Here is a 288358-nt window from a genome sequence, read left to right as displayed (position 1 = left end):
TAACAAACAAATCTCTCGGGCACCATTAATGACAGAAATGTTATTTTGTTTGCCAAAAATTGTTCATAATGTACAGGGATAATGCCTTCCCACCAGCAATACTTTTGTGGTTGTTCAGTGACACTTGCTGAGCAGTTTGGTGGAAGAAACCCACAACCTCTGGCAGCTTGGTTGGTTGGTTGGCTGGTTGGTTGATCTGGGGGGGAAGGGACCAAACAAAGAGGTCACCAGTCCCACCAGATTACGGAAGGATGGGAAAGGAAATCAGCCGTGCCCTATTAAGGAACCATACTGGGGCAGCCTGAAGTGATTTAGGAAAACACTGTAAACCTACATTAAGATGGGCGGAAGCAGGATTAAACCAACGTTCTCTCTTATGCGAGTCCAATGTGCTAACCACTGCGCTACCTCTATCAGTCCTGTGGTGGCTCGTTACAGAGTACTAGTGTATTGACGACTTATTCATTCATTATCCAAATTGCCTTTGTGTGTGTTAAAATACCTTCACAACAGTGCAAAAGCCTGTAATATTTAATTATGAAAATTTACAATGCAAAACATAATATTGCAACAACCCTCAGACATATGTGAAAGTACTGTGATGCAGTTTCACTGCAGTCAACAAACCTGTACACAAGCTGTCATCAGCCAACTCTTTATCACTAAACCTACCCAACAAGAAAGCAATGCTGAGCGTAAGTTTGAGGTGAAGTGTAAAGTCGGCACAGTGTGCACCATGAGTGAATGGATGAAGTTTATGTCTGCACAAGACACACAGAATGTGTGTGTGTGTGTGTGTGTGTGTGTGTGTGTGTGTGTGTGTGTGTATTTCTGAGAGATCAAACTGCTTAGGTCATCAGTCCCTAGACTTACACACTACTTAAAATAACTTATGCTAAGAACAACATGCACACCCATGCCCAAGGGAGGGGCCACGCAGTTAGTGACATCGCACCTCTAACGGCGCGGCCACACAGAATATATCGTTGACATTTGCACTATTGTGCAGATATTTTCTATGCAAATGCAGATACAGAGGTAAAAGGGGGGGGGAGGGGGGGGGGAGGAGGAGGGAGAGGGGACAAGAAATTGAACCAAATGCAATTACTATGTAATGAACTACCACGGACTGTTAGTCCCTGGCAGCAAACTGCTCAGAAAAGTCTTTGAACAGGCTCTGAAGTTTTGTCTCTGTAGTTTGGGTCCACACTTTAATTTATGTTTATTGTTCATCATAGTATTTTCATAATGGCAACAAGAATATCTGCAGTCTGAGTTACGAGCATTTTCAAATTATTTCTGGAGTGTTCAGTAGCAAAGAGGAATCTCGTACTTACAGTATGAAAGTAGGCGCCCGCGACACTGAGAACCGCCTCGCAGTTGCCGAGTTAACGTCGACACGAGCCACGTTGACGCGGCCACGTAGCTTGGCACCGACAGCTTCCCAGCGAGCCATGAGGCGCCCACACTCTGCACAGTCCGTCCCCTCACTGTGAGCAGGCGAGGACACAATTTGAAATGTTGCAATCCGATATGCCTGGTTTTTTAAACAGGTACCAACAATGACACTCTATTTTATGCAATTTCATAAAAAAATTTTGCAGGGTGACAATTACTGAAATGGTTCAAATGGCTCTGAGCACTATGGGACTTGGCATCTGAGATCATCAGTCCCCTAGACTTAGAACTACTTAAACCTAACTAACCTAAGGACCTCACATACATCCACGCCCGAGGCAGGATTCGAACCTGCGACTGTAGCAGTCCTGCGGTTCTGGACTGAAGCGCCTAGAACCACTCGGCCACCGCAGCCGGCACAATTACAGAACTAAATTGGCTCTGAGCACTATGGGACTCAACTGCTGAGGTCATTAGTCCCCTAGAACTTAGAACTAGTTAAACCTAACTAACCTAAGGACATCACAAACATCCATGCCCGAGGCAGGATTCGAACCTGCGACCGTAGCGGTCTTGCGGTTCCAGACTGTAGCGCCTTTAACCGCACGGCCACTTCGGCCGGCGCACAGAACTAAATTAAATAAAAACATCATAACTTCTCAATAGTTTGTGTTAGGGCAGTCAAACTGCACAGTTAACTGTGGAGCACGACGGGAATTAGTATTCACATGCGCCTTGTTATTGTCGGCCATTTGCACGTGAAAACGTCACGATACAGTGTGCCTGAGTGCATAGCACTTGTGAAGGCCTACTATGCGAGCAATAACATTCCAACTGCAGCTCAAAGGAAGTTTGTGTCCAAGTTCAAGCTGAAGTGTGCTAACAATCAAGAATCTGATTTGCATGTCTGAGAGAACAGGTACAGGTACTGTTTGTGATGACAGTATTGGCAACGCCAGTTGTCCAAAAAGGGTGAAAATGCCTGAAAACATTGAGAAGACACACACTGTGTTTCAAACCAGCCCCAGGAAATCAATCACACGAGCTGCACGACAGGTGGGAATCAGCCAGGAGACACTCTGACAAATTGTTGTTGAAGACCTGCATCTCTTCCCACACAAAACTCAAACTCATCAGCCAATAAGCCCCAGGGGCATGGAATAGCACTTGTGTTTCGCCAAAACTATTGTGCACAAGATTGATGAACAGGACTTTGTTGTGATTATAGTTTGGTTTAGCGATGAAGCACACTTTCATTTGGACAGATTCGTCAATAAGCAAAATTGGCACATTTTGGGGACTGAGAATTCACATTTCATGATCGAGAAGTCTCTCCACAATCAACAGTTTGACTATGTGGTGTGCAATGTCGAGTCACAGAATAATCGGTGGGATATTACTCAATGGCACGGTGTCTACCAAATGGTAAGAGAAGGTTTTTGAAGATGATTTCATCCCCATCATCCAAAGTGACCCTGGTTTTGACAAGATGTGGTTCATGCAAGACAGAGCCCAACCCCATCGAAGCAGGAGAGTGAGTCCTGGAGGAGTACTTTTGGGACCACATTCTGGCTCTGGAGTACCCAGAGGCCATTGGCACGAGCCTCGATTGGCTATCACATTCTCCGGATCTGAACACATGTGACCCTTTTTTGTGGGGCTATATTAAAGATGATGTGTACAGTAATAACACTAAAACCATTGCTGAACTGAAAACAGCTGTTCAGGGGGTCATCGACAGCATCGATGTTCCTACAAATCAACAGGTCGGGCAGAATTTCGCTATTCGTCTGCGTCACATCATCGCCAACGGTGACAAGCATATTGAACATGCTGTAAACTAATTCCGAATATCTGGAGTAATGTTTACATGTCGAATAAAGTGTGTGCACGCTGTTAGTTCATAACAAATTTAAGTTTTTTTCATATAATTCAATAAATGTCACCCTGTATATTCACAGTAAATGTTTTCCACTAATTGTAGCCTCCTGAACAATTTCTTGAGAAGAAGTGAAAGGGTAGTGTAAGTATTAAACACACAAAGGAAAAGTAATCTTTCCTCAAGACAAGGGGTCATCCAATATCAAAAATTTTCACCATAAAGGGGAAAGAACTTCTGAAATTGTACACTGCATGCAGAGCATAGTGTGGAAATAGTGTTGCCAATGTGGAGATTGGAGAAGAAACTAGAACAAACTGAACTGTGGTGCCTGGTACTATAAAAGTATGTTGCTAATCAGGTGGACACCAATTCGGCCCAATGCCAAAAGGACTCAGGGGCGGCCTCTGCAACCAAGCAACATGAAACTTTAGTGTTCACAACACTGTCTTAGCGTATCCTAAGCATTCAACAGCTTCCACACAGTTGCCTTTTCCTGGAGAGCATAAGAAAATATGAATCTAAATTGGATTTCCGCTTCAAATTGTATTCTACTTCAAGAAAAGTCTCCATAATACACCTAATTTGCAACCATTCAATAATTCAATAATTAACAACCTCTCCCAACCACCACCACCACCACCACCACCACAACCACAACCACAAAATGATGAGTTTTACAGATAAATCTATGATATTTAACTGTATTTGAAAAATAGAAGAGAAACCACATCAGCTGAATGTCTCCAACCTGTTTATGACTGGGCATCCAAGAAGGGCTTAAACCGAACTTTACAACCTCACAAGCAGTCCTCATAGCTAATCACCGATTCATCGGCACTTAATTTTGTGAATCTCTTTCACAACATTATTCCAAATAATATACATACTCGATTACCGCTTCCTACTCAATAAGAGAGGTTAATGTAATACTGGACGAATGCTTAAACTGGAGGAAAAATATTGTATTCATGTGACAAAACATGGATAAAGATTTTTGTGCAGTCACAAAAACTGGGATTCTGTACCTACCTGCCACTAACCACAGAAACTACAGCTGCCGAGGCAACAATGAAGAATGGATGAACCTTCTAGATGGTGTGCCATTCAAACAGCTACAAAACAGCAGAAAAATCCCAATTTCCAATAAAACGCCATATGTTCTTGCCAGACTTATAAAAGAGTTATATTACTGAATTTGTCTCATACATATCTTCTATTCTCTTCACACAAAAAAAAGTGAGCGATGCACATGTGGGTGGTTAACTGAGGATTCATCAAACTACTTTCAGACTATTTGTCAACTATTCTACTCTCGAATAGCAAGTGGGGAAAATGAACACTCCAACCTTTCATTGTGAGCTCAATTTTTTCTTATTTTGTTGGTGATTGAAATTTCATGAAAATGTCTCTCCACAATGAGAAAAGCCTTTGTTCATGAAAATGTCTCTCCACAATGAGAAAAGCCTTTGTTTTAATCATGAATGTGTAGGTCTTAGTTTCATGAGGCCAGTAGTCAATAGTTGTGGAGGAGCAATAAGTTTACAAATCTTTTTAACAAATAAAAAGTTACTTGTGTGTGTGTGTGTGTGTGTGTGTGTGTGTGTGTGTGTGTGTGTGTCACACAGGGCGTAACAAGATGACACTACCAAACTTGCAGCACACCTTTCTTACACATACAGAAAAGGAAAATACGCTACAAGGACATTAGTCTGGAACTATTTTATTTCCACATTACATCTCTTCATGATACATTAACAATGAGAAGCACATGGAAAGATAATGAACCAGCACACCACACAAAACTCTTTCTGACATTAAATGCTAAAAATGGCCCTTGGTTAATCACCACAACTTGTAATTATAAATATCAAATTCCATGAGGGATAGAAACATGTGCGGATTCAGTATCTGGTACACACATGGGGTCATATTCTGTAAAACTCTCCCCTCCCAAAATCAGCCTAAAAATAACAATCACATAAATCATGAAAATACTAAAACCAAAACAATCAGGAAAACACAACACAATGTCTTGCATTTAAAAAAATCTGGAATGAGACAACTACAATTGGGGTATTGAAAACAACTCTTGATCAATGTACATCAACTGAATAACTCAACAGCATTACAGAAAGGCAAAAAACACAACAATGCATGAAACATGGTAGCGAAATCATGGCTTCAGGTATTCAGTCAAACTGTAAATCCAAATATGAATACAGAGAGTCAAATTCATGGAAACTAATTACAGTTGATATCAATGTTGTGAAAAGGGTAGAGTGGTACTCACCATTTTTTCACAGTTCTTTTCATAACATTGGCATTAGTCAACCATGGATTGTCCATTGTTTTTCTTGATGCAATAATTTACCAACAGCCGTATGTATTGCAGAAATTTATTTTATTTTATGAACCTCTATGTGCTACCAGTTTCGGCATTACATTGATGCCATCTTCAGGCCCCACACGTTATAGTCATAAAACCGTTATACACGGGAGGAGCCATATAACTGGATCTGTGAATCAAATCGTCATGCAACAGCTCTTGGTGGCCAGGTGACACAGACTAGGAAACAACGCCGTTCGTTGGGCAGCAGCACGTACAATTCGGTGCTACAACATGAGGAGAAGATGTCCCTGTCTGACTGTTTATAAAGCAGGAGGTGATGTTGAGTTAGTCACTCAACCTGTTAATGGACAAGTGTCTTTACATGGCCCTTCTGTTTTTATGGTACATGGCCCTTCTGTTTTTATGGGGGCTGTGTTTAATTTTACTATAAACAGTGCAGCAGATTATGATCATGACAATGGCTGGGTGACTGTTGCAATAGTACATTACCCAGGAGACAGGAGTCTTCATTTGGAGGACTGGAGAGTTTTAATGACACAGTCTGTGTCACCTGGCCACCAAGAGCTGCTGCATGATGATTTGATTCACAGATGCAGTTATATGGCTCCTTCCGTGTATAGCGATTTTACGACTATGATGTGTGGGGCCTGAAGATGGCATCAACGTAGTGCCGAAACTGGTAGCACATAGAGGTTCATAAAATAAAATAAATTTCTACAATACGTACGGCTGTTGGTAAATTATTGCATCAAGAAGTTCATGCCTGCCGTTGTTCCACGGTCCATAATGGATCAACAAAGATGTCCATTGTTTGTACGGTGAGCAGCAATCTATCATTTTCACAATATTGTCACTATTCCATCCTGTATTTTTTCCACCATTTTATTTTGCTCTACAGTTGATATCACTTACACATGAGATGGTATGTACTGAGACGAATCTCACAATGATTATGAAAACTTTGTTCTAGTGCACTGGACCGTGTTGTCTGTCCCCATCTCAATAATTCTGGTACATCTTGTCGATGGACATGGAAGGGAAGCAGTGGTTGGGAAGGGAGTGAGACAGGGTTGTAGCCTCTCCCCGATGCTATTCAATCTGTATATTGAGCAAGCAGTAAAGAAAACAAAAGAAAAGTTCGGAGTAGGTATTAAAATCCATGGAGAAGAAATAAAAACTTTGAGGTTCGCCGATGACATCGTAATTCTGTCAGAGACAGCAAAGGACTTGGAAGAGCAGTTGAACGGAATGGACAGTGTCTTGAAAGGAGGATATAAGATGAACATCAACAAAAGCAAAACGAGGATAATGGAATGTAGTTGAATTAAGTCAGGTGATGCTGAGAGAATTAGATTAGGAAATGAGACACTTAAAGTAGAAAGGAGTTTTGCTATTTAGGGAGCAAAATAACTGATGACGGTCGAAGTAGAGAGGATATAAAATGTAGACTGGCAATGGCAAGGAAAGCGTTTCTGAAGAAGAGAAATTTGTTAACATCGAGTATAGATTTAAATGTCAGGAAGTCGTTTCTGAAAGTATTTGTATGGAGTGTAGCCATGTATGGAAGTGAAAGATGGACGATAAATAGTTTGGACAAGAAGAGAATAGAAGCTTTCGAAATGTGGTGCTACAGAAGAATGCTGAAGATTAGATGGGTAGATCACATAACTAATGAGGAGGTATTGAATAGAATTGGGGAGAAGAGGAGTTTGTGGCACAACTTGACAAGAAGAAGGGATCGGTTGGTAGGACATGTTCTGAGGCATCAAAGGATCACCAATTTAGTATTGGAGGGCAGCGTGGAGGGTAAAAATCATAGAGAGAGACCAAGAGATGAACACACTAAGCAGACTCAGAAGGATGTAGGCTGCAGTAGATAGTGGGAGATGAAGAAGCTTGCACAGAATAGAGTAGCATGGAGAGCTGCATCAAACCAGTCTCAGGACTGAAGACAACAACAACAACAACAACATCTTGGTACACTATTTTCAGTTATTAATACTGCTTTCCTAAGACCTCACATTAAAGGATTTAGTCCTCATTTGCAGCTGAACTTTTGCAAACTTATGCCTTATGTAATCACTGACATTAACACTTTATTCACTGAATATCATTAATTTCATTACGTTTCATTTTCACTCTCATCTGAGAAAAAATAAGTGTCAAAGGAAGGTGTATTCATTGGAAATTCCAAGCTGATGTAAATTGTGAGGAATGTTTACATTCATTAGGACAGCTGAAGACAATGTTCCAGCTCTAATCGATTAGGAGTGTATGCTCAACAGCTTCAGTACGAGAAGATAAATTTGTAGATTTAATAATGTGCCCACACCATCATAATTCTAAACATCCTCTAACATCTAATACAAACATAGCATTTGCAGGCATTATTAGTGCCTCCCAGAAACTAAATCAATATTTTACACACAGACACCACACAAGTACGACATCAGCCGCAACAAAGGACCACTATGTCATGGCTCAAAGTCAACAGGCAGTATCAAAGGCTAAAATTGGTCACTCTCAAGAAGGCCTTTACTTGGTACACAAAACATTATCAAAAGTAACGTGTCTAGTCTGAGGCAAGAAAGGGTAAATAACTGAATGTACAGACACACTGGACTGACAATTAACTTCACACGCATGCAACTGGTTTACAGATTTTACAACACAATAGGTCCCTGCATACTCACAACATGACAAACCAGTCCCCTGTGGTGGCTCCACTGGCCGCCTGGGTCAGGTGCTCGAACGTGTCGTCCGTCAGCTCCTTCACTGCCGGCTCTCTGTTTTCGCTGAACGTCTGAAGGATGCTGTCATCATTTAAAGGACCTGTAAACATAGAGTGGAGTTTCTTCAGGCACACACATTAACAGGACATTTTTAGAAGAAATCTGACCAGTGGTCCACTAGACGTATACAACAACGAGTCAAAAAATTACGACAGCTGTGCACCACAATACAGAATGCTACCTGGGGCACCGCAGGCATGCAACGTGATAAGGAAAGTATATAATTACAGCAGAGGTGAATGGAGAATCACACTTCTGATGATATGGGCTGCAGATGGGAAATCCACAGAAGTCAGTGACTTTGACAAAGAGCGCATTATTACGGCCCGGTGCCTGGGAAAGAGCATCTCAGAAACTGTGAAGTTGGCCGGTGTTACTGTCGTGTAGATATACGGGGAGTGGCTCAAGGGCAGTGAAGCTACAAGTAGACGACAAGGTGTTTCACATTTAAATGTTCCGCTGCTCACTCGACCAAATTATAAAGTGCCGTACGCAAGGTGCTTCACTCAACTTTGTAACTGTGTGTCTTCTTTGCCAGTAGGCATAAACTCATTATAATCAGAGTGCATATTAGCTATTGTCCTGAGACTCTCCACTATGTCAACTTCCATTTTGGGAATGTTACCTACTTCAGACTGGGCATCGGAAAACTATGCGGAAGACTAACTTACCACCGTTACAACACAGTTTCTTAAGTACTTATACAATAATCAGCTTTTAATGGAGTCACTGCTTAACTGAGACTTTTTACAATTTACAATTAAAAGTTAATTAATTACATGAAACCAAATATGGCATTAGTTACAAAATTAAACAATCGAAAATCCAGGCTGGAACAATGACAATATTATGAAAAGGATAGTTCTATTCATCATACAGTGGAGGTGCTGAGTCACAGATGGGCACAACAAAAAGACTGTCCAACAAAGCTTTCGCCATTGTGGATGTGGGAGTTGCATCTGGAAATGGTTAATGCGATGGAACGACCATTTGGGGGTATTTCATGAGCCAAGCAAAAATGCAGGAGCAATATGTGGGACTTGGTTCTGGCTAGGGACAATTACTGTGCTCCCACTTAGCGAAACTCTGCTTTCGTAGACCGATATCTTTGGCCTATTCCCGCAAGCTACCCTCCTACGTAACAGATACCAACCATTTCCTCCACCAACTCTACATTTACCTCCCTAACGCCAATAGCTTTGCTGCTATTGAACACTACCTTTTCCAACATCCAACAGAATCCAAACCTACAACCTCCTTCCTAGTTGCCATGATCAACTATATCCTCATCCACAATTACTTCTCCTTTAATGGCACCAGCTACAAACAAATCTGGGGTATGGCTATGGGCACCTGCAAAGCACCATCCTATGCCAATGCCAACCTAGGGGCAATCTACAAGAATCCTTTCTAACCACTGTGGTGTCACAAGGCTTAGACCTGTCGCACCCCTCATTAAATTGACCAAGACTTATACGAATAATTGTAAGAAGAATTATTATTATTATGTTTTTTAAGTTTGTTTTTGGGTTTTCAGAAATACTGTGGGAAGAAAGTTTATTTATGTTGCAGATAACGTGGAAGACGTTGTCCAACGATCACCACGGTAGTTTGACGTAGCGGCAAGTGGACAAGGATTAAAACAAATGCTGCAAACTACCACGAGCCATGGAAGAGCCTGGGCCACGAGGGCGTCGAGCTTCCTAGGTCTCACTGAGGCCTTCTCAGACCATAAATAACACCCCCCCCCCTCCCGATTTTTTTAAAAGCAGATCTCTTGTGCCTTATCTCTCCAGTCGCCCATCACCTCACAAAGACGCACTGTCTGACCACCCACACAGGAGCATTCCCCTTGTGACTCAGTAGCAACCAGGACTGGAGCAAATGAATTACATTCTCAGCTAGGGCTTCGACTACCTCTCGTTACACCCTGAAACGTAGAATGTCCTACCCACTATCCTTCCCACACCTGCCACAGTGGTATTGGGCTGCCCGCCAAACCTACTCAATATCCTAGACCTTATCTACACAATCACTGATCCCAGCCTCTTGCCTTGTAGCTCATATCGCTGTAATATACCTAGATACAAGACCTATCCCTACAACTTCCCACTACCATTTGCTCCAGTCCGGCCACATACATCAACTATCCCATCAAAGGCAGGGCTATGTATGATACCAGCCATGTGATCACATTCTACATGGGAATGACAACGGACAAGCAGTCTGTCCTCAAGAATGGCCACTGACAAATAGTGGCTGAGAAACAGCTGGACCACTGAGTTGCTGAGCATACCACCCAACACAACATTCTTCATTTCACTGACTCCTTCATAGCTTATGCCGTCCCACCAACACTATCTTTTCTGAACTGCACAGATGGGAACTCTCCCTGCAATGTATTCTACATTTCCGTAAACCTCCTGCCCTTAACCTTCATTAGTCATTGTCCTTTACCCACCCATCACATTCCCTGTCCCTATTCCAGCACTATACGGCCCTCTATTTCACCAGTGCACCCACAGTCTTCTTACTTCTCTCCTTTCCTGCTGCCCCTCTCCCCACCCCTCCCTCCGTCTAACTTTCTGACTGCACCTGTATGCTACCACAAGCAGCACTTTACCAGCACCACCCCCTACTATCCTTCCCCTCAGTGCCCCAGCCTCCTCCTTACCCCCACCACATGGTTGCTTCTCCCATCATGCGAAGCTGCTTGCAGTCTGGGCTTGGCAGCCAGACACTGTGGTCATGTATGTTTGAGTTGCGTTTGTGAGCACATATGTGGGTGTGTGTGGTATGTGTTAGTGTTTGTTGTGTAATTCTGGTAAGGGCCTGTTTGACAATCTTTCTGTTGTGCCTATCTGTGGCTCAGCATCTCCGCTATATGGTGAGTGCAACGATCCTCCTTATAATATTGTCATAGTTACAAAATTATGTATACAACTTTCTGAGATAATAATTCTAATGAAATTCCAAATAAAGCACACCAAAATAAATATGGTTCTTTCTAATAACACTACTTTTTCTTTTACAAAATATTTTAGAAAAATTACAATGTATTTAACATCAGAAGTACCGGACTTCACTGAACCCCTAGTGGTACCAGGACCGTGTGGGTCATTTTTGCCCCACAGTAGGAAACCACTGTTTTATTTGTATTTAGGTGGCGTTTTGAGTGTCTTCATGTTGACAATACGTCTCTAAAATGAATAGTACACTGTCGGACATAAATTTTCAGATGCAAACTTTTTTTTTTATTTTAAATTTTACAGAAGAAGATCCACAATCTTTCGTCAATCACCGTTAAAACAAATTTAAGTAAAACAATGTTATAATGTTTTTCTTTATAAAAATATTGAAACAAAATCAAAACATATTGTTTATGTGAGTGTTAATAGTATTTTTACTTTTATAGAAAAATAAGGTAAGTGCCAAATATTTGTGAAAGATTCTAAACCGCGGCAGGTGACAAAAATGCTCTGCGTGTTTTCTTGCTTACTGCAATTGAGGAGCTAAAACATAAGAACAAATAACTTAAGAACAAGGACTTGACAGAATTGCCTAAACTTGGATTCAGACATTCGACAAGAGTTTTTGCTCGGCAGCTTTTGCATACATATTTGTTACACTTGAAGCATAGGCCTCATGCTCTATTTCCCTTTGTTGTTCTGTTGTTTGCAAGAAACCTGAATCTGACAAGACCTTCTACTTCCATATCGGACAGAGCTGGTATCGAGTGCCTGCAAGGGGAGACTGGCTCCTGTCTGCAGTTTGTAGAGGGCAGCAAGCTCATCTGCCACTCTGAGGCTAAAGTCTCGACATGAGATCTTCTTAGAGGTAAGTAACTTAAAAATTGTGTGAGCGTTGATCATGATGAGGTCAAGAACATTGTTAAAAGACACTCACAGGCCATTTGTTAGTGCCAACTAGATTCCATCCTTTGTTTCAGTATAAACCTTGACAGTTTCTGGAAGTTTCTTCTCAGTATTCTCATTCATCAGACATCCAGCATGCATGTTACTCAGGATACGGATTTTTTTTTCTTTTTCCCTCGGTATGCCGTGAGAAGATTTTCACCTGACACTTAAGTGTGTTACATACAATGTATCATCTCCATTTTGCGCAGCAAGAAGGACCTCCTCGAGTGATGTTTGAAGAGCACCAACTAAACTTGTTCCGTTTTGTTTCAGCTCATCTGCCAGTTTCACGGAGGTGAAGAAGTCGTCAGTCATGATGTTCCGTAAGGGCGATGCACCTGACATCTGCTGTTGTGCAAGAGAACTGTTAGCAGGGCCCAGATAGCAGTGTAGAAGGGGACGGGGGATTCCCCACTGTACAATATGTTACTCTGTAGCTTCACAGTGTCACTCTGTAGGGCTGCATGTCGCCAGTCCTTAGAAAACAGAAAGCCACACCAATATAAAGTATCATCCGATCTCCAAATACTTTGTATTTCACGTTCTTTTTGGCCGAAAGTATCGTAATACACTCTAACATCTCGTGAATAACATCGAGGCACACCCAGAAACTATTTAGTGTCTGAAATCTGGTGTTGCTGATATCAAATTAAATTGTGAATGGGTAAAAAAACGACCCACATGATACTACTGGTATAGCAGGTAAATTTTTCATACTTTTAGATGAGCCAGAGGGATGACTGAAAAGTCACAGGAGCATTTGGTCCTCCGACAATACGTAGGGGGCTACAGCCTTCAAAAAACCGCTGTGCGTCAAAAATAACCCACATGGTAGTTCTAGTGTTAAGGTCGTCACAATAGTTCACGGGGAAACTGTCAGATGTCAGTGTCAAACAGATACAATATTTCTGCAAACAATCACGTCGCCATTATCAGGTGCGCTGATAAAGTAACTGAGAGGAGACTGGCATTGTGCTTTTATCTCCACTCCTTCTCATTCTGATCGGCCACACTGTCAATCATCCATGCCCGGCATCACTACCCTCAGTCCTCCCGGCGACACAGGTGAGCGTGCCGGCTGCACCTCTGATGTTCCTCTACCTGTCCCCAAACTCAGTTCAATGTCTGGGATTTCTTTCCTCTTCTCAAGCATTCTAGCAGCAGGGTCCCGTGCCTCAGTAAGCGTATACCCACCATCAAGATTTATCGGCGATTCCCTTACTCGAATCTCGACAGATTCCTAGATGACGCAGTCCCAGAAGTTGGACATCTGTGTCAGAAATTTGGTATGACCATAATCCATTCCACATAATTCTGCGAGGCTATGTTCTGCAGTTGCTGACTTATGAGGCTACTGCAATGTGATGTCCCGTCGGTGTTCTCGGCACTGATCTCCGACAGTACACTCCGGCTGACCTACATACGTCTTACCGCATTAGCAGGGAATCTGATGGACCGTGGATTTCCATAGTCTGAGGTTGTCTTCACACTACCGAGCAATGCCCGTATTTTAGCTGGTGGCTGGAAGATCGTCTTCACTTGGTGTTTCCAGAGAATTTGCCCTATCTTCCCGGATAACGTGCCACAAAAAGGAATAAATGCAATGGCTGCAGCCTCCTGAGAAACCTCTTCTGGTTTCGCCAGTTGTACAGAGGGTGTAGAGTGTAGGGCTCTCTGAATTTTTCACTCCTTGTAGCAATTCTTCCAGAAAACCACTGTCAGATGTTAAAGTTCTTAGTTGAGACATTCATTGGCTGAGAGGGTGTGAGCCCTATGTAGCAAAGTTTTGAGCATCCCATTCCCTTAACTGGGTGCTGGCAGCTGTTCACCTGTAAATATAGGTCGGTGTGCATCTTTTATGTTGCTAACGTGAATTGTGGTAAAAATTACACTTCGCAATCTGCCAGAAATGTCATCATCTTAATCTCTTTACCTCCAGCTTATATAAATGAAATGTTTACACTACATTATTTACATCATAATTTCTGTAATTAGTACATTGAAAAACAACGTATTTATGTGACAAAATTATTTTAAAATATGATAGGCAATAAAACTGGTTGTGAATGACGGCAAATATATGATCATAATGCTTTAGTCATTTGGTGTTACGAAAATCACGTATACGTAAGATACGGATTGTGTTCTTCAGAAGTACTATCTTATGACATATTGATACTGTAAACTGCGGTCGAGTGCAGTATTGGTAGATTCCTATTGTGTATCCACATTCCGCTACATTTCAACATCCGTGTCTCATAACAGAATGTGGAGGTCAGGAACTTGCCCATTCTGTAAGGCACTGTGGCTGATCTGATGACAAAATACAATGTTAGTTCAGGTACACACATTTTGGAGCACACAGTTTAGCACACACTGTTGAAAGTGGAGCTCTGCAGCACATGTCCACTACTGAGCCAATGACACTGTCAACTACACCTGCAGTGGGGATATGATCATCAGAATCGGACCACGCATCAATGGATACGCTTCACCCGGTCTGATAGATCAGCTGTCAACTGCCTGAACATTACTGTGGACCACTGTCTTAATATTTGATGTGTTCCACAAGGGAGATAGTATCTGTCTGAGTCACATGGCCAGAATCATGCTACTGTGGTTTGAGGAGCACGGTGGTAGACTCACAGTTATGTATCGGTCATGAAATTTGCCTGATCTGAACTCGAGGAATACATCTAAAACTGGATTTCCAGCATGCTGGGATGCTGAATGGTCAGCAACTTCCCTTACTATGTCAATGTGGCAAACAGTTAAAGTTGCAAAATAGCTCTTTTTATACTTGATTAAGACTAATTTCGGGTTTTTATTCTTAACCCATTCTCAAGTAACCCTGTGAAATTACAGGCTAAAATTACAATTTGTTACATAAAATGCCAAATAGTCAATGTGTGTCACAAAGTACATTGTCTAACATATCAAAATACGTACATTCCAATCAGAATTAATATTACTCCACACAGAAAGAAAGCATGGCAGTTGTTATTCAAATTAGTAGAATGCAAGTGATCATGAAACCAAATAAAAACAGGAACAGATAGTCTAACCTCAGTCAGCACGAGGAAATTTCCCTGCAGATGGCACCCCTATAAAAGATTCAGGGAAGTCATTATTGCATTCCATAATCATCATCAATACAGCAAAATAACAGATACAGGAGAGTATAAATCACACCGCAAACAAACTATATATCTTTCTTTATACAGTGTTTCTTACACTGAAACAGGAGGTCACTCTATAAATAAAAGACAACATACAGTGCCACACTTGACTGTCATGTCCACAGGACCACAATTCATTGTATGTGTCGACTTTTGTGCCAAAACCCAGATCAATTTCTGACAGTTCTTTCAATTCCCTGTATATGTACAAACTACTATTTCTCTCGCTTTCAGAAAGCACACACGGAATGAAGTTTGCTGCTATATGTTTCATCTTCACGATATGCCATTCATATCCACCAATTTACAAATTGTTCCTCCACAATCAAATATGATCGCATCACCGACTTTTCAATGTTTTCATCTGTTCTGGAAGTCGATGGATGTCCCAGCTGCGATTTGTCTTCAACTATCATTTGACCAATTTTAAAATGAGAAAACAAAACTTCAACCATTGCCTGCCCAAAGCTTCCTCCCCATCAGCCATATGAAGCATTGCAATGGTTTCTGCGACTGATTACCCAAACAGGAAATGGAATCTAACGTTATCACTGCCACTGAATAATTCCCACACGAGTGAAAGCGTTTTTATAAAAACACTCACACAGACCACAACAATGCCTCCATCATAATGCCACTGGAGAATCTTATACAAAATGGTGTCCAGCGAACACACCTAGCAGAAGAATTTGGAACTAGTGTCCTAGCCACTGCTGGAGCAGATTTCTCATTTCTTTTGGGTCCCCCTGATATTCATAGACTCTTCGCTTAAAAATAGTTCTCGGATTTCAAATGGTAATTGGCATTTATCTTCAAGCATCTCCCAGTTAAGGATTTTCAGGATTTCCCTGACGCTCTCTGTGAGTTGAACAAAACTGTTGATCATTCATGTTGGTCTTCCTTGAATAAGTTCAATATCCTCTGTTAGTGCTATTTGGTATGTTTCCCACACACTGTAGCAGTATTCTAGGATTGTGTCATACAAAATTATTGTATGCGATCACCTTTGTGGACTGTATTTTTGCAGTAACCTACTAATGAGCCAAAGTCTGTCCCCTGGATTGTTTATAAATGGCACTATGAGCTCATTCCATTTCATATCCCCTGGAACTGTTATACTCAGACTTTAATACAAACTGATTAGTGGCCGATTTTCATTATGTTTTGTACCTGATGATAAATACAAACAATTTGAGTACTCAATACATACAAACACTCTGAGTACCTGATACAATTAGAAGAACAAGATTACTCAAGACACTGACACTTTTTCAATTTTTAGTAACTACATTTTTCAAATTTTGGAAAGACATTTAAAATTATTATTCTTATTAGCATTATTATTTCTGTATTGTGGAAGGCAAAAAGAAAACATTTGTAACACAAACTATTAGTCACTTACCAATTTCTGTGAATGTAAAAAACCTATTTCTGAAAATAACAATAATAATAATATGTAAAGTATAGATTGCTACTCACCACGTAGCGCAGGTGTTGAGTCACAGATGGACACAATGAAAAAGACTGCTAAAATATTTAAGCTTTCGTCGAAGTCCTTCTTCTGAAATATTAAACGAACACACGTTCCACATGCAGATCTCACACTCACATGGCCATTGTCTCCACGCCCTTGGGCCCAGTGGGCATGTGCATGGTTTCTATTTCAGAAGAAGGACCTTGTTGGAAAGCTTATGTAGTTTAGTAGTCTTTTTCGTTGTGTCTGAGACTCTTCCTTTGTTTTATCTTAGAAAATGATTACCTTTGTAATAAGTAATTTGTATATTTGGTAAGTTTTTGTATCTGTGGTTTTGTGTTTGTCGTCACAGTACATTCTTGGCACCTAGTGAGGCATGATGGTTCACTTTGTTTAGACATACTTGTCACTGAGTGGTAGAAAATGTTAGATTACTGTAAAGTGGAAGAAACACATATGGAACACACATGATTTATAATAAATATTAATATTAAAAATGGAAACTGAACCTATTCATTCTACTCCAAACAATAGAAATTTCTACACAATTGAGTCTACATTAAGAAAAAATTACAATGGACTTCAACAACAAATTAGTTAAACTAATTACACCTGATAATTGTTATCCAATTCATATATAAATGTTTCCTCCAATATTTCAGTGGTTTAGTATACTGGGGAAACACAACCCAAATCAAACTGTTGTACAAACGAGGTTTGGGAAGATATTTTTATAATTTGACGTAATTCTAGGTCATTAAAAGTGGAAACATTATACAATAATTGTATGACTTAACTGATTCCAATTGTGATTCACTGATAATGTGGACTTATGATACAATACTATGTTTCCGGGTTTTGTCAAGTGTACATACTTACATGTCTGAACATTTAAATGAAGTTGCCAACTTCCGCATCATTCTGAAGTCTTATCAAAAACTGACTGAATGCTGTGTAGCCTTTTTCACACAGCACTTCATTGCAGGTAATATCCAACAGCAGCAAAGAATCCATGTTTATTGTCAATATTTTGTGGGGTCATAGACTCATAGAGATATAAATTAATAAAATTAAGTCTCGAGCTTCCAGCTGCTTTAAGCGGTAAAATATTAACAAGTTTTCGGACAAGTGCTTCACAAGTGTTGGCTATCACGCAACTGTTGCTGCCATTTTCACAAGGACACTAGTGCCTGTGAAGTAACTGGAGGCTGGTCGAGGGCTGTGAAATGTAATATTGTCGTTGTGCACCTGCTTCAACTTTTTGATGTCAAGGTCCCAAATGTATTTAGCTGTGATCCGCCGTCTTTATTGAGGGTACTGCCAGATATTTTTATCTCTATCACTGCTTTTAATATGCTGTGCCAGACACTATTTGTCTGTTTAACAGTAGATGTGAAAATGGAATAAGATTTTCTGAATTGTGTGACAATGAATCCCATTTTTGTCACCAAGGGCAGCAGCAGACGAGGAAAAACTGACTGATTGTTCCTTAGCTATCAAGAAGTCAGTATGGAGCTGTGAGAATTGCTTTTTGGGCTGGAATGGAATGCTTGTGCAGAACTGGAATGAGAACGGATGTGATTTTTTAATTTGGTTTCATGTGCGTCTAGCTCTCTTTTTTTTTTTTTTTTTACATAAGGTGTTATCAAAAAGTTTCTGTTTGATGTCATTGCTGCAGCTTTTACGCAACGCATTGCAACTATGATGCAGGTATATAAGCACTGACATATAGCAAGGGGTTAGTGCAACATCTGTCTTTCCGACATGCAAGCGGCCAATGCAGAAATGTGAACTGTGGTGATGTTATAACACAACATGTCCAAACAGGACTAACATGCTTAATTCTTTTCTTGGCTACCAAAGGACAAATGCCAGTAGACATCCATCAGAGAATGAAGAATGTGCATGAGGCAGCATGTTTGTCAAGAAACCACCATTCCAGGATGGTGTGCCAAGTTCCGTGCTGGTCACAGTTCGACATACGACACTGCTTGATCTGGTAGGACATGTGGGAGACTCTTGAGCATCCCCCCTATAGTTCTGATCTCTCTCAATGCGATTATCACGCCATCAGTCCCTTAAAAAAGGCCTCGGAGGGTCGACAATTCCTATCAGACAAGGATGTGCACCACGTAGTTCCAGACTAGTTCATGCAGCGGGACACAGTGTTTTCCCAAACGGGTACCTTGAACCTGGTTGTCAGTGGGATGATTGCCTCAAAGTTCACAGCAATTTTGCCTGATTGGCATACGCCGACTCAGGATCATATGGCCTTCAAATGGAAACTTATTTTATTGCCGCTTATACGAAGTGGAATCCAAAATTTTTGGGACTGGTGCTGCCATCTGGAAAGTAGGAGTAGTAGCTAGCACCTCTAGGTGGCGAGAGCTGCGTATCTGATGAGTCAATGTGCGGAGTGACATTCAGGTGGGAGGACCTTTTGTGTGTCCATAGTGATTTCCATAATACTCTGTGTTTGGTGTGTGGTGATTTTACAATGAATCTGCGAACAGAACAGCGCGTGTGTATCAAATTCTGTGTCTCGAGAAAAGTGCTACGGTGACCCTTGCAATGATTCAACAAAGTTTGGAGGACAGAGCATGAGCCATACACGTGTGTCCAGGGCCACTAAGCAGAAGTGCCGAGCCAAATTGAAACCACCAGGCAGGTTAGTGATGAGGGTTGCTATGCTGACCAGTCTATATGTGGTTTTTAGGTGGTTTCCCACATCCCATTACACGTACATCTATACTCTGCAAATCACATGTCATGTGCACAGATACACATACTATGGCATGCAGAAACCAAACAGCTGCATCTAAGCGAAGAAATAAAAACATACAGTATTGTCACTCTGGATGTTATAATTCAGCTGCATAATTGGGCAAACATTAGTATGGCAAATGAAGAAATTTAGAAATAAGTTACAATAACTAGAAAAGAGGAGCAATAAGCAATGAGCAATGCCCACTAATGTAAAACTACTCTATAATACTTTGAAACTTAGGGGTGAGAGACAGTAGTGTGCTGTCACAGTTTTAAAGAGTGCTGTGGACTGTGTATGCGAGCTACACATCTACTGTCCTCTATTCTGTAAGAACAACAGTCATTGTGTTTGGCATATTTTGCCTGCAATACAATAAATGTTCATTAAGTTTTTCGACCTTTGAGTGCTACCCACTGTCCAACACTTGAATAATGATTCAAAGATCAAATACTTTCTTCTGGCAGTGATGCACCTGCCACTAGAGCTGTCAAGAGGCAGCCATCAGCAGATTAGTGAAGGAATGGAATAAATCCTAGGGAAATGATCTTATGGATATGACTAAAAATCAAAGAGTTTTTAACATAATCAGTTTCAGCCTCTGATGTCCTGCTCAGGTGTATGGAACATACTTTCGAATACGTTTAACAGATTCCATCATATGTGACTATTAGTTGTTAGGAAAAGTGCACAATTGCTACATTATTTTGTAGTTCACATTTATCTGTCATCATTGCCGGTTAAAGTGGTGATAAGACTAGAATTATCTTACCTCGTCGAGTTTCAATTTAATATGATGAGATAAATTCTAGTACAATGTAAATAACTACAGTCCACACTGGAATGACTACTACATGTTAAAGTATGAAATAGCCCTCTTCCCAAAATTGTAAATATCCTCTTGACATTTCATATAATTATGATGCTTGAACTAGGCCACTTACCGTGGTACAGCAAGGGTACCCCATGCCTGAAAAACACCAAGGCCGGCTCTTTGGATGGATTATACAACTTGACAAGTTGGCTGTTTGTTGCTTTTACGACCCATGCATTAAGCGTGTCTACCAAGTCTTCACGCAGTGCTATTAACTCATTTTCTAGATCATCGCAGGGTTCGCAATCTTTCTTCGCTAAAAAACAAATACGTAGTTATAAATAACCAGAACTTTGTTCTGTCGGCTTACTGCACGATATCACACATGTACTCACTAAAAACGACAACAACGTATTTTTCGCTCCTAATCAAGTTTGAAAGCTCATCGTCGTTTACAGATTCCAGCGTAGAGGCAGATAAACCGATCTCAATCACAGCTAGTAAGAATACAGAAACTTTGACAATCCACATTCTTGCGGCTGTTTCAAAGTGACACATTTACATTCGTGTGTTGTCAACTGCCAGAGATAATAAACACGCCAACAAATCGTGAATGAGTTGTACCATAGATTCTACGCATTACCGCTGGAGATGTATTTCCGCACAAGTCTCAACTTTCAAATACCATCTTTGTCCCGGTTCCAATTTGAAACACGTGCGTGCGGGTTCAAGAAAGGTTATGTGTGTTAATTAAAATGCCCTTTCTTTTATTAATCGCCGTTCCTATTGTTCCTTTCTCATCCATATATGAAGCCCTCGATGTTCACTTCCGAACTGGCCTCAATTCGTGCATCTCTTAGTAATTGTGTGCTTGTCTCGAAGAATTTGTTTTGGAAATTTGGCTGATGCAATACACGCCAAATTTGCAGTGATGCACAAGTGCATTGTGGTGTAAAGCATAGCGCTGTAACTGATTATGTCATCGTACTTTTAAGGCGGCAAATCTAAACGCTCAGAATTCCCATTGATACATCTACCAAGTGCTGTACAACTTGCTTGTCCTGCAATAGCTGAGCAGTAAGTAACTTTAAATATTTTTAAATTATTTCAAGACACGTAAAATATTAATTTGAAGCTGTTGCGTTCGTTCCGAAAACTGAATTTCCTATGAAACGGATACTTTATTGAGGTGAGGTGCCAGTTCGTGTGAAATTGTTTCAAGGAGGCTTATTAATTCCAACTGCTCCTCGGATAATGTTTGTCATTGAAGCTGTGAAATTTATGTGCGACTATAGTGGGATAATATAACTTTTTTCGTCTTTCTATACAAATTTGTCATCGGCTTTTTATTTTCTTTTTTCACCAAAGTTGTACAAAATACGTCTTCATTATTGTATTTTTTTTTTTTTAGGATCAATGTGTATTTTTGAAATCATGATTAGCACAGTATGTTTCATAATAGACACCTGAAGGTTAACAAATTTCCCCAAGAATTTTTGTTTCACACTAGCAACATATGTTGTGTGGAATTGTGATACATAATAGGTGTGCAGATTCCTTTTAGCTGAACAGGATTCCTTCTTCATAGGTTTATGGTCCACTCGTAGTGAATTTGAATGGTGTTTATGTACTCATGTGCTAGTTGTTAATAGATGGCCATCATGTTTAGGCTCTGACTAGCAGTTTTAAAAAGTGATGTCATATTTTCATTAATTTATCCATGAAACTTTCTTGAAATTGACTTTTCAGATTTTGGTGATTTAATAGGTGCAGTCATGCGTACTGCCCATTACAATTTTTCTGCAACTTTTTTATACTCATCTCGGACAAGTAAAACAAAGCAATGATTATTCATTCTTCTGGACATGATCAACATTACCTGGTAGTTCAACCTGTAGATCCACTCACTTGAACAGTATTAAAGTATATGCAAACATTTCATTAAGCATCCTGCACTTTTGTCTAGCTGGGCACTGCAACAATAAGGGGCACATACTCACTTTACAGGTTTGCCTACCCAGATGTGCTGTCCACACTGGTATATTTCAGAGTTTTTAACTGCAGGTGTGATCATCTCTTTGACAGTAGAAAATGTGTGGCCTGTTGTGAACTTGGCACTAGCATTTTTACATCAATTTTGGTAGGCAAGGGTAAACAGCTTTTCCGATAGACTGTACAACTGTGCTCACCACCCTTTTATTTATTCTTTGCTCGTATCTTCCAAATTAGACTGTTGTATTTCTCTGTTTGTCAGACTTCATGATCAAACGACATAGTAGCTATTAGTTAGGGCTGCTCTTTGAGTCATTTAATTATAGTGCATTCAGGTGAATTCTGTTAGTAAAAAAAAATTAAGTTCATAAACTAAAATATGAAAAATGCAGTAGTCTTTCATGCACTATGTAGAGCTGACACTTTTCCTTCACATCATCCCTCACTCCATTTAACTGCAGCAGGGGCAAATATGCCATCATCATAACAGAAGGGCCATCATTCATTGGAGTCTGAATTCTTCTTGCCACCCCCTCCCACCCCCCCCCCCCACCCCCCACCCCCGCCGCCCCACCCCACCCCACCCCCCCTACACTGGTGCTACCTGAATCAAACTACTATTTTATTCATTTAGTGTGATTTGTATTGAAATTATCCGAATGAAAAAATATAAAAAATCAAAATGCATAAAACTTCAAACTACTAATGAGTGTAGTTATGTGCATTCTTGCCATATACAATTTTTCAAAGTAGAGGTGAGCAGAGTTCTGGATGGATAAGAAGCATGTATGTTTAAGCAACCTATTATTTGCTTAATTTGGCAATGTCAGTAACGTGAAAGATACATTTCTGGAAGAATAAAATTAAAAAATAATACGATAAAGAGGCAAGAGTCATTTTATTTATTAGTAGTGTTAATAATCCCCTCCCATGGACCATGGACCTTGCCATTGGTGGTGTGGGCTTGCGTGCCTCAGCGATACAGATAGCCGTACCATAGGTGCAACCACAGTGGAGGGGTATCTGTCGAGAGACCAGACAAACGTCTGGTTCCTGAACAGGGGCAGCAGCCTTTTCAGTAGTTGCAGGGGCATCAGTCTGGATGATTGACTAATCTGGCCTTGTAACATTAACCACAACGGTCTTGCTGTTGTGGTACTGCGAACGGCTGAAAGCAAGGGGAAACTAAGGCCGTAATTTTTCCCGAGGGCATGCAGCTTTACTGTATGGTTAAAAATGATGATGGCGTCATCTTGGGTAAAATATTCCAGAGGTAAAATAGTTCCCCATTTGGATCTCCGGGTGGGGACTACTCAGGATGACGTCGTTATCAGGAGAAACATAACTGGCTTTCTATGGATCAGAGCAAAAAATGTCAGATCTGCTAATTGGGTAGGTAGGTTAGAAACTTCAGAAAGGGCAATGGATAGGTTAAAGCTAGATATGTTGGGAATTAGCGAAGTTTGGTGGCAGGAGGAACAAGACTTCTGGTCAGGTGAATACAGGGTTATAAATACAAAATCAAATAGGGGTAATGCAAGAGTAGGTTTAATAATGAACAAAAAAATAGGAGCACGGATAAGCTACTATGAACAGCATAGTGAACGGATTATTGTAGCCAATATAGACACAAACCCCACTCCTACCACAGTAGTACAAGTTTATATTCCAACTAGCTCCACAGATGATGAAGAGATTGAAGAAGTGTATTATGAGATTAAAGAAATTATTAAGATAGTTGAGGGAGATGAAAATTTAATAGTCATGGGGAACTGGAATTCGATAGTAGGGAAAGGAAGGGAAGCAAATATAGTAGCTGAATATGGAATGGGGGTAAGGAATGAAAAAGGAAGCTGCCTGGTAGAATTTTGTGCAGAGCATGGCTTAATCATAGCTAAAACTTCGTTTAAAAATCATGAAAGAACGTTGTGTACATGGGGGAGGCCCTGGAAGGTTTCAGGTAAAGTATATAGTGGTAAGACAGATTTAGGAGTCTGGTTTTAAATTGTAAGACATTTCTAGGGTCAGATATGGACTCTAACCACATTTTTTTGGTTATGAAACTGCAAAAAAGTAGAAATTTAAAGAGATGGGACCTGGATAAACTGAAAGAACGAGAGGTTATAGAGTTTCAGGGAGAGCATTAGGGAACAATGGGCAAATACAAGGAAAGAAATACAGTAGAAGAAGAGTGGGTAGCTTTGAGAGATGAAATAGTAAAGGCTGCAGAGGATCAAGTAGGTAAAGAGACAAGGGCTAGTAGAAATCCTTGGGTAACAGAAGAGCTATTGAATTTAATTGATGAAAGCAGAAAATATAAAAATGCAGTAAATGAAGCAGGCAATAAGGAATACAAATGTCTTAAAAATGAGATCGACTGGAAGTGCAAAATGGTTAAGTAAGGGTGGCTAGAGGACAAAGGTAAGGATATAGAGGTATATATCACTAGGGGTAAAATAGATTCCGACTACAGGAAACTTAAAGAGGCTAGTGGGTGTGGTGTGGGGGAAGTGGATGTGGATGTAGATGAGATGGGAGATGTAATAATTCCAATCCCATAAAAAGCAGATGCTGACAGGTGTGAAAATTACCAAACTATCAGTTTAATAAGTCATGGCTGCAAAATACTAACACAAATTCTTTACAGACGAGTGGAAAAACTGGTAGAAGCCGAACTCGGGGAAGATCAGTTTGGATTCCGTAGAAATATAGGAACACGTGAGGCAATACTGACCCTAAGACTTATGTTACAAGGTAGATCAAGGAAAGGCAAACCTACATTTCTAGCATTTGTAGACTTAGAGAAAGCTTTTGACAATGTTGACTGGAATACTCTCTTTCAAATTCTGAAGGTGGCAGGGGTAAAATGCAGGGAGCGAAAGGCTATTTACAATTTACACAGAAACCATATGGCAGTTCTAAGAGTTGAGGGGCATGAAAGGGAAGCAGTAGTTGAGAAGGGAGTGTGACAGGGTTGTAGTCTATCCCTGATGTTATTCAATCTGTATATTGAGCAAGCAGTAAAAGAATCAAAAGAAAAATGTGGAGCAGGAATGAAAATCCATGAAGAAGAAATAAAGACTTTGAGGTTTGCCAATGACATTGTAATTCTGTCAAAGACAGCAAAGGACCTGGAAGAGCAGTTGATCGGAATGGAAAGTTTCTTGAAAGAGGCATATAAGATGAACATCAACAAAAGCAAAACGAGGATGATGGAATCTAGTCGAATGAAATCAGTTGATGCAGAGGGAATTGATAAGAAAATGAGACATTTAAAGTAGTAGATGAGTTTTGCTATTTGGGGAGCAAAATAACTGATGATGGTCGAAGTAGAGAGGATATAAAATGTAGACTGGCAATGACAAGGAAATCATTTCTGAAGAATAGAAAAATTGAGTATAGATGTAGATGTCAGGAAGTTTTTTCTGAGAGTATTTGTATGGAGTGTAGCCATGTATGCAAATGAAACATGGATGATAAATAGTTTAGACAAGAAGAGAATAGAAGCTTTCAAAATGTGGCGCTACAGAAGGCTGTTGAAGATTAGATGTGTAGATCACGTAAGTAATGAGGATGTACTGAATAGTTGGGGTGAAGAGGATATTGTGGCACAACCTGACTAAAAGGCCCCCTATGGGTCCGGTGCTTAGAATAGGCCCGAGGTATTCCTGCCTGTTGTAAGAGGTGACTAAAGGGAGTCTCACATGCTTCGGTCTTTATGTGGTGATCCCCTGTAGGGTTTGACCTCCATTTTTGAAAATTTTCTCAAAGAGCGAGCCAATTGGGGAAGGGTGCCTTACATGGTGCATCGTGTCCATCATGTGCTGAGACCTATCGCATCCTACGTCAACATGCATCTGCACTTCTGATCATTCTCCAACTGTTTGACGAGGTCACCCTCATGCATGCATATTTTTCCATCAACTTTGCAGTATCGTTTTCTACGCTGTCTATGATAATGGACTAGTTTGCTTGGTTGCATCTGTTATCCAGCACGGCAACCAGTCCGTTGCAGTGGGGCCGCCATGTACCCTGTTGGTTATAGCCCCCTGATCACACAGGGATCACTCTGCTGATGGCTGCGCCGTTAACTCACCACGCATGTTGAGTGGTAGATGACAGTTGCCCTGAGGCATTGGGACTCCTGACAATGACTATCCTGCCAGGTGGCCTTTGCTGCGGCTGGGTGGCACCCATGGGGAGCTCCTCTGGTCGGATTGGGTGTCATCAGGGCGGATGACAGTCTCTAAGCGGGCAAAGTCTAACTTCAATGCTAAAAAATATGACCCCAAGTCGTTCCCCTCCCTGGCCACACCATGGGAGGAATGCCAGGCTAAGGATGGCAGTGAAGCTTATTCGTCCCAGTACCTTATATGTTCGAGAGCTGATGGGGAATCTTTCATGGTGATGAAGCCTCAGTTTTTTGTTGAGCATTTTGAGGACAAGTTTGGGGAGGTGGAGGGCTTGTCCAAAATGAAATCTGGGTCAGTGTTGATCAAAACAGCATCCTCTGCCCAGTCACAGGCGTTACTCAATTGTGACAAGCTGGGGGATGTTTCTGTAACCATCACACACCATAAGAGCTTAAATATGGTCAAGGTATCCTATTTCACAAGGACCTTATTTATGCAGTCTGGCAACGAGCTGAGCGCCTATTTAGAGCGGTGAGGTGTACATTCCGTTTGGCGTGCCCATCTGGGTCCAAAGTATAATCAGGTTACCACCAGTGCCTTCATCTTGGCCTTTTAGGGTGACACGTTGTCTAAGAAGGTCAAGGTGATGGTCTACTGCTGTGACGTCAGGCCATATATCCCTCCCCCAATGCAGTGCTGGAAGTTCGGCCATATGTCTTCCCACTGTACTTCCAGCATCACATGTCGATATTGTGAACGTCCATCAAGTCTCAGTACTCCATGTGCCCCGCCTCCCATCTTGTCAACTGTGGAGAACATCATTAACCTTGCTCACCAGACTGCAGGCTTTTACAGAAGGAGAGGAAAATCATGGAATATAAGATGCTGGGCCATCTGACCTACACGGAGGCCAAGAGGAAATTTGAGCACCTACATCCTGTGACTACGACCTCCTCTTACGCCGCCGCTAAGAGAACAGTTGTTGTCCGATCAGTTCCTCGCATTCCTGTCACCTCTCACAACCAGAAGACTACACCTGCCCACTTGGCGGTCAGGGGCACTTCCCGCCCTGTTGTTCCCACACCACCTACTTCGGAGCAACACCCCACCCCCCACCCCTCCTCTCCCAATCATCGGGGATATCAGTCTCCACTTCTGAGCGTAAGTTTTCTTCTGCTCCTCTCTGGCGTCCGCTGAGGACCTAGTGCTCACCGGACCCTCAGATACAATGGTTAGAGACTGATCAGGCAAAAAGTTGGTGGCAGCAGGTGACCCTGAGGCGTGAACTGCCTCATTGAATGTTCCATGCCTTCCCAGTCTCACGACGATGTCACCCTCCAGAGGAATTGCGACGGTTTTTTCCACTGCCTGGCTGACTTATGCCAACTGTTAAGCTTTACATCTGCTATCTTCATTGCCCTCCTGGAAACTTGGTTCCAGGCAGTGCAGACCCCTGTCCTCTGCGGGTATGAGAGATATTAAAGCAACCATAGTGACTGAAATGGAGTGTCGGGTGGAGTTTGTGTTTATGTCCTAAACTCAGTCTGTAGTGAAACTGTGCCCCTTCGAAACCCTCTTGAAGCTGTTGCTGTCAGACTGAAGATGACGCATGAAATAACTGTCTGCAATGTATATCTTTCTCCAGATGGTTCAGTATCTCTGAATGTGTTAACTGCACTGATTGATCAACTCCCTAAACCTTTCCTACTTTTGGTCAATTTTAACGACCATAACCCCTTGTGGGGTGGCACCGTGCTTACTGGCCGAGGCAGAGACATTGAAACTTTACTGGCTTAGTTTGACCTCTGCCTCTTAAATACTGGGACAGCCACACATTTCAGTGTGGCTCGTGGTAGCTACTCGGCCATTTATCTATAAATTTGCAGCCCAGGACTTCTCCCATCTATCCGCTGGAGAGCACATGACGACCTGTGCGGTAGTGACCATTTCCCCATCTTCCTGTCACTGCCCTGGTGTCAGGCCCACAGACGCATGCCCAGATGGGCTTTAAACAAGGCGTACTGGGAAACCATCACCTCTGCTATCACCGTTGAATCTCCCCCACACGGTAACATCGATGTGATGGTTGAGCAGGTGATTACAACAATTCTTTCTGTGGCAGAAAACACGATCCCTTGCTCTTTATGGTGCCCTCTGTGAAAAGCAGTCCCTTGGTGGTCACCAGAAGTCAATGAAGCAATTAAGGAGCATCGACGAGCTCTACAGCGACATAAGCAACACCCTTCCCTGGAACACTTCATAGCCTTTAAACGGTTCTGTGCCCGCATTTGCCAACTTATCAGACAACAGAAGAGAGATATGTCATGACCGTTGGGTGCCACACATCGCCTTCCCAAGTCTGGGCGAAGAACAAATGTGTTTTCTGGTACCAGACCCTAACAGGTGTTCCCGGTGTTAACATAAATGGCGTGGTATCTACCGACGCAAATGCAACTGCCGAGCTCTTTGCTCGAGCCTCTGCGTCGGAGAATTACCCCGCAGCCTTTCGCACTCTCAAATGCCGGCTAGAAGGGAAAATCCTCTTGTTTACAACACACCACAGTGAATCCTATAACGCACAATTTACAAAGTGGGAGCTCCCCAGTGCCATTACATATTGCCCCGACACAGCTCCTGGGTCAGATCGGATCCACAGTCAGATGCTTAAACGTCTCTCATTTCACTACAAGTGACATCTTCATCCGGATCCGGTGCGTTGGCATCTTTCCATTGCAATGGGCGGAGAGCACCATCATTCTGGTACTCGAACCCGGTAAAAATCCGCTTGATGTGGATAGCTATCGGCTCATCAGCCTCACCAACGTTGTTTGTAAGCTGCTGGAACATATGGTGTGTCGGTGGTTGGGTTGGGTCCTGGAGCCACGTGGACTGCTGGCTCCATGTCAGGATGGCTTCCGCAAGGGTCGCTCTACCACTGATAACCTTGAGTCTGCCGTCCGAACAGCCTCTTCCAGACGCCAACACCTTGTTGCCGTCTTTTTTGATTTACGAAAAGAGTATGACATGACCTGGCCACATCATATTCTTACCGCATTATACGAGTGGGATCTACGAGGCATGCTCCCGATTTTTATCCAAAATTTCCTGTCACTTTGTACTTTTCGTGTCCAAGTTGGTGCCTCCCATAGTTCCCCCCTGTATCCAGGGGAATGTGGTTCCACAGGGCTCTGTATTGAGTGTCTCTCAATTTTTAGTGGCCATTAATGGTCTAGCTTTAGGGCTGCCTGTCTCACCTTCTCTGTATGTAGATGACTTCTGCTTTTTGTAATGCTCCACCATTACTGGTGTTGCTGAGTGGTGGCTACAGGGAGCCATCCTCAAGGCTCAGTCATGGGCTCTAGCCCACGGCTTCCAGTTTTCGGCCCCTAAGTCGTGTGTCATGCACTTCTGTTGGTGTCTTACCATTCATCCAGAACTAGAACTTTACCCCAGTGACAATCTGCTCACTGTAGTGAAGACATATCGATTCTTAGGACTGGTTTTCGACACCCAATTGACTCACTTCATCAGCTTAAGTGGAAGTGCATCTTAATGCCCTCTGCTGCCTGAGCAACACCAACTGGAGTGCAGATCGCTCTACGCTGCTGCAGCTCTACAGAGCCATTGTTCAATCCTGCCTTGATTATGGGAGTCTGGTTTATGGTTCAGCGGCACTCTCAGCATTGCGTTTACTCAATCCATTGCACCACTGTGGTATTCGCCTAGCAACAGGAGCTTTTAGGACGAGTCCGGCAACAAGCATCTTTGTGGAGGCCGGAGTCACTCCATTGCAGGTTAAGTGTGCAGAACTGCTGGCCAGTTACGTTGCACAAGTTCTTCTGCGTATTCGAATCACTGTCTCCTTTTTCCATCCATGGCACTTCATCTCCCGTGTCGGCACCCCAGGTCACGGCTTCCAATTGCAGTTCGTGTCCGATCCCTTCTTTCTGAACTGGAGTCCTTGCCTTTACCACCTATACATGAGATCGATTCACGTACACTTCCATGGTGTACACTTAGGTCGAGGCTTCGCGTGGACCTTTCACGTGGCCCTAAGGACTCAGTTAACCCCACGGCTCTCCACTGCCACTTCCTCTCATTACTTGACATGTACCGAGGCCACAAAGTGGTTTACACCAACGGCTCGATGGCTGACGGTCATGTCGGCTTCGCGTAAGTCTGTGGATGACATATTGAACAGCATTCTTTGCCCGATGCTGCAGTGTTTTCATGATCGGGCTGGTGACTATATCTTGTGCTCTTGAGCACATCCGCTCATGCCCTAGGGAGTCGTTTCTTCTGTGTACTGACTGCTTGAGCCGCCTACAAGCTATCAACCAGTGCCACCATTGTCATCCTATGTTAGCAACCATCTAGGAGTCCATCTATGCCCTGGAATGGTCCAGTCGTTCAGTGGTGTTTGTCTGGAGCTCAGGTCATGCCGAAATCCCAGGAAACGAAATTAACTGACAGGCTGGCCAAACAGGCTATGTGAAAACCGCTTATGGAGATCGGCATTCCAATAACTGACCTGCGTTCGTTTTTACTTCGCCAGGATTTTTGGCTTTGGGAATGGCCTAGTGTCAGTACGCACAACAAATTCCGTGCCATTAAGGAGACTACGAATGTGTGGAAGCCCTCCATGAGGGCCTCTTGCAGGGACTCTGTTGTTCTCTGCTGGCTCCGCATTGGCCACACTGGGGCGACCCACACCTACCTCCTGTGATGTGAAGAACTGCCTTGGTGTCGATGCGGCACCCAGTTGACAGTGGCCCATATTCTGTTGCACTGTCCCACTTTGACTGCCCTGCGACGATATTTTCGGTTACCAGACTTGCTGCCGCCAATTTTTTCTGACAACACCTCATCGGCTGATTTAGTTTTACGTTTTATTTGTGATGGTGGGTTTTATCATTTGATCTAAATTTTAGCGCATGTTCTTTGTCCCTATGTGTCCTCCACTCTAGTGCTTTTAGGGTGGACGTTTTAGTGTGTTGGAGAGAGGCTGGCTTGTCCTTTTTATTCTCATGGTCAGCCAGCCATGGTAATCTGTTGCGTTTCTGTGGTTTTCTTCTCCCCTTTTTTCCATTTAAGTGTCTGTTGCCCTTCCGTCGTTCTTGTGGTTGTTCCTTTCTCTCCATTTTGTGTTGTCAGTTGTGTTTGTTTTATTCTCACCCTTATGGCATTGTTTTATTCGGAACAAGGGACCGATGACCTAGCTGTTTGGTCCCTACCCCTCTTTTAAGCCAACCAACCAACCAAGCCAGGATCTGGCATTTCGTCACTATCGTGAATCCATAGAGAGGGGAAAATTGGAATTCAGGTCTGACAGTTCTTGGGCCTACGACTCCCCCTTCTCCATGTGGGAGCTCAAGTCAGTACCGACTGAGATTCGTCATGCTGCATCCAGTCATGACCAAATCCAATACTGCATGCTTCGACATTTGCCAGCGGCATCAAAGGAAATCCTCCTCAAATGTTTTAACCTAATATGTCAGACAGGCAACTTCTTCAACTCATGGAGGGAGGCAATTCAGATCCCTCTCCTCAAACCAGGAAAGGACTGCACATGTCCCAGTAGTTATCGGAGTATCGCCTTTACGAGCTGTGTAGGAAAGACCCTGGAGCGAATGGTTAACCATCGTCTGGTCTGGCTGTTAAGAGACCAGACAACTCCTTAGCTGCTCTCAGTGTGGATTCCGGTGATTTCGGTCAACTGTCGGCAATCTGACCCTCCTAGAGGTGGCTATTCAGCAGGCTTTCCTCCGTAAACATCACTGTATCAGCATATTCTTCGATATAAGTAATGCATACAGTACTACTTGGAGACACTGTCTTCTCACACAGGCTGCTTCATTGGGGCTCTTGTGGCCACCTCCCTATCTTCATATGATCTTTCTGTCTCAGTGCTTTTTTAGAACCTGATTTGGTGACGCACTGTCTGATAGATTTGAACAGGAGAATGGTGTTCCTAAGGCAGTGTTTTAAGTATTACCCTTCTTTGCCATAGCCATCGACAGTATCACATCTAGGTAAGCAGTCCTGTGCAGAACTCCTTATTTGTAGATGATTTTTGCTGTTTTCTGTTCCTCCTCCAGTGTTGCAACTACGAGCCATCAGTTGCAACTTACAGTGCGGAGGTTAGAGGAGTGAGCTGCAAAGATTGTATTCCAGTTTTCTGCAGATAAGTGTGTGTGTGTGTGTGTGTGTGTGTGTGTGTGTGTGTGTGTGTGTGTGTGCGCGCATTTTGATTGTTCTCGTCATCATTTTAATTTGCCTGCCTTGAATATGGGGGGCACCATCCTACATTTTAGAGAGACAGTGCAGTTTCTGGGCCTCATTTTTTACTCCAAATTATCCTGGTTACTACAACTGAGAGATCGAAAGTCAGAACCCTGAAGGGACTGAACATCATCAAGTGCCTTAGCAAAAGGTTTTGGGGAGCAGACAGGGCGCTTCTCCTTCAGTTGTATCTGACTTTTGTGCATTTGTAGCTGGACTATGGTTGCATCATGTATGGGTCAGTGAGGCCCTCTTACTTGTGGATCATTGACACTGTCCGCCATGAGGGAATTCGGCTCGCCACGGGTGCTCATCAAACCAGTGTCATACCGAGGATCTGTGCTGAGGCGGGGTAACTGCCACTTACTATCCGGTGCCAGCTCCTCATAATGCGTCTCGGGCATTTATGTTCCTTACAGCTCCAAATTCATCCGCACACCATACTGTTGCTCGTCTACCTCTGTAACGACAGTTTTCCAACTGTGTAAGAGCCACAGTGCCATTTGGGTTCTGCATGCAGTGTGTGCTGGAGTCACTCGGTGTGGAGCCAGTACAAACCCAAATCCAGGGTGTTAGCCACCTGCCACCTTGATTACTGGAAAGTGATTTTAGATTTGGCGTGGTACAGGAGGGTTAGCACTCCTGCTTTCGTTTTTAAAGTGATATTTTCTGACTTGTTATCTGAGCACCACAACCATGGATGAGTCTAAACAAGGGGACTCCCTTGGTTGCTCTGTCATTTTCCCAGATCGTATCCTCAAGTTCAGTTCAGAATGCCCCCAGAATTTACTACCTTCCGCGCAGAATTAGATTTGATCTTGCGAACACTGGAGCAGCCGATGTTCTCCCGGTGGTAGATTTCTTGTCTGCTCAGATTATCTGAGCACACTTTACTCTCTCTGACGGTTGTTCCCAGCAGATCAACCAGGATGCCCTCTTACAACTACGACGGGGGGGGGGGGGGGGGGGGTTCTTTCTGCTGGGTTTCTGCTGGGTACCTGGGCACATTGGAATTGAGGGGAACAAAAGTGCGGACCGAGCAGTAAAGGAGGCGTGATGTGACCCGTCAGGTATTTTGGCGTACTATCCCCTTGCATCCTATCACCTCGCTGTTGAGGTACAAATTCATGTGTCGATGGGAAGACGAGTGGCTGGCAGTGACTGATAAGCTGTGTGTCATCAAGCCCACAACTCGGCCGTGGAGTACTTCCTTCCAGCCACTTCAACAAGATGAGGTCCTGCTTACTCGTCTTCACATAGGCCACAGCCCTATGACGCGCGGATTCTTACTCCAATGGGAGGACCCTCCAATGTGTGGTGCTTGTGGCGTGCAGATTTCAGTGTGCTACATTTATTGTACTGCATTTTATTTGCCGACCAGTAGACTGTGACAGATTTGCCTTCTATTTCATGTAATGATCAGATGAATGTGGTTAGGATGTTAAAGGTTTGTAAATTGTCCAATGCTTTTAACAAGATTTTAGGGAGATGTTCTTAATGTGTCAAAAGCTGGCTGGCTCACCGTAGTTTTTTTGCAAGTGGTCAGCCAGCCACATTTCCCTGTGCTTTTCTTTTAGTTCTTCTGTGTTTTGTTTTCTCTCTGTTTTAATTTCTTGATTAGCTCTCTTCCCTCCTGATTGGTTTTAGTCCATGTGAGTCTGCGTGTGATACAGAGGGACTGTGCGGTCATTTCGGTAGCATGCGTGTACAGCACTTTTAGTTCATCACATCATGTTTTCGTAAGTGTAAGGACGCTGATGACCTCACCATTGGGTGCCCATCACACACACACACACACACACACACACACACACACACACACACCTCCGTGTGTAACAGTCCCTTGTCTGTTCGAAACTAGACTGTCAGTCCATCTTACACCGTCTTAACACTATCCACCATTATGACCATTATGGCATCTGTTTGGTGACTGGCACCTTTACACTAGCCCGGTTGAGAGTCTTTATGCAGAAGCTGCCAAGCTACCACTGTCATACTACTGTTACTTTCTGCTCAGCAAATAGGCATGCTGTTCATCTGCCATCCCTGGCCACCATCCAATGCCTCCTACTTTGGTGACTCCTTTGATTGTCAGTTTGTGTGCATCCCTGTCCTCTGCTACATCCTGGAGTTCACTTTCAACTCTTGCTCCAACAGCTTAACTTCACACTACCTGCAGCTTTCCCAATGGTTGTGAACCCTTCACCTCCTTGGCATTGTGCGGCAGCCTGTGTTCACCTTAGGCTTGATTCACTGCCTAAGGACAATGTTCTAGTGTTGCTCTGACTCTGTAAGTTTCACAATCTTCGCACTGAACTTCACGATAGTACCTCTGTGTACACTGATGGCTCTTGGACTGACCGTGAAGTTGGGTGTGCCTTTGTCATTGGCACCGACATTTTTCAGTGTCGGCTTCTGGAACACAGCTCAGTATTTACAGCAGAGCTCTTTGCCCTTTATCAGGCCACACAGTACATCTGGTGACTCAGGCTTTTCAATTGCGTCATCTGCTCAGACTCTCTTAGTGCCCTCCAAAGCCTCTGTGTGCTGTACACTGTCCATTCCTTAGTGCAACAGGTCCAGGAAAGCTGTCACATGCTCATTTTTGATGGAGCCACTGTGATGTCTATGTGCGTTCCTGGTCATGTTGGTCTGACGGAAAACGAGGCTGCTGACTCTGCTGCCGAGGCTGCAGTCCTCGTACCTCTGCCTGCTAGTTCTTACATTCCCTCTGACGATCTGTGTTGCCATCTGTCAGCAAGTGGTGTCACTTTGGGATCACCACTGATCCTCCCTTCGTGGGAACAAGCTCCGTGTTATTAAGCCACTCCCAGCAGCTCGGACGACATTCTCTCACCATGAGGAGATTATTTTAGACAGGTTATGTTTTGGGCACTGTCTTTATAGCCATCACCATTTGTTAAGTGGTGCTCCCCCACCACTTTTTACTCATTGTGCTCAGCCTGTGACAGTCCGCCATTTCCTGGCAGAATGTCCCTTTTTGTACCACTTATGTTATCAGTTGTGTTTGCTGTCTGAGGTATCAGCCGTTTTAGCGAATAACGTGCGAACTGTCATCTGTGTTTTACTTTTTATCCATCGTAGCAATATAGCGCAGGCCATTTAATTTTTACTACATGACCTCTGGTTCTCTGTGGCATGTTTTAGAGACCTCTCTTGACGTCCCTGTTTTTAGCTTTCTGCTCTTCCGTCGATTGGGATTAACATGTAGTTGGTTTTTAACTCCTCTCTTTGTCTTTGTGTTCTACAGTTCAGACAGGGCACGTTTGACCCTAGTTGTCTTTGCGCCCTAAGGCAAAACAAAACAATAGAACCTTATTCTTTACAGTAATATGAATGGAGGTTCTTTATCTAATACTTGATGCTCAAGGCACCACATCTAAAATTTCTCTTCCATAGGAACAACATTCCATATGATGTTTCTTTGTACTGATTTACAAATTTGTGTGTATCCTTTGGATTCGACAGACATAAATCACTTCATGGCATAACTTCAACTGCATTGTACTATAAAACACGTATCCTGCTGTCTGTCTTCTGCTACAAACTGTAGAGATTCCCACCGAAGTTGGGAAGCAGTGCGCTTTACACAGGGTCTCCATTTCCAGGAGATCACACGTGCATAAATGGGCGTGCACTGTTGAAAATTTATGATCGTGCGCAAAGTTGAACACAAAAGAGGCATCGTGTGGACCCACCTGTAGTCCCATCAGTGTGTGGAAGCAGCAGCATAACCACTGGCCTGGCTACCACACTCCTCTCCTCCATTTCATTTTAATTGCAGCCATAATTACATCTCCTCCTCACATATGTTCTTTGATCCATTTCTCTCTCTCTCTCTCTCTCTCTCTCTCTCTCTCTCTCTCTCTCTCTCTCGTTAGTGCCTCACTGCTGTAAGCTGTAAGTCTAAGCTGTTATGGTGACCTGGACGTCGTGAGAGCCCAAAAAATTGATTTTTTTCTATTCCTTAATAAAATTCTGTGATTCTTTTTGATTCTAAAAGTATATACTTTGTGTTCAGTACATTATCATTTTCATGTTTAAATGCTGTTCTAAAGTAGATGCGGTGTGTGAATGCGTAGCTGTCACTCTACTGTCAAACACAAAACCATGCCTGCAACGTCTCATTATTTAATTTTGATGCCGCTATTTCCATTGCAACTGTTTTGTGTAACATCCTTGAACATACTGACTATACTGTGAGCAGGGACTTAATGCAAGCGACCTTTGTGTCGGTTTGAGTAGATCGCTTTTGGGAATACAAGGGACCTTTGAAAAGTCCGTGCAAAAATAAAAAACTACTTACATGTTTGGGGTAAACCTTTTTTATTTTTCGACATAGTCTCATTTTAGACTTATACACTTCGTCCAACGCTGTTTTAATTTGTTGATCCCTTCTGAATAATAGGAATTGTCCAAGCCTGCAAAAAATCTATTAGTTGCTGCAACCACCACCTTGTTTGAATAAAATCTTTGTCCCACCAGCCATTTCTTCTAATTGGGAAACAAAGAGTGGTCTGAGGAAGTCTGGAGACTAGGGGGGGATGTGAAATGAGTTGGAATCCTATTTCCATTAATTTTTGACCACAACTGCTGAGGTGTGTGCTAGTGCATTGTCGTGATGGTAAAGGACTGTTTAGCGGTACAATTGCTCGCATTTTTCTGGCAGCTTCAAATGGTCCAATAACGATGAATAATATTACCATTTTCCAGATAGTCGTTGAGGATTATCCCTTGCGAATCCCAAAAGACAGTCGCTGTAACCCTTCCGGTCGAAGGAATGGTCTCCGCCTTTTTTGGTGGAGATTCTCCCTTGGTAACCCATTGTTTAGATTATTGTTTGGTCCCAGGAGTATAGTAATGTATCCATGTTTCATCCACAGTGATGAAACGACACTTAAAGTCCTGCGGATTCTTCCTGAACAGCTGCAAACCATCCTTGCAACACTTCACACAATTACATTTTTGGTCAAGCGTGAGCAATCGCAGAACCCATCTTTTGGGTAGCTTTCTCATGTCCAAATATTTATGCAAAATATTATTTACCCGTTCATTCGAGATGCCCATAGCACTAGCAATCTCACGCACCTTAACTCTTCTGTCATCCATCACCATATCATGGATTTTATCAATGATTTCTGGAGTCGTAACCTCCACAGGGTGTCCAGAACATTCAGCATCACTTGTGCCCATATGGCCACTCTGAAAATTTTGAAACCAGATATACACTGTTCTAATCGAAAGTGCAGAGTCACCTAATGTTCATCTAGCTTCTCTTTAGTCTCCTGAGGCATTTTTGCCTTTCATAAAGCAATGTTTAATCACCACACGAAATTCATTTTCGTCCATTTCATGACAGTCACTCGACTTTCTTGATTGACACAAGTGCCAAACATAAAGAAATAGACCAATATGGCTGAAACTTTGTGTGCATTCTTTCCAGAGATGCTACTAACTAAACATGACCTCAGTACGCGATGGTGGCGCCATCTCTGGGACTTTGCACGTTCTTTTCAAACACCCCTCGTACTTGCCAAAAACTGTTTTTGTGTGTGTGTCAGCTTTTCAGATTGGTATTGTGGACACTGTAATATGTTTTAATGATGGAGTAACAACCAGATTAAAGACCGTGAGCAGACAGCAGCAGCACGGTTTTAGAAAGCATTGCTCATGCAAAACTTGGCTTGCCATTTTCTCACACGATATCCTGCGAACTGTTGGAAAAAGGGCAACAGGCAGGTTCCATATTTCTAGATCTCCGGAAAGCATTTGACACGGTGCCCCATTGTAGGCTGTTAACAAAGGAACAAGCATATGGAATAAGTTCACATGTATGTGAATGACGCGAAGGCTTTATAAGTAATAGTATGTTGTCCTTAATGAGTGTTCATTAGAGACAAAGGGAATTCTCAGGAGTGTCCTAGGGAAGTGTGATAGGACTGCTGTTGTTATGTATGTACATAAATGGTTTGGCAGACAAACTGGACTTAAATCTGTGGTTGTTTGCTGATGATGCAGTGGTGTATGGCAAGGTGTTGTTGTTGAGTGAGTAGGAAGATAAAAGATGACTTAGACAAAGTTTCTAGTAGGTGTGATGAATGGCAGATAGCCCTGAATGAGGAAAAAAGGGTTAATGCAAATGAGTAGGAAGAATAAACCTCTAATGTTCGGTTACAGTATTACTAGTGTTCTACTTAACACAATCATATAATTTAAATATCTCAGTGTAATGTTGCAAAGCATGTGAGAACTATGATAGGGAAGACGATTGGTCGACTTTGATTTATTGGGAGAATTTTAGGAAAGTGTGGTTCATCAGTAAAGAAGACGGCGATCTATTCTTGAATACTACTCAAGTCTTTGAGATCCGTACCAGGTCGGATTGAAGGAGTACAACGAAGAGATTCAGAAGTGTGCTGCTAGATTTGTGACTGGTAGGTTTGAACAGCACGTAAGTGTTAGAGAGATGCTTTGGGATCTCAAATGGGAATACCTGGAGGGAAGGTGATATTCTTTTCAAGGAACACTACTGGGAAAATTTAGAGAAGCTGACTGCTGCCAATGTACATCACATGAAAGGGCTGAGAAGATAAGATACAAAAAATTAGGGCTCATATGGAGGCGCATAGACAGCATTTTTCACTTGTTTTATTTGTAAGTGGAATAGGAAAGGAGATGACTACTAGTGATACAGAGTACCCTCTGCCACGCTCTGTACAGAGGCTTATGGAGTATCGATGCAGATGTAGAAAACTGGGGCAACAAGAAAAGTGGGCTGCTACGAGTGGACAGCCAGTGTGTCACTGAAGCTGAAAAAGCTGCTGAAAGCATGACAAAGAAAAGAACTGAAATTAAACTAAAGAAGTAGAAAAGGACACCCAGAATGAAGGTTACGGAGCTGGAATATTTTGACATGTTATTGTTGAGAAGCAATTGACATGCAAATCTTAAGTTTCAAGTTGCTGTAATCAGTATTTTTGCGTACTTAGTTATAATTATCTCATCCGAAATTGAAGCAACAAAAACAAAATTTTGAATGAATGATAATATTATGCTTGCCTACACAGTGAACCACATTATTCAACAGTGTATTAAATATTTTAAGTGGTGCATGTCATATGTTCTTAAATTATCAGGAGAAAAAATTGACTTCTAAAAACATGTTTTTTAAAATACACTAAACAAGAGATTGGCAAATGTTCATGGTGTACTATGTCAACAGGTTAATAATTAAAACTATAAAATTTGTTTTGACATTTTATTTTGGATAGTGTGGAAATACAGTGTACATAAAATAAAAATTACACTTAATTCATTATGTAAGATAAAAATTAATACTCATCCACTATTTATTTCAGTTTTTAAATTTTTTCACATAGAGGTAACTATATACTAATTATTTGATTGAAATTTCGTTTCAGAATACTAGTAAAAACTGCATGCCACAACGTTCGGGTCCCCTTAATACACATTGATTATAAACTTTTCTCTTCAAATACATCAAATTTTTAATTTCGAAAATCTATATTTATTTTACCAGAAGCACTTTACTGAGGAGGGAGGCGCTGCAGTGATAAGCACACTGGACTCGGATTCAGGAGGACACCAGTTCAAAGCTGCATCTGACCATCCCGATTTAGGCTTTCCACAGTTGCCCTAAATTGCTCCATGCAAAAAATCAGAACGGTTGCTCTGAAAGGGTGCAGCCAATTTGGCTCCCTATTCTTGAAACACTCTTGAGTGTGTGCTCCGTCTATAATGACATCGATGTCAACGGGACACTAAAGGCAAATCTTCCTTTCTTCTTCCAGCTAGTTTTTACTCTTCTGGTTCTTCCTCTTAATGTCCATGTAATCATTGCCTTCATATTCCTAAATACGTAATCTTGCCAGTTGTTTCTGTAGCTTCAGTGTTAATTTATACTGTTTGCAAAGATGCTGAAAACCCATTGATCCTTATCAGATGAATTCTAGACACTCTGTCAGGTATCTATTCCCCATTGTACTAACTGGACTTTAAGGAGTTTGTGATGATGAAAACATACTAAATTCTTCACACGGCTATCTTCGTAAAAGATTACTTAATAATTTATCTTTTCTTCAGAATAATTTTAGAAAATCGTGAATGATTGTTAGCTCTGTGCTAAGTTCACAGTAACTCATATTAAATAATAGTTTCAACACCACTGTGTGCCTTCTTGTCTCAAGTTTTTGTTGAAGACTTCTACAGTTTATTGTATGCCTTCATCTGTTCTCTGCCAACCATTGTAGAATGCGTGGCATGGGGTACATCCCATTGTACAGAGGGTATTAAGACTACTTCTCATTCCACCACATGTGGGGAGTGGGAAGAATGATTCTTTAAATGGCTCTCAAATGCTGTGACTAATCTAATCTTCTCCTCACGATCCCTATGTGGGCAATACGTAGGGGGTTCCTTGGCTATTGGCACAGCATTGGTAGCTCCGTGCAGCACCTGGTGTGATGTAGGGACATCTACTGCCAAGCTCTAACTGCCAAACATTGCCCGAGGATTACCTCAGACAAATAATAAAACAGAAAACAAATCTCTGAACTAATAAGGAATATTGTTTTATCACAATAATACACAAGTCTACAATTAAAAAGTGTAAAGTTTAAAATAAAACTGATTGACACACTTGTATTCTGTGGCATTACAACTTCATTAATGACGCCAAATGTGCCAAAATCTACACCTTCAGGCACTTTCTATACGAGAAAGTACCTAAAATCACAAATGGGAACTGTTCTGCAGTCATTCTAAAAGCTCCATTAGTCTTTTGAACATGCACCTATTAATGAGCATAGCATATCAGTGCCCCCCCCCCCCCTCTCTCTCTCTCTCTCTCTCTCTCTCTCTCTCTCTCTCTCTCTCTCTCTCTCTCTCTTTCTGCCAAAGTCATATAATCATATATGCAAATTGTCGCCCTCTTGTTAATTTAAGTAAATCCATTTGGTGATAGAGATATTGGTAAAAGTTACGTAGTGTGCTCCCTTACTTTTTGTAGTTTATGCCCGATATATAGGTGATATGCAAAGTAATATGAACACCTGTACGTGGGAGTGGCTTATGAATAAGGGGTTGGACCCTCATTTACCTGTAACACAGCTGCGATTCTTCTTGGAATACTGGCATACAGGGTGATTCAAAAAGAATACCACAACTTTAAAAATGTGTATTTAATGAAAGAAACATAATATAACCTTCTGTTATACATCATTACAAAGAGTATTTAAAAAGGTTTTTTTTTTTTTTTTTTTTTTTTTTTTTTTTTTTCACTCAAAGACAAGTTCAGAGATGTTCAATATGGCCCCCTCCAGACACTCGAACAATATCAACCGGATACTCCAACTCGTTCCACACTCTCTGTAGCATATCAGGCGTAACAGTTTGGATAGCTGCTGTTATTTCTCGTTTCAAATCATCCATGGTGGCTGGGAGAGGTGGCCGAAACACCATATCCTTAACATACCCCCATAAGAAAAAATCGCAGGGGGTGAGATCAGGGCTTCTTGGAGGCCAGTGATGAAGTGCTCTGTCACGGGCTCCAGACAGTGCTTGAACCAATTTCAGACGATAAGGTTTCATAACTAACCTTTTTCGTAGGACTCTCCATACAGTTGATTGTGGAATTTGCAGCTCTCTGCTAGCTCTGCGAGTCGATTTTCCTGGGCTGCGAACAAATGCTTGCTGGATGCGTGCTACATTTTCATCACTCGTTCTCGGCCGTCCAGAACTTTTCCCTTTGCACAAACACCCATTCTCTGTAAACTGTTTATACCAACGTTTAATACACCACCTATCAGGAGGTTTAACACCATACTTTGTTCGAAATGCACACTGAACAACTGTCATCGATTCACTTCTGCCGTACTCAATAACACAAAAAGCTTTCTGTTGAGCGGTCGCCATCTTAGCATCAACTGACGCTGACGCCTAGTCAACAGCGCCTCAAGCGAACAAATGTACAACTAAATGAAACTTTATAGCTCCCTTAATTCGCCGACAGATAGTGCTTAGCTCTGCCTTTTGTCGTTGCAGAGTTTTAAATTCCTAAAGTTGTGGTATTCTTTTTGAATCACCCTGTATAATTATTGTATAGTCTTCAGTGGAATGTTATGTCACTCTTCGATCAGAACCTCTTCTAACTCCTGTAGTGACGAGGATGGCAGAAATCTGCTCTGGAGTCTGTGCTCCAATGCCGCCCACAAGTGTTCAGTAATGTTCCAAGTCTGGGGACTGTGCTGGCCAGGGAATATACTACAGTTCAGTTGCTTGCTTGTCATACCATGATTTTACTGTCCTGGCTGTGTGAATGGGTGCATTATCGTCCGGAAATATGGCATCATTGTTGGGGAACAACATTCGAGTCATGGATTGAAACTGATCACCTAAAATGTTCACGTAAGTGTTGGCTTTAACATGGCCTTTGAGAGTAATGGTGGGACCAGCAGAATACCATGATATGGCTGCCCACTCCTCCATCTCCATGCTTAACCATTGGAATCAAGCAATCTGGATTGTGGGCTTCTTTTGGCGTTCTCCAGACGTAAACCCAGCCCCATGTTAGAAAATCCACTGATCGGCTGTCCAGGTTTTATGCTCCCAACACCATGTTTTACACTTCTTTGCATTGGTTGTCGTCACTAATGGTTTCGGTACAGCAGCTCCTCCACGAATATTCACTTTGTGGAGTTCTCAGCAGACAGTGTCGATAGTATGGGGTCTCGAAGATGGCTGTTGAGCTCTGCAGTCACTTAAGCCGCTATAGTTTTATGTTGTTTTGACACAATTCGTGTTAGCTCCACAATCTGCCCTCATTGGAATTGTGTTAGGTCTTTAATTGCACGTGGACCTCTGCCTCTGAATGCAAATATGAAGCGTGTACTATTCGTAAACAACCTGCACTGATGCCTAGTCTGTACTGAATAGGCACAATCCAGTGCGACATGTGCCTCACCTATGTTGTTGATCGTCATACACAACCATCCCATTACTACTGCTGTTTACATTATTTTGCCTATGTACATAATAGCATAATGGATAGCCTGCTAGCTTGTGACCTGGTAAGGTGAGGTAGAGCTGGATTGGATCCACACTGAGTAGGTGAGGTAGACCTGGATCGAATGACTGTTAATCACTGTGACTTGGGCACTTGCCAGCCTGCATGTGGATTTGAAGCTGGTCACCATTTTATACCTAGACAATATGGTACACAAATGGTTAAAATACGATCACACACAAAACAAAACTTACACAATTCAGAGACAGGTGCCACACAAGACTTCCCTGTTACTGTGATGACAGGAATGACATCTGTCCCTAAAGAAATAAAATATATTTGCCAAAACTTGAGTACAGCAGAGCCTGTGCTTGATAGGGATGCCTATGTATATGGTAAATCATCCTCCTTTTTGTAAGGAGGATGATTTACCATATACATAGGCATTAAGGGGCTCTTAGACCATGGCTTCCAAGGAGGGGAAGGAAGCCATTGTGCACTCCATGTACATACTGGTTGGAGTCATTGCAGATATGTAATGGGTCCTTCAGGATGCCATGAAGAGCACAAGGTGCAGCCAACTGTAGGGGTGGCTCATGTCAGTATGAGTGATGTGTGTTGCTTTGCATCAGAAGAGATTACCTTTGGTTTCGAGCGGCTATCAGACGACGTAAAGGTGCGAGATGAAAGCAGAGTTCACCATTTTCAATGTGGTAAACAGGACCAGTTGTGGACAGAGCCTAGGGGAGGGCCTGAATCAGAGGCTTAGACAGTTCTGTGACCGTGTAGGCTGTAGATTTCTCAACTTGCATCGTAGGATGGTGGGAGTTTGGGTTCCGCTAAGTAGGTCAGGAGTCCATTACGCTCAGGAGGCAGCTACACAGGTAGTGGAGACTGTGACATGGACTGGGTGTTTTTTAAGGTTAGAAGGTTGTGGGGAAACACAAAAAGGGCTTCATTCTCAAAGCGTGGAGATCAAATACAGTAAGAACATTGCTCTAGGAACCATTGGTATAATAGTTGTAAATTGTGGTAGCTGTGTTGGGGAAAGTACCAGAGCTCCAAGTCTTAATAGAAAGCACTGGCACTCAAATCTTTATAGGCACTGGAAGCTGGCTAAAGCTGGGGATAATTTCAGCTGAAATTTTTGCAAAGGACCTAATGGTGTTCAGAAAGGATAGGCTAAATACAGCTGATGGTGGTGTGTTGTTGCTGTTAGAAGTGGTTTAACTTGTAGTGAAATTGAAATAGATAATTCCTGTGAGTTAATGTGGGTAGAGGTCATTCTTGGCAACTGGGGTAAAATAATAATTGGCTCCTTTTACCAACCTCCCAACTTAGATGCCACAATTGCTGAAAGGTTCAAAGAAAACTTGTCTGTCTTCGGATACCTACCCAACTCATACAGTCGTAGTTGGTGGTGACTTCAATTTACCCTCGATATGATGGCGAAAATACATGTTTAAACCTGGAGGTACACGTAAGCATCACCAGAAATTGTGCTGAACACATTCTCTGAAAATTATTTCTTGCTGTTAGTTCATGAGCCCACTCGAATAGTAAACGGTTGTGAAAACACTTGATCTCTTAGCAACAAATAATTCTTAGCTAATCACAAGCATGAAAATGGAAACAAAGATTAGTGAACACAGGGTTATCATAGCGAGGCTGAATACCATGGCTCCCAATCCACCAAGAATAAATGAAAAATATATTTATTCAAAACAGCAGATATAAATTTACTTGTTGCCTTCCTGAGAGACTATCTCCACTCCCAAGAAATTAAGAATGTACTCTTAAATGTAGACCAAATGTGGTTTAAATTCAAAGAAATAGTATTGTTAGTATTGAGAGATTTATACTAAATAAAGTAATGAATGTTGGGGCTGATACGCCATGATACGTACAACAGGTCAGAACACTATTGTAGAATCAACAAAGAAAGCATGCAAAATTCAAACAAATATAAAATCTCCAAGTTTGGTGATCTTTTACAGAAGCTCAAAATTTAGTGCGGACTTCAATGTGAATTTTAATCTGCCAGGAAGTTTCATGCTTATAATAGTTTCCACAATGAAACTTTGTCTCAAAACCTGGCAGAAAATCCAGAGAGATTCTGGTTGTATGTGAAATGTGCTAGTGACGTGACACAACTATGCCTTCTCTGTGCGATAGCTATGGAAATACTATCGATGACAGTGCTGCTAAAGCAGAGTTACTAAATACGGCCTTACGAAATTCCTTTGCCATAGATGACGAAGTAAATATTCTGGAATTTGAATCAAGAACAGCTGCCAACATGAGTAATTTAGAAGTAGTTATTCTCGGTCTGGTGAAGCAACTTAAATGACTTAATAACAGCAAGTCCTCTGGTCCAGACTGTACATCAATTAGGTTCCTTTCAGAGTATGGTCATGCAATAGCTCCTACTTACCATATATAACTGCTCACTGAATGAAAGATCCGTACCCAAAGGCACAGATCACACCAACATTCAAGAAAGGTAGTAGGAGTAATCCACTAAATTGCAGGCCCATATCATTAACATCTATGTGCAGCAGGGTATACTGTGTTTGAGCATTATGAGTTACCTTGTAGAGAACGATCACTTGACACACACTCAACATGGATCTAGAAAACATCATTCTTGTGAAACACAACTAGCTCTTTACTCACATGAAATTTTAAGTGCTATTGATAAGGGATTTCAAATTTATTCTGTATTTCTAGATTTTCAGAATGCTTTTGACACAAAGCTTCATAAGCAAGTTATAGACAAATTGCTTGCTTATGGAATATTGTATCAGTTATGTGACTGGATTCATGATTTCCACTCAGAGGGGTCACAGTTTGTAGTAACTGACTGAAAGTCACCGAGTAAATGAGAAGTGATTTCTGGTGTTCTCCAAGGTAGTGTTGTAAGTGCTACGCAGTCCATTATGTATATAAATGATTTAGAAGACAATCTGAGCAGCTGTCTTAGGTTTTTGCAGATAATGCTGTTGTTTGTCTAGTAAAGTCATCAGAAGATCAGAACCAATTTCAAAAGATACCTGTATGATGTGAAAATTGGCAGTTGACTCTAAATAAAACAAAGTGTGAGGTCATCCACATGAGTGCTAAAAGGTATCCATTAAACTTTGCTTACACAATAAATCAGTCAAATGTAAAAGCTGTAAATGCAACTAAATACCTAGGAATGACAATTACGAACAACTTAAATTCGAAAGAACACACAGAAAAATGTAATGGGGAAGACGAACTGAAGACTGCATTTTATTGGCGAAACACTTAGAAGATGCAACAGATCTACTAAAGAGACTGTCCTCTTGTGGAGTACTGCTGCGTGGTGTAGGATCATTAACAGATAGGGTTAATGGAGTACATCAGGATACTTCAAAGAAGGGCAGCACATTCTGTATTATTGAGAAATAGGACAGTGTGTCACAGATATGATGTAGGATTTGGGGTGGACATCATTAAAACAAAGGAGTTTTTTTTGTTGTGGCAGGATCTTCTCACAAAGTTAAAATCAGCAACTTTCTTCTGCAAAAGCTAAAATCTTTTGTTGACTCCAGCCAATGTAGGCAGAAACGATCATCACAATAAAATAAGGGAATTCAGACCTTGCACAGAAAGATATAGGTGTTCACTTTTCCCACGTGCTGTTTGAGAGTGCATTAATAGAGAATTATTGTGAAGGTGGTCCGATGAACACTCTGCAGGCACTTCAGTTTGGTTTCCAAAGTATCTATGCAGATGTAGGTGGTTGCTTGTTCATTAGGCTACACTACACATCGTTCTGTTACTATGACCTTCCCCCCCTCCCCGCATACACATTTTTTGACTTCATCAACTCACAATCATATTACCATCTTCTGATCGAACCTGGATTTTGGGCTACACTATAGATCCAGTCACTCACCATAGCCAAAATTTCAAGAGGGTGGTGGCCCATTATTACACTCTAGCTGATATATTATCCTCATCTATCAATAATAAAAATGTAATACCATTGTCTCTGTCTCTCTGTTTGAACTCGCTAATCTCCAAAACTACTAGATGAATTTTCGTGAGGTTTTTGCAGGTAACTATAGTGTAGCTTGGGGCAACATATATGGTGTATTTCATAAAAATCGGATCACAGAAAGAAAAGATATTGTAATAAAAATTTTGCCTAAAATTGTCTGTTCAGCTAAGTAGTTCCGATGTTAAATCATCATGGTCTAGTACACCAAAGAACTGATGGATGGCACTGTTAGATTCGTAACACACCAAAGAAGTGATAGATGGCACTGTTAATTTTATTTTACTCAGTGACTCCAGCATCTTGAGCCCAAGATGCTGGTGTTGGCAGTCATGTATGCATGAGGTTTGTTTGCTTGTGTGTATGAACAGTGCTCTGTTTCTCCTTTGCTGGTGAAGATTGTGGATGAAACATTTATGTAAGTGTCTTTTAATTTTTCCTGTCTGCAACTTACCGTTCTCTTCTTGACAGTAAGTACCATCTGTCTTTTCCTACATTGTTGATATATTTAGTAGATAAATTTAGTCAGTTTACACATGCTCTCTGCCAACAAAGTGGCAAATACGGACCTCGTCATTATTTGTCTGATATACCCACCACATCATCAGCACTGTTCTGCAGAAGCACATTTTCAAACCACCTGTTCTTGTATGCACTGCCCATGTTGCATTTCTGTGTAATGGTGCAATCAAAATAATTGCTTTGTAGCACTATACGTCTACAAAAGTTACATGGATGTTTAAAATTGTGTGCAGAAAACGCATCCAGTGAGGGAAGATGACTACCACGCCAATGCTGAACTCCCCCGTGGAGGCGGGTGCCACGACACCTGTCGGCGGGCAGAAGCTGGAAGTCCACGAAAACGTCCACCTCAAGAAGCAGCTGGGCCTCCTCGAGGGAGTCGCCATCATCCTGGGAATCATTTTTGGTTCGGGTAAGGTCATATTTTCAACAGTCATATCTCTGTTATCACTGCAGGTAATTTTTAAATTGAGAGGAGACAGCACTGATCTTCAGCAGGTGAGATTCTCTGAGTACTGCCAATAGGAATATTTAAATGGCGTGGAAACTTGTCAAGCAATGCCTGGGAAATAAGGTATCCTCAGAGAAATTGGATTTACTGGAAATGTCAGGGAAAACTTGAGGAAGTCTGATAGTCTTAAGTGGAGTCTGCAGCTTGTGGTCTCGTGGTCACGTTCACGCTTCCCAAGCCCGGTGTCCCGGGTTTGATTCCTGGCGTGGTCAGGGTTTTCACCTGCCTCGAGATGACTGGGTGTTTGTGGTTGGGAATTTGTACGGGCGCTGATAACCGCGCAGTTGAGCGCCCCACAAACCATCATCATCTGATAGTCTAAGTGGAGTCAAACTGTTTGTTGACGAAATGTGTGGTACTGCCCAAAGACCATGGTTCAGTACTAAAGTCGGCAACTCGTGTCGCTATCACAGATGTTTCGGAGGTCTTACTGCAATCTGCACCAATGAACGACAGGCACCGGTGGAGCTACACTCTCGCTCACAGTGCCACCGATGTGGCGGAGAGACAGCCGAGCAGAGGAACATTCTCTCCAGTTTCTGACCTCTGATCGAGAAGATGACATAGACAAGTTATGGCTTGTGTGTTAATAGTGTCTTAGGTGGAACTGTACTTTTGAACACTGAGAATTTTGTAGCCCAAGAGAAGTGTTTAGTAAATTAATAAAAGAATACATTGGCTGTTGTAGGCTGTATTGTGATTTATTAAAATCGTGCTATTATCTAATTTTGGCTATTAGCCATTATCGAGCACATTTGTTATGTTGACCATTACATATTGTGCTCATCACATTCTTTTATGCCCCATATAACTACATCTACATAGATAATCCGCAAGCCACTGTATAGCGTGTGTTGAAGGGTACCCTACACCACTACTTGTCATTTCACTCCTGTTTCTCTCGCAAATAAAGTGATTGCCTCACCAGTACCGGCACCTGAAGGCGGGTCGTGACACTAACACTACAGACAATGCAAAACCTACAGTGTGCAGTCTGAGCATCATTCCTGTAAAGCCAGGTATCTGCACAGGAAATAGTTTTTTGTGTGCATTGCCTGAAATAGTGAAAGTTTAATTATAAGCACACTGTACTTCCTAAGGCTTTACTACTTCGGAAGGACACAGAGGAAGTAGAGTAAAATTATATTTGTAGATAATATTGTGAAACATGTTGTCAGAGGACTAACACACAGTTTCCATATGAAACGTGTTTTATTTAGTATTGTTGATAAGGAACATTGTCTTCTAAGCTACATTTTTACCGACTTTTTGTTTTACAAGGTTCAGTTCTGTCAGCACACTGTCGGACATGTTCGGCAGTGATTGATCCTTTCTTCGTGAGATTGTTTCTTTTTGGTACCCTAGTGAGAAACTGTTGACAATGAATCTGTACATTTGTCTAATTATTGGTTGTACTGACATTACTTGTTAATACAATAATTTGCAGACTTGCTAGCTGTAGCTTCAAAGTTAAGAGAGTGTGTGTAAGCTTCACCTTCCAGACCACACCTCCTGTGCTGCGCGGTGGTATTTTAGGCTGGAGCCCCCACCATTACCATTGTGTGTTCCGCTACCACACCATATGTGCAAATAATAGCCAATGTACTCTCTACTCCCTCTACGCCAAGTGCTCGTAAAAATGCAAACATTTACTATGCTTTGGTGGCTGTATTTCCCTATACTAGCATTGAAAAAAGTAGGGAAGTAGTGACTGCTTCTGTTCTTGAACATAATCTCTCTCTCTCTCTCTCTCTCTCTCTCTCTCTCTCTCTCTCTCTCTCTCTCTCTCTCTCTCTCTCTCTTTGAGAACATAATTCTCACTGAAATGCTTTGAAGCTTGTCTACAATAGTAAAAAAAGTCTTTACATTTCTTTCCACTACCTGTCCATCTGTGAAATTCTGTTTTCTGTGGAATAGTAAATACTCAGTACTGTTTCCAGGTTTTTGTCTTCCACGTAATAGATGCTACATGTTGGGAAATGGTTTGTAACTTGTATTAGTTTCTTCGCTCGCTGTGTACAATGTTCCCACTTGTTTAACACTATAAATATGCTGTTACTGGATCAGTCTAGTCTGTAAGGGTGCAAGTCTCCAATAATTGTATGTGTGGCATTCTGTGCAGGAATATTCATCTCCCCGAAGGGTGTCATCCAGGACATGGGCTCTGTTGGCGGCTCACTGATCGTCTGGACCCTGTGTGGTCTCCTGTCAATGATCGGAGCTCTCTGCTACGCAGAACTCGGGACATCTATCCCCAAGTCTGGCGGCGATTATGCTTATATTCATGAAGCATTTGGCCCACTGCCTGCGTTCTTGTATCTCTGGGATGCAATTTTAATTTTTGTGTAAGTGAAGTTATTGACCAGTTGACATTTTAGTGTAAGTAATAATATTGATGATAAAATTTGTGTGCCCGTTTACTAGCATTTTAAGTTAGTTCCAGCAACACTATGTGTAATGAGTTAGCAAGAAGGAAAAAGCAATAGCTACTATAGAAATTTACAGGTGTAGATGCAGAAACACTAGAAACAATGAAAAATGTCAAATGCACCCCTTTCCAAATAGCAGGCCATTAAGTTGTCAACAGCCAACCCCCCCTCCCCCCCCTTCCCCCCATGTTGACCCCCAAACCCCGTACTGTCTGTACAACCACGATTGAGTCAGAGGTCGCAGAGGCAACAGTCTGGACAATCGATTGATCAGGCCTTATAACATGAGCTAATGTGGCCTTCCTGTGCAGGTGCTGAATGGCTGAGAGCAAAGGGAAACTACAGCCGTAATTTTTCCCGAGGACATGCATCTCTGTTGTATTGTAAATGATGATGGCATTGCCTTTGGTAAAATATTCCGGAAATGAAATAGTCCCCCATTCGGATCTTCAGGCAGGAACCAAACAGGAGCATCTCATTATCACGAGAAACAAAACTGGTGTTCTGTGGATCGGAATGTGGTATGTTAGATCCCGTAACTGTGCACGTAGGTTAGAAAATTTAAAAATAAAAATAGGCAGGTTAAAGTTAGATATCGTGAGAGTTAGTGAAGTTCAATGGCAGGAGGAACAGGATTTCTGGTCACGTGAATACAGGGCTATAAATACAAAATTATGTAGTGGTAATGCATGAGTAAGTTTAATAATGAATAAGAAAATAGGAACATGAGTAAGCTACTCTGAACAGCATAGTGAGTGCATTTTTGTAGCCAAGGTAGACACAAAGCCCACACCCAGCACAGTAGTAAATGTTTGTACGCCAACTAACTCCACAGATGATGAAGAGATTGAAGAAACGTGATGAGGTGAAAGAAGTTATTCAGATAGTTAAGGAAGACAAAAATTTGTGATGGGGGACTGAAATTCATTAACAGAAAAATTAAGAGAAGAAAAAAGTGGTAGCAGAACTCGGACTGGGAGAAAAGAATGAGGGAGAAAGCTGCCAGGTAGAATTTTGTGAGAATATAATTTAATCATCACTAATACTTGATTTGAGAATTGTGAAAAAACATCATAATGTGGAAGATACGTAAGGACAGTGCAAAGGTTCCAGATTGATTATATCGTGGTAAGATAGAGATTTCAAACACAGATAGTAAACTGTAAGACACTTCCAGAGGCACATGTAGATTTTGACAATTCATTGGTTATGAACTGTGGACTAAAATGGAAGAAATTGTAGAAGGGTAGGAAATTAAGGAGTTGGTGGTTGGTTTCAGAGGGAGCATTAGGCAATGATTGACTGAAAGGGGTGGTGGGGGAGGGGAGAATACAACAGAAAACAAAAGGGTCGCTGTAAGATATTGAATAGGGAAGATAGCAGAGGATAGGATAAAAAAAGACCTAGTAGAAATCCCTGGATAACACAGGAAATACTGAATTCAATTGATGAAAGGAGAAAATATAGAAGTGCAGCAAATGAAGCAGGTGAAAGGGAATCACAATGTCTCAAAAAATGATATTGATAAAAAGTGCAAAATGGTGTAGCAGCAATGTCTAGAGGGCAGATGAAGGCTGTAAAAGCATATACAACAAGGAAAACTATAAATTTTCCTATAAAGTTCCTCTGAGGGACTTTTGGAAAAAAGAGACGCAGCTATATGAATATCATGAGCTCAGATGGCAAAGAAGGGAAACCTGAAACATGGGAAGAATGTATAGATGGGCTACATAAGGCATGACAATCTTGTAGAAAGAGAAAAGATGATGATTATGATATGCTGTGAGGAAAATTCGACAGCGCACTGAAAGACATAAGTCAAAACAAGGCCCCTGGAATAGACGACATTCCCTCAGAATTATTGATATTCTTGGGAGAGCCAGCATGGGAAAACTATTCCACCAGGTGTGGAGGGTTAGAGGCAGAGGAAATATCCTCGGACCTCAAGAAGACAAAAATATGAAAACGCGATATGTAATATGGTGTAGGGAAATCATTGGCATTCAAAACAGCTTCAAAGTTGTCTCAGATGAATAGGTACATTTCTTTTATGGTTTTAGAGAGAATCTCTTATCATTCTTCCTGCAAAATAGTGGAAAGTTCAGGTAACTGCAGTGAATGTGGATAGCTATTACCCACTTGTCTCCAAAGTACACCACAAAGGCAGAATAATATTGAGATCTAGTCACTGTGGTAGCTAAGTGATGCGTGCCAGTTCATCCTTGCATCCACAAAAACAATCCTGGAAAATGTGAGATGTGTGCGTGGGGGATCTTTGTATTGAAAGAGAAAATCACCAGCAGAAACAAACATTGTGCTGCAGGATGGGCCTAATCACCGAGAATCATCACATAATCCTTGGCAGTAACCCAAACTTGCAGAGTAACTATGGGGTCCGCACAATACCGCAGTATGTCAGTCCACATGGTCACTGAACCCTGCCGTGTTTCACTCTTGACTAGTAAACTTGGTCAGAAGTTGCAAACACTGTGAACCAAGACTCATACAACCAAGTTTATCCTTAAATTTTTCCACAGTCTAACATTTATGGCTTTGGCGTGACATTTTCCCATTATGGGCATTTACATCCTTGATGAGTGACTTTGGAATTCCGGCACTGTTCCCGAGTGAGACATTCAGTTCTTCAGTGACTTTTGCAGTTGTCAAAATCCTATTCAATGATCATCTGTCACAGTCACTCGACACACGCTTTCATCCACATTGTAACTTAGTGGACAACATTTTTCTGCAGGATTAATTTTTGATACGATGTCTCTGAAACATCAAGCTTTTTGGCTACTTGTTTATGGATGAAGCCACCATACAAGCACCACAGTTTGCCCACATTTGAATGCACTGAGCTCCAAAATAATGCACTCACAACAATAACCCATCTCCAGTTGCTCATGTTCATATCACCACATGGGAGTATTCCTTACGTTTAGCAATTGTTTAGTACAAAAGTGCAAATGTGTTCCAACCAGTTTGTTTTTATCTCAGGGCAATGTATATTTGTTTTTTCTTGAAACCATGTTTAGCCTTAGTAACAGGGCAATCCCATACAATTCAGCAAATGTGTTTATTGGAACAACTGACCACACAGTAAACAAAATTGCCTGAACCGTAAGTTACTTTGCAGTTAATGTTTATATTTTCGTTTCTCCCCAAAGTTACATTGTTACTTTGCATCAAGTTATTCATATCAGTTTTGATGGAATATTGTGAGGGTGCCATTTTCCCCCTGTGATAATCTCCACTGACTTTTTTAGTTCTAAAAATCCTCTCCTGCAATGTGCATAAGCAAGTGGAAGCCTGAGGACACAGTATTAGTGGTAACAATCATATTATTACTGTTAACGCAAGATGCCTCCAAATAAACAATATTTCTTTGCTGGACATGGGAAGTTCTTGATGCTCCTCAATATTTTGTGGAAATTTTTTTCCTTGTTGCTGTCAGGAGCTTGCTGCCATAATGACTCTTTGCCCTGTACATAGAAATTTCATAGTCTCGTAACATATCCTTGTTGGAACTGTCACAGTGAAGTTTTTACTACTCAGATTGTTGATGCTTTTTTTTTTTTTTTACTGGGAGCACAAAAGGAAGATCGACTTGCAGAGTCTTCCTCTTCTTGAGTTTTTGTAATGGTCATTTTAGATATGCCATCATAATTATAAGTGTACAGATGACTTTGTTTCTCGGGATGTTTAAAATATCCTACTCATGCTTCCTGATTATATGCTTTTGTGATATTCTTAATTATTTTCCTACCCTGTCTGTGAATTATATGTTCCTTTGTGTTACTTGAAGACACTGACAGGGGCGAGAAATAATATCGGCAACTACTGATTCTCGGATCACTGAATTAAGTACCATATTTACTTGAATCTAAGCGTATGGCTTAGAATCGAGTGCAAAGCAAGCGGAAGTTCTCAAAAATGTTGGTAGGTGCCGCCACAACTAACTTCTGGTGTCAAATATATGTAGCTCTACACAGGCATGCTTTGCAGGCACAAAGATAAATACTGGCACCAAAACCTCTGTGTCAGTAAATAAATGAAAGAAAAAAAAGGTGGAAGACGAGTTTTTTTTCTTCGCCCCGAGTTTCGACCACTGCATTTTCATACATTATCCAATGAAGTAAATACAAATTCCGTATTGTTCGTCTTAGAATGTAGCAGCGTTTCAATGTACTATGAAAATCCGACCGGCAAGACTGTTTGGGATGTTTGCCAATAATGCCAACTCTACGTTCTGAATTTTTCCTACCTGTGAGAAGAGATGGTTGGTAATAGGAACTGTGAATCACATGTAGTATTCTCTTCACCATAAGAATAATACAGATATAAACATTTTGCCATGTATTGTTTCATGTTTGCTGCTATCTCATTTAAATCCTGTCTGCCTAATAAACTACGAAACTAGTGTGAGACAACAGCAAACGCGGAAGAATATACGTATCATGTCATGTTTATATTTGTATTATTCTTAAGCCTAATAGTGATAGTCAGAAATGAAGCACGGCAATTGACTAAATTTTTAAATCTAAGATGACTCGAATTTCTGTGCAGAATGTAATGTACTAAAGAGGCGCCTGCAAAGATTTTCAAACAGAGAAAAATTTTCGCTAAACTCTCGTTCAGAAAACCTTCTATCATATGCAGCCTAGTATTTGGTTCTTGTTGATCTTCATCAAAAAAAGCAGCAGTGTAAGTAACAACAAATAGGTCTCTTGCCACTGTTTCACTAATGAGACGATTCCTCTCTCTCTCTCTCGTTTTTTTTAAAAAAAGCGACGGTAGTGCGCACAAAAGCAAGCCATGCCGCAAGCGGTGACATGCCGTAAACACTCGTTATCAGAATGCGACAGACAATGCATGACACAGTACAGCAATGCATTTTCAGCTTAGAGTGACGTAAACACCTTTAACAAAGAGAATGGCTCTTATCAGATCAAAGCGAAATAAGCAATCGATTCAAACCAGACGAAGCATGTGAAAAAGGAAGGGTACCTGTATAAATACGGACTGAGCGCCTGACGCATAGCAATGGCTACCTGGTAAAGCTTAACTGCTAAGCTTAAGACTCGAACCAAACTACTGTAGCTGTATTGTCATTCATTCGACCTAAATTGTGTGTCATATTACAATGGACCAACTTTGTTTCGATTTGGCGTTGCGGCCTAAAACTTTTACTCCCCTTGAATTTCGAGTCTCAAATTTTAGGTGCGCCTTAGATTCGGGAAATTTTTTTTTCCTTGATTTTGAGTCTCATTTTTCAGGTGCGGCTTAGATCCGAGTAAATACGGTACTGCTCTTTGTGGTTGAGAAACAGTGTTGAATCAAAGTGGTTTGTGCATAAGGCAATATTTTTCAGTCAGTTAATACCCTGGAAAGCAGATAGCCAAGAATGTGGAAGAGAGCGAGGAGAGGACTGTCCCTCCCCCCTTCCTCCCATACAGGCAGTTTTCTAAACTATCTAGTGTACTTGCATATCTGGGAATCAAGCAAACTAACTTCCGAATGTATATACAAATATTTCAGTACCCCAGGTCATTTAAGTCATTGACTGAATACACTCCTGGAAATTGAAATAAGAACACCGTGAATTCATTGTCCCAGGAAGGGGAAACTTTATTGACACATTCCTGGGGTCAGATACATCACATGATCACACTGACAGAACCACAGGCACATAGACACAGGCAACAGAGCATGCACAATGTCGGCACTAATACAGTGTATATCCACCTTTCGCAGCAATGCAGGCTGCTATACTCCCATGGAGACGATCGTAGAGATGCTGGATGTAGTCCTGTGGAACGGCTTGCCATGCCATTTCCACCTGGCGCCTCAGTTGGACCAGCGTTCGTGCTGGACGTGCAGACCGCGTGAGACGACGCTTCATCCAGTCCCAAACATGCTCAATGGGGGTCAGATCCGGAGATCTTGCTGGCCAGGGTAGTTGACTTACACCTTCTAGAGCACGTTGGGTGGCACGGGATACATGCGGACGTGCATTGTCCTGTTGGAACAGCAAGTTCCCTTGCCGGTCTAGGAATGGTAGAACGATGGGTTCGATGACGGTTTGGATGTACCGTGCACTATTCAGTGTCCCCTCGACGATCACCAGTGGTGTACGGCCAGTGTAGGAGATCGCTCCCCACACCATGATGCCGGGTGCTGGCCCTGTGTGCCTCGGTCGTATGCAGTCCTGATTGTGGCGCTCACCTGCACGGCGCCAAACACGCATACGACCATCATTGGCACCAAGGCAGAAGCGACTCTCATCGCTGAAGACGACACGTCTCCATTCGTCCCTCCATTCACGCCTGTCGCGACACCACTGGAGGCGGGCTGCACGATGTTGGGGCGTGAGTGGAAGACGGCCTAACGGTGTGCGGGACCGTAGCCCAGCTTCATGGAGACGGTTGCGAATGGTCCTCGCCGATACCCCAGGAGCAACAGTGTCCCTAATTTGCTGGGAAGTGGCGGTGCGGTCCCCTACGGCACTGCGTAGGATCCTACGGTCTTGGCGTGCATCCGTGCGTCGCTGCGGTCCGGTCCCAGGTCGACGGGCACGTGCACCTTCCGCCGACCACTGGCGACAACATCGATGTACTGTGGAGACCTCACGCCCCACGTGTTGAGCAATTCGGCGGTACGTCCACCCGGCCTCCCGCATGCCCACTATACGCCCTCGCTCAAAGTCCGTCAACTGCACATACGGTTCACGTCCACGCTGTCGCGGCATGCTACCAGTGTTAAAGACTGCGATGGAGCTCCGTATGCCACGGCAAACTGGCTGACACTGACGGCGGCGGTGCACAAACGCTGCGCAGCTAGCGCCATTCGACGGCCAACACCGCGGTTCCTGGTGTGTCCGCTGTGCCGTGCGTGTGATCATTGCTTGTACAGCCCTCTCGCAGTGTCCGGAGCAAGTATGGTGGGTCTGACACACCGGTGTCAATGTGTTCTTTTTTCCATTTCCGGGAGTGTATTTGATGTAAGGTTCTCTTTTGTATTTTCTACATTATTGGTTCACTGCTGTTTGTGCCAGGTGAAAATATAAAGTTTGTGCTATATTTTGATAGAATACCGTGCTAACATCACCACATTATGCAGAGAAATGAATAGATTGACATTTATCATGTATGCATAAAAAAATTAACCCATAAAATATTACTTTCTCTGCGTATTCAGTAGTTATGCCTCGTGTAAATTAATCTGTCTTTAATAAGTAAAGAAGTTATTTTATTGTTTTGCATTAATGATTTAGTTTTTAGATAGTGATCTTAAGAAGAATTGAAATTAGTGTGATATTGCAGGCCTACAACGAATGCCATCATGGGTCTGACATTTGCGAGTTACGCCATTCAGCCATTTTTCCCAAACTGCTCAGTACCTGATGCTGCAGTTAGAATGATTGCAGCTGTCACCATATGTAAGTTATTTACTTACTTAAGTGCATGTGTACTTTACATGCAACTCATTTTAGTTACATTATACGAGCCATGCCCCTATTCTTTATCTCAAAAGAAATTTATTGCATAGCGTGGTGCATATTGCCACTTTTCTGTAAATTTTAAGATACTTTCTTATGTATGTAATCATCAACCAAGGCATTTAATTGTGTCAGCTAAAATTAAAGAAAGAGCACTAAAATGGACTTCATGTTTCAGATAGCCCTTGGGCTGGAAACCATTTGTGTACACAAAGAAAGGATTGTCTTAGTGTCACTGTCCTAATGCACAAGGCCAAAGTATGAATATTACACACTTCCTCGTGCGTAGGCAAATGGAGATAATCAGTTGGTTCTTTTTGCACTTGATGTGGTCTACAGTGGGCTGGATGGGGCTTACGGAGGCACCATTAGTTAATGTGCGGTTCCTTGGAAAACCTCAACTTTGCCATCACCAGCAGACTAAAACCCAGCCAGGAATTCAGAGATGTTTATGCACAGCAAATGGCTGTAATTTTTACAATGTGTTCCTAAGATCTTGATCTCGAACAACCTTCAAAATAATCTTCATATATTTATCCATTTCTGAGATACAGAGGTTCAAAGTTAATTGTACATGTGAAGTATGCACGTAAAATATAGTATGAGGGAAAAGTGTAGCATATAAAGTGACATAGCATGGAGAGAGATCCTGTAAAGTGTCTCCGTTATCACCTGGGAATCCTATGTTGTAGTAGTGAAGCATGTGCAAAATTTTTTTGCATGTAAAATCTGGCCTGAGATCTAAAATTAGTTTTGCATTATTTCAATGTCACATAAGCAAACTATCTAAATTTCACTGACCAATATATACCTTCTCATATGGGTTACAAGCCCTGTTGCAGCAGGAGAAAGGCAGGAACCAGTGGAAAACCCCTCTTATCGGAGTACAAAAAATGCAAATATGTTCCTGTTTATTTAAAAGACTCGTGACTGAAAAGTGGGGTACCAGCTGCCTCATTATATCTTCCTTAGGACATTTGAAAAGTTTCCCAAACATATTTACACTTTTTTCTGCTGAGAGAAGACAATGGCAGAGGCAGAGACAGAAAAGTGAGGGGGGGGGGGGGGGGGACACTGTGGCAGTGGAACATAGCGGACACTGAGAGAACAGTGTTATGGGAAAGAGGTAGGTAGTGACTGAGAAGATAGTAGTAGCAGCAGCAAGGAAGGAATGAGATAGTAGCACTAAGAAAGACCAAGAGGGAGATAGTGATAAAGGAGACTGTAGTAGTAACACAGAATGTGGCGGTGTGTGGCTTTGACACAGGAGACAGTGACAGAGAGACAGAAAGAGATAATGACAATGAGTTTGGCTGAATGGGGGGGGGGGGGGGGACTGGGTGGGTATGAGGGAGTGATGGAGTAGTGGGTGTGAGTGAGTTAGAGTTAGGGCTTCTTGTGGGAGTTTCAGGTGAGTTACATGTCAGAAACAGTTCGAATAAATTCTCATGCCAAGATTTTTGAGAAAATTGAGGAAGGTAGAATGAGGCAGCTGGGTACCCCATTTTTTCAATCATTATTTTTAATAAACAGGAACATATTCGAGTTTTTTGTACTCTTAATAGGAGCATTTTTCCACTGGTTTACGTCTGCATCTACTTTTAGGCACTTCTCTGTTTCATCTTGTGGAAAACTGAAAGATTGTCCTTGGTTCTTAGTGGCTGTAGTAACTAGATACATACATTGATATCATAATCACATGGTTAAAGTAGAATAAAAAGCCATAAGATCCACTCACAAAGTAAACACTGTGAAGTAACAAGTGACCTATTAAATTGAGAAAAAGAAATTTGATATGTGAAAACAGTTCAACTTTTGATACAACACACCGTTCCATCAGTGGTTGTGTGCCACATGTATCTGATTATAAATCACTGTTTGTCACTACTATAACAGCTATCTGGATTTAACTAAAAAATGAATCATTCCATATATGTTCCAATACATGTTCATATTGCCACATTTCATTATTATTTTGTTTATTTCACAAATTGTGCCATGCTGGTTTTCTGTTGTAGTGTTTATTTTGTATAGTCCTGTGCCACATTGCTCTAAATACGTACCCATCTAAACTATATGCATTTAAAATAGCAGTGGTGTGGTAGCAGTCTCAGAACCATGTCTCTGTTTTCTTTCTTTATTTTTTTATGTGCTATAGAGGCAGCTGTGGTTTTTCTTGGCAGGAAGATCCAATAATTCACCCATTGTACAGTCTACTAGTAGAAGAATGTCTCTTTAGTATTATCCATTTTGTAGTGTCCTGTGATCTAGAAATAACTGTGTAGACCCTCTGTTAACAATAATCAAATTATGATAAACATTTTTCATTGCAATAAAAAAAGTCTTGTGTACCTGTCTAAATAACACCATTTGCCGAAGATATCACCTGGTTGCATCCCCATTAGTTATTTGAACAAAGTAAATTAGTTAAGTTGGACAGCAGAGTGTCTTCATACCACTTCTGATAAGATTTCTGTTCATTTTTTCTTTGTTGTCAGAATCACTCATAGACCTGAACTACAACAATATAAAATTTTCCACAAACCGCACTAATGTACCTTCACAGAGAAGAAGCAACCTATCACTTTTTCAGTTTTCAAATTGTCACTGGCCATTGGAATAGTATAATTTGTAAATATAATTTTGAAACAGCCCAAGTGGCTTTTTTATTTAATCCTGATGGCCAATTTTGGTTGAACAATCTACATAGAAACTGTAGAATAGAAATACTGTCTCTTACATATAGATGATATCACACTTTTGACCAAAAATGAAAACTACCTAAAAATTGTGTGTTCTGGAAAATACTTTAATGCCCTGTCATCTCCTTTACCTTTGTCTACCTCCATCGTCCCAACAGTGTATTTCTGTTCCTCTTGATCCCATTCTTTTTTACTCTTCATTATCTCTGGCCTGAAGCTGGTCCAGTGTTTACCAATGTAAAATGCGCAGGAAAGAATTGAACTGTACCTCCCAGACAGCTTGGTAGAAGAGGGCAAACTGGTGGTGGAGGGGGTTCCATCCAGGTGACTGCCACCTGGTAGGAGAGGTGCAGTTAAATAGCTGAACGTCACTCACAAGCAGAATTTGTAAGCTACAGCTATCTTGTCTACAAATGTCAGGTTAAGCCAGTATGACTAATAATTCGACTTGTTGACCATTTATTATAAAAAACGCAGTAGATTGCTGGACTGTTCTGAAATTTCAACAGAAAGAACAATTTCACCTGACTTGTTAACACATTAAAATTAGATTCTTTTGCCACAAACTCAGCAGGGTTTAAACAATTTCATCTCACTAATATATTAATGCAGTAGTAAGTGCAACAATTGTGAAACAGTCTGTTATTAAACAAACAATTGGGGACAAATTGGGTCAATAGTGTGATGTTCCCTAGTGTTGATGACTTGTCAGTGAGCTCTAATATGATGTGATATTATTTAGCTCACCTTTTTATTACTTCATGGCTGTGGATACTAAGCAGGTCAGATTTTCTCTTCAGATTCTGCAGTAGAGGCCGGAAGTATAAAACTAAGCAATTATATAAACAAACATCACCAATAGTAGATGAACCAGGCTGTGAAGTAGCCATTGAAATAAAAAAAAAGCTGTGCAGTGTTTGCGGCAGAGCTGGTATGTGACATGGTTGCTTTCACAGGTGGCCTAGCCTCTTATGGGGGTAGGATAAGCCTATGAGAGAACTGGAGTGGTGAAATATGGTATCCCGGCTGAGACACAAAGTTGAAATATGCTCACTCTTTATTTACTTAAATTTGGCATATTTCGTGACAGTACCTTTTCAGTTAGATGTTTACAAGGCGATATTGGTCTTGGCTTCAGTTGTCTAATGAAGTATGATTCCACAATGCATCTTTGTCGGCTGCAGAAATGACCTGGTTCAATGTGTTTGCCTCATTTTTGGTGTTTCAAATACCATTTCTTCAAATGTAGTTTCTTCTTATAGTTTATATAAAAAAAATAGTAACATAATTCAAAATTATTTGACGGCGACCTGCACATTCTTCTTCCGTCAACACACACCAAGAGTTAACTGCCGATTGAGTACAGTCAAAGACGACTCCAGCGTCAAAGATATTTTACACACCACACAAGCTTCCACTTGTAATCAGTCTCTTTGCTATTCTTCGACACATTTACTAATAGTAATCAATATGCTTTCACTCTCAAAAATATAAGTAAATTAACATATAATAAGGCAAATTATAATAAAAAATTCTGACAAAAAATATACGAAAACATTTACAATTTGGTATCGACAAATCCGGTAAAAAATAAGACATCTCCCAGATCCATTACAGTGGGAATGATGGGTCTATGGATTGGGCAGACCTCACGCCTGGGTGTTCAAAAAGGATATGATCCCTGGGCGAGGGGTTGGGATTGGGAGTAGCATAGGGATGGACTTAGAATGCTTTGTAGGTTGGGTGGGCAATGGAATACCCCTTTAGGAGGGGCCGAAAGGATTTAGGTCGGGGTGTCCCTCATTTCAGGTCATGATGGTAGACAAACAAAGCCCTCCAGAAGGATACGGTTCAGCTGTTCCAGTCCAGGGCAATATTGGGTGATGGGGTGGTGGAATGATTGGGCCTGTGTGAGGACATGGCATAGGAAATCTCCTTCACCTGTCCATCCTGAACCCAGTATGTCACATTCCTGAACATTGAACTTCACCTCTCTGATGGCCTCATCCACACCGCTGTCCACATTAAACCTAAAAACTGCCAACAGTATCTGCACTTTGACAGCTGCTATCCCTCCCACACCAAAATATTGCTCCCACACAGTCTGGCCACATGTGGATGGCATATGAGCGATGAGAACTACCATGCCCAGTATGCTGAAGTTCTTACGAGAGCCTTCACAAACTCTACAGGAGAGTTCTATATACAAGTTACATTTTGTATGCATCAGTGTATGACCTAAGAGAGACAAAACGCAAGCTCATAGCGACCACTACTTTTCGCTGAAAGCTATTTGAATTTTGTGCAGTAGCTTCCTTACTGTCAAAATATCACAGTACGTATGACTTAATAAAACGTTAGGCAGTTCATCACGAAACTGATGACAGAGGCTGTGGGAGAATGTTTTTTGTTTTTTACTGAATAGTTTCGTCAAAATTGTGTGAGAAAGCTGGCACATCCACATCTTCATTTTGCAGTGTGGCCCTGCCAGCACCAGGCTACGCACAAAAATGTTTTGTACGTAAATGGTTTCAACTGTTGCGACCGTGATTCATTAACTAGGTAGATGTAGGGTTACACGTCACTCTAAAGGTGTGATACGTTACACCACAGTAGCTAATGAACAACTCGCCCTGGGTATAAAAATATACATTCAGTAGGTGACAGCAAACTGAGCAGGGTGCCCCTTTGGAATGGAGGCAGCTCGTACGGTGCTGAGAATGAGAATGCATTTCTGCACAGGACCCCGAGCTATCCTGCAGGAGCTGTACTAGACTTTCAAAACTCTGTTGCACCCCCCCCCCCCCCCTCCCCGATTTCCCTCACTTTTTTCACATTGTCTTCTACATACTAGCAAAATCACATGTGGACAAATAAATACATGGCTGAAAATCAAAACAGAAAGACACACATGCAGTTGATGTATAAGACCGTGGGCAGCTCTGCGTTATGGCGTGGAAGTGAGCTGTGGCTGACATGTAAACAAGAGAGTAGAATTTGGGCACCATAAATGGGATTTCTCACAGCAGTAGAGTGGCTTAGTACATTAGATGGAGTTTAGCTTGATGACTTGCGAGTAAATTAAATGTCCAGTTCTAAAAACTTATGGATCCTGAAAAGGACATCCAAACTTCTTGTATGTCCTTTAACTGAGAGGTCTTTTCAGACAGTTTCGACTACTCGTATTGCTTTCCACCTGGAGGAAACATGTAAGGGTAATTAAAAGTTGCACCTATGAATGTGAAGCAAGTTATCTGCATTTCACCTGTCCGGCAGGCAAATTTCAAATCAGAAGTCACATTCAGAGGCCAAGTTTTGCATTACAGCACTACACCAAAATACCTCGAATAACAATGGAGAGAACTCTTAACTTTGAAGCAGCATCTGTCAAATGTTGCTGCTACATTCAACATGAGGAATAGTGTTCTTCAAAAACGTGCTGGCACCTCATGTCTAGCTAATGCTACAATACTACTGTTCAACATAGATCAATAGTGTTCACGCTAAGAAGCTAGGTGTACAGCTCAGTTAGACAATATGAATAATTAGAGGCTGTGGTATCCCTGTCAGAATCTATAACGAAGTTGTGGCTGAATTAGCCGTCTTATAGTTATAATGTACCGTAGATACCTCAAAAAGAAAACCGTATCCAGTAATGGGAAGAAAGCACAATCACACCTGACAGCAAGAATGGTGGCAGAAATTATCCCCAAAACTGAGATCCTATATCCGTGACACGGATTTTTCGTGCATCTATGTCTACATCTACATGGATACTCTGCAAATCACAGTTAAGTGCCTGGCAGAGGGACCATCAAACCACCTTCATGGTAATTCTCAATTATTACACTATTGAACAGCATGCAGAAAAACTGATACCTATATCTTTCTGTGTGAATGCTGATTTCCTTTATTGTATTGTGATGATCATTTCTCCAGATGTAGGGAAAGTTGGTAACTGAAATTTTGAGAGAGGATTCCACTCCAACAAAAAACACCTTTGTTTTAATGATGTCCACCCCGAATCCTGTATCATGTCTGTGACACTCTCTCTTCTATTTCAAGATAATACAAAACGTGTTGCCCTTCTTTGAATTTTCTCAATGTATTCCATTAATCCTATCTGGTGAGGTTCCCACACCACACAGCAGTAGTCTGAAAGAGGGCAGACAAGCATAGTGTAGGTGGTCCCTTTAGTATGCCTGTTACATTTTCTGTCTGTTTTACCAACTAAGCCCAGTCCGTGGTTTGCCTTCCCCACAACATTTTCTAAGTGTTCTTTTCAATTTCGTTGTAATTGAATTTACGGCCTTTACACTTGACTGATTTATTCCGTAACCAAAGTTTAACGAATTTCTTTCAGCATTCGTGTGGATGACCTCACACTTTTCATTATTTAGAGTCAATTGTCAATTTCCACACCATACAGATATCTTTTCTAAATCATTTTGCAATTTGTTTTGATCTTCTGATGACTTTATTAGTCTATAAATGACTGCATCATCTGGAAACAACCTAAGCCTACGGCTCAGATTGTCTCTTAAATTGCTTATATAGATAAGGAACAGTAAAGGGCATCTAACACTACCTTGGGGAACGCCAGAAATCCCTTCTGTTTTACTAATGACTTTCCGTCAGTTTCTGCTAACTATGACCCCTCTGAAAGGAAGTCATGAAACCAGAACGATGTTGTCTAGATCTATGTTGTCTGTGTGTCAGTAGACAGTTCCCTTCAAGGTAATTCATAATGTTCGAACGCAATATATGTTCCAAAATCCTGCTGCATATCAATGTTAATGATATGGGCCTATAGTTTAATGGTTTACTGCTACTACCTTTTTCAAATATTGGTGTGAACAATGCAACTTTCCAGTCTTAGTGTACAGATTTTTCGTCAAGTGAGCAGTTGTATATGATTGTTAAGTATGGAGCTATTCCATCAGCATACTTTGGAAGGAACCTAATTGGTATACAGTCTGGATCAGAAGACTTGTGTTTATTACATGATTTAAGCATACACTGAACTCAAAAATAGTGAGCTATCTCATTACTGGTTTTGAACATTAGATGGATGAACTGCATTTATGGGATAAAAATTTGTGATTAGAGATCTTGTACCTGTGTAGTACAGAAATTTCTGTAAGACCATAGTTTATCAGTTTCCTGATTAGCTATGTCTCAGAGAATGATATTCATAATTAACATTTAATATTTCTCACTATAATTTTTGCTAATAATAAATTGTTATGTACTTACAGGTTTCCTGACATTCATGAACTGTTATGATGTCCGCAAGACTAGTCGAATGCAAAACCTGTTTATGTTCACTAAGATTTTGGCACTAGTACTTATCATCATTGCAGGGTTGGCATATCTTTTTATGGGTAAGTGGGAAGAAAAATGTTCCATATTTTTAAGATGGAATAATGTCAACAATTGATGTAACCAGTTTGAGGTTTATTTCTGTTTCTTTGCAGGCAACACTGAAAATTTCAATAATCCCTTTGAAGGTTCCCACTCGGATCCGGGCAGGATTGCTGTGTCCATTTATTCTGGTATATTTTCCTACTCTGGATGGTGGGTAACCTGCTTTTTCACTGATCTGTTATTCTAGTGTCTGCATGCTCTAGTTTGGTGTGATGAAAAGGAGAGCAGCTTGTTAACGATATACAAAGTTGATATACAGTAGAACCTCGCCAATCCAACCTCAGGTAGTCAAACTCCCCGCTTAATCTGACCGACCCATTTCTGGTGTTTGTTTACATATGTGGGCTGCTGCTGCTGCAGTCAGATCTGGATTTGTCGACGGTTCAGTAGGCTGTTGGCCGATGGTAGGTACGGTTGTTTGATTAGTTTTAGTATGAAATAATTTGTTTCTAGCTCCATCAATAAATGATATGCACATATTTGTTTTATAAATTAGAGAAAGCTTTCTTGCATATTGAAGTGTGTAAAAGTAAATTACGGCACCAACTGAACATAAATGTGTGACGCTGTCTTTGCAACTGGATATTGAGCTCAGTAATAAGAGTGAGTGGATCAGTACACGACGCTGACTACACGGTGGAAGCAGAATTGACGACCAAATCATTGATGCTGTTATTCGAACAACTGATGAGAATGGGAAAGATAATGACAACAGTGAACCTGTGGCTGAGTATCACACATGTATGCCAAAAATGGATTTGATATAGCTCTTCAAACCATTGAACAAAGTTCTACATCTACCCCAATAGATTTTTTGTGGATTAGGAAATGGCGGAACATCGTGGCAAAATAATTGTCTTAGTCTGCTAAGCAAAAGAACAATACAAACTTTTTATTATCCTGCGTAAGAACGTACCACCGTTTTTTACCCTGTAATTTCTCAAGTGTTAAACAGTTGAGTGCAAATCAGTTGTGTGTCAATGCAATACTGTAATAATATATCTAAAAACAAAGATGATGTAACTTACCAAACAAAAGCATTGGTATGTTGATAGACACACTAACAAACACACACACAAAATTCAAGCTTTTGCAACTCACGGTTGCTTCATCAGGAAAGAGGGAAGGAGAGGGAAAGACGAAAGGATGTGGTTTTAAGGGAGAGGGTAAGGAGTCATTTCAATCCCGGGAGCGGAAAGACTTACCTTAGGCAGAAAAAGGGACAGGTATACACTCGCTCGCGCACGCCCCCCCCCCCCCCCCCCCCCACACACACACACACACACATACACATCCGCACATATACAGACACAAGCAGACATATGTTATATTCATATCAATACTGTAATAAGGTATGTACAGTTGTTACACACACTCTCACAGTAACAGAATAATACAGACATATTTTACAGAACAGGCACTACTGTACATGACACTTTTATGTAAGATTTTTTGTGTGTCAATGTTTTGTTTTCATTTCGTACTGTGTTAACATTTAACAGTATTTCAGATAGTATTTCCAGTTGAAAATTAAAAGTTGTACTATACTGTATTATGATGTTATGGGTCAATAAAACTGTCCTCTGGTAGCCTGTCTTGCGTTCCGACCATACTCTGTTCTGTAGGGGACAGATTAGCGTGGTTCTACTGTAGCTTCTTCGTGAAAGATTTTCAGGCATTGCATCTGAAGTATTGTCTAAACTGCACAGTATGACGTGACACAATGCTCGAGAACCTTTGGAGCAGTTGTTGTGTGAGGAAAGCCTCAAACAACACAGTATTGCTTCATTTGAAACTATTTTTCAAAAATCTCACACAGTGTTTTACAGTGATAGATTCTAATTTATTGTCAATGCAAATTGTCATTAATTCAGTGAAACTACAATCGAGTAAGACCAAACTTCCATTTACCAAATGATGATCAATCAGCATCCACAGATTAAAATTGAGTCACCTGTTCTCTCAGAACCAGGAAGTGAAGCAACAGCAACATTCAGGCATTAAGCACCAAACTTTCTACTGCCACTGATCGCATTGCAGGAGGGAATGTGATGGATGCCATCAATAAAATTTCGGCAGTCAGTGGGACCTGATAAGCGAGGCTCAGCAGAGAAAGCACTTGGGAATGCTCCCAAATCTGTGTTTGAGGCTTTTCCCATTACCAATTCTCCAATGTGAGAATTATCTGGAAAGTAATATAACTAAGTCCATAAAATTAATTTTTTGGTACAATGAATCAATTCTTCAGTGTGTGATCTTCCTGTGTTGAGACTTTTTGTCAGCTAGGTTTCCAAGAGTTGTAGGCATCCTGGAAGGCTCAGTCGGACTGTCTTTCTGGGCACAGGTAACAGCAGCTTTCATGCTGTGGACAGTTTTGGAGTGGTATCCTTCGGAGGTGCCTGGGGCTGAGGAAACAATACCATTGGAATTGAAAGATGACTGAGCATTGCCTTGACTTTGGATCTACTCATACACAATGACTGCGAGGTATGCGACTCGGAGCTCTGTCTCTTCGTCTCAGGATCGTATTCAGAAAGCCTAACTTATTTCCCGTTATAACACTGTTCAAAAAAGTGGCATTATTTCTACATAATTCTAAGTTCTCCACAAATGAGGATTCAATTGGGCACATGGTCATCGGTTAATCTCTTCGGGACCAGTGCTGCTTTCATTTGTCCGCAGCTCGTGGTCTAATGGCTAGTGTTGCTGCCTCTGGATCACGGGGTCCTGGGTTCGATTTCCGGCCGGGTTAGGGATCTTCTCCACTCAGGGACTGGGTGTTTGTGTTGTCTTCATCATTTCATCATCATTCATGACAGTGCCGAGATTGGACTGAGTAAAGATTGGGAATTTGTTCGGGCGCTGATAACTGCGCAGTTGAGTGCCCCATAAACCGAACATCATTATCTACCCACATTTCTTCATCTGCCATTGCTCAGTTACAGTGGTTTTGGGTACATCCAGTCTGAGCTATCATGCATACTCTCATACTATGGGACGAGTTCAAAATTTCACGGGCAGGAGTCAGTGTCTTCATGTGTCGACAGCAGAGCACATCCAGCGCTTTGCCTTCCAAAGAATGTCTCACATTGCTGAAACGCCTACCATTTTGACAGACATTTGTTCCTAAATGCCTGATCGGTCCGTTGAAACATTTCTGCAGTGGACTCCCTAAAATTTGCAGACTTCGATCACACATATATCATTGTTTGAGGGAACCCTGTGTCACCACAGGAACTGGACTGCTAAATGAGGCTTTACGTAGACACATTCCAATTCTCTGTGAGGTAGGAGGGAACTGAGGTTTGTTACATTGGGGAGCTAACAACTACCACAGACTAATGCTGGAGGAGAGACTGTCATCTGACCAATTGTAGCATCGTAATAGAACTGGTGACGTCACTTTCCAGACAAACGTTTTGAGCACCTCAATACTGATTATGGAATGTGGGTTTGGTAGGTAGATTTAAATTTACACGGTCAATATTTGCTTTGTGTAAATGCTCTGTTCCATTTGAATTGTGATCGGTTGTCAATTAACTGCTTACTTTTAAGATGTTGGTTAATGTGGTCACTGTGACCTTTGTATGGAGTCAGTAAAAGCAGTAGTACTGGGCTCGACTAGAAGTTATGCATTTTTGTTATTTAATTGGAGAGAAGTACTTTTCCCTTTAATAGATGCAATGAAAGATTTAAATGCTGGTATGAGGTGTGTTCAGAAGGCAAGTGTACTGTGATCATAACCATCTGTGGTTTTATGAGAGCTGGCAACACTGTGTGTTAAAGGGGGATCTCCCTGACCAGAGTGAGCACCGTAGGAAAACAGTAGTACACAAACTGACGTAGTGTCCAGTTGCGAGAAAGATGTCTGTAAGAAATCCCACCAAATGCGACCCACGTGCTATAATCCGCTTCCTACGTACGGAAGGGATAACACGTACCGAATCAAAACGGTTTACAGTGAAGGTGTTGCAAACAGAATAACTGTGTTTAAGTGATGTAGGGAGTTAAGTGGTGGTGGATTTCAAGTGGTTGATGCTGTAAAAAAGAGTCAACTTGTATACCCCAGGGGTCAACATAGTTGGATTGTAGAACCCACTTTTAAACGGAGTATATATGGGGCATAGATACCTGAAATAGATAGATTGAAACACTTTCTAAAGCCTGCATGGGATTTCTACAACACACTAGATCTCCTATTGTGCTGATGACTCTCATGTGGGCCATCTTTTTTTCTGCAACTCCCTTTTCCTGTGCCAGGAACGCTACATTTAGCGTTTGTTAAACCTATTCACATTTTGTTTGTCTGTCATACTACACAGTTTAAATTAATGATATGAATATAATAGAGGGAAACATTCCACGTGGGAAAAATATATCTAAAAACACAGATGATGTGACTTACCGAACTAAAGTGTTGGCAGGTCGATAGACACACAAACATACACACGAAATTCAAGCTTTCGCAACAAACTGTTGCCTCATCTTTCCTGATGAGGCAACAGTTTGTTGCGACAGCTTGAAATTTGTGTGTTTGTTTGTGTGTCTATCGACCTGACAGCACTTTCGTTCGGTAAGTCACATCATCTGTGTTTTTAGATATATACTACACAGTTTGCTTTATATTCTCTCCCCCCCCCCCCCCCCCCCCCCCCCCCACACACACACACACACACACACACACACACACACACATACACACACACCAATTCTGTTTCCATTGCTTTCTCACTCTCTTTCGTTGTTCCATCGATATCTTTGTTCTAAGTCATAACTTCTCTCAAGTGTTAACAACCCCATTTCGAAACGCTATGAAGTTTGTCGGTTGCTGATGGAACCTTTGTATGTTTTCATTTGTTTATGAGTTCATTTTCTATATTTTATTTTAATTTTCTAATGATTACCATGCGCTAGATATTTGTTTTTGCATTTCTTGCAGGCAAACTCAAATTATCATTGTTATTACTGTACTCTTGTATTAAAGTCGGAATTGCAGAGTGCAATTGAATAACAAAAGTTTACTAAGGTTCTTGGGGAAAACTCTGCATAAATTTGTGGGGGAGAATGGGGGGTGAATGCCCACATTCTGTTTTGTTTTGAAGAAATGTACCAAGCTGATAGAATGTAATATAGGATATGTTGATATTTTCCTGTTGAATGTTGAATAATTACCATTGGATTTCCTTTTTTTCCAGGAATTACTTAAACTTCATGACTGAAGAGCTGAAGAATCCTTATGTGTAAGTAGACCTAGCTTATAATGCAGTATACCTTTCCTAAAAAAAAAGATAAATGTGTAAGCAATACACTACAAAGAAAGTAATAAAAGTTAAGAATGCAGTAGTAGAACAAATTGATGAGTTTCTGTATTTAGTTCAGTTAAAGACAGCAAATTGAATGGGAGTGAAGGATATAAATGGATTGCAGAGCTTTTGGGAAACTAAACAGGGTTTTCAAAGCTAAGCTTCAAATGCGTATGAAACGGAAAATTCAGTCAGTGTGTGTCAAATTAAGACAGTGAGACATTAAGTTAAAGTATGAAAATCACTAAAAACTGAGGACCTTCTGTTGATCCATTGTGGAGAAGGGTCAGAGGCCAGTCAAATAAGTACCAAGGAAAATTGCAAACAGCTGTTTTCTTTGAGAAGTTATTTTATACAGACCACCAGTTTCAGCATCTCAAGAACGCCCCCATGTGCACTTGCATAACTTGAGCTATCAATATCTGGATTCTTTGAATTTGTTAAGGAGTGTTTACTTTAAAGACTTGACCACAACAGTTGTGGTCAAGTGATGATAGGGATTAGGACAACACGAACGCGCGCGCGAGCGCACACGCACACACACACACACACACACACACACACACACACTCTCTCTCTCTTTGTTTGAAGCGGAGAAAATCCCCGACATGGTATGGAATCAAACCTGGGACAACGAGCCACCTAAAACTGTACCATAATGGAAGGGCAGGTGGTGTGTGGGCACATGCGCGCTTGTGTGTTTGTGTGTGCACGCATGAATTTGCAATATTGCAAGGAGGTTAATCTGGATTGATTCTTTCGGTTTAGGGGTGTGGTAGATTCCAACTTCCTGTTTATGGATGACAGTGACTGCCCAACACACAACCACTGACTCCCAAGGGGGCTTACCACTCTTTCGTGAGTTCGTGCTCAGCTACTATGGGGCCACAGCCTTTGCAGCAGCTCTTCTGTTCCTGAGCTGCACATCTGTGCCAGCTTGTGTGTTTTACACGAAGCAGGTGACTGGGTAACGTGTAATTCCCAGCCACGGGGTGACAGTTAGGGTTCGTAAGTACGCCCAGGTATAGGCCAGGCCAGAGAGGGGTGATTACCTGAGCTGTTACCTTCCCAAATTGCCGGTTGGTCCCACTGTCAGGAGTTCAGGAGGTGCGACCTGAGGTGTGAGCAATCACCTGAGGCAGCAGGTGATGACCCTGGTCTTAGGGGTCCCCTCAGTTGGAAGGAGCACGCCATCAGAGATGCCGGCAGTTGTGGGCGATTTCTTAGCAATGAGCTAGTCACTGTCTTCATCTACATCTACTAAACGTAAACGGAATAAGGCTAAAGGCTCAGAGACTCTCCCAGCTGCACCTCAGTTCCTTGTGGTATGGTGCACCAGAGGTGGCCAGCACTTTGCTACGATTAATCCATTTATTATTCAGAAAGGTGCTGATGCAGTTGCAGGCCTTGTGAATCCTTCTCTTTTTTGCATAATGGACTTTGCCTTTTAAGACCAATTGTGATTTTCAAACCCAACAACTGCTTACAGCTTCGCTCCTCCACGGCTGTCCCATTCGTATCGAGGTCCGTCAAAGACTGAATTCTTCACGTGGTGTCATTTACACTCGACTGCTTGATGCTCTGACGGAGAGAGACATCCAAACTTACCTCTCCAGTTGAGGTGTCACTGCAGTCCATTGGGTAACAAAAAAGTTTGATGCAACCGTAGTGCATACACACACTCTTTGATAGAGTATTGCTTCCATTGAATATCAAAGCAGGCTATGAAGCTATCACAGTCCGACCTTGATTTCCAAACGCAATGTGGTGCTACCGGTGTCAATGTTACAGCCATACTCACATGTCCTGTTAAAATACAGCCAATTGTTTTACTTGTGGCAGGTATACTGACGAGAGTGATTGCCCACCTCCTACTTCCCACTATATCGGTTGTAATAGTGACCGTGGCGCCTCGCCTGTGAATGTCCCACGTATCTCGATTTGGGAGCCAGCCGGGAGATCTGGATGAAGAAAAAAGTACCTTACTCTGTCTGTCACAAGTTGTTGGCTATTCGAAAGCCCTGCATTTTACCATCCAGCACTTACAGTACCAATCTTGCTTTGCCTCACTCCACGGATAATGTGACCACACATACTTGCGACCTGCAGTCGATTCAGCATTGCAGTTGTAAAGTCTCCCAGTATAACGATAACATCCATGTCTCCTTCTACAGATGCGGGATGAGCCACGAAATCTTTCCCCAGAATCAACTGCTACATTACCCAGCAGGCCAGGAAGGGCAAAAGGAGTACTCGCATCGAGCAGATGAGCAAAACTATAGACCTATATCTCTGACGTTGATCTGTTGTAGAATTTTAGAACATGTTTTTTGCTCGTGTATCATGTCGTTTCTGGAAACCCAGAATCTACTCTGTAGGAATCAACAGCGATCGTGTGAGGCTCAGCTCGCTTTATTTGTTCATGATACCCAGAAAATATTAGATACAGGCTCCCAGGTAGATGCTATTTTCCTTGACTTCCGGAAGGCGTTCGATACAATTCCACACTGTCCCCTGATAAACAAAGTAAGAGCCTACGGAATATCAGGCCAGCTGTGTGGCTGGATTGAAGAGTTTTTAGCAAACAGAACACAGCATGTTGTTATCAATGGAGAGACGTCTACAGACGTGAAAGTAACCTCTGGTGTGCCACAGGGGAGTGTTACGGGACCATTGCTTTTCACAATATATATATATAAATGACCTAGTAGATAGTGTCGGAAGTTCCATGCGGCTTTTCGCGGATGATGCTGTAGTATACAGAAAAGTTGCACCATTAGAAAATTGCAACGAAATGCAGGAAGATCTGCAGCAGATAGGTACTTGGTGCAGGGAGTGGCAACTGACTCTTAACATAGACAAATGTAATGTATTGCGAATACATAGAAAGAAGGATCCTTTATTGTATGATTATATGATAGCGGAACACACACAGGTAGCAGTTACTTCTGTAAAATATCTGGGAGTATGCGTGCGGAACGATTTGAAGTGGAATGATCATATAAAATTAATTGTTGGTAAGGAGGGTACCAGGTTGAGATTCATTGGGAGAGTCCTTAGAAAATGTAGTCCATCAACAAAGGAGGTGGCTTACAAAACACTCGTTCAACCTATACTTGAGTATTGCTCATCAGTGTGGGATCTGTACCAGATCGGAGGAGATAGAGAAGATCCGAAGAAGAGCAGCGCGTTTCGTCACAGGGTTATTTGGTAAGCGTGATAGCGTTACGGAGATGTTTAGCAAACTGGAGTGGCAGACTCTGCAAGAGAGGCGCTCTGCATCACGGTGTAGCTTGCTCGCCAGGTTTCGAGAGGTTGCGTTTCTGGATGAGGTATCGAATATATTGCTTCCCCCTACTTATACCTCCCGAGGAGATCACGAACGTAAAATTAGATTCGAGCGTGCACGGGGGTTTTCTTGCAGTCGTTCTTCCCGTGAACCATACGCGACTGGAACAGAAAAGGGAGGTAATGACAGTGACACGTAAAGTGCCCTTCGCCACACACCGTTGGATGGCTTGCGGAGTATAAATGTAGATGTAGATGTAGATGTTTCACGTCCCTAGATCCGACACTCATCTGAGTCTTTGTCTGCCATCCCCAAAGCCTCTAAGAAATCAAACAAAGGTAAACAGTCTTCTCCTTCACTGACTCGGTGATCCTCTTCGATGGTGTCGTTGCACGATACTCTCACCCGGCTGACCTCTATGTCACTGGTGCACACCGCCAACTGTTTCTCTGCCCTGTGCTCCGCAGACTGACAGAGGGAGACTGCCGACACCTTTGTGGATCTCGTGGAACAGTATCCTTCAGCCTCTGCGCCTTGTAGCTGTGAGTCTTTGAAGGCTGGCACTCAGCAGCCCTTGAGGGGACTACTGTTCATTTGTTCCATCTTCCCCATTTTACATTACGACTCTTCTCCAACGGTCAGTAGTACGTTCGTGACATTATATCCAACAAGGAGGAATTACAACTGCTCTTGGAATCCCAGCATCTGCTTGTTTTCTGCCTCCAAGAAACAAAATTGCATCTTCGAGGCCGCTTTGACCTCTCACGTTTCCTTCCGGTCCAGTTTGACTCAGGGCCCCCCCTCCTCCCTGTGAACAGTATTCCATCTCGTGGGGAAGTTGGGCTGCTCATCCGGGATGAAGTCCATTGCTAAACCTTCTCACTAAACACTCGACTGCAAGCTGTTGCAGTCCCCATTATCCTTCCTCACTTCACCTTTCTCTTTGCAACATCTACATCCCTCCGTCATTCGTGGTCACCAGTGCAGACTTCCTCCAGCTTAATGGTCAACTGCTCCATCACTTTCTGCTGCTTGGTGATCTTAATGCACACCTTCCCCTCTGGCGCTCTTCGACAACCTGTCAGAGAGGTCCCCCCCTTCGCTGATTCTGTGTCAACCTCATCAGTCTTAGCACTGGAGGACCGACCTTCTTCTCAGACTCTACACACACACACACACACACACACACACACACACACACACACACACACACACACACACCTTTTCCATTTGAACTTCCACTGCCCAGCTTGCCCCTTGTCTCGAGTGGTCTGTTCTCTTTGACACGTACTCAAGTGTCCATTTACCATGCGCTATCCATTTGCTGACTTCCACCACACCATGTGTAAACCCAATTGCCTGTTTTCTAAGGCCGGCTGTAGGCTTTACTCGTCCCTGGAAACTTTCGATGAACATTATTTTCCCAGTTGCGATGACTAGGTAGAATATCTTATAAATTTTCCACTCCTTGCAACACTTCTTTACTGCACCGTGTCCCAATGCCTCGGTGGAGTCAGGCACGCCACGATACAATTCGCTCGTGGAAATGTGCTCGCTGCATTTTTAACCGTCATCTGTATTTGTTATAAACAGTTGCATGCACTGTGTCGTGGCATTCTTCGGGATAGCAAAAAGCTGGCTGGCTTTCATTTACTAGTTCTTTTGACAGTTTCACTCCCTCTTCTGTTGTGTGGGGGCAACCTCCGTAAGCTCCATGGGACCAAGGTCCATTCCTCGATTTCTTGCTTAACTGTAGCAAAGGATGTCATTTTGGACTCTTGCTATCAACACCTTGGGCCACTTTTGTGGAGATTTCGAGCTCCAGCAACTATCACCCTGCCTTCTTCCATCAGAAACAGGTGGATGAGGCTCGGGTGACACCCTTCTGTTTTCAGAATTGTGAGTGCTACAATGCTGCCTTTGCTACGAGGGAGCTAGATCATGCGCTCACTTCATCCCAGTCCTCCACCCCACAGCTGGACGAGTTCACATTCAAATGTTGCAGAACCTGTCTGTTGCGGGCAAGCACTTTCTCCTTCATATGTAACAATTGCAACTGGGAAGATAGCACGTTTCCCAGGTGCTTTCATGAAGCTATTGTCATGCCCTTACCTAAGCCCGGTAAAGACAAACATCGTCCTTCTAACTGCCACTCCATTTCCCTCACCACCAGTCAAGTTAATTGAACATATGATTCATGGTCGGCTGGTATGGTGGCTCATGTCTTTCAATCTTATAACGAATGCACAATATGGATGTCAAGTGCACTGTTTTGCAGTTGACAGTTTCATCATTTTATCACCCCATGTCATGAACAGTTTTCTGCATAAATACCAGACTGTGGCCATGTTTTTGGATTTGGAGAAAGTCTATGGCACTTGCTGGAGGACTGATATCCTTGTACTCTATACACTTGGGGCTTTCGAGACCACTTGCGCCATTTCCTTCGGGAATTTGTAAGTGACAGAGTTTTCAAGGTATGTGTAGGTTTGATCTTGTCAGACACCTTTATCCAGGAGAACAGGCTGCCTCTAGAATGTCATAAGCATTGTCCTCTTTGCTGTAGTCATTAATCTCATTGTGGCCTGTGTACCACCAGGTATCTCCGGCTGGTTCCCCTTTCGTTGACGTCTTTGACATCTATTGCAGTTCTCCACAGATTTGTCTCCTCGAGTGGTGTCTTCAGTGATGTCTCGATCGTCTTTACTCGTGGAGCACTGACGTCGGCTTTAGCTTTTTCACTGACAAAATTGTTTGAATGAATTTCTGGCAGTGCAATGGGTTTCTTCCACCATCTTTACATTTTGGGCCTGTTGCTATCCGCTCACTGAAACTACAAAATTCCTGGGACTCGTGCTTGATAGAAAACTTTGTTGGCCCTCCCACAAATCTTACCTGATTCGTCAATGTCCTGTGTGTCCTAAGCAATACTTCCTGGGGAGCAGTTCGGAGTCCCTTCTCTGTCTGCACCGATCCCTCGTCAGTTCGAAACTAGACTATGGCTGTTTCATTTATTCACCTGTGCGTCCATCCATCTTACACCATCTTAAAACAATCCAATATTGTGAAATACATTTGGCCACACATGCCTTTTACAGTATCTCTGTCGAGTGTCTGTGTGCAGAAGCTGCCGACATACCGCTGTTGTACCGGTGTGGCGTTCTCCTCGGCGGATACGCGTGCCGTTTGTCTGCCGTGCCCAGCCACCCGTGCTATGCCCTCTTTTTCGATTACTCCCTTGACCACCATGCAGTGCGTCCGTTGTCTGTTACCTCCCAGAGTTCACTTTCGGCTATGGCTCCAGCAGCTTAACTTCACCCTACCTGCCACAGCCCGTGCTCGTCTCGGACTTCGTTCGCTTCCTGAGGAAACTAATCTGGATTTGACCTGTCGCTGTACATTTCTCAATGTTTGCACGCAACTTAGCGATAGCACCTTTGTGTACACTGACGTGGCTCTGACTGACCCTGGTGTCAGTTGCACCTTAGTCATTGACACCAAAGTGTTTCGGTATCAGCTTCCAGAAGACTGCTTGATTTGTACAGTAGTGCACTTTGTCCTCTATCAGGGCATCAAGTACATCTGGTGACACAGCCTTTTTGTTATCTGCTCCAATTCTCTCGGTGCCATTTAGCCACTCAGTGTGCTGTATACAGCCCTATCATGTCTGTCTGATGGGGCTCCCGGTCACATCGGTCTGACAGGAAATGAGGCTGCTGCTGAGGCTGCAGTTATCCTGCCTTGATCTGCTAACTCTTGCATTCCTTTGGATGATCTCTGTGTTGCCATCTGTTGGTAGGTGGTGTCACTTTGGCATCGCCAGTGGTCTTCTCTTCACGGGAACAAGCTCCGGGAATTAGACCTCACCCAGCAGCTTGACTGACCTCTTCTCGGCCCTTGTGCCACGAGATCATTTTAGTTAAATTGCGTACTTTTCACAGTTTTTTTAGCTGTCACCATTTGTTAAGTAGTGATCCCCACCACTTTGTGCTCATTGCTGTCACCGAGTGCCTTTTTTTTTTTCTTTTTTTTAACCGCTTATATTATAGTGTATGTTTGCGTCTGAGTTATCAGCCGTTTTCACAAACGATGCACGGTCTGTTGACCTCATTTTATTTTTTATCTGTCACAGCAGTATGACAAAGAACATTTTATCTCTGACTCGGGGACTTCTGCTGTCTCTACAGCGTCTTTTGTGGACCTCTCTCGTGGAGAAAGTTTTTCTTCTTAGCTCTCTTTCCTTCCGTGTATTGGGCTAAGTGTGTAGTCGCTTTTAACATCTTTTTCGTATTAGTGTTCGAAGGTTATGTCATGAATGCTTATTACTTCAGCTGTTTTTGTGCCCTGAAACAAAACAAAAAAATAGTATGGCTGGGGTGTCGGAAACACTGGAAAGTGAAGATATTGACTATATGGGATGGCTTACTTACTCCCCAGACCTAAACCCTTTAGAGCATGCCAGAGATGCTCTTGGCAGACATGTTTTTCAATGAACACCCTCTCCCTGAACTGTGCAGGAACCGAAAATCCGCCTTAAGAATGGGACAATATCCCCAAAGACTCCTCAATAGTTTGGTAGCCAGCATGAATAACAGGCCCAAAATATGCATTAGTGCCTTAGGAGGGATATTCCTTGCAGAGTGTCCGATATTGACCTTTATGTTGGGAGCCTGACATGTGTCAAACATGACTGTTATTTATGTCTATTATCCACTTTCCCATGTGGTGCAACCTGTATCATTTTTTTGTTATAAATATGCTACTCCAATTCTATTATCCATGTAGTATGTTTCTTGTCATCTATCATTCCCTGTGATTATTTGTGTCTGAGTGTCACTGTTCTTTAGCGGTTGTCATGCAGTGTAATAGCATGATGAAAATTACATGGCAAATGATCAGAAATGAGAACAATCATATTTATGCCAATTAACTGATAAAAATAATCATCAGTCATGTCAGTTAAGATGTAAAACAAAGAGGGGGGGGGGGGGGAGAGAGAGAGAGAGAATGCGCGTTGCAGAGTTTGAATGCACAGTGTTCAATGTATCAGATACTTAACTTGTTTCCTACAGTACAGCACCATTTTTGTAGTGTTGCTATTTTCAGTGCTCTAGAGACCTATAAGAAATTCCTTGTTTGACGATTTACATAAACTAGGGCCCACCGAAGCGAATGGCTGCAGGATATGATACCTGGAACACTAACTTAACAACCACGTAAAGGTGGTTTCAAAAAATTGATCCTATCCCTTGGAGATTTTTCCTTGTGAGAAAGAAATCTGGGAAGGTCCATCTGGTGTAAGGCATTGTACAGAGGTGAATCTTGGATTGTAGCAAAGCCAGAAAAGAAGGAAATTAAAGCATTGGAAGTGTGTTGTTACAGTATGATGCTGAAAATCTACATCTACATCCATACTCCGTAAGCCACCTGACGGTGTGTGGCGGAGGGTACTTTGAGTACCTCTATCGGTTCTCCCTTCTATTCCAGTCTTGTACTGTTCGTGGAAAGAAAGATTGTCGGTTTGCCTCTGTGTGGGCTCTGATCTCTCTGATTTTATCCTCATGGTCTCTTCGCGAGATATACGTTGGAGGGAGCAATATACTGCTTGACTCCTCGGTGAAAGTATGTTCTCAAAACTTCAACAAAAGCCCGTTCCGAGCTACTGAGCGTCTCTCCTGCAGGGTCTTCCACTGGAGTTTATCTATCATCTCTGTAACGCTTTCGCGATTACTAAATGATCCTGTAACGAAGCGCGCTGCTCTCCGTTGGATCTTCTCTACCTCTTCTATCAACCCTATCTGCTACAGATCCCACACCGGTGAGCAATATTCAAGCAGTGTGCGAACAAGTGTACTGTAACCTTCTTCCTTTGTTTTCGGACTGCATTTGCTCAGGATTGTTCCACTGAATCCGTCTGGCATCTGCTTTACCAACGATTACTTTTAATATGGTCATTCCATTTTAAATCACTGCGAATGCCTCAGTGGACCTAAAGATAAGAAAGATAAGTTTCAGGAGGAGTAAAGGAATGTGTGTAAAACAGCAATTGGAAGAAGTAGTGAGATGATAGTAAATGTGTTAGGCATCAGGGAGTCACTCCCGGGACTCTTACTGGACAGAAAGTTTTTGGGTAGGATGGACAGGCTGCTTGAAGGTAATAAGATTGTCACAGCAGATGAAATCATAGCAGGGCACATCAAATCAGTCGTAAGATCCACAATAAAGAGTTCACTTCCCCACCCTTGTGAATATTGATGTATTACAACCATGATAATTGCCCCCTAGTAATAAGTTTTGTATGTACCTAGTTTTTTTGACATTGGCACAAGATTCCTAAAATATGTTGATATGTTGGCACGTGATTTCGCGTGCACGCACACACACACACACACACACACACACACACACACACACACTTTATGATTATTTGCTTTGAAAATTACCTCTTCTGTTTCAGTAATTTGCCACGAGCTATTTACATATCTATCCCACTGGTGACGTTCATTTATGTGCTCGCCAATGTGGCGTACCTCGCAGTCCTCACTCCGATAGCGATGATCTCCTCCGACGCCATTGCCGTCACATTTGCAGACAAAGTCCTGGGACCGATGTCGTGGAGCATGCCCCTGCTGGTCGCACTGTCTGCGTTTGGGGGCCTCAGTGTCCACATCATGACGTCCTCCAGGTGGGGCAACTGTCAGCACTGTGCTTTTATCCAGAATTTACAACTCGCCCAGTCCTGTCTCTAACACCCATATCTGTCTGTCAGGTCAGTACCCAACATTGTATATCAACAGAGTATCGACTGAAACTCCGTTACAGCTTGTGCCGTGTACCATTGTCCAGGAGAATGTGTGTACATGGTAAGTAATAAGAACCTAAGGAGTGCAGAAAAAGCACAACTGCGAGCAACTGTCATCACAAGCCCCTCCTCGAAAGTCAGTAGAGTGTCAGTATGTTGTACCTTCCAGGTTCAACCACTGATCATGCCAGTTTTTGTACTGTAGTGTGTGTGAAACCTTTATATGGGACAATGTGTTTTTGATATGTAAAAGGACTTTCTGGGTTTGTAGCAGTATTCTGCTGGCAGCCTGCTTGTGCATCATTTATTTGAAAGTAGCAACCCTTCACAGTACATCTGTAGTTTCACAGAATAAATATAAACAGTCGAGAGAGAAAAATAAACAAATGATCGCACCACGTGTGCAGAAATACTGGGAGTGACAGAAATATCAAACAGTTTTAAAATAAAAATAACTCCAATGTTTATAAACATTTTTGCAAGTGTGTCATTTATTGGGAATTGTAAAAGATGACAGCTAATAAAAAACACTGTATAAAACCTACATGTAACCTTTTAGACACACAGAAAGCACAAAACATAAGCTGCATTATTTAAAGATGACATTATTTAAGTGGCGGCCATTCCTCAGAATAGGCTCCTCAAGTCTCATAGCAAAGCTCTCACACTTTACTCGACGTCTCATTTTTTACAAATGCAATCACTTGTCCTGGAGCTTCTTTCAAGATTTGCAGTGTATGGCGTTCGTGTGCACACACTTACAATTTGTGTTAACCCCAAAGGAAAAAGTCACAAACCCTGAGTTCAGGGTAACAAAATGGCTGAGCAGTGTTGCCATCGTGAGAGATTATACAGCCACAAAACTTGCTCCTTGAGTATCCCATCCCATAACATCGTTTGCCGTACAGGCAGTCGGTCCGTCTTCTCGGAACAAAATCTTTTTCGTACTGAGGCAGTTTCTTTTCAGTTCGAGAATTAAGAAAGTGTCCAACATTCTCGAGTAGCATTCTCAGTTTACCGTAACTGTTCACCCTTCCTTCCTCGAAACATACAGCCCGATAACACACGTCTTGGTAACCTCGTACCCTACTGTGACTTCGGAACTGTGCAGGGGGCATTCGCGTAACTCTTGTGGGTTTGTGTCCGATCGGTAATGAAAATAGTGTTTGTTAACATATCCATTGAGATGAAAATGAGCCTAGTCATTTTCCCGAGGAATATATCATCACTCGTCAGAGCGATTGTTTGTTGTGAAAATCTCTGACAATTAGCGCACTTGTGAAGCTTAAGGTTTCGAACAATTGCAGTTTTATGTGGGTGAAAGTTTATCTCCTCGTGTAGTATTCTTGTTGCCAAACAACCGGACATTTGAAGAGTGGTAGCTCGTTTACATGGGGGTTGGTCCAATGATCTGACCTATCTCGGACATCCTTTAGGCTTTTGTTTTGATGTTAAACTGGGTGATCTGAAGGTCTTGACCCACAACTTATTCATGTTATGCAATGGAAATTGTCCCCTACCACACACATGAAAATGTCTGTGAAACTGATGTTGTATGACACTTTTAAAATACATCTCAGTGACAATGTGCAGTGCTCACTGAACCACAGCTCCGAAATAACTGAAACTGCCTCGAGTAATCTCGAAATGCCGCACTTCTCTCCGCTGCCCTCCGCACGACTGCTGTATTGTGCACGAATGGAAATGGTCAGGTATTTGTGCCACTCCCTATGTTAATAGTAATTGTTGTAATTTTTATTAGCGGTCTGCCAAAAGAACATTGCTATAAACCCCAACAGTCATTTTACATGTGAGGAATATAGTGTCCCCAGTAACAGTTTCACCCGTACTACAGTACAGGGCTCGGACCCGGGACCCTCAGTACAACAGACTAATGTGTATTGTGTTTCTCATGGAAGCTTTGGATGACAGATGCTCACAGTTATGCTTTTCCTGTGCTCTGTGTGTCAGGTGTTTGTTATTACTTACTGTTTACACACTTTCTCGGGAATGTCAACATGTAGCTCAAACGACGTTTTTGGGGTTTTGTCGATACTATGTCGATATACGGTGCTTGCTCCCAGTCTGACCATCTGATATGGAGGTTTGGGTGTAAATTGTTCATTTCTGGCCTGTGAGTGCATCTGATAGTTTAGTGGTGCATTTATTGTTTCATTTTTTGTGAAGAGCAGTATCACTTTTTGTTTTATTTAACCACATTTAAAATATATTCCATAATAAAATGAAAATTACATTCATAATAAATAACTCTAAAAAATATTGATTGTTGTTTTGTCATATGGGACTAAAAATTCACATACAGGAGGTTAAATTTCCTCTAGTTCCTCTGAACTAATTCTTTTAGAAATCTAAATTTTATTGCCAACAATCTTCCAGCAATTCTTCTAGTACATCAGTTTTAGTTTAATATCACTTCCAATATATTTAAAATACCTCCTCTCTAACTTCACCAATGTGCTTGCACCTTAAATAGTAACCATTTTTGCAGGATGTGCGAATATTGATGAATTGATACTATTCCAGGTCTACATAACTATTTATAACAAATAAAACTTTGTGTTAAACTGAAATTTAGGACTGACTCTAAGGAAACAATGTTACTTGCTCAAAGGCTGTAGTTGAGTCGGCACAAGTTGATGCGTGGCAGCTGCAGTGTGCTGGGCGCAGCAGTTTTCGCCGGCCAAACTTGACCGATACAGTAATGTAATTTTGTAAATGTCTCTGTGGCAATGCCTCTTTAGACAGCTACTGTTTTCGCCTGCAGCTGTTAGTGCTCTGCAGTTGAAAGCTGACAACAACCCTGAGCTGCCAAGGATCTTCTTACACTGTCCCAAATATAGGGTGAATTGTGAGTGCAATAGAGGGGATTTTCGTAAGTCTGACCTTCATTTAACATTTTGAGTGAAACACAAACTTTGCTGTAATCGGTGATACTGGAGCTACAAAACTACCTAGATACATTTTGAGAAGATTGCATTTCAGTAGGTTTGAAATTTATGAAGTATTGTGTGATAAAGGATGACTAAATTTGAATATATGATACAGTTTTCATCATGTGTGCAATAAGAATCGTAATAGATACAACCTGCTACATGCAAATTGCCTTGTATGTGTGGTGCTCTGCTGATTGCAAATATTGAAAAATGTGTTCTGTTACACACACACACACACACACACACACACACACACACACACACACACACACGAATTCCTGGCCAGTAATCACCATTAGGTTGATTCAGTAGTGCTGATATACATATAAAATTATGTGTATTATCCTAACTTCTAGAACTAGTTTCTTCTGCAGGGAAGACTGTGGAATAGATTGGTGAAGAAAGGGAAGGGCAGGGCATGCAGACCTACCTATTGTGGAAATGGGGATGTGGGGATGAAGTGGGGTGTGCTTCAGAGAGAGAGAGAGAGAGAGAGAGAGAGAGAGAGAGAGAGAGAGAGAGAGGACATAAATTACACCACTGATAAGCAGTGTGCCAGCTTCAGTCCCGAGATAGTGAGGTGTAAACGAAAATGTTTAAGACAAAAATAAATAGTGCAAATAAGAGCTAGAGGAAAAAAGAGATTTAGAGGGGGTCAGAAACAACAAAGTAACAGAAAAGCATAAATAAAGGAAACAAATATATGAAGCCATGCATTGATCATCTCGTGCATGCGACGTGTGGGGTACTGTATATTTACACGTAATTCGATCAACCAATCCCCCCATTACTTTGTCGCACTGTAGAATGTTGTGGTTTCATGTTTCTTCTTTCCTTCTTTATTGCTACTGTAGCGTGCAGTGTACACAGAATAATGACATATTTATTCTTCTTTCCTAGTATACATTCATGGTGTAGTCTGTTATCTGGTGCGAGACAGTGGTGGATTGTGTTTCAGCATGTGACATTTCTCAACTCATCAGATCTTGTTCACTGTACAATATAATGAATTTTTCGACCCTTTGAATTTCTTAGCAAGTAGAAAAGATGTGAAGAAATTTTCTGTCGTCACATTTCCTCCTCAACTGGAAATGGAAATGGGTCCACAAGATGAACAACGAAATACACTAAGTGAATTACAATGAAATGAACACCCTTAGCTGCTTACAGGCGTTGACATACGTCAACGGGGACAGATGAAAATGTGTGCCCCGCCTGGGACTCGAACCTGGGATCTCCTGCTTACGTGGCAGACGCTCTATCCATCTGAGCCCCCGAGGACACAGAGGATAGCGCGACTGCAGGGATTTATCTCTGGTACACCTTCCACAAAACCCACATTCTCAACGTATTGTCCCGCACTACATTCGTAGTGCCTCCGCCCATTATACTCATTACTCGCGGCACGTTGCCGATTCCCGTAAGAGTTCGGGCACTGTTTGTGCATTCGCACAGACGAAGATGATGGTCAAGTGGCCGGTGAGCCGTAACTATATATTTACTAAGGGTGTTCATTTCATTGCAATTTAATTCTAACGAGCTGCTTGGTCACCGATGGTATCTGTTCTTTCGGACATGTTTCTGACCCCCTCTAAAGCTCTTTTTTCCTCTAGCTCTTATTTGCACTATTTATTTTTGTCTTAAACATTTTCGTTTACACCTCACTATCTCGGGACTGAAGCTGGCACTCTGCTTATCAGTGGTGTAATTTATGTCCTCTCTCTCTCTCTCTCTCTCTCTGAAGCACACCCCACTTCATCCCCACTTTGTCACTAGTAGGCAGAATCCAGAATTTGGGACTGTATTTGTTGGGTCTGAATTGAGTGAACCTGCTTTTTGTTATGCCCAGTAATAGTTGCTTGTCTGCAATCGTATTTTCTCCTGGGCAGTAAGAACAGATACTGTTTTGCATGAAATTTCTAATAATTTCAGATACCAGAGCAAAATTAGTAGCTGTCTGCCAATTGACTTGGATTGATTTTTCATTGAAATGGAAAAGTTTCAGCTCCAAAGCTGTTTTGTGGAGGTATCAGCAGTGCTTCGGAGCACGCTATTTGTGACTCAGTATTATCCTGTTCTGGAATGTCTTAATAAGCTACTTCGACAGGGCCATGATGTCGTAAAATCATGCCCTGAAATGAGATCCATTCTGTCTGAAATTCGCCCCCCACACTTAGAATAGCTTTCCGTCACCCTCCCAATCTCCGCAATATTGTTGTCAGACCCAATGCTCCTTCTGCACCCATCTCCCTACCCTAAGGCTCCTACCTCTGCAAGACTTGCTGTACGCGCCCTCCTACCCCAACATGTAATAGCCCTATAACTTGCAAAACATGTACTATCAAAGGAAGAGCCACCTGCGAAACGGCACGTCATATATCAGCTGTTATGTGAACACTATTCGGCCTGACTACCACCAAATTATGAATCAGGATGAATGGTAATAGGCAGAGGGTGTATACTGGCAATACACAATATCCAGCTGCAGAGTGTGCACCTGTTTCACCTCAAGCACCATCTGGGTTCTTCCCCCAGACACAAGTTTCGCCGGTCGGGGTGGCCGAGTGGTTCTAGGCGCTACAGTCTGGAACCGCGCGACTGCTATGGTCGCAGGTTCTAATCCTGCCTTGGGTATGGATGTGTGTGATGTCCTTAGGTTAGTTAGGTTTAAGTAGTTCTAAAAGTTCTAGGGGACTGATGGCCTCAGCAGTTAAGTCCCATAGTGCTCAGAGCCACACCAGTTTCTCAGAACTCCGCAGGTGGTAACTAGCACAACAACATGTCCGTGGTTCTTGCCACCCACCTGGTCTTAACTTACATCATCTCAGCTTTTCCTCACTGTAACTACTCTTTGCTTCACTCCGTTTTAGTTTTCTACATCTTCCATTGTCTTTTCCGTCTATTTTTCACTGCCCTCTCCCACTTCTGTTAAGTACAATGCACTTAGCTAACTCAGTCTTACTAACTCGTGCACGATGTTTTAGTAGTAATCTCTGTGTTGCATATTACCCTGTCCCCTGTCTTCCGCCTTTAAGCTCTCAGGTCTTTTCTTCTCATCCGGTATGGTAAGTCTCCCCTTACCTATGGTTCTGGGTTACTTTCCCAAAATGTACCCCTTTTCCTAGACCTCTCCAGTCCTTCCCCTTCACTCTTCTTCTTTCCCTGTCAACCCTTCCGTCTGAAGTGTAAAACAACCCCTGTATTAATCTATTGCACAATGTAAAACTGTTGATCTCAGAAGTAATAATTTAATCTGCAAGTGTAAGATGACCCTGTATTTTTTAATGATGAATTTGGAAAAAACCTCATCTTATAACTGGGGAAAATATCGTATATCATTTATCTTCACTCGTGCCATTTACTTTTAGGAAATATTCACTCTCACATACTGTGAAGATTGTGCTCTCGCTCCAGTAGCATCGTGAATGATTTTTTCTACACATTAGGTCTATATTCATAGAGCCTAATATATTTAATCATAATGGGGTTGCATGTGTTTTACTTTCAAGTTTGAATGGCTGTGTTGTCTCCTTTTTCCTTTTATTCTGTTCGGAAGGAATTTGAATTTTTAGTCTTTGTACACTTCCAGGTCACTCAAATTTAGTTGGATTTGGCCCTGCAGTTCAAAAGACACTATTTTTACATCAGGGGAAGATGTTAATGAGGTGATACTGCTGCCGGTGTTATTCCAAAAATGTTGTAAAGTGCGTTTCTAAGATTTTTATCAATTATGTGGATATTTTAACGTGTGAGAAACTAGACATTTGAAAGTTCACCATATAAAATGCAGATATTTCTCAGCCTTCCAATCAGGGTATAGTGAAATGTTCATTATGTATCACAAAGTGACAATTTTTATTGTGAAATGAATGCTTGTCGTCAGTGTTTCTTGCACACTGTTATTGATGAAGTGGCTCTCATTTTTCAACAGGATGTGCTTTGTCGGTGCCCGGTACGGCCACTTCCCAGCCATGCTGTCTCACATCAATATCAAGCGCCTCACCCCGACTCCTTCTCTAGTCTTCCTGGTATGTAGTAAATGACCCACTCCTGCTGCACACGTACCCTCGAAAGAGTTTCAGTTTACTTTTAATTTTGTCGTTTTGTTCCAACAGAATCTACTTTCACTCATCATGCTGTGCACAAGTGACGTTCATGTACTTATAACGTACTCGAGCTTTGTCGAGTCGTTCTTCATCATGTTATCGGTTGCTGGAATACTGTGGTTGCGCTGGAAGAGGCCTGAAATGGACAGACCAATTAAGGTGTGTTAACTGAATGTTTTAGTTCTAGGGTGGCGATTCTTCTCGAATAGCTGTAAAACCTGGACTTCTCAGGGACTTACATTTTACCTAGGAAAATAAGGAAAATGTCGGGGAATTCTGTGTTCTTGATTGTTGTGTAATTTTATTTGTTATGTAATTATACACTCCTGGAAATGGAAAAAAGAACACATTGACACCGGTGTGTCAGACCCACCATACTTGCTCCGGACACTGCGAGAGGGCTGTACAAGCAATGATCACACGCACGGCACAGCGGACACACCAGGAACCGCGGTGTTGGCCGTCGAATGGCGCTAGCTGCGCAGCATTTGTGCACCGCCGCCGTCAGTGTCAGCCAGTTTGCCGTGGCATACGGAGCTCCATCGCAGTCTTTAACACTGGTAGCATGCCGCGACAGCGTGGACGTGAACCGTATGTGCAGTTGACGGACTTTGAGCGAGGGCGTATAGTGGGCATGCGGGAGGCCGGGTGGACGTACCGCCGAATTGCTCAACACGTGGGGCGTGAGGTCTCCACAGTACATCGATGTTGTCGCCAGTGGTCGGCGGAAGGTGCACGTGCCCGTCGAACTGGGACCGGACCGCAGCGATGCACGGATGCACGCCAAGACCGTAGGATCCTACGCAGTGCCGTAGGGGACCGCACCGCCATTTCCCAGCAAATTAGGGACACTGTTGCTCCTGGGGTATCAGCGAGGACCATTCGCAACCGTCTCCATGAAGCTGGGCTACGGTCCCGCACACCGTTAGGCCGTCTTCCGCTCACGCCCCAACATCGTGCAGCCCGCCTCCAGTGGTGTCGCGACAGGCGTGAATGGAGGGACGAATGGAGACGTGTCGTCTTCAGCGATGAGAGTCGCTTCTGCCTTGGTGCCAATGATGGTCGTATGCGTGTTTGGCGCCGTGCAGGTGAGCGCCACAATCAGGACTGCATACGACCGAGGCACACAGGGCCAACACCCGGCATCATGGTGTGGGGAGCGATCTCCTACACTGGCCGTACACCACTGGTGATCGTCGAGGGGACACTGAATAGTGCACGGTACATCCAAACCGTCATCGAACCCATCGTGCCGGCCGAAGTGGCCGCGCGGTTCTGGCGCTGCAGTCTGGAACCGCGAGACCGCTACGGTCGCAGGTTCGAATCCTGCCTCGGGCATGGATGTGTGTGATGTCCTTAGGTTAGTTAGGTTTAACTAGTTCTAAGTTCTAGGGGACTAATGACCTCAGCAGTTGAGTCCCATAGTGCTCAGAGCCATTTGAACCATTTTTTTTCGAACCCATCGTTCTACCATTCCTAGACCGGCAAGGGAACTTGCTGTTCCAACAGGACAATGCACGTCCGCATGTATCCCGTGCCACCCAACGTGCTCTAGAAGGTGTAAGTCAACTACTCTGGCCAGCAGGATCTCCGGATCTGTCCCCCATTGAGCATGTTTGGGACTGGATGAAGCGTCGTCTCACGCGGTCTGCACGTCCAGCACGAACGCTGGTCCAACTGAGGCGCCAGGTGGAAATGGCATGGCAAGCCGTTCCACAGGACTACATCCAGCATCTCTACGATCGTCTCCATGGGAGAATAGCATCCTGCATTGCTGCGAAAGGTGGATATACACTGTACTAGTGCCGACATTGTGCATGCTCTGTTGCCTGTGTCTATGTGCCTGTGGTTCTGTCAGTGTGATCATGTGATGTATCTGACCCCAGGAATGTGTCAATAAAGTTTCCCCTTCCTGGGACAATGAATTCACGGTGTTCTTATTTCAATTTCCAGGAGTGTATAATTAATTTTGTTATGTAATTTTATTGATTATTATAAATGACAAATTTTAAAAAACTAATATTTCAAAGTATGTTAATTATGTGAATATTATTCCATATAAATTATCAGTGTTTTAAAAACTGTGGTGAAACTACTGGTTATGGCTAGTATATTTCAGCTGATAAGAAACAAAAGTCACCTCCCCCCCCCCCCCCTTAACAACATTATTTTATCAGAGACTGCTTGTGACGCCATCTTGCTCTCCACACTTAGAATTCTCAGGCATGGGTGATCTACACCGAAGCAACAAAGAAACTGGTCTAGGCATGTGTATTCAAATACAGATATATGTAAACAGAAAGAAGATGGCAATGCAGTTGGCAACACCTATTTAAGACAACAAGTGTCTGGCACAGTTCTTAGATCGGTTACTGCTGCTACAATGGCTAGTTTCCAAGATATGAGTGAGTTTGAACCTGGTGTCATAGTCGGTACACGAGTGATGGGACACAGCATCTCCGAGGTAATGATGAAGTGGGGATTTTCCCGTATGACCATTTCACAAGTGTACCGTGAATATCAGGAATCCAGTAAAACTTCAAATCTCCGACATCACTGCAGCCGAAAAAAGACTCTGCAAGAATGGGGCCGACGACAACCGAAGAGAATCGTGCGACGTGACAGGAATGCAACCCTTTTGCAAATTGCTGCAGATTTCAATGCTGGACCATCAAAAAGTGTCAGCGTGTCAACCGTTCGATGAAACATCATTGATATGGGCTTTTGGAGCTCAAGGCCTACCATGTACCCTTGATGAGTGCACGACACAGAGCTCTACACCTCGACTGGGCTTGTCAACAGAGACATTGGACCTTTGACGACTGTAAACATGATGCCTGCTCAGACGAGTCGCATTTCAAATTGTATTGAGCGGATGGATGTGTACGGGTATGGAGACAACCTCACAAATGTGTGAACTCTCCATGTCAGCAGGGGACTGTTAAAGCTGGTGGAGGCTCTGTAACAGTGTGGGGCATGTGCAGTTGGAGTGGTATGAGCATCCTGGTATGACAAGATATGACTTTGATAGGTGATGTATATGTAAGCATCCTGTCTGAACACCTGTATCCATTTGTGTGCAATGTGCATTCTTACAGACTTGGGCAATTCCAGCAGGATGATGCGATACCCCACACGTCCAGAATTGCTACATAGTGGCTCCAAGAACACTGTTCTTGGCTTAAACACTTCTGCTGGCCACCAACCTCCCAAGACATGAACATTGAGCATATCTGGGATGCCTAGCAATGTGCTGTTTAGAGGAGATCTCCACCCCGTTATACTCTTACAGATTTATGAACAGCCCTGCAGGATTCATGGTGTCCGTGCCCTCCAGCACTACTTCAGACATTAGTCGAGTCAACGCCACGTCGTGTTGCGGCACTTCTGCGTCCTCACGAGGGCCCTATACAATATTAGGCAGGTGCAGGTGTACCGGTTTCTTTGGCTCTTCAGTGTATTTATCTCATGGAATTACATTTTCCTGGAGGTATAAGAGTCTCAGCGTTATCGCCAATATCGGAGAGCCTCGGCAATACTGACAGCTGAAGAAGGTGAAAATGGTCTGAAGGTGTGAAATGAAGTTTGTGTTAGAGGGCACTGGACTGAGGTAGTCCATACAGATGTGGGAGCCACTGTAGTGTAGGGGTTAGCACATCTGTGTAGCAAACACGAGACCTGGGTTTAAGTCCAGGCCTTGGCACAAATTTTATTTCATTACTTCTGTTTCTGTCGTCATCAAAAATGAAAATGTTTCTCGTATGTCACAAGATGTATTTGCATTGTAATGTGGCTCTGTGTTGCAGGTGGCGTTATGGATTCCCATAACTTTTGTGCTGATATGCGCTTTCCTCGTCTTCGTGCCGTTCTACGAGCGCCCGTACGAGGTGGGTATGGGCGTGTTGATAACCGTGACGGGTGTGCCGGTGTACTACGTGGGGGTGGTGTGGCAGGACAAGCCAGCCTGGTTCCTCAGTGGCCTCGGTAAGTCGGAATATCTACCAGTCTTTTGTACCCACGTCACGTGTAATGTGGAAAGAGTTACTCTTAAATGTGCTCAGAGGTGCCCACGACTGTCGACTAGTGAGAAGCGGATAGTTTTATGTTTCCCGCCAAATCTGTTGCAGAGGATAATGTGTGTGGTAAAATGGTGATGAAATGCCTGCCTGAAGTGCCAAATTTCAGAAGAAATTTGTTAACTGTTCCAGTGCTGAGTGGTGCAAAGATGGAAGTTAATGAGTAAAGAAAAAAAGAAAAAAGAAAAAAAACAGATGTGTGGTCAAGAAAGTGATTTGAGAGAGGAAATTCTAGAAGTTGTGTAAATATTATAATTTGAGGAAAACTGAGATCAGCACTCGAATTAAACTAAATGGGTTGTCATCTCCATGGTTTATTTCTTGAAATGCAACAAGTAACTTCCTCGGTCTTCGAAGCATCCGTTAACCTGGCATCCCATCCACCTCCATTTCCTTTCCACTCCGGTCATAATTCTGGGCCAGTCACCTAATCCATTTGTTAGTTTTTCCAACATCCCAAGTGATTATAAGTGCATAGCTTGTCACCTTTCCTCTTGTTTTGTTGGTGCAAACGCCTGTTCACTTATGCAGTTACTATCCAAAAATTTCCTAATTGTCTTTGTCTTTTTTTACAAATGAGGGGCATTGACCACCTGACACCTGCCCTCAGATAAGATTACCAGTTGGAATGTGACTCAAGGCACTCTGCCGAGATCTCCGCCTATCTTCCTCAGTAAAAACTTTCCGAAGACAAAATTGCGTAAATATTTCTTTATTTACAAATGACCAGTTTTGACAGACTCCTGTTATCTTCAGGTCTTCAAAATTTTTTGTTACAAAATGTGTTCATTTTGAGGTAGACCTCAGAGCTTGACATGTGGTCCAACTCAGAATGAATACACTTTATAACACAGTCTCGAGGACCTGCAGATGACAACAAAGTGTCTCGAAATCGGTTATTTGTAAATAACGAAATATTAATGCGATCTCAACTTTAAACCTGCGCGCCAGGTCGGTCCTGTCGCATGTGGAGTGCCAGAGGATGCTCACCGGGCCCCACCCACCTACTCGTCAGGCTACTTCTCTCACCACATTTCATTATTAGCAATCTGTCTGATGTCCGTAACGTTTTTGGCCTTCTCAGTTTTACTGTTACAATTGTCCTGCTCAGAAGGCTTTCTTTACTCTGCAGCTGTGTCTGCCCTCTATCGGGTCGGTGGGGGTCGACTGCCCCTTTTGCAGCAGATGAGCCCTGGGAGGCCCTCCTGCTTTGATCTACGTATCTGGTAGACCTATTTATATTTATTTCTCTTTCAATAATTTCTCTGCTCTGCCATCAGTAGTCTTTTAATGTCTCAGTTAGACAGCTCCTACTTACTTTTGAAATGTAACCAAGTTTCTGGCAGACATCACTAATTCCAGATAAGCTACCTCACGAATCGGGGACTGATGTTTCGTACTTTAGTCCCTTAACCCCTAACCGACCACTTGTGCATCTCTCACTGCTGCAGAGAAGGTCAAAAAAAATTTAGTGTTGTTCTGGTTTTTTATAATAATATACACTGATGTTGCAAATGATTTTATTCAGATGGCTTCTGGCTGTTAAAGTCTAGAAACTACTATACGTCTCTCCATTCCTTCCTGAGCTACCCCATGTTTTTAAATGGTTTCTACTGTAAGAGACTGTCTGTCAGTGCTGTAATTCAAAATGGGTGATACAGATGTGAAGCATAGACGTGGAGAAGGCAGAAAGTAACAAAAATGAAATTTTTCAGGAAAAGAAGAAAGAAAATTTGAAATGACTCTAGTACTCACTTTATTAAAAAAAAGTACTTCCAAATTGAAGAAATCCCCTCAATATATTATAAACTGAATTTTAACTATAAATCGTAGTGTGGTTTGTAAATTAGTTGTTTATTTATTGTCGAAATAGAAACATAAACGTAGTTGTGAAACTCGTTTTTCTTAGGCACAAATTTCCTGGTAATATGCATTATACTTTTCATCCAGAAAGCCCATAATTGATTACAAGTCTCGGTCCGGCGCACAGTTTTAATCTGCCAGGTAAGTTTATCAGTGCACACTCCGCTGCAGAGTGAAAATCTCATTCTGGATTATAAGTCATTCTTTTTGCCTCATTGAGAACCACTTTTGAGTATATTATATTCTTTCCACATTTCGAGTTGACTGAACGACTGGGAAAATCTCTCTTGAGACTCAAATCCAGCTGAGGGTGCTTATTTCAAGATTAGTCACACTCAAACACACATAGACTTCAGCAGAAAAATCAAAAAAGTTGTCAGGTTTTACTGTAATTACTTTATAGGGATTGAAGACTATCGCATTGTGAATCATTTTAGTTAATTCTTCTGGAACCATACTCTTACACTGTTTTTTTCCCTCTTCAGTTATGCTGAATTCCCTGTCACAGGGCACGTAGGAATCTTCAGAAACCAAGAATCGAAATAGCTTTTTGCAAGGGTATTAATCTTAACCATCAAAACCATTAGATTCTTATTCTACCCTGCACAGTTACCTCACCGTATTTGCTAATTTTTTGCTTCGCAAAAATCCTGGAGGAAAGAATTTTCAGCACACAAGAAACAACCTTATTTCTAACTCATCCATCTATGTCGTCGTGCTACAAGCACGTGAAATATTGCCCTGTGAAGGCTCAAGTTATAATTTGAAATTTGCCAACAGGAAAACGTGTTCGAATGTGACAGTGTAGGAATGAAAATAGCTTCCAGTATATCCATTGTGGATGACGAACTATGACTGTGATTTAAATTGGTGTTTAACTGGTAATAAATATGCAACCGGTCACTTTTTTACGATTTATTCAACCGTGAACATTTTTTCAGGCAACTGCAGGCTCATCATCAGATGGAGGTGTTAAGAGGACATTATACTGTGGACCAAGTGTAGCTAGATGCAGTACTGGTGAGTGCACTGCCTTGTGGTATCCACATCAGATTGCTTCTTACAACATGCGTTATTAAGCTATGTATGCAAATAAACACCCTATTTAGCTACTCTTGGTTTTACACTGATCACAGAATGTAAATATTCAATGTTTTTACAAAGAATCAAAGCAACCTGATGGATACCACAAGGCACTGCACTCACTAGCTACACTGACCAAAAGAACAGATACCATCTTCATATAGTTAAGGCTAATCAGCCATTGACCTCCTCCTGTGCGGATGCACACGTATTGCCCGAACTCTTACGGGACTCTGTAAGAGTAATGTGTGTAATGGGCAGGGGCACTACGAATGTAGTGTGTGGACATTAAATTGGGTATGCGGGTCTCACGGGGAGTGTGCAAGGGATAAACCCCTGCAGTCACGTTATCCTCTGTGCCCATGGTGGCTCAGATGGCTGGAGCGTCTGCCATGTAAACAGGAGAACCCGGGTTCGACCCCCGGTCGGGCCACACATTTTCAACTGTCCCCGTTGATGTATACCAACGCCTGCCGGCAGTGTAGGGTCTTGATTTAATTATCATTTCATTCTAAAGTGCTGCAGGGTCACCGATGGTATCTGTTGTTTCGGACATCTCCGAAAGAACAGATACCATCTTCATATTAATCAAGTCCGTGTCACATCATGTTGTGACAGTTTTGCGTGCTCTCACGGGGCCCTACACGCTGTTAGGCAGGGGTAGCAGTTTTTTTTTACTCTTCGGTGTGTTTCAGACAAAGAAAAATTGCAGATACATCATTTTCAGTATAATCCCTTTGACGGGTAATGTATGCATTCCACTACTACGGAAGTGCATGGCTATCTTTTGAGCTAAATTCTATAGTGTTTGATTGCAGCCATTTGTGCAGTGTGATTTTTTTTTTTTTTTTTTTTCCTCTGTGTCACTTCCGAAACACTTGACTCCCAGCACTTCTGTGAGCCGTCCAAATCCTAGAAAGTCACTTGGCGCTAGTTGTGATGAGTAACATTACTGGTTTTTTTTTTTAGAGTTTATATCCTGTACTGCTGTTATGGTTGAACAGGCAGTATAGGGCTGAGCATTGTCATGTTGCAACAAAACACCTGCAGAAGTCCTCGTCGTTTGCTCCCAATTGCAGGGTGAAGGTGATTTTCAGAGCTGAGGGTGAATTACTGTTCACTGGTAATCTCCTTTCAGTGTAATGCTCCAGACTTACCCATTTTGCATGCCAAAAGCCACTGAGCGCAACTTTTCCTGCCGATGTCAGAGTATGGAAATTTTTTTCCCCCCCCTTGGCAGAGAGCTGTGGTGGTGTTTGCTGCCCAATAGTGCACTCAGGGTTCATCTCATGCGACAGTTATGACTATATATCCATTACCTTCAACCCGGAAATGATAGTAAAGTTCTTCTCAGGCATTATGCAGAAACTTTATCAAATTTCTATACCCTGTGTACAATTTTGTGTGTCAAACAAACACCAATATCCATAAGAGTGACTACACTGTTTACATTAATAAGTCTGTTTTCCTTCACAAGCTCTATCACTGCGACCTTATTCTTGTTAGCCTCTATGTGGTGTGCTTGGCAAAGATGCAAAGCATCGTACACAGAAGTCGTGTCTCTCTAAGAATTTCCGCATTACTCACACTTGCTGTGCAGGGCCATACATGAAACACCATTCTGTATTTTCATCCTGCAGTGCATTTCCATTGATTAACAGCTTCACTACTTGAAAAACATATAACAAGTGACAGTTCCAATGTGGCACCAGTCGACAGTGGGACGGCCATCATTGCATTGATGCTCCTTACGCTGCCACCTGTAGTCATTTGTCATAGCACAAAGATAATGCATGACAAATCAGTAATACAAGTTCAGGAATATTATAGCTCTTTCAAGGTTTTTATTGAAATATTGGAATCGCCCTACACTCACTCCCCCCCTCAAGTTTCCCAATTGTCATGTTTGTTAACTGCATTATTTATTCCTCTTCTCAGCTGTTTTTGTATGTATAATTTCAGAATAGTGCTATATATCTCTCTCTCTCTCTCTCTCTCTCTCTCTCTCTCTCTCTCTCTCTCTCTGATGACTCCCCCTTGCTCTTACTGGAGGTGCGTCCTGCTGGTCCTATGATGCGAGTGACCTGCCCTTTCCCAACCTATGCCTCTTTATTCCACAAGAAAGTACCCATTTTTTACCATGTTCTGTACAGTCAATCAGGGTAACTTCGTAGCACTTTTTACAATTTTTTTGAAAATATTGGCCATAAAATAAATTACCCACTAGAACAGACATTGTAACATTTTACATATATAATTACTGAGTGCTTGGAAAAGTGAAAAAATGTGTACTAACTATGCGCTGTTAGAGCAAAATTTCAATTTTAATGGCGATACAATGGTACCTTGGCATCAGGATCAATTTAGACCAGCCTTAAAAACCAAAGATTTTTTTTTCCTACATCTAATGCTCTGGGTAAATCTAAATTGTGCCAAAAGTAAGTAATGTGTTAATAAGGAGTAAAAGAAAATTCTTTGTTCAGTACTGTAAGTTTACTTTGAAATATCAAGGTAATTGTATCAATCTGGGATTGTTCAACTTGAATCACTATAGTCGGACACTCTTTCATAGGCAACACAATTAAAGGCTAATCCAAGCCTAGGAGCTTGTGGGAAGTTGGAAAGGCAACTGAAATGCTAACTAGACATCACAGAGGTAATAAAACAGTTACTTTTATTACAAAATAATGCAAGTAGGTGGAGCAGCAGCAGCCATTTGAAACAAAAGTGGTAAGTGGTACAAAGTTACCCTGATTGACTGTAACTCTGTTGAGGAAAAATGCTCTCATTTCTTGCTAGGTGTTAAACTTTGGACACTTATCTTAAATGCTTCTTGTCTCTTAGGTGTAAGTGTTCATCATAACTATTGCTTTTATGTTTAGAACGTTTGAACGTGCATTAATATTACACTTCCACTGAATTTTTGCAGACAAACTGACCTGCAGTGTCCAGAAATTATTCCTGTCTGCCAAAGAAGAGAAAGAAGACTAAGTTCATGCTGCAGAAAACCAAGGAAATGTAGTGTTAAATTATAAGTAGTTTAAAAACTGAGCTTGGCAAGTACTTTTTTTTTTTTATATTGCTTGGTTTGTGCCGGAGATTGACATGTCGAGGTTTGTAGCAGCCAGGTGATAGGTAGTGTTTGTCAGACAATGTATCAGATGGCAGTTAAGAAGTGCTATATTGCAGTGTGTTACCTAATTTAATTTAGTCATTGTAATATTTCAAATTTAGGTTTTATGTATTTGTCTTTGCTGTGCGAGGGTATTGCGTGTTTGATCCTTAACTATTGAGTGCGGCATCACAACTTCGTTTTACCAAAAAAAATAAGAATCATATTTTATCTGATTCTCTTAAAAATTTTAGCAGTTCTCCTCAAAGAAAGGCACTTCTCATTACAGAACATTTTGACTTCGTAGCAGGAGCATATTTTACAAGTTTAAGTGTTAATTTTGCCTCTGTTTTGGATGATCTGATATTCATTTACATTATATTGTTTTATTGTTTACGATAATGCTTGTATGGGTGTGACACATAGCATCATTTAGTATTAAGCCCATTTTAGTGACGAGTGGACAGTATTTTTCATGCAAAACTGTAAATTATATTTTCATTTTAATGTAGTTTGTTTGATGTATTCTTAGTCTTGTGTGTTTTCAGTTGTATGGTGAACTTATCTTAATATTATTTTTGTGTCTGCAGACCTCTGCTGTTGGTCCGGGAAAAATAATACCTTGAGCCAATGTAAGCAACAAGGTATTAAGTATGTGTGGTGTGTTACTATTTTTAAAAAATGCTCAGTGTACAAAAAGTTATGACATACTACCTTCCTCCTTAGGTTGACAATTCAGAAATTAAGTTACACTTTTAAAAGTAACATTGTACTATAACAAGGTTATCAAAGAATTGGCAAACTAAGTTTTAATGGCTGACAGTCTTTCTTCAGAGTGCTGCACTTGCAATCTTAGGTAGAAATGGATTGGTGCTATTTTTGCCATAAAATAATATCCACTGTCTCTGACTCTGAAATGCAACATCTTGTCATCTTTCCAGACAGAGCTTGCTCTGCAGCAGGATGCAGGCTATTTTGAAACTGTTCAAGTAATAATGCTTTTCTCAGCTGCAGTTGACTTATTTATTCCATCATAACCAGTTGTGAGCTTATCATCCAGGCTTGAAAATTGTAAAGAGATCACAAAATATGGAAGTGAATGACAGAATTACATGTGTTCATAAGTTTCCATGTATTAACCATCAAATGAAAGGTCAGCTCACATCTAAAATAATGTTATGACAAAATAAATAATGAGCTGCAGCTGTGGACATTTATATCGTGAAATGACAATATCAGGTATGGAATCATGATTTTCGTTACAAAGTGGGCATCGTTGTGAAACTGACTTACAGATTTGCATGTGCCAAACTGGCTCTGAAACTTGGATTCATGAATTTCAGGGACAACGATTCTAATCACTAACTTATCCTCAAACAACTTATGATAGAGCTGAAAGCTTCAGTCAGTTTCAGAGTTTAGGGCTTGGATGTTCAGCCAGTAAGAGCATTGCCAACAAAAGACTTAGCTCTGAGATTGATTCTTGGTCTAGCGCACAGTTTTAATCTTCTTTACTTTGATAGTAGGTTTTCGTGTTTCCATTTTTGTGCACTTGTCTATATTCCTAATTTTCAGTTTTATTTCCTTTGCTACCCCACTCTTGGGTAACAATGTGTTTTCAGAATGGATATTCTTAGCTGAAAGCAGAAATACCAGGACAAAATACAGAGCCTGTTTGCAAACTTTGTTTGGGTCAGTGTTTGAGTGACTTCTAAATTTGCCCCCCCCCCCCCCCCCCCCCTGTTCATGTGTGCCCTTGTGGAATTTGTGGTCAATAGTACGGATTCATTCAAAAGAACTACTTTCTCTCTCTCTCGGAGAACACTGTCCGGAACATCGTACAGAAAGATACATGCTACTCTGCAAATTCCTTTTTTAATAGGCTTCCATCCTTAGTGGAAAACTTCAAACAATAAGTGAAATTTTAAAATCGTATGGTGAAAGCCTTCGGTGTGGAAACCTACTTATATTTTGTACAGAAGTTGCACCCAGTAATAGGGAGATATTCCTTGTAATGTAGTACTCATATGTATGTAGGATGCAAAATATATAAGTTAACTGATAAGGTGGTCATACTTTAATTTCTTCAGTTCATCCCATGTCATCCAGTTGGCCCCAGCTTCATTCTTTGCAGAGACACCTAGTTTGTCAAAGTTGATAAAAAATATTTTAAAAATGTGCTTTTTGTGGTTGGTGGTCCAATGTTGAATCAAAGAAAAATTGTCCCCTTCACTGAATTTGCTGACTCATTTATCCCTAATTCAAGAATGCAGAAAACATTGAGCTCCACAATAGCCATTTTGCAACTCTATTGCCGTCAGCACCCTATTGGTCTTTTCCACAAGTATCAGTACTCTAGGAGTGATGATTGAAGCTGTACAGCCTTTTCTTCTAATGGTGTGTAGCTTATTTGTGTACAATTTATATTGAATGAAATAAAAATTAATTTATGTTCATCTTTTGGAATAACTATGTATTGCTTGTCATTTGTTTCATATAAATAATTGACATGGGATCATTTACCACAACGGCATAGACCATCGGCAAATAGTCAGAATATGGTGTGAAATGTCTAGACGACTTTTACCTCAGCTGTGTTATTGATGTAAAAATGTTCGCAATCAATTTCGAATGTAGTAAAGTTTGTATTCGGGCACCTCTAGTCGATGAAATAGAGACCTGCATTCATGCATACTTTTGCATTTGGTATACTTGTGTACAGTTTCATTCATCTGATATGGCACATTTAGTCTTCTTTCTTCCTTACCAATGGAGGACGTAGAAAAATAAGTGTCAACACTATACAGTTCTTCTTTTAAAATTTTCGAGCTGATAGACCAGAGTTGATGCATAAAACTATTCACTAATTTTTAGTCCCCATCTGCAGAAGACATATTAAGAGATGAAACTGACAACTATGTAGAAAGCTCAGAGGGCCCTGAATTTATAGAAATGTAATGACCTGTATAGACCACATCACAGTTCATGAAGTAACATGTACGATTGTCTCCAGTAGACAACACCATTATCAATTACAAGTAATAAATTATATCAAAAAATAAAGATGCTGTTACCAAACGAAAGCATTGGTATGTTGATAGGAGACAATAAAAAACACGCGAACACACACACAAATTTCAAGCTTTCGCAACCCTCTTTCCTGACGAAGCAACCTTGGGTTGCGAAAGCTTGAAATTTGTGTGTGTGTTTGTGTGTTTTTTATTGTCTCCTATCAACATACCAACACTTTCGTTTGGTAAGTAACAGCATCTTTATTTTTAGATATATTTTTCCCACGTGGAATGTTTCCCTCTATTATATTCATATCATTAATTTGAACCCAACAAGTAATAAATTGTTAGAACTCCTCTCTTTCTGCAAAGTCTGTGTCCATATTTTATTTTATTTAACTCCATTTCTCTCCATAAATTTATACTGCCCATCAATACAAGCTCACATGTTAATGTGTCACCTAACTCAGAATGCTAGTCTCACGAAATTTGATTTCATTTTCTTCACACTACAAAGTGTGTTCCATTACCGCTGACTTATCAGTTTGTCCACGTGAATGTTCCTCTAGTGTAACGCCAAATAGGTGTTAATAAATCTTTTTGTGTTTCTGATATATACTTGACAACAGAGGCACTACCTGTCGTTAGTGAATGATGTGCACGCTTCAGAGATTTTAGGAATTAATGTGTTTCCTTGGTGTGCTTGAAGATTGTTTAACCCCATACTTTACCAATAGCTCAGAAGTTTTAATAAGTAAACTGCAGTACTGAAATACTTCATTGTGTTATTAAATAATCTACGTGTTTTGCTATATAGATGCCGTGTATATGACAGAGCTTGAAGAATGTATGAATGGATAACAGGTTGACAATAATGGACAGCGGCAAGCAGTGTTGCTTACTTGGTTAAGTTGTTGATCATCTGTTGTCTGATAGTTGGAAAACTGTTGCAAAAAGTTACAGTGTTGCTTGAGGAGACAGATTCACTGTTGAAAATTCTTGTGCTTTCTGCAGTCCTTACTGAGCTGCAGTACATTTAGCACAAACAAATTTCTTGTTCAGAATAGAAAGTGTAACTTATTTTCTGAATCTACCTCGCATATTACAATGTGGACTATAGTGTGTTACTTACTTCACATTTAATTTGTATGGTAGTAAATGTACTTTCATTGCACACCAGCGTAGACGTTCAAATGATATTAGTCCCAATTTGTTTTGTTACTGTGTGTACAGCAATTAAAAATTGACTGAAATTGAATCTCTGTATATTATAGTTTGTTTATCAGCTTTTTTAATTCATTTTTTTGTGGCAGTATGTTTCTTAGGAAGAATGGCAGTTTGCTGTACAGTCATCTTCATAGTAATAATTTGTAATTGTAATTCTTGAGCTCCTTTGGCATAGAATTTACTCAAGCGGCAGCAGGAGAAAAAACACACAAAAGACACTGAAATTTGCAAGTTTTCAGAGCCAGTTGCAGTTGAGACTCTGAACCCCTGACCTAGGGTTCTGGGTGACTTCTGTAACACTCCTCATGTCCTAAACCTCAGCAGTCCTTTTCCTTCACCACTCTCCCTTTCCCTTTAACCCTTACGCCAGGACGAGGAGCCACTGGCTCTGAAAGCTTATGCTTATACATTTCAATATGTTCTATATGTTTGTTCTCCTGTGGCTCCTTAGTGATTAGATTTTTTTATCTGTCCATATTGTATTATAGTTTGGAACATAATTTGTCGATACTGGCAGCATTTTAACAGTTTTTGGCACACATTTTGTTCTGTCTTCCCTTCAGTGCTCATGCATATTTTTTTCTTTCCTATATCTGCAGTTAGCCTGAAGGAGGAGCTATGTAACAGTTCTGAAAACAAAAGATTATTGTTACGTGTGCAACCAAGCCAAATGTGGGCTTTTTGCCATTGTAGTTAACTTAGCCTCTTATTTGGCTAAGTACATGTGCATCAGTGTGCTATGTGGTGTTCACTGTTGTTTAAACATACGGCGTGACAGCAGAAAATGTGTTCGGGCAAGAGTGATATAACAAAGATGATGTGACTTACCAAACGAAAGCGCTGGCATGTTGATAGACACACAAACATACACACAAAATTCAAGCTTTCGCAATCAATGGTTGCTTCTTCAGGAAAGAGGGAAGGATAGGGAAAGACGAAAGGATGTGGGTCTTAAGGGAGAGGGTAAGGAGTCATTCCAATCCTGGGAGCGGAAAGACTTACCTTAGGGGGGGAAAAAGGAGAGGTATACACTCGCATACACACACATATCCATCTGCACATACACAGACACAAGCAGACATTTGTAAGTTGGCCTTTACAAATTTCTGCTTGTGTCTGTGTATGTGCGGATGATATGTGTGTGTGCGTGTGTGTGCAAGTGTACCTGTCCTTTTTTCCCCCTAAGGTAAGTCTTTCCGCTCCTGGGATTGGAATGACTCCTTACCCTCTCCCTTAAGACCCACATCCTTTCGTCTTTCCCTCTCCTTCCCTCTTTCCTGAAGAAGCAACCATTGGTTGCGAAAGCTTGAATTTTGTGTGTATGTTTGTGTGTCTATCAACATGCCAGCGCTTTCGTTTGGTAAGTCACATCATCTTTGTTTTTAGATATATTTTTCCCACGTGGAATGTTTCCCTCTATTATATATTGATGATGTTAAGTTTGTTGATAACCTGAGGAAGAGAGTAGACTGGATGCAAAATACTGTGGAACTGCTTCCAAGACATCAATGTATGATGATGGTGTGTGAAACACAAGTGAGAAGGTACACCATGGGGGGAAATGAATGTCATTATCCAGCCCGAAATGAAAGAAGAGTGTTGAAGAATGCTGTATCAGATATCAACTCGGTGGGAACCTCTTCTTAACAAAAGTACAGATCCACAGCTGGTATAAGTTGTTTGTAGGATGTTACCTCCTTCTTACAGCTGTCTATTTTTGTGACATTCTGTTGCAATTTCAGAACAACTCTTGATGCGTTATTGTCTCCGGGTCAGACAGGTTGCAGTCTCTCTATAGGTATGTTAGTGATCAAAGGCTTAAAGACTCTTCTGGCTGAGTGTATCGTATGTACCTCGTAGATCTCGCCTAATCTGAAGACTAGTAAGATTATTATTTAGACAGGTTCACTCCGCTTCAATGGTTAAATTGTGGGCACTGTATTGTAGAAATGCTTCAGAAAAATTATCTTTTGGTGTAGTTATGTGAGGTGAAACTAAAGACCTTCTGTTCGTTTATACATTACTACGCAAACCGAGGATGAGTGTTCAAACCAAGATCTGTAAGCACCGTTCTCTCTGGTGAGCACATTAAATTTCTCAAATACAGGAAATTACTAAAATGTAGTTTGTGTTCAGTTTAGATACCTCTCGAATAATAAAACTGATAATGTTTCACTGATATTCCATATCAGATCACTCATCATCATCATCATCATCATCATCATCATCATCTTGGACAGTTTCCAGCCACTGGCTGGGTTTGTCGGGAACACAAGCCTCTCCATCGTGTTCTTTCCACCATGCCCCCCCCTCTTCCACCTTCGTCCAGTTCTCTCCTCTTCTCGTCAGACATTCCTTCACTCCCTTCACCCATCTGTCTCTTGGTCTTCCTCTGGGCCTCTTCCCCTCCTCTTTGGAATTCTTCCCTCATCCATTCTCTTCATGTGTCCATACCACTGCAGTCTTGATTTTTCTATCCTGTCCTGTACTGGTTCCTCCTTTAGTCTTTCCCTCACATACACATTTCGCAATCTGTCTCGTCTTGTTACACTCAACCTGCTCCTCTGGAACTTCATTTCACTAGCCTGTATTATACTTTTGTCGCTTTTGTGCATTACCCATGTCTCACTTCCGTATGCCAATATGGGGACAAAGTAGGTTCGGTATATAATTCCCTTGGATTTCTGTGGCACCTCCTTGCTCCAAATAAGCCCCCTAATGCATTTGTAGAACTGCCCTGCTTTTCTGCACCTTTCATTTATTTCCATTGCGTTTCCCCCCTTACTTTCAATCATGCTTCCCAGGTACTTGAAGTTCTCTACCACTTGTAGTTTTTCCCCTCCACAAGTTATATCCACATTTGGCCTATTCTTCTTCCTTGTTGTGACAATTATTTCACTTTTCTTTGCAGAGAAATGCATTCCATATTGAGCTGCCGTTGCCTCCCATGCATCTAACTGCTCTTGCACCTCCTTCTCGCAATTTCCCCATAACATCAGGTCATCTTCAAAAAGCACTGCTTTCATTTTATGATCTCCAATTGCATCTGACACTTGCTGTAGGATTTCATCCATAACAATAATAAACAATAAAGGCGAAAGTGCACTTCCCTGTCACAGCCCATTTTCCAGCTTGAACCATGCAGTACGTTCCCTCCCCACTTTCACACAACTCTCACTTCCCTCATACATTTTTCTGACTTTTCGTGTTATCTCTTCATCTATCCCTTTTGCGTTCAGCACATCCCAGAGCTTGTCCCTACAGATACTGTCATACGCCTTCTCAATATCTAAAAAGGCCATGATTAAGTCCTTTCCGTACTCATAGTGCCTTTCCTGCAGTTGCCTTACCGCAAATATGAGGTCCGTTGTTGATCTTCCCGGTCTGAAACCGCACTGCTCCTCTTGCAGTCTACTTTCAATACTGCTTCTTATTCTCTTCTCCAGGATCTTTTCATAGATTTTTCCACAGTGGCATAGCAAGGTGATTCCTCTGTAGTTCTCACATCTCCTTTTATCCCCTTTCTTGAAGATCGGGACTATAATTCCTTTCTTCCAATCCTCAGGAATTCTGTTCTCCTTCCACACCACCCTCAGCACTCTGTATAGCCACTGGGTTCCTGCTTCTCCTGCTGCTCGTATCATATCCACTGTTACTTCGTCCCAACCTGGTGCCTTGCTTTGGAAATCATTCCTAAATTCACAGTGTATATCACTTCTTGTAAACCCTAAGGCAGAGATTAATCACTACTCTCTTTTAGTGTCATCAGGTATATAAATTTTCATTCAGTAAAAATCTTTAGTCATACTGATCTTCACACACACCTCAGTATAAATACCAGAGTCATCAATAACCCAAAATAATTCCGTAACACTTTTCTTTTTAGAAGACACAAAACATCTTGTTTTGTAACACTATATACAGATGACTGCTACATAAGTATTTCAGTGTATATGTGTTGTCAAGCGTGGCTCTTTCAAAGCAGCTAACATCAGACTCCAACATAGAAGTTACATTACAGCATTACATTTTCGTATATGAAACATAATTTCATTGTTAAAAACATAGTCCACAGCATCCGAGGGAAGCTTCCGGCTTCTTCTTCCTGCACACGGCCTTTATCTCTGTGACATCTGTGTCCGGCACTTCCAACATTCCGCCCCGGTGGAAGATTCCTTCCGTTGCTGCTTAGCTGCTTATGAAACATAAGAAACAACAAAAGCACACATTTGCAGGTTTCAGAACTGAAATTAACATAATAAATTCAGGCACACACTTGCCATTGTTGTTCCTGTGATAACTGATACTGTAAAAAGCCCTGTATTGTCACATCTATTTTCAAGCCATTTGTGTACCCATAGCAACCTAGCATAGCGGTTGATTTAGGTGTCATTTATTGGAGTTGCATGGTATACTGTTTCACTTGTGCTAGTACCAGAACACAGGTGATTTCTGTTTCTGTCTTGCTTTTTCACGGATATAAATGTGACTGTGGCGCCACAGTAGTCAACAGTTGGTGTTGTTGGGTAGTAATAATAATTTTGTATGCAGTGTAGAAGATAGTGTACATTAGGTTGTAGTTCAGTTACAGGGTATTATGCATCGTGAAGTTGGAATCTAGAGATGATGATGGTTGTTATTATTATTATTATTATTATTATTATTATTGTAATTTACAATTTAATTATTTGTTGTGAGAGGTCATTCTCACCTGTGTGCAGTAGAATAATTCAAACTCAAGTTTTTATTAGTTGCCTCGCACTGCCATGTAGTGTGGAAGTCTGTTTCTCATAAAGAGAGGAATTAGAAATGTTGTCGCCTTTGTTCTTATGAGGTAGGCACTACTACTATCAGCGAGGAGGAAAATAATGTGTTTCAGCCATGACAATAGTGAGTGAGGTGATCCATAGCTGGAACTTCCTAAATAAGTTGCCTTCCAGCTGTTATGATCCAGAGCATATGTTTTCAATTTTTCTAAAAAAAAAAGTAGCTTTTTTTCTTGCCATGTTTGAGTAGCAAGTGTCTTGGGAAATGTGGGCCCCTGCATGTCAGCTCCATGTGAAGGACTCGCATTGTTAAATTAGGTAGCTGTTTGAATTTGTTTCCTGCTCATGAAAATATTGTCTTCACAAAAGTTTAATTTTGCTGGTGGATAAATTTTGTGAACACTGTATAGCATTAATGTAATTGTGCATCACCGTGTTAACTCGAAACTGATCTGTGTGCTTCTTAAAAGCCTTTTCTTGCACACTGTCCTTGTGAAAAACGGACAAGACCTGAGAGTAACAGTACTGGGAAATTTGTGGTGGTGATTGTTGTTTATTTATGCAACATGTTAGGTATGCTGTTCCTCTTGAAATGTTGTTTTGATATTGTTTCTTAAATTTTATAGTTGGTTAGTACATTTTATAAAGGAGGCAGCATTTCCAGCTTGTGTGTGTAGGCATAATTGGTTCAAACATTTTTGAGGTCCAGTTGAATGGAGGCAGGTGTGATACTACAGCCCTGTTTTCTTTGAGAATTCCTGCCTACCAATCTGACAGTGTTCCCTGTACATTGGCAGAATTAAATTTGAAAAGTTTCTGATAATGTGACTTTTGATGAACACAAGTCCAAATGGTTATTATAATGTTTGTCATTCGTTGCTAACACTCAGTAGGCCATTGTGAAGGTGTTTCTGAAAGTGGAATTGAAATATCTGCTATAATATATTAACCCTTTCGCTGCTACAGGCGAGCTCTCAGCATTCCGTGCTGAAACTGCTTCTATTACGGTTGTACCGCTCACCAAATATTGGTGCATGTACTGAGAGACAGCATTTCAGCTGATATGAAATATTTATCATGCAACTTTTTGAAAACTGTTAGGTGAAAAAAAATTATTTTTGCACATCTTACAGTCTGGTATCTTTTCTTCATGAGCAACTGGATTTCTTTTCGTTATGTGCCACAGTATTTGTGGTGCATCAAATTAAGTAAAAACGTTTGCCTGAAATTTTAAACATTTTGCAGAGATCAAAACTTTATGTTTGGTTGATTTTTGCTTATTCATTAGTGGGAATAAAATGTAGATAAGATATCAAAATTATATTTGAAATTGATAGCTGAAGGATATATCACTTCATCCTGAAGTTATTGGCTTTTATATCTGAAGGACAGAAGCACATGACATGCCCAGTCACGTCCTTGCACATCACAAATCGTGTGAGTGTAATAACAGTCACATCTCGCAAACAATGTGAGATATCGAAACATTTCTTGCAACTGATAGCAGGAAATAAGGCACATTTGTTGTACGATAAGTACTCAAAACCTGTTTACCCACTGAAATACAAAAGTAATTCACCCGCTATAGTGAAAGGTCAGCAGCTCCGGATGCATTTAGACGTCCGTAGCAGTGTAGCAAAATCTGAGCAGTGCGCCTGTACTTGTCCGTGACACCTGTGTATGGCACAGCAGGATACGTGTATGTGCCCACAGCAGCGAAAGGGTTAGCTGCAGCACTGTGCACTAGTTTCAGGTATTTTATGTTGTGTAGCAATAGCCAGAGGAGCCTGCATCCTTTTACTAAAAGAAAAATTTTGTTGCACGAGTCTTAAGTTTATATGAACTGTATTGATGAATTGCGGTGACAATAATATGAGAATTTCTGCTGCTGTGCATTTAATTGTAATACATAACAAGAGATGGGAACAAAATTAAAACATATATGAAGTTTCTGAATATTGAAATAATTTATACTGTTGTGATTAAAGAAAATGTTGTAATTTTATATATATCATTGTTTTGTATATAATGCTAGTAAAACTGCTTGTCAAAAATCAGTATTATAACATATTGTTCTGCGTAGTGCAGCTGGTGTAAGTATATTGTCTCTCGTAAATGAATGGTGAATATTATATTATTTTAACAGGTGTAACTATGGAGGAAAACAAAATGGTTAACATTGTGTTTGGTAACTGCCATATTGTGTGGGTTATGAGCAGAACAGGTTCATATTTCTCTCTCAGTGTCTACTTAAGTGTAAATTATTGGTGGATTCAGTGGCTCATTTGAAACATAGAGTCTAACAATATAGCAGTGGATTCCTCAGTCGAGCGTAGCCTGCGGATCTGATGCCAGTCTGTTCACTTGGTTTACAGAGATACAAGATATTACCTTTTGTGACCACAGGTGAATTTCCTGGAATATTTTGTATATTTTTATCAGTAAATAGACGGTTCCCAACCAACAGACAGAGCTTTAGCTGCCCTGTGTTTGTGTTGTGACAATAGCTATACAAGACAGGCAGTGAGAACAGTGAAGTTGTGTGGGAGAGAACAGTTAGGAAGGAACCCTCCTGCCACTGAGGAAGATTGACGGACACATTCCGTCTCAGTGATTGCAAAGGTGATGACTTGTGGAAGGGTGCCTCCGTAATTCCTGCTTAAAAAGCTATTGTGATGCTTTCCACCAGTTATGACTACTTGCAGGGAAAAATTGTGCTTCTCAAAGAACCTTACTATAGTAACTTTTCAAGCAGTAGTATATTGAATAAAATAAGTGTGAAATGTATAGTTATTAATGTTGCTGCAGCATTTCAGAAGGTTTTGTGTTGCAAAATACCATACTGAAACAGTGTTGGTGTTCTTTCTTGGATTATGAGCCTTTCATTTGTTGCTCTCATATTTATGCTTCACATATTTACTGAGTCCGCTCCTTTGGGGATTTGAATCTGTTGATCATCACTGTCAGAAGTGACCTATGAGCTCCACTGCTGGGACCAGATAGCAGTTTCTGTATGTAATCTCTTCTGGCTTGTCACTGGTAGTAAAAAAAGTGTCCTCTTTAAACTATGATATGTACATAAACTCTGGTAAGGCACTAAGGAGTTTGTTTTGAAAAAGCTCCTAACACTAACTGCATCTCGAGTGTGAAATGCCATCACCAGTATATTCGGGCCAGTGTTGGAGAATTCTGCTTCAGCTCACATTTTACGACTTTGTAGCTGTGTGCTGAGTAGTGAAAATGCAGAAGTACGCAGCTATTATGGATAGCTGAGAAGCACCTTGTAAATGTTTGAGAGAGCTGAAGTCCAATTGAAAATCAGCACAGCTGTACTAAACATATGAATTAGAAAAATTTGTGTGAAAATTTAGCTTCTCTGGGCATGTTGAATGTCCAAATAACTATGGGGAATGCAACAAGTAACATCTTTGAAAACAATGATATTTTGGAGAAATTACCCAGCTTCATTCTCATAAATTATTGGAGCAGAAAAAAAACCCTTTTATTCTGGAATTTGTTTAAAATGTATTTTAAAATTATTTCTTCAGTACACCTTCTACTTTCAAAAGATATCTGTATGAGCGTATTGATGTCCAAAACGTCAAACATTCTAACCCAATGAACAGTCATTCATTCCTGCATCATGTCAAATGGGCTTTACAGCCACTATATAACATCTTAAAAACTCAGTATGGCTGGCTCTTCCAGCATTCAACTGAAGCATGGCACACTCGAGCTTCCTCAAATCTTCAGTTTACTATCACAGAATGCCACAAGTTGCATCTGCACAGAACAAGTGCAATACAAAAATTAATGCAATGAACTTTGTCAGTTAGTACAATTAATATTTTTTGAAGGTGTTACCAGGTATTAAGTACACATGATACATTTGAATCTCATTTTTTATGACTGAAAGTATTTGCAAGTAATGCAGAATTGGGATCTGTTTTAATTTTGTGAACATAGTTTTGTTTTTCCAGTAGGACATAAAGGGATTTTACAATTAATGTCTAATGTAACTTCAGGAATTTTACTAGACTTTTAATTCCTAGTCATTCTTTGTGATTTTTAAAAATTTTATTCCTTTAATTTTGTCCAAATAGATTGGAATTTGCTCGTGTTGAAATTGTCAGTATTCTTATATATGTAGAATTGTGTGTCCTTTTGTGCTGTTATGGCTACTTCTAATCTTACATTTGATATTTGGAAAAATTTATTTTTGTAAAGTATTGTAATAATATATGGAGTAAGTTTTGCTGTGTTACTGATTTATTTTTCTGTGTTCGTATACGAAAATATTTGTTATTTAAAAGTAAGTGTCATAAGTAAAACAAGTTTTGCAGTGTGTACTGAGATTTGTATTTGGAAATGAACTTATTTTTGAATAAGTGTGTGGACAGTACTTGTATTTTAATTCTGGAAATAAATTTCTGCCTGATTTAATCTGCCTGTGGTTGTTCATTGTATATTGCTCCTCTGCTCACACTGAACTAGTGAACTCATTTGGACCCAGCTGCAGCAGCCGAAGTGGTGCTTTATAAAGGCACTGGGCGTGTATAAATAAGGAGTGTTTCTGACTCCTCACAGGCAATGGTTTGGGTTTTCTCTGACTTCCTATTTGACTGAAAGTGAATGCTGGGGTTTTTCCCGCAGTTATGAAATACTTGCTTTCTTCTCCAATGAAGTTGGTGTTTTGTTTACTTCTGATGGGCTTTCTGGTCATCCTTGGTGAATGTATAATTGCAGTTGTTCTCAGATATCCTGCCATGTTGAATTAATTCTACACAAATTTTCTATAATGAAATTTTCATTTTTCAGGTGACTACCGAAGAAAGGTGTGGTTTCATTTTATCAATATACGCCACACTAAATGTAGCAAGCGTAGGGGGGAGGGGGGGGGGGGGGGAGATATGGGGCTTCATGCTCTTGACTCAACTTCCACCACTGTGTTCACACTGTGCTTGATGCATTACCTTCAGTATGCTATGCACAGAATCCCACAGCTTGCTAAGATGATATCTTCTGTCATTTATCGAGTTCTGTTGAAGCCGGAATTCACACTCCAGTGGCTGGCAAATATTTCACAGAATCATATTCAGACTTTCTCAGCCATTAAACCCTGAATACCGTGTGGGACAGATGAACACCTGAATGTTTACCGTATTTTCCCGAATCTATGCCGCACCTGAAATTTGGGACTCGAAATTCAAGGCGAGAGAAAAGTTTTAGGCCGCACCTCCAAATCAAAACAAAGTTGGTCCATTTTAGGATGAGACACAATTTAGGTCGAATGAATGACAATACAGCTACAGTAGTTTGGTTCGAGTCGTAAGCTTAGCAGTTAAGCTTTAGCAGGTAGCCATTGCTATGCGTCAGGTGCTCCGTCCGTATTCCTTTTTCACGTGCTTTGTCTGGTTTCAATTGATTGCTAATTTTTCTTTGGTCGCATAAGTGCCGTTCTCTTCGTTATAGTTGTTTACTTCACTCCAAGCTGAAAATGCATTACTGTACTGTCATGCATTATTTGTCACATTCTGATAATGAGTGTTTACGGCCTATCGCCGCTCGCGGCGTGGCTCGCTTTTGTGCGCGCTACCGCCCCTTACAATGGAGAAAAGAAAAAAAGAAAAATTGTCTCATTAGCGAAACAGTGGTAAGAGACTGCTATTTGTTGCTACTTACACTGCTGCTTTCTTTGAAAATGATCAACAGGAACCAGATAATAGACTGCGTACGACAAAAGATGCTCTGAACGAGAGTTTAGCGAAAATTTTTCTCTGTTTGAAAATCTTTGCAGGCGCCTCTTTAGTACATTACATTCTGCACAGAAATTAGTCATCTTAGATTTAAAAATCTAGTCAATTGCCGTGCTTCATTTCTGACTGTATCACTACTAGGTATAAGAATAATACGTATATAAACATGACATTTTCTTCCGCATTTGCTGTTGTCTCACTCTAGTTTCGTAGTTTATTACGCAGACAGGATTTAAACGAGATAGCAGCAAACAAGAAAGAACACATGGCAAAATGTTTATATTCGTATTATTCTTATGGTGAAGAGAATACTGCATGTGATTCACAATTCATAAAAGTTCCTATTAGCAACCATCTCTTCTCACAGGTAGGAAAAAATTCAGAATGTAGAGTTGGCCATGTTGACAAAAGCCCCAAACAGTCTTGCCAGTCGAATTTTCACAGTATATTGAAATGCTGCTACATTCGAAGATGAACAATACGGAATTTGTATTTACTTTGTTGGATAATGTATGAAAATGCAGTGGTCGAAACTCGGGGCGGAGAAAAAAAGCTTGTCTTCCACCTTTTTTATTAATTTATGTACTGATGCAGAGGTTTTGGCTCCAGTATTTATCTTTGTGCCTGCAAAGCAAGCCTGTGTTGCGCTACATATACATTCGATGGCAGAAGTTTGTTGTGGCGGCACCTACCAACATTTTTCAGAACTTCCGCTTACTTTGCACTCGATTCTAAGCCGCAGGAGGTTTTTTGGATTACAAAAAGTGCGTCTTACATTCGAGTAAATACGGTATATGTGAACTGAGATTTCTCTCATTTTATTACAGTGGTAACTTCTCAAATGCTCATGGGTATTGGCAAAATATTTTTTTATTTGGAGGAGAAAGTTGTTGCTTGAAATTTTATGACATGATTTTATTTTGATGATTTTCACTCCAGCTTCGTTACCATATCCATCTCTCTCGTACTTTGTGATAACGAAAAACAAGATGCCCTTTAAACTTTTTAAGACATTCTTCTCCAATCCTATGTGGTAAGTATCCCACACCACTAAAGTAGTATGACCCTGCACATATAAGTAAATTTGCCTTGTAAAACTTTTGCCTTCGATGCTCAGCAATAATTCGGCTTCATCCAGTGGCTCAGTATATCAATTCACTTCTAAAAAAAAAGATAATTTGTACAGGTTTTGTATTTAAAAAATCCTTAAGAGAATAGGAGCCCTACGTTTTAGAGTGTTACTACTGTGAGGAGCAGAAATGTTCAGTGACTGCAGTGCAGCATCTTCAAATAATCTGGGGGTATTAAAATTTATCATTGAAATGAATTCAATTAATAATTTGGCTTTTAAATATTTCTATATACTTGCCACTTTCATGTAGTTAAAACACACTTACATTTCCTTTAAACAATGCTCAAAATATTCTGTTTTAGTCTCATATTGTCACAGTCATGTAAAACTAGATATGCATTTGTGTTAATAATTCAGTACTGTATTTGCAACATACAGGGTGCTCTGAAACTATTTGTTCAAATTAATACACAAGGTAGAAAACATCAAAAGGAATATACAGGGTGATTCAAAAAGAATACCACAACTTTAAAAATGTGTATTTAATGAAAGAAACATAATATAACCTTCTGTTATACATCATTACAAAGAGTATTTAAAAAGGTTTTTTTTTTTCACTCAAAAACAAGTTCAGAGATGTTCAATATGGCCCCCTCCAGACACACAAGCAATATCAACCCGATACTCCAACTCGTTCCACGCTCTCTGTAGCATATCAGGCGTAACAGTTTGGATAGCTGCTGTTATTTCTTGTTTCAAATCATCAATGGTGGCTGGGAGAGGTGGCCGAAACACCATATCCTTAACATACCCCCATAAGAAAAAATCGCAGGGGGTAAGATCAGGGCTTCTTGGAGGCCAGTGATGAAGTGCTCTGTCACGGGCTGCCTGGCGGCCGATCCATCGCCTCAGGTAGTTGACGTTCAGGTAGTTACGGACAGATAAGTGCCAATGTGGTGGCGCTCCATCCTGCTGAAATATGAATTGTTGTGCTTCTTGTTTGAGCTGAGGGAACAGCCAATTCTCTAACATCTCCAGATACTGTAGTCCAGTTACAGTAGCACCTTCGAAGAAAAAGGGACCAAAAACTTTATTGGCTGAAATGGCACAGAAAACGTTCACCTTAGGCGAGTCACGTTCATACTGAGTTGTTTCCCACGGATTCTCAGTGCCCCATATACAGACATTGTGACGGTTGACTTTCCCGTTAGTGTGGAAAGTTGCTTCATCACTAAACACGATCTTTGAAATGAAAGATTCATCTGTTTCCATTTGAGCAAGGATAAAATCACAGAAATCAATTCTTTTAATCTTATCAGCTGCAGACAGTGCTTGAACCAATTTCAGACGATGAGGTTTCATAACTAACCTTTTTCGTAGGACTCTCCATACAGTTGATTGTGGAATTTGCAGCTCTCTGCGAGTCGATTTTCCTGGGCTGCGAACAAATGCTTGCTGGATGCGTGCTACATTTTCATCTCTCGTTCTCGGCCGTCCAGAACTTTTCCCTTTGCACAAACACCCATTCTCTGTAAACTGTTCATACCAACGTTTAATACACCACCTATCAGGAGGTTTAACACCATACTTCATTCGAAATGCACGCTGAACAACTGTCGTCGATTTACTTCTGCCGTACTCAATAACACAAAAAGCTTTCTGTTGAACGGTCGCCATCTTAGCATCAACTGACGCTGACGCCTAGTCAACAGCGCCTCAAGCGAACAAATGTACAACTAAATGAAACTTTATAGCTCCCTTAATTCGCCGACAGATAGTGCTAGCTCTGCCTTTTGTCATTGCAGAGTTTTAAATTCCTAAAGTTGTGGTATTCTTTTTGAATCACCCTGTATTTCTACAAGGAATGTATGGTCTCTGAAGTCAACTTTTAGTGTAGCTGATGTAAGTTATTGTCAGCGTTGCCAATTGGATTGCGTACTGACATTTGAAATTGCTCTGTGGAGTGTCGGCTCTGAGGTCTGCTTGGAAACACACAAATTCATTTGCAAGCATCACCACCTTGTGACAGGCGCAGTGACCTCCTCCTAGTTGCAATTATTACCAGATTGCAGTGAACATGGAGCAGTTTATGTATGCTGAAATGGCTGACATGCATGTGGTATACGGTCTGCGAATGGAAATCGACAAGCCACAGTGAGAGATTATCGACAGCACTTTCGCAACTGACTGGTTCCACAACATTAAACATTTGGACATCTGTATAACCTGCTACCCGCAAAATGGGCACTTTCCGTGCACAATACAGGTCATAATAGAACAGCGTGAACTCCCGAAATAGAAGACGAGATTCTGCAACGTGTCGAAGATGTTCAATCTACGAGCAAATAGTGTGTGGTACAAATCCTTGTCGTCAGGTGTACCCTTGTGTGAAATGTGTTACACGACTAGCAGTGTCATCCTTTCCATCTTCAGTTCATGGCAGCACTAGCACCTGAAGATTTTCCCCGATGTATGTAGTTCACAAAATAATTTTTACAACAGACTGTCCTGCACCCCTTATTTCTGGCCGAGGTCCTTTACACGGGTGTGAGGTGTCGTTTACTTGTGAAGGCTGCTTAAGTATCCCCAGTTCACGTGTTTGGACCCGTGTCAGTCCGTGATGTACTCAAAGTTGTAGAAACAGAAGAAAAGTTCATCGCTAGAATTGCTGGCACCATTGCAGCCATACCAGAAATTTTTGAATGGTTGTGCCAGTTAATGTTCTGACAATGTACTGCGCGCATACTGGCCATTGGTCGTGCATTTGAGCAGTTCTTGTGAATGCCATTGCTATACGTGGCACACTGAACTACACTTTGTGTATATTACCCATAGCATCAGAAATTGCTGTATGGGACCATATGTACTGTAACTAAGCATATTGTGTTGCTGCTTGCTCATTTACTCAGTATTCTTACTGCACTTCAAAATTATTCACCAATGACCAAATAGCAAACATTTCAGGTAAAAGTATTCAGTTAAAACTTGCCACACAACTGCGTATTAAGTTTCAGCACTTCCAATACGTTATTGCTTTCTCACCATATAAAAGTTATTGGCATGTTAAAAATGTTTTGTTAATTAACAAAATGTACAAGCAAATGTGGCTGCAGCTGAACTGATCATTACATTAACATCTGTATCATCGTCTTCTTTCAATGACAGTAAGCAAACGACAATGTAAAATGCTGCAAGATGTTCGAAATTCTCGTAAAAGTTTGAGTAAGGTAGAGAGAAAGTCAGGCAATATACAATATGTACAAGAATTGAGAGGAAGCAATAAGATTGGAAAACCAGGAATGAAGTGCTCAGATTGGAAAGGTTGTAAGATAGGGATGTAGTCTTTAACCCTTCTGTTCAGTGATGAAAATAAAAGAAAGCTTCAAGTGTGGGATTAAAGTTCAGGATGAAAGGATATCAGTGATAAGATTTCTTGCTGATATTGCTATTGTTAGTGAAACTGTAGAGTAATTACAGAATCCTTTGAAAGGAATGAAGTCTGATGACACAGAATATGGATTGAGAATAAGCTGGGGGAAAAACAAAAGTAATGAGAATAGCAAGAAGTTTGACACTAAGTACACAAAATTAAGGAATTCTGCTATCATGGAAGCAAAATAGCCCATGACAGATGGATCAAGGAGGACATAAAAAGCAAAGCAGCACTGCCAAAAAGGGCATTCCTGACCAAGAGAAGTCTTCTAGTGTCAAATATAGGCCTTAATTTTAGGAAGAAATTTCTGTTTGGAGAACACCATTGTATGGTAGTGAATCATGGACACTGAGAAAACCAAACCAGAAGCGAATTGAAGTGTGGTGTTACGGAAGAAAGTTGAAAATTAGGATAAGTAGTACCTCTGCTGAAACTTGTTTTATATTCGATTTTTACCTTATATCTACTGCTAATAAACCAAAATAATGCTAAATATATTGTATTTATTGATATTTTCATGGAAGTTCAAAAATGGTTCAAATGGCTCTGAGCACTATGGGACTTAACTTCTGAGGTCATTAGTCCCCTAGAACTTACAACTACTTCAATCTAACTAACCTAAGGACACCACACACCTCCATGCCCGAGGCTGGATTCGAACCTGCGACCATAATGATCACGCGGTTCCAGACAGTAGCGCCTAGAACCGCTCGGCCACTCCGGCCGGCTTTCATGGAAGTCGTGAATTGAAAACGCATAAGGGAATTTGGGATTACAAATGAAATTCCATGAAAAGGTTGTAATTCGTGCTCGAGAGCTTCGTATATAAGGTTAGTTACTTTTATGGTTCTACAGTTGATGACTTAGAAGTGCTATTTTGATATTCATCCAAAAAAACAGTGAAAGCGATAATTTTTTCGGCATCTTACAATATAAATGTCACATTTTTACAGTTACATGGCTGTTTTAAAGTTTATATACAAAGAGAAACTTAGTCTATATCATCATCATCATCATCATCATCATCCTCATCATGTGGCGATGTGCAGTGGTACGTATTTTGACGCAGTCTTCTGGGGTTGTGGTTAGTTTTTCTCTGTCGGTGAGATACGAGTTTTGAAGGTTTTGGGTCAATTGTGTACCTGACAATAAAAATAGCCACACCAGGATTTCCTCATGCACTGCGGGCTTCCATGAGCTGCTGAGGGCTCCTCAAATGTCGAAATGAAACTAACGGAACACCGAGTCCTGCACACTTTAATTGCAGTCACTTCTTGGGAAATTATTTGCAGAGACCTTCTGGACTATTCAGGTACAATTCTTCCTCTGAAATCTATTTGCAATCTAAAATTTTCCCTTTGTGAAGATAGTATCTGTTCTTTCAGACATGGCCGAAAGAATAGCTACCATCCTCATATCGATAAGGCTTACTGGCCAATGATCTCCTTCAGTGCGAATGCACTCACATTGCCCGAACTCTTACGGGAATTGGTAGATTTACTCCGTGAGTAATGAGTGTAGTGGGCAGGGGCACTACAAATGTAGTGTGTGGACAATATGTAGGAGATGTGGGTCTCATGGGGAGGGTGCCATAGAGAAGTCCCTGCAGTCGCACTATCCTCTGTGTCCTCGGTGGCTCCGATGGATAGAGCATCTGCCATGTGAGCAGAAGATCCCAGGTTCGAGTCCTGGTCAGGGCACACATTTTCAACTGTCCTCCAGCTAAAGGTCTGGATCATTGTAATTTCATTCTGGGAGAACTGCAATACCATCAATGGTATCTGTTCTTCCAGACATGTCCAAGAGAACAGATACCATCTTCATATGCTAGAAATATTGATATTGTCAATATGCTAGCATTGAATATGTAAAATGTGGCAACAATAAGGTTCTGCAAGCTATGTATGAGTCTCATGTTTCCGTGTAGTGTGCTTTGTATAGTGTTCCAACTATTTCTTCTAGTGCTGTTCGAGTCTCACAATGTATTGATATTCTGTGGAAATGATCGTGTTTCTTGTGAAACAGTATTGTATAAGTGGTTCCTTTGAGACATGTCAGTGACTGTTCTTAGAAAATATCAGTGGTTGATGTAAACCGTCTAAATACTGCCTTCAATGCTCGGTGACAAAGCTAAATATGTGCGCAGGGGGCGGGGGGGGGGGGGGGGGGGGGGGGCATCCGCAGGTACTTGAAGGAAGTGTGGATGAAGTAAAGACATGATTGTTGGTGCCACCCACAAAGTCTCCTCTTTATTTATTGCAGAAATCTGGTCTATTGTGTACCAAGTGTGACGGGGTGAACATGAAAGAAGGCCAATAACCCTACAAGGTTACAGATATACATAAACCTATGTAGACTGACCATGATAAATGCCTAACATAAGCCTGGAATTGTGCAGCACAGTGGCACAGTCCCCGCCCCCCCCCCCCCTGCCCCTCCCCCCTGCAGGGGGCTCGCCCTGGCAAGTTCGTGATTGTCTATTATGGAGCCCTCTTGCTGTTCTTTCCTTCTCTCTTGGGGAACATGTCTAGGATGTTTTTAGAAATGTATTCTGCATTTTCAGTAGCTGATATCAGGACAGTCTCTCCATTGTTTTTCGTTCCTTTTTTCTTTTTCATTCTCCTGTCCTTCCTCCACTTCGGCATTTGAGGTTCCTTTTTTTCTTCTTCCTCCTCGTGTGCTCCTGTAGGGCACCCATGCATCCAACACATAACAGATGACTGGGTAACACGTAATTCCCAGCCATGGGTCGACAGGTAGGCTTCGCACATGCCCCCTGGTACACGTTAGACCCGGGAAGGGGGGGGTGAGGGGGGGGGGGGGGGGTGATTGCCTGATCTGCTACCTCTTCAAATTGCTGATTGCTCCCTCTGTCAGGTGTTTGGGAGGTGTGAGCTGAGGTGTGAACAGTTGCCCAAGGCAGTTGCGCCCCCTCTGGGAGGGGGCCCCATTTGGACAGAGTGTGCAATCAGAGATGCTGGCAATAATGGGGAATTTTCTCACAATGAGCCAATCATATTCTTCACAGTCAACGTCTACTAAATGTAAACAGAATGATGCTAACGATTCAAAGGTCCTCCCAGCTGCACCACGGTTCCTCGTGATTTCATGTACTGAAGACTGTCAGTCCTTTACTATGATAAATCCATTTATTATTCAGAAAGTTGTTGATGCAATTGCTTGACCTGTGAAATCCTACTCTCACTGATGCAATGGTACTTTGCATATGGAGACTAATACATATTCTCAAGCACAACAACTGCTTGCAGCTCTGCTCCTCCACAGCTATCCTGTTCGTTTCGAGGACCATTGAATGCTGAATTCTTCCTGTGGTGTTATTTACAACAGGCTGCTCGAAGGTCTGATCGTGACTGAAATCCAAAAGTACCTCTCTGATCAGGATGTCATTGCTGTCCACTGGGTGATGAAAAAGGTAGATACATCCTAGGTGCACACACACGATCTTTTTCTCACTTTTGGTGGCGTGGTGCTCCCATCAAAGATCGAAGCAGGCTATGAAGTTATCACAGTTCGACTGTACATTCTGAACCTCATGCACTGCTACCAGTGTCATCATTACAACCACACTCAAATCTCCTATTGACGCCCAGCCAAATGTGTGACCTGTGGTAGGGATGCTCACGGAGACGATTGTTCACCTCCTCCTCCCAGCTGTATCAATTACAATGGCGACCATGCTGCCTTCTCCTGAGATTTTCCCACGTCTCTCGATGAGCAGGCCGTCCAGGGGATCCGGGTAAAGGAAAAAGTGCCTTACCCAGTCGATCGCAAGTTGGTGGCTAGTCGAATTCCTTGCATTCTACCACCTGACACTTTATGTACTGTTCTCGCTACATCTCGCTCCGCGAAGGATGTGGCCGTGCAGACACACGACCACAAATTCGGCACCACGGTTGTAAAACCACCCTTTGTCATAGTAATATCCCTGTTTCCTCCTCCATCTGTGCAACAAACCACCAAACTTTCACCTCACAGGGCAAAGTCACTTGCTACACAACTGGCAAGCCACAAAGGACAGAATCAGTACACCTGTGAAGACTTCTTATGTCTCTCCAGACAACAAACATCTGAGTCTTCCGCTGCCACTGGAAAGGCGCCAAGAAAACAAATTAAGGCAAATGATCTTCTCCTTTGCCAACTCGGAGGTCGTCTTCTATGGTGTCACCACGCGATGCCCTCTCCCAGCTGACCTCCGTGTCACCAGTGAACACCGCCAACAGTCTGTAATGTGCCGGGACATGTCCTTGTATTAGTGCCACTTAAAGTTCACGTCACAACCGGATGTACCGGTATTGAAACATTTCCTCACCCAGTAGATAGTGCACAGTGTTCCCGACCTACCTCGCTTTCCTTATTCAATATTGTCTTCCCGGTAGCCGCGTCCGTCTCACCTAAATCACACTGAAATTAAGAAACCACGATCCTAGTTTAAGTTTTCCAAAATCAAAAGTCAAGACCGTATTCGTTGTTGAACATTTATGTCAACCACAGTGCAATTTATTTGTTATCACTCGCACACACAATATTCGTGTGACCAGGCCTCTTACACATAATCGTCACATTAGGTAGGTCAAAAACTTCCAGTCTTTAACAATGCTCACAATTACAAATACTGAAAAATTAACCAACTTGCCGCATTTTTGCTCCGAGAGAATCTGACCGAGAACTAAATTAGAACTGCACCAGCTCAGACCTTATATAGACGAGCGCTTGAATATTTGAATATTTCTGGATATATGTTATAGTTTATAATTTCCCAGTGTTAAAATGATCCTTTCTAATTGGTTTGGAAGTTAACTATTGGGTTTTATTCCTTAATTAACATGAGTGAGCTGTATCAATTTAAATACACGGAACTAACTTATGCATCCGCAGTGCGAATTCCTGACTTATGACCGTGGCAGCCCTCTTGAACAACAATTTTTACTTTTTCAAATTTACTTAGTTCTTAATTAATGCACTTGCAAAGTTGAGACTGGAGTCATTTTACATAGAAAAATAAAGGTAGCAAAAGTATCGAAACAGATCTCGGAATTATTTAGTAGTTTGGTCACAATTGGCACTGAAAGTCATACAGGTTACAGATTTTAAGTCTTAATATCTATTTAACTAACAGACTTTAGGTTAATTTAAACACTTTGCTGGAATAAGTAAAATTTAGGCTTTCTTTTGGATGCAGTCTTATAGCTGAATTCGATCTATTAGCTCACTCGAATTTTACTTAATATGTATTGCACAATATACGTCATTGTTCATAACTGTTAACATGATGCATTTCCAACAAAACTAATTAGCTCATTACTTTCAGAATGGACATTAGAATGTACTGAAATAATAGATTTTACAAGGGGAATTTTATTGAAACTATTTATGAATTCTGTACTATGAGGCTGAAGGCCACATAACCTGTAGTCGGAATCTGAGTAGTGAAAATGAAAAAAATATAAAAGTTCATTGCTTAACTAAGTTACTGAAGGAATGTAAAACCAAAGCAGGATAGCAGTGGGCAACCCTGCTTCGTTACAAGTTTCTCTGCCCTGAACCCTGCAGACCGACATAAGGAGAATGTTGACACCTTTGTAGATGTCATGCAGCAGGATCCTCCAGCTTCTGCATCCTGTAGCAGTGAGTCTTCGAAGGCTGGCACTCAGCAGCCGCCGAGGTGACACCTATTCATATTTTCCCTCCTCCCCTTTCCTCATCATGACTCTCCTCCTCTGAAACATTTGTGCCTTTGATCCAACAAAGAGGACTTACGGCTGCTCTCAGAATCACAGCGTACACTTGTTCCCTGCCCCAGGAAACAAAATTGCGTTCTCACGATCGCTTAGAGCTCTCGCATTTCTTCCAGGCCGCTTTGACCTTCCCCTCGAGGACGGCATTCCAACTCAAGGGAGAGGTGTGCTGCTCATCCGGGATGATGTTCATACTCAACCCATCTCCCAGACTACCTGCCTTCATACTGTTGCAGTCCGCCTTCTCTTTCCTCACTTTACCATTTCCCTTTGTACTATTTACATCCCTCCATCATTTGGTGTCACCAGAGCAGACTTCCTCCAGCTTATTGGGCACCTCCCTCACCCCTTTATGCTGCTTGATGGCTTTAATGCACACCATCACCTCTGGGGTTCTCCCAGAACCTCTCCGACAGGTGTCCCCTTGACTGATATTCTCAGTCAACTTATCCTCATCTGCCTTAAGAAGACCACACCCTGCCTATCTAACCCATGTTAATTTAGGCAAGTATTTGACCCATTTCTGAAAACCTTATTTGGTGCAGGACCTTAATATTTTTACTATACGTTACATGATTTTAGTGGAGTCAACTGTACTAAAACCTACGATATCAATTTTATAGTTTTTAAGAAATACTTTTTTAAATGTATTAGCAAAAAATAAGTTTTTTCTGCAGAAAATATTTTTTTGTGAACTTCCTAATGGGGAATATTAATGAATGTAGTCCCAGAGGTGGCTTTTCATGTTATACAGAGTCTCTGAAAATTTCATTCATTTATCTATGATAGTTTCTGATATAATGGGGCATATGTACTGAAAATTTTGGTTTGCGGGAAATTGACTTTAAAGAAAAATCTTTTGAAATTTGTCACTTACAGTTAATTAAAACTGTCCTGCTGCATATGATGGCCCTTCTTTGGCCTCTAGCAGGTCTTCCAGCTTCTTTTTCACCTTCCTAGATGTTTGTCTTGCTTTCTTGGCCATGTTAGATGCAGAGCTGTCGGCATCAGCTATCCTCATTTTATCGCCATGTTGCAGCCCAGTGATCATATTTTCACCAGGATTAATTCCTAGCTTTTTCAGTACCCAACACTTTTCAATATTACCACAACTGAATGTAATAACAGCATTATGAACTCCTAGTTTCATTGTGTGCATGCCTACAAATACAGTTTTAGTAAGGCGGTTCCAAATTACGCTGTTGAAATATTCTTTTGGGTTCTGTGTCTGCCCATGCAGACATTTCCTTAGAAGGTCAGGATGAGCCAAGTCTCTGAAAATAGGTTTAATTGCTGTAATAACAGCAGCAGGGAGAGAATGCTTGTGAGAATAAGATTCTCCAGTTGCCCGAGCCCTATTGTACCGGGTGATCAAAAACTCCATATAAATTTGAAAACGGAATAAATCGCGGAATAATGTAGATAGAGAGGTACTAATTGACACACATGCTTGGAATGACAAGGGGTTTTATTAGAACAAAAAAAAATACAAAAGATTAAAAAATGTACGACACATGGCGCTTCATCTGATCAGAATAGCAATAATTAGAATAAAAAAGTAAGACAAAGCAAAGATGATGTTCATTACAGGAAATGCTCAATATGTCCACCATCATTCCTCAACATTAGCTGTAGTCGAGGAATAATGTTGTGAACAGCACTGTAGAGCATGTCTGGAGTTATGGTGAGGCATTGGCATCGGATGTTGTCTTTCAGTATCCCTAGAGATGTCGGTCGATCAGGATACACTTGCGACTTCAGGTAACCCCAAAGCCAATAATCGCCCGGACTGAGGTCTGGGGACCTGGGAGGCCAAGCATGACGAAAGTGGCGGCTGAACACATGATCATAACCAAACAACGCGCGCAAGAGATCTTTCATGCGTCTAGCAGTATGGGGTGGAGTGCCATCCTGCATGAACATCGTACATTCCAGCAGGTGTTTATCAGCCAGGCTGGGGATGATGCGATTCTGTAACATATCGGCGTACCTCTCACCCGTCACGGTAGCAGTTACAAAACCAGAAACACACATTTCCTCGAAGAAAAAAGGCCCAATAACGGTAGACATGGTAAATCCAACCGATACCATGACTTTCTCGTCGTGCAATGGAGTTTCCACGACAGTTCTAGGATTTTCGGTCACCCAAATTCTGCAGTTGTGGGTGTTGACAGACCCTCGGAGCGTGAAATGAGCTTCGTCGGTCCACAACACCTTAATCAATCGTCATCTTCCGCCATCTTTTGTAACGCCCACACTACAAATGCCCTCCGCTTCACTAAATCGCCAGGTAACAGTTGATGATGCCGATGGATTTTGTACGGATAGCATCGGAGGGTACGCCTAAGTGCCAAGCAAACAGTAGTGTATGGAATGCAGGTGCGACGTGTGACTGCACGAGCGCTGACATCCCCTTGCATAGACGAACCCGCTACAATCTCCATTTCTTCCTAAATTGTCTCAGCAGCATTATGCCTTGTGCTCGGTCGGCCACTACAGGGTGTATCGTCTAAACAACCCGTGGCTTCGAACTTCGAAATCATTCTCGCCGCAGCTGCATTCGTCAACGGACCTTTACCCATTCGAATCCCCTTCCTATGGCGATAGTATCATAACGCTTAACTAGCACATTCCCCATTCTGATAACACAGCTTCACTAAAACCGCCTCTTCAGGTAACGTCAACATGCTGCGACTGCTGGCGCATCTGATTCTCTCTCTCATTACAGCTCCTTTTATACATGTTTGTCATGCGCAGTCACTGACGTTTTGCTGTCCAGCGCCATCGGTCGGACATTTTGTGAACTTTATTTTTTTTCGGTTCTAATAAAACCCCATGTCATTCCAAGCATGAGTGTCAATTTTTACCTCTCTATCTACATTGTTCCGTGGTTTATTAAGTTTTCAAATTTATACTGGCTTTTTGATCACCTGGTATTTGCATCACGAATTTGCTCCTGATGGACACGATCCATTACATGGCTTATCATCAGTAGAGGACTTATGGAAGAACATGGCCCAAACACCTCTCTTCATTGCCTCCATATTTTCTGTATTTCTCCTATTTGCCTGCCCATTATATACCTGCAAGTTTTCTATTTCAGTTTTAGTTAACCTACCCTGTCCAGTCAACAATTTTCCATCTTCTATTTTTTTCCTCTCATATCAACAGTTAGTTTTCTCAGCCCTGTTCCCAAACGTTTCTGAACGTGTTCTACACATTCTATTTTGCTAATAATGGCATCTCCATATGGCTTAGAGTTGACAGTGGATGACAGAAAATTTGGCGTGGCACATAAACACACGTGGTAGGAAAATGCTCTTTAAATGATAGAAAAAAAAATTTTTCAGCAAAATCATTTTCAGAGTATTTAAATAAAATCTTAATCTATCGAAATATGATGAAAACCGAAAATCGATTTTTTTCGACCTGAACCCCTTAACACAGGAGCACCCGCCTTCCTTTCAGATTCCACGCACACTTATTCTCATTTAGACCTATCCTTTTGCACTGCCCAGCTTGCCTATCATCTCGAATGGTCCATTCTCTCTGACACATACTTGAGCGATCATTTTCCGTGTGTCTCTGTTTGCTGACTTCTGCACCAACTTTGTGTACACCCAAATGGCAGCTTTCTAAGGCTGACTGGGGGCTTTGCTCCTCCCTGGCGACCTTTGATGCACAACATTTCCTTCCATTGTGAAGACGAGGTAGAATATCTTGTTATCTTTGCCACCGCAGAACGTTCCATTCCTCTTTATCGTGCCGTGTCCCAGTCGCTTGGAGGACTGAGGTATGCTGTGACGCAGTTCGCACTCGTAGACTTGCTCTCCACGTTTTTAATCATCATCCTACGGTGCCAAACTGCATTAGTTATAAACAGTTATGTGCACAGTGTCGTCACACTCTTCAGGATAGCAAAAATGCTTGCTGGATTTCCTTAACTAATTCTTTTAACATTTCCACTCCCTTTTCCGTCATGTGGTCCAACATCCGACGGCTTGGTGTGACCAAAGTCCATTTCCCAAAACCCGGCCTGACAATAGCAGATGATGTGATAGTGAACCCTATTGCTATCTACAACACCTTGCGCTGATGTTTTGCGGAAATTTCGAGCTCCACCCACTATCACCCTGCATTCCTCCATCGAAAACGACTGGAGGAGTCTCGGGTGATAACCTCCTCCTCTCAGAATCACGAAAGCTACAATTCTGCTTTACCATAAGAGATCTAGATTATGCTCTCACTTCTTCAAAATCCTCTGCCTCAGGGCCAGACGCTGGCCACACTCAGATGTTGCAGAACCTTTCTCTTGCGGTCAGGCATTTTCTCCTTCACATGTAGAATTGCATCTGGGCAGAGGGCATGTTTTCCAGATGCTGGTGTGACGCTACTGTCATACGCATACTTAATCCTGATAAAGACAAACACCTTCCTTCTAGTTAGGGTCTCCCACCAGTTGTGTTTGCAAGATGATGGAAAATATGACTCGTGCCCAGCTGGTATGGTGGCTAGAGTCTCACAATTTAAAAACCACACCACAGCGTGCAGTTTGAGCGCGCTGTTTTGCAGTTGACCATCTCGTCACTTTGTCAATGCATGTGATGAACGTTTTTCTGCGGAAATGCCAGACTGTGGCCGTGTTTTAAATTTGGAGAAAGCCTAGACACCTACTGGAGGACTGGTATTCTGTGTACTCTATACATGAGTGGCTTCCATGGGCACATGCCCTGTTTCCGTCACAAATTTTTAAAATACTGAGTTTTTCAAGGTGTGTGTGGGTTGTGCCTAGTCGGACACTTATAACCAAGAAAACGGTGTGCCTCAGGATTCCATCCTGACAAGGGAACCTCCCCATCGCACCCCCCTCAGATCTAGTTATAAGTTGGCAAAGTGGATAGGCCATGAAAAACAGATCAATCGAGAAAACAGGAAGAAGTTGTGTGGAACTATGAAAAAAAATAAGCAAAATATACAAACTGAGTAGTCCATGAGCAACATAGGCAACATCAAGGTCAGTGTGAGCTCAGGAGCGCCGTGGTCCCGTGATTAGCGTGAGCAACTGCGGAACGAGACGTCCTTGGTTCAACTCGTCCCTCGAGTGAAAAGTTAACTTTCTTTATCTCCGCAAAGTGATAATCTGCCCATTCGTTCATTGACGTCTCTGTTCACTGTAATAAGTTTAGTGTCTGTGTTTTGCGACCGCACCGCGACGGTCTACACACGAAAAAATTTGAAAACGTTAAAAACATATGTTTTGACAGAGCACAGGAAAAACTGTGCGACTGTGAAACTGTTACATTCATTTGTTGCAGTTTATGAGACAAACTCTTATGTTTTCATCACTTTTTTGGGAGTGATTATCACATCCACAAGAAAACCTAAATCGGGCAAGGTAGAAGAATCTTTTTACCCATTCGCCAAGTGTACAAGTTAGGTGGGTCGACAACATATTCTGTCATGTGACGCACATGCTGTCACCAGTGTCGTATAGAATATATCAGACGTGTTTTCCTGTGGAGGAATCGGTTGACCTATGACCTTGCGATCAAATGTTTTCGGTTCCCATTGGAGAGGCACGTCCTTTCGTATACTAATCCCACGGTTTTGCGGCGCGGTCGCAAAACACAGACACTAAACTTGTTACAGTGAACAGAGACGTCAATGAACGGACAGATCATAACTTTGCGAAAATAAAGAAAGTAAAGGGAAGACTTGAACCCAGGACCTCACGATCCGCAGTTGCTCACGCTAACCACGACACCACGGCGATCCTGAGCTCACATTCTCCTTGATGTTGCCTATCTTGCACATGGACTACTCAGTTTGTATATTTTGCTTATTTTTTTCATAGTTCCACACAACTTCTCCCTGTTTTCTTGATTGATCTGTGTTCAGTTTTTCATGGCCTATCCACTGTGCCAACTTATAACTAAATCTGAGGGGGGTGCGATGGGGAGGTTCCCTTGTGAACATCGTCCTCTTTGCTATCGCCATTAAGCCTGTAATGGCCTGTCTCCCGGCTCCCTTTTCGTTGAAGATTTTTCCATCTCTTGCAGTTCTTCACAAACGTGTCTCCTTGAGTGGCGTTCTCAGCGATGCCTCGATTGTCTTTACTCGTAGAGCGTGAACAATGGCTTTCGCTTTTCCACGACAAAAACGTTTGTATGAATTTCTGCCAGCGCAATTGGTTTCTTCCACCATCTTTACATCTTGGGCCTATAGCTCTTCCATTCGTTGAAACTACGAAATTCTTGGGGCTCATCCTCGATGGGAAACTTTCTTGGCCCTCCCACTGACCACTCGCTGTACTCGATCCCTCATTGTCCTATGTGTACTCAGCAGTATTTCCTGGGGAGCGAGTTGGACCACTCTCCTTCGTTTGTACCAGTCCCTTGTCCATTCAAAACTAGACTATGGCTGTTTCGTTTATGCATCTGTACGTCTGTCCCTCGCGCTTTTTCAACACTATCCACCACCGTGGCATCCGTTTGGCCACTGGCACCTTTTGCACTAACCCAGTTGAGAGTCTGTATGCAGAAGCTGCTGAACTACCGCTCTCATACTGCTGCGATTTTCTACTCAGCAGATATGCATGCCATTTGTCTGCCATGCTTGGCTAGCCATTCTGTGCCTCATTGTTTGATAATTCCTTTGATTGCCAGTGAGGGGTGCATCTCTCTTCTCTGTTACCTCCTGGAGTTCGCCTTCACCTCTTGCTTCAGTAGCTTAACTTCATACTACCTGCCACTTTACTGATGGGTGTGAATCCTTCACCACCTTCATTGGCGGCCTGCGTTCACCTTGGCCTTCATTCACTTCTTGAAGACACTACTCAATCCTCACTGTAATGCCGTAAGTTTCACAACCTTCACATGGAACTTTGCCATAGTACCTTCGTGTACACTGATGCCTCTCAGACTGACCGTAGTGTTGGGCGTGCCTTTGTCATTGGCACCAACGAGTTTCAGTGTCGGCTTCTGGAACACTGCACAATATTTACAGTAGAGCTCTTTGTCCTTTATCAAGCCTAACAGTACATCTAGAGACACAGGCTTTTCAGTTGCATCTGCTCTGAATGTCTCAGCGCCCTGCAGTGCCTCTGTGTGCTGTACACCGTCCATCCCTTAGTGCAATGGGTCCAGGAAAGCTCTCACTTGCTCGCTTTTGATGGAACTACTGTGATGTTTATGTGCATTCCTGATCATGTCGGTCTGACAGGAAACAAAACTGCTGACGCTGCTGCCATGTTGGTAGTCCCCATACCTGGGCCTGCTACACTACTGACCATTAAAATTGCTACACCAAGAAGAAATGCAGATGATAAACGCGTATTCATTGGACAAATATATTATACTAGAACTGACATGTGATTACATTTTCACGCAATTTGGGTGCATAGATCCTGAGAAATCAGTACCCAGAACAACCACCTCTGGCTGTAATAACGGCCTTGATACGTCTGGTCATTGAGTGAAACAGAGCTTGGATGTCGTGTACAGGTACAGCTGCCCATGCAGCTTCAACATGATACCACAGTTCATCAACAGTAGTGACTGGCATATTGTGACGAACCAGGTGCCCGTCCACAATTGACCAGATGTTTTCAATTGGTGAGAGATCTGGAGAATGTGCTCGCCAGGGCAGCAGTCGAACATTTTCTGTATCCAGAAAGGCCCGTACAGGATCTGCAACATGCAGTTGTGCATTATCCTGCCGAAATGTAGGTTTTCAAGAGATCAAATGAAGGGTAGAGCCACGGGTCATAATACATCTGAAACGTAACGTCTACTTTTCAAAGTGTCGTCAATGGGAACAAGAGGTGACCGAGACGTGTAACTAATGGCACCCCATACAATCGTGCCAGGTGATACGCCAGTATGGCGATGACGAATACACGCTTCCAATGTGCGTTCACTGCGATGTCGCCAAAAACGGATGCGACCATTATGGTGCTGTAAACAGAACCTGGATTCATCCAAAAAAATGACGTTTTGCCACTCGTGCAGTCTTGCAGACATCCCCCAGGGATCGAGACAATGCAGTTAAGATACCTGTCATCTCGACTGCTAGTGATACGAGGTCGTTGGGATCCAGCACGGCGTTCCGTATTACCCTCCCTGAACCCACCGATTCCATATTCTGCCAACAGTCATTGGATCTCGACCAACGCAAGCAGCAATTCGCGATACGATAAACCGCAATCGCGATGGCTACAATCCGACCTTCATCAAAGTCGGAAACGTAATGGTACGCATTTCTCCTCCTTACTCGAGGCATCACAACAACGTTTCGCCAGGCAATGTCGGTCAACTGCTGTTTGTGTATGAGGAATCCGTTGGAAATTTTCCACATGTCAGCACGTTGTAGGTGTTGCCACCAGTGCCAACCTTGTATGAATGCTCTGATAAGCTAATCATTTGCATATCACAGCATCTTCTTCCTGTCGGTTAAATTTCGCGTCTGTAGCGCGTCATCTCCGTGGTGTAGCAATTTTAATGGCCAGTAGTTTAGTTCTCCCATTCCCTCCGATGGTCTCTTTGTTGCCGTCTGTCAGCAGTCGGTGTAACTTTGCCATCGCCACTGGTCCTCCCTTCATGGGAACAAGCTCTTGGGAATTAAGCCTCTCCCATCATCTTGGATGACTTCGTCTCGGCCCTCTCGCCACGAGATCATTTTACCTCGCTCGTGTATTGGTCACTGTCTTTTTAGCCATTGCAATTTGTTAAGTGGTGCTCCCTTCCACTATGTGCGCATTGCCCTCAATGTCTGACACTTCCCTATTTCCTGACGGAATGCCCTTTTTTTAACCACTTATGTTGTCACTTATGTTTGCAGTCTGAGTTATCAGCCGTTTTAGGGAACGACACGCAGGCTTTCGACTGTGTTGTACTTTTTATCTGTCATAGTAATACGGCAAAGGAGATTTAATCTTTAGTTCTGGGCCTCCGTTTCTCTATGGTGTATTTCACTGACGGTTCTTCAAGTCCCTCTTTGTAGCTGTCTTTCGTTCCGTCGATTGGGCTTTATGTGTAGTCGTTTTTAACTCCTTTTCTTGTCTTCATGTTCTACGGTTCTGACATGGGCGTATACTGTCAAAGGCTGATGAGAATGAGCACAAAGTGGTGGGAGATTACAACTTAACAAATAGCGATGGGTAAAACCACAGTGTCCAATACACAACCTAGCTAAAATGATCTTGTGAGGAGGTTGGCCAAACTGCTGGGAAAGGTTTAATACCCCAGCGATTGTTTCCATGAAGGAAAGACCAGTAGTGCTGCCAAAGTGACGCCACCTGCTGACAGACGGCAACTCGGAGACCATCGGAAAGAATGAAAGGACTTGTGGGCCGAGGTAGGAATGGTGCAGCCTTGGCAGCAGTATCAGCAGCCTCATTTTCTCTCAGACCGATGTGACCAGAGATCCACATAAACATCATAATTGATCACTCAAGAGTGAGCAAATAGAACGTTTCTTGGACACTTTGCACTAAGCAATGGACTGTGTGCAGCACGCAAAGGCTCTGAAGGGCGCTGAGAGAGTTGAAGGAGACGATGCAATTGAAAAGCCTGTGTCGCCAGATGTGCTGCATGGCCTGATACTGGGCGAGCTCTGCTGTAAATACTGACCAGTGTTCTGGAAGCTGATACCGAAAATGGTTGGTGCCAATTACAAAGGCACGCCTGACACCACAGTCAGTCCGACAGCCATTAGTGTGTAGGAAGGTACTATCACAAAGTTTCATGCAAAGGTCGAGAAACTTGCAGCAATAGAGACGAAACGAATGAAGTCCAAGACAAACATGGGCCGCCAATGAAGTTGTGATGTCGTCAGTCATACGACCACACCACCACCTGAGAGATCGATCTGCTGGATGCGATTCTCTTGATAAACGGAATAGAAGAACGGTTGTGTTGGCCAAAGAGTACACAGCCAGTCGCAGTACTTAAGCTCGCCATGAGGCGCTGCTAGGTCACTTCATGTGCAGCAGGAGAGTAGTGCAGTCATGCCAGTATACAGTTTGTAGCCGCACTCAGTGGTCAACCAGCGCCGATGTTAGTCATCGTCTTCAGCTCAGTCATCGCTGCGTCAAGTCTTTGTAGCTCTGTTCCAAGTTACTCTTCAAATTCACCGGATTCGACATTCAAGATTACTAGCGATTAATTCGTCACTGAAAGATTTGTGACTTTTAGATTATGTCATTCTATAGGCGCTTAGTCTAGTCACATCTTTTATTATTGTCAACCAACTGATCATGGACTACAGCAAAGTTACGTAATAAATGCATTCTTATTTTGTACTCCTGCTAATTAATTGTGTTGTCCTATTGTAGCAGTCTTGGCATAGTAGAACTCATGTTTCCACCTCCCTGCCTCATATTTGCCACCTCATGTTGATGGACTCGATTAGGTGGAAGATCGATAGCCATCAGAAGCCAAGGTAGTGGTGGGCTCCACCAAGTGGAAGTGGCAGGTAGCATGAAGTTAAGCTACCAGAGCAGTAGCCAAAAGCGAACTCCAGGAGGTAACAAGAAGGCTGTGCCCAATACTGGCAGTCAAAGGAGTCATCAAAGAAGAAGATATACAATCGGTGGCCAGGCATGGCATACAAACGGCATGTGTCTCTGCTGAGGAAGTCATCACATTGATATGACAGTGATAGTTTGGCAGCTTCTGCATAAACTCTCAGACGGACTAGTGTAAAAGGCACCAGTGGCCAAATGGATTCCATAATGATGGATTGTATTTAGATGGCATAAGACGGACGGATGTGCAGATACATAAACGAAACACCCATAGTCTAGTTTCGAACTGACAAGGGACCGGTACAAACGGAGGAAGATGGTTTGATTCACTTCCCAGGAAGTACTACTGAGGGCATATAGGACATTGACGTACCAAGGGGAGCAGGTGACAAGGTAGGACACGTCGGAGGATGAAGTACGTATTCTATCAAGAATGACCACCAAGGAATTTCGTAGTCAGCGAATGGAAGAGCAATGGGCCCAAGATGTAAAGATGGTTGAAGAAACCGACTGCGCCGCCAAAAATTCATACCAACGGTTTTCTCAGTGGAAAAGTGAAAGCCATTGTCAATGTTTCGCGAGTAAAAACAATTGAGACAAATCTGAAGACGCTGCTCGAGGAAACAAATCTGTGGAGAACTGCAACAGATCGCAAAATCGTCAACGAAACGGAAGCCAGTGGGCCATAGAAGGGTTAATGGCTATAGGAAAAGGGACGACGCACAGGACAGAGCCCTGACGTACTCTGTTTTCCTGGATAAAAGTGTGCAACGTGGCAGAACCCACACAGACCTTGAAAACTCGGTCTTTCAAAAATTCCTGACAGAAAGGTGGCAGGTGGCCTTGGAAACTCCACATGTAAAGAGTACAGAGGATACCAATCCTACAGCAGGTGTCGCACGCTTTCTCCAGATCGAAAAACACGGCCACAAGGTGGTATTTCCGCAGAAAATCGTTCATGACATGGGTTGACAGTGACGAAACGGTCAACTGCAGAACGGCGCGCCCGATACCCACATTGTGCAGTGGTAAATAAATTGCTAGACTCTAGCCACTATACCAGCCCGGCATGAATAATATGTTCCATCACTGTGCAAACACAGCTGGTGAGAGAATCGGGTTGGTAGCTAAAAGGAAGGTGCTCGTCCTTACCAGGCTTGGGTATGGGTATGTGTATCACAGTAGCTTCACGCCAGCGTCTTGGAAACATACCCTCTGTCCAGATGCGGTTGTACGTATTAAGCAGAAAGTGCTCGCCTGCAAGATAAATATGGAGCAACATCTCAATGTGGACAGCTTCTGGCCCTGGGGTGGAAGATCGGGATGATCTGAGAGCACGATCTAGCTGCCTCTTAGTAAAGGCGGCATTGTAGTACTCACGATTCCTGGAAGAGAAGGGTATCGCCCGAACCCCCTCCGCTCGTTTCCGGTAGAGGACGGCAAGGTGATAGCGGTTGAAGCTCGAAATCTCCGCAAAATAGCGGCCCAAGTTTTTGGAAATAGCAATGGAGTCCACAATGACATCATCTGCTACTATCAGGCCGGAAATTGGGGAATGAGCTCTCAGCGACTCGCCCACACGACGGAAGAACGAGTGGAGACATTAAGAGAACTAGTAAATGAAAATCAGATAGCTTTCTTGCTGTTGTTGTTGTTCTGGTCTTCAGTCCTGACACTGGTTTGATGCAGCTCTCCATGCTACTCTATCCTGTGCAAGCTTCTTCATCCCCCAGTACCTACTGCAGCCTACATCCTTCTGAATGTGCTTAGTGTATTCATCTCTTGGTCTCCCTCTACGATTTTTACCCTCCACGCTGCCCTCCAATACTAAATTGGTAATCCCTTGATGCCTCAGAACGTGTCCTGCCCACTTATCTCTTCTTCTAGTCAAGTTGTTTCACAAATTTCTCTTCTCCCCAATTCTATTCAATACCTCCTCATTAGTTATGTGATCTACCCATCTAATCTTCAGCATTCTTCTGTAGCACCACATTTCGAAAGCTTCTATTATCTTCTTGTCTAAACTATTTATCGTCCATGTTTCACTTCCATACATGGCTACACTCCATACAAATACTTTCAGAAACGACTTCCTGACACTTAAATTAATACTCGATGTTAACAAATTTCTCTTCTTCAGAAACGCTTTGCTTGCCATTGCCAGTCTACATTTTATATCCTCTCTACTTTGACCATCATCAGTTATTTTGCTCCCCAAATAGCAAAACTCCTTTACTACTTTAAGTGTCTCACTTTAAGTGTCTCGAATCTACCTGTTACCAACTGTTCGTCTAAAATTGTGAGCCATATGTTTGTGACTATTACAGCGCCATCTATCACAAAGTGAAAAAGTTGTCCAACTAAAACATTCATATTTCTTCACGTACTTCACGAATACATAATAAAAAAATAGGGGTTCCTATTTAAAAAAAAACGCACTTAATGTCCGTTTGAGCTATGGCAGCGCCATCTAGTGGGCCTACCGTTGCGCCATTTGGTTTCTCCCTTCCAGCTAGACGAGTTTCATTCTTTGTAGCTTTTTCGTTTGATGCTTATTTCGTGAGATATTTGGCCTGGTCACTATCAATGGACCATCCTGTATATTGTTTTTACGAAGACAAAACAGACTAATTACTGTGTGCACAGAGAGATTTATACAGTCCTTTGTATTTGGATGGAACAAGAAGCAGCCCTAATAAGTGGTAAAATGGAAGTATCCTCTGGCATATACTTCTGTTGTTTTCTGAGTAGATGTAAGTGGAATTGTAGATATAAATATGACAGTTAAAGTGCTGCAGTCGGTGATCCACGGGTACATTCTGATACCTCGCACTGGCTTATATATATATATATATATATATATATATATATATATATGTGTGTGTGTGTGTGTGTGTGTGTGTGTGTGTGTGTGTGTGTGTGTCTGTACCGGTATATGTGTGTATGTGTGACTGGGTAATAAGTTAAAAGTTACACATAAATGTACTCACTGTTAACATTCCTTATCATTATGATTTGCTTTCCTGGTCCTGTGTCAACTAAGAAATTTGCGTTAGAAACAAAATAATCTCAGAAATATGTTCTACCTTTATACTGTAGAGCTGATTGATACATATAATTTAGGAAGAAGATTTCATAGAGCTCATGGACTACATTTAAAAATCTTGGGAAAGGACCAACTAGCAAAGAAACTACGAAATCAAATTCTAAAGAAAACAACCTGAAGTTTCAAAATAGCCAGACAAACACAAATTACAAAATGGTTTAGACCATAAACAATGGAAGTGTCAGCTGAAGCAGAAGTGTCAACCACTAAAAATCTTTTCGTTTACTGAAAATTGCATACAAGAATCTACACAAAAAAACCTCTAAAAAGTTTTTAGGATAAGTGCTTTGTCAGAAATGGCTTTAGAAAAATAATTAATTATATCCTCAACTGAAATGTCACAAAGCCCACCATTTGTTGTATTACATCATAATGTCTCATCGATCAGAAATAAAATTCTAATGCTGTCAGTGTTCCTTCAGTCACAAATAAATCCAGATGTAATGTGTATTACTGAACACTGGCTGTGTAAAGCAAAAATTCAGTCAACCTCTATACCAAGGTACTCAATAACAAGCTACTATTTTAGGCAATTCTCTGCGCATGGTGGTATTGCCATCATTGTAAAGGACCATATAAAATTCTATGAGGTAGTCGTAAATAAGCACTTTGCACTATCAGTAGATAACGACTTTGAACTTAATGTGATTAAGCTGCCTGAACGTAAATATATAGTCATAAACATATATAGAGCACCAAGTAGTAATATTCGCATCTTAATAACCAAATGAGAATTCCTATTGAATAATGTCATCTCGTTAAATATGAAAATAATACTTTGCAGTGATTTTAAGACTGATTTTTCAAAAAACGGTAATGGTACATATGCTTGATAAACTTGAGCAAAACATACAATTTGATCCCCACAATAAACTCTCCAACAAGGTTAATTGAGCACACAGTTTCAGTAATCGACCACATCTTGATAACTGATACTAGCTCCATATTCACCAGCAAAGCACTGAGTGCAGCATACGCTGACCATTATGCTCTGCTACTGGTCACTGACATTTGGAAAAGTAAAATCAACCCCAAACAAGAACCTTTTCAGAGGACAATATTAGGATTTTTAATTTCCTTTTAGCCAAGGAAAACTATGTTATAAGCTTTCATAACACCTGCCTTTATTATTTTCATACAGCTTTTCCTCTTGAAACAAAAATTTCAAGCAATAGAAATAGAAAGTCATGGATAACAAAAGGAATCAAAACTTCTAGTGAGAGCAACAGATTTCTACAATATTGCTGCAAAAAAAAAAAGTAATTTAAGACTTTTCTAGCTATTGTATAACCTACAAAGAAATCTATCTTAAAATTATTAGACAGGCAAAACTTTTATGGAATGACAATTTCATGAGTAGCTCTTCAAACAAAATGAAAGCCATGTGGAAAGGTATTAAAGAAGAAACTTGTAGTTCAAAACCTATCACTTAAAGATTCTAAGGTCACTGATTCACAAAGCGTTCTAAACAAAATCAATGAATATTTCATCTCACTGGCCAAAGATCTCATTCAGGCTAACTGCAAGGTACCATTCTCAAATTCCATTAGTATGCCACATACCACTAACACTTCAATGTTTGTTTATGAAACAAATCCCAATGAAATTATGAACATAATAAATCGTTGAGCAATAAAACCTTTAGTGACTATGATGGAGTACCTGAATTCATATTAAAAGTGTGTGCTCCCCTCACAGTAAAACCATTATCAGTCATCTTCGACAATTCATTGAAAACTTCCACCTTTTCAGATGCTCTCAAAATGGCTACAGTCTCACCACAACTAAAGAAATGTTCCCCTGATGTAATATTTAATTATCGACCTTTGTTCGTATATCTTTTCAAAAATTCTAGAAAAATAAATTTTCACTTTCTCACCCTTAAATGACACTCACAAAATGTTAAAGACTATTATTAGTTGGTTTTATTGTGTTTCAAAAGTAACTGAAGACAACAGAGCACGGAATAACGATGGCAGCAAACGTGTTTTTATGTTAGATATTATTTAACATAAATATTAGATATAATAACTGAAATTGCACTCTCAACAGTCCTCCTCAATTCAATGATTTTACATTTAACATTAAAAAAATTAAGATAACCCCAAAAAGCTTCTCAAAGTGATAAATCTACGAGCTAGTAAGCCTCTCGTAAAGCTATCTGCAACCTGGACCATGAAACATACATACTCAGCAGTGAGTATTTTGTGGTAGTGAAAGTGCCACACGAAGTTATATTTAACATTAAAGTGCCTCAACTGACAACGTCCTCATTTCTTCAGTAACCGTATACAGGACTGATTATCCTCGAATGTACGACCTGGTAGTTGGTGTGGAGTTTGAAAGTCGTCCAGCAACTATTTCAGTCAGAATAACTCAGCAGCGACTGTTGCCAGAGCTACATATTCTGCCTCTGTAGAAGACAAAGCAACAGTAGTCTGTCTCTTTATTGCGGTATTTATTACAATACTTCTAAACAATGGTAAAAGATAATCAGAAGTAGATCTTACAGTCCCTTTTTATTCCAGTTTGCATCAACATACGCCAGAAGGGCTTCTTGACAACCTTTTCAGTAATGTCGTTTCATAGCGATGGTTCCTGTGGTACATCTCATAACTATTTTCAAACATCCCCAGATTTCTTCCGATGGACTGTTTTGGTATCTCCCAGAGAAGCTGAGCACAGCACACAAGTCAGGACTTGTTGTTATGGCATACGCCAAGCATCCAACCAGCTATCCAAATGTTTTATCAATGCTTTTTCCTTCCGTGATTTTTAGTTGAACTTCCATAGGTGTCTTTACTGGGTCACAATCTTGAATACTGAATCGCTGTATCTTTGAATATTACGTTTGACTTGGATAAATACTTCTTTGTTCCTCGAAATCTCGATTCCCAAGTACGATTGTGGCTCTCAAAGTTCCTCTATTTTAAACATCTTCTTTAATTTAAATTTCACTCTATCCATTCCCTCTCTATCATCTCCTGCCATCAGAATGTGTAGAGCACAACGCAAGTGACAATTTCCTTTAAAATTATATGGTGAAGACATTACCTGCTTCTAACTGAGTGAATCTTATAGAGTTATGAAACATATGAATAGAATGATTTACTGCTGGTGGTGATTGCTTTCAGCCATATAAAGACTTCCATAACCTGCAAACCAAACCAATTGTGACCTTAAATTCTCCAGCAATAGCCCATTCTTCAGAAATAACCACGCATGTTCCCTCTTTGAGTAATTGATGTAGAAAAGCATTGACAGCACCAAATTGTTCCGGAAGCAGTCCTTGTTGGATTGTAGAGACTAGTATTATTCTAACAGTTGCAAGTCAAGCCATTGGCGCATATGTTTCCTCGTAGTCAGATTCTTTTGACTGTGAACATCCCTTAGCCATAAGCGTAACCTTGTGTCTTACGATGTTTCCATCCTTATCCTTCTTCAGTTTGAATACCCACTTACTGTCAATGGCAGGGGGTAATATAACAGAGATCCAAGTCTTGTTTTCCTTCATAGCGTCAGTTTCATCCATTATAGCTTTATACCATTATCCCTTATCTTCACGAGTTACAATTTCCTTGCGGCTTTTCGGTACATCATCGTCAAAAGATTCAGCATTCAGTGGAAGAACACTATAGTCATCTAGGTACTTAGGAAGGTTCCTCTTCTTGTCTTCCTGGTAGAACATCGAACTGCTTCGTTTTCAGTTTCCTCTTTCTTCACTGGCCAGTTCTGGTGCAGGAATTCTTTCATAACCTCCACCATTTGTTTTAACATCGTCTTAGGCGATTTCTCCTTCATTATCGACTTGGTATTTCTTTTCTGATGATTCTTGTACAGATTCAGGAATCCAGTCCCCTATTAGTATACATTCAAAGTCAAATCTTCCTTTGCAGGAAACAATATTCCTTTCTGAGACTATTTTTCCTTCCTCTGGACACCAAAATCTGTACCCGTGGGACAGTAGCCAGTAAAGTAGCACTTCAAAGATTTGCTGTCAAACTACCCTGTTCTCAATTCCCTTGGTACCAGTAGGTAAGCAATACTCTCGGCTTACTCAAGTTGGGTTTCTCATTGTGCTACAAAGCTGCAGGAACCTTTCCTTCCAAAGCCACAGTAGAACTTCTGTTTAGCAGGTATACAGCAGTACGAACAGCTTCTGGCCAGAATGCCTTGCTTAATTTACACTTAAGTATCAAACAGCGAGCTTTCTCAATAAGAGTTCTGTTAATTCCCTCCAAGACGCCATTTCACTTAGGAGTACATCTCACTGTAAACTCAAACGATAATACTTTTTCTTCACAAAATTGCTTCAAATCTTTCGACATGTATACACTACCGCTGTCACATGGCAGACTACTGTTCTTTCGGTTGAAATGAGCTGTGACCATCGCGTGAAGCCTCCTCAAATAGCGAGTTACCTCCGACTTCGATTCCAGTGCGTAGGTCAGTGTGAAGTGTGTGAAGTCATCGATGAAACTAAGGACATATTTCTTAGTGTCGGATCTGGTGAGACAGGCCCAACAAGGTCATTTTGGATCAACTGATGAGGTCTGATGGCACGTAACCTAGTGTGATTGTATCGCGGCTGTGATTTTTTCCCTTCGACACAATCAGAGCATCGCTCCATAGGGATTATTGAAGTGTCCACTCCGGTACCATCAACTTCTGACTGAAGGCGTTTAATACAATTAGAACTCAAATGGACAAACATATTTAAACTACAGAAAAGATCAATTAGGATAATTTGTGGTGGCAGAAAGATGGAGTCCTGTAAATGTCACTTTATAAAACTTCATGTTCTAAACATTCCATGCCTGTACTTCTAAGAAATGGTCCTATTCACCAGGAAATATCTCGTAAGAACAGTAAATTAATCCAAAACAAGGATATAGACACACATAACACCAGAGGACAGTCGAATATGCTCCAAATCTTTTCAAGGACATCATAGTGCCAAACAAGTATAATTCACCTTAGTGTCATATTGCACAACCAGATTCCAGGTCATATATAACTTGCTCCAGATCCCGTATTTAAAAACAAGCAAAGGCATTTCTAACAAAGCATTGCTTCCATTCAGTGCAAGAATCCACAGGAATGAGAAATTAAAAAAGTATTGAATAAATATTAACAACTAAATGTAAGCTGAGTTGGCGAACATGAAACTTCTGCTTTCTTTGGAAAATAATGTGACTGAATGTAGAACATTTGTAGGCAAAATAGTAACCTATAATTTTACAGTATGTTTCAGCTACACTTCTCGAAAAATTGTAATGCTTTTTATATATGTACACCTTTTATTAGTAACAAATTTCATTGTTTGTGCATTCTTAACGGTTAATTTCATGTCTCGCGTATTTTTAAGTATAATTCTTCTTCTGTTAGTACTTCCAGTGGTCATTTTCATTATTTCTGTATTTCAATGAATATTTATATAAAGCCTCGAGCAGCAGTCCATTTGCCTACATATTTCTTAGTTGCTCATATTCATTGTTTGTATACTGTGTGTGTTACTGTACTTCATCAATGAGCTAATTTATACAAATTTTAGAGCGACAATCCATTACCTACATACTTCTTAGTTGCTCATATGATTTGTTTGTATACTCTGTGTTTTACGACATTCATCAATTAGCTATTTTTCTCTTTCCATTCTATCTGCGTAAATTTTTTGTATAGAAAACAGTGTTCTCAAACTGCGTATTTCTTAATTTTGCTACACCATGCGTACTTTTTGTACAGTATGTGATCCACAGGATTGATGATAAATACAAATGCTGAAAATAGAATATGTCCTCTATCTAACTTCAATGTAAGTTTTCCGTATTATCTCGATTTCTATGTAGCATATTTTTAATGATCATTAGCCGAAATACGCTTGACAGGGTTGGCAGCTCTGGCTACCTGTTCGACGTTTGGTTTGTTTACATCATATTCAGTTCACAGTTGACACTTAGGGGCGGCATCATTTAGATGTGTGACTGGCTAGCTGTTCGACGCTTGATTTGTTTACAACATACTCAGTTCACAGTTGACACTTGGGGGCGGCAGCAGCTAGACGTGTGAGGCCCAGCAACAGGTGTGATTTGCTTATTTTTCTATTTTGGTGTTTTCTGCTTGCTGTGTAATGTATTTCTTGCTCTTCCACTGCGTCCAGAGACTATGTAGGTTGTGTGGAAAAGCATTAGATTTCTCAGTGTCTGAAGTGTTATGTTTTTAAATGAAAACCCAATGAAGTCTTTTTTACTTGTGTACGATTCTTCTGTGTAATTGCATGATTGTCCTGTGTGACGTCTCAAGAAGTTTCTTCCCGTTTGTCCTATATCACGCTTTTCACAGTTTTCACGCGTTATGCATTTAGTTTTTATGTGTTGCTGGAGACGGAACTTAAAATTTCCTGTTTTAAACGCAATTTTAACAGAGTACTTCTGTATGTTACTGCTTTTATTTCATATTCCAATTCGTTGTATATACGTTCTATTATGTTCAGCTGGAATCATTGTCTTGATTGTTCACAAACATCTAAAATGCGTTACGGTGTAGGACATTCTGAAGTAAGTAAATATAGTAAGATCATAACATTTTTTTAGAGTCGTGTGTGTTACTAGTACATTCATGATAGTAGGCTACATGCAAAACAATTGAATATTCACCTTTTCTTTCGCTGTACTGTATAACACGAAAACCACTGAACATTAATTTACTTTAGCTTTATTATCGTAAGAATAAATAGGGACCATATGTGTTAGGACAGATTGAAAGAGCCCTGTTAATGTAAACAGCCCCCCACGTAATCATTCACATAAGAGAAGCTATGTTGGAAACGTGAAGCAACGCGAAAAAACACTGTGCCACCGTAAGTGCACTTTCACCACATGCTACAAACCGGAACAAATATCTCGGGAAAAAATTTACACAATTTCTATTCGAATTGCCGAGCTACATAGCGTTTATAGTAATCGCATCCTATTGTGCTGTATTCTCACAGTTAACTGTACGTAGTTGAATTTTTTTTGTTTAAATTTGTGGTTTATCGGAAAATTTATAGCGTGATGATGCGGGAAACATTGTATGTAGTGTCCTTTGACAGGATACAAATTGTAGAGCATCTGAGTAGTCAGCCCCAAATACTCAGTGATTAGGACGATAAGGGGGATTACGGAAGTGTCCGATACCACCCGTTTGCTTTGACCCGTGCCGTTATCAGTATGGCGGAAATGGCTATTCCAAGCGTCTCCAATATGGCGCCTATGATGTCACTACATGGCAACAAACACGAAAATACGTATAAATGCTGCAATAACATCTCCCTCCAAAAATACAATCAAACTAACGAGGCAGCCACGGGAAATTGGGGGATTTCGGGAGGGTATAAGCTAAATATAACAGTAAAAAAGGACACACCACGATCCCAAAACACACAAATTGACGAAAAACAAAAAAAAGTATTAAAAAATAAAATCCTCAGGAATCGGACACTTCCATTGACCTATTGATACGGAAAAACTAACACCTACAAGTACGAAAAACAAAACCAAAACACCTCAAAAATTCAAAAGTCAAATATTCCTACGTAAATTTAAACACATTCAATACACAAAACATTACAAAAATAGCCCCAAACAAAAAGACATCTATAAACACACACAAACAAAACGACATCTACAAACACACAACCGATTCAAAAACTCTGCTCCGTAATGACGTCACAAACCACAACACCCTTTCGTCGGGTGGAATCGGACACTTCCCTTGACCTATATAGCTCAACTACAACCGACAATACTAAACCACATGCAGCTACGACGACACACATTGGAATAGAACATTTCCCCCGACCTGCATAGGTCAATTACATCTGATGGTACCATAACACATCTACAATGAGAAAAATTGGAATCTGGTACTTCACTTAACCTACACAGATCAGCCATAGCTGACAATATCAAAGAACAAATACATACACCTGCGATAAATAATACCAAACCGACAACGCTTCAAAAACCCAACAAAACTTCACATCTCGCAAACAGTAGACCCAAATAAATGACTACTTATCATGAACAAATTCTGGGGCTAGGTTAGCTAACCCCCCCCCTCCCCTCCCACACACACACAAACAAAGGAAACACAACCAAAAGAAAAACTTCCAAACCACCCACAACCTAACAACACCCCTCCCTCCTCCCAAAAAAAAAAAAAAAAAAATTCGCCAACATATAAAAATCACAACATATACGAAACTCAGTGACACATTACAACTTAGACAACTGCAACAAAACAGATCCTCTGCAACATAATTATAAAACAAACCCTCCCCTTCTAACCCACCAAAATCCATAACTATTACCCACAACCTGCCCCCCCCCCCTCCCCACTCCCACATACTAAACCTCCCTCAACTAACCAGACTTGACTTGTACATCTTACTAACTCAAGAATGAGATTTTCACTTTGCAGCGGAGTGTGTGCTGATATGAAACTTCTTGGCAGATTAAAACTGTGTGCCGCACTGAGACTCGAACTCGGGACCTTTGCCTTTCGCGGGCAAGTGCTCTACCAACTGAGCTACCCAAGCACGACTCACGCCCCATCCTCACAGCTTTACTTGTGCCACTACCTCGCCTCCTACCTTCCAAACTTTACAGAAGCTCTCCTTTCACTCACTCCAGACTCACGGGTGCAAAAACTAATAGAGGACCTATAATGAAAATAATAAATCATCAAAAGAATCTCTCTCGTGGCCAACCTAGATTTCTTGAACCAGGTGTTAAGGAGTGCCAAAGGTTATCCTTTCGGCACCACCACATATAACAGTCCCTGGTCTGGGATGCCAAAACTCCTTGCACACACTACATTTCACAATTTCTGCCAAGAGTCCGAACATCTGGAGAAACTTGATGAGAGATATCATGTCCTCGCCCATCTATGCATGCAACCTTTAGCTATTGTATTTTATAGTCATATTTATACCTGTCAAAATAAGCCACACAATAAGTTAAACACCTTACTGCATGACAAACAGCAAACCAATAACACAGTCACATAAACAAAACAAAAAAAAAAGATTGATGACTCACTGAAACCAGTTTCAATTCTTCAGTCAAAGGCACTCGGAAAAGCTGCGCACTGCCACCACCGAAGCTCAAATGAACCCAATACACAACATAACACGTGGACCACACCCACACGCACCACCAGAGAACACCATCAAACTCAACTCACAAACTGAACTCCGTGCTGTAACACAACAAGATGACTTTTACAAACACAACCAATTCATAAGCTAAACTCTGCGTTGTAATGACGTCACGGATCAAAGCAGACGGGTGGTATCAGACATCTCCATTAACCTCGTGTAACATGGTCTCTCCTGACAGTCATCTTACAAACGTGTAAATGGCGGATAATGAGAACTGTCACAGAATAAAAAAAGCACCTACCATCAATTCCATTAATAATGGAAAAGCATCAAAACCAGATGAGAAACTGCAAGAGTACCAGTAAGTTTCCACAAAGATCATGTCAAAGATGTTTGTTGTTTCATTCTTTGGCTTCGGTTGGACACCATTCATTCATTGCTGTGTAATAATAATATTTTTGTTCACTCAGTATCTGCTTCATTTAGTGCAGCTTGTTTTCCTGTTCCTTATAGTTTACTACTGAACTTAATATCTTTATTTTCACTACATATAAATTCAATTATCTTCTTGAAGGTTTTAATGTTGGCTTCTGATAGCAAGAACTTCACCGACATTTTTTTGCTCGAGTATCATGTCATTTTTGGAAACCCAGAATCTACTATGTAGGAATCAACATTGATTCCGGAAACAGCAATCGTGTGAGACCCAACTCGCTTTATTTGTTCATGAGACCCAGAAAATATTAGATACAGGGTCCCAGGTAGATGCTATTTTTCTTGGCTTCCGGAAGGCATTCGATACAGTTCCGCACTGTCGCCTGATAAACAAAGTAAGAGCCTACGGAATATCAGACCAGCTGTGTGGCTGGATTGAAGAGTTTTTAGCAAACAGAACACAGCATGTTGTTATCAATGGAGAGACGTCTACAGACGTTAAAGTAACCTCTGGCGTGCCACAGGGAAGTGTTATGGGACCATTGCTTTTCACAATATATATAAATGACCTAGTAGATAGTGTCGGAAGTTCCATGCGGCTTTTCGCGGATGATGCAGCATTAGAAAATTGTAGCGAAATGCAGGAAGATCTGCAGCGGATAGGCACTTGGTGCAGGGAGTGGCAACAGACCCTTAACATAGACAAATGTAATGTATTGCGAATACATAGAAAGAAGGATCCTTTATTGTATGATTATATGATAGCGGAACAAACACTGGTAGCAGTTACTTCTGTAAAATATCTGGGAGTATGCGTAAGGATCAATTTGAAGTGGAATGATCATATAAAATTAATTGTTGGTAATGCGGGTACCAGGTTGAGATTCATTGGGAGAGTCCTTAGAAAATGTAGTCCATCAACAAAGGAGGTGGCTTACAAAACACTTGTTCAACCTATACTTGAGTATTGCTCATCAGTGTGGGATCCGTACCAGATCGGGTTGATGGAGGAGATAGAGAAGATCAAAAGAAGAGCGGCGCGTTTCGTCACAGGGTTATTTGGTAACCGTGATAGCGTTACAGAGATGTTTAACAAACTCAAGTGGCAGACTCTGCAAGAGAGGCGCTCTGTATCGCGGTGTAGCTTGCTGTCAAGGTTTCGAGAGGGTGCGTTTCTGGATGAGGTATCGAATATATTGCTTCCCCCTACTTATACCTCCCGAGGAGATCACGAATGTAAAATTAGAGAGATTAGAGCGCGCACGGAGGCTTTCAGACAGTCGTTCTTCCCGCGAACCATACGCGACTGGAACAGGAAAGAGAGGTAATGACAGTGGCACGTAAAGTGCCTTCCGCCACACACCGTTGGGTGGCTTGCGGAGTATAAATGTAGATGTAGTTGTGGAATTTTATTTTTGATAGCAAGTGCTAAAAACTTGTTACTCGCCTCACTATATTTTCTGCATTAAAATAATATATGCTTTGTGTCTCCCTGTGTAGTACTGTCACAGGCTGGTGTTTGGTTTATATGCAGTCAGTATAAATGGCCTGGAAATGTCCCATGATTAAGCCTTATTCTACTTAATGTGGCTGTTGATTGTTGGGGTCCACAAATGTATTCAAACCAAGGTCTTTTCAGAATCTGTGGTTGTATTTGTGCATAGTCGCCTCCTTTGTATCATAAGCAGCTTGTCATTCTCAATGGAGAGAAGTCTTCCGAAGTAAGAGTGATTTCAGGTGTGCCGCAGGGGAGTGTCGTAGGACCGTTGCTATTCACAATACATATAAATGACCTTGTGGATAACATCGGAAGTTCACTGAGGCTTTTTGTGGATGATGCTGTAGTATATCGAGAGGTAAAAATGGAAAATTGTACTGAAATGCAGGAGGATCTGCAACGAATTGACGCATGGTGCAGGGAATGGCAGTTGAATCTCAATGTCGACAAGTGTAATGTGCTGCGAATACATAGAAAGAAAGATCCCTTATCATTTAGCTACAACATAGCAGGTCAGCAACTGGAAGCAGTTAATTCCATAAGTTATCTGGGAGTACGCATTAGCAGTGATTTAAAATGGAATGATCATATAAAGTTGATTGTCGGTAAAGCAGATGCCAGACTGAGATTCATTGGAAGAATCCTAAGGAAATACAATCCGAAAACAAAGGAAGTAGGTTACAGTACACTTGTTCGCACACTGCATGAATATTGCTCACCAGTGTGGGATCCGTACCAGGTAGGTTTGGTAGAAGTGATAGAGAAGAAAAGATCCAACGGGGAGCAGCGCGCTTCGTTACAGGATCATTTAGTAATTGTGAAAGCGTTACGGAGATGATAGATAAACTCCAGTGGAAGACTCTGCAGCAGAGACACTCAGTAGCTCCGTACGGGCTCTTGTTGAAGTTTCGAGAACATACCATCTTCGAGGAGTCAAGCAATATCAAACGTATATCTTGCGAAGAGACCATGAGGATAAAATCAGGGAGATTAGAGCCCACACAGAGGCATACCGACAATCTTTCTTTCCGCGAAAAATACAAGACTGGAATAGAAGGGAGAACCGATAGAGATACTCAAAGTACCCTCTTCCACATACCGTCAGGTGGCTTGCGGAGTATGGATGAGATGTAGATAAGCCCTGCGTCCATTCTTCCTGCCAAGATTGGAATGCCTTTGTCCATATTCCATATAGGGATGCTGTATGTCGAGTGCTGTCCCATTGCTCATACCCTGCTTTGCTAATTTATCTGCTTTTTCATTGCCTGGGATTCGACAGTGGTCTTTCACACACTTAAAGGCAATTCGTTTCTGCCTTCTGAGACATTCACAATACCAATAACGAACTTGTAGTAGGTACTCATTGGTGGTTTTAGAGATTTTTGTATTTGATATTGCTTGAAATACACTTTTCGAGTCTGATAATATTACATAGGAAGTGTATTTCTCATTCACAGACTGCTGTATTACCTTTAACACTGTGATTGTTTCAGCCAGATAGCTAGAAGTAGTTAGTAGTAATTTAAATGTTTGGGCTCTCTGCAGATGTGGACTAAATATCACATATCCTGTGATGTTCTCTCCTGCTGTCTTTGATTTGTGTATATGTGGTTACCCATTGTCTTGTTTCCTCCCATTTGTCTTTGGAATGCTGTAATTGTCTGCAAGAAGTCAGACTTTGCCTTTATCATTTGGATTGAGATGCGAACCCTGATTACAAAATAGTCTTACTGGTAAGGAGGGCACTGTGTACTTGTGGCAAGAGCTTTTGACTAGTCTGCCAAATAATTATATGCCACAATGAAATCAAAAGGTCTTCTACCCCAGTTCCTGGAGAAGGATGATACAGTTGCAAAATCTGATGGATTGAATGCTGTGAGCATGATAATTTCTCTGCTGTGTATCGTTCCATGATCATCTTCCTGCTTACATGGAGTGGCATCTCTTGCACTCTCACCAGGAGTGCATTTCTTGGTGTGGATTTCATTGCTCCTAACCATGTGCATACACAGTGGTACTGCAATCTATCCACTTTCTCTAACACTTTGCATGTCATGTACTTTTAGTAGATACATCCATAATCCAATCTACATCTAATGAGGGAGCAATATAGGAGCAGCAGTACTGAAGGATGTGCTCCCCACCATGTTGTAAATGATAGACTAATATTAAGCATTTTCTCACAGGTTTCTATTAAGGTTTTAATGTGTCGTGCAAGTAAGCTTGCTGTCCAGTATCTTTCCTATGAACTGAATAAGTGCTTTAACTTGTATTACTTTATTGTCTATGTGTGTTAAACAGTTTCTTGGCATATAACCATTACTGGTGAATATGACTACTGAAGATTTCTCAGGTACCATCATCAGGCCATTTCCATAAAGCCACCAACTCAGGTTCTTTATCGATGATGGAAGGTCGTTCATTGCCTCCTGTAATACAACATCGGAAGTAAATACACATATGTCATCTGCAAACTGTATAGTTCAAACAGGTTGAGTTATTGCCCTTTCCATATCCATTAAAATGGAAGGAACACATAGAAAATGTTGTTGGGAAGGCTAACCAAAGACTGCATTTTATTGGCAGGACACTTAGAAAATGTAACAGACCTACTAAGGAGACTGCCTACACTATGCTTGTCCATCCTTTTTTAGAATACTGCTGCACGTTGTGGGATCCTTACCAGATAGGACTGACGGAGTACATCCACCAAGTTCAAAGAAAGGCATCACGTTTTGTATTATCGTGAAATATGGGAGAGAGTGTCACAGAAATGATACAGGAATTGGGCTGGAAATCATTAAAAGAAAGGCGTTTTTTGTTGCGACGGAATCTTCTCACGAAATTCCAATCACCAACTTTCTCCTCCGAATGCAAAAATATTTTGTTGACACTGACCTACAAAGGAACGATCACAATGATAAAATAAGGGAAATCAGAGCTTGTACGGAAAGATATAGGTGTTCATTCTTTCCGCATGGTATACGAGGTTGGAATAATAGAAAACTGTGAAGGTGGTTTGATGAATCCTCTGCAAGGCACTTAAATGTGATTTGCAGAGTATCTATGTAGAAGTAGATAGGTATACGTTGCATATACAGGGTTATTACAAATGATTGAAGCGATTTCACAGCTCTACAATAACTTTATTATTTGAGATATTTTCACAATGCTTTGCACACACATACAAAAACTCAAAAAGTTTTTTTAGGCATTCACAAATGTTCGATATGTGCCCCTTTAGTGATTCGGCAGACATCAAGCCGATAATAAAGTTCCTCACACACTCGGCGCAGCATGTCCCCGTCAATGAGTTCGAAAGCATTGTTGATGCGAGCTCGCAGTTCTGGCACGTTTCTTGGTAGAGGAGGTTTAAACACTGAATCTTTCACATAACCCCACAGAAAGAAATCACATGGGGTTAAGTCGGGAGAGTGTGGAGGCCATGACATGAATTACTGATCATGATCTCCACCATGACCGATCCATCGGTTTTCCAATCTCCTGTTTAAGAAATGCCGAACATCATGATGGAAGTGCGGTGGAGCACCATCCTGTTGAAAGATGAAGTCAGCGCTTTCGGTCTCCAGTTATGGCATGAGCCAATTTTCCAGCATGTCCAGATACACGTGTCCTGTAACGTTTTTTTCGCAGAAGAAAAAGGGGCCGTAAACTTTAAACCGTGAGATTGCACAAAACACGTTAACTTTTGGTGAATTGCGAATTTGCTGCACGAATGCGTGAGGATTCTCTACCGCCCAGGTACGCACATTGTGTCTGTTCACTTCACCATTAAGAAAAAATGTTGCTTCATCACTGAAAACAAGTTTCGCACTGAACGCATCCTCTTCCATGAGCTGTTGCAACCGCGCCGAAAATTCAAAGCGTTTGACTTTGTCATCGGGTGTCAGGGCTTGTAGCAATTGTAAACGGTAAGGCTTCTGCTTTAGCCTTTTCCATTAGATTTTCCAAACCGTCGGCTGTGGTACATTTAGCTCCCTGCTTGCTTTATTCGTTGACTTCCGCGAGCTATGCGTGAAACTTGCCCGCACGCGTTCAACCGTTTCTTCGCTCACTGCAGGCCGACCCGTTGATTTCCCCTTACAGAGGCATCCAGAAGCTTTAAACTGCGCATACCATCGCCGAATGGAGTTAGCAGTTGGTGGATCTTTGTTGAACTTCGTCCTGAAGTGTCGTTGCACTGTTATGACTGACTGATGTGAGTGCATTTCAAGCACGACATACGCTTTCTCGGCTCCTGTCGCCATTTTGTCTCACTGCGCTCTCGAGCGCTCTGGCGGCAGAAACCTGAAGTGCGGCTTCAGCCGAACAAAACTTTGAGTCTTTCTACGTATCTGTAGTGTGTCGTGACCATATGTCAATGAATGGAGCTACAGTGAATTTATGAAATCGCTTCAATCATTTGTAATAGCCCTGTAGTAGTGGCCTGAATACCGATCCTTGTGGTAGCCATTGTCCACCAAGAACAGGCCCTTGAATTCATTATCCTTTCTAACATATACAGTTCGTTCACTTATTAATGATGACATACTTTCTACAAACTGACGGGGAGTTCCTAAAAGTGGTAACTTATCTAATAATATACTTGTCATATGTTTTGCACTAAAAATAGTGCTGCTGTATATTTGCTCTCACCAAAGGCAGCTAACAGGGAGGTGACAAATATTGGAATGTTGTCTGTGCAGCTTCTACCTTTACTGGAACCTGATTGCGATCCAGCTAGTAAGGATGAAGATTCTACCCACCATTCCAGTCGCCTTTTTATTAGTTTTTCCAATATTTGAGCAATATACGATAATACAATCTGTCTGTAGGAAGCAGCTTTTACTTTGTTTATGTATAGGGACGACGATGTATTACTTCCATTCTGGAACCAATTCTTGATGCATCCAAATTCTATTATAGATTTGAAGAAGTAATTCTACAGTACTGTCAGGCATGTTTTGTGTCATGGAATATGTGATGTGATCCATTCCTGGGGTAGTGTTAGGGCTCTCTCTGATGACTGATGTCAACTCATCAATACAGAATTGTGTAGTTGGCACATTTTGAGTTGCTGCAGTTTCCCTTTGTATCCTGATCAGCATGTTACGAACACTTGGTGGGGCAATAAGGTCACAGAATTCTTCTATCCACTCATATTACTGTATGTTATTGACTGCAGGGGTAATATACCTAAATCTGGTGACCTTCTGCCATATCTCTGATGATTTAGTATTCTTGGTCAAACTACAACAATACTTTATCCAACTGTTCTTCGTAATGGATTTCAGTATTTTCTTGGTTCTAGCTGCTGTTTGTTTGTAGAACAAAAACCTGATCGCATTAGGCTGTTTAAGGGGAGTTGGAATGCCCTATCTCGCCAATGTTAAATTTGCTAACTTTGTGTACCTTTTTCTTTGGAACTATTATCTTCAGAACTTTGAAATTCTGGCAGAGGTTTTCAGCATATATTGTGAGCCCACTGAACTAGAACCAATGTTTTCTTTTTGTTGGTATAGTATTTATGAATTTTTTACCATTAAGCCATTTTTTATTGGAAAAAGTATAACATAAACTTCCCTAGTTCAGAGAATAAGCCAGTTCTTGTCATGATTCTAGTTCAGTGGCCTCTTTGAACTGTTTTGCAGCATTTCTGAAAATTTGAATGTTGTTGGTTGAGTGGTTTATGAGATAAAGGTACATGTAACACTAAAAATGTCAAATGCCAGAAAATGCGATTAAAGTAATTTATTATGAAAATTCACAAATACCTTTTATTCTATTATCAAAAGTGTCCAGCAGAGTAATCAGGGTCATCTTCTAGTTCTTCTTCTTCACCTAGAAGCTTTCTTCTCCTTGCTGCCCTTGCTTTTTTTGTATTAAATTCAGCTGCATACTGAGCCTTCCTTACTCGCACGCTGTCCAGAAGCTGAAGACCTCTGATGGTGTTGATACCAGGAGCAATGCCGAGCCTTGCCATGACCTTTAGCCTACCCATATGACCATCATTGAATGAAATAACAGCATCACTGACTCCCCATTTCAATGTTTTTATCCCAACAAATACATTCTTAGGTACACGAGTCCAAATGAGGTTGTTGAACGACTCGTTTTGATTCTGGGTACAACCATGAAGACATTTTCGCAGAAGATCAGGATGCCCCAAGTCTCTATATATTGGTTTAATTACTTCCATAACAGCCAATGGAATATAATTTTTATGGTGATAAGGATCCCCAGTAGCTTGAGATTTTCTATAATTGCACCATGACTGAGGACCATCTGGACAAGCAAAATGTTGAGGATTATCATCAGTTGATGATCGATGTAAATATGTGGCCCATACAGCTTGTCTCATTTCCTGCAAATTATTTGCATTATTTCTTATTGCCATACCATAGTATTGTTGTAATTCATTTATAATTTTATCTGACAGGCGACCTCTAATGGTTTTACCATCTGACAAAATTTTGTCCTTCAGATTCTGTTTCAGTTTCCTTAGACGAGTGCCCATTCGTTTCTGAACATGACCGACACATTCTAGTTTAGTTATTGTCTTATTGACATATGGCATGGATTCTGTAACACTTTTGTATGCCTTGGAGTCCCCATCTCCAAGGAATTTTGTGTAAAATACTCCCCGTTCTTTTTCTGATCTGCTAAACATTTTCACAGCAGCGGCAGCCTCCATGCCTCCACTCGTACCTTCATAATTCTTGCTACATATGTGAGCTGCTTCTATCTTACCAGATGCACAATGGTAACAATGTTTAGTGAGCACTTCATAGTCCAAAACTTTACCGCTGTCCACACTAGTAACAGTAGCAACAGCATTTTTGGATGTGTGACCCCTTTTCTGCCAGGTTCCATCAAAAGCAACAGGGATATCTGGGTTTCCTTCATTTATATATTTTGCTTCACTGGCAGCAGCTTTCATTGATAAATCTGCTACAGACTGAACAGCATCTCCTATCACTTCAGTGTAATTGTCAATTTTAGCAGGTGGAGGTGGAAGATTCATTATGGCACAAAATGTTTGAGCAGCAGTATGTCCTTTACCAATTGCTCTCATTGCATACATTAGCCTGATATTACTCTCAAACAAATTGCTACTGCATGTTTTAGAGCTCCAAAAACAGGTCTCATTTTCACAACTGGCACAAACTATAGCAATTTTGCAGGAAAGTCCTATAGATTTTGTTATGTTCATATCAAAAGAACCTCCACAAAGATTACAACACAAACATTTCTTCATAAACTCAGTAAAAACAGGAAAGTCGACTAAAACATATTGTTCATTAGAAGCTTCATCTGTAATTTCACTTGCACAGTTTGATAACTTCTTTTTTGATGCACTGGTGGGCGTGTCTCCTTCACACATCTCAGCTGTACAAACGTCAGAACTTTCACCAGCATCAACAGGTGCTGAAGCAGAATCACTTGAACAAACGTTATTTGTAAATCTATTACCGCGAAACTTTCGCTTTTTAAATAATGATGCACTCCTAGGCATCGTAGAAACTACGCACTCACCACTGAAAGTCAAAACAAGACAGATAACAAACTCCAAATGAGCGACAAACTAAACTCGAGGCTCAAAACAAACACTCACAGATCAAAAACTGAACAATAAACACAGCTAGTCGTAAAAACAATGGTACCTATGGAAGGATCAAAGATTCTACAACTGAAGAGTGAAATCCACAGCCTTCTATATGTAATGTTTTCGGAAATGCGAAGATTTAAATGTGTACAAATCACAAGATGGGTAACTTTGCTGGGCGCACATGTAATTTTGAAAAATTAAATAAAAATACTTCCAATTGGAATTTCTTAACAAATTTTGCACCATTTTAAGCAGAAAATTTCAAATTAAGTTATAAGGTTAAAAACTGAAAATGTGAATTTTTTCCATTTTCCGGCATTCCAACTCCCCTTAACATATTCACATAACGCTGCCTTCTGTCGAGATTTATTGTAGTCTTCATTTCACCACAGATTACCCAGTTGCCTTGCTTTTGGTGATAAAGGTTGTTTTGGGATGAATTCATTTGCTGCAAAGTATATGCTGTTCTGCAGCTGCCTATAGGTCCTGTGTGCAAGTTGTTTTGTTTCTATTGATTTTAGTACTAATTCAAGAATTTGGTGATATTTATACCAATCCGCTTTGTTCATGTTCCAAGTTAATTTGTTTGCAATATGTGCTCAGTTACTTTCTCACACTGTGTATTTATAGTTACAGAGAAATGATCTGATCCCATGGTATCCTGCAGAACTGACCATGCTCTGGCATGGTACATACAGGGAGAAGCTTGTGTTATACCCACTCAACCATGGTTCTTGGTTTAATGTTACAGATCCATCATTGTATATGATCATGTTATAATCATCATTGCAAGGCATTATGTATTTCCTGCCTTATCATTCATGTGACACCCCCATGCTACACAATGTGATCAAAAGTATCCAGACACCCCCAAAAACATGTGTTTTTCGTATTAGGTGCATTTTGCTGTCACCTACTACCAGGTACTCCATATCAGTGATCTCAGTAATCATAAGACATCATGAGAGAGCAGAATGGGTCGCTCTGCGGAACCCACAGACTTCGAACGTGGTCAGGTAATTGGGTGTCACTTGTGTCCTACATCTGTACATGAGATTTCCACGCTCCTAAACATCCCTAGCTCTCCACTGTTTCAAATCTGATAGCGTAGTGGAAATGTGAAGGGACACATACAGCTCAAAAGCCTACAGGCGACCTCATCTGTTGACAGACAGAGACTGCCGACAGTCGAAGAGGTTCATAATGTGTAATAGGCAGACAGCTATCCAGAGCATCACACAGGAATTGTCCATCAGGACCCACTGCAAGTACTATGACAGTTAGGTGGGAGGTGAGAAAACTTGGATTTCATGGTTGAGCGGCTGCTCATATGCGACACATCATGCTGGTAAATGACTGACGCCGCCTCGCTTGGTGTAAGGAGCGTAAATGGGGACTACTGAACAGTGGAAAAACGTTGTGTGCAGTGATGAATCACGGTACAGAGTGTGGCGACCTGATGGCAAAGTTTGGGTATGGGAAGTGCCCGATGAACGTCATCTGTCAGCATGTGTAGTGCCAACAGTAAAATTCGAAGGCAGTGGTGTTATGGTGTGGTGGTGGTGGTGTTTTACATGGAGGGGGCTTGCTCCCCTCGTTGTTCTGCATTGCACTGTTACAGCACAGGCCTACAATGATGTTTTAAGCACCTTCATGCTTCCCACTGTTGAAGAGCAATTTAGGGATGGCAATTGCATCTTTCAACACGATCGAGCACCTGTTCATAATGCACGGCCTGTGGCAGTGTGGTTGCACAACAATAACATCCCTGTAATGGACTGGCCTACATAGAGCCCTGACTTGAATCCTACAGAACACCTTTGGGATGTTTTGGAATGCTGACTTCGTGCCAGGCCTCACCGACCAACATCGATACCTCTCCAGTGCAGCACTCTGTGAGGAATGGGCTGCCATTCCCCAAGAAACCTTCCAGCACCTGATTGAACATAGGCCTGTGAGAGTGGAAGCTGTCATCAAGGCTAAGGGTGGGCCAACAACATATTGAATTCCAGCATTACCTATGGAGGGCGCCACACACTTGTAAGTCATTTTCAGACAGTTGTTCGGATATTTTTGATCACATAGTGTATGTGGTGGGCATTGAAGTGCCCACATATTAGGAAGGGTTTTGGCATATATTGCAACATTGTGTGCATGTGTTATTCAAAATTCCTACATGTTGGGGGATGTTATACAGATGCGATGGAGAATCATCATTTCAAGAGTAGGTAGCGACATGGTGATGGGTTTATAGCTGAGTTTTGTACTAGTCAATATAGCTACTCCACCGTTTCCACCCTCTTGATCCAATCTTATTACTTGATATCGTCGATGTCTAGTAGTCATATTTAGTTTAATCCAAGTTTCACTTATAACAACAATAATTATAAAGCTCGTGCATGAATGACTCTCTATTAGCATATAAGGATCTGGCATTCCACTGGAGAACTTTAATATCCATTATTCTGTTTATATGAGTACAAAAAGGAGTTTACTACTCCAGCATTAAGCTGTTCAATGCTCTACCACTACATATCAAATGTGTTCATACAGAACTGCCAAAATTTAAACAAGTTCTCAAAGATTACCTGACAGAGAAATCTTATTATACTGTGGATGAATACCTGAAAGAAAATGTATACCATCACTAAACTTATTGTGTCTAGAAGTAGTTCAATTGATTTTATTGTGCATTTGGGCATTAGTGCACTTTTTGTAACAACAGATTGGCTGTACATGTATTTACTCTTGTAGGTCTAATATCTGATTTAACTTTGTGCTCTTATCTTTAACCTTTATTTGAAACTCCTTTTTCTGTCAAATGGTAGTTATGTTATCTAGCTGACATTGTATCTGTTACTTTATTTATAGTATGTCTTATAAACTATGTACAATTTTCCATTGAATTGCCCTTGTATTTATTGTAAGTTTAAATTGAAACCTGTACAATTTGACACGTTCCATATCCTTGTGATTGACTCACTAACTGGATCTACGGAACAAGAAATAAATAAATAAATAAATAAATAAATAAAGAGTGTAAGTATAACATGTTTCTTTCCTAATCATTTTTTTTTTTTTTTTTTTTTTTTTTTTTTTTTTTTTTTTTTTTATACTGTCGAAGCAACCTTATTGTATATACTAGCCTGATCCAGACTATCTTTGTTTAATGACATAAACTGTATTATTAGATTTGTTATACCAGCCACCAACTGTTTGATTATTGCTGTATTCTTATCGTTATCTCCTGATATAATTGTCTGTTGTGGTTCGGCAGTATGTGGTCGAGGTGCATATGGGTTTCTCTTTAATAGGAGATATTGGTAAATTTATATTTGCAAAAAGAGGACTTGAAGTTGATGTAGTCCTTATTTGTTTTGGCGTACGGTGATGAACAGTTGTTGTGAATCTCTGCAAAATACTTTATGTGGGGGAAACTCTTTCTCCCAATCCAGTTTACTCCTACTAAGGTTCACCACCACAGCAGCATAAGATCGGTTCAAATATTATTCAGCTTCCTTAAAGGATATATTGTATGTAGCTGATACTTTCTTAATTTCTTGTTCTTTGAGATATACTGGCCAAGACTTATCTCTCGATGTGTGGTTCCCTTTACTAAGTTGTCTCATGATGCCCTCCACACTGATTGCATTGAGTCTGTGACTGACATTGATTACTAGATGGCTACACTGAAGGCGTTTAAAGCACTGCCTCCCTAGGGATACGTACGATCTAACATTTCATTTCATGCCATATATCATCACATATTCTGGTAGGAACTGTGATGCAAATTTGACCACACATGTTTGTTGGGGTACTTAGTTTGTTATTTCTAAATTACTTATTCTCTCAATCATTCATTTTACATGGGTGACTGTAATTGTAGACTGAAGACCATTTTTCATCTCTAACTCTGTTAATTTGGGCTCTACGTTTCTCATAACTCCTTCATTATGTGTTCTGTGGTTTGGTATGTATGCTACCATCTGTGGTGCAGTGGGTTGTCCTCCACAAACTTATTTACAGCCTCTCTTGTTGATAAATCAATCCAAATTATGTTTTTCCCCGCAGCCTTAAGATTTGTGATTTTCTGCTTATACTCAGAATCTGAGGGAAATACCATCTTCCCCAAGGCCATAGTGTGGTATTTACACACATTACCATTACGTTCCTCAGCAAATTGACAAAATTGGCCTCCTGCTTCACAGCAATCTCTATTAAATTTGTTGAGATCATATATTAGCTGTACATTTGTTTGTGAAAGATTTTCCCTCGGTTTATTACTCTTTTCTTGTGTAAGTTGAGCGCTAAATGGGCTACCACCCAGTGCCATCCTCAAAGTCCCCTTGCAGGGAAGGGAATTTGATCCTTCATTTAAATTAAAATTATCAGACAGTTGTTGAGCACTGTCAGATTCTTTATCTCCTGCGTTATTTGTTGCCACAGTTGTTGGATGGTGACTGCCTGTCTCTTCTCTTTTAAGTTTTTTTTTTTCTTTCCTTTAAATGTTATATAGGTAGTTCATATAGACGGCGCCATACAACCAATCAATGTGTTCTCCAACACATCCTACCTTCTTTATACAGTAGTACTCAAAGAACTGTGACTGACGTCTGAACAACAGGGAACTAACACGCATCGAGATTAAAAAAATAGTGGCATGTAATCTAATATACATATTGTCCACAATGAGACTACAACATTTGAACTCATAAAATCTGAGAGGAAACACAATTTATTGATGAACAAATACAGGGAAATCATACAGCAGCTCATCAAGTTTTCATACACAGGTGAACGGTTCAGTGTTCAGTACACTTGAACATGGGTGCCACGGGTAGCGTGAAGAATATCAAGTCTATAATTGATTTCGTGCCATGTGTTGCGGAGCATCTGTTCTGTGACACAGTTGATGACAATTCTTATGCGCTGTTTCAAGTCTTGCTGGTCCTTTATTGGTGTAGCATATACCTGGTCTTTCACATAACCCCACCAAAAAAAATCGAGGGGGGTTATGTCGGGCAAACGTGGCGGCCAAGGAATTGGACCTCCACGGCCAATCCATCGTTGCGGGAATGAGTCATTTAAAAATTTTCGGACATCAAGGCTCCAATGGGAGGGTGCAACGTCCTGTTGAAACATCACATTTGGCTGCAGGTCTGTTATCTATGGCACGGCGAATTGTTCCATGTCCAGGTAGATGGCTCCATCCACAGTCGGCTCCTGAAAGAAAAACGGCCCAACAATGCGATTTATCACCAAACCACACCACACATTAACTTTCGGACTGTCGCGCATGTGTTCCCTAGGTGCATGTGGATTTCCGGACCCCCAGATGCGCACATTGTGACGATTGACAGCCCTGACACGTGAAAGGTTGCCTCGTCAGTAAACATCTCGCGTGATAAAAAAGTCTTGTCTGCGGCAATACGATCTAACATGACGCATGCAAATTCTTCTCACTTTGGTCGATCATCAGGCTTGATTTCTTACACAACCTGCACTTTTTATGCGTTCAAACGTAATCGCTGATGAAGCACTTTGTGCACTGTTCACCGTTTAATACAAAGTTCTCATGCTACCTTGGAATGGCCGCCGCACTTGTTCCACATGATGTTCGCTGATCCCAGGCTTACCACCACCGTGCCCTTTCGCAACACTTCCAATAGCCAAAAACTGATCACACCACTTCTTTATAGTCTTGAACGAGGGGGGCACTTTGTTGTAAACTCGACGAAAGTTTCTTTGCACTTGGGTCGCCGATTTTGTCTCTGCATACCACCAGACCACTTGTGCACGCTCCTTCATATCCCCCATTTTGCTAAAGTAATTGATTGCAGCTCCACTACGGCCACTTGGTGTATCAAATTTGCACACCACAAACTTGTTGAGTTGCTCTGTCTGACCCTTCAGAATTCACAGGTCCACCATCTGAAATGAGAAAGATATAGGATATTAAAATGTTGGAGTCTCATTTTGGAAGCCCTGTATAAGCCATAAAGGTTGCGCCATGAGCTGTAAATTTTTGTTGTATCACCTGACCATGTACTTCTTGACATTTTAGCATTGACTATGGGTAGGCACCAGCTGAAATCAGGGTTTGCGTAGTAAAAAAAAAAGACTGATTGCTGCGCTCTATCATTTATAAATGCTAGTCGAATGTTTGGGATTCGCACCAGGTCATATTAAAGGAAGACGTAGAAGAAATTCCGAGGTGGGCTACTAGATTTGTTACCGGCAAGTTTGAATAACATGCATGTGTTTTGGAGATGCTTCAGGAACTCAAAGGTGAATCCTTGGACGGACGGCAACGTCCTTATCGACGAACACTAGCGAGACAAATCAGAGAACAGGCATTTGAAGCCAGCTGCAGAACGATCCCACTGGCACCAACATACATCCCGCATAGGGCCCGCGGAGCTAAGATACGAGAAGTTAGAGCTCGTACGGGGGAATATGAACAGTCATTTTTTGCTCGATCTGTTTGCGTGTGGAACAGGAAAGGAAAACACTATTAGTGGTACCTCCGCCACACACCGTACACTGGCTTGTGATGTATGTATGTGTTGATACCTCAAACTTCCAGTGGTACTGCAGTCCATCATAAACAGATCAGTCACATTTTCCTAGATATTTCATTAACCCTTAGGTGAGCGCAGCTTTCATACTTCCACGAGTGGACACGTTGCGGTGTTTGCACCGCAATTAGTTTTACATTTCTAACCTAAGGAAAAATAATCATCCTATCATTAATAAATAGGTAAAATGTATCAATTTCTTTTTCCGTAATTTCAGCACTTGCTTTTGGACCAGGCAGAACTTTTAGGATGTTCTTGGCCTTGGTTTTAGGAGAAGGAAGCAGTCCACTTATCCAAATAGTTTCTTTATCTTTTCCTATGTAAAATCGGTAATCCTGTTTGTTGTCTCCCCTCTTCAAATGGTTCAAATGGCTCTAAGCACTATAGGACTTAACAGCGGAGGTCATCAGTCCCCTAGAACTTAGAACTTCTTGAACCTAACTAACCTAAGGACATCACACACATCCATGCCCGAGACAGGATTCGAATCTGCGACCGTAGCGGTTGTGCGGTTCCAGACTGAAGCGCCTAGAACCGCTCGGTCTCCCCTCTTCAAGTAGGTGGTCTACTGTTTCCTCTGTTGATTGATTGGAGTCACTGCTGTGGTTTTCTTCTTCAATAACTTCCTCTTCCGACTGAGATTCACACGAATCTGACAATTCTTGTAATTCTTATTCTGACAGGTCTCGCAGTACTTTCTCATAGTCTTCACGACGTACAATTAGACGGTGCCTGTCAAATGCCTTCTTTTTCTCCATTTCCACGCTTTTATGAGACCTAATGAAACACATGCTTTTGTAAAAGTGGTATATTGTGCAAATCAATATCCAAGACTGTAAAAAGTAATGAAAATTGCATATGGGAACTTTGATTTGATTCGAATATTCATTATATACTAATATAAAAGAAAGATTGTCTTGAGGCGAAAGAAAAACACAAGTATAGAGAATACTTACATCACAAGGCGCATAGCAGCAAACACACCGCAAACACAACACTCACGTTTCAAAGAACAATAACTGCTGAAAGCATGAATAGCGCAAATGTAGTAAGTGGTGACATCTGTTCAGAACAACAAATACGTATCTGGAAGTGGACGCAACTGTAACGCTATCTGTGATACTAAACTACGGCTATCTGCTTCAGGCGCGCCCACCGAAGGGTTAAGTAATGCCAAAGCCTGGCTCCACTAAGTACCCTCTCGGCCCGCTCGGTTGGCCGTGCGGTCAAACGCACTGCTTTCCGGGCAGGAAGGAGTGCCTGGTCCCCGGCACGAATCCGCCAGGTGGATTTGTTCTGAGGTCCGGTGAACCGGCCAGTCTGTGGAGGGTTTTTAGGCGGTTTTCCATCTGCCTCGGCGAATGCGGGCTGGTTCCCCTTATTACGCCTCAGTTACACTATGTCGGTGATTGCTTCACAAACAAGTTCTCCACGCACGTGTGCACCACTATTATTCTACCACGCAAACATAGGGGTTACACTCGTCTGGTGTGAGACGTTCCCTGGGGGGAGGGGGGGGGGGGTGTCCACTGCGGGCCGAACCACACAATAACCTTGGGTTCGGTGTGGGGTGGTGGAGGGGTGAAGTGGACTGCGGTAGTAGTCGTGGGGTTGTGGACCACTGCAGCTGCGGCGGGGGCGGAGCCTCTCCGTCATTTCTACGTCCCATACATACAATACAAGTACCCTCTCGCTAGAGGGAGGTGTACGTAGAATTTTTCGCGACAGTTGCAATAGTCTGGGAATAAATTGTTGCTCTCAATTTCCACCACTCCGGAAGTGACTGCTCCTGTGCACTCTTTTCACCATCGGCAGACACAAGGAAACTTCGAAAGTTTCCTCCTCCTGCGGCCATGACGCAAAACACTCTTCGCACGTTTTAAAGGCTTATATGCGGAAGCTCCCCATGTATGACGTACTGCAAATAACACCATGCCCGCGTGGAGTACACACAGGGTGTTTCTATATGTAACAAGTCATAGAGAATGCCCCACTGAACAATTTGAGGCAGAGAACTTTGGGTCGGAGAAACCAGCTTAAGGAGATATGAAAGTAAACTCGTCAACACTTTGCAATGAAATCAATACCATTACCAGCTGATGGGCGTTGATATACCGGGTGATCAAAAAGTCAGTATAAATTTGATAACTGAATAAATCACGGAATAATGTAGTTAGAGAGGTACAAATTGACACACGTTTGGAATGACATGGGGTTTTATTAGAACCAAAAAAAGTACAAACGTTCAAAAAATGTCCGACAGATGGCACTTCATCTGATCAGAATAGCAATAATTAGCATAACAAAGTAAGACAAAGGAAAGATGATGTTCTTTACAGGACGTGCTCAATATGTCCACCATCATTCCTCAACAATAGCTGTAGTCGAGGAATAATGTTGTGAACAGCACTGTAAAGCATGTCCGGAGTTATGGAAGCCAACCATGACGAAAGTGGCGGCTGAGCACATGATCATCACCAAATGACGCGCGCAAGAGGTCTTTCACGCATCTAGCAATACTTTTTGTTTTTGTTCTAATAAAACCCCATGTCATTCCAAGCATGTGTGTCAATTTTTACCTCTATTCAAATTTATACTGACTTTTTGATCACCCGGTCCATCAACGGCGACAGTTGAAAATGTGTACCCCGACCGTGACTCGAACCCAGGATCTCCTGCTTACATGGCAGATGCTCTATCCATCTGAGCCACCGAGGGCTCAGAGGATAGTGCGACTGCAGGGATTTATCGCCGGTACGCTCCCCGTGAGACCCACATTCTCCACTTATAGTCCACACACTACATTCGCAGTGCCTCTGTCATTATACCCAATACTCGCAGCAGACAATCCACCGAGTCGTCCCGTAAAAGTTCAGGCAAATCGTGTGCATCGGACATGTCGGAAAGAACAGATGCCATCTTCATATCATTTAAGGCTAACAGGCTGATGACCTCCTTCAGTGCAGATTTGCATGAACCCTTACGGGACTCGGTGGATTGTCTGCCACGAGTAACGGGTATAATAGCAGGGGCACTACGATTGTAGTGCGTGGACTAGAAGTTGAGAATGTGGGTCTCACGGGGGGCGTGCTGGTGATAAATCCCTGCAGTCGCACTATCCTCTGTGCCCTGGATGGCTCAGTGATAGAGCGTCTACCATGTAAGCAGAAGATCCCGGATTCGAGTCCCAGTCGGGGCTTACATTTTCAACTGTCGCCGTTGATGTATATCAATGCCCATCAGCAGCTAATGGTATTGATTTCATTGTAATTTCATTCTAGAGCGCTGCACGGTCACCAATGGTGACACATGCCTCCTTCATATCGTTACCGCTTTGTCTAACATGTTTTCCAGTTCATTTACAGCATGCATACAAGTTTACACGTGCTGTGCTCATTATTTACGTGTACATCCTTTATTTCCTGCAAGGAAATGAGGACGAAACCAAATACTAGGAAGACATGATGCAAGTTTTGCTTACTCCACTTTGTCCACAAGGTGGCTCTGTTGTATCGTGTTTACATTAACCCAAGACACAATGTGCTATGACTCACGACAGACCCCTTCATTACTCTGTGCTATAAGAGACGTACAATACAATACGATGGAGCAGCATCGACACTGCTTCGCAGATCTCACTGACGTGCTCGTTGTGTATGGGGAAGTACGTGCTATGAATCATGGACAGACCCATTCGTTACTCAGTGCTATTCAGAGACGCACAGTACAGCTTAATGGAGCAGTACCAGTACAGTTTCGCAGAACTCACTGACGTGTACCTTGTGATGGGGAAGTACGTTGCAATGCTCTCGCTGCTGAAAGGCTGTACAGGGAACGATTTCCTAACAGGCGTCATCTCTCAGGGACGAGTATTTCTCTCGATTGACGAACGCGGGAGAGTGATTGACTGAAAAGAAGAAATGAGGCGCCTCCGAACGTGAGGACCACACCAGGGTGCGTCAGAATCTTGTTTGCCGATATCATGTTTGCATTGAGGTTGACGGCCGCCAGTTTCAGCACTTTTTGTAAGATGCAGTACAAATTGTACGTTCATGGTGTCACTGATGGCATTTGCAGATATCCGTATAAAAAAGGAACACAGTAGTGTGATTTTATTCCTATTATCTCCGTAAGCTCTCTTCTTCGACCTGAGATTCCCTACCTCAAATTGTTCAGTGGAGCTTCTACATATACATTTCTACTCCACAAGAGACCCAACGGTGTGTGGCGGAGGGCACTTTACGTGCCACTGTCATTAACCTCCCTTTCCTGTTCTAGTCGCGTATGGTTCATGGGAAGAACGACTGCCGGAAAGCCTCCGTGCGCGCTCGAAACTCTCAAATTTTATATTCGTGATCTCCTCGAGAGGTATAAGTAGGGGGAAGCAATATATTCAATACCTCATCCAGAAACACACCCTCTCGAAACCTGGACAGCAAGCTACACCGCGATGCAGAGCGCCTCTCTTGCACAGTCTGCCATTCGAGTTTGCTAAACATCTCCGTAATGCTATCACGCTTACCAAATAACCCTGTGACGAAATGCGCCACTCTTCTTTGGATCTTCTCTATCTCCTCTGTCAACCCGACCTGGTACGGATCCCACCCTGATGAGCAATACTCAAGTATAGGTCGAACGATTGTTTTGTAAGCCACCTCCTTTGTTGATGGACTACATTTTCTAAGGACTCTCCCAATGAATTTCAACCTGTCACCCGCATTACCAACAATTAATTTTATATGATCATTCCACTTCAAATCGTTCCTTACGCATACTCCCAGATATTTTACAGAAGTAACTGCTACCAGTGTTTGTTCCGCTATCATATAATCATACAATAAAGGATCCTTCTTTCTATGTATTCGCAACACATTACATTTGTCTATCTTAAGGGTCTGTTGCCACTCCCTGCACCAAGTGCCTATCCGCTGCAGGTCTTCCTGCATTTCGCTGCAACTTTCTAATGCTGCAACATATCTGTATACTACGGCATCATCCGCGAAAAGCCGCATGGAACTTCCGACACTCTCTACTAGGTCATTTATATATATTGTGAAAATCAATGGTCCCATAACACTCCCCTGTGGCACACCAGAGGTTACTTTAACGTCTGTAGACGTCTCTCCATTGAGAACAACATGCTGTGTTCTGTTTGCTAAAACCTCTTCAATCCAGCCACACAGCTGGTCTGATATTCCGTAGGAACGTACTTTATCAGGCGACAGTGCGGAACTGTATCGAACGCCTTCCGGAAGTCAAGGAAAGTGCCATCTACCTGTGAGCCTGTATCTAATATTTTCTGGGTCTAATGAACAAATAAAGCGAGTTGGGTCTCACACCATCGCTGTTTCCGGAATCCATGTTGATTCCTACAGAGTAGATTCTGGGTTTCCAGAAATGACATGATACGCGAGCAAAAAACATGTTCTAAAATTCAACAACAGATCGGTGTCAGAGATTTGCGCATCCTCTATGTCCTGTAAAATGTTTGCACGCCCGTACGGAAACACCGTGTATACGTTATCTCGTGTAGCTACTAATAAATCTGGTGCACTCTTGCCATCAGTTTACGCCTTTCCACTATTTCAAACATTGAAAACGCCACAACATTTACTTAGCATACCTACATAACATCACATTTACATTGAAGTGCAGCGCATCTGGATCATGCTGCGGCATAAACTTCCTCCTCTGTTATCGAGAGTAGCCTGTGGTTCTAAAAATAACGCAAGCTTTATCTGCATATTTTCACATTAGAGATTTGGAGCGCTTGCTACCGTCATTGCTGCTTCCTGCAAATGTTAGACACTATTGAGGCGCACGTCTTGTTTAAATACGATCTCTTATCCAGTTCCGAGTATTTAAACTATTTAACCAAAAACTTAAATTTTATTTGTTTATGATTGTATGACTGCATTGTTTTACGAATATCTACATCTACATCCACACTCGGCAAGCCACCTGACGGTGTGTGGTGGAGGGTACCTTGAGTACCTCTATCGGTTCTCCCTTCTATTCCAGTCTCGTACTGTTCGTGGACAGAAAGATTGTCGGTATGCCTGTGTGTGGGCCATAATCTCTCCAATTTTATCCTCATGGTCTCTTCGCGAGATATACGTAGGAGGGAGCAATATACTGCTTGACTCCTTGGTGAAGGTATGTTCTCGAAACTTCAACAAAAGCCCGTACCGAGCTACTGAGCGTCTCTCCTGCAGAGTCTTCCACTGGAGTTTATCTATCATCTCCATAACGCTTTCACGATTACTAAATGATCCCGTAACGAAGCGCGCTGCTTTCCGTTGGATCTTCTCTACCTCTTCTATCAACCCTATCTGGTACGGATCCCACACCGGCGAGCAGTATTCAAGCAGTGGGCGAACAAGTGTACTGTAACCTACTTCCTTTGTCTTCGGACTGCATTTCCTTAGGATTCTTCCAATGAATCTGTCTGGAATCTGCTTTACCGACGATTAATTTTATATGGTCATTCCATTTTAAATCACTTCCAATGCCTACTCCCAGATAATTTATGGAATTAACTGCGTCCAGTTGCTGACCTGCTATATTGTAGCTAAATGATAAAGGATCTTTCTTTCTATGTATCCGCAGCACATCATCACACTTGTCTAAATTGAGATTCAATTGACATTCCCTGCACCATGCGTCAATTCGTTGCAGATGCTCTGCATTTCAGTTCAATTTTCCACTGTTACAACCTCTCGATATACTACAGCATCATCCGCAAAGAGCCTCAGTGATCTTCCGATGTCATCCACAAGGTCGTTTGTATATATTGTGAATAGCAACGGTCCTACGCCACTCCCCTGCGGCACACCTGAAATCACTCTTACTTCGGAAGACTTCCCTCCATTGAGAATTACATCCTGCGTTCTGGATCTAGGAACTCTTCAATCCAATCACACAATTGGTCTCATAGTCCATATGCTCTTACTTTGTTCATTAAACGACTGTGGGAAACTGTATAGAACGCCTTGCGGAACTCAAGAAACACGGCATCTACCTGGGAACATGTGTCTATGGCCCTCTGAGTCTCACGGACGAATAGCGTGAGCCGGGTTTCACACGATTGTCTTTTCGAAACCCATGCTGATTCCTACAGAGTAGATTTCTAGTCTCCAGAAAAGTCATTACACTCGAACGTAATACGTGTTCCCAAATTCTACAGCTGATCGATGTTAGAGTATAGGTCTATAGCTCTCTAGCGTCGATCAGTTGTAGAGTAGTTGCCTCACTGCTGCAGTATAGGCACCGTTTTCCTGTACCTGCTACACCAATGGAACAAGCAACTACAGCGACGGACCACTGAAAGTTCCACAGCCTCAACAACTACTTGAAATACTCAGAGAAACTGAATTTATTTTTGAGCTACCCGGTAATCCCAGGTCCCAAACAAATGCGTGTTCCTGAATTTACATAAAACTTCGGTAATGTGTTCACGTTGCAAAAAACGGATATTATGAGGGTGAGTCAAATGAAAACTATAAATTTGTAATAACAAATCGAAATTTCGCGCCGTCATCCTGTAAGTTGGTAATCTTGCTACAAACAACGTGCAGAATGGCCTGTAGGTGGCAGCATAGTGCAGATACACAGATACCGCTGCAGTATCAGTATAAAGCTGGCCACCCCACTTGTGACTTGCACTAGGGAAGAACAGCGTTCTGTTATTGGGTTTTTGCGCCGTGAAGGTGTGAAACCTATCGAAATTCATCGACGAATGAAGGTTCAGTGCGGTGATGCATGTTTGTCACACCAGCAAGTCTACGAATGGAGTAGGGAGTTCGCAAATAGTGTGACTTCAGTGGAAGATGCTCCCCATCCTTGTCAGGCACAACGAGTTGTGACTCCACAGAACATTGCACCAGTTGAAGCCATAGCGAAGGAAAACCGCCAAGTGACAGCATGTTTACAGATTAGTCATGGGTCAGCACAACACATTGTGCATAACGTACTCCAGTTTCACAAAGTGTCTGCAGCATGAGTGCCACGGCAGCTGACTCCTGAAATGAGAGAACGACGTGTTGAAGCTTGTGAAGAACTTTGGCGCTTTGAACGAGAAGGTGATGGCTTCCTTGCAAGAATCGTTACTGGGGACGAAACCTGGGTTCACTTCCACCAACCGGAAACGATGAGTGCGAGCAAGGAATGGCGCCATTCCTCATCATCAAGACAAAAGAAGTTTCGAACAGAACCATCAGCAGGGAAGGTTATGCTGACTCTCTTTTGGGACAAAAAAGCCGTCATTTTGGAGCATTACATGCCTAGAGAGACCACTGTCACAAATGCATCATACGCAGATCTCCTAAAAAATCATATGCAGCCTGCAATCAAATCAAAGCGACATGGACTGCTGTCAGCGGGTGTCCTTTTGCAACATGACAATGCAAGGCTCCACACTGCCAGTACTGCATTTTGAGTGTCTGCCTCATCCACCATACTCACCAGACCTTGCCCCCACGTGATTTCTGTATGTTTGGGCCACTCAGACGCAATTGGAGGAAAGAAGTTCCGTTCTGATGGAGAGGTACGCCACGCGGTGTGTGAGTGGTTGTGCGGTCTACCAAAAGAATTTTTTTCTAAAGAAATTTATGCACGTAGTAAGTGCTGGAGGACTTGTATTGAGTGTGGGGAGAGATGATGTTGAAAAGTGATAGAGCTTTGTACCACTTCTGCACAATAAATAATATTGAAAAAAATATTTAAGGTTTTCATTTGACACACCCTCGTATGTTATGGCATGTTTTTGAGAATTATTGTCGCTGTTTGCGACATATTTTCTGTGCTGTGTAGATGTAGAAATGTGTGTTTCACATTTGCCCCTTGTTCGGTAAAGAACGTGACCCTCGACAGATAGCTCGTAAATACCCCTAACTTGCTCGTGTTAGCTTCAGATTCCTCCCGTTTTTTTGTAGCACCTTTCTCTATGTCAGACAGTAACTCCCAAAAACAAAAAAAGAGGGAGCGATTTTTCAACTACAACACTAGCAAGATTGAATACTTTCTAAGGAGTCATATGATGGAATTTAGTGTACATGTTTGTCCACGTGTAAGTTCTGCCTGTGCGTGCACCATCCTCCATATCCTGCAGAGCTTGGGGGAAACAGTAACATTGTATGTGTCTATTTCCTTTTCATTGCGCGATATTGATGACAGGTGAGGAAATGCGTCACTTGCGCTTGCAATAAGGTACTGTGCTCATATTTCTGGCAGTGTGTGCTCAAGATCTTGAAAGCCTTCTCCACCAACTGTGCCGAACGGTCGCAGATCTCTTAGACACTTGTTACACATTTCTCCGCAGCACTCGATTCTGCAGACGTCGAAAGGCTGACAGAACTATTGATCTATTAGCTTTGCAGATACTATTTTCATTCTTGGATTACATCACGGGGTCCCGGGTTCGATTCCCACCTGGTTGTGGATTTTCTCTGGGGACTGGGTGTTTGTGTTGTCCTTATCATTTCATCATCATCATCATCATCATCATCATCATCATCATCATCATCATCTGTGACAGGGATGTGTAAAAACTGGACTGCGTAAAAATTGGGACTTTGTATGGGCGCTGATGACTGCACGGTTGAGCGCCCCATAAACCCGTTGTTGTCGTTACTGTTATACATGTCCCTGTGTGACTCCATTATTTTACACTGCGAGTCATTTTTCTTTATGAAGGATCCAGAACACCGTGTTCCCAGAATAGCATGCCTTGACGATTCTCAAAGGAGTGCAGTCGGTTCAGAAAGCAAATTCGCCCGCACACTGTGTTGCCAGTAGTGGTGACATGTGAGCTCGACAGTCCGCGGTGCGGCCATCAGAACTGAACGGAGCGGTGGCCACTAGAGATGGGCAAAACTGTTCTTTTCAGAGATCGGATCAGAACTGTTCACTCCCTGCTCTTTTTCATGACTCACCACTCATTCACAACAGAAAATAAATGGAAAGCACATTGCCCTTTAAACTTGGTTTATTCCAGTACTATCCTGTATTTTGATCTTATTTGATCCTATTTTGAAGTAACACAGATAATGAGTAAGAATTTTGTATTGTTTATTGAAATTTCCACGATATGACAAAGTTTATGATTATTGATTTATTTTGCACTATCGTGGTTTTTTGGGTGATCGGAAAATGTTGTAACTTGAGATTTAAATTAACGATATATTTGGCTATAATGTATTAAAATTTCATTAACCTCGTACAAATACATCGCAAGCCATATATTTTTAAAGTGAACATTTCCTTCTGAAGACGCCTAAAATCGTAAAATCCATACCAGAATAAGAAATATAAGAAATATAAAAATATATATAAATTTGACTGTAAGACTAAAGTGCTGCATATAGCCTTATGCAGAATAAAACAAGGAAAATATTGGTGTATCACATTTTGCGATACGTTTATCGGTTCGCTCGTAATTAATGCGTAAATTCGAGTGTCCGTAATAAAAATCCTATAGTAAGAAGAGTCGTCAGGAACCTAATCTGATCAGTTTAAACAAATAAAAATAAAATAAAAACAAATGATGTATACATACCATAATATACATAGCGGTATTACTACGAAGAACAGTATCCAGTAGAGACGAACTCCGATGCAGAGGCGCTGAGTCAAGCAGGTCGAGCTGCGAGCTGTATTACTGCGTGAGCTAAGACCGCAGAGACCAGAGTGACACCTGAGTTGCTTTGCTCAACGCTCTCGCTAGAGTCGAGAACGGTGGGGTGAGCGTTGAGTGGGCGAGTTCCGAGGGTGGGGGGAGCGGTGAACGGCCACCAGTCACCCACTGCGAGACAAATCGTCCGTTCTCTTGCGAGCAGGTTGTTGCAAGTAGTTCTTACGTTCTCCGCTAGGAGGCTCTCTGTCCTGTTGCTCGCATCAACTGCCCAGAGGGCAGGACTTGCGACTGAAACGATCGCCGACGGAGTGCGATGCTAAGTTAAGCTGCGCCAGACACTGCATGCGGCAGAGGAAGCACAGAGATAGAACGGCATATGTGAAACACAAAATCCAATGGGGCACTGCACAATGCAGGCAGCCAAGGCAGAAGCAGGGCAGAGGCCGGCACTGGCTGTGTTGTGTGGTGTGCAGTATGCTCTGACCAGCAGAGGCCCCGCTGATATGCTCCGACTCTCTCTCTCTCTCTCTCTCTCTCTCTCTCTCTCTCTCTCTCTCTCTCTGTCTGCTGTAGGAAACGTTTGGAGCTACCGTTCTTTTTTTCTGAATCACTGATTGTTCACTCCTTTGAAAGATTCAACTCTATGAATTAGTTCAGGAGCGGATCCCCCATCTCTAGCGGCCACAGGCAGCTCGGGTGACAAGGTGTATGTCTCAGGCGTCTGCCCTGTTGGTGACGAACTACAGTATATGGTATAGCGTAAAATATCTGAGAATAACGGAAGTGTCCAATCCCACCCATATGCTTTGATCTACCATCTGAGCTACCCAAGCACGACTCCTGACCCATCCTCACAGCTTTACTTCTGCCAGTACCTCGTCTCCTACCTTCCAAACTTCACAGAAGCTCTTCTGCGAACTTTACAGAACTCACACTCCTTGAAGAAAGGATATTGCGGAGACATGGCTTAGCCACAGTCTGGGGGATGTTTCCAGAATGAGATTTTCACTGTGCAGCGGAGTGTACGCTTTCTTCCAAGAGTGCAAGGTCGCAGAAGAGCTTCTGTGAAGTTTGTAAAGTAGGAGACAAGGTACTGGCAGAATTGAAGCTGTGAGTACGGGTTGTGAGTCGTGATTGGGTAGCTCAGATGGTAGAGCACTTGCCCGCGAAAGGCAAAGGTCCTGAGTTCAAGTAAAGACAAAGGTCCCTGAGTTTGAGTCTCGGTCCGGCACACAGTTTTAATCTGCCAGGAAGTTTCGTATCAGCACACACTCCGCAGTGGAGTGAAAATCTTATTCAAGAAATGAGATTCTCGGCAGAATTGGTGGAAAACAATTACGAGAAGGGACAGGATGGTAAGACATCTCTTAAAACTTAACAGAATAACTACTATGGTACTAATGGGAACTGTAGAGGGGCAAAACCTGTAGAGGAAGACAGAGATTGGAATACATCCGGCAAATAATTGAGCATGTAGATTTCATGTGTGAGTCTGAGTTGAAGAATTTGGCACAGGATAGGAATTTGTGGTGGGCCACATCAAACTGGTTAGAAGACTGATGACCAAAAAAAAAAAAAAAAAAAAAAGAGGATAAATATTAAAAAATGAGCATAGCCAAAAATATGTGCACCTATTTACAAGACGCCAACACATTTGTGGAAAAAATTCAAAGCAATTGACCTTCAATTTGCAGACAAAGTGTGTGTGTGTGTGTGTGTGTGTGTGTGTGTGTGTTTACTCTGTAGTTGTGAAGAAGGAAATGTCCAAAAGCTAAGCAGAATTCCCAGTCTTGTTCACGTCACCTTTATTCCTTAAGTTATTTACTAATGCCAATTACAGCTACAACTGTGAGTGGAAGTCGCAGAGAAAAGTGTCTGTACGAAAGGGGTTGTGGATTTAAGAAGTTCGAGAAGCCCTGCTGTAGAGTGTACTTTGTGATGTAATGTTTCAAACTTTCAGTGTTGCCCCATTATTGATAATAAGAAATCTGTGATTGGAAAGCACGAATAATTTTGATTTCAGCAGCCAGCAGCACCTTCCTGAAGCCACAGCAAATTGCACACCACTGTCGGGACAGCCATGCCGTACTGCAGGAATGGCAGAAATCAAATATGGACGGGTCAAGCCTATTGAAAGTCTTCCAGATGAAATAGTTATCAGTATATTTTCCTACTTCAACACTAATGAACTAACAGACATTTTACAAAATGTCTGTAGGCGATGGAAGCGACTGGCACACGACCCGGCACTCTGGCGCGACAAAGAGTACGTCGTCATAGGAAGGTGAGCAGTGGTGGTTGTTGATTAGATTAGATTAGATTTACTTTCATTCCAATTCATCCATAGTGAGGAGGTCCTCTAGGATGTAGAACATATCAGAAAAACAACAATACATGACAACTATTTACAACTCAAATAAATAAGCTAATGTACCATTCCACAGGTCCCAAGTGGAATGATCGTCATTTTTTAATGAACACTATATGAAAGGATCATTTTACAAATACTAATGCACTGAATTTAAAATAAAAAAAAGTTTATTTATTTATTTATGAGGTAATAAATGTGTAATACAACAACTATAATACTTATTTACAGTGACCACATTACTGCACTGAATTGGTGTGTGCGCGCGCGCGCGCGCGCGCGCACGCGCGGCCCACACACACACACACACACACACACACACACACACACACACACTTATTTACAATGAACACATTACTGCACTGAAATTGTGCAGAAGTTATAAATTCGTCAATGGAGTAGAAGGAGTTGGCAAAAAAAAAAATCCGTTAGGCTTCTCTTAAACTGAATTTCATTGGTTGTTAAGCTTTTTATGGCTGCTGGCAAGTTATTGAAAATGTGTGTTCGTGAATAATGCACACCTTTTTGTACAAGACTAAGTGACTTTAAATCCTTGTGAAGATTATTCTTATTTCTAGTATTGATTCCATGAATTGAGCTGTTGGTGTGAAAAAGTTATACATTTTTAATGACAAATTTCATTAAAGAATAAATGTGTTGGGAAGCAGTAGTTAGTGTCCCTAGTTCCCTAAACAGGTTTCTGCAGGATGTTCTTGAGTTCACACCACATATAACTCTTACTGCACGTTTTTGTGCCCAGAAAACTTTAGCTTGGCTTGATGAATTACCCCAAAAAATTATCCCATATGACATTATGGAATGGAAATATTCAACTGATAAATGACTGGTTACACAGATAGCTTAATATGTTACTTAACTCAGAATCACATTCTTTAATTAGCTTTGTTGCCATTCCAATTGACTTTAGTCTAAATACTGCAAATTCTTTTATTTTACTTAATTTAAATTTTTTCTCTGATGACTGGATAACCAGTGTCTTTTTAACTGTGTCAAATCTTGTATTTCTTCAGTTTTCATTCTAACAATGGAAAATCCAGGATGGTTTAATGACAATATTATGCAGAAGAGAGTTGCTGCTCACCATACAGCAGAGATGCTGCATCGTAGACAGGCGCAACAAATAGACTGTCAGACAAAAGCTTTTGGTCGAACAGGCCTTTGTCAGAATTAAACACGTGGCACGTGCACACGCACGCAACTCACACACGTGACCACAGTCTCTGGTTGCCGAGCCCTTGCCAGCCAGAGACTGTGGTCACGTGTGTGAGTTGCATGTGTGCGCATGTGCCTGTACTTAATTCTGACGAAGGCCTGTGTGGCCGAAAGCTTTTGTCTGACAGTCTATTTGTTGTTCCTGTCTAAGACTCGCCATCTCCACCATATGGTGAGCAGCAACTATCCTTTTCATAATAATCGTTGTTTCCTGTTTGTGTTGTAACTTTACATGTTATGTAGCGTGTTCGAAACGTCTCTCCACAGTGCCGTATGATTGTTAGCCATGCGTGCTGTATGCCACAGAGAGTGTACCAAAATGAAACTCACTGCAGTATCATTGTGCATTTATTGTTTCATTGAAAAATATGGGACCCACAATCCGATGTCTAGAAATTGCATTCCAAACTCCTATTTTTACAGAATGAAGTGGTTCCTCATGAATACAAAACAGATTTGCAGTATTCCACATACGAGAATTTTCTGAGTTCATGTACCCGGATAAATGAAACCACACCTCATCAGTGACAAATGTTTCATTAAGAATATCCCTTCCATTTTGTTGAATGAAATTTTTTAACCATTGACAACAATGCAGTCTCTTGCCATGATCAGTATTTTTCGGTTCTTGCACGACAGTCACATTGTACGAGAAAAGTTCTAATTTTCTCCTTACAGCTGTGTGGGTCATTCCGACACTATCATCGATTTCCTGGGCGAGTTTTCTTACTGACTTGTTCGGACATGTGGACATTTTATCGGAAATATAGAGTAGTGTATCCTCAGACAAAACGCTAAGACGACCACTTCTCGGTGCATCTGTCACTGAACCTGTACTTTGAAATTTTTTAATCAAATCTGACACAGTATCACGATGTGGGAGTGTTGTCTCCGGGAAAACTGAATTAAATGTTTGGCGAACTGAAACTGTGTATTTACCACCAGCTTTGAACACTTGTTTGACTAAAAACACACGTTCTTTAATGGTTAGCATTTTAACAGTGACAAAAACTAAACAAAGGAATTAAACTTAACCACGCTCACGTCAACACGTAACGACACACAGCAACGCTACTACTGAAGCTGGCTGAGATAAACGAAACAGTGGAATGTTGGGAGAGTCCACTTGAAGGGAAGTAACCCAGGCAGGCGAACAGTCATACGGAACACGGGGCTAACAATTGTACGGCACTGCAGAGAGACTTTTTGAACACCCCGTATGTATACTGCTGGGCATTGAAATTGGAATAACAGGAAGGATAACTAGTAATAAAATTTTACTACTTGTGCAGACACTGAGGGGACAAAAGTCATTTATGTCGGATCTCCTTTTGCACATCGTAGTGTAGCAACTCGATGTGGCACGAACTCGACAAGCTTCTGAAAGTCCTCTGTGGAAATATTGAGGCACACTGCCTCTGTTGCCATCTATAATTGTGAAAGTGTCTCTGGTGGAGGATTTTGTGCACGAAATGAGTTCTCAGTTATGTCCCGTACGTGTTTGATTGGACTCGTGTCGGGCGATCTGGTTGACCAAATCGTTCTCTCGAGCTGTCCGGAATGTTCTTCAAACTAACTGTGAAAGATTGTTGTCCGGTGACATGGGGTGTTGTCATCTATAAAAAAAATCCACTGTTTGACAACACAAAGACCTCGAGTGGCTGCAAACCGTCTTCAAGTGGGTGAACATAACCGTTTCCAGTCAATGATCAGTTCGGCTGGACCATAGACCCACCCAGAGTAATCCATTTAAATACAGCCCCCACTATTATGGAGCCACCAGCAGCTTGTATCTACATCTACATCCAAACTCCGCAATCCCCCTGACAGTGTGTGACATCTACATCTACATCATCCATACTCCCCAAGCCACCTGACGGTGTGTGGCGGAGGGAACCTTGAGTACCTCTATCGGTTCTCCCTTCTATTCCAGTCTCGTATTGCTCATGGTATGCCTCTGTGTGGGCTGTAATCTCTCTGATTTTATCCTCATGGTCTCTTCATGAGATATACGTAGGAGGGAGCAATATACTGCTTGACGTCCTCGGTGAAGGTATGTTCTCGAAACTTCAACAAAAGCTGTACCAAGCTACTGAGCGTCTATCTTGCAGAGTCTTCCACTGGAGTTTACCAATCATCTACGTAACGCTTTTGTGATTACTAAATGATCCTGTAACGAAGCCTACTGCTCTTCATTGGATCTTCTGTACCTCTTCTATCAACCCTATCTGGTACGGATCCCCCACCGGTGCGCAGTATTCAAGCAGTGGGTGAACAAGTGTTATGTAACCTACTTCCTTTGTTTTCGGACTGCATTTCCTTAGGATTCTTCCAAGGAATCTGTCTGGCATCTGCTTTACCCACTATTAATTTTATATGGTCATTCCATTTTTAATCATTCCTAATGCCTACTCCCGGAAAATTTATGGAATTAACTGCTTCCAGTTGCTGACCTTCTATATTGTAGCTAAATGATAAAGGATCTGTCTTTCTACAAGATCTCACATCCTGCCACCCTCCTGGACTTAATCTCTGTTAACAACCATCACCCTCTCCTTTTCTCCTTCCAGCCATTTACTGTTGTTACTTGTTTGCTCTGATTCTTTCCTCTCTTATTATCTCTTTGGGCTTTCCCCACACCCATTCCTCTTTCACCTTATTTCTTAATTGCACTATTCATTTAAGTTTTCAGTTTTCTTCCTCTTAATCCATCTTTGCTTCTTAATGTATGTATTCACTGCACATTACACTTGTCTACATTGAGATTCAATTGCCATTCCCTGCACCATGCATCAATTCGTTGCAGATCCTCCTGCATTTCAGCACAATTTTCCATTGTTACAACCTCTCGATACTTAGTACAGTACGTTGTTGACAGCTTGGGTCCAAAGCTTCATGAGATCAACACTGCACGCGAACCCTACCATCACCTCTTACCAGCTGAAATTGGGACTTATCTAGTCAAGTTGTGGTTTTCCAATCTAGGGTTCAACCGATATGGTCACGATCTCAGGAGAGGCGATGTCGTGCCATTAGCAAAGGCACCCGTATTGGTTGTCTGCCGCAATAATCCATTAAAGCCAAATTTTGTTGCACTGTCCTAACAGATGTGTTCGTCATATGTCCCAGATTGATTACTGTGGTTATTTCACACAGTGTTGCTCGTCTACCAGTACCGATAACTCTCAGCAAACGCTGCTGCTCTCAATCGTCGAGTGAAGGCTGTCGGCCACTGTGTTATCCGCGGTGAGAAGTAATGCCTAAAATGTCAAATTCTAGCGTCCGCTCGAGGGTTAAATGATATTCACCAAACCTCGAAAGTGTTCCTGAATGTGGAGAGTCACTAATGTCTAAACGATCCTCCTTGCAACAAGAAAACCATTTGCTTGCCTTAATCTGTCCAATGCCATTTTCCCCGTGCTTGGTACAAATGATTGTGGCTGCTTCCGTTGCTGTCACCTCTCTATTAAAGTCAAAGAGAAGAATACGTCAGGAATGTTCCGAAGTCTCCACTTGGCACTTCATTTTCTAGCACCCACAGCTCCACTCACTATCCCCAAATGACAAAATGACGATGTGTAAACTCAAGTAGCAACAGGAAACTACAAGTAAAACATGACAATTGATATGAGGGTCACTCCAAAAGAAATCCACACTATTTTTTTATTCTACATGTTTGAAAGTTTTACAGTGTGTAGATACATCCTTTAGGAACAATATTTTCATTTCTCCACATAATTTCCATCCCTCTCAACTGCCTTACGCCATCTTGGAACCAGCGCCTGTATACCTGCATGGTAAAATTCTGGACCAACCTGTTGGAGCCACTGTTTGGCAGCGTGCACAAGGGAGTCAACATCTTCGAACCTTGTTCCACAGAGAGAGTCTTTCAGTTTCCCAAAGAGATGATAGTCACACGGAGCCAGGTCAGGACTGTAAGGCAGGTGTTTCAGTGTTGTCCATCCAAATTTTGTGATCACTTCCACAGTTTTTTGACTGACATGTGGCCATGCATTCTCGTGCAACAGCAAAACATCCTGCTGTTGCTGATGTGGTCGAACACGACTCGGTCGAGCTTGAGGTTTCTTCAGTGTAGTCACATATGCATCAGAATTTATGGTGGTTCCATTTGGTATGATGTCCACAAGCCAGAGTCCTTTGGAATCGAAAAACACTGTAGCCATAACTTTTCCATCAGAAGGTGTGGTTTTGCATTTATTTTTCTTGGGTGAATTTGCATGAAGCCACTCCATTGATTGCCTCTTCGTCTCTAGTGAAAAATGATGGAGCCATGTTTCGTCACCTGTCACAATTCTTCCAAGAAATTCATCTCCACCATACTGTTCCAAAAGTTCGCTGCATACCGTTTTTCAAATGTTCAAATGTGTGTGAAATCTTATGGGACTTAACTGCTAAGGTCATCAGTTCCTAACCTTACACACTACTTAACCTAAATTATCCTACGAACAAACACACACACCCATGCCCGAGGAAGGACTCGAACCTCGGCCGGGACCAGCCGCACAGTCCATGGCTGCAGCGCCCAAGACCGCTCGGCTAATCCCGTGCAGCATACCGTTTTTCTTGTTTCTTTGTGAGCCACTGTCAACATCCTAGGATCCCATCTGGCACAAACCTTTTTTAACGCCAACACTTTCAGTATTCTGCAAACACTTCCTTCCCCTATCCCAACGTAGCGTGACAATTCGATCACTGTGACGCGTCTGTCAGCAGTCACCAATTCGTTAACACTCTGCACATTGTCTGGAGTGTGTGCAGTACGAGGCCTGCCGCTGTGAGGACAATCCTCAATATTGCCGTGCCCGCTTTCATCACGTAACCTGCTTGCTCACCAACTAACTGTACTGCGATAGGCAGCAGCATCTCCGTACACCTTTTTCAACCTCTTGTGGATGTTTACCACTGTCTCATTTTCACAGCACAGGAATTGTATGACACCACGTTGCTTCTGACGAATGTCATATTCTCGACACATTCTTGACACTGTGGGTTTCAGAATTTTGACAATCCAGTAATCTCTGAAATGGAATGGCCCACACTCAAGCTTGCAAATTCATACGTTTGCTTTTAATGTACTGTGTCAAATATTTACATTTTTGGCATGCACTACACATTTTAAGTGACTATTGCAATATAGTGGCTTAAACCATTTTAACCCTTCATGCGTAAAGATGGTCTGAGACTGAAACCGGTAGATGTACAGGTGTAAAAAAAAACAACTGATGGTTGACATATGCATTTTATCTACTAATAAAGCTCGTTCATTTATATTCAGAATTAGTACGAGATTTCACTTCCATTCAATGAAATTACCTATTTCCAGACTTTGGCTGTGAAATATCTAGAAAAATCTTGTACCCTCATAATATTTTCAATCTTTATGTAGTGGCTGCCTGTGCACCATTACGACAAACGAAAGGCAGGTGGCCGAGAGAATCTCTTTACCAAATGTCTCATACTGTTAGGTTCTTAATTACTTCACACGAAGGGATAAGAAATAAGCAAGCACACAGTTAGATTTAATACATATACAGGGTGTCCCACATACACCCCGTACAACTCGTGCCTGAGATTCAAGTAACAGTGCCCTATCTAAAAAGGAATAGGTAACTGTAATTTTAAAAAACTTGTAGGTATCTGCTTATAGGAGATGCTGAAAATAACGGCCACGGGCATCCAGGCATCGCTTACTTAGTGTGATGAAGTTACCAGCTCTGTGCTGCAATTCTGTAGATGTGATGTCTCTGTAGCAATGTTCCAGTTCAGATTGTCTCTTATGTGAGGATTGTCAGCGTACGCTTTGCTTTTTAGTGTGCCCTGTAAATAAAACTTACATGGTGTTAAGTCCAGGGACCATAGGGGCCTCTCTGCTGACAAGTCTGTCTCGACGGGAACACATCAGTTATGTGGCACACGCTTCAGTTGAACGAGTCAGCATATGCTCCATCTTGTCAGAATACTGCATCTCTAGATGTGCGGCACTGTTTAACCTTGAACACTGAAAAATATATGGTCAGTAATGGGCGTGCTGGGCAGTGCACGCCAAACACCTATCTCCACTGAATGGAGAGGTTCCTCGTGCACAATATGTGGGTTTTTCTGTGACCAGATCTGCTATTGTAAGAGTTTATATAAGGAATTAAATTAGAAAATGATTAACCGATATGTTGGGTGTGCCAGTTTTATGTAGGGGGACCCTATATTATAAAGCAACGCTTACATACGTGAGCTGTATAGGAAATCTGCAGCCTTTTGCTTCCAGAACAAGAGTGTTAAGCATTTTTCTTCATATCAGATAGCCACAGTTTTTGTCAAGGAGGTTCTAGGATATTACTTCCATGGACTCTGACAGTACCCAGATAACACATAATTAATTTTTTTTTCGCAGTTGGTATTAATTAAATCACCATCCTTTCACCCTTTACAATTTCAAATTTATTTACGAGAGCTATTCAAAAAGTAGGGAACGTTTTGGTATTAAAAAAAAAAAAACTTAGTACAAGAAATACATTTTATTATATACATTTGAAAGAGCAACTGACATACTACTTTCACACATAGTCACCAAACACATTGAGGCACTTATCATAGCGATGGACAAGCTTTGAAAGACCTTTGTCGTAAAATTCTGCCTCCTGAGACTTGAGCCAGTGAGTCACACCCCCCAGGAGTTCCGTGTCGTCACCAAAGCACTGCGTTGCAAGCCAGATCTTCATCTTGGGAAACAAGTGTAAGTCCCTCGGTACAAGAATGGGGCTGTAGGGTGGATGAGGGAAAATTTCCCATTTGAATGAATTAAGGAGTTCTTTAGTGTGCTTTGCCATGTGAGGTCGGGCATTGTTGTGGTGTAACAAAATTTTGGACGTCAGCTTTCCTTGGTGTTTGTTTTGAACTGCTGAAGGCTGTGCAAAGTTTGACAGTACCGCACAGAATTTAGGGTTGCTCCATGTTCGAGAAAATTCGAGAAAATCAATAAGAAGCACACCTTGGCTATCCCAAAATACTATCACCATCAACTTCCTTGCTGACAATGTTTGCAAACATTTTCTTGGTTTTTGGGGAGGGGGGGGGGGGGGGGGACTGGGACCGGGACCTTGTGTGCCCCCACTTCAGGGACTGTAATTTTGTCTTGCAATTGATGTGTTTCACGCAAGTCTCATCACTGGTTATGATTTGGTCCAGTAATGAATCACCATGTTTGTGGTAGGCCTCCAGAAATGTCAATGTTGCCTCCATTCACTGTTCTTTATGAAGCTCTGTAAGCATTTTTGGCACCCATCGTGCACAAAATTTGTGGTAGCCTAGCTTTTTATTGACAATTTCAAACAAAAAAGTCCATGAGTCTTATGGAAAAGAAAGTAAAAGCTCCATTATTGTGAAGTGATGGTTTTCACAAATCGTTTCATCAACTTTAGTGACAAGATCGTCAGTCACAGTGCTCGGGAGTCCACTCTTCTCTTGATCGTGAACATTGGTTTGCCCATTTTTAAACCGAATACACCATTTCTGGACAGAACATTCACTCATTACATTGTTTCCATACTCTTCGCACAGTTCACGATAACTTTCTGTAGGTTTTAGGTCTTTTGCCAACAGAAACCGTACCACAGACCGCACCTCATAACTGGTGGCATTTTTGATTGCAGCGCACATTCGAATATTGATAAAACCAGACGCACAGAGACGTTCCCACTGTCACAGACGGATGCCGACTGAGCTGTGGAGCACGCACATACCAAAATACACGCGATTGGGGTGTGCCTAGCGGCGTCAGACGGAAACGTTCCCTACTTTCTGAGTAGCCCTCGTTCAGTAGTGGGTAATCGGCATTTTGAGATTAATATGCAGTTTTTCTTTCTCTTTTGTTATTTCACTCGTTTTGTGGGACACAGTTTTAATAGAATTTTTCCAGCTGACTGACCCTCGATACCTGCAGAATTTTTCCGGACCGGTTCTGCTGTTCTCGCAACAGGATGTCAACAAGCTGTTGCAAGGGGACGCTGTGAGAGGTTCTCCAGAGGAGCACGTGTCAGGGGATAACAGGACGACAGGTGATTCACGATGTCTGTCCGCCCACAACTCTTACACAGCTAAGCGAGCAGAGGGAACACGTGTGGAATAACGTATCCGGATACGGTCTGTCACATTTATGACCGAGCAAATGCCAGAGTTAAGTGTCTTTATTGCTGTCTGCGGAGGATATACTGCATACTAATGTCAGTGTTGCCGCATTGATCCGTTTTGGGTACCACAGAACCACTTGAGCTATTAATCTGTAAATTTAATAATTTCACCAATACTCCAAATGTATTCTTTTTATTAGGTTGGTGCACAAGTTCGTAGCAGTTTTATTTTGCATTTGAATATTCCAGTTGCTATGGGTTTATTTGCGAGGGTCACTACAAAAGAAATGCACACTATTTTTGTAAAAATACAGTTTTCATTATGCACGTGTGAAAGTTTTACGGTGTGTAGATACATCCTTCCTGCTCGTTTTCAAACTAGGTTCAACCTGTTACCGTGAGTGACGCCGTCACAGCATGTCTTTGAGATGGCTGCTACACTTGACGTTCGTCAGAAGCAACGTGATGTCACAGAATTCCTGTGCTGTAAAAAGGAGACGGCGGGAAACATCCACAAGAGGGTGAAAAAGGTGTACGGAGATGCTGCTGTCGATCGCAGTACAGTTAGTCGGTGGGCGAGCAGGTTACGTGATGAAAGCGGGCACGGCAGTATTGAGGATTGTCCACGCAGCAGCAGGCCTTGTACTGCACACACTCCAGACAGTGTGCAGAGAGTTAACGAATTAGCGACTGCTGACAGATGCATCACAGTGAATGAATTGTCACACCATGTTGGGATAGGGGAAGGAAGTGTATGCAGAATACTGAAAGTTTTGGTGTTAAGAAGGTTTGTGCCAGGTGGGTTCCCAGGATGTTGACAGTAGCTCATAAAGCAACAAGAAAAATGGTATGCAGCAAACTTTTGGAACAGTACAAGAATGGTGGAGATGAACTTCCTGGAAGAATTGTGACAGGTGATGAAACATGGCCCCACAATTTTTCACTAGAGACAAAGAAGCAATCAACGGAGTGGCATCATGCAAATTCACCCAAGAAAAAAAAATTCAAAACCATACCTTCTGCTGGAAAAGTTATGGCTACGGTGTTTTTCGATTCCGAAGGACTCTTGCTTGTGGAATCGTGTCAAGTGGAACCACCATAAATTCTGATGCATATGTGACGACACTGAAGATACTTAAAGCTCGACTGAGTCGTGTTCGACCACATCGGCAAAAGCAGGATGTTTTGCTGTTGCACGACAATGCACGGCCACGTGTCAGTCAAAAAACCATGGAAGTGATCACAAAACTTGGATGGACTGTTGTGTTGGCAGAAGAGCCAACACCATATTACTAGTGGAGGCCGAAATGCACGCGTTTTAGCTCACGCAGGCTGGCGTGAGGAGGGAAGGACTATACAGACGTGAGGTCTGGAACATGACAAGGAATTAGAATTCAGATAGCGGACATAATTAGTTTCATACTTAACTTTAATCCATTATGATGAACGTCGCTTTTGACGGTACATGATTCACAATATCAATATCAATAGTAACTGAATATGGCGCCTTGCTAAGTTGTAGCAAATGACGTAGCTGAAGGCTATGCTAAACTGTCGTCTCGGCAAATGAGAACGTATGTAGTCAGTGAACCATCGCTAGCAAAGTCGGCTGTACAACTGGGGCGAGTGCTAGGAAGTCTTTCTAGACCTGCCGTGTGGCGGCGCTCGGTCTGCAATCACTGATAGTGGCGACACGCGGGTCCGGCGTATACTACCGGACCGCGGTCGATGTAAAGGCTACCACCTAGCAAGTGTGGTGTCTGGCGGTGACACCACATGGACAACACTGAAACACCCACCTTACAGTCCTGACCTGGCTCCGTGTGACTGCCATGTCTTTGGGAAACTGAAAGACTCTCTCCATGGAACAGGGTTTGAAGATGATGACTCCCTTGTGCATGCTGCCGAACAGTGGCTCCAACAGGTTGGTCCAGAATTTTACCGTACGAGTATACAGGCGGTGGTTCCAAGATGGCGTAAGACAGTTGGGAGGGATGGAAATTATGTGGAGAAATGAAAATATTGTTCCTAAAGGATGTATCTACACACTGTAATACTTTCAAACATGTTGAATGAAAGATGGATTTTGAAAAAAGTTTACATTTCTTTTGGAGTGACCCTCTTATCAATTGTCATTTTTTATTTGTAGTTTACTGTTGCTACTTGAGTTTACACATCGTCATTTTGTCATTTGGGGATTGTGAGTAGAGCACACTAGAAAATGGAGTGCCAAGTGAAGATATCGGAACATTCCTGACTTATTCTTTTGAGTTCAATAGATAGGTGACAGCTATGGAGGCAGCCACAACCATTTGCACCGTGCACGGGGATAATGCCATTGGACAGGGTACAGCAAGCAAATGGTTTTCTTGTTGCAAGGAGGATAGTTTAGACATTATTGACTCTCCACATTCAGGAAGACTTTTGAGGTTTGATGAAAATTGTTTAACCCTCGAGCGGGCTTACCTGTGTATAAAGTGCGCCAACCAAAAATAAAATGATTTTGTGCGGTTCCATTTTTGTTTCACAACTGCAAACATATACCTATTCCTTCAGTACTGCTTAAGGTAACACAGCAATAAATTGTGTTGTATGTCCAAGTGAGCAGCAGTAATATAAAATACAAAGCGAGCTAAATGAGAAAAAATTTACGATCAGTTCCAAAAAATGACCTCGGTTACGAACTAACAACATAATCCCACATTGAGGCAGTTGTCTACGAGATAATTAGTGATTGAATAAGCAGCTGGCTGAGATCCGATGCAACTGCACTGCTTAATGCTTCAATTGCATCATTACTGTCGCTTTAACACCTGTCCGTGGCAACGGAGAGTTATAGTGAAAATTTATTTTGTTATTGTTTAATAAAACAGTTGTTTAGCTCATATCATATAAATTTATTTTCTCCTTGTTTAAATAAACTAAGATTAAACTGTGATTTTGATCATACATGGATTACCTTGGTAACATAAGGAAAGCTATTCTTTTCTTGTGTACAAATTGCACCGTGCGCCCGCTCATGTAACGAAAAACGGTGCGCCCGCTCAAGGGTTAAATGCATTAATGCTCAATGGTCCGTGTCAGTCTACTCGAGCACTGGCAAATGTGATGGACTGTATTCATTCCACTATCGTGCGACATCTGCTTGTAATGGGAAAGTTTCAAAAATAGGGTGTACGGATACCACACATTATAAACCCAAACCACAAAAATGAGTGAGTGGCCATACGTGCATCTCTGGTTGCTCGTCATCAACTGGCTCGTGAACAACACCGACTGTACTTCTACTGTGTTCTTACTGGTGATGAGAAATGGTGACCTTATGCTAACACGAGGGAAAGAAAGGAATCGTCGAGCCCAAACGCAGCAGCAACTCTCCATACAAAGACATGCGCTTATCCTCAAAAGATGTTACACACCTCATGGAATAGCGACGGTGTGATGCACTACGAATTGCTTCCCTGAGTTACAACCATCACTGCTGACATTTATTGTCAACAAGTGAGACTACGAAATCTTTTGCGATGGAGTCCTTGCGTAAAAAAGCTCTCGGTTTGCTTGCCGCGACAAATTTGGACAAAATCCCAAGCTTTCGATGACTACCTCCGTCATCTTCATCGGGGGTAAAACGGACTGTCGTGGACTGGTGAGACTTCCGCTTTTATAAGTAGTGGACGGCTTCTCATTGGCAGGATGACGTCACGGTGAAAATGGTGCGTACGGAGGTGGCGGCCTGTATGTCCATAGATTTTGTTTACGCACTTTATCCAGCGTTGCTTGCAGCGCCATCCATCGCAACAGGCGGAGAACTGCGAGGAATGTAAGAAGTCTCCCTCTGCACTCTTTCTTTATCAACTGCGCGCTTCCATGCATTGCTGAGTGCATAACTGGAGTCTCTGTTGAAATATTTTCACAGAGTCTAATTTCGACTGCTTCCCTGATGCAGAGTCCCAATAAGTTGAAGCGTGAGCAAATACTCTTGTTTCATCAAATAAAATCTTATGTTTATTTAACAAACTGTGATCAGCCACCACTGATTTTTCTAGATACCTGTATTTCAGGTGACGCTGATATTCCACACAGCGATTGGCTACAGCTCTTATTGACTGCCCCACATAATTTTTGCCACACTCGCAAGGAATGCTGTAAATTCCCGGTACTCTCAGGCTGAGATTATCTTTCATGGGTCGCAACATTTCCTTAATCATCCTGCGTGGTTGGAAGACTGGTCTGATCGGCAGAGTCCTGAGCCGGAGGGAATCAGACCAGTCTTCTGGCCACCCAGGAAGATTAAGGAAATGTTGCGACTCGTGAAAGATAATCTTGGCCTGAGCGTGCCGGGAATTTACAGCATTCCTTGCGAGTGTGGCAAAAATTATGTGGGCCAAGATATAAGAACTGTCGCCGATCGCTGTGTGGAACATCAGCGTCACCTGAAATACAGGTATCTAGACAAATCAGCTGTGGCTGAGCGCAGTTTGTTAAATAAATATAAGATTTTATTCGATGAAACAAGACTACTTGCTCACACTTCAAACTATTGGGACTCTGTCATCAGGGAAGCAGTCGAAATTAGACTCTGTGAAAATATTTCAACAGAGACTCCAGTTATGCTCTCAGCAATGCATGGAAGTGCGCAGTTGATAAAGAAAGACCGCAGAGGGAGACTTCTTACATTCCTCGCAGTTCTCCGCCTGTTGCGATGGATGGCGCTGCAAGCAATGCTGGATAAAGAGCATAAACAAAATCTGTGGACATAGAGGCCGCCACCTTCGTATGCGCCGTTTTCACCGTGACGTCATCCAGCCAATGAGAAGCCGTCCACTGCTTATAAAAGCGGAAGTCTCACTGGTCCATGACAGTCAGTTTTACCCCCGATGAAGATGACAGAAGTAGTCATCGAAAGCTTGGGATTTTATCCAAATTTGACATGGCAAGTAAACCGAGAACTTTTTATGCAACAAATGAGATGTCTCGCATATACAATCTGAGAAGGAAGACTTTGTGAAGTGATGTTATTCTGTGATAAGACCAACCCACAATCTGGTAGACTCACAGAAAACACTGTACAGGAGTTGGGTTAGGAAGTCCCTCCACACCCATTGTCTTCACTCGATCTCGATCAAGGAGTGACCTTTCTGGATGAAAGTGTACACCAAACATTGCTTGATGAGTTCTTCGCCTCAACACCGAGAGTGTGGAACCAAACAATTACCCCAGTGTTGACACACTGCTGTAAATAGTGAAGGAGAATATATTATCGATGACTAAAGCCTCAGTTATGTTCATCTGTTGTGATTATTAAACTTACTGAAAAATGCTGTGAACATGTGCACCAACCTAATAAAATGCAGCATAGATTTTTAGATTATTTTAAACACTTGGCTCTGTTGTATGCAAGCTTCATAGTTCTTAAGTGACATTTTTTTTTACCAGATAGATGCCGTGAAGTGAATTTCTATTACTGTGGAAAGCAGAGTGCTGTGTCGGCTTGCCTAGTCAGTACTTGTCGTGACGATGTTGTAAGTTTGAACCTTAGACTTCAGATGCCAAATAAAGTAAACTGGACTACAGACATGTTGGAAACCTCGTGCATTGATTTTAAATTAACATTAAAATCTCTCTGCCACAGAAGTCATAACTAAATGGGGCAAGCCCACTGATTAAGTTGACAGACTGCCACATTTGGTTTTTGCTCACGTGGTGACGTGGCGTCATTGGTATCTGATTCTGTACTGGGTGTATTTCTACATATGAAATATGATGTCTATTAAAATTTCGTGCCAGTCAAGAATGTCTTTAGGGTGACAGATGCCATTATTGGCACGTCACGGAATTTCAACGATGTCATGTAATAGGGCTACAAGAAGCTGGATATTCCTCTTGTGATACTGCAGAAAGTCTCGGCAGGAACGTACCCACCGTATGTGATAGCTGGCAGTGGTGGTGATGAGAACGTACGGGGGCAAGAAGACTGCGCTGCACACGGCACTACCGAGAGGGGAGACCGTCGTGTTTGGGGTACGTCTCCTGTTATATCCGGAGATTAACACACTTGTGTGAACAAAAAATTTTTATTAGGTGGAGCAAGGCCACCACTGAATTTTACAAAAAGATAAACTTCCTTCAAAAAACTGAAGGCTTCTTCTTCTCCTACCAAAATTTTATAACAAGCCAAAGAATTATGCCACCTTATTGAATTGAAATATTAGCAACTGAACTGAATTTACGTTCCTTTGTCAGGTTTTCTCTTGACGCTTTCCGGCGGATGACGAGGAAGTAGATGGACGCAGAGTTCGGGGTCGTTGGCTGGCGTAGCGAAGACTTGGCACCTGGACGTTCCGGCTGCATCGACGTATCTTTGGAGCGGTAGTCCGTGGCGGGTCGAAAGACGCCTGCTTCCCTTTCTTCCGGCTCCAGTCTTCCTCCGCTGATTCTGGAGTGACGATTGGCGGCCGTTGGAGATCTCTGATTGGTGGATGGTGATATCGTAGTGTGACCATCCGCACCGGAAAAAGGCTCATGCACATGCGTAGTTCACGGCTGATTGACTGTTTGGCGGGAACGCCTCTAGCGTCAGCTGGCGGGACGCGCCAGTACTACGTTGCAGGCGACGCTTAACTCTGCTGCGGTAGCCGACCGTTGCGTTTGTGTGGCTGTGCGCACCACGGCAGCTCCGGTGCACCCGTAGTGCATCTGCGGAAGGAATTTGAGGAACTGTCGGCACCACAGTGACTCGACGAACTGTTACAAATCGGTTACTTTGAGGACCAGCTGTGAGGCAGAAGCCCTGTAGTGTGCGTTCCACTGACCCCAAACTTGGCAACTTCAGTGGTGTCAAGCGAGAGCTCGCTGGGAGGCAGGATGGAGATCTGCTGTGTTTTCCGACAAAAGCTGGGCCTGCCTCGGTGCCAGCGATGGCTGTGTTTCGGTTACGAGGAGGCCAGCCTAGGACCTGGAACCGACCTGTGTGCATGCTAGATGCAATGGGCGTACACCTGGAGCTACGGTCTGAGATGCGATTTTGTACGACTGCAGGGGACCTCTTATGGTTATCTCGTGCACTGTGACAGCAAATTTGTATGTCAGTTTGATGATTTGACCTGTGCTGCCGCTCGTAAACAGCATTTCAGGGGCATTTTCCGACAGGGTAATGCTCACCCACATACCACTGTTGTAACCCGACACACTCGTAGTGTGTCGGCGCGTCCCTCGGCCTGCCAGATCACCAGATCTGTCTCCAATCGAGCACTTGTGGGACATTATCAGGTGACAAGTCTATCCACAAACAGGATTAACCGATTGACGGACCAATTGCAACAGGCACGGAAATCCGTCGCCCAGACTGACACCCGGCACATGCACGACATACAATTTCAATGTTTGCATTTGACAGTCTGACGTTTACACTCGTTATTAATGTACCAGCATTTCCCATTTGCAATGGCTTATCTCGCACTTGAATTAACCTGTGAGCTTGCAACGTTAATCACATACATATATTTGCTAGAAAAATGCATTCCCGAAATTTCATTGCTCTACAAGGCGTGTTTTTTAAGTAAGTTCCGTTTTGAAATTTAAAAAAGTCATGATAAGATATCTCAATAGTTTTATTTTTACATGAAAGCCTGTACCTTAATCTATTTTTCTACATAATTTCCGTCAATATTGAGGCACGTGTCATAATGTTGTACCAGTTTTGAATACCCTCCTCATAGAAGTCTGCCGCCTGACCTGTTAAGCACTGCATCACCACTGTTTTGACTTCGTCATCGTCTTGAAGACGCTGACCGCCCAGGTGTTTCTTCAAGTGCGGGAACAGATGGTAGTCACTGGGCGCAAGATCGGGGCACTCATGAAACGAAGACATGACGACTCGTCTTCATGTTTTGAGCGCCCGAGGTCATTTACCCACCGGGACTCCTGGGGTCAGCATGGCAGCGGTTCCTTTCTCGCTGAGATAATTTGTCCTTTTAGGACAATTATCTGAGCAAGCACCCACGCCAGCAAAAGGTTGGCATGTGTGAAAGATTTCGTTTTGGAGTGACAGACATATGAGTATTGATAACTGAAGTTGGTTAGCAACCACTCCAGTGTATAAGGGGCATGGTATTGTCGTCTGTACATTATATCCTCTGAATTGACTCCGAGAACTTCTATTGTCGCTAACGAGCTGCCAGAAATAGTAAGTACACTTCTATTACAATGGAAACTTTGTACAAACTTGCACGAATTTCTGTTTGTAGAGACTGCAAAATGCCTTGGATGTTCTTCAATTAGATTTAATACAAACTATACAGGAAGATATTCTGTTGGAATTTCATGTTTCGAAATTTAATTTCATGTTAAATTCCTATAGGTTGCCAGAATGTTATATATTTAATAAAAGTGAGAATGTTCCACTGATTTGTGAGATCGTAAATGATGCATTAGAAGCTTGTGGAAAAATAAGAACAGGAATTCCAGTTCCATGGGAAACACTTGGTTTAATCACAATGTCTTCTTTTGACATTTGTACATTCTGGCAAAGTAGATTCAAAATCAAAGTATTTTTTTACGAAGTAACTTACAAGCATTTTGTATATACTATTTGTGAAAACTGTTTATGTAAATTATCCGATTCGTGGCAAAACGTGCTACTGCAACCACTTCTTATTGAAATGAAAAGTAATATGGTAACTAAGACACCATCATTTTCATATGGGGTAACTTGTCCACCACATGTTAAACAATACAGTCTTTGGTGCATGTTTTGTGCAAATACTCCATTGTTCAGAAGTGTACGTTGTGGTGCCTCGTTAAGCAGTGTATCGGATTCAGAGGAAGACGACGCTGATTTGGCTGATATGTTGTTTGCAGATTTGTAATGGAGAATCTGTTGGAAGCCGTCCAGATCTTCACTCTCCTGGAAGCAGAAATACCAACACCGTCCTTGAAGACAATGATATACAGGGTTATTACAAACGATTGAAGCGACTTCACAGCTCTACAATAACTTTATTATTTGAGATATTTTCACAATGCTTTGCACACACATACAAAAATTCAAAAAGTTTTTTTAGGCATTCACAAATGTTCGATATGTGCCCCTTTAGTGATTCGGCAGACATCAAGCCGATAATAAAGTTCCTCCCACACTCGGCGCAGCATGTCCCCATCAATGAGTTCGAAAGCATTGTTGATGCGAGCTCGCAGTTCTGGCACATTTCTTGGTAGAGGAGGTTTAAACACTGAATCTTTCACATCACTATGCGTGAAACTTGCCCGCACGCGTTCAACCGTTTCTTCGCTCACTGCAAGCCGACCCGTTGATTTCCCCTTACAGAGGCATCCAGAAGCTTTAAACTGCGCATACCATCGCCGAATGGAGTTAGCAGTTGGTGGATCTTTGTTGAACTTCGTCCTGAAGTGTCGTTGCACTGTTATGACTGACTGATGTGAGTGCATTTCAAGCACGACATACGCTTTCTCGGCTCCTGTCGCCATTTTGTCTCACTGTGCTCTCGAGCACTCTGGCGGCAGAAACCTGAAGTGCGGCTTCAGCCGAACAAAACTTTGAGTTTTTCTATGTATCTGTAGTGTGTCGTGACCATATGTCAATGAATGGAGCTACAGTGAATTTATGAAATCGCTTCAATCATTTGTAATAGCCCTGTACTTAATGACGAGATTGAGTTGCAAGCTGGCACAGGGAGATAGACTCTTAGGCGAATACATCTTTACCATTTTGAACTATCTGACTCAATTCGAAAGTTCTTCATTAGTCTCATCCTTTGGTTTCCAGAGCTTCTCCGAATATCTGAGATCTCTGAAAGATGGTATTACACTGACGTTATTGTCCTCAGAGGAGAGGACGAAGTTGATGAATTCTGTAGACAAATTAATATCACTGCACAAACCTACCCTGGCCAGATTATCATGTGGAAACATGATGGGGACCGCATCCACCTCATACACGACTGTATCTACTCATCAAGACGGTGCCGCTGTAGGTTTCGAACTGACGGATTTATTGCCAGTCGAATTAAGAAAACAACAAGACGCACTAGAACAATCGCAGCCATGTCAGACATCGACTGGCTCAATGTTCTTTTATATCTCTACTTGCAAAAACCTCCAAGTAGGGGACAAGTTCGGCTTAGAGGAACGGATAAGCGATTGCCTGGTGAGCTTGAAATTATACGATGGAACAGTTTCGTCGAGCAATCCCTCACAGTATTGGAGGGGCAAGACACTGGAAATGTTAATCAATGTGGAAGCGGACTTGCCAGTGATGCAGCATGTAAATGTCCTCATAGCAAGCGCCAGCCAATCGTTACAGGGAAAGGATGCAATGCTGAAAAAATAGCGAAAAAGGTACTATCCCTTTTATTAAGTTATAATTGTATCCCTCCGGAAAATATAGTCAATGTAAAACTATCTGCTCATCCATATTTTATTAATTTGATTGACCCTAAATCCAAACGATTTTTTGATATGGGCTTAGAATTGTATAAAAAAACATAAATGAAATGGATTTACATGGTATAGAAAATTTATTGTGCTCTGGTTCTGAAGATAATATTTTTTATTCTCATTCGACATATTTGGGAATATTATTATACTCTTCAAGATTCTCTTTCTTGGCTAAATAAAATTTTATTATTTCAATGTGAAGATGATACTGACGAAGCTACGAAATTTTTAACAAATCTTGTATCTTGGCTTAATAAGAAAGGATTGTATCAATGGCAAGAATTTGAAGGTAAAAATATATATGTACCAAATAAAAAGTTACACACTATGTTTTATTGGTCCACCAAATAGTGGCAAAAATTGGTTTTTTTATTGTATAATTTCACTTGGTTTAAATGTTGGGCACATTGGGCATTGTAATAATAGAACGAATCAGTTTGCATTGCAAGATGCTGTTAACAGATGTGTGATTGTTGGAAATGAAATTTCTTTAGAGGAGGGTGCAATTGAGGATTTTAAAAAAGTGTGTGAAGGAATTGCATGTAACATCAGAGTGAAGTACAAAGGAGACGCTATATTAAGACATACTCCATTATTGTTAATTTCTAATTCACAACCAGTTATTTGTTCTCACCCAGATTTTAAAGATATTCGTGTACGTACAATTAGGTGGAGAAAGTTTGATGAATTAAAAAATACTTGTAAAAAGCCGTATCCTTTGGCTTTCTTTCAATTACTTCAAATGTATAATATTGATTATTGAAATGAAACACTGTTCCAATGTAATAATTCATTTATTTAAAATTTGTACAATACAAATGTATTTTACAATAAATACAAGATATTATATTCAAGCTTGTTTAATTTCATATTGTCCCTTGTACACTGATGATTCCTGATTCCTTCTCACATTTGACATATAAATCATATCAGATACCTGAACATTTGGTACGTTTGCTCTGGTATAATGAGTTTCCAAACCATCTGAATAAACAGAACATTCAGCAATAACTTCAGACAACATTTGAGTATCAGTATATTTAACAATATCATTATTTAAACTGCCAGTGCTTAAAGCATATGTAGGGTTTATGCCTACATGAAGACTAGGTTGGACATTTGTATCATGGAGTCTAATATTGTACCCAGCAGAAGCAATATCTGCCTTTTCTATTAAATCATCATATCCAGAGAAATCATCATTCGTTACTGGAGTAATAGCTTGTATTAATTGTTCCTGAATTTGAGCTGGTTCCAAAGGTGTTTTTGAAAAATTGTCACATGCCATAAATGCTTATCACCAGTTATTGTATACCGTTGAGGTACTCCTGGTGCAGAAGCTGTAATAGGGAATATATCAACATTTGCAACTTTTGGTATTTTGATAAAACCTAATGTTGGTTTATAGTCATAGTTAACAATAACACTCCCAGTACGAGAATCTGCATCTACCTCAGAAACACATGGTTGAACACATTTCCATCCCCAATTATGCAGCCCTTTTGCATTTGTACTAGACACACAGGCATAATAATATTTCAAATTAATGGGTTGTTCGAATTGATGGGCAGGTACTGTAGTTAAAAACGATTCTTCATTGTTCTTATACCCATACCACGATTTCCAAATTGAATTAAAATTACGTTTATGACCTATACTACTTGTTTCCATAGGAGCTGATGAGCCAAATGCTGTAGGCGTAACATTAACACCAGGTATTTTTAAATTAATACCCACATAATCATACCCCATAATCATATTCTTATTTTGATTTAAAGTTGCAAGTTCAGAGTCACTTGAATTTGTTGGGAAAGCAATCCTGGGATTACGTGCAATCACTTGTGCAGAGCAATGAACAATTGTACTACCATGTGGTAATAAATCAAATTCAGAGGGGGTCATGTACAAAAATGGCCAATCAACAGGAATTTCTGCCAAAGGGGTAATCATAAATACAGCACTTTCATGCGTGAGTGCTTTATATGCTAGACCATACGTAAAAAATCTGTGTACTTTTCTGTACCTGGTAATGTTACCCGTATCTAATATTGACGGTGCAGGTAATGGCACATCACGTGTGTTGGCGGAATCACCCATTCCATTAGCTGAGGGAGCTGCTGTGCCAGGAAGTGTTTTTTTAGCCTCCTTTGCACCCTTTGCTTCTTGGGCCGATGCTGTACGTTTAGCTGTTTCTTCGTTCAATGCACTGTTTTCTGTGTCAGTCAGAATAAGGAACTAATGGTCGAACGGGGTTTGGATCCTCTCCGTTGTCGTCAGAATCTTCTACGTCCTCTTCAGAGTCGATTTCAGGAACACTTTCTGAGCTCGGTGCTAATGATGTACTGCCAGATGTTGATGGACGTTCGTGATCTATGGGCAAACCACGACGTACACATGACATTAGCCACTGTTCATATGCATAATGTTTCTGGCCTTCATGCATTTCATTCCAATTTGGGCGTTCCCAAGGAGGCCAATCGTACTTCTGCTGAAGGTGAGAAATGTTATTATTAACATCAACATATAATTTATAATCAATTATTGAATATTCATATGCACGTAAATATACATTCCTTCTGGTTTGGCATCCAGTTTTACTGCATATAAAACTTTTCCAATCTTCTGTTTGACAAACGATTTTAATTTCAGTCCGTATTTTCCTGCAAACGAATGCCAATTGCGTGTATGGCTGCACTAGAGCTTCCCACCGAAGAGATGTGATGAGATCTTTGGTCTGGTTCGCCACATGCGGACGGGCATTGTCTTGCAGCAAAACAGTGCCCTTGCTCAACTTGCCACATCTTTTGTTCTGAATTGAATGGCGCAACAGTAAGCTGTTGCATTGATTGTCTCATTATGAGGCAGAAATTCCACAAGCAATACTCCTTTTCTGTCCCAAAAAACTGTGCACATGATTTTCCGGGCAGAAATTGTTTGCTTAAACTTCACTTTTATTTGTGAATCTGAATACTGCCATTCCATGGACTATTGCTTTGATTCTGGTGTGACGTAGGCCATCCATGTTACATCGCCCGTAACAATTTGGCTTAAGAAATGATCACCGCCTTTGTGGTACCGCTCAAGGAAAGTCGATGCACTGTCTAAACGTATGGTTTTGTGCACATCTGTCAACATTTTCGGTACCCAACGTGTGCACAATTTTCAGTAATTCAAGTGCTCGGTCACAATGCCATTCAAAACACTACGAGAAACATTAGGAAAGTCATCCCGCAAGGAGGAAATCGTAAAGCGTCTGTTTCCTCTCACCTTATTGTCCACTTCCTGCACCAAACTTTCATTAACTACCGAAGGACACCCACTCCGTTGTTCATCGTGCACATTTGTGCGGCCATCTTTAAATGCTCTCACCCACTTTCTTACCATTCCATCACTCGTAATGTTTTCTCCATAAACTGCACAGATCTCATGATGAATATCTATTGCTTTTAGGCCATTAGCACTAAGAAATCTTATAACAGCCCGTACTTCACAGTTGGCGAGACTCACGATTATCGGAGGCATCTTAAACACTCGGTACACAACGTAAACAAGGAAAAATCAGACTGTAATGGCATCAGTGCGTAGACAACAGATGTAGGTACCCAGTGCGCATGCGCAGAACGCCGACCGCAGTGCTGCGGCCATGGTGTGGCAAAACGGTACTTACTTAAAAAACACGCCTCGTACATTAATGATCTTTTGGTGTTGCAATTTTTTTTTCTATCTGTGTAATTAAAAGTATATGACTTCCCACTCTATAGCTTGTGAGAGTCATTATGTACAGGGAATTTATGAGAGTGGACCCATAAGTACACGGCCTGACCGAGAGATGGCAATTGTTATTGAAAAATATCTCTGGATTAGAAAGTAATAGATCTGTGAAGCATATGTTTCAAGTTGGAAGACACCATGTTGTTTAGTATTTGTGAGGAAGCCATCAATAGTGAATGTTGTGAATGAAATTGTGAAAATGGAGAAAATTGGTCATCCTTATGTGATATAAGATTTTTTTTTGAAAGGCCTCAGTGCAACCAATATTAAAGCTGAGCTAGATTTTACTTTGGGAGAGTGTGGTCCTTCATTGGCATCAGTAAATATTGGGTAGTTCAGTATAAACAAGGCTGTACGAGCTGCCAAGACTTGCATCGCAACATTGACCAAATGAGGTGACAACTCCAGAAATGCTCAAGAAAATGCACAAAGTGGTACTGGATAATCACCGACTGAAAGTGTGGGAGCTAGCAACATAGTAGGCATTTCGAAAAGTGCGGTACATCAGATATTACCTGAAAAACTGGACACAAGAAAACTGTGTGCAAGGTTTGTGCCGCGTTTGCTCACACTCAAGCAAAAACAGCGTTGTGAAGGTATTTCAGTTGAGCGTTTAGTGAAGTTTTGCAGCAACAGAGGTGATTTTTTTGCACCGTTTCATAACTATGAATGAAACATGAAACCACCACTTCACTCCCAAGACAAAAGAACAATCGAAGCAATGGATACAAATTGGAGAACTGACTCCAAAGAAGGTGAACACCGTTTCATCTGCAGGCAAGGTCATGGCGTCCATTTTTTTGGGATGCGCGTGGGATAGTTTTCATTGACTACCTCAAAAAAGGAAAAACTGTAACACTGAGTATTATGCGAACTTATTGCAACATTTTGGTGAAGAAATCGAGCAAAAATGGCCACATTTGACCAAGAAGAAAGTGTTGTTTCTTCAGGACAATGCACCAGCTCACAAATCCAAATTGCAATGGACAAAATTAATTAATTAAAGTTTGAATTGCTACCTCATGCACCCTATTCGCCAGATTTAGGCCTGTCAGAATATTTTCTGTTCTCAAACTTGAAAAAATGGCTCAATGGTTGAAGATTTTCAACAAATGAACACACGATGTTGGCAGTTAATGGCTATTTTGAGAAGTTAGACAGTTGTCATTATAAAAAGGGTATCGAACTTATTGAACATCACTGAGAAGGAGATTTTGTTGAAAAATAAATACATCTTTTTCCAAACTTTTTGTGATTCCTTTGTTGGGTCAGGTACTTACGGGACCTCCCTCATATGTCTCAGTATGAGTGTTTGAATAGTTATCAATTTTTCTCATTGCCTCTCTCTCACAGACGCGTGATGGAGCCAGGGAGGAACTGTTGCGGGGTCCATTTCTCAGAGTGCGTCCACTGCAGGTGCCAGCAAACGGATGAAGAGGTCCTGCGGTCAGTGGGCACGATGCCGCAGCTGCGCAGACTGACGATTATGCGTCCCATCAGAGGCCGTGTACTGCGCAAGCTCTGCATAAGCTGTCCAAACCTCACAAGACTACAGATTGAATCTAATCAGAATGTGAACTTTTTAGTAAGTTCAACTTTCCTTTAAAGTTTGATTGCAGTTGCTTCAGTGTAAATCATGTGTTTTTAATAATTGCTCGCAACTGACGTGTACAGCCTATAAAAATCGGTGACATAATTTTTTGTTCCTTAAGCTATAGTTATTAGACAGAAGCTTACATTCTAATGAGAGACAGGTGGTTTTGGCCTCTTTTGAGTCGTCAGCATATACACCTGTCAACCGATACGTATGTAATTTGGACCTGACATGCACTTTCTTGAATTATGTTCTGTTATTGTGCACCCGAAAATAGTCAGAAAGCTTGAAGCCAACTGACTGAGATTTATGGACTTCACCCAACAATTACACCCTAGTAAAGGAAAATAATATGAGAGAAGGAAAGTTGCTGCTCTCCATGTAGCAGAGATGCCGAGCCACGGTAGGCACAATAAAAAGATTCACACAATTGTAGCTTTCGGTCATTAAGGCCTTTGCCAGCAGTCGACACACACACTCACGCAAGCGCAACTTGCACACACGTCTGCAGTCTCAGAGAGCTGAAACTACACTGCGAGCGGCAGCACCAGTGCATGATGGGAGTGGTGACTGGGTGGGGGTAAGGAGGAGGCTGGTGCAGGGAGGGGGAGGATAGTATGGTGGGAGTGGCAGTGAAGTGAAGTGTTGCGGTTTAGACGGAGGGTAGGAGAGAAGGTATGGAGGGGGGAGAGGGGGTAAGTAGCAGATAGGAGATAAATAAAAATAAAAATAAAAGAAATTAAAAGACTGGGTGTGGCGGTGAAATGACAGCTGTGTAGTGCTGGAATGGGAACAGGGAGGGGGCTGGATGGGTGAGGACAGTGACTAATGAAGTTTGAGGACAGGAGGGTTATGGGAATGTAGGATGTATTGCAGGGAAAGTTCCCACCTGCGCAATTCAGAAAAGCTGGTGTCGGTGGGAAGTATCCAAATGGCACTGGCTGTGAAGCAGTCATTGAAATGAGGGGTATCATGTTTGGCAGCGTGTTCAGCTACAGGGTGGTCCACTTGTTTTTTGGTCACAGTTTGTCGATGGCCGTTCATGTGGACAGACAGCTTGTTGGTTGTCATGCCTGCATAGAATGCAGCACAGTGGTTGCAGCTTAGTTTGTAAATCACATGACTGGTTTCGCAGGTAGCCCTGCCTTTGGTGTGATAAGTAATGTTAGTGACTGGACTGGAGTAGGTGGTGGTAGGAGGATGTATGGGACAGGTCCTGCATCTCGGTCTATTACAGGGGCATGAGCCATGAGGTAAGGGATTGGGAGCAGGGATTGTGTAAGGATGGACGAGGATATTGTGTATGTTTGGTGGACGGCGGAATACCATGGTAGGATGGGTGGGAAGGATAGTGGGTAGGACATTCCTCATTTCAGGGTACGACAAGAGGTAATCGAAACCCTGGCGGAGAATGTAATTCAGTTGCTCCAGTCCCGGGTGGTAGTGAGTTACGAGGGGAATGCTCCTCTGTGGCCGGACTGTTCGACTTTGGGAGGTGGTGAGAAACTGGCAAGATAAGGCATGAGAGATTTGTTTTGTACAAGGATGGGGGAGGATAATTACGGTCAGTGAAGGCTTCAGTGAGACCCTCGGTATATTTGGAGAGGGACTGTTCGTCACTGCAGATGCGACGACTACGGGTGGCTGGCTGTATGGAAGGGACTTCTTGATATAAAATGGGTGGCAGCTGTTGAAGTGGAGGTATTGCTGGTGGTTAGTAGGTTTGATATGGACGGAGGTACTGATGTAGCCATCTTTGAGGTGGAGGTCAACATCTAGGAAGGTGGCTTGTTGAGTTGAGTAGGACCAGGTGAAGCAATTGGGGGAGAAGTTGTTTTCCTAGTAACACAGGCAACATATGAGGGTTGGAACTTTAATAGTGGCAACTATTTATTTATGGCTGGTACAAAATATATAGGTATTTCAAAGTTTTACTGACCTTCAGAGTAGTGACGAGCATTGTGTATGACCCATTGGCAGCGATGTGGAAGTCATAGGATACTCTTAGCAGTGCCAGTTGTGTTGACAGTTTGTGCAGTGGTCTATTGCCTGACAATTTGTAGCAGTTCTGAAGTGAATGCCGTGAAGTATTTCCTTCAGTTTAGAAATTGAGTTGAACTTAGGAAGGATTAAGCCAGGGGAGTGAAGTAGGTGGTATAGCACTTACCAGCCCCATCAGTCAAACAAATCAATAACAGTTTGCACTGTACTTGCTTGAGCATTGTCCTGCAAAATGATGGTCAGGTCCTGCAGAAAGTGTCATAAAAATGTTCAAATGTGTGTGAATTCCTAAGGGACCAAACTGCTGAGGTCATCAGTCCCTAGACTTACACACTACTTAAACTAACTTAAGCTAAGAAAAACGCATGCACCAATGCCCAAGGGAGGACTGCAACCTCTGGCAGGAGGGGCCGTGCAATCCGTGACAGAAGTGTCATCACTTCTGTCCATATGCTGTTCATTTTTGGAACACAATGTATGACCAGCTTAGAGACAGAAGTGATGACACTTTCTGCAGGACCTGACCATCATTTTGCAGGAGAATGCTCAAGCACGTACAGTGCAAGCTGTTACTGATTTGTTTGACTGATGGGGCTGCTAAGTGCTATATCACCTACTGCACTTCCGTGACTTAAGCCCTTGCGAGTTCAACTCGGCGTTATTTCTCAGTCTATCAAATCGGCGATCGAGGAACCTGTAGTGGGTCTTCCGATTGGACGGGTACCATCATATCTTCCCATAAGTAAGGCTTTTGCCCAAGAGGTGTCTGGTCTAGCATTGTGGCGCTTTCAGTTTTTGCACGATGTTCGGTTGCCTCATCAGCTCATACGATTCTTGGGTTTTTCTATGTCTCCATGAGCTCCCTTCCTGGACAGGTCCAAAGATCCTTCTCATAATTTTTCTTTTGAAGACCAACAATACTAGCACTATCGTGGCATTGCATGCTTTAGGTTTGGTCTTAATTGACAGATTCTTGGATGACATTGTCTACTTTAGACTGAAATATGTTTTACACCCTTTCACAATACGTTGGTTTATTTCCTGTTTTAAATTATTTTGCCTGTTCAACCATGTACCGAGGTATTTGCAATTTTCCGCTTTAGCAAATTTCTATATCTCTACCTTTAATGGGGTGTCATTAGGGGTTCTCTTAATACCTCCATTGCCGCGGTCTTTTCCGCATTAATCTGTAACCCGATCTTACTTGCATTTTGCGCTAGGTCCTCTACAGTTCCTGCCATCTCTTCCTCTGATTCTGCTAGAACTGTGATGTCGTCTGCGTAACCCAATAAATCTGTCCTACCGTTTAGTGTCACCTCTTTGTTTTCTCTTTTCATTACTGGGATTGCTTTCCCTAGGACCAGATTAAATAACAGTGGTGAAATATCATCACCTTGTCTCACACCCATTCTGATATTTGCATAAGTTAATTAAATTTGCATATTAATTGCCTAATTTTGTCTCAGTCTTATCAACTTCTATAAATATGACAAGTGTAGGACTATACATTTACAAGTTTTATATGTATAAAATATCACGTATTAGTATCACAATGTCCAAAATAACTGGCATCCGTCTGTTCATTATTGGCCTCATAATCTGACATACAGCTGAGAGAATGCAGACCACATGCCTCTCCTTATCTTGCATCCAGTGACACCTGTGGGCTGAAGGGGTCGGTACCGTTGGGCCTTCATGACCTGATCGGGCGGAGTTTAGTTTTTATCTGTTCATTATGTAATGCCCCATTTTGCTTCATTACATCCTTATGTTCCAACAATATATATAACTGATAGTTCCTCTGAACCCAGAGAATCTGAAAGTGATAGTAACATTCAGAATGAGTACCAAAATCAGATCAGAAACTCTTGGGGGGTGGGCGTGGTGGTGGTGGTGGTGGTGGTGGTGGTGGTGGTGGGGGTGGGATGGGATGGGCGGCAAGTGATTTTTTTTGGGGGAGGGGGGAGGGGGGCAGTAAAGCTGTCAGGTAATCATTTTTACACCTACAGTAGTGTTTATCTCAGTGGTGACATATCCTGTGAGGAAAAGGGAGACACTGGAGACAGCATTCGTGAAATATTGAGCACTGGTTGAGGCAGGTACCCCTGGCACAGGCAAAAACCCAAGTGTGTGCCTTTTAATGCAGGTAGATGCCGTGATAAAATTGTTCTGTAGTCCACCTTTGCTGTTTAGGAAAGAACACAATATCCTCACTCAGTTTACATCTCAATCCAATAAAACTTCCCATCTGTATCTGTAATACAGATATCATTGGAGTAACTTTCACATATGTCTCAAAATGAAATGCTTCTGAAAAATTTATTTTCCTTTGAATGCTGTATTTTCAAACTTGTCATACGTTTTGTGTATTAGTGTAAGTTGATACATTGGTTATTGTTGTTATGATCACTGTTATAAGTATATTTATATTGATTATTGAAACAATTTTAAATACTGAACCAAAAATATGTAACTGTAGCTATTGCCTGAGAAGAAAATTATAGTTGAAACCACGGGAATTAGCGACAGGTGCGGCTGCCTCCGGGTTAACAGTTACATTACGTAATGAGATTTAATCTGTGGAATGTGCGACTTGTTTCCTAACAGATGTATTGCAATTTGTTCTTCCCGCAGACTATGAAGCATATATTTCAGAAGTGCCCAAAGATACAGAAGCTGAAACTACCAGCGAGCATGCTGCGTAACTGGCCACTTGCGGGACTCTTGTCCACCTTGGAACATTTGACCTGTCTGGTGGTGTTCGAGGACGTGTGGAGTATGACACCTGTAAGGCTTCGTGATCTGGTGGATGCCTGTCCGCAGCTAGAGGAGATACACACCGACTGCCCCTATTACAATACACGGGACATGGAATATGTCCTGAAGGCAAAAACGCACAGCTTAACTTCTGCCACATTGCGCTGGATGTCAGAAGCGTGGCAAAACTGGTGAGTACATTATCATTTTGGTTTCCAGTCTGGTGTGTGAACGAATGTCCCCCCCTCCCCTCTCTTACACACACACACACACACACACACACACACACACACACACACACACACACTAACACAGTATTGTGTGTGTGTGTGTGTGTGTGTGTGTGTGTGTGTGTGTGTTTGTTTGTTTGTTTGTTTGTTTGTTTGTTTGTTTGTTTTCCTACAGTGATAACTTGAGCCCTGTTTTCAGCATATGCTCGTACGTAGAGGAGCATGTAGTTTAGCTGTGTTGACTAATCTGCTGTAATAACAGAGATGTTGAAGCAGCTATGTTTTTTTTGTGGAATTATACACACTTTTAATGACACTCGAAACATCTCGAAAATATGAGTACGGCGATATAATGTTTGTTGATGTTGGGATTGAAACTTTTCACCGAAGTATCTGAGAAGTGAGCTACAATTGAAAAGTGAGGCAGTTGGAATCGATTACGGCAATGTAAACTCTGAGTGGGGCTCTTGTGCCAGGCTCCATTGTTATATGCAACACAAAAGTAGGCCTATGCTACTGAGACTAAATGTAATTCCTGTTGGCCCTACTTTACACAATGTAGATACAGGGTAAAGGCATTTATATGACAGCTGGCTTATCAATAGCAGGATCTAGCCACCTTGCATTTCATTTTTGGCTCATTTCTTGAGTGTCTTACTGGAAAGTTTCAATGCCAATGTTAACAACCGTTACATAACTCTATTTTTATTTTTTCAAGAGCTTTTGAGTGCTATTACAATAATTATCATTCCATTAAGAAAAGTCATAGTTTGTTCAGTTTCCTCAGTTCGTGCATGAACTAAGAGAGACAATTTCTACATATTTAAATTGAGTTTCACGACCATTGTCAGTAAATGTAGTGTATAAAATACTTCAAAACCCACTGCAATAAATAACAGAAAACAGTGCAGTGTTTACTAACACCATGGCCTTTTCCAATCTTTTTGGTACAATTTTAGGCTCCCAACGCATTTTATAAAGATGTAATACAGTGTTACGTAAACGTTATTCCATATACTCTCTTAAGCTTTTCCTTTTCCCACAGTTGGACTCTTCAAAGCTATATCATTTACGCATTTTTATCATTTTCTAATTTTTTTTCTATTCCTCAGACTCTCGGTTCATGCTTAGGTTTTTAAAAGAATTGTTTTATTTTCTTGTGATTTATCCATTGTTCTGTGAAATTATTTAAATGGATGATATTTTGCTGTGGAATGTTTTTAGGGCTACATATATTCTATCAATATGTGTCCAAAACCGTCGTCAAACTCTTCACTCTGGAGATTTGTTAGATGCAGCTTCCCACAGTAGTGAATCCTGCGAGTGTCTGTTCATCTCTGCTTAGTTGCTGACAATAGGAGGACACCACATTGGGATCACAGATTTACTATGAACTATGTACGCCTTTAGTAGGCCATTAAAACAACGTAATGTCCAAGTAGGCAGGTGCAATACTCTGGCATTTCCGATAAAGTCATAAGAGAAGCTTTACGTATCCATCATGTAACATGTGTATCTGTGCTAGGCACCGAATGTTGCAGTTTGTGGTGGTCAAGTGATTAGCGTTTCAGCTTTGCAAGATGAATGTGTGTGGGGCGACTGTTTGACTCCCGCTCAAATTTAATTTGTAATCTATATTTTTTTCATCACTGGTCATGTTGTAATTGAATTTTCCCCAAGACATTTAAGTCTCATCTTTATCTGTGATAATGATGGAAGCGGAAGAAATTAATTAAAATTTTTTTCCACAGCCAGGACTCAAAGCCAGGTCTTCTTGCTTACTAGGCAGAAATTTTAACAAATTTTAGTTCATTTCTTCTGCTTCCATCATTACTGTAGATAAAGATGAGACTTAAATGTCTCAAGGAAAATTTAATTATAAGATCTATAAGATCAACTATGGTACAGGGCTTCCCTGTTACGTCCAACACTGGGTTGCTATTCCAGTGCCGAAGAGCTCTGACAATAGTGACAATGTAGGGGGAAAATAAGCTGAAGATAGGAACTGAAGTTTGTGTTGGGGAGGGCATTTGACTTGGGTAGTTCGTGCAGCAATGTTGACCATAGTGCTGCGGTGGTGTAGTGGTTAGCATTTCTGCCTAGTAAGCAAGAAGACATGGTTTCAAGTCTCAACTGTGGCACAAATTTTAATTCTTTTCTTCTGCTTCCATCATTATTGGTCATATTATACCCAGTAGCAGAGCATGCCCTCCAGCATAATTCTAGGGGCCTAGGAACCTGCTACACCGTACATCCATTTGGCTTCTCCCACCCAACACCAGTCCCTCGGAACTGCGGAGGTGGGAACTTGCATTCCAACACATCCTTTCATCCTGCCATCCCCCTGGACTGAACCTATGTTAACCAACCTCACTCTCATTTACTCTTCAGTCTTCTCCTCTTTCCCTTTCCTCTTTAGCCATTCACCCATCTTTTCATCCTACATAGTTGTGTTTATCTTTATACCTCTTTACTTCTGTATGCATCCTCTTTGGTTTGAAGCTGGCACAGTACTTACAGTAGAATACCTTTTGCTTCCCTCTGACACCTCTCGCGTCCGTCGGCCTTCGTAATTTAATATATTATTATTGTTGTTATTATTTTTTGATTGTTGCCAACTTACGTGGTGGGCCTCAATAAAAATGATATTCCATTTAATTTTGATTTTACGATTAAATGCTTTCCTGAAGTTCTCCTTTTTAACAATATTAATCTCAATTTATTTGTTACGTTAATGAATGTTAGACTCGCTGCATCTTAAAACATGGGCATACAAGTGAACAATGTAATAAACTTTTCATATTAATTTCCTCGGCTAGTCAGTTCACTTTAAAGCAAAAGATCTTTAGTTATTAATTACAATTGCGGCCCACACACGTGCGAGAGTATTTTTCTTACTTCCGTTAACCATTGTATTGTAGTTGGAGTCCTGGCTCTGGCTGTCGGCTACGGTGCTGAAAATAAGAGTCTTAAAGCTACGTATTTCTGCAACTTCGTGCGGCTGTGGAGAAAAATTAATATTCTGTTAATAGCGGGCGAGTATTTTGCTTCCGCTAATTTTCATAACTTAATATCGCCACGTAATGGCGTCGTCGGCTGCATCGGCCGCTGCGATTGTTGAACTGTAAATTACTTGAATGCAGGTTAATTCAAGGAAGGCGGATATGAAATCGGGATCACCTCTTACAAATTAAAAGTGCACAATAATATTCAATTAATATATTATCTGCTTAACTCATACAAATAAGCTTACATTTGCCAGCACTCACAAGATGTTCGACTATACACAACAAAGACAAGATAGGAAGTGAAGTCGACTAAAAAAATTGACAAAAGAGTGTATCTTGTCGTCTCTTTAGATCATTTTGTCATAAATTATTTCTTTGCAATCTAAACCTACACAGAGAAATTATTATTTTACGACTACATGATAAAAATATATTATTCAATTTTTTAATGTCTCTTCTTTATAAATACTGTTTTTTAAGTCTTTTCGTAATATAGCACTGGGGACGCTATACACCCATGCCTCCATCTTTGCTACTCTCCCTGTTTATCTTTCTCCTGTTGCTTCCTAACCCGGGTTGTGAGTAACTGAATCCACTTTCCCTTCTTCCCCTTTTTTCCCCTCTCTCCTCCCTGATGAAGGAACAAAGTTCCGAAAGCTACGATAAAAATTTTCTGCTCTGTTTTGTGTATCTGTTGGCTGTACTGAGCTGAGATAAGTACTGGCCAGTCCCTCTATCTCTTTGTTAGCATTTGTTTCACATCTTTATATGAGATTTTCCATTAATCATTTAGGTCATATTATTTAGTTTGACATTTGAGAGGTAACATAATTTTAAAAAAACTACATTTATTTGCATGAAGTTTTAGTGACTTTCATGTTATCTCACTACTTGCTAATTTCAATTAAATTTAGTTATTAGAACAAACATGTTTACAATTGTCAACATGTAAATGAAGAAATGCATAGTTTTCCTGAAAATTTATTCCTGTCGTGAGTTGCAAAATCCTTTATATGTGCAATCTGGTAAGGTACCCGGAACTACTTTGCACATTGATGCTTTGAGCTGCAGATACACAGGAAGCCCCTATTTGACACTTATCAGTGAGACGTTGCTAACATAGCAAGAATGAATAGTGTAAGTGCAAATTTTTTGAATATCACTGAATTTACACTTGTGCTACAGAAATCAAGGTTTGAGTGGGAGTCGAAGCATCGCCTCGTACACGTTCGTCTTATGAGACCCTGACTGTAACCAGCTGATCGCTGTTAGCGCTAATCCTGGCACCTATGCACAGCTTCATAAACCACGTAGTAGATGCATGAAACTTCTCTCACGATTTTCTCCCACCTTGCAACTTGTGCATTATTTTGTTTTAATGGCCTACTAAAGGTGTACAAAGTTTGAAATAAAGCTGTGATCCCAATGTGGTGGTCTACCTGTGTCGAATCCATAGTCAAGTGTTGGTCAGCCTCCATAATTTTCACCCTCAGTGCTCTCCTCCATTACCAAGTTCTCTATTCTCGATATCAAACACAGTTCACTGTTCAACTTCAGAAGATGAAAGGTGTTGGACTGTCGATACACACATAAACGTAAAAGAAACACACTGGAAAACCTTTAGAAGTAATAGTGGATAGAGGATATGTCGGGAAGATTGGGAAGGGTTCATTCGGGCCCCATAGTGAGAGAGTTCACGTATAGTGAGGGTGTGGGTGGGCAAAAGGTGGAAAGGGGGGGCGGGGCGCACCAGTATTGTTTCAGAAATGGGACACAGACAAGCAGTGTGCCAGTGTGCTCAGCTGCACTATTTATATCTCATTTTCCTAATCTATTTTTACAGTAACCCCGAGACAAAGGAGCAAAACAAGCTGTGGAAATGTGTGGACATACCACCATCGAAGCAGCCAAAGACCCGATTGTCGTAAGGCAAGGCGCTGCTGTAGAGTAGAGATTCTTCGGGAAAACCTGGACTAATCAGGGAAGTCTCATGGAATTTCATAAAATCTCAGGCAATTCTGTGTTTTTAACCTAGAACTGCAATTTACGCTTATTGAATTTTATAAATCACAAATTTTAAAATTTATTTGTGGGAGGAAGACTGACCGTTTATTTGTTTTTGTGATATGTACAACTCTATAGTTTCCAGACAAATGGAAACCTGGTAGAAGCTGACCTCGGGGAAGATCAGTTTGGATTCTGTAAAAATGATGGGACATGTGAGGCAATCCTAACCCTACGACTTGTCTTAGAAGATAGATTAAGGAAAGGCAAACCTCCATTTCTAGCATTTGTAGACTTAGAGAAAGCTTTTGACAATGTTGTCTGGAATACTCTCTTTCAAACTCTGAAGGTGGCAGGGGTAAAATACAGGGAGCGAAAGGCTATTTACAATTTGTACAGAAACCAGATGGCAGTTATAAGAGTCGAGGGGCATGAAAGGGAAGTTGTGGTTGGGAAGGGAGTGAGACAGGGTTGTAGCCTCTCCTCAATGTTATTCAATCTGTATATTGAGCAAGCAGTAAAGGAAACAAAAGAAAAATTTGGAGTAAGAATTAAAATGCATGGAGAAGAAATAAAAACTTTGAGGTTTGCTGATGACATTGTAATTCTGTCAGAGACAGCATAGGACCTGGAAGAGCAGCTGAACGGAATGGACAGTGTCTTGAAAGAAGGATATAAGATGAACATCAACAAAAGCAAAATGAGGATAATGGAATGAAGTCAAATTAAATCGGGTGACACGGAGGGAGTTAGATTAGGAAATGAGACACTTAAAGTAATGGATGAGTTTTGCTATTTGGGGAGCAAAATAACTGATGATGGTCGAAGTAGAGAGGATATAAAATGTAGACTGGCAATGGCAAGGAAAGCGTTTCTCAAGAAGAGAAATTTGTTAACATCGAGTATAGATTTAAGTGTCAAGAAGTCGTTTCTGAAAGTATTTGTATGGAGTGTAGCCATGTATGGAAGTGAAACGTGGATGATAAATAGTTTAGACAAGAAGAGAATAGAAGCTTTCAAAATGTGGTGCTACATAAGAATCTTGAAGATTATATATAAAAACAAAGATGAGGTGACTTACCGAACAAAAGCGCTGGCAGGTCGATAGACACACAAACAAACACAAACATACACACAAAATTCAAGCTTTCGCAACAAACTGTTGCCTCATCAGGAAAGAGGGAAGGAGAGGGGAAGACGAAAGGAAGTGGGTTTTAAGGGAGAGGGTAAGGAGTCATTCCAATCCCGGGAGCGGAAAGACTTACCTTAGGGGGAAAAAAGGACAGGTATACACTCCCACACACGCACATATCCATCCACACATACAGACACAAGCAGACATCTTGAAGATTAGATGGGTAGATCACATAACTAATGAGGGGATATTGAATAGAACTGGGGAGAAGAGAAATTTGTGGCACAACTTGATTAGGAGAAGGGATCGCTTGGTAGGACATATTCTGAGGCATCAAGGGATCACCAATTTAGTATTGGAGGGCACTGTGGAGGGTAATAGTCATAGAGGGAGCCCAAAAGATGAATACACTAAACAGTCAGAAGAATGTAGATTGCAGTAGGTATTGGGTGATGAAGAAGCTTGCACAGGATAGAGTAGCATGGAAAGCTGCATCAAACCAGTCTCTGGACTGAAGACCACAACAACAACATAGTTTCATTCTGATATTGATGAAATTTTGCACACTTTACCTTCAAGACAAGAGGAAGATCACTGTCTACATAAGATCTCATAATCTGACTCATCCTACATGTATGCAATATATGAAAGGGAAAAGTTGTTACCAAAAATCTCAAAAATGTCTTGGCCAGTTTAGTTCAGATTTCTACATTCAGATAAAACAGCAAAGGAAATTATTGAAAAATTAAGTTAACAAAATGTATTGTGGTAAACTGATTGTAATTTCCATCATGTGAGTAAATTACGGCGGCAAAACGCATCTCAGAGATGCTACCATCAGACGTCAGTAGATCGCGGGTTGAGTGAAAGCTTGAGAATTTGACAGAAACTTGATTGCAAACTCTTATTTACTGAATAGTTGCCATTGTTACATGTGACACGGCCCAGAATGGGGATGGACAAATGCACTAATGTGGGCGTGGGTGCCAGAGAGTGCCCACACTGCCTGCCCGCGGCCACTGTCAGCCTGCAGTTCTACACTCCACCTCTCCGCTAACATCACCCGTTTGTTACAGATGTGCATGGCCAGAGACGGGCCCGTTTACTTCGTGTCGTCAATGTTGTCGACGTTGAAGTCGAAGTCTCTCTGGCATTCGTAGTAGGGCAAAAGTGAGATGAAAATGACTGAGGAGGAGTTAAGATGAGCAAAACGAAAACTGGTCGATTCCCTACACTTTTGACCCACAGTGGGAAGAAGTTTACTTTTTTTATTGAAATGCAAACTGGCCCTTGATGTCTGTCTTGTAATGCTACTTTATTGGAGTGGAAGAAGTACAATGTGCAGTGGCAATTTCAACGCCTGCATCAGAAGTTTACAATGACTTTGGATACTGAGGAAAGGAAGGCCAAAATTTTTGAACTAAAACAGGAGAGAGAAGGAACAAAGTTCCAGTAGATAAGTCATTTCTTGAAGATGTCACTACACTGCGCCAGTATAAGTTAAATTCATATTTCTTCCCCTTGAAAAATGTATAATATTACACAAACCTTTTTTTTCCAGTTTTTGTAATGCAAAAAACCACCTGCAATTAGAATCGAATGCAAAGTAAGCAGAAGTTCTGAAAAATGTTGGTAGGTGTCACCACAACTAACTAACTTCTGCCATCAAATATATGTAGCACTACACAGGCATGCTTTGCAGGCACAAAAGATAAATACTGGCCCCAAAACCTCTGTGTCAGTAAATAAATTAAAAAAGAAAGTAGAAGGCAAGCTTTTTTCTCTGCTCCGAGTTTCAACTACTGCATTTTCATACATTATCCAATGAAGTAAATAGAAATTCTGTATTGTTCGTCTTTGAATGTAGCAGCTTTATAAATATTCTTAGCAGCAAAAATAAATTTCTTTACACAAAAATGCCAACAATCCACAAGGCTTTTGGATTGTTGCACGAGTTGATACGCTGGGGCTCATTCAGATTTCACGTAGAGGCACCTATTGCATCGTGGAATTTTGTGTTGTGCTTGTTGGTGTTAGTGAACCCTAATGAAGCGCTTTCATTATAGTGCCAAATTCAAGAAGGGAGTTATTTATCTTGTGGAACAAAGTTCTAATCGTGTTGCAGGTCTGTGATATGGCATTGATGAGAGCAACGTCAGGCAATGGTGACTGCAGAGAGACAAATTATTTAAATGTTGAAGTAGCAGGAAAGCATTTAGTGACCCAAAGTGTGGCCAATATCATGCACTAGAAGTGATTTTAAATGAATGAGACAATTCCTCTCCTCTTTTTATTGTAAGCGGCTGTAGTGCGCACAAAAGCAAGCCGTGCCATGAGCGGTGACAAGTTGTAAACACTCATTATCAGAATGCAACAAATAATGCATTTTCAGCTTAAAGTGATGTAAACACCTATAAAAAAGAGAACGGCACTTATCAAATCAAAGCAAAAAAAGCGATTGATTCAAACCAGACAAAGCACGTTATAAAGGAAGAGTACCCGTATAAATACAGACGGAGCGCCTGATGCGTTGCAATGGCTAGCTGGTAAAGCTTAACTGCTAAGCTTACTACTTGAACTGAACTACTGTAGCTGTATCTTCATCCAGTCGACCTAAATTGTGTCCAGTGTTACAATGGAACAACTTTCTTTCGATTTGGAGGTGCGGTCTAAAACTTTCCTCTCCCCTTGAAATTCAAATCTCAAATTTCAGATGCGGCTTAGATTCGGGAAATTTTTTTATTCTTCATTTTGAGTCTTATTTCTCAGGTGTGGCTTAGATTCGAGTGTGGCTTCGATTTGAGTAAATATGGTATACTCTGCAGACCACTGTGATGGGGGTATTTCCCGTTGTACCAGTTATTAGGGTTTCTTCCTGTTCCACCCATGTATGGAGTCCAGCAGAATGATTGTTTAAATGCCTCTGTGCTTGTAATAATTATTTTAATCTTATCCTCATGATTCCTATGTGAGTGATACATAAGAAGTTGCTGTCATCACTTAAAGCCAGGTCTTGAAACTTCATCAATAGACTTTCTTGGGGTAGTTTACGTCTCTCTTCGAGTCTTCCATTACATTTCCTTCAGTATCTCTGTGACAGTGTCCCGTGGATCTAACAAACCTCTGACCATTTGGGCCACCTTTCTCTATATACATTCAATATCCCCCATTATTCCTAACTGGTATGGGTCCCACACACTTGAGCAATATTCTAGAAACGGCTGCACGTGTAATTTGTAAGCAATCTCTTCTGTAGATTCATTGTACTTACCCAGTAGAATAAAACAGTCAACCACCTGCTTTACCCATGACTGAACATGTGTGATCATTCCATTTCATATCCCTACAAAATGTTCCACTCAGGTATTTGAATGAGTTGGCAGATTCCAACAGTGACTCATTGATATTACAGTCACAGTACATTTAGTTTTTTCTTTTACGTTTCTGAACATTTAAAGCAAGTTGCCAATCCCTGCACCATTTTGAAATCTTATGAAGATCTGACTGAATACTTACACAGCTTCTTTCAAGTAGTGGTTCATTGTAGCTAACTGCATCATGTGCAAAAAGGCTGATTTTATTATTAATATTGTCTGTCAGGTCATTAATATACAACATGAACAGCAAGGGTCCCAACACAGTTCCCAGGAGCACCATCAGAAATTACTTCTACATCTGCTGACAACTCCCCATCCGATATAACATGCTGCATCCTCCCTATCAAAAAGTACTCAATCCAGTCACAAATTTCACTTGATACCCCATATGATCATACTTTTGACAATATGAGTACGTGTGGCTCTGAGTCAAATGCTTCTTGGAAATCATGAAATATTGCTTTGATCCAAAACTTACGATTTGTCATGTGAGAAAAGTGCCAGTTAGGTTTTACATGCTCGACGTTTTCAGAATTCCTGCTGTTTGACATTGAGGAGGCCATTCTGTTCAAGATAACTCATTATGTTTAAGCTCAGTATATGTGCTAAGATTCTACAACAAATTGATGTCAAGGATATTGGGTAGTAGTTTTGTGGATCACTTCTTCTGCCTTTCTTGTAGATGGGTGTGATGTGAAGAACTGTGCACAGTTTTTTGTTCGAGCGTTCTATGATAGATGATAGTTAGGAGAGAGGCTAACTCAATCACAAATTCAGTATAGAATCTGACAGAGATTCCAGCGAGTCCTGGAGCTTTGTTCAATTTTAACAATTTCGGCTGTTTCTCAACACCACTGACACTAACACTTATTTGATTCATCTTTGTTTTCAGTGATACGAGGATTAAATTGGGACAATGCTCCTGGATTTTCCTTTGTAAAGGAACAGTTGAAAATGGAGTTACGCATTTCATCTTTTGCTTTACTACCCTCAATTTCATTTCCTGTCTCATTCACTATGGACCGGACACTAACTCTGGTCCACTAACAGCCTTTACATACAACCAGAATTTCTTTAGGTTGTCTCTATCTACGACTTTACACTTTGTTTTACACCTATTATGCAGTAACCTCTGTTTTGTACTGTATACCATGGAGGGTCCCTCACCTTATGAACTGTTCAACTCAATAAAATCTACATGGGTACTCTGCAAATCACACTTAAGTGCCTGACATAGGGTTCACTGAACTATCTTCACAATAATTATCTTATTATTTCAATCTCGAACAGTGTGCGTAAAAAACAGGCATTGATATCTTTCTGTGTTACCTTCTATTACCCTTATTTTATCATGATGATCATTTCTACCGGTGTAGATCAGTGTTAATAAAATATTTTCTTATTCAGAGGAGAAAGTTGGTGATTGAAATTTCAAGAGAAGATTCCACCGCAACGAAAAATGCCTTTGTTTTAATTATGTCTACTCCAAATCCTGTATCATGTCAGTGACACTCTCTCCTGTTTCTTGATAACATAACGCGTGCTGCTCTTCTTTGAACTATCTTGATGTACTCCTTTAATCCTATCCAGTAAGGATCCCACACCACGCAAAGGTACTCAAAAACAGGATAGACAAGCTTAGTGTAGGCAGTCCCTTTAGTAGATATGTTGCATCTTGTAAGTGTTACGCCAAAAAATGCAGTCTTTGGTTCACCTTCCCTAATACATTTTCTATGTGTTCTTTTCAATTTAAGTTGTCTGTAATAGTAATTCCTAGGTATTTAGCTGAATTTACAGCCTTTAGATTTGACTGAGCTGTCATGTAACCCAAGTTTAACAGATTCCTTTTATCACTCACGTGGATGACCTCATACTTTTCATTACTTAGTCAGTTGCCAATTTTTGCACCATACAGTTTGTTTTTTCTAAATCGTCCTGCAATTTGTTTTGTTCTTCTGATGACTTTACTAGACATTAAATGACAGCATCATCAGCAAACAACCTGATGGCTGCTCAGGTATATCACTATATATTGAAGTGATGTAGAATCAGTTCTCATTGATATTCAGTTTTCATTGATATAACTCAAATCAATTTCTGCAGTTAACTTCAAATGATGTGATTCCACAATTTTGATGATTATTTTGCAATTTTGCTTAAAAATAAATAGTTTCATATTTTGAGGAAAATTTGTAAAATTTTGTAAATTCGCAGTTTGTGAAAAACAGATGTTCTGTGGGATTCTTTGATCAGCGTGGATCCACATGAAATTTATTTGTACGAGTTGGCTGATTCCATCAGTGACTCACTGATATCATAGTCATAGGATCCTACAATTTCCATTTTGTGAAGGGCAGAATTTTACATTTAAAGCGAGTTGCTGATCTCTGCACACTTTGAAACCTTATCAATATATGACTGAATATTTATGCAGCTTCTTTCAGACAGTACTTCATTATAAACAACTGCACCATCTGCAAAAACAGTGAGGCCAATATTAGTATTGTCTGCGAGGCCATTAATATACACCATGAACAGTAAGGATACCAACACACTTCCCAGGGTTGCACTGGAAGTTACTTCATCTGATAATGACTCTCCATCCAAGATAACATGCTGCATACCATCTACCAAAAAGTCCTCAATTCAATCAAAAATTTCACTTGGTACTCCATATGATCACACTTTTAACAACAAATGAAGAATGGTATCGAGTAAAATGCTTTCGAGAAATCAAGAAATACAGCATCTATGTGATTGCCTTGATCCAAAGCTTTCAGTATGTCACGTGAGAAAAGTGAGAGTTGGGTTTCATAGGATCAATTTGTTTGGACCCCCTGCCGGTTGGTGTTAAGGGGGTCATTCTGTTCAAGATACCTCCTTATGTTTGAACTCAGAATATGTTCTTAGATTATACAACAAATCGACGTCCAGTACATTAGACGCCAGTTTCGTAAACCACTTCCACTACCCTTCTTGTAGACAAGTGTGACCTGTGCCTTTTTCCAAGAACGGTATGAATCACCTCAAAGAAAAAGATTTATTGATGGAAAGCCAACACAGATACAGACAATCTCATTCTTTTGAAATACAACTAACTCTTTATTCTGGGGATGTTCCATATTTTTTTAAATTTCCTCACAAGTGACTTCTAATCAAATTGTGTGTCTAAGGAGTGTCATCTCAGTTATGTGACTAGATTGGTGATTTCCTTTCAGAAATGTTACAGTTCATCATAATTGTCTGAAAGTTACAGACTAAAACAGAAGTAATATCTGGAATTTCCCAAGGAAGTTTTTTCGCCCTCTGTTGTTCCTGTGCGATCTGTTTGCAGGTGATGCTGTCATTTACCATCTTGTAAAGTCCTCGGGTGATCAAAACAAAATGCAAAATGATTTAGGCAAGATACGTATATGGTGCGAGAAGTGACAGTTGACTATGAATAATGAAAAGTGTGAAATGAATCCACTGAATTTGTTACAAGATAATCACACAAATCTATACACTGTAAATTAAACTAAATACATAGTGATTACGATCACGAATAATTTAAATTGTCATGATGACATAATAATGTTGAGGGGAAAGAAAGCCAACGACTGTGATTTACTGGTTGAACACATAGGCCGTGCCCTATATGAGCAATAAAAGCGACCGACAGCGAGCGATGTCTGGATATGCGACACTCCAGTGACAAGCAGCAGCATCGAGGCGAAAAGCTCGGGTGTCCTGCGTGCGAGTGACCTTGTCGCGCTACAAGATGGCTGCTTAGAGCCAACCAGCTGTTTCTATAAAATGGCATCCCTAACCTATAGAATACTGTAGCTCGAGAGTAAGGCTATAGAATTAGGTCTGCTTAAGAAAATAAAGCAAAAAGGAATGCTGTGTATGATATTTACAAAGGGAAGAATCTCCATGGAGAATTTCATAAATATCATCAACTACAAAGATTACCAGGCAAATTCTTCGAATACACGTGAATGAGCAGGAGTGTGTTCAACTATCTTATCAATAAATTAAATATGAATGTTTTTTACATGATCAAGAACTTTTAACAGCCAATAAATGCAGAAGAATGACTGACTACATCACTAACTACCCTAAATGCATAAATAAATGCACTGATTGCTAATTGGAATCAATAGCTAGCTGTGGTGTAGTGGTAGCATTACGGTTTGTGATTACATGCTTTGGAAAGGTCCCAGGTTTTAACTGACTCAGTTACAATTCTGTATACAAAGTTTTCAAAATGTGTGTGAATGCTTAAGGGACCAAACTGCTGACAGCATCGGTCCCTACAAATTTTTATGTGTACTATTTACACTGCATTGCTAAGTATATTTTTAAGGTCTTGCCAAATAACTTGATCTTTAAGTGTATACACACCTATCCCAGTATATCAAACAAATTTAATTCCTAATAAATTACAATGAACCATGAAATTTTACAGATATTTGATGTTTCAAACATAATTCATCAGCTGTCGGTGTTAAAGCCAAGCGTTTCTATTCATCTAAATAGTCTGTAAAAGTAAAGCATACAAAATTTTTGAAACTAAAGTCAAACGTTTGTCTAAATGTATGAAATAAAAAATATTAGGAAAATGTTTGGTGCACCTCATTTTCTGTTCATGGTTTTGAGTATCATTCAAAGGCACATGGAACGTTTCTCTGATCTACTTATTTCTTTTACACAAATCATTTCATAAAATATTTGACAATTTCTTTCAATTTTTTATTTTCAAGTTTTATTCAGTCCTACTGACTCCGCATTTGCCTTCCTAATGTACTGATTCGAAGGAAGCCGTTTTGACATTTAAATACCACACCAATTTATCCTTCTATGTGCAAAATAGCTAGGCTTTGAACAGATGAAATTTTTGATACTTCATTTACATAGCTTGGCAGCAGCTTTTCGTAAAATATTTCAATTTTCCGTCAACTCACTAATTAAGGTTTTGTTAATTACCCTGATTACTTTGAAGCAGTTAAATATTTTCATCCAAAACTAGACCTCACGTTGGTCACTTTGATATCTTGTTTACCTGTTTATCTCTCTTTGTTTGGCTATGAAAATTCGGACAAAACCTCATGTTGTAATTTATAGGGAGTCTTGGTTTCACTCTGCTCATGCATTTGCAAAAACATATCACGTGTTAATCATATGATAAAGTATTCCTTACTGTGTGCTGTCATTTCCAACAATCACCGTTTCGATATCTTGAACTGTTTGTGAGATACGACGATTTTTACGACCACTCGATTCCCAAAGCAGAGGAAAGGTACGGATGCGTTGTGAGTGACCCGTTCGCAGATATAACAACCGATATCTCAAGAATGAAAATAGATATCATTCAGGTCTCAACTTTAAACACAATTTAGATATATTGGTTACATTTCATATGTAATAATGTATGGCGTTAAGTGAACTATACGGAAAGTCTACGCAATGTGATTTTACCTGTGCAAATTCTTAAAAATTTTGTGCAGCACAGTAACTATGACAAAAACAAATTCAGACCTTTATCGTGCACAGATATCAAGCTATAAGATGTGGAAGAATCAAATTTTTTCACTGAATACTTTTCTTAAAATTGGATGATAAGTATTTCATAGCTGCTGTCACATCCGCTCCACTACTTTGCCGAGAAGACATATGGCTCTCGCTCTCTGTCACGTGTACTGCAGTGACAAGATTCAAACACGTTTGAATTCAAATGTCACCAGTTGCAGCGGGAGACAGGCAGCGACACAAGATGCCGCCCTTGTAGGACACTTCCGTAACTACACTCGCGGTTGTGTTTTATCACTGTCAGTCGCTTCTGTTGCTTATGGAGGACATGGCCTTAGAGAATATAGTAGGTCTAATAAAGAGAATGCTTACACTACACTTGTCTGCCCGCTTCTGGAGTGTTGATCAGTGGTGTGGAATCGGCATCAGGTAGGACATCGAAAAAGTTCAGTGAAGGGCAGCTTGTTTTGTATTACTGCTAAATAGGGGAGAAAGTGCCACAGATATGAGATGCGAACTGGGGTGGCAATCATTAAAGCAGAGATGATTTTTGCTGGAGCAGGATATTTCATGAAATTTTAATCACCAAAATATTTGTTGGCACCCACATATATAGGGAGGAATTATAATAATAAAATGAGAGAAATCGGAGCTCACACATAAAGATTTAAGTGTTCATTTGTCCCGTGGGCTGTTTGAGAGTGGCACAGACGGTGTGTAGCGGAGGGTACCTTGAGTACCTCTATCGGTTCTCCCTTCTATTCCAGTCCCGTATTGTTCGTGGAAAGAAGGATTGTCAGTATGCCTCTGTGTGGGCTCTAATCTCTCTGATTTTATCCTCATGGTCTCTTCGCGAGATATACGTAGAAGGGAGCAATATACTGTTTGACTCCTCGGTGAAGGTATGTTCTCGAAACTTCAACAAAAGCCCGTACCGAGCTACTGCGCGTCTCTCCTGCAAAGTCTTCCACTGGAGTTTATCTGTCATCTCCGTAATGCTTTCGCGATTACTAAATGATCCTGTAATGAAGCACGCTGCTCTCTGTTGGATCTTCTCTATCTATGCTATCATCCCTATCTGGTACGGATCCCACACTGCAGAGCAGTATTCAAGCAGTGGGCAAACAAGCATACTGTAACCTACTTCCTTTGTTTTCGGATTGCATTTTCTTAGGATTCTTCCAATGAATCTCAGCCTGGCATCTGCTTTACCGATGATCAACTTTATATGATTATATGATCATTTCATTTTAAATCACACCTAACGTGTACTCCCAGATAATTTATGGAATTAGCAGCTTCCAGTTGCTGACCTGCTATGTTGTAGCTAAATGATAAGGGATCTTTCTTTCTATGTATTCGCAGCACATTACACTTGTCTACATTGAGATTCAATTGCCATTCCCTGCGCCATGCGTCAATTCGCTGCAGATCCTCCTGCATTTCAGTACAATTTTCCATTGTTACAACCTCTTGATATACCACAGCATCATCCGCAAAAAGCCTCAGTGAACTTCTGATGTTATCTGCAAGGTCATTTATGTTTATTGTGAATATCAACAGTCCTATGACACTCCCCGGCAGCACACCTGAAATCTCTCTTACTTCGGAAGACTTCTCTCCATTGAGAATGACATGCTGCATTCTGTTATCTAGGAACTCTTCAATCCAATCACACAATTGGTCTGATAGTCCATTTGTTCATTAAATGACTGAGGAACTGTATCGAACACCTTGCGGAAGTCGAGAAACGTGGCATCTACCTGGGGACCTGTGTGTATGGCCCTCTGGGTCTTGTGGACGATAGCGCGAGCTGGGTTTCACACGATTGTCTTTTTCTAAACCCATGCTGATTCCTACAGAGTAGATTTCTAGTCTCCAGAAAAGTAATTATATTCGAACATAATACGTGTTCCAAAATTCTACAACTGATTGACGTTAGAGATATAAGTCCATAGTTCTGCACATCTGTTTGACGTCCCTTCTTGAAATCATTGATGACCTGTGCCCTTTTCCAATCCTTTGGAACGCTACGCTCTTCTAGAGACGTACGGTACACTGCTGCAATAGTATTGTTACATTCCATTCTGGATTTTCCATTGTTTAAAAAATGAAATGTCATTTGCCAACAGGTGTGTTGTGACTCTGCTGAAACAGCATAACACTTCAGTCAGAAAACTGCGGCTACTCCATTACAATGTGCCACCCGAGATGGAGGCTGAGGTTTTCGAAGCTCTCGGTGAGCTACACAATCTTCAAGAGCTGCGTGCTGAACGGGTGTCTCCACACGCACCTCAAGTGATGTCTCTTGCATTTAAGTAAGCTACTTATCATTAATACTATTTTAAGCATAAATCTTTTTATGTATTTTGGACTGTTGCAGTATATGTTCACAGAATTACACGCCCAGAGATGTCCAGAGGTGGATGCAAGGAGTGTTTTCTATGTATGTATCATATGCCAAAAAGCATTTGAGTCTGTATCGCGCCTACACTTGTTAATGAAGGTACTATCATGTGGAGTATCAACAGAATTTGTGACCAGATTGAGGTTGCAACATGTTAGCTTAGGCAGATAAGCATTGAGAGAGATAGAAGTAACTTCAGGCATGGCACGGTAGTGTGTTGGGACAGTTGCTGTTCATATTGTGTATTAATGACTTCATAGACAATATTAATAGTAATCTCAGGCATTTTGCAGATAATGCAGTTATCAGCACTGAAGTGACAAAAGTCACAGGATAGTGTTATGCACATTCTAGCAAGATCCTCTCCTGGGAATGGAGAATCTGTGGTAGAAATAAGTTGATAGAGGAGCAGGAGCATAAGATCTGTGCACTTCAGGTGCAGTTACAATGGGCAAAGGAGTAACCAGATAGGTTGAGGAGGGTAAATGGTGGTGGGGAATGGGAACTGGCGGTTGGCAAGAAGGCAGCTAGGAAGAGGAGGTATTCAGACAATTATACTTTGTGTATATGCAATAGATTTTTCCAACTGTCAGCGTTGAGTGGAGAGGAGCCTTTTGTAGCTGTAGATGTAGGGAACATGCAGCAGTTCTCAGCAATTAGGAGGCCTAGGTCAGTTGCAAACCCTAACAGAAAGGAGAAGGTTCTGCCACTAGGTAGTTCACTTGATAGATGTGTGGGCTAACAGTTGCAGGAAGTGTTGGGGAGTGAGTACCAGGTCACCTGCATTGTGAAGCCTAGTGCAGGATTGAGTCAGGTGACTGACAGTATAAGGGAGTTATGTAGGAATTTAATTTTACAGAGGAGGATCAGGTAGTGATAGTGGGCGGAGCAGGGAACAGTCCCGATAGGGACGGGGAGTGTGATGTAGGTGTGACCTGGTAAAGATAGCTACTCAAACTGGTGGGACTAATGTGCATTTCGTGCAACTGTTTCAGTGTCATTATCAGCATCATTTTAATGTGGCTGTTAGGCACTTAGACATGGGGCTGGGGAGGGCGCTGATGGCAGAGGGCAAGGGTCACATTGCGGTGGTGCCAGTTGAGTCTATCAGTAGATTGGGTTTCACTAGGCATGGCTTGCACCTCAGTAGATGTGGGAAGGGGAGGCTGGCAAAGCTTATAGGTGACAGTATAGTGGATGTGGTGGGATTACTCATGGAAAAATTCCTGTAGTAGTTGGTGTTAGAACTGCACCTTTTTTAGATTGAAGTCAGCTGATAGGTATACCTGCTTAAAGGAAGTCCCTCTAACTAAGGGCTCACCTTCAGAAGATGTAATGTTTCCAAGCAGAAAAGTAATTGGCATATTTCATCAAAATAAAAGAGATATTAGACATAAAGTTAGTGAACTGCTTATAGATATTGACTGAAATTATTGGTACATCAGAGCACCTCTTAAATAATTTGCCAATTCAGAGGCTTCCTTTACCAGGATACAGATTAGCTGCCTGTTTTTCAAGGAGTTTCTTGCAGGGTGGGGGAGTGGCTATGTACGTAAAAAACAGTATTCCATTTGAGCCCATAGATGTATCACAGCACTGCACTGAACAGATATTTGAATGTTGTGCAGGGGCAGTTGAATTTAGTGAAACTAAACTTCTAATTGTTGTTGTTTATAAGTTTCCTAACTCTGACTTCAGAGCATTTATGCTCAAGCTAGAGGGGGTTCTTGATTCACTTTGTAGGAAGTACCAGAAATTAGTTATATGTGGTGAGTTCAATATTAATTTTGTATATGATAGTGCAAGAAAAAGGATGTTGGTAGATCTCCTAAATTCATATGATCTGATGCAGACTGTGTTTTTTCCAACTAGGATGCAGGGGAACAGTAGCACAGCCATAGACAATATTTTTATTCATTCTTCATTAATAGGTGGGTACTTTGTTAGTAAATGGGTGAATGGTCTTTCAGACCATGAGGCACGAATTTTAACACTAAAAGGCTTTTGTGCTAAAACAAATGTCACATATAATTGCAAACTATGTAGGAAAGTTAATCCAACAGCAATAGAGAGTTTTTTGAACCTCGTCAAGGAACAAGAGTGGCAGGATGTTTATAGTGCCGATAACATAGATGACAAATATAATGCTTTCTTTAACACATTTCTCATGCTCTTTAAGAGTTGCTTTCCATTAGAACGTTCTAAATGGGGTACTTGCAGTAAAAGGCAGCCTGGGTGGCTGACTAGTGGGATAAGGATATCATGTAGAACAAAGTGGGAATTCTGTCAAAATATTAGAAGTGACACAACCAAACTACAGTAGCCCATTACAAACAGTAATGTAAGGTGCTTACAAATGTTATTAGGAAGGCAAAGAGTATGTGGTATGCAAATAGTATAGTTAATTCACAGGACAAAATTAAAACCATATGGTCAGTTGTGAAGGAAGTGTCTGGTCAGCAGCACAAGGTCGACGATGTAAAGTCAGTTCGTAGTAAAAATATTTCTGTTACTGATAAATCAAATATATGTACAGTATTTAACAATCATTTTCTGAGCACTGCTGGTGAATTAAATAAAAATTTACTTTTTACAGGGAATCATATAACACTCTTGGCAAAATATTGTCTTTCTGAGATTGTATGAAATACTCCTCTGTGATACAGACAAGGGGAAGATTGAATCAATAATTAAATCACTGAAGACTAAGGACTCTCATGGATTTGATGGAGTGCCTAGCAGAATATTAAAGTACTGTGCTGCACATGTTAGCTTTGTATTTAGTCATATTTGTAACTTTTCCTTTAGGAATGGTCAGTTTCCTGAACAATTAGAGTACTCAGTAGTAAAGTTGCTTCATAAAAAGGGAAAAAGGGATAATGTAGACAATTTTAGACCTATTTCTATGCCATCAGTGTTTGCTAAAGCTATTGAAAAGGCAGTGTATGTAAGAATAATTGATCATTTTATATCACATGATATGCTATCAAATGTACATTTCGCCTTTAGAAATTGTTTAACAACTGAAAATGCTATATTCTCTTTCTTCTGTGAGATATTGGATGGGTTAAACAAAATGTTTTGAATGCTAGACATATTTTTGATTTTACTAAGGCATTTGATTGTGTTGAACACATAATATTGAACCATAAGTTGTACCATTATGGAATACGAGGAGTAGCTCACAATTGCTTCACCTCTTACTTTCACAACAGACAGCAAAAGGTCATTATTCACAATGTTGAGAATGGCTGTAATGTGGGGTCTGAGTGGGGTACGGTCAAATGGGGGAGGTGCCCCAGGGATCAGTTTTGGGGCCACTCTTGCTACGGTCGCAGGTTCGAATCCTGCCTTGGGCATGGATATGTGTGATGTCCTTAGGTTAGTTAGGTTTAAGTAGTTCTAAGTTCTAGGGGACTGATGACCACAGATGTTAAGTCCCATAGTGCTCAGAGCCATTTGAACCATTTTTTTTTTGGGGCCACTCTTGTTCCTTATTTACACAAATGACATGTCCTCTAGTATTATGGGTAATTCTAAAATATTTCTGTTTGCTGATGACACTAGCTTGGTAGTAAATGATGTTGTGTGCAACATTGGCTAGGTTTCAAATAGTGCAGTTCATAACATAAGTTCATGGCTTGTAGAAAATAAACTAACACTAAACCACAGTAAGACTCAGTTTTTATAGTTTTTAACACACAATTAAACAAAACCTGACATTTTACTTTCACAGAATGGGCATATGATTAGTGAAACTGACCAGTTCAAATTTCTAGATATTCATATAATAGAGGGAAACATTCCACGTGGGAAAAATATATGTAAAAACAAAGATGATGTGACTTACCAAACGAAAGTGCTGGCAGGTCGATAGACACACAAACAAACACAAACATACACACAAAATTCAAGCTTTCGCAACAAACAGTTGCTTCATCAGGAAAGAGGGAAGGAGAGGGAAAGACGAAAGGATGTGGGTTTTAAGGGAGAGGGTAAGGAGTCATTCCAATCCCGGGAGCGGAAAGTCTTACCTTAGGGGGAAAAAAGGACAGGTTTCCGCTCCCGGGATTGGAATGACTCCTTACCCTCTCCCTTAAAACCCACATCCTTTCATCTTTCCCTCTCCTTCCCTTATTCCTGATGAAGCAACTGTTTGTTGCAAAAGCTTGAATTTTGTGTGTATGTTTGTGTTTGTTTGTGTGTCTATCAATCTGCCAGCACTTTCGTTTGGTAAGTCACATCATCTTTGTTTTTCGATATATTTCTAGATATTCAGATAGATCCAGAATGAGATTTTCACTCTGCAGCAGAGTGTGCACTGATATGAAACTTCCTGGCAGATTAAAACTGTGTGCTGGACTGAGGCTCGAACTCGGGACCTTTGCCTTTTGCGGGCAAGTGGTCTATCATCTGAGCTACCCAAGCACGACTCACGCCCCGTACTCACAGCTTTACTTCTGCCAATGCCTTGTCTCCTACCTTCCAAACTTTACAGAAGCTCTCCTGCGCAGCTCTCCTCTCGCAGGAGAGCTTCTGTAAAGTTTGGAAGGTAGGAGACAAGGCACTGGCAGAAGTAAAGCTGGGAGGACGGGGCGTGAGTTGTGCTTGGGTAGCTCAGATGGTAGAGCACTTGCCCGCAAAAGGCGAAGGTCCTGAGTTCGAGTCTCGGTCCGGCACACAGTTTTAATGTGCCAGGAAGTTACATTCAGATAGATAGTAAACTATCGTGGAAAGCCCACGTTCAGGATCTTGTTCAAAGACTTATTGCAGCCATTTTTACTATTCGAACGGTATCTGAAGTGAGTGATCGTTCGGCACGAAAATTAGTCTACTTTGCTTATTTTCGTTCAGTTGTCATATGGTATTATATTTTGGGCTAACTCTTCCCATTCTAAAATGATATTTTTTGGCTCGGAAATGGGTGGTTCTAGCAATAAGTGGTGTAAGTTCGCGAACCTCTTGTCGATGTCTGTTGATGAGTCTGGGTATTTTCATTCCCAAGAATAAGTAGCTTTCACTCAGTTAATACTCGACAGAAATCAAACCTGCATTTGGATCGGACATCCTTAACTCTTGTGCAGAAAGGTGCGCAGTATACTGCTGCATCCATTTTCAATAAGCTATCACTCGAATTCTATAATCTTAGCAGTAATCCACGCATTTTCAAATCAAAACTGAAGAGTTTCCTAAGGGGCACTCCTTCTATGCTGTCGAGGAGTTCCTTGAAAAATGAAGCTGATTCTTGCTTTATTGTTGATTGCGTTTACTTAAACTTATGGACTGACTTTTTTGGAGGATATAAGATGAACAACAACAAAAGCAAAACGAGGATAATGGAATGTAGTCGAATTGAATCGGGTGATGCTGACGGTATTAGATTAGAAAATGAGACGTTTAAAGTAGTAAGAGAAAGCTTTTGACAATGTTGACTGGAATACTCTCTTTCAAATTCTAAAGGTGGCAGGGGTAAAATACAGGGAGCGAAAGGCTATTTACAATTTGTACAGAATCCAGATGGCAGTTATAAGAGTCGAGGGACATGAAAGGGAAGGAGTGGTTGGGAAGGGAGTAAGACAGGGTTGTAGCCTCTCGCCGATGTTGTTCAATCTGTATATTGAGCAAACAGTAAAGGAAACAAAAGAAAAATTCGGAGTAGGTATTAAAATTCATGGAGAAGAAATAAAAACTTTGAGGTTCGCCGATGACATTGTAATTCTGTCAGAGACAGCAAAGGACTTGGAAGAGCAGTTGAATGGAATGGACAGTGTCTTGAAAGGAGGATATAAGATGAACATCAACAAAAGCAAAACAAGGATAATGGAATGTAGTCTAATTAAGTCGGGTGATGCTGAGGGAATTAGATTAGGAAATGAGGCACTTAAAGTAGTAAAGGAGTTTTGCTATTTGGGGAGCAAAATAACTGATGATGGTCGAAGTAGAGAGGATATAAAATGTAGGCTGGCAATGGCAAGGAAAGCATTTCTGAAGAAGAGGAATTTGTTAACATCCAGTATTGATTTAAGTGTCAGGAAGTCATTTCTGAAAGTATTCGTATGGAGTGTAGCCATGTATGGAAGTGAAACATGGACGATAAATAGTTTGGACAAGAAGAGAATATAAGCTTTCGAAATGTGGTGCTACAGAAGAATGCTGAAGATTAGATGGGTAGATCACATAACTAATGAGGAAGTATTGAATAGGATTGGGGAGAAGAGAAGTTTGTGGCACAACTTGACCAGAAGAAGGGATCGGTTGGTAGGACATGTTCTGAGGCATCAAGGGATCACCAATTTAGTATTGGAGGGCAGCGTGGAGGGTAAAAATCGTAGAGGGAGACCAAGAGATGAATACACTAAGCAGATTCAGAAGGATGTAGGTTGCAGTAGGTACTGGGAGATGAAAAAGCTTGCGCAGTATAGAGTAGCATGGAGAGCTGCATCAAACCAGTCTCAGGACTGAAGACAACAACAACAACAACAACAACAAAGTAGTAAATGAGTTTTTCTATTTGGGGAGCAAAATAACTGATAATGATCGAAGTAGAGAGGATGTAAAATGTAGACTGGCAATGGCAAGGAAAGCGTTTCTGAAGAAGAGAAATTTGTTAACATCGAGTATAGATTTAAGTGTCAAGAAGTCGTTTCTGAAAGTATTTGTATGGAGTGTAGCCATGTATGGAAGTGAAACGTGGACGATAAATAGTTTGGACAAGAAGAGAATAGAAGCTTCTGAAATGTGATGCTACAGAAGAATGCTGAAGATTAGATGGGTAGATTACATAACTAATGAGAAGGTATTGAATAGAATTAGGGAGAAGAGAAATTTGTGGCGTACCTTGACTAGAAGAAGGTATCGGTTGGTAGGACATATTCTGAGGCATCAAGAGATCACCAATTTAGTATTGGAGGGCACCGTGGAGGGTAAAAATCGTAGAGGGAGACCAAGAGATGAATACACTAAGCATATTCAGAAGAATGTAGGCTGCAGTAGGTACTGGGAGATGAAGGGGCTTGCACAGGATAGAGTAGAATGGAGAGCTGCATCAAACCAGTCTCTGGACTGAAGACCACAACAACAAAAATATGTACATATGCCAAATTAAATACCAGATCGTGAAATTGAAGTAATAAATATTTAGCAACAAATATTAAGATGCTGTGGAAATGTTAGCATAAATAACTAGTGCCTCTAATTACCACAATTGCAATTTGTAAATTCACTAACACAAAAACCTCATTATGATTCAAATGAAAATAACAGTCGTTATCCATTTCATTCGTTATTCATTTTTATGTAATTAATTGAAATTAATGATGCTTGTAACTTATGCAGATATTTACCTCTTGTTAGTTATACCCAAATTTACGAAATTCCGGTATTTGAGAAAATGTGTGTATTTAATTTACGTAATGTGGTGAAGCACAATGTGTATACTTTGAACAAATGTCAGCAATAAAATCCATACAGTCACTAATTACGAAATTAAAGTAAAATCAAAGTAATTGTTGACATCAGATTGTGAATTAATTTTCACACATAAAACCAAGATGATGATAAAAATATTATGGTATTTGACATTATATTTTATAACCTGTACAAATGTAACAGCAGTTAGTTTAGATGAAATTGTTTTTAATTGTAAGTTACATTTTGTAATAAATTAACAATGGTAGCGATTGTTGAAATTGTATTTAAAGTGACACAGCGATGCTGTGTGGGCAATGGCAGTCAGTCAAGCTTTGTTTACTTCAGGAGTCAGTGCAGTTCAGTTCAGTTTAGCTCAGTTTCGTCAGTTGCTTTGCACCTATGTCAGCTCTGTTGATCAGCTGATGTCGATAAATAATTTGTCGAGCTTGAAATTTTCGTGATGTTCTCATTATTCGCAGCATCCACAACATCGATGAACCAGAGGCCAACGCAAGTTAAGTAGTAAGATTGTTACAACCTCTCACCATATGAAGTGCAGTGGCTGATGGCCTTCACTTTACAATCGAGAGTGGTAGCATTTGTGTAAAGTTGTCAGTGCGAAATAACCCTAGATATCAGTTTCAAACATACAACACACATATCAATTAGGGCAAAATGGCAAAAGCTGGTGTTAATTGGTTACACGGCCAACGCAAGTGACTTTTCCTAACAACACGACATTGCCTGCCGTGCTCGTTAGCGTACCAGTTGGACGATAGATGACTGAAAAACAGTGGGCTGTGCAGATGTGTCCAATTTCAGTTGTTAAAAGCTGATGGTAGGGTTAGAATGTGGCGCAGACCCCTCAAAGCTGTGGCTCCAAGTTGTCAATAGGGCACTGTGAAAGGTGGTGGTGGGTCCATAATGGTGTGGGCTATGTTTATGTGGAATGTGCTGTGTCCTCTGGTCCAGCTGAACTGATCATTGAATGTGAAATGGTTATGTTTGGCTATTTGGAGACCATTTGCAGCTGTTCATGTGCTTCAAAATGCCAAACAATGATGGAATTTTTACGGATGATAATGCGCCATGTCATCGGACCACAGTTATTCACGACTGATTTGAGGTACATTCTGGACAGTTAGAGTGAACGATTTTGCCACCCAGATTGCCCGACACGAATGCCATCGAACATTTATGGGCCATAATCGAGACGTCAGTGTGTGCACAAAATCCTGCAACGGCAACTCTTTTGCAGTTAGGGACGGCTATAGAGACAACACGGCTCAGTAGTTACACGAGGGACTTCTAACAGCTTGTCGAGTCCATGCACGTCAAGATGCTGCACTACACCAGGCGAAAGGAGATCTGACACGGAATTAGGAGGTATCCTACGGCTTTTGTCACCTCAGTGCTTAACAAAGTATTGCGTAATAAAATCTGCACAAATATCCGGTCAGATTTTAGTAAGATTTCAAAAAGACTGGCAGTTTGCTTCAAATGTTCATAAATGTAAAATTTTGCATTTCACAAAACAAAAAAGTGCACTGTGCTATGACTATAACAGCAATGAGGCAAAACTTGACTCGAACTCATTTAAATACCTGGACAGTCCTGAGGCTGGTTTGATGCAGCTCTGCATGCTACTCTATCCTGTGCAAGCTTCTTCATCTCCCAGTACCTACTGCAACCTACATCCTTCTGAATCTGCTTAGTGTATTCATCTCTTGGTCTCCCTCTATGATTTTTACCCTCCACGGTGCCCTCCAATACTAAATTGGTGATCCCTTGATGCCTCAGAATATGTCCTACCAACCGATACCTTCTTCTAGTCAAGGTACGCCACAAATTTCTCTTCTCCCTAATTCTATTCAATACCTTCTCATTAGTTATGTAATCTACCCATCTAATCTTCAGCATTCTTCTGTAGCATCACATTTCAAAAGCTTCTATTCTCTTCTTGTCTAAACTATTTATCGTCCATGTTTCACTTCCATACATGGCTACACTCCTGTGCAAGCTCCTTCATCTCCCAGTACCTACTGCAACCTACATCCTTCTGAATCTGCTTAGTGTATTCATTTCTTGGTCTCCCTCTACGATTTTTACCCTCCACGCTGCCCTCCAATGCTAAATTTGTGATCCCTCGATGCCTCAGAACAAGTCCTACCAACCGGTCCCTTCTTGTCAAGTTGTGCCACAAACTCCTCTTCTCCCCAATTCTATTCAATACCTCCTCATTAGTTATATGATCTACCCATCTAATCTTCAGCTTTCTTCTGTAGCACCACATTTTGAAAGCTTCTATTCTCTTCTTGTCAAAACTATTTATCGTCCATGTTTCACTTCCATACATGGCCACACTCCATACAAATACTTTCAGAAACGACTTCTTGACACTTAAATCTATACTCGATGTTAACAAATTTCTCTTCTTCAGAAACGCTTTCCTTGCCATTGCCAGTCTACATTTTACATCCTCTCTACTTCGACCATTATCAGTTATTTTGCTCCCCAAATAGAAAAAGATGTAGTAATATGAAATGGATTGATCACTTAGGATGAGTCATAGTTAAAGCAGGTGGCAGAATTCTATTCATGGATCGGATACTGGACAAATGCAAGAAGGCTAAAAAGCAGATTGGTTATAAAATACTGGTGTGACCCATCATACAATATTGCTTAATTGTGTGAGAGCTATACTGGGTAGTATTATCATGGGAATTTGAATTTATACAGTGCAGGGCAGCACACGTGTTCATAGGTTTGTTTGGCTTGTGAGAAATTGCATTGGAAAGATGCCAGCTATGACGCACAAGTTTCTAGAACTGGTGCGAAATGAGGAGTATGGGAGCATACTACAACCACCTATATATTGTTTTTATGAAGACAAAACAGACTAATTACTGTGTGCACAGAGATATTTAAGGAGTCCTCTATACGTGAATGGAACAGAAAGAAGCCCTAATAAGTGGTAAAATGGAAGTATCCTCTGGCATATACTTCTGTTCTTTCCTGAGTATAGCTGTAAGTGGAATTGTAAATTTAGATATGACAGTTAAAGTACTGCGTCGGTGATCCACGGGTACATTCTGATACCTCGCACTGGCTACTACTGGCAGTGATGTGATGAAAGCATTTGTCAGTGTCTAGCTTTCTTTATGATTATTAAAAATGCCTCTTGTTAATTGAAAACCCCACCAAATATGAGATATGGACAGTGATTCACTTTCTGTGAGCAAAAGGCATGAAAAGTCTCAAAATTGATTGACAGATTACTGTTCTTTATGGACAAAATCCATGGAGAAGAAATAAAAACTGTGAGGTTCGCTGATGACATTGTAATTCTGTCAGAGACAGCAAATGACCTGAAAGAGCAGCTGAACAGAATGGACAGTGTCTTGAAAGGAGGATATAAGATGAACATCAACAAAAGCAAAACGAGGATAATGGAATGTAATTGAATGAAATTGGGTGATGCTGAGGGTATTAAATTAGGAAATGAGACGCTTAAAGTAGCAAATGAGTTTTTCTATTTGGGGAGCAAAATAACTGATGATGGTCGAAGTAGAGAGGATATAAAATGTAGACTGGCAATGGCAAGGAAATCGTTTCTGAAGAAGAGCAATTTGTTAACTTCGAGTATAGATTTAAGTGTCAGGGAGTCGTTTTGAAAGTATTTGTATGGAGTGTAGCCATGTATGGAAGTGAAACGTGGACGATAAATAGTTTGGACAAGAAGAGAAGAGAAGCTTTCAAAATGTGGTGCTACAGAAGAAAGCTGAAGATTAGATGGGTAGATCATATAACTAATGAGGAGGTATTGAATAGAATTGGGGAGAAGAGGAGTTTGTGGCACAACTTGACAAGAAGGGACCGGTTGGTAGGACTTGTTCTGAGGCATCGAGGGATCACAAATTTAGCATTGGAGGGCAGCGTGGAGAGTAAAAATCGTAGAGGGAGACCAAGAAATGAATACACTAAGCAGATTAAGAAGGATGTAGGTCGCAGTAGGTACTGGGAGATGAAGGAGCTTGCACAGTATAAATTAGCATGGAGAGCTGCATCAAGCCAGTCTTTGGGCTGAAGACAACAACAACAATGACAAAAACTATCACCATTAAAGTTCCTGCCTTCATACGTGGACGGCTAACTGCATTCTCTTCCTTCTCTTTTCTTCCTTTTGTTTTCTTTGTTCTTAATGTATGAGGCCTCTTCAAAAAATTCCAGGACACCTGTAATTGTGTTACGTGATCTACCCACCTAATCTTCAACATTCTTCTGTAGCACCACATTTCAAAAGCTTCTATTCTTCTCGTCCAAACTATTTATTGTCCACATTTCACTTCCATACAAGGCCACACTCCATACAAATACTTTCAGAGACGATTCCTGACACTTAAATCTATACTCGATGTTAACAAATTTCTCTTCTTCAGAAACACTTTCCTTACCATTGCCAGTCTACATTTTATATCCTCTCTACTTCGACCATCATCAGTTATTTTGCTCCCCAAATAGCAAAACTCCTTTACTACTTTAAGTGTCTCATTTCCTAATCTAATTCCCTCAGCATCACCCGACTTAATTCGACTACATTCCATTATCCTCTTTTTGCTTTTGTTGATGTTCATCTTATACCCTCCTTTCAAGACACTGTCCATTCTGACAACTGCTCTTCCAAGTCCTTTGCTGTCTCTGATAGAATTACAATGTCATCGGCGAACCTCAAAGTTTTTATTTCTTCTCCCTGGATTTTAATACCTACTCCAAATTTTTCTTTTGTTTCCTTTGCTGCTTGCTCAATATACAGATTGAATAACATCAGGGAGAGGCTACAACCCTGTCTCACCCCTTCAGAACCACTGCTTCCCTTTCGTGCCCCTCGACTCTTTTAACTGCCATCTGGTTTATGTACAAATTATAAATAGCCTTTTGCTCCCTGTATTTTACCCCTGCCACCTTTAGAATTTGAAAGAGAGTATTCCAGTCATCATTGTCAAAAGCTTTCTCTAAGTCTACAAATGCTAGAAACGTAGGTTTGCCTTTCCTTAATCTTTCTTCTAAGATAAGTCGTAGGGTCAGTATTGCCTCATGTGTTCCAACATTTCTACGGAATCCAAACTGATCTTCCCCGAGGTTGGCTTGTACTAGTTTTTCCATTCGTCTGTAAATAATTCGCGTTAGTATTTTGCAGCTGTGACTTATTAAACTGATAGTTTGGTAATTTTCACATCTGTCAACACCTGCTTTCTGTGGGATTGGAATTATTACATTCTTCTTGAAGTCTGAGGTATTTTGCCTGTCTCGAACATCTTCCTCACCAGGTGGTAGAGTTTTGTCAGGACTGGCTCTCCCAAGGCCGTCAGTAGTTCCAATGGAATGTTGTCTACTCCGGGGGCCTTGTTTCGACTCAGGTCTTTCAGTGCTCTGTCAAACTCTTCACGCAGTATCGTATCTCCCATTTCATCTTCATCTACATCCTCTTCCATTTCCATAATATTGTCCTCAAGTACATCGCCCTTGTATAGACCCTCTATATGCTCCTTCCACCTTTCTGCTTTCCCCTCTTTGCTTAGAACTGGGTTTCTATCTGAGCTCTTGATATTCTTACAAGTGGTTCTCTTTTCTCCAAAGGTCTCTTTAATTTTCCTGTAGGCTGTATCTATCTTACCCCTAGTGAGATAAGCCTCTACAGCCTTACATTTGTCCTCTAGCCATGCCTGCTTAGCCATTTTGCACTTCCTGTCGATCTCATTTTTGAGACGTTTGTATTCCTTTTTGCCTCCTTCATTTACTGCATTTTTATATTTTCTTCTTTCATCAATTAAATTCAATATTTCTTCTGTTACCCAAGGATTTCTACTAGCCCTCGTCTTTTTACCTACTTGATCGTCTGCTGCCTTCACTACTTCATCCCTCAGAGCTACCCATTCTTCTTCTACTGTATTTCTTTCCCCCATTCCTGTCAATTGTTCCCTTATGCTGTCCCTGAAACTCTGTACAACCTCTGGTTTAGTCAGTTTATCCAGGTCCCATCTCCTTAAATTCCTACCTTTTTGCAGTTTCTTCAGTTTTAATCTACAGTTCATAACAATAGATTGTGGTCAGAGTCCACATCTGCCCCTGGAAATGTCTTACAGTTTAAAACCTGGTTTCTAAATCTCTGTCTTACCATTATATAATCTATCTGATACCTTTTAGTATCTCCAGGGTTCTTCCATGTATACAACCTTCTTTTATCATTCTTAAACCAAGTATTAGCTATGATTAAGTTATGCTCTGCGCAAAATTCTACCGCGTGTCTTCCTCTTTCATTTCTTACCCCCAATCCATATTCACCTACTATGTTTCCTTCTCTCCTTTTTCCTACTGTCGAATTCCAGTCACCCATGACTATTAAATTTTCGTCTCCCTTCACTACCTGAATAATTTCTTTTATCTCATCATACATTTCTTCAATTTCTTTCTGCAGAGCTAGTGGGCATATAAACTTGTACTACTGTAGTAGGCATGGGCTTCGTGTCTATCTTTGCCACTATAATATGTTCACTATGCTGTTTGTAGTACCTTACCTGCACTCCTATTTTTTTATTCATTATTAAACCTACTCCTGCATTACCCCTATTTGATTTTGTATTTATAACCCTGTATTCACCTGACCAGTCGTCTTGTTCCTCCTGCCACCGAACTTCACTAATTCCCACTATATCTAACTTTAACCCATCCATTTCCCTTTTTAAATTTTCTAACCTACCTGCCCGATTAAGGGATCTGACATTCCACGACATTCCACGCTCCGATCCGTAGAATGCCAGTTTTCTTTCTCCTGATAACGACATCCTCTTGAGTAGTCCCCGCCCGGAGATCCGAATGGGGGACTATTTTACCTCCGGAATATTTTACCCAAGAGGACGCCATCATCATTTAACCATACAGGAAAGCTGCATGCCCTCGGGAAAAATTATGGCTGTAGTTTCCCCTTGCTTTCAGCCGTTCACAGTACCACAACAGCAAGGCCGTTTTGGTTAGTGTTACAAGGCCAAATCATTCAATCATCCAGACTGTTGCCCCTGCAACTACTGAAAAGGCTACTGCCCCTCTTCAGGAACCACACGTTTGTCTGGCCTCTTAACAGATACCCCTCCGTTGTGGTTGCACCTACGGTACGGCTATCTGTATCGTTGAGGCACGCAAGCCTCCCCACCAACGGCAGGGTCCATGGTTCATGGGGGGGATGAGTGCAATGATAGGAAGTAAGAAAGCCTCACCTTCATGAAACTTCCAGGCAGATTAAAACTGTGTGCTGGACCGAAACTCGAACTCAGGACCTTTGCATTTCGCGGGCAAATGTTCTACCAACTAAGCTACCCAAGCACGACTCATGACCTGCATCCTCACAGCTTTAATTCTGCCAGTACCTTGTCTCCTACATTCCAAACTTCACAGAAGCTCTCCTGCGAACCTTGTGAAAGGCAAAGGTCCTGAGTTCGAGTCTAGGTCCGGCACACAGTTTTAATCTGCTAGGAAGTTTCGTATCAGCACACGCTCCGCTGCAGAGTGAAAATCTCGTTCTGGGACCTCTCCTTCATGTTTGTAGCATTCCAGCAGGATATAAGCAGCATCTCTTCACAGCTTTCACATCCAGACACTGTAGCAAGGATGGTGCACAATCCCCGAGGACTGCCACAGTTGCAGTTATGTACACAGTTATTAACAGCATCTGTAGTTCTGTATAAGAACCTGAAGACCATCCACTGTCATTAAGAAAAGCATAAACAAATCTGCTAATGTGTAACCAGTTCCCAGTGCATATCTGAGCAATGTCTGTAGTGCAACACATTCTGCCACGTCGGGCTCTGTGTGGTGCAACGACTGGCATTATGGTGCCGTGGTGCCAAGATGGCACGACGAGAAGGTGGTGCAGTGGAGACAGAATAGTGGGGTGAGTCATCCGTATGGCAGTAAGGGATGATATGTCAAGCTTGCAGCTCAGTGGAGTGAGTCATGTTACGTTGTCTTAACGTGCAGACGCCAATGCACGGAGAGGTCTAGATGAAATGGGAGGTCTAGATGATTCGATGCAGAGATGAAGTGGTGCAAAAACAGAATGGTGCGGAGGCTGCGAGGCACAGAGTCAGCACAGTGCGGTGATAGCTCGAAGTGGAGGCACCGCAGCATATAGACGGCTCGACGCCGGGGACGGCTCGACGCCGGGGACGGCTCGACGCCGGGGACGGCTCGACGCCGGGGACGGCTCGACGCCGGGGACGGCTCGATGGGGAGATGGCACCATTCGGAGGGAGCTCGACACGGAGGGGCACGCTGCAGTGACAGCTCGGTATGGTGACGGCTCGATACGGAGTCATGTCGGTGCAGAATGGCAATGTAGGTGTGAGTGTCTGGGCCAGTCTCAGTGAAGTTCCAACTGGTGGGCTGTGAAGTGCAGCCATCTTCTGGCTCAGAACTGAGCACAGTGTACTGCTGCCTGCTGGAGGATTTCTGTATGCCAAGTACAGGATACCCGTGGGAGAATGGCGATCACTTGACCCGCTGAGCATACTGGTCCCACAGTAGCAGTGCCACTGTTTGTCGAGGTGCACGCTTCTCGGAAATGTGGTTGATGGCACCTGCAACGATTTTTGTGCAAGCAGATTGTTCGTAAGGGATACCGTATCTACGACACAGTATGCCGCATGAATTTGTAAATACTCAACAGAGCAATGCTTGAGAACTGAGGGTAAGCAAGCCCCTAGGATGCAGACATTGTGCCAGAAGTAGCCCGTGGCTGGCTAAATATAACAGCAGCTATTTCTGGATTTGTGTCAAATCGTGTGGGATCCACTGTGATTGAACTTTTCTCATGCCTAGGCACTCTTTCAGAATGTGAAATGTTGTCGTATGTGTTAATCCTCTCTCTCGGGCCACCTCACAAATTCTTGGTGTCTGTTACTGATGAGCAACGCAATAAGAGTAGACAGTACTTCACTTATACGTGTACAACCTGGTCGACGAATGTCTGCCACGTTTTTGGCCTACCCCATTGGAACCTTTCACCCTGACTTCTGTAAAGGGATGCGTATGCCTCGCAAGACTCTCGATTACTTCAGTGGAACTGTCTTGCTGTGAAATCAGTTTGTGTCCAGTTCAGTTGTTTTTGTTTTGAAACCATAGCGACACCACTACATCAAACCGTCCACTAAATGAGGCTCCATCATTCTTGTAACTAAACACGTGCATGGTGGTGATCGGATGATTCCCTTTGTGCTGAGGTGAGGTTGGTGTACGTAACTAACGTGTGGTATTTGCAACATAATTTGATTTGTCGTGTCTTGTCTCTGCTACAGTATTGCATCTCTACAGCAGTGTACTATTAAAGTTCTAACCTTTGTACCTCCATTTGACAAGAGAGTTGAATCCTCATGTGGGGCACACCATAGACCTGCTGTCTGTCAGAAGAGAGGAAATGACAAAATATGCAGAATACTCAGTTCAACATTATCGAACAGTGAACAGTGTGTGTGTGTGTGTGTGTGTGTGTGTGTGTGTGTGTGTGTGTGTGTATGCGTGTGTCTGCAGAAGTGGACATTTAGAATATTATTGAATGGTGTAATTGTGTTCTCGCAGAAGACTTCTTAAGGACTGAGCAAGGTGGCTGTCAGTAATTCTAATGGAATCTTGTCTACTCCTGGAACCTTGTTTCCACTTAGGTGTTTCAGTGCTGTGTTAAACTCTTCACACAGTATCATATCTCCCATTTCATCTTCATCTACATCCTCTTTCATTTCCATAATATTGTGCTCAAGTACATCGCCCTTGTATAGCCCCCCTTCCACCTTTCTGCTTTCCCTTCTTTGCTTAGAACTGGGTTTCCATCTGAACTCTTGATATTCATACAAGTGGTTCTCTTTTCTCCAAAGGTCTCTCTAATTTTCCTGTAGACAGTATCTATCTTACCCCTAGTGAGATAAGCCTCTGCATCCTTACATTTGTCCTCTAGCCATCCCTGTTTATCCATTTTCCACTTCCTGTCGCTCTCATTTTTGAGACGTTTGTATTCCTTTTTGCCTGCTTCTTTTACTACATTTTTATATTTTCTCCTTTCATCAATTAAATTCAATATATCTTCTGTTACCCAAGGATTTCTACTAGCCCTCATCTTTTCACCTACTTGATCGTCTGCTGCCTTCACTATTTCATCTCTCAAAGCTACCCATTCTTCTTCTACTGTATTTCTTTCCCCCATTCTTGTCAATCGTTCCGTAATGCTCTCCCTGCAACTCTCTACAACCTCTGGTTCTTTCAGTTTATCCAGGTCTCATCTCCTTAAACTACCACCTTTTTGCAGTCTCTTCAGTTTTAATCCACAGTTCATAACCAATAGATTGTGGTCAGAGTCCACATCTGCCCCTGGAAATGTCTTACAATTTAAAACCTGGTTCCTAAATCTCTGTCTTGCCATTATATAATCTATCTGATACCTTCTGGTATCTCCAGGCCTCTTCCATGTATACAACCTTCTTTTATGATTCTTGAACCAAGTGTTAGCTATCCTCTGTGCAAAATTCTACCAGGCGGCTTCCTCTTTCATTTCTTCCCCCCAATCCATATTCACCTACTACGTTTCCTTCTCTTCCTTTTCCTACTATTGAATTCCAGTCACCCATGACTATTAAATTTTTGTCTCCCTTCACTATCTGAATAATTTCTTTTATATCATCATACATTTCATCAGTCTCTTCATTTTCGGAGCTAGTTGGCATATAAACTTGTACTACTGTGGTAGTCATGGGCTTTGTGTCTATCTTGGCCACAATAATGCGTTCACCATATTTACCCAAATTTGCAACCACTTCAGTACCAGAGTCAATTTTTTTTGATTATGAAATGCTTCTTGAAGCAAAGGCAGTCTCTCCTTCCTGCTTCACTAAACATTTCACCCACAGGTCCACTTGACACAGTATTATTCAGATCATCATCAGCTACTGCAGTAGTGTTTGAAACTATGGAAATACAAGCTACGTCATCTGCATCAGTCTGTCTTCCGAATTCTGAATCTCCTGCGTGTTCTCTTGTTGCCTTTTCCCAGTAGTATATTATACAATAACCAGAACTTAACCTACCATAGAAGTATGACATCTCCTTGAAATCATTCATATAGATCTAAAAACAATATTCATGAATGTCAGTATGATGCTTCTAACTATAGGCTAACATTTTCAAGTTAATGTGTGGAACAATATTATATGCTTACATGTACAGCATGGAAAAAATAGCTGTCAATATGGTCAATAAGGACTCCCATATTAATTTTATACTTTGTAATGTAGGTAATGTTACTGTCAGCTGAACTTACTGTTCATTTATAGCAGCAGATTTCACTGGAGTAAATGCACAATCAACAAATGCTAGCTAAACACAAAACCAGCTCTGAAGATAAGTACCTTGAAGGACATTGGCAAATATTCATACCATTACTCACTTGTCCACTTGTATGTCAAGCCTACCAACTTAGAAACCAATGTCACTTAGAAGGTTAATCAGCTATTAACAAACAGTTGTGGCAGTTTAGTTTCTTGCATTAGCTATTAAGTGTACACGATATTAATTCCTCACCCATGTGACAGCAGCTGTCTGTCATGTGGTCAGATTTAATGGTACTTCTGTCAACTTGTGAATTTTCAGGGAAACAGAACACACCGCTGCAGCAGTTTATTCAGATGTGCCAACTGCCACAATTACTTAATTATACAGTCTTACCCAAAGCTCTGTTACATATCTTTCTTCTTTATAATTGCAGGCCCGGATGTCTAACACAGCTCCGACGGCTGCAGTTGCAAGGTGCCGCCAACCTCCAGAATGAGACAGTGCTTACCATTTCACAGGGCTGTCCTAATCTGTGTGAACTGAGGTTAAGTAAGTCAGCACTTATTACCGACGAAGCACTTAGCGAGATCTACCTTCTGAAACATTTAGAAATGTGAGTAATCATCATTCACTGAATGCCTGAATGCATGCGTTTAATATTTTAGAGAAAAATATATCTAAAAATAGAGATGCTGTAACTTACCAAACGAAAGCGTTGGTATGTTGATAGGAGACAATAAAATACACACAAACACACACACACACACAAATTTTGAGCTTTCGCGACCCAAGGTTGCTTCATCAAGAAAGAGGGAAGGAGAGGGAAAGACAAAAGGATGTGGGTTTTAAGGGAGAGGGTAAGGAGCCATTCCAATCCCGGGAGTGGAAAGACTTACCTTAGGGGGAAAAAAGGACTGGTATACACTCTCGCGCACACACACATATCCATCCTTTGTGTGTGTGTGTGTGTGTGTGTGTGTGTGTGTGTGTGTGTGTGTGTGTGTGTGTGTGGGTGTGTGTGTGTAAGGTATGTCTTTCCTCTCCCGGGATTGGAATGACTCTTTACCCTCTCCCTTAAAACCCACATCCTTTCGTCTTTCCCTCTCCTTCCCTCTTTCCTGATGAAGCAACCTTGGTTTGCGAAAGCTCGAAATTTGCGTGTGTGTTTGTGTGTGTTTTTTATTGTCTCCTATCAACATACCAATGCTTTCGTTTGGTAAGTTACAACATCTTTATTTTTAGTTATATTTTTCCCACGTGGAATGTTTCCCTCTATTATATTCATAACATTTTAGAGACTTTGATTTATTAAGGAGTAGATGTAAATTTACTAGTATTGACAATTGAACAGCGTTTGTTTATGGTCTAGTTCATAATCATTTCAAGAGGGCAGGTATTATCTATGAAATCAGTTTGCCACATACATCAGAACAGAATGGTGAAGCTGAACGTGAAATCAGGGGTATAGTAGAAAGTTCTCACACAATGCTTCTAAGTTCTGGTCTTACTGAGATACTGTGGGCAGTGGCTGTCAACACGGTAGTCTGTAAATTAAATCATTGTCTGTGTAATCCTAATTGGAGTAGGATTATGACAAAATTCGGAGCAGAATGCTTCATGCATACTCCCACACAATTTCAAGGTGAAGTATCGAACTATCGAGGTGTGCGGGCTATGCTGTTTTAACTTCATTACAGTCTACCCATTTAATCGCCTCTGCCACTGCTTGCCAACACACTGCTTTTTTACTCTATTCAACACAATTTTTCATATAACCAGTGTCAATTGAAAGTGTTCTGTGTCTTTGTGTTTCAGTGCCTTTTTATTGAAGAAATGAAGCTAGTGCATCATAAAAATTTACATGAAAGGTACTAAAACGTTGTATACATTCACACAGACATTGAATGATAATCAGCAAAACAACCTCCACTATAGAACAAACCTTTCCTTTCGTACTCGACAGTCCTTGCATCATGGGGTCTTACAGGCTAGCCTTTCCTCTGTAACCTCTACCAACCTACCAATATCTCATCTCTGACAAAGGAACTGTTAGTTCCAAAAGCTAGCAAGTCTCTCAGTCTTTCTTTTACATGTGTCTGTTAGCAGTACTACTCATTTCACTTCTTAAAGGTAGATACTAGCTAGTAATTCTGTGCTGTAATTTGTTGATATGTGATCAAAATCATATGACTTACTACACTTAATTTTTGCCTCAATATCTTTCCTGCGTCCCTCCATTAGCACCGTCATTCATCAATTCTACTGCAAATCACACTCTGTAAACCTGAGTGGTGAAGGATAACATTGACAGGTGTGGAAAGAGTAAAGTTATGCAGTAATGAGGCACAAGCAGCTGTGGAAGACACTTTCTGTAGAATATCCCAAGAATGATCTGCTCACAGTCATCATCATCATCATTATCGTCATTTTGGACAGTTTCCAGCCTCTGGCTGGGTCTGTATAGAACATAGGCATCTCCATCGTCTTCTGTTTTGCCACCATCTCTCTGTCTTCATCTTGGTCCAGTCTTCTCCTTTCTTCTGGATGCATTCCTCTACTCCTTTCAGCCACCTGTCTCTCCATCTTCCTCTTGGTCCCAGGAGCAGAAAGACTTACCTTAGGGGGGGGGGGGGGGGAAGGGGGGAAAGGACAGGTATACACTCTTGCTTGCTCGCTGGCGCGCACGCGCCCACACACACACACACACACACACACACACACACACACACACACAGATATATACAGACACAAGCAGACATATGTAAAGGCAAAGAGCTTGGGCAGAGATGTCAGTCGAGGCGGAAGTACAGAGGCAAAGATGTTGTTGAATGACAGGTGATGTACGAGGGGCGGCAACTTGAAATTAGTGGAGGTTGAGGCATAGTGGGTGACGGGAAGAGAGAATATATTGAAGGGCAAGTTCCCATCTCCGGAGTTCGGATAGGTTGGTGTTAGTGGGAAGTATCCAGATAACCCCGACAGTGTAACACTGTGCCAAGATGTGCTGGCCGTGCACCGAGGCGTGTTTAGCCACAGGGTGATCCTCATTACCAACAAACACTGTCTGCCTGTGTCCATTCATGCGAATGGACAGTTTGTTGCTGGTCATTCCCACATAGAAAGCTTCACAGTGTAGGCAGGTCAGTTGGTAAATCACGTGGGTGCTTTCACACGTGGCTCTGCCTTTGATCGTGTACACCTTCCGGGTTGCAGGACTGGAGTAGGTGGTGGTGGGGGGGTGCATAGGATAGGTTTTACACTGAGGGCGGTTACAAGGGTAGGAACCAGAGGGTAGGGAAGGTGGTTTCGGGATTTCATAGGGACGAACTATAAGGTTACGAAGGTTAAATGGATGGCGGAAAGACACTCTTGGTGGAGTGGGGAGGATTTCATGAAGGATGGATCTCATTTCAGGGCAGGATTTGAGGAAGTCGTATCCCTGCTGGAGAGCCACATTCAGTGTCTGATCCAGTCCTGGAAAGTACCCTGTCTCAAGTGGGGCGCTTTTGGGGTTCTTCTGTGGGAGGTTCTGGGTTTTAGGGGATGAGGAAGTAGCTCTGGTTATTTGCTTCTGTACCAGGTCAGGAGGGTAGTCGCGGGATGTGAAAGCTGTTTCCAGGTTATTGGTGTAATGGTTCAGGGATTCAGGACTGGAGCAGATTCGTTTGCCATGAAGACCTAAGCTGTAGGGAAGGGACCGTTTGATATGGAATGGGTGGCAGCTGTCATAATGGAGGTACTGTTGCTTTTTGGTGGGTTTGATGTGGACGGATGTGTGAAGCTGGCCATTGCACAGATGGAGGACAACTTCGAGGAAAGTGGCATGGGATTTGGAGTAGGATCAGTTGAATCTGATGGAACCAAAGGAGGTTGGAGAGGAAATTCTAGAGTTGTTCTTCACTGTGAGCCCAGATCATGGAGATGTCATCAGTAAATCTGTACCAAACTTTGGGTTGGCAGGCTTGGGTAATCAAGAAGGCTTCTTCTAAGCGACCCGTAAATAGGTTGGCATACGAGGGGGCCATATCCTGGTACCCATGGCTGTTCCCTTTAATTGTTGGTATGTCTGGCCTTCAAAAGTGAAGAAGTTGTGGGTTAGGATGAAGCTGGCTAAGGTAATGAGGAAAGAGGTTTTAGGTAGGGTAGCAGGTGATGGGCGTGAAAGGAAGTGCTCCATCGCAGCGAGGCCCTGGACGTGTGGGATATTTGTGTATAAGGAAGTGGCATCAACGGTTACAAGGATGGTTTCTGCGGCAACAGATTGGGTAAGGATTCCAGGCGTTCGAGAAAGTGGTTGGTGTCTTTGATGAAGGATGGGAGACTACATGTAATGGGTTGAAGTTGTTGATCTACGTAGGCAGAGATTTGTTCTGTGGGTGCTTGGTAACCAGCTACAATGGAGCAGCCGGGATGTTTGGGTTGCGAATTTTAGGAAGTAGGTAGAAGGTAGGGGTACAGGGTGTCGGTCTGGTCAGGAGGTTGATGGAGTCAGGTGATAGGTATTGTAGGGGGCCTAAGGTTCTGAGCATTCCTTGAAGCTCTGCCTGGCCATCAGGAATGGGATTACCTTGGCAAACTTTGTATGTAGTGTTGTCTGAAAGCTGACGCAGTCCCTCAGCCACTTACTCCCGACGATCAAGTACCACGGTTGTGGAATCCTTGTCAGTCGGAAGAATGACGATGGATCGGTGAGCCTTCAGATCACGGATAGCCTGGGCTTCAGCTGTGGTGATGTTGGGAGTAGGATTAAGGTTTTTCAAGAAAGATTGAGAGGCAAGGCTGGAAGTGAGAAAATAGTATAAGGTTTGGAGAGGGTGATTTTGAGGGAGAGGAGGTGGGTCCCACTGTGACGGAGGACGGAACTGTTCCAGGCAGGGTTCAGGTTGGATAGTGTCTTGGGGAGTTGGATCATTAGGAGTAGGATTAGGATTATTTTTCTTCGTGTCAGAGTGATATTTCCAGCAGAGACTAAGAGTGTAGGACAGTAAATCTTTGACGAGGGCTGTTTGGTTGAATCTGGGAGTGGGGCTGAAGGTGAGGCCTTTGGATAGGACAGAGGTTTCAGATTGGGAGAGAGTTTTGAAGGAAAGGTTAACTGCTGAATTGGGGTGTTGTGGTTCCAGACTGTGTTGTTTAGAATTTTGAGGTTTTGGTGGAAGTGGAGCTGGAAGTGGGAGATTGAGTAGTTGGGAGAGACTGGGTTTGTGTGCAATGAGAGGAAGTTGAGGTTTGTTGGAAAGGTTGTGGAGAGTGAGTGAGTTGCCTCTCCAGAGGTGGGAAACCAGGAGACGATAGTTTTTTGAGATGGAGGGTGGCATGCTGTTCCAATTTGCGTCTGGCCTGTAGGAGGATGCTCTCAACCGCCAGTGTGGATGTGGGAGAGGAAAGATTGAGGACTTTGATTAGGGATAGGAGTTGACGGGTGTGTTCATTGGCTGAGTTGATGTGTAGGTGAAGGAGTAGGCGGGTGAGGGCTTTGGATTGTTCAGTTTGGAACTGGTATAGTGACTGATGGAAAGAAGGGTTACAGCCAGAGATGGGAACTTTTAGTGTGAGGCCTTTGGAGGTAATGCCAAATGTCAGACAAGCCTGAGTAAATAAAATATGGGAGCGTAATCTGGCTAGGGCGAAGGAATGTTTGCAGAGGGAATGTAAATAAAACTTAATGGGGTCATTGTGGCGATGTTGTGAGGGTGACATGGTATTAGAAGGTGGAAAGTGTAACATGAGGATAAAGTGAAAATAAAAATATATGGGAAGAGATAAAGGTGAACTAGAAAGCAACTGGAGTTCTGGTGTGAAAAGAGTCGAAAAAGTGTTGGTTAAAGCTGAGCTATGTTGATCCTGTGGTGAACTTAGGTTGGTAAACAATGATGTGCACAAAGGTTAGGTAGTTGTGTTGCCTCCAAAACACGTTAAAGGGTGGAGAAATTCAGGAAAATTAAAAAAAAAACTGCGTGTAAATGTATTAAAAGGACTGGTTATTGTAAATGTATTAAAAGGACTGGTTATGTGGTGGCAGATTATGAAAATGAGGCTAACAGTTGTCTGACGTAGAAATAATAATGTTAAAACCTGTGGGAAGCTGCTAAAAAAATGATCGATTATGTGGGAAAAACGGGAATGGAAATAAAGCGAAAGTTGTTAGAACTAGCCGAAATGGTTGTTTAATAGGTGAATGGAACTGAAGCTGTGAAATAGTATTCATGAGGTTACACAAGAAATGTTTGTAAACTGGGAACAGTGGATTTTATAGCAGCGGTAGTCTTGAAAGTGGTAAAAAATTTTTTTGGTTATGGTTTGGAAGTAAGTTACGTATTATTGAGTATATATAGGCAGGATAAAATAGTATGGTAAATTACAGTAAAAAGGGAAGGTGAATACAAAGTGAATGCACAAACAAAAAACTTTGAACCCTACAATTACGTTTGTTATTGTCACTGTTGCATTTCGAAATCTTATCTGTCGTCTTACATTCTCTTTACTCTTTACTCACTCCTCTGATCACCTAGTGTTACCGGCCTCGAAAAGCTTGGCTGCATCCTCTGTCATGGCTTCGACTACCTCTCATTGTGCTTTGAGATGAAGGATATCTTTCACTATATCCTACCCACATAGCGCTGAGTAATGTTCCATTGCCCACTATGTCTACAGAATATATGTGTCCATCCCTCCTCAAATCCTCCTCCAAATGCTACACCCCACAGAGCATTTGTGTGTGGTAGGCCCAGATGCAAGACCTGTCCCATACATGGACCTACCACCTACGATCACAATCCAATCACAGGCATCTCCTACCCAGTAAAAGGCAGGGCCACTTGTGAAAGTTGCCACGTTACATATCAGCTATGCCGCAATTTGTGTACAGTGTTTTATGTGGTCATGACAACTAACCATTTGTCTACTTGCGTGAATGGTCACCACCAAACTGTGGCAAACCACAAACTAGACCATCCAAGACTCCAACTCGTGATCTTTGCCTTTCGCGGGCAGGTGGTGGAGCACTTGCCCGCAAAAGGCAAAGGTCCTGGAGTTCGAATCTCGGTCCGGCACAGAGTTTTAATCTACCAGGAAGTTTCATATCAGCACACACTCCGTTGCAAAGGAGTGAAAATCTCATTCTAGACCATCCAGTTTCCAAACACACTGCACGCCACACCACAAATCACTTTGACAGCTGCTTTACTGTGTGGGTCATTTGGATACTCCCTTCCAGCACAAGTTTATGTGAACGGCACAGATGGGAATTGTCTCTCTGATACATTCTACACTATCGCGATCGCCCTGGCCTTAGCCTCTGCTAACCTCTACCCACTACCTCAGCTTGCCTTGCCTATTCCATTCTCTGTTGTGCCCTCACCTTTCCTCTGTCCAGATCATCCACTGCATTCTCCCACCACTTCGTGCCCCCCTCCATGTGAGCATTCTCTCTCTCTCTGTCTCTCTCACATATATCCCCACCTCCCGCTTCTCTTTCTCCCTCTTTATTATTCATTTTCACCTCTCTGTCTACCCCTCCCCTTTTCCTTCTTCCCTCCCCCCTTTTCCTTTGCCTTCCTTCACCTCTGTTTGCTGCACCCTCTGTACTATTTTCATCTTCTTGTGTAGCTGTGTGGAGTCATCTGTCCAAAGACCAGCCTCTTTCCCCCTAATCCATCCTTGTGTCCTTCCATATCCTCCCCCCGTCCACAGCCTCCATTGCCACCATCAGCTCAGACACCTGCTTTCAATAGTCAGTCTTGCTGTGGCAATGGGAATGTACGTTTGGATGTCTGTGTCCATGAATGTGTGTACTATTGCTAGAAAGAGAGCAAGTGCTCAAAAGCTGGTGTGAATGCTGTTTTGTGATTCATGTTTCTGTGCTGCACACATCAATATATAAGGGCATTTCAAAAAGTAAAGATACAATGGCTCGCAGTCCTTAAATAGAACATTTATTTAGAAAATGTCAGTTACATCTTATTAATTGGATTGTTTGTCATTTTTCGACATAATCACCCCCGTTATCCAAACATTTGTTAAGTCGGTGCACAAGCTTTTGTATCCCACAGTCATAGAAGGTTGTTGCCTGTTGTCGGAACCACATTTCAACTTCATCTTTGATCTCTTCATCATCGCGGAATGATTTTCCACCAAGCTGTGGCTTTAGGTAACGGAAGACATGGAAGTCGGTGGGCGCAAGGTCTGGACTGTATGGCGGAGCGCTGTGTGAGGCCGAGCGTTGTCATGAAGCAAGCAGACTCCATTTGTCAGCATTCTACATCTACATCTACATACATACTCTGCAATCCACCATACGGTGCGTGGCAGAGGGTACCTCATACCACAACTAGCATCTTCTCTCCCTGTTCCACTCCCAAACAGAACGAGGGAAAAATGACTGCCTATATGCCTCTGTACGAGCCCTAATCTCTCTTATCTTTGTGGTATTTCTTTGATGGTAATGGGAAAACTGCTGTTGCTGAATATCACCGTTGGTATCCTAATTGTAGGATTCTGAGTGCCAAAACATTTACTGGAACATATCAAACATTGCTAGAGACTGGTACTCTTCACAGTATTCGTATTCACTCTGAAAGACATTGTGATGTTCAAGAAGAGGAAAACATCCTTAATTCAGTAGAGCGCAGTCCTCGTTCAAGTACAAGACGCCTAGCTACCCTACTAAACATTTCACAATCTAAGGTGTGTTGGATTCTTCACGAGAATGGACTGTATCCTTTTCATGTGCAGAACATTCGCCATTTAGAGCCATGATTATGCCAACTGTTTGCACATTTGTCACTGGTTAGATGGAAATCAGCAGCTCTATCACTTCATAATGTTCAGTCGACATTTACAGGAGATGGCATCAACAATATGCATAACATGCATGTCTGGGCAGACGAAAATTCCCATGCCACGGTAGTATCTCAGTTTCAGTGCAGATTCTGTGTCATTTTCTGGTGTGGTTTTGTGTGTGACCAGTTACTGGGGCCGTTTATTCTCCTGGGAAATTTAAATGGTAAGATGTGCGGTAACTTTACGAGAAGACTTGCTGCAGCTTCTTGAAGATGTTCCTCTGTAAACATGACGCCACATGTACGTCCAACATGTCGGGGCACCTGCACATTTCCACCATGTGGTAACATCTTAATCAGCAATTCCCACATCGATGGACAGGTCGCAGGGCCCCTATCAACTGGCCTGCCAGATCCCCAGATTTAACACCCCTACATTACTGCATCTGGGGGTGGATGAAAGACATCGTGTACGAAGTTAAGGTGCAAACACGAGAAGAATTGATACAACGTATTTTCGATGCAGCAACGTCAATAAGGAACAAGCATGTGAAATAATGAAATGCCACTCGAATGGTTCACTCCATTACAAATCTTTGTCTTCAAATGCAGGGAGGAAATTTTGAACACTTGCTTTAAATCCACTCTGAATGCAAGAGACTGCTACAGAATTGTTTAAATTAATTATTATGTGTATTTTTGTTAGTGAAATCCTACAATAAAAGTTTTCTGCCATTTTCCCGAGTTTTTCAATTACTGTAACTCCGTAATTATGGATCTGATCCCATTACTTTGTTTACAGTTTTTGTTTCAAATAACCTAAGGAATACCCTCCGGAAAACCTCCTGACTCACCCTGTATGGTAATGATTATCTGGAATTTAAGAAATGTCAGTCTCCCTAACATCAAGCAATATCCTCTCAACGTTCTTGTCAAATGTGGCAGTGACATGCCTTGAAAACATAAGACAATAGTGCATAATCAGTCAATGTGGAGGTCTACTGGATCGATTGGAAGAGGAGCAAGAAATAATAGGGTGACATTAGGAGATGAGCTGGAAGGAAGAAAATGGAAATAGAAAAGAATGATAAAAGCACAGATTGTTTACAGTGTGTCAGAGATAGTAGTTCCCTGTTGCACAAGGAAAAAAATTTAAAAAGGCCATGAGGGTGTACCAAGAAGGAAGCTCTGTTACACTGATAGGTAGTGGGAGCAATAAAATGAGTGATTAATGCACAGAATGCCCTGTTAACATATATTACCTTAATATCGCAAATCCTGACGACCAATATTTAGGGACAGGTGAATTTAGTAAAAACAATAATGCAAATTTGGGAAATGTCATGAAATTTTTAATTTTTCTGTTTATAAAAATGTTATAAATCTGAGGATAACAATTCACCAATATTCACAACTCAAAATTATTGAATGTTGAAATCGCATTTTGCCTTCTTTTTATCCTCAAGTTTGAGCTTTGTGTATAGCCTTGAAATGATCGTTAATGTTATGTGTAACAAAGTATGATGTGACATCAAAAATAGCACTGAAATTGGCAAAAAGAAAAAGTGATATTGGCAAAAAACACCAAATTTGACCCAAACATTGCACCTAATTTATGAAAAGAAACACTTGATCTTGCAAAAAATAGTACTGAATTTGGCACAAAAGACACCAAAATCCACAAAAGATGACACCAAAATCGGAAAAAAACATGGACGAGGCAAAAAACATGGAAATTGGCAAAAAAGACAACAGTGCAAGTAACAAGAAAATAAATTTGGCAGAAAAAGAGCGTCGAATTTGCCAAAAAGTCACTATGAATTTGGCAAAAAGTAGCACAGAGAATGGCAAACAATGCAACCGGACTCTGGAAAGAGCAACACCAAATGTGGCAAAAATTAAAATGATTTTTTTCGTGTCCCTGCCAATATTTGACATTTCATGACACAGGAAAATATTCATACATAAATTACACAGACTGCCACAGCTGTTTTCATTAATACAATAAATTAGCAGCTGTCTTCACTCCTTCCTAATAAAGTTGCTTCTGATACATATATCTATGTGCACTCATCTGTAGTTAACCGGCCATCTGTTACATAGAGAGCTTCTTCACCATCATATTGAGTAATGTGTAATATTGGTCATCTCAAAAACTGCCATTAATATCTAGCAAAGATATCAATAATGACAGTATGTGTAAGTAACATCCTCTGAAGGGGATGTGCACATTAAATCACTACATCTGTAGATACATCTATACTGTGCAACCAACTGTGAAGTTCGTAGCAGAGAGTACAACCCATTGTACCAGTTATTGCGATTTTTTTCCCATTCCATTCGCGAATGGAGTGTGGAAAGAATGATTGTTTGCATGCCTCTGTGCTTGCAGTAATTATTCTAATCTTATCCTCACTATTCACTGTGTAAGCGATACATAGGGGATTGTGGTATATTCCGTGAATCATCGTTTAAAGCCACTTCTTGAAACTTTGTTAGTACTATGTGGTACGGGTCCCACAAGCTTGAGCAGTATTCTGGAACTGGTCGTGCATGTGATTCTTAAGCAACCTCCATTGTTGACTGATTGCACTTCCCCCGTATTCTACCAGTAAACTGAATTCTATGACCATTGTTAGTCACAACTGACCCTATGTGATCATTTCATTTCATATCCCTATGAAGTGTTAAAGAGTTGGCCAATTCCACCAGTGACTCATTGATATTATAGTCATAGTATACTAAGTTTGTTTCATTTTGCAAAGTGAAAAATTTTACATTGCTGATCATTTAAAGCAAGTTGCTAATCTGCACCACTTTGAAATTACATTGAGATCTGACTGAATATTTATGCAGGTTCTTTCAGACTATACTTAGTTATAGGTAACTGCATCATCTCCACACAGGGCAACAAATACAAAGTAATAACTTCTTTTTAACCCTCCAGCAGGCGCGTCAACTTTCATGACGCCACTAGTCGCGATGTATCTCGTGGATACATGCGACAATTTTTGTGGTTTTTTGTTTGTTTACAGGTTATTATTCTTTTCTTTTTGTTATAAATTGGAGTTACCTTTATTGTTACAGATTTTACAAATACAGAAATGAACATCAGGCTCATTACACTTTCAAATTATCAGAAATATTTGACATTTTGTAATGGAGAAGTACATGAAATTCCTTTAAAAATTGATTTTATTATAGATACAAATAAATTATTAAACCAATCAAAGCATGTCTCTTTTTACTGATTGCCCTCTATAGAAAGACATTGTTCACAAATTATTTTCGCGTGCTTTTGCAAACAAAGATGTGTACCGCATTTTTCACATGTATACTTGCTGAGACAAGTCTTTTTTGTCTCCCTGTAGCATGACTGGCACCTTTTTCTTTTCTTGTTTTCTGATTCCAAGAATTGTTCAGCGTTTTCTTGCTCTTTTCCTTTAGGTTTGTACTTTACTAGCATTGACTTTATCATCAGGTAGAGTCATAATAAGAGCTCTTCTTTTGAGATGATCTCGCAGTAGAGTCAGAGCCAAAGTTTTGAGGTACTCGCGCCGATTTGAGTATTTTTTATTCTTGTTGCCCAAGAAAATTACTCTTGAGTTGATGCCTGCAGTGTTCAACGGGTGGAAAAAAATCACCATAGGCCATCTTCTTGTTGACCTAGCTACATTGTAGGTAGCACGGAGTTTGTCAACTACATCAACTCCAGATTTGGTGTCATTATAGTGTAGAATAATTGCTGGTTTTTTCTCTAAACCTTCTGAAACCTCACTTGACGATACATGTATACTTGAAAGGAGGACTACAGTTTTCCCTTTTATCGGGACATACGACACAAGGGTTTCATTCTTGCTGTAGCCAAATATGCTATCATATTGCTGTCTACTTTTTGGTGCTACAAAATTCGATGGCAGTTCCTACTTGTTTTTGCTAATTGTGCCTACAAATGACAGTCTCCTTTTATGCAGTTCTCTTACTAACTCCAAACTAGTGAACCAGTTATCTGCTGTAATGTTTCTACCCGTCCCATATATTGGTTCGGCAAGTCTCAGAACTACTTATTTGGCGGAGTTGCTATTCTGAAAGGGTCCTTCTTGTTGTAATCCACAATATATTTCCATGTTGTAAGTATAATAAAGCTTGACATCACATAGGCAGAAAATTTTGATGCCATATTTAGATGGTTTGGATGGTATGAACTGGCGAAATCCACACCGGCCTCGAAATGCTGGTAGCTGCTCATCAACTGTGACGTTCTGACCGAGGGAGTAATGTATCTTGCAGTTATTCAAACACATGGCTGCTAATTTGTCTGTCTTGCGCCGTTCTTGTCTTGTGGCTCCATCATCAAAACAAACACATCTTATTAGGAACAGGAAACATTTTTCAGACATGGTCATTCTAAAAATATTCAGACCAAGGTCATGTGCTGTACAGAAGTCGTGAACATTCTGTCGCCCACCACGGAACACACCAGCAGGGTATAACAAGGCAAGAAAGGCTTTTATTTCTATTGCGTCTGTGTCCTTGCAGTCACTCTCGCGAGCAACGTTTCCCTTTAGATCAGCTATACGCCTGTTAGTGTTGACCACAATAAGATCTAGGATATCATTACTGATGAATAGGCTCCAGCAGTCAATTTCAGTTACCATTTTCTTTGCGTCTCCAACTACCCAAGGCAGTTTGGTTAGTATATTATGAGGCCATGTCTGTGTTGCTTTCCAAGGAACTTTCCTCCATTTAGTTCCATCCTTACCTAAAATAAAAAAATAAGTACATTACACCATTATTAGATACTGTTATTACATCTGAAAGCATATTTATTGTCTTTTCTACTCACCAAAATAGTAATGTTCATCAGTTTCCTGCGCTTCGTTATTTTCCTCTTCATCAAATTCATGATCTGTGTCTGAGTCTACAGATCATGTTTCGAGTATATCTTCGGTTTCTAAATCAGTTTCTGCAAGATCATCTTCATCTTCAACGGATACCTCGTTGTCGAGAAGAAGGCAATGTACTTCTTCCAAATCCTTAGGATTTTCTAGATCATATCGTTTACTCATTTTGAAAGACAGTACACGTAGCTACAACGAAACGTTGCTTCATTTAGAAGACAACAACGCAACTGGCGACTTGCGTACGCTGCAAACAATGTAACAGCTGCAGTCATTAGCGGCGACAAAGCGTTACCCGAGTAGGCGCGCTGTATCTGAGGGTACACGTTCCCACACCTGACTCATTTATGACATTGTCAGTATCGGGATAAGACTGAAATTCCTGTGAAGCAATAAGAAAGGTATGACACAAGATGTCGTGGGCCAGCAAACCGTTACCACTGTTCATTGCGGTAATATTAGAGAAAAAGTAGGTCATGTATCTCACAGATACATGCGCGACTGTCGGAGGGTTGAAAAAGAAGTGTGCATAACCCATAAGCAGTATAAACACAACTATTTCCAAGTAACATATGGAATGGAATGGCATGGCATGGCATGGCATGGCATGGGAAACACTAACACCCAATGCACGTGATGGCTGTAGTAAAATGTGATGTATGCAGTAGCAACCAAATTAGACTGATTACCCTGTAGTGATCTTAAACTAAACTTTGATTGCTTGAGTGAAACCAAGTAACCCAGTGAGGTGCTGTCTGCAAGCATTGTTCAAAGTCAAGGAAATCTGTAGGGAGCCATCTCTTGGATCACCCTGATAGGTCAAAACAAATTATAGTATCTGAAAGTGTGGTACACAGGTCATTAAACTCAAACCATTTTATGTGCCACAAAACATCTCTGGCTAGAGTCCAATCCTAATGTAATATAATCTTCTTCTGTAGTAGTTTTGGCATAGTCACCAGCTGGGGTATGTGAGAAGAGGGACAAGCCAAATTCACAGTCTGCAATTAGCAAATACTTAGTGAACAAGACAGAGCCTCCCACTTCCAATCGGCAAGTTGTGCAAGTGAATTGCATCCCTCTTCGTACACGTTCCATCCTGGTAATTCATTTACTATCGAACAGGTACCCAGAATTTTAGACGACAGTGGGTCGGTCTAGTCCACCTGCAGTGCATTGTGCTACACGGGAGTTTACCGGGACAGCCGATGACGAATGTCGCATTGCAAATATTGACACAACTATGAGGGTAAATCCAAAAGTAAGGTCTCCTACTTTTTTATAAGTACAGAACTCTGTTTGTGTGGCAGTTGGTCACACTGTTATGAAGAGTGCTTCACGCTCTGTGTGTAAACATGTGCACACCGCTCTGAGGTGCTCAGTCTTGGCTTGGCAGTCATTGAGAATGGAGCTCCCGTTGGATGTTACCACCAAGTGCGAATTGCGCACAGTTATTCGGTTTGAGGGCACTGCGCCGATTGAAATCTATTGCCAATTGACGGAAGTGTATGGTGAGTTGTGCATGGATGTCAAAAATGTTCCTAAGTGCTGTAGAGAGTTTGCAGCTGGTCGGACTGAAATTCATGACGAACAAAGGAGTGGGAGACCATAAATTTCTGAGGAGACAATGTTGAAGGTTAAGCAAAGCATGCGTGAAGATCGGCGGATCACCCTGGACGATCTCTGCACGTTGGTTCCTGAGGTTTACCGAAGCACCGCTCACAGAATTTTATCAGAAACATTGAACCACCGGAAGGTGTGCACAAGATGGGTGCCACGCGTGCTGAGGACCACATGCGGCAACAAATTGATGCTTCCCATGCATTTCTTCACCGCCTTGCAGCCAAACAGGAAAACTTTCTGGACTCAGTTGTCACGGGTGACGAAACTTGGGTGGTGACGAGGTGAAAGAAGAGGTTCGTAACTTTCTGAACAGCATGGAGGTGAGCTTGTATGACACGGGCATACAAAAACTGCCACAGCGTCTACAAAAATGCATGGACAGAAATGGTGATTATGTCAAAAAATAGCTAAATGTTCATTGTTCATTGTAGAAATAAACAGGTCTATGTACTTATAAAAAAAAAATAGGAGACCTTACTTTTGGGATTACCCTCGTAATAAGCCAGGTTACCAGTGACACTATGATATGTAATCCCTTTTACAGTGCCGTGCAGTGGTACTTTGTGTTTTCATATTCTAGTCACTTGTGAAACTGTGGCCTTCTCCGAAAGGAGAAGCTTCCCATTCAGATACCAACACAAGATGGCCATCCCCTTCCTTTTCCCTACCCCACCTGTAGCCTCTCGCTCCTGGTTCAGAATATCCTACAGCACAGAACCACCATTAAGTTATGCTACTGTAGAATGATATGGAACAGAAAGTTTACTCATGTGATTGTGGCCTTTAGCAGTGAAGCTGAAGTTGTCATGATTACAACTGTCCAAAATAAATCCCATAAAGTCCAACATAAATCATTGATATGAACAAGGTAAAAATATCTACTGGAATAACAAATGACTGTAACTATAAATTTACTACACCAAAAGGGAATGGCATTGGACATGAATTGATTTAAAGATCTTAGATTACATCCAAGTTATTGTATAATTAAATAAATTGTGTGTAATGACATATGGCTATCAAACCCGGAGAGTGCGTGGAAAATTAACTCCAATTCCGTCATTAATTATACTACTACAATCTGTCTGAAACTAATTCGTTGACAGTGATTGTCAACTACAAAGCTGGAAGGTAACACGAAATGCAAATTGGATGGTGACTGCTGCCATTGGAAAGCACTTGCTGCGGACACAGAAAATCTACATTAACAATCCCTTCTGTGCCAGAGCTGTGGAATGTTCACCAGCTGGAACCAGCAGTGAGGTGATCGGGGCAGAATCCTTGCGCTAATCCGTACTGTGGCCGTTGGCCGACAACTCGATCTGACACCTTCCGCAGCCTAGGTCCTGACTGTCACGTAGTGTGCTTCCACCCGAATTTTCACTCCATCTCTTCAACTATGATTTTCTGAGAACACTGTGTGTGTAGTATTTTCAAAAAGCTAAAGTGATGGCCTTCATCTACATCTACATCTACATCTACATTTATACTCCGCAAGCCACCCAACGGTGTGTGGCGGAGGGCACTTTACGTGCCACTGTCATTACCTCCCTTTGCTGTTCCAGTCGCGTATGGTTCACGGGAAGAATGACTGTCTGAAAGCCTCCGTGCGCGCTCTAATCTCTCTAATTTTACATTTGTGATCTCCTCGGGAGGTATAAGTAGGGGGAAGCAATATATTCGATACTTCATCCAGAAATGCACCCTCTCGAAACCTGGCAAGCAAGCTACACCGCGATGCAGAGCGCCTCTCTTGCAGAGTCTGCCACTTGAGTTTGTTAAACATCTCCGTAACGCTATCACGGTTACCAAATAACCCTGTGACGAAACGCGTCGCTCTTCTTTGGATCTTCTCTATCTCCTCCGTCAACCCGACCTGGCACGGATCGCACACCGATGAGCAATACTCAAGTATAGGTCGAACGAGTGTTTTGTAAGCCACCTCCTTTGTTGATGGACTACATTTTCTAAGCACTCTCCCAATGAATCTCAACCTGGTACCCGCCTTACCAACAATTAATTTTATATGATCATTCCACTTCAAATCGTTCCGCAGCATACTCCCAGATATTTTACAGAAGTAACTGCTACCAGTGTTTGTTCCACTATCATATAATCATACAATAAAGGATCCTCCTTTCTATGTATTCGCAACACGTTACATTTGCCTATGTTAAGGGTCAGTTGCCACTCCCTGCACCAAGTGTCTATCCGCTGCAGATCTTCCTGCATTTCGCTACAATTTTCTAATGCTGCAACTTCTCTGTATACTACAGCATCATCCGCGAAAAGCCGCATGGGACTTCCGACACTATCTACTAGGTCATTTATATATATTGTGAACCTTCACTTAACAACCTCACTTCACTTAACTTCACCTTCACCTTCACTTAACAACCGAGGGCAGCGACATTTGCATAGAATTTTTTAAAATAGTTTTAGGGCACAAAACTGCTCTGGTCATAAGCGCCCATTCTGTGGCTTCTTCTTCTTCATGTGCCATCTCCTCTAAGAAGGTTGGCTGTCATCATGGCAATTTCTGATCTTGATTTGGCTGATCTAAGGAGTTCTGACGTTGAACAGTTGTACCAATTTTTTAAATTGTCAATCCAGGATGTCCGTCTTCTACCCCTCGTTCTCTTCCCACAAATTTTCCCTTCTAGTATTATTTGCAATATTTTGTAATTTACTCCCCTAATAACATGGCCTAAATATTGTAGCTTCCTTACTTTAATAATTTTAATTAATTCTTTTTCCTTTCCCATTCTTCTTAGGACATCTTGATTAGTAATCCTCGACACCCAACTAATTCTAAGTATTCTTCTATATGCCCACATTTCAAAAGCTTCTAAACTGTTCATGTCCTTCTTTTTCAATGTCCACGCTTCCATTCCGTATAATAATTTTGAGAATACATAGCATCTTAGCAACCTCATTTTTGTGTTTAAACAAATGTCTCTCGAACAGAATGCATTTTTCATCTTATTAAAGATACTTCTGGCCTGTCCTATTCTCGATTTAATTTCTTCTGAGCTTTCAATCTCCTCATTTACAATTGTTCCGAGATATTTAAATTTACGTACTTGATCGACTCTTTCCCTATTGATTGTAAGATTTTCTTGTTGGTGTATTTTAGATATCACCATGAACTTAGTCTTGCTTACGTTAAGAGTCAAGCCAAATTCTTCACTTTTTTCTGCGACTTTGTCAAGAAGTAATTGTAGATCTTTGAGGTTTCCAGCTAGTAGTGCAGTGTCATCAGCAAACCTAACATTGTTAATGTTTAGCCCATTCACTTTAATGCCAGCTATTTCATCTGATAGAGCTGCCTGGATTATGTCTTCTGAATACATATTAAACAATAAGGGTGAGAGAACGCAACCTTGTCTCACACCCCTCTTTATTTCTATATCATTCGATAACTCATTTTCTACCTTCACGGTTGCGGTTTGATTGTAGTAGAGGTTATATATAATGCGGATGTCTTTCTTATCAAGTGTTTTCTTTTCTAACAATTCTATGAGATGATCATGACGAACTTTGTCAAATGCTTTATTATAATCCAGGAAGCACACATATAGTGGCTGGTTAACCTCCATACATCGTTGCGCTAATATGTTAAAAGCAAACAATGCTTCTCTTGTACCGAGGGAACTTCTAAAACCGAATTGTGTTTCACTTATACCTTCTTCTACTTTTTTGTATATTCGTTTGTGTATAACTTTTAGAAATATCTTTAAGGTGTGACTCATTAAGCTTATTGTACGGTGATCATTACAAGTTTTGGCATTAGCCTTTTTGGGTAATGTAACAAAGGTAGATGTCAACCAATCCCTAGGAATAATTCCCGAATTATAAATATCATTAAACAATTGTACAAATATATCTATATGGTCTATTCCTATGAGTTTCAGGATGTCATTTGGTATCTTATCCGGTCCAGGGGCTTTTCCTGTCTTTGATTTGTTGATAACATGTAATATTTCTTCTTTCGATATGCTTGGTCCTCGTTCTCCGATCATGTTGTTATAAAATTTTTGATCTTTTCTTGTATCTTCAAATAGTTCTTTGACATATTCTGTCCACCTGTCCAGTTTACCTTTAACATCAGGAATTATTTTGTCATTTTTATCTAACAATAAACTTGTACTTTTCTTTTTATTAAGTCCAGCTAAATCTTTAACTTTTTTGTGTAAGTTGAAACTATCATGTCTTGTTTCATAACTCTCAATTTCAGAGCATTGTTCCTTGTACCATTCTTCTTTTGCTCGCCGTGTTTCTTTTCGTATTTCTGCATGTAATCTTTTATACTCACTTTCATCTCTATTTTTAAGTATTCTTCTTTGTTCCATCAATTGTAATATCTTCTCTGTCATCCACTTCTTTTTCATGTTGTCGTGTTTGGTCGCCATTGTGTTTTTACATGCATTATTTAATGTGTCTTTTATAAGTTCCCATTTGCCATCAATGTCTTCTGTTTGATTATTCTTTATCCTAACTAATTCCTTATTAATCTCTTCAGAAGTCTTTTGTTTAGTCAAGGGGTCTCTTAGAATAGTTGTATTTATATAGTCCTTCTTTTGTTTCTTTTGTATGGCTTTCAGTTTCACATGGAACTTTGCTACTAAAAGGTTATGATCAGAAAATATATCAGCTCCTGGATATGTTTTCACACCATGAATAGAATTTTTGTACCTCTTGTTTATAAGTATGAAATCAATTTGATTTCTGCAAACTTCTTCATTACAGTCTCTTGGTGATTTCCAAGTATAAAGTCTTCGTTTAGGGAGTTTAAAAAATGTGTTTGTAATAGACAGATTGTTTTCCTGGCAAAATTGTGACAGCAAATCTCCTCTTTCATTTCTTGTTCCTAAACCAAAAGGTCCAATAAGATCACCTTCACTTCCTTCACCTATTTTGGCATTAAAATCTCCCATGATGATAATAATGTCTCTGCTTTTTGAGGTTCCTATTGCTTGTGTCAATTCTTCATAAAATTTTCCTATTTCTTCTTGGTCTTTGTCGGCTGTTGGAGCATAGATTTGGATTAAATTAATATTTGTTTGTTTCGTTTGTAAATGTAGACTGATTACTCTATCTGAGATTGGTAAAATGCTTTTGACAGATTTACTAGCATACTCATCTAAAATTATTCCTACCCCATTCCTGTGCTGGCTATCAGAATTTCCCGAGTAATATACTTTCATGTTGTCAATGGTCATTTCTCCTGAGTCAGGCCATCTTGTTTCACTTACACCCAAAATGTTAATTTTTAGGCGTTTCATTTCTTGTATAACATTATTTACTTTGCCTGGTTGGTATAATGATCTTACATTCCAAGTTGCTATTGTTGCATTATTTTTGTATTTACTTGTGGCATTGTTCAAGGCTCTCCCCCCCGGAGATCCGAGTGGGGGAGTTGAAACTCCGGATAATTTGACATTGAACCCTGCCATGATGAGTTTTCCTGGGGATATCCATTGGATCTTTAATGCTGTGGTTTCCCGTTGCCTTCAGCATCCTATGCCGTTGACCACCCTTGGTGATTCTTCCGTCTTTAGGAGTGATTTCTCACTCCAAGGACAAGAGGGTGCCCTTGCTCTACCAGCTCATCCGCCCTCTAGAAGGTCGTTGGCTTAGTAGAGGGTTCTCCTTATCCCGGGAGAAACTTAGGCTTAGGGAAGGGTAAAAAAACCGAATGTTAAATCAACAGCAATAGGAGCGAAACTCGTAAAGGAAGGAAACTAAAAACAGAATGAAATCTTAGAAAACTACCATTGGAGAGGGTTTGTTTTCCCAAAAAAGAGCTTCAAATGATGGATGTCATCTCACTGACACTGATAAACTTGAGGATGCGATCGGCTGAGCTCGTGTCATCTGCTGAAAGGGAAGATATATCGGGCGACAGCTGTAAATGGGCACGTAGCGGATTAAAATAAGGGCACTCAAGTACAAGGTGCCTCACTGTACAGTCAGTGATAACAGATGTGCGACACAGTGTGAAGTAACCACAGAAATCAATGTGGGACGTAAGGTGAATGTATCCGTTAGGACAGTGTGGCAAAATTTGGCATTAATGGGCTGAGGCAGTGGATGACCGACACAAGTGTATGGACAGCTGGAAAGCTCTGGCCCGGTCAGATGAGTCTCGGTTTCAATTGGTAAAAACTGATGGTAGGGCTTGAATGTGGTGCAGGCACTAAAAAGCCGTGGATCCAAATTCTCAAAAAGGCACTTTGCAAGCCAGTGGTGGCTCCATAATCGTGTGTTACTGGAACGGGTTTGGTCCTCTGATTCAACTGAACCGTTCATTTGAGTAAAACAGAAGTAATAACTGGCATTCCCCAAGGAAGTGTTATGGGCCCTCTATTGTTCCAGATCTATATTAATGACATAGGAGACAATCTGAGTAGCCATCATAGATTGTTTGCAGATGATGCTGTCATTTACCATCTTGTAAAGTCATCAGATGATCAAAACGACTTGCAGAATTATTTATATAAGATATCTGAATGATGCGAAAAGTGGCAATTGACCCTGAATAAAGAAAAGTGTGAAGTTATTCACGTGAGTACTAAAAGAAATCAGCTAAATTTTGACTACGCGATAAGTCACACAGATCTGAGGGCTATAAATTCAACTAAATACTTAGGAATTACAATTACAAATAACGTATATTGGAACGATCACATAGATAATATTGTGGGTAGAGCAAAGCAAAGACTGCGATTCATTGGCAGAACACTTAGAAGGTGCAGCAGGTTTACCAAAGAGACTGCTTACACTACACTTGTCCGTCCTATTCTGGAGTACTGCTGTGCGGTGTGGGATCCGCATCAGGTGGGACTGACGGATGACATCGAAAAAGTACAAAGAAGGGCAGCTCGTTTTGTACTATTGCGAAATAGGGGAGATAGTGTCACAGACAGGATACGTGAATTGGAGTGGCAATCATTAAAACAAAGGCATTTTTCGGGGTCTTCTCATGAAATTTGAATCACCAGTTTTCTCCTCCGATTGCAAAAACATTCTGTTGGCACCCACCTACATAGGTAGAAATAATCATCATGATAAAATAAGAGAAATCAGAGCTCGCCCGGAAAAATTTAAGTGTTCGTTTTTCCTGCGTGCCATTCGAGAGTGGAACGGTAGAGAGACAGCATGAAGGTGGTTGATTGAACCTTCTGCTAGGCATTTTATTGTGAATAGCAGAGTAATAACGTAGATGTAGATTGACTGGAAATGGTTATGTTCAGCTAGTTGGAGACAGTTGCAGCCATTCGTGGACTTCACATCCCCAAACGACAGTGGAATTTATGCAGAAGACGGGGCGCTGTGTCACCGGGCCACAGTGGTTAGAGATCAGTTTGAAGAACATTTTGGACAATTTGAGTGAATGGTTCGGCCACCCAGATCACCTGACACGAATCCCGTCAATCATTTATGAGACACAATTGAGAGGTCAGTTCATGCACAACATCGTGCACCGGCAACACTTTTGCTAACATGGATGACTATAGAGGGAGCATAGCTCAGTGTTTCGGCTGCAGACTTTCAGTGACTTGAGTCCATGCCACAATGAGCTGCTGCACTATGCTGGGCAAAAGGTGGTTGGTTGGTTGATTTGGGGGAGGGGACCAAACAGCAACACCAGTGATCCTGTCAGGTTAGGGAAAGATGGGGAAGGTAGTTCACTGTGCCGTTTCGAAGGAAGCATCCCAGCATTTACCTGAAGCGATTTAGGGGAATCACAGGAAACCTAAATTGGGATGGTCGGATGTGGTTTTGAACTGTCGTCCTCCAGAATGCGAGTCCAGTGTGCGAACCAGTCCACCACCTCACTCGGTAAAAGCTGGTCTGATATTACGTTAGGAATTACCCCACAACTTTTGTCGCCTCAGTGTAGTACTGAATTAATGGCACTTAGATGAAAACACAATTCACAGGTGCATTTGATGGGGATACGTGTGTAATTAGCATGGATGACTTATTAGTAGTAATTAACAAAACCCAGACCCTGTAAATCATATGTGTAGTGTAGGTAAGTTGTGTTGTTTGGTAAAGTTGTGTATTGTGCTTCTATAAAATGAGCTTCTGAGATTGTCTAATTTCATTACAAACTTGCCTTGCAAATAATAATACTTATTATAAAAATAATAATATAAAAGGGCATTCAAAAAGTTTTGCATAGTCGTCTCTATTTTTTAATTTTTTGGAGGAGGAGAATGAAATGTTTTGTGAACATGCTTGGAACATTTAGCTATACTTGAGCCCACTCATTGTAGCCTCTGTCAACTGTGATGCACTTTGGTAAAATTCGGGGGACTGACTTTTACATCATCACTTGACACAGAAAAAAGGTCTTTCTCACTATAAAATGTTTTACCGTGCAGATGGGTCTTCAGACGATCAAAGAGGTAAAAAGCAGGCGGAGCCAAGTCCGGACTGTAGGGAGGATGTGGAACAATTTTCCAACCCATTTTCCAGATTTTCTCCTGCGTCATAAGGGCTGTATGGGGTTTGCCATTGTCATGGTGTAGCCTGATGAGCTGACCCTGAAGCTGTGGTCTGTGGATCTTGATGGCACGTTGCAGCTTGTCCAATGAGAAACAGTAATGGTCCCGGCTAATTGTGGAGCCAGGCTCCAAAAAGTCAATGAAAATGACACCACACTGATCCCAGAAGAAGAAGAAGAAGGCCATCACCTTTCAGCCTGCTGTTCTTGAAAGTCTTGGTTTCTTCTTCAGAGGGGAACCCGGATAACACCACTCCATGGATTGGGTTTTACTCTCAGGTTCGGACAAAAACAATCATGTTTCATTCTGGGTAATGGCGCCGTCAAAACACTTTCCACTCTTCAATAAAGGTCTTCATGAGACCCTCGTACGCATCTTTCCTCATAGTTTTCATTTCTCTTGTCAATAATCTAGGCACCCAACGTGCACAGATTTTGCTGTATTCTAGTGACTGTACCGGTGATACCACACTACCCAAGGACAAACGAGTCATTTCAGCAAGCTGTTGTGTTGTCACACATCTGTCATTTTGTATGGCTTGATCAATGGTCTCCTTATTCACATCACTCACTGCTGTCTATGGTCTACTGCATCGTGGATTGTCCAGTAGAGAGAAATCACCTTCTTTAAACCTCTGCAACCACCACTGGATACTGCTGCGATCCACTGTGTCCTCCCCATAAACAGGGAGCAACTTCCTGTGAATCGATGTGGCAGAGTTATCGTTGGTCTTGAAGAGGAACTCCATCACCGACCATTGTCGCAACCTGACATCTACTTCACAGTCCATTATGGCTCACCTGTAAATACAAGAAAATACTTTATATATCTAAAAACAAAGATGATATATAAAAACAAAGATGAGGTGACTTACCGAACGAAAGCGCTGGCAGGTCGATAGACACACAAACAAACACAAACATACACACAAAATTCAAGCTTTCACAACACACTGTTGCCTCATCAGGAAAGAGGGAAGGAGAGGGGAAGACGAAAGGAAGTGGGTTTTAAGGGAGAGGGTAAGGAGTCATTCCAATCCCGGGAGCGGAAAGACTTACCTTTGGGGGAAAAAAGGACAGGTATACACTCGCACACACGCACATATCCAGCCACACATACAGATGGATATGTGCGTGTGTGCGAGTGTATACCTGTCCTTTTTTCCCCCAAAGGTAAGTCTTTCCGCTCCCGGGATTGGAATGACTCCTTACCCTCTCCCTTAAAACCCACTTCCTTTCGTCTTCCCCTCTCCTTCCCTCTTTCCTGATGAGGCAACAGTGTGTTGCGAAAGCTTGAATTTTGTGTGTATGTTTGTGTTTGTTTGTGTGTCTATCGACCTGCCAGCGCTTTCGTTCGGTAAGTCACCTCATCTTTGTTTTTATATATAATTTTTCCCACGTGGAATGTTTCCTTCTATTATATTAAAAACAAAGATGATGTGACTTACCAAACGAAAGCGCTGGCAGGTTGATAGACACACAAACAAACACAAACATACACACAAAATTCAAGCTTTCGCAGCAAACTGTTGCCTCATCAGGAAAGAGGGAAGGAGAGGGAAAGACGAAAGGATTCTTTCGTCTTTCCCTCTCCTTCCCTTTTTCCTGACGAGGCAACAGTTTGCTGCGAAAGCTTGAATTTTGTGTGTATGTTTGTGTTTGTTTGTGTGTCTATCAACCTGCCAGCGCTTTCGTTTGGTAAGTCACATCATCTTTGTTTTTAGATATATTTTTCCCACGTGGAATGTTTTCCTCTATTATATTAAAGAAAATACTTTTATATACCAACTTATAGCTAAATGTTCCAAGTAAGTCCATAAAAAATTTCATTTTTCTCCTGCAAAAACGAAACAAAATTAGAGATGACTGTGCAAACCTTTTTGAATGCCCTTTGTAATTGTTGTTACTACTACTACTACTACTACTACTACTACTGTTTTCCACTAGTCCAGCCATCAGGTATGTACCAACTGACAGGGTGTGCAGTCTGCCTATCAGAGTTTAGAGAATTCCACTGTTCTGAACTGGACATTGATGACTCTTACAATATGTAGAGATCTGTTTTGTAGCTTCATATGTGTTATGCAGATTGGAGCTTTCCGGGTGCAACGGGCTGGGTGGAACTGCCATCGCTCACATAGCAGAGCTGCCAGCTCTACACACATTGGTTCTTCAGCACATGAGAGACCTGAAAAAGCTACTGCCGAGCCTCCGGGACATTGTTGACGTGGGGGAGTTGCGATTGCTCGATATCTTGCAGAGCGACAACATCGAAGCTTTGCCATTCAGTGAGTTTCCTGGCAAGCTATTGAAGCTCAGGTGGGTGGTACTGTTCTGTCTGTTCTCTGTTCCACTGTGAATTTGTATAGTTGGTGCATGATCCTATATTGAAATGTGGTGGCATCTTATTTCAAAAACCTTAAAAAATTGAATTTTAAAAAAACTGAATTTTAGCAAAATTGATTCAGAAAATATGAAATACAACAGTCTCACTGTCTATGCTTGACATTGTCAAGTTAGGGGGCAATCTAGATTACTGAATACGTGACATGGTATAATATGCATTTGATCAAGAGTCAGTGAAAAGTACTGCAGAAGATGGCAACATAAATTGCTGGAACCGGGTATCAGAATAAATGCTGTACAATAGCAGTCTTGGCTGTTTGACATCGGGCTTCTGTTTCTGTGACTCTCCCTCTTAGTTCAAGTGAAGTAATGAGTGCTATCGACAGGATCTCAGGTTGATTCCATACTTCTAGAATTTCGTAATACTCGACACAGCTCCTCACGAGTGGCTTCTAATCGAATTGTGTGTCTGTGGATTATCGACTCAGTTCTGTAACTGGATTATCTGTCGGGAAGGTCACAGTAGTAATTGACAGGACATCATTGCGTGAACAGAAGTGATATGTGTTGTTCCCCAAAGAAGTGGTCTCTGCTGCTGCTGATTTATACAGACAATTTAGAAAACATCTGGTAACCATCGTCCCCCACCCCCACCGCCACACTTTATTTTTTTTAAAGAATCAAACTTCCGTGTATCAAATTGGTTTGTAAATGTGCTAACGTGTGAAGTATGTGGCATAAGGATGTAAAACTTGAAAAGGCTCCATTTTATGAGACAATAGTTTTCCACAAATCTCAGCATTTATGATGACATATCTCATGAATTGTGCATCCTACAGTGATATAATTTTCAAGGCACGTGGACTGGCATATGTGGGTTGTTGTTGTTGTTGTTTTTGTTGTTGCTCTGGCCTTCAGTCCATGCTACTCCATCCTGTGCAAGCCCCTTCATCTCCTAATAACTGCTGAAACCTACATTCTTCTGAATCTGCTTACAGTATTTATCTCTTGATCTCCCTCCATGATTTTTACCCCTACGTTTCCTTCAAATACTAAACTGATGATCTCCTGATGTCTTAGAATGTATCCTATCAACCGATCCCTTCTTCTAGTCAGTTTGTGCCACAATTTTCTTTCCTCTCAAATTCTGTTCAGTACCTTGTTACTAGCTACGTGATCTGCCCATCTAATCTTCAGCATCCTTCTGTTGCACCACATTTCAAAAGCTTCTATTTTCTTCTTGTCTAAACTATTTATTGTCCATGTTTCACATCCATACATGGCTACACTCCATACAAATACTTTCAGAAAAGACTTCCTCACACTTAAATCTATACTTGATGTTAGCAAATTTCTCTTCTTCAGAAATGTTTTTCTTACCATTGCCAGTCTACATTTTATATCCTCTGTACTTCGGCCATCATCAGTTATTTTGATCACCCAAATAGCAAAACTCATCTATTACTTTAACTGCCTCATTTCCTAATCTATACTCATGCTCATAAATTAAGGATTATTGCAGGATGTGGTGCCACTAATGGCTTAAGGAACACAAATGACACAGATCTGTAAGTCCACGGTATTGGTGATAAGTTTAGAAAACCGTCCCAAAACACATGTGCTACAAAACGCCACTGTTTCCTGTGCATGTACCCCGACATCAATACGGGATACGATCACCATGCACACGTACACAGGCCGCACAACGGGTTGGCATACTCTGGATCAGGTGGTCGAGCAGCTGCTGGGGTATAGCCTCCCATTCTTGCACCAGTGGCTGTCAGAGCTCCTAAAGTGTTGTATGGGTTTGAAGACGTGCAGTGATTCGTCAGCCGAGAGCATCCCAGACGTGCTCAATGGAGTTTAGGTCTGGAGAACAGGCAAGCCACTCCATTCGCCTGATACCTTCTGCTTCAAGGTACTCCTCCATGATGGCAGCTCGGTGGGGCCGTGCGTTATCATCCATTAGGAGGAAGGTGGGACTCATGCACCCCTGAAAAGGTGGACATACTGGTGCAAAATGACGTCCTGACACACCTGACCTGTTACAGTTCCTCTGTCAAAGACATGCAGGGGTGTACGTGCACCAATCATAATCCCACCCCACACCATCAAACCATGACCTCCATCCAGGTCCCTTTCAAGGACATTAAGGGGCTGGTATCTGGTTCCTGGTTCACACCAGATGAAAACGTGGCGAGAATCACTGTTTAGACTATACCTGGACTCGTTCGTGAACATAACCTGGGACCACTGTTCCAACGACCATGTACTGATTTCTTCACACCAGGCTTCACAGGCTCTCCTGTGACCAGGAGTCAGTGGAATGCAAGTTGCAGGTCTCCGGGTGAAGAAACCATGTCTGTTCAGTCGTCTGTAGACTGTTTGTCTGGAGACAACCGTTCCAGTGGCTGCGGTAAGGTCCTGAGCAAGACTACCTGCAGTACTCGGTGGCCGTCTGCAGGCACTGATGGTGAGATATCTGTCTTCTTGTGAGGTTGTACACTGTGGAAGTCCCATACTGTAGTGCGTGGACATATTTCCTGTCTGCTGGAATCGTTGCCATAATACTGAGATCACACTTTGTGGCACACGAAGGGCCCGTGCTACGACCTGCTGTGTTTGACCAGCCTCCAGTTGCCCTAGTATTCTACCCCTCATAACGTCATCAATATGTGTTCTTTGAGTCATTTTCAACACACAGTCACCATTAGTACATCTGAAAACGTCTGCACACTCACTCGCTTCACCATACTCTGACATGCACCAACAAACACCTGCGTGTGTGGACTTCTGCCAGCGCCACCATGCGATGACCGCAGGTCAAATGCTCCACATGGTCATACCCTGAGATGATTTAAACCTGCAAACTGCCCACCAGAGCATTGTTTCACCATGTATCAGCATTATCCTTAATTTATGAGCATGAGTGTAATTCCATTAGTAGCACTTGATTTAATTCCACTACATTATATTACCCTTGTTTTGCTCTTGTTGATGTTCATCTTATATCATTCTTTCAAGACACTGTCCTTTCCATTCAGCTGTTCCTCGAATCCCTTTGCTGTCTCTGACAAAATTTAACAATGTCATCGGCAAACCTCAAAGTTTTTATTTCTTCTTCCTGGACTTTAATTTCGACACCAAATTTTTCTTTTGTTTCCTCTACCGCTTGCTCAGTGGAAAAAGTCAATGACATCAGAGATAGGCTACAACCTTGTCTCACTCCCTTCTCGACCACTGCTTCTCTTTGCCACCAAAATGTATTGTGAATTAAGTTAATAGTAAACACGAAATAAATTAAAATATTGTGCCTGGTGGTGAATTTTTATTGCATAAGCAGTGAAAATGTAGCAGGCAATGAAGTTTCTTCCTTTCATTATTTTGTGGAGGTAGCATCAATGAAAAGAGGTTTTAAAATGGTTTAAAATTATGTGTAAAGTTTGTTGAAAGTCACTAAACTGGGCGAACATAGTCAGAGCAATTTGCATGCCACAAGTTACGCTGTCTTAATGCTTTCATATTTGGCTTATTGTGTTAAACATTTGATGTGAGATTACACCACCTAGTAATTTATGACAGCAATTTAAATTTTTAAGTTCAGACAATAATTTTATATAGTGTGAAAATCAAATTTTGGTTGCCCCTGGGAGTCATTAGATAGGCAGCCTGCAACTGGACAGAGTTGCAGTTCTAGCCATTTACTAACACGGACATCAGCAGCCCTCTGAGGTTATTTTCAGATGGCACTATTGTGTAACACCTATTGAAGTCATCAGAAGATCAAAGCAAACTGCGAAATCATTTCGACAAGAACATTGCAATGAAGAATAATATCCAGTATGTCAGACTAGTCATTAATCTAACTTTATGAAGCACTGTTTCTCTAACTTTATGCAGAACCATTTACATAACTTTATGTAGAACAGTATTGTCTGTTTGTGTGCCTGAAAATTTCAAACCTGTTCAATTCAAATATTAGTGTTAAGGAGAATTTACTTTTGCCCAATTCCAAATATCCTGATTATTTTCTTGACGGCCGGCCGAAGTGGCCGTGCGGTTAAAGGCGCTGCAGTCTGGAACCGCAAGACCGCTACGGTCGCAGGTTCGAATCCTGCCTCAGGCATGGATGTTTGTGATGTCCTTAGGTTAGTTAGGTTTAACTAGTTCTAAGTTCTAGGGGACTAATGCCCTCAGCAGTTGTCCCGTAGTGCTCAGAGCCATTTTCTTGACATCCCATTTCTAACAGAGCAGCAAATAGTTCATAAATGTACTTGGCAGTGATGTTATAAGGAACAATGTGTAACAAATTACAGAAATTACCAGACAAGGAAAGCTGCTACACACCATATAACGAAGATGCTGAGTCGATAGGGACAACAAAAAGAGTCGCACAATTGTAGCTTTCGGCCATAAAGACCTTTGTCAGCAGTAGACACACACACACACACACACACACACACACACACACACACACACACACACACACACACACACACACACACAAAAAAAAAAAAAAAAACCGCGCGCAAAAGCAACTTGCACACACGTCTGCAGTCTCAGAGAACTGAAACCACACAGTTCTCTGAGACTGCAGACGTGTGTGTGCGGGGGTGCGTGAGTGCGTGCGCGCGCGTTTGTGTGTGCACATGCGTGCGTGCTTGTGCCTACTGCTGACAAAGGCCTTTATGGCTGAAAGCTACAATTGTGTGACTCTTTTTGTTGTGCCTATCGCGACTCAGCATTTCCACTACATGGTGAGTAGCAACTTTCCTTCTCTGGTACTGTTACATTCCATCCTGGATTTTCCATTGTTTGAAATTACAGAAATACATGTGTCATTCTAATAAACTTTTTTTTTCTGCATCCCCAGGGAGCTACGTGTGACATATGACAGTCAAGGTGAAAATGTTGTCACTGAACTGCAACATAAAATGCCTCATCTCAAGGTCTTCGAAACTTTCCGATATACAGAGGAAGATCTCTCAGGTGACATAGATAGAGGTGGTGTTGATGAGTATTACGCTGGTGGTGATTATTATTATGGTAATGGTGGCGATGATGATGACGATGATGATGACTATAATGGATGATGATGATGATGATTATGATTATGATGGTTATCATGATGATGATGATGATGATGATGGCGGTAAAATGAGGGATGAATTATAACTTTTGTTCACAAGTTGCAGATAGCAACATTGGGGCTATTGCACTGATGAAAATGAAATGACAGACAGAATATGCATTTATGATAATATTCTGTATGGAGTGCCTACTAGGTGTTGCCAAAAATAAAAAGTCAAGTTTTTTTCACTCATACTTTCCTTATAATTGTTTATAGTGATCCAAAACTGGAATTTCTGTTCCCATATTTCCTTGTATGGTGGAGTCCACTGTTCCATTGGTGACTTCTCTTACTTTAATCCAATCTGGTAAGTTTTATAGACTGACAAGTAATGCCACAGAAGTTGATGACAGAGTGTTTAATAAGTGACTTCTTTCAGGTGTTATGTACATTGACTTTAAGATTCTTCTAAAGAATCTCGGCCTTTGCACCAATTAGCTCTATGTGCTCATTGCACTTTGTCATTCTGGACAGCTACTCCTAGGTATTATGTGGTTATTAGTGTTTCTAGTTATGTATCACTAATAGCATAATCAAACCCTAATATATCTCTTCTTACACTCATGTGCAATATCTTACAATTATTTAGTTTTGGTGTCAACCAGAGATGTGGCAGTATGTTGTCATAACAATGTGCACACTCAGTCTGATAATTAACAATTTAAACAACTGAGAATAATAATTCAGAAATTTAAGCTGGCGAAATACTAGTTTAGGCATGATTTTATAATAAGAACAGTGAAAACAGCATAATGATCGGAGCACATAGAATGAACATATTGAAGTTGTAATTAAGTGACGTCATAAGCGCGTGACTGCATGTGAGATCGCTCTCTAAGTTTTTATATATTTTTAGGTTTCAGATACATATTTTAATGGTTTTTGTGATTATATTTACCATATAAGTGACTTATTAGTGGTTTCTTCATTCACCTCTGCCTTTCTTGTGTTGTGACCTGACATTTGTGAGTGTTTTGTATCGAGCAACTTAACTTCTTACCTGTGTTTACATTCCGCGCTGACCAGTTGCAGCTGTAGCGACGCATCGAAAGCTAAGTACTAAGTAATTGTTTGTGTATAGTGGTTTATTTAGGAACTTAGTAGTCTTCAACCGGTGTTCTTGGTGTTTTTTGGTGAAATAATTTTGGAAGAACTTTTTGGGAATTGTTTTCAGTTTCGTTACTGTGTCATTAGACGTTTGATTTTCTTTCTGTGTTAGTCTTTTGTTATATTCTCATTTGTTGTTGATTAATACTGTTAATAATAGTAGTTACTTCCCTTGTAGAGTAAGTTTGTGATTATTGCAGTCAGTTTTTTAACATCATCTTATTGTAGTAGTGGAACTTAGATAAAGTAGTTTTCTTGTTTCAATAACTGTAAAATTTTGCCACGAGTGAGAAGTGTGGGCTTTGCCGTAGGTTCGTGAGTAGTGGATTGCGGTGTGAGACTTGTTCGAAGTATTTTCACTGGTGGGAACGCAGTGGGGAAGCCAGTGGGCATTCTGGTGAGATCCTCTCCCAGAACTGTAGGTTATGTAACAAGAGTAAGTTGATGGAGGAGCAGGAGCGTAAGATCTGTGCCCTTCAGGTGCAGTTGAAAAACACACAGGAGGAGCTAGATAGGATGAGGAGGGAGAAGGGGGTTAGGGAATGGGAGCTGGCTGTTGGCAAAAGATCTGCTATGAGAAGGAGATTTTCAGATAGTTTTACTATTGGTGTTTGCAATAGATATGACCAACTGTCAGAGTCTAGTGGAAAGGAATCTCCAGTAGCTGTAGATGTAGGAAGTATGCAGCAGACCTCAGCAGTTACGGTGGCTAGGAAAGTTGCAAAGTCGAAGGGAAAGAAGGAGGTTCTGCTGTTAGGTAGTGCTCATGGCAGAGGTGTAGACCAGCAGTTGCAGGAAGTGTTGGGGAGTGAGTACCAGGTCAGCAGCATTGTGAAGCCTAATGCAGGATTGGCTCAGGTGACTGTTAACGTAGGGTGCTTATGTAGGGATTTTACTAAAGAGGATCAGATAGTGATTGTGGGTGGGGCTGGTAATAGTATTGATAGGGATGGGGAGTATGACATAGATGGTGACCTGGAAAAGATAGCCACTCAGACTGGCAACACGAATGTGCATTTCGTGGAACTGTTTCAGCGTCACGATCGGCCTCATCTTAATACAGCAGTCAGGCGTAATAACATGAGACTTCGGGGTGCACTGATGACAGAAAGCATGACTCACATTTCAGTGGTGTCGGTGGAGTCTATCAGCAGGACAGGTTTCACTAGACATGGCCTGCACCTCAATAGGTATGGCAAGGGGAGGTTGGCAAAGCTTATAGGTGACGGCATAGGTGGGGGTGGTGGGATCACTCATGGGAAAATTCCTGTAGTAGTGGGTGTTAGAGCTGCACCTTTTTTATACTGAGGTCGGCTGATAGGTATTCCTGCTACAGCGAAGTCTCTCTCCCAAAGGAACCACTTTTGACAAAGCTTAGGTATCCGAGTAATGAGGGAATTAGTATATTTCATCAAAATATACAAGGTATTAGAGACAAAGTTAAGTGAACTGCTTATAGATGTTGACTCTGAAATTATTGTTATATCTGAACACTTCTTAAATAAGGAAATAATTCAGAGGCTTCCTTTACTAGGATACAGGTTGGCTGGCAGCTTTTCTAGGAGCTCTTTGTGGTGTGGGGGAGTAGCCATGTATGTGAAAAATGGCATCCCATTTGAGTCAGTTGATGTTTCAAAGTACTGCACTGAGAAGATGTTTGAAGGTTGTGCAGGTGTGGTTAAATTTAGTGGAGCTAAACTTCAAACTGTTGTTATTTATAGATCCCCAGACACCGATTTCACAACATTTTTGCTAAAGCTAGAGGAGGTTCTTGGTTCACTTTATAGGAAATACAAAAAGTTATATGTGGTGACTTCAATATTAATTGTATAAGCGATTGAGCAAGGAAAAGGGTGCTGGTAGACCTCCTTAATTCATATAATCTTATGCAAACTGTATTCTTTCTAACGAGAGTGCAAGGGAACAGTAGAACAACCATAGACAACATTTTTGTTCATTCCTCATTACTAGAAGGGCATTCTGTTAGCAAAAAGGTGAATGGCCTTTCAGATCATGATGCACTAATTTTAACTCTAAAAGATTTTTGTGCTGCAACACATGTTAAATATAGTTATCGACTGTTTAGGAAAGCTGATCCAGTTGCTGTAGAGACCTTTGTAAACCTTATCAAGGAACAAGAGTGGCAAGATGTTTATAGTGCTGATACAGTAGATGATAAATATAATGCTTTCATCAAGACTTTTCTCGTGCTCTTTGAAAGTTGCTTTCCATTAGAACATTCAAAACAGGGTAATAGCACAAACAGGCAGCCTGGGTGGCTGACTAGAGAGATAAGAATATCTTGTAGAACAAAGTGGCAACTATATCAAAACGTTAGAAACAGTCAAAATCTAAATATAGCAGCCCATTACAAACAGTATTGTAAGGTGCTTAAAAATGGTATTAGGAAGGCAAATAGTATGCAGTATACAGATAGAATAGCTAAGTCTCAGAATAAAATTAAAACCATGTGGTCAGTCGTAAAGGAAGTGGCTGGTCTGCAGAGACAGGTAGAGGATATAGAATCAGTGCGTAGTGGGAATGTCCGTGTTACTGATAAGTCACATATATGTACAGTATTTAATAATCACTTTCTGAATATATCAGGTGAACTAAATAGAAACTTAGTCTCAACAGGGAATCATATAACGCTCTTAGAAAAAAGTGTTCTGAGACTGTTACCTGAAATGCTCCTCCATGATACTGACAAGAGGGAGATTGAGTTAATAATTAAATCACTAAAGACCAAGAACTCTCATGGATATGATGGGGTATCTAGCAGAATACTGAAGTATTGTTCTATGTATGTTAGCCCAGTACTTAGCCATATCTGTAACTTTTCCTTTAGGAGTGGTCGGTTTCCTGACCGATTAAAGTACTCGGTAGTGAAGCCACTTTATAAAAAGGGAGACAGGGATGTTGTTGTTGTGGTCTTCAGTCCTAAGACTGGTTTGATTCAGCTCTCCACGCTACTCTATCCTATGCAAGCTTCTTCATTTCCCAGTACCTACTGCAGCCTACATCCTTCTGAATCTGCTTAGTGTATTCATCTCTTGGTCTCCTTCTGCGATTTTTACCCTCCACGCTGCCCTCCAGTACTAAATTGGTGATCCCTTGATGACTCAGAACATGTCCTACCAACCGATTCCTTCTTATAGTCAAGTTGTGCCAAAAAACTCCTCCTCTCCCCGATTCTATTCAATACCTCCTCATTAGTTATGTGATTTACCCATCTAATCTTCAGCATTCCTCTGTAGCACCTTATTTCGAAAGCTTCTATTCTCTTCTTGTCTAAACTATTTATCGTCCACGTTTCACTTCCATACATGGCTACACTCCATACAAATACTTTCAGAAACGACTTCCTGACACTTAAATCAATACTCAATGTTAACAAATTTCTCTTCTTCAGAAATGCTTTCCTTGCCATTGCCAGTCTACATTTTAAATCCTCTCTACTTCGAGCATCATCAGTTATTTTGCTCCCCAAATAGCAAAACTCCTTTGAAGTCTGAGGGAATTTCACCTGTCTCATACATCTTGCTCACCAGATGGTAGAGTTTTGTCAGGACTGGCTCTCCCAAGGCTGTCAGTAGTTCTAATGGAATGTTGTCTACTCCCAACGTAGGTCTTTCAGTGCTCTGTCAAACTCTTCATGCAGTATCATATCTCCCATTTCATCTTCATCTATATCCTATCCATTTCCGTAATATTGTCGTCAAGAACATTGCCCCTGTATAGACCCTCTATATATTCCTCCCACCTTTCTGCTTTCCCTTCTTTGCTGAGATCTGGGTTTCCATCTGAGCTCTTGATATTCATACAAGTGGTTCTTTTTTCTCCAAATGTCTCTTTAATTTTCCTGTAGGCAGTATCTATCTTACCCCTTGTGAGATAAGCCTCTACATCCTTACATTTGTCCTCTAGCCATCCCTGCTGAGCCATTTTGAACTTCCTGTCGATCTCATTTTTGAGACGTATGTATTCCTTTTTGCCTGCTTCTTTTACTACATTTTTATATTTTCTCCTTTCATCAATTAAATTCAATATATCTTCTGTTCCCCAAGGATTTCTACTAGCCCTCATCTTTTTACCTACTTCATCCTCTGCTGCCTTCACTATTTCATCTCTCAAAGCTACCCATTCTTCTTCTACTGTATTTCTTTCCCCCATTCCTGTCAATTGTTTCCTTATGCTCTCCCTGAAACTCTGTACAACCTCTGGTTCTTTCAGTTTATCCAGGTCCCATCTCCTCAAATTCCCACCTTTTTGCAGTTTCTTCAGTTTTAATCTACAGTTCATAATAAATAGATTGTGGTCATCTGTCTTACCATTATATAATCTATCTGAAACCTTCTAGTATCTCCAGGGTTCTTCCATGTATACAGCCTTCTTTCGATTCTTGAACTGAGTGTTAGCTATGATTAAGTTATGCTCTGTGCAAAATTCTACCAGGCGGCTTCCTCTTTCATTTCTTAGCCCCAATCCATATTCACCTACTACGTTTCCTTCTCTTCCTTTTCCTACTGTCGAATTCCAGTCACCCATGACTATTAAATTTTCGTCTCCCTTCACTACTTGAATAATTTCGTTTATCTTATCATACATTTCCTTACTTTCTTCATCTGCAGAGCTAGTTGGTATATAAACTTGTACTACTGTAGTAGGCATGGGCTTCGTGTCTATCTTGGCCACAACAATGCGTTCACTAAGCTGTTTGTAGTAGCTTACCCACACTCCTATTTTTTTATGCGTTATTAAACCTACTCCTGCATTACCCCTATTTGATTTTGTATTTATAACCCTGTATTCACCCAACCAAAAGTCTTCACTAATTCCCACTATATCTAACTTTAACCTATGCATTTCCCTTTTTAAATTTTCTAACCTACCTGTCCGATTAAGGGATCTGACATTCCATGCTCCGATCGATAGAATGCCAGTTTTCTTTCTCCTGATAACAACTACGTCCTGAGTAATCCCCGCCCGGAGATCCAAATGGGGGGATAATGTTGACAATTTTAGACCTATTTCTATGCCATTGGTGTTTGCTAAAGTTATTGAGAAGGTTGTATAGACAAGGTTACTGGAGCATTTAAATTCATGTAATTTGCTGTCAAATATACAGTTTGGTTTTAGAAATGGTTTAACAACTGAAAATGCTATATTCTCTTTTCTCTTTGAGGTTTTGGACGGATTAAATAAAAGGTTGCGAATGCTAGGTGTTTTCTTTGATTTAACGAAGGCTTTTGACTGTGTTGACCACAAAATATTACTGCAGATGTTGGACCACTATGGAGTAAGGGGAGTAGCGTACAATTGGTTTGCCTCTTACGTTAAGAACAGAAAGCAGAAGGTAATTCTCTGCAATACTGAGAGTGGTAGTGATGTTCAGTCCCAATGGGGCACTGTTAAGTGGGGCATTCCCCAAGGGTCGGTGCTGGGGCCACTGCTGTTTCTTATTTATATAAATGATATGCCTTCTAGTATTACAGGTGATTCAAAAATATTTCTTTTTGCTGATGACACCAGCTTGGTAGTGAAGGATCTTGTGTGTAATATTGAAACAGTATCAAATAATGTAGTTCATGAAATAAGTTCGTGGCTTGTGGAAAATAATTTGATGCTAAATTACAGTAAGACTCAGTTTTTACAGTTTCTAACTCACAATTCAACAAGAACCGATATTTTGATCAGACAGAATGGGCATATTATAAGCGAGATGGAACAGTTAAAGTTCCTAGGCATTCGGATAGATAGTAAGCTGTTGTGGAAAGACCATATTCAGGATCTTGTTCAGAAACTAAATGCTGCTTTATTTACCATTAGAACAGTGTCTGAAATAAGTGGCAGTTCAACACAGAAAGTAGTCTACTTCATACGCTTATGATATTATTTTTTGGGGTAATTCTTCTGATTCAAAAAGGGTATTTTTGGCTCAAAAACGGGCTGTTCGAGCTATATGTGGTGTAAGTTCGAGAACTTCTTGTCGACCCCTATTCAATAGTCTGGGAATTCTGACATTGCCCTCACAATATATATTTTCTTTAATGTCGTTTGTTGTTAGCAATATTAGCTTATTCCCAAGAGTTAGCAGCTCTCACTCAGTTAATACTAGGCAGAAATCAAATCTGCATGTGGAATGCACTTCCTTGACTCTTGTGCAGAAGGGAGTGCAGTATTCTGCTGCATCCATTTTCAATAAGCTACCACAAGAACTCAAAAATCTTAGCAGTAGTCCAAACACTTTTAAGTCTAAACTGAAGAATTTCCTCATGGCTCACTCCTTCTATTCTGTCGAGGAGCTCCTGGAAGAGCTGTAAAATTAAGCAAATTCCAGTGTTACATTGTTGATTTTCTTTATTTAAACTTATGACTTGTCACCTGAATATGTTTCTTATATTTGATTTTATCTGTTTCTACTATCGTGTTATAATTTCATGTATTGACTCGTTCCATGACCATGGAGACTTCTCCTTAATTTGGTCCCACAGAACAATAAATAAAAATAAATAAATAAAAATAAATAAATAAAAATAAATAAATAACTAAAAATAAATAAATAAATTCTTTAATGAAACTTCCTGGCAGATTAAAACTGTGTGCCCGACCGAGACTCGAACTCGGGACCTTTGCCTTTCGCGGGCAAGTGCTCTACCAACTGAGCTACCGAAGCACGACTCACGCCCGTGAAGGCAAAGTTCCCGAGTTCGAGTCTCGGTCGGGCACACAGTTTTAATCTGCCAGGAAGTTTCATATCAGCGCACACTCCGCTGCAGAGTGAAAATCTCATTCTGGAAATTCTTTAATGTTGGCAGATGACATATGGACAGGTGAACTGTTGTTAAGTTTGCTCCAAAAATGTAGTTCATATTCAGCAGCCAAACATTTTCAAACTGGTCTCGGAGGGGAGTGTGTGGGGTCGGGATTCCCCCCTCCCACCCTATCCTCCATACACTGCGTCCAGCGGGCGCTGGGTCCTGCCTCCTCTGCCACCTACTCAGGGCATCCCATCCCTCTTTTATCTCTATTTTAAGCTACTTTTAAATGTGGTTACCCCTGTACCACATTTCAATTTTCGAGGAATACCCCTTCAGATTGACTTGGGTGAAGGCAAGACATTAAGAACTCCTTATCCTTGATGCTATCAAATGCTGACAGTTCAGTTGAACAGGTTTTTATGCTTCCTCAAAGGGGGTGTCTTACATTCCCACATTAAACCCTCGGATGCGTGAGTGGCTGGACTATCAAAAACCCGTGAGAGGGGTCTGTGAGAGAGTATTATGACACGGAATGAATAAGAAAGCATTTATTTTGATGCTGTGACCTTTATTTTAGTATAATATGAAATACAATATTATAAATTATGATTTACCAATGTTCAGTGATGTAAGTGTCACCTTTACTGATCCACACCAGAATATTTGCTAATTAAAAATTGTACTCTTCACAAATAATTTCACTGTATTCTTTGCATACATTTTTTTCTGCACTTGCAGAATAGTTGACCACTTTTGTTTCTAACTGGTGTAAATGCATGAAGCTTCTTCTTTACAGTACCTTCCTGTTTCCTCAATCTTTGTCTGTCGGTGAATAATTCTACAGTGTGTTGTGGTTTGCAGAACTTCAGTTTGGTGGTGTGGCTTCTTGGTTCTCCCCTGCATGTCAGAGAAGGTTTGATTTATGCAGATCTGTCTTCCATGTAATAGGAATATCACTATGAAAATAATCAGAAAATATTAACTGTTACTACATTCAATACATTTGTGTGGAAGACTAAATACTGTCTTCGTGACTGTCCCTTCTAAGTTTATTTAAGTCCCCTCTGGTCAGGAGAACAAACCCACGATTTATGTTCATTATACAGGGTGATTCAAAAAGAATACCACAACTTTAGGAATTTAAAACTCTGCAACGACAAAAGGCAGAGCTAAGCACTATCTGTCGGCGAATTAAGGGAGCTATAAAGTTGCATTTAGTTGTACATTTGTTCGCTTGAGGCGCTGTTGACTAGGCGTCAGCGTCAGTTGATGCTAAGATGGCGACCGCTCAACAGAAAGCTTTTTGTGTTATTGAGTACGGCAGAAGTGAATCGACGACAGTTGTTCAGCGTACATTTTGAACGAAGTATGGTGTTAAACCTCCTGATAGGTGGTGTATTAAACGTGGGTATAAATAGTTTACAGAGAATGGGTGTTTGTGCAAAGGGAAAAGTTCTGGACGCATCCAGCAAGCATTTGGTCGCAGCCCAGGAAAATCGACTCGCAGAGCTAGCAGAGAGCTGTAAATTCCACAATCAACTGTATGGAGAGTCCACATTGGCACTTATCTGTCCGTAACTACCTGAACGTCAACTACCCGAGGCGATGGATCGGCCGCCAGGCAGCCCGTGACAGAGCACTTCATCACTGGCCTCCAAGAAGCCCTGATCTTACCCCCTGCGATTTTTTCTTATGGGGGTATGTTAAGGATATGGTGTTTCGGCCACCTCTCCCAGCCACCATTGATGATTTGAAACGAGAAATAACAGCAGCTATCCAAACTGTTGCGCCTGATATGCTACAGAGAGTGTGGAACGAGTTGGAGTATCGGGTTGATATTGCTCGAGTGTCTGGAGGGGGCCATATTGAACATCTCTGAACTTGTTTTTGAGTGAAAAAAAACCTTTTTAAATAATATTTGTAATGATGTATAACAGAAGGTTATATTATGTTTCTTTCATTAAATACACATTTTTAAAGTTGTGGTATTCTTTTTGAATCACCCTGTAGAATAATACTTCCTCTTGCTCGTCTTTACATCTTTCATCTACAGTGGTGCTCTGGTGCAGAGGCTTAGCAATATCACGCATTTGTTTTGTTTGACCACAGAACATACCACTGCCAAATTGTCTTTCAGATGGAAATGATGATTATGTGAAAGTCCTCTGGACATGGAATTCGTCTTAAGTGGATTTTCCTTTTTATTCAGTTGCACTACCTTTTACTGAACCTGGGGGTATTTTCGTGATGCACTCGGATTTTCCTCATTAGTGACAGTGATTTCTTCTATTGAGATCCACCGTGGCCCGTAAGGAAATCGGCAATTCTATAAGGAAATCGGCAATTCTATATTGACAAGGGAAGGCCACGATGTTGGGATTACAGATTTACTTCAAAATTTGTACGCCTTTAGTAGGCCATTAAAACAATGTAATTTGCAAGTAGTAAAGTGCACTATTCTGACAATTCTGAGAAAAATGCAAGAGCAGTTTTATGCTTCTATTATGTAACTGATGTATCTGTGCACAGGTTGTGGACTTGAGAGTTCCATGGTAATGAAGAGCAAACTTTAGCAGCTATATAACATTATGTAATTTACTCTGTCACATATGTATAACAATTGATATATTTTGCACATATTGAATACTACATCTGTTGCATTATTACTTGGTTACCTAATAAATGTTAAAACTATTAATACATTATATAAAATAGAGTACTTCATTTGTGAACTTCACATCTGTTGTAATGGAGATATGTGGTTCCTGGGCAACCTGAATGTAGATTAGAGTGTGCTTTATGTTCATTCCCATTTAATTGCTCTGTTTTGAAAGTATTTACATTTTGATTTTATTATGAAATGTATACAGATGCAAATGAGAAATAATCTGGACTTGTCTACATTAGTTTCAATACACCTGAAATATTGGATGTTACAGTTCTAAGGGCAATCCAGATAACCCAATGTGTACACAAGGGTTAATCAGATAACAATTAAAGAACCTTACATTTTATGAGGTAAATCACTGTTCAGTTAAACAATAACAAAATAAACTTTCATTCTGTCACTCTGTTGTCATGTACAAGTGTTATTGCACAGTAAAGAACCTTCAAAGCATTAAACAGCACAGTTGCATCATATCCCAGCCAACCTCTTATTTGATTGCTATTTCATAGACAACTGCCTCTTTGTCCTCTTTGTGGGAGTGTGCTGCTAGCTTGGAATCTGGCACGTGTTTCTTGCACTGATTGTAATTTGTTTCTTGTCTAGCTTGTTGTTTCTTTTATATTATTACTGCTCACTTGGACATATGACAACACAACTTATCAATGTGTTACCTGACGCAATAATTAAGGTACAGATACAGCCTCACAACTGTGAAACAACAATGGATTGGTGCAAGACAAAGTGAATTGTGGGTGGTGCACTTTATACCTACATGTGCTCACTTGAGGGTAAAAATAATAATACATTGTCATGTGGGGCATGATACACTATTTCGGTCCAAAGTGTGCGTAACCTTCATGAACATTACATGGTAGTTACATCATATTTTCTGTAGGTATACACAGTAACCATTAATTTAATTTGCTATTCTTATTTAAAAAAATGCCTTTGTGTATCTTCCAAGTTCCTTTGTTGGTGGTGTTAATGACCTGCAAATAGTGATTGTGAACATATAGATTAACAGTTTGATCTTTCAGGAATTCTAAATTGTAATAGACTTTAATAATTTCTTTTCTGATTTTTATTAACTTTTAAAAAATGTGTGTTATGTGAACAACTACAAATCGCCAAAGAAACGCCAGATGATAAAACAGAATGTGTACATCCGATAAAATCTGAACAAGACAATTTAATTCAGAGTTCAGATTTTAGAGAAAGAATTATAAGAAACTAAAACCATACTACACAAGTTTACAGGTACGGATATAGGTGCAATTTCGGCAATCAGTAACGAAGTAAAACCTAGCTTCCAGAAACTTGAATTAGAATGGAATCTTCGAAACAAGATAAACATCAAACCTAACGACCCTTCTGAGACTGAAGAGACAGTATACAGAGTCAGTTACCATACTCACAGGTGATAGATCAACAACTAGACTTAATCATAAATTTCCAAAATTACAGCATCAGGAGATATGCATCTTGTTTTATTTCTAAAATCTTTCACAAATGTGGAACAGACTGCAATAAAATAAAATTTTTGATAACTCACACACCACAGTGGGGATTTTCAAAAGTATGAAGAGTTCGAAAGAGCTTTTAAATCAAAATACTGGGGCGATGGGGCTCAAAAGAAGCTACGTCCAGAACTTTTATGTTCCGAGCCTTACAGCAATAATTATTGGTAGGGCTACAGAAACTTCATAGAGTGGCATATTAATAAAGTAACAGACTTTGACAGGCCAAAACAGAGGAACATTTGTTACAAGTGGTTCTCAGTTGCTGATCATGGAGGGCAAGAGACAGAGACTGGAGTAAAATTAATAGTTTATTAGAATATTTGGAACACATAGACACCATGGAGCAATAATCAGAAAGGTTGGCTAATAGTAATAGAAAAAGTGACCAAGACAGTACCACATATAGCCATCACAATAGAGGAAATGATGGTCAGGATCGTAATAGATTAGGGCGAAGATATAATAATAGGAATAATAAGAGAGGACATCAAAATAGGGCATTCAACATCATCATTTGTAATTTAATTAGATTGGTGATGGAATAAGTTTAAGAGTGGGGCTATTATAGGGAAATATACAGTCCATCAAAGATTGTATCAAACAGATGCAAGTATGGGTAATTTTAGAATCTGGCTGTTTCAGTATTAGATTGCAAATTCATAGATCAAAACAACATGTTTCATCTTTTTCTATGACTTCCAGCAACCAGAGTCAAGGTCATAGAAACAACAGGATCTACAAGTAAACTGGTAAGTAAAAAACTATTCATTGCATTTTTGATAAACAAATATAACATTCAGTACCAAATCTTTGTTGTTGTAGGTTTCTATGTACCTGTGATTTTAGGAATAGATTGGTTAGCAGAGCACAAAGTAACATCAGATTTTCAAAATGCTTCAGTGAGATTTCCATATAGAGCAGATGAAAACATACACTACTGGCCATTAAAATTGCTACACAACGAATATGACGTGCTACAGACGCGAAATTTTACCGACAGGGGGAAGATGTGATATGCAAATGATTAGCTTTTCAGAGCATTCACACAAAGTTGGCGCCGGTGGCGACACCTCCAACGTGCTGACATGAGGAAAGTTTACAACCGATTTCTCATACATAAATAGCAGTTGACCGGCGTTGTATGGTGAAATGTTGTTGTGATGCCTCGTGTAAGGAGGAAAAATGCGTACCGTCATGTTTCCGACTTTGATAAAGGTCGGATTGTAGCCTATCACGATTGCGGTTTAGCGTATCATGACATTGCTGCTCGCATTGGTCTTGATCCAATGACTGATAGCAGAATATGGAATCGGTGGGTTCAGGAGGGTAATACAGAATGCTGTGCTGGATCCCAACAGCCTCGTATCACTAGCAGTCGAGATGACAGGCATCTTATCCCCTTGGCTCTAACGGATTGTGCAGCCATGTCTCGATCCCTGAGTTACAGATGGGGACGTTTGCAAGACAACCATCTGCACGAACAGCTCGACGACGTTTGCAGCAGCATGGACTATCAGCTCAGAGACCATGGCTGCCGTTACACTTGATGCTGCATTACAGGCAGGAGTGCCTGCAATGGTGTACTCAATGACTACGAACGCACGAATGGCAAAACGTCATTTTTTCGGATGAATCTAGGTTCTGTTTACAGCATCATGATGGTCGCATCCATGTTTGGCAACATCGCGGTGAACGCACATTGGAAGGGTGTATTCGTCATCACCATACTGGCGTATCATCCGGCGTGATGGTATGGGGTGCCATTGGTTACATGTCTCGGTCACCTCTTGTTCGCATTGACGGCACTTTCACCAGTGGACGTTACATTGCAGATGTGTTAAGACCCATGGCTCTAGCCTTCATTTGATCCCTGCGAAACCCTACATTTCAGCAGGTTAATGCACGACCGCATGTTGTAGGTCCTGTACGGGCCGTTCTGGATACAGAAAATGTTCG

The 288358-nt window shown here is 41.3% G+C and overlaps 3 protein-coding genes across 6 annotated transcripts in view; 2 read left to right on the top strand and 1 right to left on the bottom strand.

Moving 5' to 3' along the window:
• LOC124718955 (thioredoxin domain-containing protein) overlaps positions 1-21169 on the bottom strand; it is a 36311-nt gene extending 15142 nt beyond the window's left edge. The window contains exons 1-4 of the mRNA XM_047244622.1: positions 20966-21169; positions 20701-20886; positions 8324-8462; positions 1338-1490 (exon numbers count right to left, since the gene is read on the bottom strand). Of these exons, the coding sequence (XP_047100578.1) occupies positions 1338-1490; positions 8324-8462; positions 20701-20886; positions 20966-21128 (641 nt within the window). The 5' untranslated portion in view covers positions 21129-21169. The remainder of the gene's footprint in view (positions 1-1337; positions 1491-8323; positions 8463-20700; positions 20887-20965) is intronic.
• A 111-nt stretch (positions 21170-21280) lies between these two features.
• LOC124718954 (Y+L amino acid transporter 2) lies at positions 21281-99789 on the top strand. The gene is made up of 12 exons (XM_047244621.1): positions 21281-21647; positions 48804-48982; positions 51204-51426; positions 58836-58951; positions 66972-67097; positions 67191-67290; positions 72336-72380; positions 82190-82417; positions 89420-89516; positions 89604-89753; positions 93401-93578; positions 99546-99789. The coding sequence occupies exons 2-12, from the start codon at positions 48826-48828 to the stop codon at positions 99605-99607; spliced, it is 1482 nt and encodes a 493-aa protein (XP_047100577.1). The 5' UTR covers positions 21281-21647; positions 48804-48825; the 3' UTR covers positions 99608-99789.
• Positions 99790-144178: 44389 nt separating this feature from the next.
• Positions 144179-274540, top strand: LOC124718963 (F-box/LRR-repeat protein 7-like). 4 transcript variants are annotated; one of them, XM_047244629.1, is made up of 9 exons: positions 144179-144195; positions 144323-144462; positions 176305-176562; positions 201603-201834; positions 206479-206792; positions 223999-224184; positions 243484-243663; positions 268958-269188; positions 274089-274540. In XM_047244629.1, exons 3-9 carry the CDS (start codon positions 176375-176377, stop codon positions 274306-274308), a joined length of 1551 nt encoding a protein of 516 aa, XP_047100585.1. In that variant the 5' UTR covers positions 144179-144195; positions 144323-144462; positions 176305-176374; the 3' UTR covers positions 274309-274540. The 4 variants fall into 4 exon arrangements, with proteins under 4 accessions (XP_047100585.1, XP_047100586.1, XP_047100587.1 ...); XM_047244630.1 differs by lacking the exon at positions 144179-144195 and having other exon boundaries at positions 144305-144462; positions 176302-176562; XM_047244631.1 differs by lacking the exons at positions 144179-144195; positions 176305-176562 and having other exon boundaries at positions 144305-144462.
• The last annotated feature ends 13818 nt before the right edge of the window (positions 274541-288358 follow it).

Source organism: Schistocerca piceifrons, chromosome 10, assembly GCF_021461385.2.
Source record: "Schistocerca piceifrons isolate TAMUIC-IGC-003096 chromosome 10, iqSchPice1.1, whole genome shotgun sequence".
NCBI classification, from domain to species: domain Eukaryota; kingdom Metazoa; phylum Arthropoda; class Insecta; order Orthoptera; family Acrididae; genus Schistocerca; species Schistocerca piceifrons.
The sequence above is the reverse complement of the archived record's forward strand: the minus strand, read 5'-3'. Positions and strand labels throughout refer to the sequence as shown.

What these genes read in the sequence shown, in the direction of transcription:
- LOC124718954 (XM_047244621.1), top strand. Translation starts at nt 48,826, where the DNA reads ATGACTACCACGCCAATGCTGAACTCCCCCGTGGAGGCGGGTGCCACG. An exon ending in ATATTTTCCTACTCTGGATG is followed by an intron (nt 67,291 to 72,335) that starts GTGGGTAACCTG and finishes CTTTTTTTCCAG; the next exon opens with GAATTACTTAAACTTCATGA. An exon ending in CTCCTTCTCTAGTCTTCCTG is followed by an intron (nt 89,517 to 89,603) that starts GTATGTAGTAAA and finishes TTGTTCCAACAG; the next exon opens with AATCTACTTTCACTCATCAT.
- LOC124718963 (XM_047244629.1), top strand. Translation starts at nt 176,375, where the DNA reads ATGGCAGAAATCAAATATGGACGGGTCAAGCCTATTGAAAGTCTTCCA. An exon ending in ATCAGAATGTGAACTTTTTA is followed by an intron (nt 201,835 to 206,478) that starts GTAAGTTCAACT and finishes TTCTTCCCGCAG; the next exon opens with ACTATGAAGCATATATTTCA. An exon ending in GTGATGTCTCTTGCATTTAA is followed by an intron (nt 224,185 to 243,483) that starts GTAAGCTACTTA and finishes TTATAATTGCAG; the next exon opens with GCCCGGATGTCTAACACAGC.